At 37.7% G+C, this 232,500-nt stretch overlaps 7 protein-coding genes and 4 pseudogenes across 25 annotated transcripts; 6 read left to right on the top strand and 5 right to left on the bottom strand.

The window, feature by feature from the left end:
• Positions 1–26,755: 26,755 nt before the first annotated feature.
• Positions 26,756–33,006, top strand: LOC105054126 (homeobox-leucine zipper protein ROC5). Its single transcript, XM_010935567.4, has 9 exons — positions 26,756–27,743; positions 27,867–28,120; positions 28,209–28,326; positions 28,471–29,157; positions 29,430–29,531; positions 29,635–29,850; positions 31,058–31,232; positions 31,345–31,712; positions 32,442–33,006. The coding sequence occupies exons 1-9, from the start codon at positions 27,576–27,578 to the stop codon at positions 32,793–32,795; spliced, it is 2,442 nt and encodes an 813-aa protein (XP_010933869.1). The 5' UTR covers positions 26,756–27,575; the 3' UTR covers positions 32,796–33,006.
• A 1,779-nt stretch (positions 33,007–34,785) lies between these two features.
• LOC105054359 (transcription factor SAC51-like) lies at positions 34,786–35,413 on the top strand (annotated as a pseudogene).
• Positions 35,414–58,416: 23,003 nt separating this feature from the next.
• Positions 58,417–62,874, bottom strand: LOC105054125 (uncharacterized). Of its 3 annotated transcripts, none has more exons than XM_010935563.3 (4): positions 62,584–62,874; positions 59,064–59,309; positions 58,740–58,866; positions 58,417–58,654 (listed from the first exon to the last, which is right to left on the bottom strand). In XM_010935563.3, the coding sequence occupies exons 2-4, from the start codon at positions 59,255–59,257 to the stop codon at positions 58,571–58,573; spliced, it is 405 nt and encodes a 134-aa protein (XP_010933865.1). In that variant the 5' UTR covers positions 59,258–59,309; positions 62,584–62,874; the 3' UTR covers positions 58,417–58,570. The 3 variants fall into 3 exon arrangements, with proteins under 3 accessions (XP_010933865.1, XP_010933864.1, XP_010933866.1); XM_010935562.3 differs by having other exon boundaries at positions 59,064–59,314; XM_010935564.3 differs by lacking the exon at positions 62,584–62,874 and having other exon boundaries at positions 59,064–59,338.
• Positions 62,875–69,034: 6,160 nt separating this feature from the next.
• LOC105054124 (shaggy-related protein kinase epsilon) lies at positions 69,035–85,696 on the top strand. The gene is made up of 13 exons (XM_010935561.2): positions 69,035–69,416; positions 72,625–72,879; positions 72,977–73,069; positions 73,610–73,669; positions 73,782–74,054; positions 74,176–74,250; positions 75,704–75,760; positions 75,834–75,974; positions 79,451–79,501; positions 79,597–79,692; positions 79,766–79,849; positions 85,076–85,178; positions 85,254–85,696. The coding sequence occupies exons 1-13, from the start codon at positions 69,357–69,359 to the stop codon at positions 85,313–85,315; spliced, it is 1,410 nt and encodes a 469-aa protein (XP_010933863.1). The 5' UTR covers positions 69,035–69,356; the 3' UTR covers positions 85,316–85,696.
• A 5,986-nt stretch (positions 85,697–91,682) lies between these two features.
• LOC105054123 (probable E3 ubiquitin-protein ligase XBOS33) lies at positions 91,683–102,963 on the top strand. 2 transcript variants are annotated; one of them, XM_010935559.3, is made up of 10 exons: positions 91,683–92,149; positions 92,295–92,354; positions 92,476–92,547; positions 92,670–92,866; positions 92,962–93,122; positions 93,205–93,275; positions 93,405–93,451; positions 93,571–93,714; positions 99,057–99,148; positions 102,269–102,963. In XM_010935559.3, exons 1-10 carry the CDS (start codon positions 91,973–91,975, stop codon positions 102,802–102,804), a joined length of 1,557 nt encoding a protein of 518 aa, XP_010933861.1. In that variant the 5' UTR covers positions 91,683–91,972; the 3' UTR covers positions 102,805–102,963. The 2 variants fall into 2 exon arrangements, with proteins under 2 accessions (XP_010933861.1, XP_010933862.1); XM_010935560.3 differs by having other exon boundaries at positions 91,685–92,149; positions 93,205–93,263.
• Positions 102,964–106,449: 3,486 nt separating this feature from the next.
• On the top strand, positions 106,450–115,190 carry LOC105054122 (E3 ubiquitin-protein ligase At1g12760). Of its 3 annotated transcripts, none has more exons than XM_010935556.4 (6): positions 106,450–106,588; positions 106,659–107,309; positions 109,266–109,385; positions 109,473–109,605; positions 110,959–111,126; positions 114,768–115,190. In XM_010935556.4, exons 2-6 carry the CDS (start codon positions 106,768–106,770, stop codon positions 114,939–114,941), a joined length of 1,137 nt encoding a protein of 378 aa, XP_010933858.1. In that variant the 5' UTR covers positions 106,450–106,588; positions 106,659–106,767; the 3' UTR covers positions 114,942–115,190. The 3 variants fall into 3 exon arrangements, with proteins under 3 accessions (XP_010933858.1, XP_010933860.1, XP_019709376.1); XM_010935558.4 differs by having other exon boundaries at positions 110,962–111,126; XM_019853817.3 differs by lacking the exon at positions 106,450–106,588 and having other exon boundaries at positions 106,596–107,309.
• Positions 115,191–120,969: 5,779 nt separating this feature from the next.
• Positions 120,970–192,010, top strand: LOC105054121 (protein unc-13 homolog). 14 transcript variants are annotated; one of them, XM_073245456.1, is made up of 28 exons: positions 120,972–121,289; positions 121,381–121,445; positions 123,931–124,201; positions 124,388–124,454; positions 124,546–124,696; positions 126,083–126,250; positions 126,948–127,046; positions 127,218–127,427; positions 127,536–127,637; positions 129,162–129,392; positions 135,804–135,962; positions 139,967–140,050; positions 145,885–145,971; positions 146,059–146,244; positions 146,358–146,510; positions 146,908–147,015; positions 147,958–148,029; positions 154,574–154,691; positions 158,657–158,829; positions 165,513–165,579; positions 166,561–166,689; positions 184,675–184,781; positions 184,946–185,023; positions 185,108–185,203; positions 186,552–186,647; positions 186,720–186,903; positions 188,792–188,957; positions 191,747–192,010. In XM_073245456.1, the coding sequence occupies exons 1-28, from the start codon at positions 121,121–121,123 to the stop codon at positions 191,754–191,756; spliced, it is 3,606 nt and encodes a 1,201-aa protein (XP_073101557.1). In that variant the 5' UTR covers positions 120,972–121,120; the 3' UTR covers positions 191,757–192,010. The 14 variants fall into 14 exon arrangements, with proteins under 14 accessions (XP_073101564.1, XP_073101565.1, XP_073101561.1 ...); XM_073245458.1 differs by having other exon boundaries at positions 191,757–192,010; XM_073245459.1 differs by having other exon boundaries at positions 120,973–121,289; positions 146,923–147,015.
• LOC140852531 (uncharacterized) lies at positions 148,042–150,506 on the bottom strand (annotated as a pseudogene).
• On the bottom strand, positions 150,445–153,944 carry LOC140852532 (uncharacterized; annotated as a pseudogene).
• Positions 192,011–192,089: 79 nt separating the features above from the next.
• LOC105054120 (mitochondrial inner membrane protein OXA1-like) lies at positions 192,090–209,792 on the bottom strand (annotated as a pseudogene).
• Positions 209,793–215,065: 5,273 nt separating this feature from the next.
• On the bottom strand, positions 215,066–216,928 carry LOC105054117 (heat stress transcription factor B-2b). The gene is made up of 2 exons (XM_010935552.3): positions 216,204–216,928; positions 215,066–216,103 (listed from the first exon to the last, which is right to left on the bottom strand). Exons 1-2 carry the CDS (start codon positions 216,483–216,485, stop codon positions 215,339–215,341), a joined length of 1,047 nt encoding a protein of 348 aa, XP_010933854.1. The 5' UTR covers positions 216,486–216,928; the 3' UTR covers positions 215,066–215,338.
• Between the last annotated feature and the right edge of the window lie 15,572 nt (positions 216,929–232,500).

Below are 232,500 nucleotides of genomic sequence, written 5' to 3' on the forward strand. Positions count from 1 at the left end.
TGACCCTAACCCTCAGTAGAACCTAACCCTAATTCTAATAACCAGCAAAACCTAAACCTAACCCTAACCCTAACTAGCCCCTTGGTCTAACCCTAACCCCAATCGGATAGCTCACCGTAATTGAATCCTCCATCGTAACCCTAACCCTAATCGAATCAGTTAACTTGTTAGCTGAATGACCTACGACCCGTTTAACGTGCCTGTTAGCTGATTTATATGGATTCGATCCCGATCCATCCCTAAACCCATTAACCTGTATTTTATTTTTTTCTCTTAATTCATCCACTTCTTTCTATTCACTGAACCCTAACCCAATCCATCAAAACTCATACATGTTTTTCTTTCTGTTCATTGGAAGGCTTCACAGCAAACCTCAGCTCCTTCCTCTTTCTGTTCATTGGAAGGCTGCCGAATCTTAGCCGCAATCATAGTATTTTTTTCTTTTATGTGGATGTTGAGGAAGGCTATCATAGCATGGTAGCAACCCTTTGTCTCTCTCTTCCCTCACATGATGTTTGTAAATAAAGGAGTGGAAAGCTGTCAAAATATAGGTAGCAATCCTTCTGCATTCCTAATATGAAAACAGAATGTTGTTTCTGATATTATGATGAAAGAAAAATTTAACTAATGAGGGAATAAAAATTACAAATATTTGATAAAAATAAACCCAAAAAATAAACAAAAATCCTTAAACTCACCTTCTCGAGCTCCCTTTACTCGATTTTTCTTACCTGCTACTATCCTTTTCGATCTTTCCTCAATAAGCCTGATTTAAAATAAAAAAAGCAGTAATCAAAAATAGACCCACTAAAAAAAAATACTTTCCACTTCATTTTTTTTATTCAGTATATATAGGCTAAAGTACGGAAAGAAATCGATAAGGCAATTCATATTTTGCCATCAATATTTTTATTTTTTTTTCCTCAAAAATCTTCTTTCTGAAATTTCTTTTCATCCGCCCATTCCTCGCTCTTTTTTTTTTGCATGTGCCTTTCTCATTATAGGGAATAGCATGGGAGAGGAGAGCCACCACACAGAGCTCCGTCCCATTCTTTTTTTTCTTTTTTTTTTTTGCGTGCACCTCTTTCGTGATAAAGAATGGTATGGGAGAGGAAAATCAGAGCAGAGCCAGCCTGCTCAGCCACCAAGAGCATCTCTAACCCGTCCAATCCAGACAGCTATCTTCTTTTTGAAGTATCATTTTTTTTCGTACATGCTGGATGCACGCCATCTGTCCTCTCGTGAATAGCCGATACTTGTCGCATTGAGAAGGTTTTGATCTCAATTTTAATATATTATATATATTTTGAAAGAATATTTAGATGTACCATCAGCCCATCACCAACTTTCGTCAGCAATTCAGCATGACAATAATCTGGGTTTGGGAAAAAAATAATACTTTAAGTAAAGAGAAAGAATAAAAATACAATTTTATAACTAACCATCCGAGAGTTCTTGTTTTATATGGCAGGAAAGTCTTGGCTGATTGTTTGCTACTTTAAGTAAAGAGAGTGAATAAAGATACATTTTTTTATGACTAATCGTCTGAGAGTTCTTGTTCGATATGGCAGGAAAGTCTTGGCCTAACTCATTGTTAGCTGGGTGAATTTCTTTTTTACTCACTTCTATTACAATTATGTGAGATTCATAAGCAATAGATTATCCTATATGCTAAATCTGGTTAAATGAGGGATTTAAGCCTATATCTTTGGTGCAAGCAACGAAAAATTCTAAAATAGAGATCCTCTTGGGTTTAAGGTTGAACTAGAGATATCCAGTCTTTCCAATCGTGGCTCTCCAAATGATACAAAATCACCAAGAAGCAATGGACCCATGCAGCGTCAAACGAACTAGGGTTCACATACTGCATAAAGCTCATGCAATCATGAACGTCACACAATGCATGGATGACTATTTATATCTCTAGCTCAGCCCCCAAGTAGAGATGATCTGATCTCAATACTTCACCAGCTTGGTGAGTTGGCACCTTCGATGCATTGCATAGGCTTGGAATATGGAAGGAGGTCATTACTAAGCCTATGCATCACTCCATCTAATGGTGTGAATTTTAACTTTCAAATTTAAATCTCTAGTTAAAACAAACTGTAAAAGGCACTAATTTAAAGAACAATATATAGATATAAACATAAGATTTGCGGATCAATACATTTGCATAAAATTTGGATCTTGGTAAGCATCATCTTTAAAAGAAAATGCCGATTACGTAGGGAACCGGAAACATATCATAAAACGTCAGGGATTGTTTGGAGGAGTATGCCTCTTAAAACAACAAAAGGCGACTAAAATTCTTTCGCATTGTCTTCTTACTCTTAACATTTGAACTCGGTGATCGGTGCTAAAACGGAAGACCACCGCTTTCCTCTGCCACCCAGCTCAGCACCGTTTGGTGCTGGCCTCTTTAGCATGCTCTCGGTTAGGTTGCATTTGATAGTCGGCAATCTATGCAGATTACTGATAATTTAAAAAAATTTCATCAGATTATTACATTTGGTATATTTTTTGGTTGGCAATCTAGATTGTTTTGAAAGGCAATCCAGATTACCTCCCAAAAAATAATTCAGATTACCTAAGAGAAGGATGGCTATCTAAATTACGAAATATTTGATAATCTAATAATAAAATATTTGGATGAAAATATCCTTATTAAAAAAATAAACTAAACCCTCTTTCCCTCTTTCCATCGCATGAAGCCACGGTGCGAGAGACGCGATGGGTGGGGGGGCTACCGGAGGTGGGGTGCGAGGGATCGGTGCGGTGGGAGAGGGCGGTGGTACAGATGGGTGAGGGCAGGAATGGAGGCAGCTGTGGGGGCCGCAGGTTCATCGGGGGGCCAAGAGGCGGTGCAGGAGGATTAGAGGAGGTGTAGACGGCCAGTGGCAATGCCGGAGGCACGACGAGAGAGGGGCCGTGGGGGGGGTGCGGGAGACCAGTAGGATGGGTGAAGACGGCGGCGCGAGTGGATGAAGGCGGCGATGGAGGCGACCACGGGGGGCGGGTTCGTCGGAAGCCCAGAGGGTGGTGCTGAAGGCGCGATGGGCTGGGTGCCGGGGGGATAGGGTGCACGGAGGAGCCGGGGGCCATTGGGGGTGGGGGGTGGTCGGGGTGTGGCGTGCGAGGGAAAGAAAAGGAAGGGAAAATAATAATAATAATAATAATAATAAGTATTAAAAATAATAAAAAAATTTAATTTTTTTTCATAATAATAATAATAGCCACCGAATCATCTATTTTGATAATAAATAATTTTTATCATTAAAAATTAAATAAATAGTTTAATTATTTTTAAATTTTAATATATCAAAAAAATAAATTTTTTAATATATGTTACATAGATGGATCTGAGTAAGGATTTGAATCACTGGTTCTACTAAATATATGTTAAAATACTAAATTAATAATTTGATTTATGAATATTTTGAGAAATTGATATTACATTATTAGTAGTCTGATTGTCATACCAAATATGTAAATCAAAATTTTCAATAATTTTACTGCAACATTATCTGTATATAACAAACACAGTAATCAACATTACTGATAATTTAATAATGACAATCTATTATATAGATAACTCAGATTATCTTTTAGATTGCCTGACGGTGTACCAAACGCAATCTTAGAGTCTTTTGTGTCTTGGCTAGCACTTCTGCTTTCTTTCCATCCTTGGTCTTCATAATTCTCTCTCTAGTTTTACGGTAGAAGATATCCCCGGGACATCAAATTAATATAAAACAGTATAATCATGCCCTAGAACTAAAATCCAAAATTTTAGATTTACGGGAAATCTAAGAGCCTAGAAACTCATTTATTGATGCACGCCCGTCTTTAAATCATTGGAACCGGCCCTAATAAGTATGATTAGGTCTTTATAGAGAGGAACAAGAAAGAAGCAAGTAGAACTCCACCAACTGTTTTGTTGCCCCTTATTATTATACTCTTTTTGCCCTTCCCAACAGAGATCAGAGTATACACTAAATCACCAACCTTTAATGGACTTGGCAATAGCAAAGATGTGCAGCCTAAAAATTTGGATGCTCTCATCATTGTTTTTGCTCCATAAAGTCTCCAAGTATGGCATACTGTACATTGTCCATGGATAGTTCCTGAACAAATGAAAAACTTGGCTTTTTTTCTTGCTATGGAAATCAAGTGATTTCTTCTCCACTTTACGCCACATCAGGATGAAAGAAGGAAGATCACATAGCTCAACAGAATTTCTTCCAGTATAATCCATCGAATAGTGGTACGATTTGACCCCAACCCATACCTTTACGCTGAAACGAGACTTGGAGACCAAGAGATTTGTAGAGAAGTTTTTGTGGAATGAAGCTGTCAAAAGACAATCCATTCACGAAGAAAGTGATCACAGGTGAGCTGAAGTCTGCATAGAAAAGGAAAATAAAAGAAAAAAGAGATAATAGAAGAACAGAAATTTTCTTTGAAATCTAGATAATATATGTAATCGAACACGGAAGAATATGACCAAAGAAAGATACTTAAAAGAACTCTGACTACGGCCCAATATGGGCTCAAGTCCTTAGCCCATCCACATTGAGCTCTGGATTTAATTGCTCTTTGGGCCTGATCCCACAGATGCAGTCCGAGTGCAAAGTTGGGCCCCCATAAGATCATATTTGTATGGAAGCGCTGATGTCTGGCCCTCTAGGGTTTACCGAGCTATATCTCTCATCAGAATTTCTTTGTGCACCGCGGGCGGTGTAGAAAATTCAATGTGAAGTACACCATCTTATTTAATTAGTCCACATAGTCATCTTTTTCAATATGCATTTAATATCTGTAGATCATTTTTTTCATTTAAAAATTTTATATAATGAAAATACCCCTGTCCTTTAGTTATGACATCCCTTGATAAAAATTATGACACCCATGCCCTTTGAAAAAAATTATGACACTCTTTCTTAAAAATTATGACACCCCTTCTAAAAATTATGACATCTTTTCACAAAATTATACACCCCAAAACTAAACAAAAAATCGAAGGCAGGTGTCATAATTTTTTTGAAGGGTGTCATAATTTTTAAGAAATGATATCATAATTTTTAAGAATGAATGTCATAATTTTTTTCAAAGGATAGGAGTATCATAATTTTTTGGAAGATGCGTCATAATTTTTTTAAAGGAGTGTCATGACCAAAAGACAAGGGTATTTTCGTCGTACAAAATTTTTAAACGAAAAAAATGATTTGCAGACATTAAATATGCATGGAAAAGTGATGAATTATGATACCCATGCCATTTGAAAAAAATTATGATACCATTTCTTAAAAATTATGACACTCCTTCTAAAAATTATGACATCTTTTTACAAAAATTATACACCCCGAAACTAAACAAAAAATCAAAGGCAGATGTCATAATTTTTTTGAAGGGTGTCATAATTTTTAAGAAATGATATCATAATTTTTAAGAATGAGTGTCATAATTTTTTTCAAAGGATAGGAGTATCATAATTTTTTTGAAGATATGTCATAATTTTTTTAAAGGAGTGTCATGACCAAAAGACAAGGGTATTTTCATCGTATAAAATTTTTAAATGAAAAAAATGATTTGCAGACATTAAATATGCATGGAAAAGTGATGAATTATGATACCCATGCCATTTGAAAAAAATTATGATACCATTTCTTAAAAATTATGACACTCCTTCTAAAAATTATGACATCTTTTTACAAAAATTATACACCCCAAAACTAAACAAAAAATCGAAGGCAGGTGTCATAATTTTTTTGAAGGGTGTCATAATTTTTAAGAAATGATATCATAATTTTTAAGAATGAGTGTCATAATTTTTTTCAAATGATAGGAGTATCATAATTTTTTTGAAGATGTGTCATAATTTTTTTGAAGGAGTGTTATAACTAAAAGATAGGGGTATTTTCATCATACAAAATTTTTAAACGAAAAAGATGATTTGCAGATATTAAATATGCATAGAAAAATGATGAATTATGATATCCATTTCCTTTGAAAAAAATTATGATACTCCTTAAAAATTATAACACCCCTTCTAAAAATTATAACATCTTTTCACAAAAATTATACACCCCGAAACTAAACAAAAAATCGAAGACAGGTGTCATAATTTTTTTGAAAGGTATCATAATTTTTAAGAAATGATATCATAATTTTTAAGAATGAGTGTTATAATTTTTTTCAAAGGATAGGAATATCATAATTTTTTTGAAGATGTGTCATAATTTTTTTGAAGAAGTTTCATAACCAAAAGATAGGGATATTTTCGTCATACAAAATTTTTAAACGAAAAAGATGATTTACAGTCATTAAATATGCATGAAAAAGTGATGACTATATGAATCAATTGAATAAGACGGTGCGCTCCACATCAAATTTTCTACACCGCATGCATACATCAAGAATTTTTCCATCTCTTATTTTTTTCAAGAACTATGAAGAGCTATTCCCACCCTCTATCCTGTATCCACCGCATCTCCACCTTGGCCAGAGCCTAAGCCCGTGGCTCGAAATCGAACCAAGGTTCAATGGCACATATCTCCCATGGTTTCATGTACAATTCTTGGCATAAACGATGATATATAGACATGCCTTTATTACCTTCCTGGCCTACTTTGATTGAGGTCATGTTTACTTTGCTGGACTCCATAGGTTTTTGACATCTATGTCGATCCACCAACAGTGATACATGCCAACAAAATTTTGCATTCTAGATGGCTCATGTGTGGGTGTTCAAGTGTCCAACCACTTTCCGACATAGGTGGCGAAAAAAAGGGGATGTGTTCGGAATATAAGCTCCCAGAATCCTTGAGCAATTAATATATTTGGAATAAATGGTTTGTATGGGCAATATATTCAACCTTGGGTTGCTACTAATATACGAGCGAACAATCTCTAGCCAAGCAACTGCCAATCAACCCCATTTCCTTTTGCTATTATTAGTTGCACAAATGATTGCAATAGTATTCAAAATGGCAAATACGTAGAAAATTTTGTTCCCTATAATATGATAGGTCAAGAATTTTTCAAGAATAATAATTGTTTTACACTAATGAATATTATTATCTCCATTAAAAAAATGAACATCATGATAAAATAATTTAAGCAATCAAGGTAAAGATAGATCATGTCCAATTCAACTTGCTTAGACAATACAATCATAGTTTTCGTTGCAGCTTACGCCATATTCCATATGACATCATCTCATAAGTTTAGGTATAAGGTATTCTCATGTTGTTGTTATTTTTTTTTTTACTTTATTTTTATTTGACCAAAGAGAGGGATAAATCTTTATTACAAGCAAAGAAAAACATAACCACGAGCATCAGCCTCCATCAGCTGGATAAAATCTAGTGAGAAGCATTTGAACTAGGGGTGGCAAACGGATCGGATCGGTCATAAACGGATTGAGTCATAAATGGATCGGGTCAGAAAATGATCAATCCAAATCCGATCTGTTTATTAAACGGATTAAAAATTCAAATTTGAACCCGATATATTTATTAAACAGATAATCCGACTCGATCCATTTAACTCATTTATTAAATATGTCAAATTAGGTTAAATAAATTAAACAGATTAAACAGATCAAGTTACATGGGTCAGAAACAGGTTAAATATATTTTAAACAGGTTAAACGGATCTTAAATGGGTTAAACAGGTTAAACAGGTCGGGTTAAATCAGTCAGAAATAGGTTAAACAGGTTAAATGAGTTATCTGACTCAATCCAACCTAAATATTAAACGGATTAAATGGATCAGATATCTAAAATCCATATCCGATCCACTTATTAAACGAGTTAAATGGATCGACCCGTTTATGATCCGAATCCATTTAGCCTAAACTCAAACATGTTTATGACGGATCGAATATGAGTCGGATTGACGGATCGGATCATATTTTACCAGTTCTAATTTGCACCAAAACCCCAATTATTTTAGACTACATGCAAAGTAGGCTAACCAATCAGTGAGTTGATTATCCATTAATTTTTTTCAATTACATTAATTTTGAATGCTTGCTAGATTGGTAAAAAATTTATATTGCATTTTTTTTTTCATTTATCAGTTTCTTTCTAACTTCTTTATCTACTCATTCATCTTAATATTTAGGATCTTATATGTACATAAATACAAAGTAATTTTGATAGAATCAGTCGAGTGGTCCAAATAAGAATACTCTTATTTTGAAAGGAAACTCAATTGCTTGGTTTCTAGCGAACAAATAGGAATAATTTAAACCTCTTATTTATTCAAAAAGTAAATTAATCAGATAAGTGGATTTTAAGGGGCCATCAAAAATGTATTTCTTGTGTGAAGAAGGTATCTAGTGCTATCGGCCTTTTTTTTTTTATTTTTTATTTTTATTTATGAAATGGGAGGTTAAACCACCCTTTTTAATTTAATGCATTAACAATGAAAGGATTGTACAACTAATTTAATGCATGTCAATTAAATTCAGGTTGTTGTACAATTTTAACATGTTTCTCCAATTTTGTTGCTCAAAAATAGCCATGTATTGCGGTCAATCACCTCATCGTCCGATCGTCGGGAGCAAACACCTGCAAAAATGAGAAGTCCACACTGACCGAAGGCGGCTCCGGCGGAGACCCTCCGACGGTCAAGTCAGAGAGGTGACTGGACAACAGTGAAATGAAGATAGAGAGCTCGATCGAAAGAGAGAGAGCGAGCCTATGTTTTTTGGAGTTGAGAAGTGGGGGGAGCCCTCCTCTTGCACTGTTGCCTTCCCCGATTTATATAGTGGAGCACGGCATGGCGCCGTCATTAATGGTGCAGACAAGTGAGGAACTGTCAACTCACTGTAGACTGTCAGAATCGCCGTGAAAGCGTCACGTCGCCGTGGGGCCGTCAAATCATCAGGGTTGACAATGCTCTTGACGGGACAATGCCCCTAGGTAGCCGCGCCGCATGTTGCTGTCAGAACTGACAAGGTCTGACGGCTGTACGGCGATAGGAGGAGTCGACCGACCCTGAGTCGGTGGCCAGCTGAGTGGCGTCGGATCCCTCCATTAGTCGGGGAGTCTTACGTGAGTCGGCCATCAGACCTCTGGGTTCAGTCGGTCGGAGAAGGTGTGCCCGACATATCCTCAGTCGGTCGTGAGCCGATAATTAGCCGGTGATGACGTCCGTCGGTCGGTCGCTCCGGCCGCCAGTCGGTCAGTCCGGCCGTCGGTCGGTCGATCGGTCATTCCGGCAGTCGGTCGGTCGGTCCCTTCGACCGTAAGTCGGTCGGTCGGTCCCTCCGATCATCGGTCGGTCGGTCGGTGGGTATTCTCCAACACCATGTAATCATGCATTGTTAAAATATGCATTTGTGTAACCATGAATCTCACTATGATCAGAATTCCTTCTCATATCTTTCACATTAATTCTATCATGATTGAAGGATACTTCATATTTTCATGAATTTTCATAATTCAAATACTTAGTAAGAGGCCAACTTCTATGCTAATTAATTAATTGAGACGTAGATTGTTCTGGTGAATCAAACTTAAAGCATCAAAATGGATGGATAATCTTTCTATGAAAATATAATATTACTTTAAATCTTTTGCAATATATAGATAACTTCCGGTATTATATTTAAATAAAAGAGTATCAACCGTTTTTTTTTCTAAGCCTCCTGGCATTATTCTTAGGATTCTTATACCATCACGAGTGCTTCCCACTGTGATCACTTCAGCAATATTTAGCTTGCCTATTAAGATTAATTGGAAAATACATCTATTAAATCATTAAATGAACACATTTTAGCTTGATTTGCCTTCTCTCTCATTCATACAACAACTAAAAAAATGTCTAACTCCACATTTTTTTCATCAGCTAAATAGCCAAAATGTTAGACCAAAATACTGAGGGTCATACCGCGTTGGCTTCTCGATAGAGCATGATGAACAAATCAAAAATTATATCCCGTGATACTGTAGACTTGAATTTACGTATTTGACTAAAAATTGGACCACAATATCTTGAGTCATACCAATTTAGCTCCTCCATAGATCATGATGCACAAAGTCAAAAAAAAAAAAAAAAATTCATGATGCTGTAGCCCTAAATTTGTGGCGTTGCATGAGAAAACGACAAGACACTGTATCTTATAGAATTTTCTACATATCCCCATTTCAATGTCACGAGAGGACCGGTGCAATTCACATGAGTGGTGTTTTCCACATTGGGTGCTGTTGTTGTTGTTTTATGTTTGTTTTCTTCTTTTTTTTTGTTCTTTTTTTTTTCTTTTTTTTTCCTTCCTTAGGTAGTGCCATTTCGAAAGGAAACCACTCAACCAGGTGGGAACCAGACCATAGACTCTTTCTTCCGCAGAAAAATTGTTGTTGTAACGTTGTTACATTAAGACTACAGATCGGAACTAGGGTCCTCTCAAGCAACTTACGGAACAACTTTGAAGTGGTTCATTATTTACTTTATATGTTTCTATTCCTTACATACTTCAGATTTAAGTTAAGATTTTCTCTCTCTCTCTCTCTATATATATATATAAAGATAGATTTGAGTAAGATTGATCGAATTTGAACTCGGATCCAATCAGATTAAAACTGGATGATATGAATCCTATATCAATGATCCAAGCCATTGGATGTGATATACTACTTTAAAACTATTTGCATATTAAACTCATATGATTTGAAAATTTCTAACCCATGCATCAAGTGATCAAAAAATATATTTAATTCAATTTTATGTATGCTGTCCAATTTTTGACTACTTGATATACGAATTAAGGATCTCCAAATCATATGATTTTTTTATATAAATAGTTTTGAGATAATAGATCGCATTCAACAGCTTGAATCATTGATGTAGGATCTCTATTATAAAGTTTTGACTTAACTAGATCTGAGTCCAAATTCGATCGATCTAATATAGCTTTTATATATATATATATATATATTCTTCGTTCATACTTAATTAGAAAAAGGGTGCAGATCTCTTGCTGTGCATGCGATGCACCACATGGTGCGGTGCATTGCACGCACGATCCATCGCATGATGGATGGTGCATGCGATCGTGAATGGCATGCATCACACAATTCGCTGCACATGCGAACATACGTGCTATGCATCGTGCCATGTGGTGCGGTGCATAGCAGAGAATCTGTGCGTTTAAAAAAAACTACAGGATGAATCAAAATTACAATGGACATCAATTACAGTAGCATGATACAGTAAGAATGCCAAGGTCGAGCAAAGGTCATTTTGGATTCACCCACCCAAGACTTGTATTTCATACGACTTTGACACAATAAGAATGCCAAGTTTGAGCAAAGGTTATTTTTGATTCACCCATCCATATGGTGGGGTGCACAGCAAAAGATCTGCACGTTTAGAAACAACAACAGGAGCATGACACAGTAAGAATGCCAAGGTTGGGCAGAGGTCATTTTGGCTTCACCCACCCAAGCCTTGTATTCCAATGCGACTTTGAGATCCCAAAACGCTTTCCAATCAACTTCGTCTTTTGGCGCTGACCATTCCGCGGGGCAGCGGGTCTGGTCCCCCGTCTGCACTGCTCCAAGGTGAGACAGCATCATGGGGAAACGTTGCTACGTACGAACAACAAGACAAGTATGGCCTTTGGGCCAGTCCTCCTTTTCACAGCCTTTCACTCAACCCCTTCTCTCAAGTCTTTTTCCTTTTTCCACTCCTTTACCCGAGAGCATGGCGATGACTTCACCCCCTGTCTTTTTTTATTTATTTATTCATTGGTAGAGGACTTCACCCCTGGTCTTTGGGTCCGCTAGGATGACAACACTGCTGCCACTCTTTTGTTTGGAGGTGGTATCACTAGCAAGTTTCCAACTCTTATTCTAGGTTCACACCTTTGGAGAAGAGCCCATACCGAAGATGGGACCCAGGAAGAGTAAGGAAATCCTCCCAAGGTCAAATTGTACGCTGCTTTTGTGCACACCTCTTCAATAATTCAGTGCACACTTTGGTCAATAGATGGTGATGGGAACAGTGCTCCGGATAAGGGACTAGCTAACTGCTGCATCTTAACTCTCCCTTGGGATTTACTTGATGGATCCGTGAGAGGTGGTCAGCACTCGACATGGTTATTTTGCTCTTTTGGCAGGATATGCTAACTGCTCCTTTTGCTTGTTTTACTCCCCGTCTCTGGCAAGCCTGACAATATGGCCGGGTTATTTGAACCATGTGATCAATCCTGGCTTTGTGATCAACTTTGTATATTTAGTTCTTCTAGACAACCCCCTAAGCATTTGATTTTTTTTTTCTTTTTTTTCTTTTTTGTTGTAATGGTTCTTTTGGAAGGAAAATAAAGTGGAATTTATAGGATCCTCGGGTTAGGGAAATTTAGAAATCAGCTGGCTAGCAGCTTCAAATAAATGCATTGTGAGTTTGGTTAGTTATATACTCCATCAACTTTTGGTGCTAAAATTCTGTTGTGTCCGGATTCTCTTCTTAATGGACCATCTTACCAGCTCCAAGCGGACATTTAGGGTTGTTTCGTTCGTAAGAAGAATTTTATTATATTGAAACATTTTTTTCTCAAAACTTGATGATTGGATATATAATATCTGGAACAGTGGTTCTTACAGTTTGGTTAGCCATTACAGAATGACTTATATTTAGTTGGATATTTATTTTTTTAAAGAAATTATATGAAATATTTATTATACTCTTATAAAAAGGAAAGATTTTATCCCATTTTATCTAAAAATTTAATGACACTTCTGGAAAAATAATTTACCCCAATTCCTAACCAATGGGAATTAAACTTTTTCATGTTCCACATGAGTTTTTTTTTTTTCTCATGAGACATATGAATCCTATTCGCATGGGAAAACTACTGTTTCATCTTTTTTTCTTTGAAACTTCAAATCAAACATGACATATTTTTTTCATTTTGTTCATTGACCATACCTTCCTCCTCCTCTTCCCACGGACCAAACAAGGCCTTAAGAAAAAGACAACCTTCTTGCTGGCAGGTTGTTTTGCTTTTGATTGGGACCTCTTCCTGCATATTCCGCTAGTTATAAGGCTCTGTGTTTGGGTCTATACATCTGCTGTAATTTACCTTTCAGGAAACAGATTATGCACTGACTTCTAATTCCTAGATTTGAAGGATGAGGGAGTAACTTACAAGAAATGACTGATGAGCAGATAATGAGTGCATTAATCTTTTATACTCCACAAATCTGGTTTGGTATTGAGCATCTCTTTCAATGTGTCCAAGTCTTATGCATGTCTAAGACTGAACAAGATCTTCCACAGTTTCATTGTTTCTTTTTTCCAATGTGGTCCCTTATAGAACTTGTAAATTAGTAACAAATGTCAATTTTCTAGTCTTCTCATGACAACCTAAAGTCAAATGCATTTCTATACGCAATGTAATAGCTAGGGACCCACTAAAATAGAAAATATCTTAAAGGTGGCAGTTTACTTCATCCTAGATGAATAAACATCTTGATGTATCTTACATGAATATATTAATGCCTTTTTTATGTGAATGCGCTGTATTAATTATAAAAATAATGTATATTTTTATATGAGTTCATAGATTATTAACACCAAGACCATGAAGATTTGGAAAACGTGTCAGGTCATTAGTTTGGCCTGTTTCAATGGAGCTCAGTTCAGATCACAATAAACTCATGGACCACGACAATGGATCGATGTAACTGGTGATTTTTTTTTTCTTTGTTCTTTATCAAGGAGAAGAAAAAGGACCCGGAGGAAACCTCAGCCTCATTTAAGTACTAAGTAGTAGTTTATCCCGGATTTATCCAGGATCTGAGGTAGTGAAGATGTGCACAAAAGTAGCTATATAATTACAACATGTAAAGGAGAAGCCGTCTGTTGCTTGGACAGGATATTTTCTCAAAGGGTTTCACACGCCATAACTGTGAAGAAATCCTATCACTCTTTCAACAGGGATGCAGCATAAAGCACAAGCAAAGGAGATGACCCTTTTTTTTTTTTTTTTGTGTGTGTGTGTGTTTTGTTTAACTTGATCTATTAATTGATGGAGCATTGGTAAGCACAAGGCTTTTTTTTTTTTTTTTTTGATGAATTGGAGAATAATAATAACATCCCACTACTCATCAAGAATTTTATTTCAAAAGGCTAATTAATTACAATGGATTAGGTACAAAAGGTAGAAGAGAGAACTTCTCTCTTGAGAAGAATTACAATAGAATATATAGTGTAAGAAATCAAAATGATAGAAAGAGTGGAGACTCAAACAGTCATAGATATAATCCAAAACAAAATAGCATGGATAAAAAAGAGATTCAAACAGTAGTATCCGAACTTCGATATCTATAACAGTGGTTTATTTTTTATAAAATCACCAATTGCAAGACTCCATCATCGTCTAAAAGAAGAAAAGCAAAGCAAAGTGGCATTGAACCATAAACCAGCTTTAAGGCAAAGCAGTACAAGACCATATCTGAGTTTGAACAGGTAACTTTTACTTCCACTTTTGAAAGCTGCAGACGGTAAATTATGGCACATGAGATAAGGTCTAATATTTGAGCATGGATTCTCTACAGTGCATATGGAGCACCGCAGAGTGGGTACATCTGCGGACGGCCGCCATCAAAGGAGAGGGATTGTCATCAAATAATGTGTGCCGTGTATAACACGGCTCGTACTCGCACCTATATTATTTGATGGTCGTCCATGATCTAATAGTGATCACCCATGGGTGAACCATACTCTGCAGTGTGTGCGGCACCACTGAGGGCTCATGCCCCTAAAATTTACCGCCATTGCGATGGGCCAGCATGCACGTAGGAGGGGGACCAAATTAGGTGGCAAGGGGTGCCCAAAAGGAGGTGTAGCTGTAGCTGGATGCAGACTTTGAAGACGACTCTGTTCAGCTACGCCCGGACAAAGTCATCGCAAAAAGAGGTAGCAGTAGGAAGGGGGGTGGGGGGCGAAGAAAGAGGGGGAACGGAAGGAAAACCCATCAATCCAGCCAACAGGATTTTGTGATGGGACCTCCACAGCCAAGCAAGTACTTTCTCGAGCCATTTTCTATAGAGTGCGTAGTTTGCATGAACATGGGATGGGCCATGCGAAAAATTGGCGTTATTTACGCATGCCGTTTAGTTTGTAGGTAGATTGGATTCCAGGTTCATATGCAAATGACTTTTTTCTGATAATTAAAAAAAAAAAAAAGCTTGTTTGTTTGCCCTGCCATATGGCTAGCGAAGCTATTTTTGATTAAAAAATATATATATTTCAATAATAATGTTAGAGTAGACCTACGCTCTTGCTGTTGTTAAATGCCGGGGTATTTTTATCTATCCATATTCGACTGAATACAAAAAGTGCAAAGAAAAGGAACATGAGACGGAGAAATGTGAGGTGGAAAATATGAAAAATGCATTCATAATTAAATATGTTAAAGAAATTCATATTATATGGTAAAATAAATATATGTGAGTTAGATTATCAACGACATCAAGAGGTATTTGATTAGAGGGAGTTGAGTTCTGGAATTAGATTTGAAATAGGAATGGTTGACTCCCATTTCAATTGTGATTGAGAGAAATTTCATTGTAAGATGTAACGAGAATGGTACAATTTATTTAAAATTCAATCCCTACTCTTCTATAAAGATTTAAATTTTCATTCCGATTTTAATTTCAATCATAAATCAAATGTTTCGGAGGATTTGATCATTCCGATTTCAATTCCAATTCATTTCGATTTTCATTTCGATTTCGATTGCGAATCAAATATCTATAATGTATTAAAATAAAATAAAAAAAAGTATTGCCTTCGTAGTCACAACCTAATTGAGAATCTTTTATATCAAACAAAATAAAAAATAAAATTATTGGTCTAAACATAATTCCAAGACAAAAAGCAAGTTCATAAGAACACAAGCTAGAACACTTTTCCTAAACACTTTTTAACATTAAAAGGCCACCAAGGAATTTTTTTTTAATTTAGGAACATCTCTTATGCATTGGTTAAGAGGGAAAAAATTTGTCGAGCGAGTAAAACTTCTTGCTGATTATGCTAATGATGCAGGTCAAATACTTCCTTTGCCAAATTAGAGAGCCGCGAGCGGGTGATAGAAAATAGCTAACTGCCATCGTATAACACAAAGTTCACTGCGGGCATCATCAATCAAAAAGATTACAGATGCAGTACTGTTGGCTAGAAGGTAAATATAAACTATATATGAGGAACATGACCACATAAAACTATTCCATTGTGGGGTGGCTCCACTCGGTTGCCAAGAAATTGCCTCGCCAGAAAAGAGGTTGGACAGCCCTACCAAGAAAAGTCACCAATTTCAATGCACATAACACCGGGTGCTATTGATGATGTCACTTCCCAGCCGTTGGCATTTCAAAGTTACGCCAGATCTAACCAGCAAGTGGTCGGATATCTAGCGGCCCATGACACCTATGTGTACCTTTCCTTCCAAACGAGTACGGACTTCAGCAAGACAACTCCATGCAGCAACGCGATCACTTGGTGAAATAATATGAGACATTTTGATGTGTTGCTCGACAAAATGTGCTCAAGCCGGTTTTTTTTTTTTTTTTTGGTTGGTTTAAGGTGCGTTCGGTTCAGAGATCAAAAATAAAATTTAAATAGATGAACATAAAAATCGAAATAAAATTTAAAATTTAAAATTTAAATATTTTTAAATAAATATTTTAAAAATTAATTAAATAAAGATATAATTTTAAAAAAATTATTTTTAAAAAAAATATATTTGATAAAATAAAATTTAAATATTAAAAAAAAAGTTGAAATTAAATTATAGAATCGAATGCTTTGTATTTTTTTTGAATGAAAATACGAACAAAACTCTCTTCAACTAAACTGCCTCGGTGGGAATCACTCGTTTTCATTATTATTTTAATACCCTACTCTTTTTCTAACCAACCACATCCTTAAATTCTAATAATGACCAGCAAAGATGGATTGGCTTACAGCTTCAGAACATATATCAATCCCTAGCAGTTACAAAGAATGTCAGGACAGTCGATTACTTAGAGTGAGAGAGGTTGGCCGACCGATGAGGAGATTGTTGTTCTCATTAGTAGGCTGAACCAATTTGCATCTAAGTCATATACGTCAAGAAAATATTTATTGAGAGCTAATCTTATCCACTTCAAAAAGTAAATATTCGTTACAATGATGATACCACATCAAATTTATCATAATTCAATAAAAATATTTATATTTTATCGATTATTATATATTTTATTAATTTTTATGATAATATTTTATATAATTTTATCGATTTTTAATTTTAAATTAATTTATTATAAATTTAATACGATACCATCGTTGCAATAAATATTTACTTCATCTCAAATATTTTTTTTGACTTACAAATTAAATATGCATGTTCTCTTTTGACAGATAAAATATAATCGTTTATTCTATAACGATCTAAAGTGATGGCCAGGTCTAGCTGAGAAGCCACTCTAGGATTAATTTATGGGCTAAATACACGTGTTCCTTCGCATGACATCATGAAACAATGTCATATGACCTCGGTTTACATGAATCTTACCGAATACTGACCCTTTGTGACCTCTTGTGACCTGTGATACATTCTTTTTGGTACGAAGATCCATTTAATATACCATGAATTCGCTATTAAGAACCCATTCTTTGAGAAAATAAACTTAAATCACATTCGATTAACAAGGTGACGTGATATATTTAGTTGACAAACACGTTGGATGTCCTCCACGTACGTTGACTGCAAGGACTATCGTAACCACTCTTCTTCTATCAATAATATAGTTCGTGATTTTTACCAAAAAAAAAAAAACACACGCAGTATTTCTCAAATTGGATTAAGAAAAAAATAATTATGAATATTAAAATTTTATCACTAAGCGCATGATCCAACAGCCTGGGGCTCACGAGCCCAACATTAATTTTAAATGCCGGGAGAGCCTAATTATAAATATTATGGATGACTCATATAATTTAATTATATGTTGATAGAAAAAATTACAGATGACTGGCTACATTGAAGCGAGATTTTAAGCTCCGATGAGATGGAGATGTCTCGATTGTTTTATTTTATTTTTATGATAAAATATAATCAAAATGAAATTAAAACTTTGAACTTCATTGATAAGAAAAAAAATGAAAGGAGTAAAAGAAGGAAAAAAAAGAAATGAAAAAAAAGTATAGGAAAGAATTAAAAAAAATGAGAAAGGTTAGAAAAAAATGAAGTAAAGAGGAGAATAGGAAAAAAAAAAGAAAAAAAGAGAGGGAGAGAACAGAGCATATATATGGAACTTAACTGGAACAAGATAGGACAATAGGACATCTCATTTTATGAAAAAGTTAGATCATCCCTATCTTAGCTACAAGTAGGATAGCAAATAGATCAAATTGATCTGTGATCCAATCCAATCCGACCCACGTAGATCCGATCTAAGTCATTTTAAAGGACCCACAAATTTGAAACGGATTCTAAAATTAGATTTATTTTATTTTTTAAATTGGATTTGAATTTATCGAATTTTGATCCGACCTAATCCAACCCAATCGTGAAGCTTTTTGAATTGATTTGGATCTTGAGATAAATGACCCAATTCAACCTGATCCAATTGAATCTAATACGATATTCGAATACTCACCTGAATGGCTGAATCTAAATTCATTCCGAATCTCTCTCTTAGCCTCTTAGACGTTCTCTTAAAATAAAATAATGCTCTCAAAAAGACTACAAATAATTATATTTTATCTATATTTTCTCTCAAAAAATAAATTTCGACATCAACAACATTTATTGTTGTTTTATTAAAGTCATAGTATTGAAAATAGGAATTCTTAACATCTGGATACAAAAATAATGAAATAAAGATAATTTGGCATATTATTTAGCTTTAAGTTTTATTACAGCTTATCTTGTAGATTTTTTTTTTAAAATTTGTTTAATGAATTTTTTTTATCTTAATTCAAATATTTTTGTCTTGTGATTTCAAACCTATATTCTTTTGGTTTCATTTATTATAACTCATTTTTTTATCAAGAACTTACAAGTTCAACCATTTTTGTCAGCATCTGCCAATTTTTGTTGGCATTCTTGAATTTTTTTTATATATGTAAATAAAATTAGATTTGATTTCTCATAGTTATAGATGTATTTAAAATATTCATGATCAATTTCCTATTCAGATGAATTTTTTTAAAGTTAGATTTTCTAAGATAGTATGTCATAAGCTATAAGAAGACAATCTTTATTATGATGCTTGAAAGTTTAAGACATATAGTCTCTTAAAAAGAAGTTTGGATGGGTGAGTTAACCCCATGCCATTACTTACACAATTCTTTCTATTATTATTTCTCATAATTTTTGATGTTTGATTGCAACTTGTGCACACATTTTTCTTCTTGAAACTTACATCATTTGCAATTAAATATGGTAAGCTTTTCAATGATTTGTTTCCTATAAACGAAGAAAAGAATTGATTCCTTAACAAAAGAAGTTGGTTAAGTCTGATGGTAATGCGAATAAGATTGTTTATAGATTTTTTACTTATTGATTTTGTTATTTATAACCTGATCCAAACTAATCCAGACCTGGGTCCGAACTGAACCCATATTTCATTGATCGGGGTCGGGTTATACATGGATTCGCTCCAATCCGAATGATTCGTTGAATCAAGAAATTTGATTATGAATCCGATCCGATCTTTTATTGGACTAGATTTAAATCCAATATTCAAACCTGATCGATGAATCAGATCGAATCGAGGTCGCTCATAATTCAATCCGATCCGACCCATCTGTACCCCTAACTATACCTCTATCTACAAGATTCAAAACCTTCATTGAAGTGATTAAGATTCTACATAACGAGTTAGATGTTGCTCCAAATGCTTTTTTAGCCCTTTTATAGTAAGGCGTTTTTGTGTTTGAACAAGTGCATTAATACCATCACATAAATGTAGCACATGCCTACCTATTTTCAAGGTAGTATTGAACAAGTCTACAAGACTTTGATCTCCAGAACTTTCAACATGCCAAAATCTAAACCGGAAAAAGGTCTCGTGATCTTTTCTTGAGCAGGTCTCTAATACATTAGGTTAGTACGCATGGTACAAGGGCATCGATAAAACAAGTTTTGCTCACTGATTTTATCCTTTGCAGATAATATTCACCAGGCCATGCAAAATTACTATGTAAATTAATCAATTTGCGTTCAAAGATGAGTCCATAAATTAATCAGTTTGCATTCAAAGATGATTCAACTTGGTCTTTCATGTTCTAAAAAAGACGAAGGTGCTCACAGTTTGTTAGCTTGCAAAGATGACACAAATTACACGATTGAAAATTTACATTTGGCAGAGCTCAGTGTCTCTCTCTCTCCAACATGGATTGGGGGAAGAGAGAGAAAGAAGATATAATCTATTTTGGGTTGATGAGAAAATTGTGTTGCATTACTTAAGTTACGCTTTTAAGTACATGATGACATCATTTTGTAGTTATATCCATAATTTTTATTGATGAATGTTTCAATTCCAGTTTCACATTCAGCTCAAAAAAAAAAAAAAGAAGAAAAGAAAAGAAAAAAATCCCAATTTCATATAGGAACTCCATGTAACAATCCAAAGTAGTCTTCCACATATTTGACCTGGCACATTCCAAATGAGAGTTAATTTCCTTGGGTTATTTTACTTGTAACATTACACAAATCAAGCAGTTGATTGTATATTTCAACGTCAAACTCCATTGCTATCGTTGGCCTACAGATACTTGTGTATGTTAACGTAATCGTGCGCATTATAGGCTAAAATGTGCTACTTTGAAGCTTCTTCATGCAATCCACCATAGCTTTTCTCTTCTTCCAATGGTAGCAAGACTAATAACTATTTTTTGAATGTAAAAGTTCTATTTCATAAATAGACATTTGGTATTTTGGTGGACTTTAAAACTGACAATATCTTTATGTTTTTTTTTTTGATATAGAAAATGAGATTGGAGGGGGGCAATCTCACACCACCATATGGATTGATCTTTGGCCAAACCCAATGGCCAGAAGATTAGAAACCTCTTCCAAATCGTTTGGCCATCAAAATCAGCTTTCTTGCGGTCATATGCGTCCTAACATTTAATCAAAGCTGCAACATCCATTGCGATTCGAACTCAGACTGTTTGATTGGAAGCTAGTGGTTTGTTCTACTGGATTGCCACCACGGTGGCACTAGAGGAAGATTTTTTTTTTTTTTTTTGTTATTAAGAGAAAGATCATTATTGTGTAATTTGTCTACTTTGGTTTGTTTTAATAAAACATGAATTTATACCATAAATGAAAACTACGATGCAGAAGTCACCAACTACTTTTACTTAATAACTATAAAATATAAATGCACGAATTGGTTATCTGCTGATATTCTTGTGCATTGTTTAAAAGCGACCAACCGTAACAATAAGTATGCTCTTGCAATTGAAAATTATAAGGATGACATACTCTATAAAAAAAGTATAGCTACATGAACCATTCAATAATTATCCACCTTTTAATATAGCTATACATCTCTAATTATACTTTTTGACCATTTTGCTTTCACGTTTCCAAGTCTTGGCAAAAGAACCTATATTTTTTTTATGGATCGTTCTTTGATAGATAAATATTATAAAAAAATTGATTAATTTTTTATTGATTAATTTATTTATATTTTTATATTTTTTAGATTAATAAATTATTTTTTTTAACGATAGCATCTTTTCATAAAATAGAAAAAAAGTTTTACCTAACTAAATGATGGTTAAGTCATTTTCTCACAATCCAAAAAATATTTTATTCTTAAAATACCCTTGACCCTATAATCATAATATAATAATAATATAACAATAAAGTAATAATAATATAAATATATTATTATTGTGGTGTAGAATAGGAGGCTTCATTAGTTTCACATTGGTTGTGAGTCAAGAGGAACTCTGGCTTATATAAGAAGGAACCATCCTTCCTACGTGAGGCATCATTTAAAGAGCAAAATCGTGAGGCCCGTGGGCCAGAGCAGATAATACCTTATATGCCGAGCTATGATACCTCTCCGAATAGCAGAAACAGTAAAAAGTAAAACTATAACAGCACTTAGACAGCTCCAATCTACTGGCAATCACCTTCCCTCGCCGATGTGCGCCAAGTGGCAACCTGTGATTGGTCAGAATAGAGCTCTTGCGGATCCAACGATCCAATGGTCCAAATGTGAGGATGATTCAGCATATGAAGCCAATCCTTGATGCGTGTCAACCGAAAATAGCTCAATGAAATCAGTTTCGACCTCGGACTGATACTCTCTTCGACCGACTTTATTCAAGTTTGGGCTTGAGAGTGGAGGGCATCTGTTGTGGATCTTCACCTCGGCTTCGGCTAAATGAATCCTCGATGCTAGCCGAACTGTAGAAGATGGGCACTGGTTAGATCACGACATGCAATGGACCTGAATATTGTTGAACACACCCCGTCAAGCTAGTAGTGGCTATTCTCGATCCTCGATCCATATTGGGGATTTCACCATGGCTCCAGACGAGCTATTTTAGGTCGTCCATGTCCGAGCTATGATTTTTCTTAACAGAGTCTATTCCTCTTCTAAATTGAAAAAATTCAGATAAAGAAGAACTCCTTCACGATCGATTCTCCCACAAAAGAAAATAATTTCTCTGAATCAGTTGACATGCCAAATCCGAAAAGCAATCATGACTCTAAGACGTATACAACTCCGATTCCTTCCTTATAAATAAAGGGGCATAGAAACTGTCAAAGTAAGCCCTCGACTCCCACTCTCTCCTTCTCATTGTTCTCCATTTTCTGACTTGAGCGTCGGAGGATCTTTATCGGAGAATACTTTGGTGAGGACTTTTTGCAGGCATTCAGGCGGAACTCCAGCAACAGCGTCACCTCGGCAATCTGACCTTAGGCATGCAGATTAGGAGCAACAATTATTATAAAATTTTATTTAATATCATATATTAATATATTAATTTTTATATAATATATTATAATATATAATATTATAATTATTTATTGTGATATAATATATATTATCCACATTATATGTGATACTATATATAATATAATATGATATAGTAAAATAAAAAATAAAATATAATCTAAAATTATACTAGCGGTGCATCTTTGATGCAGTCATCAATTTTTTCTTTTGATCATCTCATGGCTATTGAAAATGAATCAAATTAGATGATTCTATTACGATAAGACCAGTTATTTACAATGATAATAGAATGCTATACAAAATCAATAACATCTCGAGATTCAAACGATTGCAGATAACATAACTAGTAAATATTTTTTTTTTCTATTCAATTTTTTAATTTTTTTTGATAAATGATTAGCGTCCGAATTGTTGGAGATGTTATTTGTCAAGTTGGCTAACTTTAGTTCAGACACTGCCGTCCTTCCAGGTGGAATAGAGATTTGGATCGATATATAATATATTTATTAGATTATATTATATTATATTATAATCATATAATATATAATATATTTATATTATATTATTTATTATTATATAATATATAATATATTATTATATATATAATAATATTTATATAATAAAAATATTATAAAAAATATGTATACATTTTAGTAATTTATCCAGAAAAATAATAACATATGAAGAATAAAGAATATGAGTAATAAATTTTGAAATTATTTTTTGATACATGAAATAATATGAATAAATTATTTTTTTACCTAAATGTTATAATACTAAAAATACAGATTTTCGGATAACTTTTTTACCTACAAAGAATATGTACTGAAGGAAAATGATTAAATATGGTAAAATCAAGTAGCATTGCAATATATCATACAAATATACAATGCATTATTTTGATCACCTAGAATTATCAGAAGAACCAACGGGCCAATGGACTTGACTATTTATCAATTTTGAAATTATGACTTTTTCTGGCCTAACATGCCTCCTCTAATAATTGTTGAGAAAATTTAATAGTTCTACATTTATTCTACGTTTAACGATGCTAACTGATAATTTATACTACTATATTACTTTTTGAAGAAGAGTTAGTTATTGAAGTATTAAACAGTTAAACATTTTATGTTATTTTATATACCCATTCAACACCTCTCTCCAATGCAAGCGCCAGGGAGAGAGTTACTAATTGTTTGGTAAAAAATTTGGCACAATTAATAAAAAAAAATTATCAGCGAGATAATTTTGGAAGATAGAAGTAAAAATATTGCTTCCAAGCCATCTCACAACTCAAATGAATAATTGATCGGTTTTATGGTGCACATATCATCCAACAAATATAGAGAAAGAATAATTCATCGCGTTAATGGTTCTAATTGACATCTGTCCATATTAATAGCTAATTTAGGGCATGGTTATCAATATTTAGCTTTATGATTACCTTTCCTAGTCTCTCTCATCTTTGCTATACAGTAGAGATGATCAAATTTGTTAAAAATTTAGAGCACAAATCTTTTAGATTGTAAAGTATTTGCTAATTAAGTTGTTCTTCATTCATGAGCTATTTTGCATAAGATATTGCAAATAAATCCTATTTCTAAGATTATTTTGAAGATTCAATCTTCAAAAGATGAAAACATCCTATGCCTGCTCCTAGTCTATTGCAGTGCGTATGAATCATTATTTTTCTATTCACTATCTCTTGCATAGTTAAAGTTTGATATGTTTGACAGAGAAGTCAGTTTGAGTCAATAGAATTTATTCATCCAATTTTGTGAGTTTGAGAGGTATAAATTGTGCGTGAAGCATTTTTATCTATATTCCCATTGCTTACTTGTAAACATGTACACAATATCAACAAATGAAATATAATAGGCAATTATTTTGGAAAGGGCAACAATAAAAACCACACAAAGCAATAATGCAGAGTGGATTTTTTTAATAGTCAAAATCAATTTTATGAGATCATAGTAATAAGCACAACAAATTGAAACATTGAATTGGTACCTTCTCAAATTTTAACTCCTCATAAAAGGTTACCAAATTGACTTTAGATAATTTTGCCATGCATGCATAGTTAGGAACATATGTCAATAACTCCTTGCCTTTCATTATTTCTAAATTTGTGAAATAGATATAGATAAATGTACAACAAGCTAGAACATTGAATTTCAGAGAGTTGATTTAAGGAGTGTTATAAATGATATTGTCACTATTTATATATATCTAAATCAACAAAATTACCTGAGATACCAGCAAAACGATCCGGAAATAAAGACCCAAATCATGGCTGGGAAGAGTGACATCACACCTTAGCTAGCTTACTTTGTGACAAGTGAGATGCAATTTTTTTTTTTGGAGATTTTACAAGGATGCCTAAAGCACTTCTAATAGCAACAAAGCTCCCCACATGACATGAATAAAATCATCCATGATATCATAATTTATCTTCTTTTTAAAAAAAATTCTATAGTTTATCCTATATTCTGAATATTTGTTTTTTGCTCACATTAGTCCATCATTACTGCAAGATATTACTCATTTTCCCATCAAGTCGGATTTGCTAATTTAGACTTCTTTGCTGCAATTAATTAAAGAAAAATTCTATCAAAATCTATGCACATTTTTCACCTGGACATATGCCGACGAGGCTGCATTACAAATTTGAAAGAACTGAAATTGACAATATTTGTAGAAATTGAAATAGAAGAGCTTATCATCCATCAACTTCTGAGGACATAAAATATTCAAAGAGTGGCAATGGAAAGCCAAGAGTGCAAGATTCGTAACCAGTCAGTACTTGATCGAGTCCATATTAAAGGAGAAGAAAAAATATTAACATTTCACGGCCATGGAGCCTGAGGGCCGAGGGGGGAAACTAATAAATTAAGTCCAAGCTGGTGGGTGGTAAGCACACATGCACGAGAAATCCACACCCACGATTGCAGCACCCAGCAATATCTCCGGGCCCCACGCCCCATCCCCGAGCCCCAGCTCCTCTCATTTATTGCGTCCCAATCCGCTCCTCCACCACGTTTTTTACCAACCCTCCCCGATTTCCTTCCCAAAACCGGCAAAACTCTAATCCGATGCGTTAGATTTCCGGGCCATACGGCGATCCTTGCCGTGTTTAGATCAGACGGCCGAGAAAGCGTTGAATTATAAAAGAACTCCCTGGTCTTTGCACGTAACACTTTGGGCATATCCGTCTTTTAAAACCCCAGCCCTTCTTCAAGAATCAAGCTTAGTGGCCCACTTCTTCTCTGAGAAGCAGGGTAAAGCAGAGCATTTCTCTGTGTTTGTAGAGCAAAGGCTGGAAGAGAAAGAGAGAGAGAGAGAGAGAGAGAGGCTATGGAAGCCGGTCTGGCTACGAGGCCGAGGGCGGGGTCAGCCCTTTTTACTCGGTTACTTTTCTCTGGGAGCGGCCTTTGACTGCGTCCTCCTTTCTCGAGTCCTTCCAACCCGCAAGTCAGCCTTCACTCGCATCTTTTTTTTTTTTCCTCATCTCTCTCTTATTATCTCTATTTCTTTTTATCGCTTCTTTTTCGGTTCGACGACGTCGCTTGGCTAGCTAGAGATAGAGAGAGAGAGAGAGAGAGAGAGAGGAAGGGGAGGTTGGTTTGGGGTGAGGAGGGGACAAGAGAGGGGTCTGAAAACACTGTTGGGTTCCCCATTTCTCCTCTGTTGCCAGCTTTGGCTTTTTACCGGGGGTGGGACCTCAAAGGGGGTTGGGGGGGGGGGGGGGGGGGGGAGGGGGAGGGGGACTGTGGAAAAAGGGTGAGAGGAGCTTTCATTTTTATCTAGAGTCCAGTTTTTTATCCGGAGGCTTGACTTTATTTTTTATCTCTTGCGAGAAAGAGGGTAGGGACGGTCAACCGACCCCCCCGCCTTTCACCTCTTGTTGTCACTGCTCATCTCTCTCTTTTCTGGGATTTTCTTTCTTTGTTTTTAGAGGCCTCGAGTCCACATGTGTGGGTTTTTTATCCATCTTTTCCGTCTTTACTCCTCCTGCCATTTCTATGCTTCTGAAGCGTCTCTCTTTTCTTAGCTTCCTCTACTTGCTCCGAGAGTCCTGCACTAGAGAAAAAGCTTGCGGCTGAGTCTTTTGTTCTGGGGATTTTTTTTAAACAATTTTTTTATTTATTTTTTGCTTTGGGTTGGGTTGGTTTAGGGTTTTGAGGGGGTAGGGGAGGTAAAGGGAGACGGAAAGAGAACGAGGTGCTAGCGGGCTCGCTTGGCTTCTTTCTCTTTCTTTCTGCCCTAGTGCGACAGAGGGAGAGGGAGAGGGAGCTGGAGGCATTTGTTCATAACCCGTTTATGCTTTTGCCTCCTCTGATCTCTCCGTTCCTTTAGATCTCTTCTTAATCTATTTTCTTCTTTAGTTTCTATCATGTTTTATTTCTTGGTCTCTTGTGCTTTGATCGTTTCTCTGGGAAATTGAGAAAATTTGTGTTGGAAAGAGAGACGGCCATCTCCCGCTAGATCTGGTAGTACTGCTACTACCGGTATTGCTGCTGTAAGCGAAACAAATAAAAGCAGGCTGGGGACGAGGAGGTGTTGAGAAGAGAGAATAAAAAGAGGGGTTCATTGATGAGTTTTGGTGGATTGTTCGACGGTGGTTCCGGTGGCGCTCGAGTCGTGGCTGACTTCCCGTACGGCAGCTCCGCCATGCCCGCGGGCGCCATCTCCCAGCCGCGTCTCGTCTCCCCCTCCCTCTCCAAGCCCTTGCTCAGCTCCCCTGGCCTCTCCCTCGCCCTGGTAACCCTATCTCATCAATTCCTCCCCCACTCTCTCTCTCTCTCTTGCGTTAAAAAAAAAAAAAAAAAAAATTTCTAGATGGTCCTTTTGGTTGATTTGGTTTGTGGTCTTCTTGGCCGCCAGCAAACAAATATGGAAGGGCAAGGCGACAGGAGTCTGGCATCTATCGTCGGGGGTGCCGGAGGCGGCGGCCACGGTGGAGGAGGAGGAGGACGGGATTTGGATGCAGTGGGTACTCACAGGGAAGATGAGAACGAGAGCAAATCGGGGAGCGAGAACCTTGAAGGCGGCTCCGGCGACGATATAGACCAGGAGAACCCTCGGAAGAAGAAGAGATACCACCGCCATACCCCTCAACAGATCCAGGAGCTCGAAGCGTAAGGCATCCATTTCCTTAATTCTCTTCTTCCCTCACGTACTATTTTCTCACTTCTTTGGTTCCGAGCGATAATTTCCTCGCTGCAGTCTCTTCAAGGAATGCCCTCACCCGGACGAGAAACAAAGGCTCGAGCTCAGCAAACGGCTCAACCTGGAGAGTCGCCAGGTCAAGTTCTGGTTCCAGAACCGGCGTACACAGATGAAGGTATTAGTACTCTACAATCTGGAATCCTACAAAACCTGGTTTCAATTTCTCTATCGTTTCTAGGTTTTCATCTTCTTGTTGTAGTGTATCGATCTCCTTGTTGTAGTTTATCTTCTGATCGACTCCCAATAATATTGAAATCAGACCCAAATGGAACGCCACGAGAACACGATCCTCAAGCAGGAGAACGACAAGCTCCGGGCCGAGAACATGTCGATCAGGGAGGCGATGAGGAACCCCATCTGCAGCAACTGCGGCGGCGCGGCGGTGCTCGGGGAGATCTCTCTAGAAGAACAGCACTTGAGAATCGAGAATGCCCGGCTGAAAGACGAGCTCGATCGAGTCTGTGCCCTCGCCGGAAAATTCTTAGGCAAGCCTATTTCAGCCTTGGCCAATCCACTTCCTCTCCCCATTCTGAACTCAAGCTTGGAGCTTGCGGTCGGCACGACCGCATTTGCTGGGTTGGGCTCGGTGCCCATGAACTTGCCTGTCGTCACTGATTTCCCCACCGGGGCGTCGAGCCCGCTGGGAAGTGTTATTACTCCTGTGAGGCCTATCTGCTCCATGGGTGGGGTCGAGAGGGAGAGGACCATGCTGCTGGAGCTTGCGCTGGCCGCGATGGATGAGCTGGTAAAGATGGCCCAGATGGATGAACCCCTCTGGGTTCCAAGCTTAGAAGGGGTTAAAGAGACGCTGGACGATGAGGAGTACGAGCGGATTTTCCCTCGCTGCATCGGGATGAAGCCTGTTGGATTCGTGTCGGAGGCCACCAGGGAGACAGGCTTGGTGATCATCAACAGCTCGGCCCTCGTCGAGACTCTCATGGATGCGGTAAGCAAGACACTGCGCGCCTCTATGCTCTCTCCGACTCAGGATATCGGTGCAGTAGTTGCTTGTTTTGGTGCTATCATCTCCTGCATGTTCTTTGTCTCATCGATCCGTGCTATCGGTGTTTTCTCGCACCCAGCCTATTGCAATATGAATTATTTTTTATTTTAGGTTAAGTGGCATCATATCATCATATCAAGGTAGACCTGATGATTGCTTAGTTTTTCCATGATTCATATGTTATTTATGCTCGTGAAAACTTTTCCATCCTGCAGGCCCGATGGGCAGATATGTTCCCTTGTATGATTGCGAGGTCCACCACCACTGAAGTAATTTCCAGTGGCATGGGTGGTACCAGAAATGGCACCCTCCAGCTTGTGAGTTCCTGGCCTTCTGATGGTGTTCCTTTTTGAGATGTTTGTTCAATTGTACCCATCACATATGACTCGATTCTTACAACCATTCCGTCTATGATGCCAGATGTATGCGGAGCTCCAGGTTCTTTCGCCATTAGTTTCGGTTCGCGAGGTAAATTTCCTTAGATTCTGCAAGCAGATCGCCGAGGGTGCGTGGGCTGTAGTCGATGTCTCCATTGATGGAATTAGAGAGAACTCTTCTGCCCCTACGGCCAATATCAAGTGCCGCAGGCTGCCTTCTGGTTGTGTGGTCCAGGACATGCCGAATGGCTACTCGAAGGTGAATACTCTTACACTTCTCTTCCTTCCGCTGCTCATCCCATTAAGCTAAGTCACGAGTCTTTGATTTTCTTAATTTTTTATATACCTTGCCATCTTTGAATTGATTGGAGTACCAATACGTGGCCATAGCTGTGATGCATCATGGATTTGTGGTTTGGAAGTCAAGTGTCATTTGTTGTGGATGCCGGATGCTTGTGTACATTAGTCAAGGCCTAATCTCGGGCTTGCATAAAATATAATCCGCTCGTGCCCTTTATTTCTTTTTAATATCTCAGTCAGCGGGGTTTGTGGATTACCATGAATTTTCTATGCCTTCCAGCTTCGATTCACAGCACTCCCCAAGCGTATTTCTCCTTGTTTTTTTAAAAGGTTTAGAATTTAGATGCTTCTTCTACTCCTCGGATGGATCACCGCTGGGTTGCTTACTGTCTCGTATTCAATCCATGTGTTTTGTTATGCTTTGTTTTTTTTCATCGATCTCGCTTCTGCACGCTCACCACGCATTTTGAAAGCCGCTAATCGAGGCTCGGCCGTCGCCTTGGCCCCTGTCCTCCGTTTCGGTCTCATTTCCCCTTCCTCCAGATTCCATTTTATAATAATTCATGGAAGCCTCTCCTCCTCTTCCCCCTCCATCCCGGATCTCAAGCACATTAAGCCGTTTAACTCTTTGACTTTGGTGCAAAGCCCTCGTGAAGCGGAGCTTCTTCTTGCATTAATTAAGTTTAAGATGATACTAGTTTACTGAATCAATTCCATGTATATGGTTTCTATTCCCATTTCTTGTTCCTTCGGTGTTCCCCTCTGCTATTAATATATGTCCTCTCTCCAATCTCTTCGTTCCTTAGGCCCTAGCCATCAGGTTTCAGGGCCATTGCGTTGCCCAAGGACTGCTTATTTAGCCAATGCACCAGTAGAGGTCCTACCTCTACTTCTATATATCTACTGGTTTTTCTCTCCGGTCCGCATCTCGATGCTATGCTAATGGTCAAAAGCTTGGTGGGTGGGGGCGGTTTTTAATCCTCAACCGTCAGCGCCATGTGTTGGCAGCTCTGGAGCGGGTATAGTGTTTTGTCTTCTTGTGCTAGCCTCTGTGTGTGGTAGAGTGTCTCGCGTCATGCGGGACGCCCTATCCAGGTCCGGCGGTGTAAATGCGGAGGTGGTGACAGTCGGGGGCATTAATGAGCTAACGACGCGATGGCGCGCAGGTCACATGGGTGGAGCACGCCGAGTACGACGAGGCCGCGGTGCACCCGCTGTACCGCCCGCTCCTCCGCTCCGGCCTCGGCCTCGGCGCACGCCGTTGGGTTGCCACCCTCCAGCGCCAGTGCGAGTGCCTCGCCATTCTGATGTCCTCCTCCCTCCCAACCCGAGACCACACCCGTAAGTCCAACAACGACATATTTGTTCCAAATATATTTGTTCTGGTGACTCGCGATCCCTGTTGTGGATGTTAATGCCGTATCGTATGTTTGGTTTTGATGACATGTACCAGCTATAACAGCGAGTGGGAGGAGGAGCATGCTGAAGCTGGCGCAGAGGATGACGGATAATTTCTGTGCGGGGGTGTGCGCGTCGTCGGCGCACAAGTGGAGCAAGCTGAGCCTGGGGAATATTGGAGAGGACGTGAGGGTGATGACGAGGCAGAGCGTGGACGATCCCGGGGAGCCGCCCGGCGTGGTGCTGAGTGCGGCGACGTCGGTGTGGCTGCCGGTCTCGCCGATGCGGCTGTTCGATTTCCTCCGGGATGAGCGGCTCCGGAGCGAGTGGGACATACTGTCGAACGGTGGGCCCATGCAGGAGATGGCCCACATTGCCAAGGGCCAGGACCACGGCAACGCCGTCTCCCTCCTCCGTGCCAGCGTCAGTATCATTATTGCTTTGCTTCCCACTATCGATCTCATCTTTCTTTCGCTCTATTTCTGTGTTACTCTTTCAGGTTTGCTTTTTACCTTTTTCTGTCCTTTGCTTCTTTCCGTGAGTTCAAAAGTTTTCTAGAAAAATTTCGTGAAAAATAAAAAGTTGTATGGTAGCGGTAAAGCAGACTGCTGCGTTGGGAAGTGAGAACGGGGGCGCAGAGATCAGCAGAAAGGCTGTACAGGAGTTGACATGACCGACTGTCATCTGCCGTTTCCCAATTCTGACGTCAAGTTGATCTCCCCATGCCGAGGCCCCTTCCTCTCTTCTTCTTTTCCCCTAACTTTCTGAGATCTCGCTTAATTATCGATAAGAGTGTTATTTATGCAACTTTGACTTGATCACGTTGATATTATTTTTTCTTAAACCTTTTAGCTAAGTTTCGGCAAGATGTCACTCTGTCACTGGCTCGGCGGCATTTACGTAGATTTGTTACGAATTTTATCGTCGTGCTATTTTGAAAATTTAAGCTAATATCGATTTTTTATTTTACTGCATCCCTGGATACCATAACAGTGTAATTTAAAATAAAGATCTAGTTGCTGCATCGTATCTTGTTCATTCAACTTTTGCACGCCATCTGTTTAAGATTAATTAGTTTTTTGTTTTTGTTGATTTGTTTATCTTTTGACGGATTTTTGTTGGATGTGATGGAATTAACGCAATGTCCACCAGGCGGTGAGCGCAAACCAGAGCAGCATGCTGATACTGCAGGAGACGTGCACGGACGCGTCGGGGTCGATGGTGGTGTACGCGCCGGTGGACATACCTGCCATGCACGTGGTTATGAACGGCGGTGACTCCGCCTACGTGGCCCTCCTCCCATCGGGCTTCGCCATCCTGCCGGACGGCGGCGGCGGCGGCGGGGGACCTCAGAAGGTCGGGGGTTCGCTTCTGACGGTGGCATTCCAGATCCTGGTCAACAGCCAGCCTACGGCCAAGCTCTCAGTCGAGTCGGTGGAGACCGTCAACAACCTCATCTCCTGCACCGTCCAGAAGATTAAGGCCGCCCTCCACTGTGAACCTTAGTAATTGCACCAACTTCCTCTTCGCCTCCCTCTTCGCCTTTTTTTTTTTTCCTTTTTTTTTTCTTATTATGAGAGAGAGAGAGAGAGAGAGAGAGAGAGAGAGAGAGATGATGGCTATGGATCGAGTCAAGAACGAACCGCGCGGTGAAAACCTTTGCTAAGTGGTAAGGAGATATGGGAAGTTAGAGGAGATTAAAGTGTGTTTGAATGCATCCTTTGTGCTGTCTCTTGCTACTGCTGATTATAGGAGGGAAAAGAAACGAGGGGGGCACGTTACTATAATCCTTAACACGGAGCAATGGTGGTGGTTCGGGTATTGACTCAGGTTCTGCCATCGATCGCTCTCTGATCATCTCCGAAGGAAAAAAAATGTCCGAAACGGAAAAATGGAAAAAAAAAATGCTGGTCGGTAGTTGTAATGTTTTCTTTTTGCGTCTTATGATTTTGGTTTCGCTGCTACAAGTTGTAGACAATGAACTCATGTTGTTGTCAGTGCTTCAATGTTGTCTTGGTTTTATCTTGTTTAAAATTGCCAGTGTTTTGTGATAGCTTGGAGCAAGATGTTTGCCCAACATTTTGTTGATGTTAAGTTAGATATTAAATGTATCGTTCCTTTCTTTCAGACCTGAAATAGAGGTTCCAAAGAATGAGCTGGAAAGTTCCATCTCTAAGCTAGAAGTGAGGGTTGGAGATTCGGAATGTGACGGTGGGTTTGAACGGGTTTGTTTCGCGAAAAAAATAAATAAATAAATAAATAAATAATTTAAAATTTAAAATTTATAAAATTATTTTTTAAAAATTAAATTTTAACATCTTTGATTGATCGTGAAAACGTGATTAATTATAAAATAATTTATATTTAGTTGAGTATTTATTTTATTAAAAAAATTATATAAAATATTTATTATATTTTTGTTTAAGTATGTAAATAATTTTAATTTTTTTAAATTGTGTTTTGGTGTCTCTCAACTAAAAATCCTATAATTGCGGTCTTTCAACTTGAAATATTACAAGGTTCTTCTGTAAACTTTGTTTGTTGGTTTATTGATGTGATTTTATTTTAATTTTTAAAATTATTTTAAAATATCTTTTAATATTTTTAAAATATTTTTAATAGGTTGTTGATTTTATTTGTTTTATATGTTAATTATTTTTTTACCCAAAAATGATTTGTTCATTTGGGATGGGTGATGCGTCGGAGGTCGGGAGGAGAGAAGATTGCAGAGAAGTCGGGCTGCTATCGATAGATCAGAGCGCGTGTAAAAGAAGCCACAGGCTAGGGTGGGGGAGGGAGGGTTGGTGGTGGCACGTGCACAGAGGAAGGGGCACGGATGTCGATGGGGGGTGGGAGAGAAGGAAGGGAAGGTTGTGGGGTGGGGCGGCACGAGCACGGGTGGGTTGGGGGGGCGGGGGTTGTAGTAGAGAAGAAGCAAGAAGGGGGGGTGGGAGGCGGCGGCACGATTCGAAGGAAGATTGCGGGAGGAGGGGGGTGGAGGGGCGGTGGCTCCATAATCGTTGGGATCATAGTTTGTTTCCAGCCATTATAGGATTGCCAGGTAAAAGATCAGAAGAAGAGGAGGCAATCTCTCTCTCTCTCTCTTTATGTTTTGTGGAGGATATCGGGGTTGGTTTTAGGGTTTTAAAGATCAAAGCTCGAGTTTTCTAAGCTTTCTCTAATAGCATAAGATGCTAAGAATTTAATTTTTGTCTTGATCCAGGTCAGTATTTTTGTCGTCTCCTCAAGCCCGTTACCTAGATCAGCTCTTTCTTTTGCTTCATCAAATAAAGTTGGAATCTTTGTAGTTGAAGAGATTCTTGTGGATAGGACATTCGATCTTAACTAATTTTTGTCCGGTAATCTATGTTTTAGTCAGTCCATTAATTTTTTTTTTTTTTTGACTACTATACAATTTTATTTGTCTTTTTGATTGTTTGGTGATGCTATTTATTTAAACTGGTATTTTAGGTGATTGCTCTGGTGATTTTTGTTGATGGAGAAGGATGTCGATCCGTGGATCTACTATCTGTGCTCACCATGGCGATTTAGTAGTTTCATCTACGTGAATAGTCTCTGACAACCCATTGTCGGGCCGCAGAATACCAATTCCATGATGTTTTCTACCACTTCAACTCTTATGGGTGTGCTTTCTCTAGCAATGCTATCCCTCCTTTACTTGTGTTTCAAGCACAGAGAACCCTATCGAAGACACCAGCATGGATCCCACCTTCCGTCCACACCCATGGACCGACAGAATTTGCTGATTCTCAAAAGAGATTTTTGATTTTCGATCAATCAGGGGATCAAATGAGCTTAATCTTCAGCTCATTGAGCGTCCCGTTTACGAGTCCGATGTCCATAAATCCAGCATCAGACATGTAGGGTAGCAATGAGACCAACGTTTCTGATGGCCATAGTGGCGAGGAGATGCATGAAGACACCAAAGAAATCGATGCACTTCTGCACTCAACTCTGATGATGATGAGAAGGAAGAAGTAGCAAGCATGGGGCACTCTTCGATGAAGATGGCGGCAAAGAATGTTGAACAGGGGTCATCGACGGTGTCGAGGGCAGAGGGGCGGAGATCGCAGATGGATAGGAGGACCTGCGTAGAGAAGTAGAGAGAGATAGAGGTCTGACAGCATCAAGAGCGGAGGGACAGTGATCGCAGGTGAATGGGAGGGCCGGCGTAGAGAATATATATATTTATAAAGGAAGGGCTTTTTGCATTTGCTAAAAAAATATTTTAAAAATATTAAAATATTAATTTTGAGTGATTTTAGGGATTAAAATAAAGTCACTCAGCAAATTAACGGGTAAAATTGACGGAAGGGCTTCATAGCCGACTTATTACGAGTTAAGAGACATAAACTATTACCTTTTTAGTTGAGAGGCTTCGGAGCACAATTGAAAAAAGTTGAGGGGCTATTTGCATACTTTTGCCTATATTCTTAGTAGATATAAGATCATATCTTTTTACTCCTAAATTTTATAGAAATATAAATATTATATTTATATTAATATAAAATATAATATTAATATGTTATAATATAACATTAAATCAAAATAATTTATTATATTAATATAATAGTAATATATATTAATATTATATTAATAATTTAATTTAATATAGATATTAAATATAATATTATATTAATATAAATATAATAATATAATATGATATTAATATTAATAAAAATATTATATTAGTGTAAATATTAAAATATAATAAATATTATAATATTAATATTAATATTATATTTATATAAATATTAAAATAATATTAATGTAATATTATATCACTATCCAATCAATATAATCATCTATTGATATTTTGTAAAATTTTAGTTATAAATTTTAAAAAAATATTTTGAAACAAAATATAATTATTTTTCATCTAATGTAAAATATCAAAATCTATTTTTTTTATAATTTTTTTTTTTATAGAAATTTTTTTTTTACAATCTCTTTTTTTAAAACTCCAACTTAACGATCTCTATTTCTCAGAAATTATCTTTTTTTTCCCTCTATTTTTCGCCAACCAAATGAGTTCTCAGTTCCTTGCAGTGGATGGAAGCCTTGAGTGGTGTTTGAAACGGCCCGCCATCTAAAATTTTTGTTAAGATAACATGGCATAAAAGTGACGATGGACCGTTGACGGGTGGAGGGAATTGCTACAGTATCTTTTAATACTACTTTATAAGGGGGTGGGAGATTTTTTTTTTTTTTTGGGTGGGGGTATTTAGAAGGTTTTGCAGGCAACAGGTTAACTACTGATTAATAACTTTCCTTGTATTTTAATTATTTTTTGATAAAAAATATATATTGTTATTATTATTTGATTTGCATCATTCGATGCTATCATTATTGGTCATTGTAAAATGGTATGTTATCTGAAATAGATCAAACATATTGGCATAAGAAAGGCATCTCATGAAAGACTCTTCGTACATACAAATAATTTCTTTTTTTTTTTCATACGATCTCATCATCTTTCACATCATTCTTCACATATAAAGGAGGAATTAAAGGTATTTTTAAGCAGAACACTATGTGGGTGAGAGTTAGATTTCTTTTTGAACTCATAAATCAAAGATCTATTAGAATATAAATTTTAATAATTTTTTAAAAAATAAATAAATAAAATAATATTAGAAATAAAATTTTAAGGTGATTAAAATCAATGATCAATTAAAAATAGAATCCTAATTGGATTGGGATTTGATAATAAATTTCAACACTTATTGCAAAGTTCATATCGACACTATTGAATTTGTCAATGCCATGAAATGTCATAGTAGCTATCACCATCATCGCTGCAATAAAAATAATATATAACAACTTATTAAACTAATAATTGAGTAATAAAATTTTTTTATTAGTTCAAACAATAATTCTTTCGCTTGCTCGTCCTCTTCGATGTAAATATCGAAAACAACAATGTTCTGCAATATTTTCTCTTGGCATTTCCACGATCACAATATCGAAATGCCTTCGTGCATCTAACTTGTGCCAATGAATATTAAATTGTTAGTTGTAATGATTATGAGCATCAGTCATTACCTACATATAAATAAAATCAAAAACAAAAATTTTGTTATATCCGTATGGCTCTATTTATATTGCTTGAAGTATCTACACAATTGACTTTTTTCAAGCATATAATCAACTTCTTATGCATAGAGTCTTCGAACAGCTCAAATTTTGGAGTATCTTTAAAATCAATCAATACCAAGACATAACAAAAATCATTTCTATCATGCATATCTTTTTGTTCCACCACTTGAAATAAGGACTTTACTAATAGAATTTTCTGACCGACATGATCCATCAAAAATTTCTGACAGATTACTGATAAATTTCTATCATAAAAAGAGCAACAAAATATAATTTATATGTCTCAAAATCTCTAACAAATTTTTGATGGATAATTTATCAGAAATAACTCTATCAAAAAATTCGTTAGAATTTTTTTAAAAAAATCAAAAAGAAATATAAAAACTTTGTAATTGATTTTGTGATAAATTATTTATTAGAAACATTTCTAATGAAAACTTTCATAAAAAGCATAATTTTAATATTTTTTTAATTATTAAAATTATTATTTTTAATAAAAAAATGGTTAGAAATATTTTAATAAATAGAAGTAAATTTTGTGATGGATAATCTGTTAGAAATTGATGTTACAAGTTTAAAAATAAAATCTAAGATTATATTTTTTAATTTTTAAAAAATATATTTATAATAACTGGATGGAGAGATTTGAACTCTAAATTCTTAGATAAGATACCAACTACTTTAGCCATCAATATCTAACCAAAACTTATTTATGTGTTGATGACAAACTACCTATACCATTTAAATCTTTATTTATAATCTTAACACAGAATATTGTTCCCTGCTCTACCAAACAAAAAATACTTCACCATTCAATTGCCACATTTCATGTTCGTCATCACCTCAACACCCTAGCCAATGTCCTAGGTTCCTTATTTAGCCGCTCCAAGCCTCCCGCCGTCTAAGCTTCGCTATTTGGCTGCCCCAAGCCTCCCACCCAACTCCTGAAAACTAAAAAAATAGGAGAAAATCGGGGGAAAACAAAGTCCCTCTCATGTTCGTCCGCTCCAATCCTTCAAAAATTTTGGAAGGTAAAATATTTTTCCTCTTTTTGCTTATTTTTTTTTCATTCATTCTCTTTTTTGGAGATTTGAGGGGAAGGAGAACACCTGAGAGAGAGTGGAGGGGTTTCTTAGGTTTTGGTGGGGGTTTGTGTGAGTTGTGATGGTTTGAGTTGGTCCCTCGAGAGCTTACTCTTGGTAGAAGAGATCTAAGGGGAAGGAGAACACCTGAGAGAGAGTGGAGGGGTTTCTTAGGTTCCGATTGGGGTTTGTGTAGGTTGTGGCGGTTTGAGATGGTCCCTTGAGAGCTTAATCTTGGTAGAAGAGGTCTGAGGGGAAGGAGAACACCTGAGAAAGGGCGGAGGGGTTTCTTAGGTTCCGGTTGAGGTTTGTGTGACTTGTTTGAGAGAGGAAAGAGATGAGGATTATGAGGGAGAGCCCTATTTGGCCTACATCTGGTTCAAGGCCAGGAGCATGGAGCCGGCCAACCACCACATCTTCGGCCATGACCTGGTGTAATCAAGGGGAAGAAGAAGCGGATGGAAAGGAGAGCTACCTTTGGCTTCACTTATTCTTCTTTCCATGATCGGAGGGCAAGGAGAGCACCTAAGAGAGAGAGTGGAGGGATTTCTTAGGTTCCAATTGAGTTGATCCCTTAAGTTTTTTTTTTTTTTTGGGTAAGGGGTCCCTTGAGTTTCTGAGAGCTTAATCTTGATAGAAGCATGATACTTTGTGGGGTTTGGGGGCTTTTTGATTGAAAGAAATACATGATTAATCTTGATTTGATTTTATGGGGTTTAGTGTCAGACTAAAATCAAGTCGATCGAATTTGGATTCAGATCCGATCAGGTCAAAACTCTATAATATGGATTTTATCGATGATCTAAGCTATTAAATGTGATCTAATATTTCAAAACTATTTTTACATAAAAAATTATGTGATTTGGAAACCTCTAACTTATGTATCAAGTAGTCAAAAATTGGATAGCCTAAATAAAATTGAATTAAATATATTTTTTGATCACTTGATGCATAGGCTAGGGGTCTTCAAATCATATAATTTTTAATATGCAAGTATTTTTGGGGTAGTAGATTACATCCAATAGCTTAAATCATTGATGTAGAATCTCCATTATCCAATTTTAACCTGACCAGATCTGAGTCCAAATCCAATCGATCTTACCCATGTCCGTCCTTATATATATATAGAGAGAGAGAGTATCAAAGATGAAAAAAGTAAGGATTTTAATGAAATTAAAAGTCAGCCTCAATGATTGTATGGTGCTACCTTAGATGTATCAAGAACAGGGGCTTCAAATATAAATGCCAATACTATAAAGTGCCAAAATATTTTTCTTGATATTCTTCATGATGTAATATTTATCAATATTTTACTTGATATTCTAAATTTATCAATATGATGTAATATTTGTGATATAATATTTGTGATGTAATATTTAGAATATCAGTGTTTGTTGTTAATTGTTGTATAATATCTATAAGAGTGTGGCATAATAAAACTCTTTCTTATTTATCTTATTTTTTATATTAGTATATGTTATTTATCCTATTTTTTTTATTAGTGCAGAAGTAAAATATGTCGAAGGACCGTACTTGAATGTATAATCAAATAACTAATGGGTATATATATAAATACTGAATTTATTTTGGAGGTTGAAGATTTTTTTAATTTTATTTTTTCTCAATCTGTGCATGTGAGTGAGAACAAAATAAGATGTCTGTGCTTTAAGTGTTGTAATCAAAAGTGGGGTACTCATGATGAAGTGAGAATACAATTACATGGCTTTCATATGGTGAATCCTATAAAGAACAAGGATGCCAGAAGAATCTTCAACAAGCAAGAATAAGAACATATATGTGAAAGATGATGAGAATCTATATGGAACAATGATAATGGATGCAATTGGTAATGATTATGAATGGCCTATGGATCGAGTTGATGAGATTGGGTTATATTATGAACCTCCTAATCCAAAAGCTTCTAAATTTTATGATTTATTAAAAAATACTGATGAGCTATTGTGGGTGAGTTACAAAAAGCACGCAAAGCTATCTGCGATTTCACAGCTTCTAAATTATAAGTCTGAATTAAACATAAGCGAAGGTTGTCATAACCATTTTCTTTCTATAGTAAAAGATATGTTGCCGGGGGATAAGAAGTTGTCATGCAACTTTTATGAGACAAAAAAAATGGTTGCAAAGCTTAGACTTAGATATATGAAGATAAATATTTGTTTTAACATGTGTATGTTAAACTATAAAGAAGATGAGAATAAGATGGTATGCTCAATTTATTCACATCCTCGGTGTAAACCAAAGAGAAATATTGGCAGCACAATGGAGAAAAATATATCTTATAAAGTCTTGCACTACTTTTCTCTCATAGAGAGACTTTAGAGATTTTACATATTCTTAAAAACTACTGAGCATATAACATGGCATAGGTGTATTGATGGTACTATGACATATGCATGTTATAGTGAGGGGTGGAAACATTTCGATCAAATCCACCTTGACTTTGCCTCTGATCCAAGAAATGTATGACTTGGACTATGTATAGATGGGTTTAATCCATTTGTCTACTCATCAACTCCTTATTCTTGGTGGTCAATGATTATAACCGTATATAATTTACCTCCATGGATGTGCCTTAAAAACCCTACATGTTCCAAAATATGGTCATACCAGGACCAAAAAGTCCAAGCAAGCATATCGATGTATTTCTTAGACTTTTGATTGATGAGTTAAAGATATTATGAAGTACAGAGGTTAATACTTATTATATTTATCCGAAGCAGAATTTTCAAATGAAAACAACACTTTTATGGATAATTAGTGATTTTGCTACCAATGGTATGCCATCAGGATGGAGCATATATGAAAAGCTTATCCTGACTGTATAGAGCGTACTAAGATATTTACTTTAGAGAAGGTTGGAAAGGCATCTTAGTTTTTGCCAATTAATCACTCCTATAAAAAATAGCAGAATACCCTTAAGAGGGGTATATTAGAAAAATCTCTCTCCTTCTAGGTTATTTGGTAATGGATTATTGCAAAAAGTACGTAGTTTCTCTGATGTCACATTTGGTATCTAGAGTGAAAAACAAAAATTTTTTGATTTTGGTACCCAACATAATTAGGTGAAGATGAGTATTTTTTGGGAGGTGCTTTACTAGCATATGAATTTTATTCGACATAATTTAAATGTCATGTACATTGAGAAGAATATTTTTGATGATGTATTGAACATAGTAATAGACATCAAAGGAAAGACTAAAGACAATGCAAAAAATAGGTTGGATCTTGCCATATATTCTAAGCGCCCACATTTGGAGTTACAAAAAGATGGTAATGGAAGAGTATATAACCTAAGGCCGCCTACAAGTTGACTAGAGAATAGAAAATTGATGTCTGCAATTGGGTTAAGGAGTTGAAGTTCCTAGATTACTATGTTTCAAACATATCTCGATGTGTGAATATAAAGGAATACAAATTTTATGGGTTAAAAAGTCATGACTGTCATATATTTATGGAGAGATTGTTACCTATTGCCTTTCATGATTTATTGCCAACTCTTGTTTGGGATGCATTAGTCGAGCTTAGCCATTTTTTTAGAAACTTATGATCTACTGTCTTGCATATTAAGCATACAGAGACATTGAAAAAAAAAATATTGTGGAGACCTTGTATAAATTAGAGAAGATCTTTCCTCTAAGTTTCTTTGATTCAATTGAGTACTTGCCGGTCCATCTTACTTATGAGGTAAAAATTAGAGGGCCTGTTTAGTTTCATTGGATGTATCTGTGTGAAAGATAAAGTTAGTAATTTAGCATTCATAATTTTTTTTGAAGTAATTGAATAAAGCAATTATTTGTATACCTTCCTAATTTGGTAGAGCAACAATTTTATTTATGATTCAGGTATATGTTCTATTTAAAACAAAAAGTATAAAATAAGGCTTGTATCAAGGGATCAATTTGCGAAGCTTATATTATAGAGAGAATCTCCACTTTTAGCCCATTTTACTTTAAACCCAAGGTTCAAACATGATTGAATAGAATTCTACGAAATGATGATAAGGGAGCTGAGGGGTATGTGGGATTTTTGGTTATTTTCTCCCATCATGGTCGACCATTTGGTCTGACAGGATCTCATAGGTATCTAGATGATTTTGAATACAATGCAGCACATATTTTTGTCTTACTTGGTTGCGATGAGCTCGGATCTCTTATCAAGTAAGTGTATAAATTCTTCTACATTTATGGTGATTATCACATTGGGGGGGTGCTTGGTTTGTGATCAAAAACAGAATCAAAATCAATTGGAATGGGAATTGAAATGACCAAATCTCCTGAAATTTTTGGTTCGTGATTAAAATCAAAATCAAAATCAAAATGAAAATTTGAATCCATTGAGGGGAGTGAGGATTGCATTTTAGATGGATTGAGCCATTCCTATTCCACCTCGAAATCGGAATCAGAATCAAAATGAGACTTTCCTCAACCAAGTGGCGGAATGAGAGTCACCCATTCCAATTTTTATTCCAGACCTCCATTCCCTCTAACCAAGACCTTCTAGAAAGATAATTTGTAACTACTAATTGAATTCTTATACAATTATAGGCAATATGATGATTATGTGAGGGCATGCTATCCTTTGATAAGCGATGAAAAGGTAGAAAGATGCCGTTGAATGGGAGTTTGCAAGTTGGCTAAAGCAGATATTTAGTGAATGAATATTTTATAGAAAATTATTTCTTCATCCTTATATGGATTATCAATTCATTAACATTTCTATTGAATAAGCAGACACAGCTGAAAATGGATTTGATGACCGTATGGTGGATATAGCGCAAGGTCTCTCATGGGTAGTGAAAAACTATAAGCGATACTTTGTTAATATGTTCAAATTTCATACAATTGACCATGGCCAAGCTAGAAAAATAATAAATAGTGGAGTTTATGTCAAAGGGAGTTATTACAATGATTATGAATGCGACTATTATGGGATGTCACATAAAATTATAGAGCTACAGTATTATGGTGCTGGGAATAAGATTGCATTATTCAAATATAATTGATATGATACAAAAAGGAGGATTAAGGTCGATAAACATGATCTTATTGAAGTTTGACATAATTCATATCTTTCTACAAATGAGCCATTTATTGTAGCTCAACAGGTGTAGCAAATTTATTACATAATTTATCGATCAAGAAGGAGAGAAAGACATGACTGATGGGCTATTTACAAAATTAAAGCAAGGAGCACATATAATATCTTAGTTGCCACCATCAATAAAGAAAATATAGCTATCACTGGTGATGTCTACCAAGAGGATGAGATACCTACTCTAGCTCCAGTTTAAGCAAAAGATATACTTGATGGTGTTGATATCCTTATAGATTTTAGTATGTATTAAGAAATTGATGGAGATGAGTTAACATAGGTGCAACAATAAACAAAAGAATTAGAATAAGAGTATGATGAGGGAGACAGAGAGGAGGAAGAAGAATAGGGATTTATTGAAGAAAATAAGACTGAAGAGGAAGAAAATAAGTTTGAATTATCTGATAGTGATGATGATTAATTTATAAAAATAATGTATATAATTTTAGATTTTCATAAAATATATTGATCTAAATTAATATCTTTGTTAGACGATTTTAACCTATGTCAAGTATTATAAAATTTTGAAGAAATATTTTTCAAATTTAGTGAAGATATTATCTTTGCCAACTAACATATTCTGTTATGATATTTATTGTCATTATATAATTTTCACTATATTTCAATTATATTTGACTAACAATATTTTTTTCGAATAGTATGATAGTACGAGACGGTGCAAGCGGCTCACGGGGAGGTAGAAGAGGTGGTGGGAAATGAGCGTTGCAATATCACTATCCTACTTCTGCTGATGGGGTTGACAGAAGGCCATCATTATATTCGCAAGACATTCAAGACACTCCTATATCACACATATAGGGCCTGTAAGATACTTCTTCCCACCACTAGAGATAGAACGATACTACTAATATTGCAAATGATACCATTTATCCTACAAATACTCTAGATGGTGATCCATCATTAGATCATATATCAGATATCGGTCTGCCACCATCTCCATCGTCTAGGATAAAAGGGCTAAATCAAGAGACTTCAGAGCCTGCAGATCCATCAACAAGGCAATGTATCATGATGGAGAATGAAAAGTATGTGATGATTAAATTATTTTTAGTTTATAAAAATTACTTGTATTATATTTTGATGTTATATAAATAATTATGTAGATTTCATGATCCTAAGGTCACCATGGTGATCATAACCATAATCAAGGAGTTGTACTTTGATCTTTGGCCTGTATGGAGTTTGGTGTCAGAACATATCAAACATAAGATTTGGCAATAGTTTTAGGTGAGCTGTAAAATATAAGCATAAATGTTTATGTTACATAATATAGATCATTATTATTTATTAATTTATATTTTTTTATTGACATGATAATAAGCCACATACACGGACTCCAAAAATGCATGCACAGAGTCTTGGAGCGTTCCATATGGCAATATCTGAAAAATATAAAAGCATTCTCAATGAAGAATGAAAAAGGACAAAAGATAAAATAAAGAAAGAGAAAGACTGAGATTATAAGGTTTTTATAGAGGAGTGCAAAGGATTACATTCTAAATGGATGAAACCTAGCATATGGGAGAAGTTTATTGATGATTATTGGGCCAAGAAAAAATGGCTAGATAAGTCTGAAGCCGAGTATGTAATCGAATGATGGAGATTGAGGGATCTATTATGTAACAGTCATGCAGTTCGATACCCATTATTACGCATTAGAAAAGAATGGTGAGTTAATAAGTTATAAATATAATTTTAACTGTTTTAGATACTTGGCCTTAAATCTTTTTGTTATCCTATCATGTATTATTGAGTGTAGATGCAAGAGTATGGTAAAGAACTGAATCATATAGATTTGTTTAGCTGGACTCATACACTGTAGGAAAAGTCAGAATATATATATCGATGCCAAGTCAAACAAAGTTGCTGTGAGTCATGATTTTATTTTATTTAAATATACTACCTTCTATTAAAATTTTATATATTTATTGTACTTGCAGGAGCCTTATGCATCAACTATTTTGGTCAAGTATGATGATGATACCTCATTGTAGCCTTTTTTCAATACTGATGCATAGATGGAAGCAATTGAAGGCCCCAATAAGAGTCGATTATATGGCATTGGATCCACGATGAAAGCAACGTCAATGCTTGAAGGTCCTTCTGCATCCTACACCTGCATGCAATCAGACAGCTAATTCTAGCCTAATCGAACACAGGAGCAATTTGAGAATATGCTCAACAAATAGATGGAGGAGCACTCATAGGCAAAGACTGTTGAGATAGAGGCATGAGTTACAGCTCAAATGATGACTCAGATTCTTCGCTTATTTGAAACTTAGGCAAGCTCAAGAGGCATGGAGGTATCACTTTCGGGCCTATTTTTACCTCCTTCGATGGCAATGATCCTCCAACTACCGATTAACTACATATTTGATATTTTGGATTGAATATTTATATATGTAATGCACTTTTATAAGCATGTGAAGAACTTTATATTATATGAAATTTGACATATTTTAATGTATTCGATGGTAAACTTTACATCTTGAATATGTAATTGGTTGAATATTGACAGATGAATCTAGATATTTTATTTTGTCAAATTTGATATTTGCTTTAGGTTTGTAAAATTCTGATAGATTTTTGATAGATTTTTTATCTATAAATTTTATGATGAATTATCTATCAGTGAATAAAAAGAAATTTAAGCAAAATGATAACAGATTTTTGACAGATATTCTTTCAAAAAATTTTCTAATAGAATATCTATGGGATATCGTAAAAAATTTTCTGATAGATAGTTTATCATAAAAATTTCTAACAGTCTATATCAAAAAATTCTATCATAATTATATTTTATGCCTAAAAAATAATATTTATCAAAAAATATGAAAAGCATGTTTCTGACAGATTATCTATCACAAACACTACAAGAAAATAAGTTATTAGTGACAAAAAATTTTCATCGCTAATAAGTCAAATTCGTCGCTAATAATAATTAGTGATGAAAATTTTGTCACTAAAATTTTATCGCAAAAAATACCATCATTGATAATATTTTACAATAAAAAGTCTATTTTCATCGCAAATAATCTTAATTTATAATAAAATATTTTAGTCATAAACAATAAAAAATAAAAAAATTTATTTATAAAAAAATAATTTATGATAAAAATAAAAGTCGCTAATAATAATTAATGGCGATGAAAATATATTCATCACTATTATTCACTTTTAGCGATAAAATTTTTTTATCATATAAATTTTATTTAATAAAAAAATAATAATTAAAAAACTTTAGCGACTAATATTTATAACGTAAATAAATATTTTTTCGATAGAACTTTACGTCGCTAATAAGTATTTACGATGAAAGTTTTTCATCACTGTTAATTATATATTTTTAAAAAAATTAAATTTTTTTTATAAATTTTTTATGATAAAAATTTTATCATTAATAATTCTATTGTTAATTATTTTTTAAAATTTTAGATATATTTTTTAAGTTATATGTATAATATTTTTTATAAATTAAAAAATTTAAATAAAAAATTTATACAATAAAATGATAAATAAATTTTATTATTTTATTATATCAAATTAAAATTATAAGAGTTTTTAAAAAAATACATCAAAGAGCCATCACATATCGACATGTGGAGAACGAGGTGGGAATGGAGAATGCTCGACAGAGCTTGAACTGGTGATGGAGCTCGGATCGGCCTGCTATTGCCTCAGCATCTGGATCGTTTGCTCCATCTATGCCATCCGATCCATCGTCTGGATCTGAAACTGCTGATATTGGTCGATGCGTTCAGTCAGCTCTTGAGCTCGCTACTCAGCCTGCTGTCGATCCTCGGCACCTTCTCAATCGAGTCTGACACGTAGAATGGATCTCAGCCCGAGATGATCATGAAGATGGAGCAGTGATCCCATATCCTAGACCCCTAACATAATAGAGTCTCGTACTGAGCACCTGATCACAGATCTCATCATCTGTGGGTACAGTCGAGCCCTCAAAGGTAGGCTGGGATCTCATGTCAGTCATACGATCCTGAAAATAAAAATTAGAGTTATTTTAATTTTCTAATAAAGATCAAATTATGAATAAAAAATTAATTGAAAAAACTTATAAAGAACTCCTGGCTCCCCGTCGTCCACTCCTCCGACCGTCGCTGGTGGGTCTGCTGGTAGGTATCGATTCTACCAGGAAGCTTGCCACTCTCAGCATCTCTCTGCAATTTAAAAATTATTTAAAAAAATTTTAAATAATTAGAATAAAATATCATAATTAGAAATTTAAAAAATATGTATCATGTGCTCCATGTGGCGAACAAATGATCTCGAACCCCTACAATGCGACACGGTCTGTCTCGCCCGATTCACCGTATTTTGGGCACATCGTCTCTGTAAAATTAGTAGTAAAATTAGTAGATAACAAATATAATTCAAGAATAAATGATTAAGTCATTAAAATCTAAAAAAAAATTAGATGTGTAACCTAATATGTTGGATCCTCATAATGCCGATATATGGTAGTCCAATCGTCGATGGTGATGCTATCGTACGGCTGCAGTAGTGTTGCCTCCTGCCCATCAGCCTGCACCACCCAGTACCAATGCTAATGCATGTGACCGTGATAATCCTTGAAGTGCAAGGATAGATGGGTATCGATCGCTCGCCTCACACGATCATCTTTGAAATCGACGATGTCAAATACACCCTGCCAATAACAAACATTAGAAGAATACTATACAAATTAAATATTCATAATATAATTTATTTTACCTGTAAGTGGGCATAAAAAATCTGTCTCTGAGCTGGGACAATATGATGCTAATCGAAGAGCATCACCGGGGTATAACTGCGGCATATGATGCCCAAGTCGGTCTACCATGACTCACACCATCCCCTAATGGGTCTAGTGTAGTCGGCTGGTATCTCTATGCGGAGATGCTGTCCCGGGTGCTCACATCTCCAATACTCTAAAGCGAGGTTCTTCGATAGACCTCGCCCTCGCTTGACCACCAATGTAGACTGACCTGAAACAATAATAAATAAATCATTAGTATGATCCAAATAAAAGAATCAAATTTGATTATATATAAAGTGTAATGATTAATACCACTAGGACCAACCTCATTGGGATCCGACTCAGTCGTAGTCGACTCACTGGGACCTGCTAGTGCAGGACCCTTTGACATTGGAGCCGATGAGGCCATGGAGATTGGTGAAGGCACCTCAACCTCCGAGCTGTCTGTAAATAACTGTAAACACGATCGTTGTCGTCTATCTCCTAGTGCCATATCTGCAAGAATTGAGATGCAAATAAATATAATATTATATAATAATAATAATAATAATCAAATAATATTCTAATGAATACAATTATATCATATACCATTATTGCAACACAAAATTGAATGAAAAATAAAGATCTACTCATCAATATTCGTATCTTCCTCGATGTGTAGATCCTTGTTCGAATCACAGTAATCGATATATGTATCGTCTTCTATCTCATCATCATTTATGAACTGATCGTCGCCCTCCGATCCGATCCGCCCTAGCTCCACCTGATCCGCCCTAGCCCGACCCGACCTGGCTCCACCCAACTCGCTCCAGCCCAACTCAACTCGGCCCAACCCGCCCCATCCCGGCCTGACCCAAAACCAACCCGGCCCAGACCCTACCATCCCCAACACGGCACGGACCGGACCCGACCCTACCCGACCCGCCCTAGCTCCACCTAACCCGCCCCAGCCCGACTAGACTCGGCTCCACCCGACTTGCCCCAGCCCGACCCAACCGGACCCGACTCCACCCAACTCGCCCCAGCCCGACCCGACCCGCCCCATCCTGGCCCAACTTGGCCTAACCCGACCCGACTCCACCCGACCAGCCCCAGCCTGACCCGACCTGATCTAGCCCGACCTGCCCAGCCCCAGCCCCCGGCACGCACGCCAGCCACGGCACGTCGGTCCCCGCACGTAGGCCCCAGCACACAGGCACACAAGCCCACCGTCTCAGCCCAGGCGGCCGTCCCTGGCACGCTGGCCGCAGAATGCCACCACCATGTGGCTGCGGCCCGCAGGCCCGACGTGGCCGCGGGCCACCATCCTGGCCCAAGCGGCCGTCCCCAGCACATCGGCACTATGCCCGGCATGCCGGTCCCGGCATGCAGGCCCACAATCCCGGCTTAGGCGGCCGTCAACGGCACGCCAGCAGTGGCATGTCGGCCGCTATGTGGCCGTGGCCCGCAGGCCCCACGCGGTCGCAAACCGCCTTCCCAACCCAGGCGACCGTCCCCGACACACCGACCGTGGCATGCTGGCCCCGCATCGTTCCCCATCCCCAGCCCGAACATAATCCAAAAACAAAAAAAGCTTAACACGACTCACCTCGATGGCAGTGGTGGTGGTGGCAGAAGAGCTCCGGACAGCACAGGAAGCCGGAGGGGACATGAGAGGTAGGGAGGCCGGGAGAAGAACACGGGAGATAAGGAGAAGAACGCGGGAGGCCGAATGCCGTGGGAGGGAAGAGGAAGAAAAATGAGTTTCTAATGGGACGTGAACGGATGCAAGGTATTAGCAACGTAATTTTTCATCGCCAATAATTAATTTTCATCGCAAATAAATTGAACAAAAAAAATATTTGTGATAAAAAATTTATTTTCATCTCTAATAATATTATTAACGACGGAAAAATTTTTCTGTCGCTAATAATTCCTGCCATAAAAAAAAAATTTGTTGGAAAAATTCATGCCCTGAAAAAATATTATTTATGACGAAAATAAGTTGTTTCATCGCTATTTATGTAATTAGCAACAAAAATTTTATTCCGACACTAATAATCATTCGAAATTTTTTTTTTTAATTTGGATAATATAATGATATATGTGATATATGTACATATATATATATATATGTGTGTGTGTACATATGTGTGTGTACATATTAAGTTGGTAAAGTCTTTGGTTGTTGGATCAACTGAAATGGGATCAAATCTTACCTCCGCTTTCGAGGGTCTAGGGGTATTTTGGAGAGGGCAACCTCAAAACACAAAACAGACTAATCAAACAAAGATAGGAAAAGATTTTAATCGACATACTCATTTTACTCCAAACCAATATTATATATTGATTTATATATACAAAATTATATGTTACTTTATATAATATATATAGAACAATATTTTATATCTTGCACTAAACAAATCAATATTTATCTATCTTATTTCTGGATTAAAACTAAAGGTTGAAAACATAATTTTTGAATGTAAATAATTAGAGACTCGAAAAAGGCATATTAAAATGATAAAAATCACAAGAAAAAACACCATGATAAAAAGTAGGAATAGAAATAAAAGTAATCACCTCGAGCATGCCTTTATCAACCCCATCCACTTTGATCCTCCCATGTCCCAATATTTGTGACAACATAATTTTCATAGGTCATGACTTTTCACGTGCCTTTTATATACACATATCTTGATATTCTACATAACTTTATTTTACACATATTATTTTTTGAAACTATCTTATAAATTTTTATAAATATAATAATATTTATTATAATATATATCCTTTAATATAATTTTTTTTTTAATTTTTAAAATTTTTTAACCATTAGCGACGAAATATTCCGTCGTTAAAACTCATTCTAATGATGAAAAAACCTTATTGCATCGCTAATAGTTTAGTTTTTTAAATTTAAAATTATTTTTTTTAAATATTAGCGATGAAAATAATTCGTCATTAATAATCGAAGATTTACGACAAAAATATGATTTATCATCGTAAATAGTTTATTATTTACGATAAAAATATTTCATCATAAATTATCTTTTATTTTTAAATTTTTAAAATTTAAATATTTATGATGAAAAATATTTTTTTGTTGCTAATATTCATATTAGTGATGGAAATATTTTTAACACTAAGAAAATGACTAGTTTTTTGTTTAAAAATTATTTTAGTCTAAAAATTTATTGTGAAGAAAAGCTTATTAGCATCGCAAATAACTTACTTTTTGAAATTTTATATTTTTTTAATTTTTTAATTATTAGTGATGAAATATTTCATTGTAAATGTCCCATATTTTTTGATAAATTTTTTTTCTGTCACAAATATTTTGTTATCTACGACGTTATATTTTCATCGTAATTAATTATTCTATTTTAAATTTTTAATTTATCTAACTTTTTAAACTATTAATGATGAAATTATCCATCTTTAATATTTTTAATTTGTGACAAAAAAATTTATTGATCGTAAATAGTTAAATTATTTATGACTAAAATTTATGTCACAAATAATTGAAAATATCTAATTTTTAATTTTTTTTACTTATTAGTGACGAAAAAAATTTATTGTAAATAATGTTATTGATGACGCAAAACCTGATTTCGTTGAAAAAATTTTTAGTATTTTTGATGAAAATAATTTTATCGATAATATCTCTATATTTCTTATTTAAAAAATATTTTCTTATTTACGATAAAAATTTTCATCGTAAATATTCTATTTATTATGACGCAAGCAATGTTTTCATCGCTAATTATTTTTATTGACGATGAAAAATCTTATTCATCATAAATATTTTTTTATTATCGATAAAAAAATTTTACCATTGTTGACATTGTTATTGACGACGAAAATTCTATCCGTCGCAAATAATTTCGTTGCAAAAAATCTCTTCCCTTGTAGTGAAATCTATTAGAATATTTTCTAACACGCAAATAATTTTATTACAAAAAACTCTTCCCTTGTAGTGAAATCTATTAGAACATTTTCTCACAGATACAAGCTGTCAGAAAAAATAATTGACATTATTTTTTTTAAAGGATGAGAATCCATCTGAAAATCTGTCAGAAACATGTTTTCTAATAGATTTTATAAATTTTTCTAATGAAATTGTCCATCAGTGAAGCTCTTATTTCTAGTAGTATTTTTTGATCTTCAAAGCAACTTCAAAATCAATCTGCTTTTTTCTTCATAGCTAACTAAATCTCCATAAGAAATATCTAGATTTTGGATAGTTTCAATATACGACTCTTCGATATAATTTAATTCCTTAATATAGATCTCCATAATTTGATCAACTGTAGCATCATCTGACTCTTCCTGAGTAATTTCAAAATCAATGGATTCTTCAATCTCTTTTGAATTTGATGTGGTAGCAATTTGATCAGACTTTTCTTGCTCAAGATTTTTTTTTTAAACTTGATTGATCCTCAAGCTGATGAAACTTGCCATGCTCTGAGTCTTCAAAAATTGATCCAGTCTCTAATTGATCAAACTCCCACTGATTTAAATCTTTATCTTTAAATCAATTTTATTCTTTTTTTAGATTTTTGAGAAAGTTTGGAATCAAAATCCATTCTTCAGAAAATATTTGTTTGTAATTTCTTATATTACCAAAATTTGAGTAGACAGTCGTAAAAATATCTTATACTTTCTTCGGCTCCTTTATATTTTGAATATAGACATAATTTTTTTATCGATAGAAACTTGAAGAATTCACATTATTTTGAGATTTTAAATTTCACTTTCTTCTCGTAATCTCATTGTTGGCATCATCTTTGACTTATCTAAAATATTTCATAAATTTTAGCCTTTTAAATAAGGTTTGATACGACCTTTCTAATATACATAATAGGTTTTGTTCAAATTACAAAGACAAGTGGTAGTAGTAAAAGAAGTCTTATTGGTATTGGTAAGATCATGCATCTGATAACTAAATGCATTGATAGAGATAGTAAAAATATCGGATATGATGATTCACCTCTTGAATTACTAAACAAGAGTCCAAATACTTACACCATCACATAGCAAATTATTGAAAGCTCTCCAATCATGTCGAGCTAAGAACACAAGAATCACCAACAATCAAGTTGCCACTCTAAAAAGAAAAAAACTATGCTCCGAATAATTTGATCGAAGTGATAAATTGCTTAATAAGCACTCTCCAAGCCTATGGCTATAATATCATATAAAGCCATAAATACACAAGGCCACCAATCTTAAGATCTTATCTCTGATACTATATTGAGCCAGAAACACATAGGCTGCCAATCTCCAGAATCTAAAGCTTGATACCATGTAGAACGGCATGCCATCCAAACTAGATCGAATATATTAGTCTCACAATGACGCCTCATGAAAGAGTCTCAACACATATAAATAATCTCTTTTCTCTCTCTTCTGCACAATCTTCCATATGGTTCTATTGTCTTTAACATCATTCTTTACAAATCAAGGAGACACTAAAGATCTTTTTAAATAGAGCATCATGTGAGTGGGAGTTTGACTCTTACTTAAACTCATAAATAAAAAATCCACTGATATATAAATTTTAACAATCTTTAAAAAAAAATAATTAAATAGAGTAGCACTAGCAATAGAATCCTAAAGTCATTAAAATCAATAATCAACTAAAAATAAAATTCTAATTGGATTGGAACTTGGCATCCATTGCAATGGCATGCGTCACCATTATCGCCATGAACCTCTATATCTATTTTATCACCATCCCCACGAATGTAGTGATGGAGTCTTGGAGAGGTCCTCCACCTCCACCATCCTATTGTTACCGTTGGTATCTCTATTTCTCATCTTCCATCCTCGACACCAATCTAGTCCCATATCCTCCTTCACCCTCAAAATGACCCAGCCATCTCTTTTTTCTTGGCCTCCTCGCATTGACAATGACCTGACGCCCCCTCTTTTCCACATTCGGTGGTGATCAAGCACCCTCCCTCTCTTACGCCCTTGATAATAACCTAGCCTCTTCTCTTTCTCTTCCACCTTCAGCGATGATCTGACCACTCCATCCACCTTGGCCCTTTCCTCATGGTGACAACAACCTGATGCACCCTTCCTCTTCCCCCTCTATCATTAGTGATGACCCAACCCACCCCCTCTATTTTCTCCTCCATCGTTGGTGACAACCCGGCCACCCCCCCTCCTGGTCTCTTCCTTGTGATGACAACGATTCGATGCCCTCCATCCACCTTTGGCGATAGCCCAACCATTCCTCCCCATTGGGCAGGTCCTCATTGCCACCATCAAGGCACCAGAGTATCGGATTGGGAGAATGGGGAGCATCTGAAAAAAGTGCTAATATTTGAGTTGACTATCGAACAACCATCCATTTCAATAGTAAAAGAATTGAGAATTTTAAAAAATCTACTACACTATGTGCATAATTAGTTGCAACTGATATCCGAGGGAAAAATCCAAACAGTTTGCATTGGATCCGACGACCAAAAATAAAGCATAGATAAAAAGATCAAATATTTTTTAGAGTGCTCTAGCAAAACTCATACAAAAAAAATTAGTTTAGTTATGTTAGCCGTAAATATAGAAATTAAGAAATTTTATTTTATTGAGAATTAGTAAATTTTATTCTTATTTGAATGTTAGGATTAGGGTTCTGTTTACTCAAATTAAAATTTTATAAGAATTTTGATATTTTTTTTTTATGTAGGATTTTATTAAAAATTTAGATTGTCTATATAAATTTATTATCATGTTAATTGAGGATATAATATGTATTGTTAAAAATTGAAAATGTTAAGTTCCTTTCTACGTCTACCTTTTTTTCTCCCCTTCTCTTTCCTCCGCTTCTTCTCTCGTTTTGTTTGGCGTGAATCTGGCATCAGAGCTTGTTTTGTTCTAAAAACGACTGTTGGATCTTTTAGCCTACCTGCTTGTGACGTTCATCCATGGAAGAAACAGTAGCTTGGTTTTTTGTTGTTGATTAGCATCATCATCTGGAACGAGTGTAGATGGCAACCGATTGAGATCGCAATGACCTGCTCTACGGTGGATGGGAGAGGACTTACTTATTTACTTTCGTACAGTGATGCACTATTGGGGTGCTGAATTCAGACAGCCTCCTCATCCATCATGTTACCAAGATATTATTACAATTGTAACGGATTGTAACTTAAAACTGTTCCTCATGTTCATTATTATTTGGTAGCAGAAGCTATTAGGCATGTTGGGCACAGCCCACCTCTTCTGATACTGCAATCTCATCTTGGGTCCACTACAACATGCTAAGGGACTTTACTGATTAGCTAGGTAGCATATGGTTGGAACAGAGGTTCTCCAGATTTCTTTATGGTGGCAAGTCGTTGTATAGTTGTGGTGGCTGTAACTTGATCAATTGATGACATGTAAATTACCATGTCTAAAGCATATGATTGATGCTTTGTTGAAATACAAAAGATCAATGGTTATGGGTTGGTTGCTGATTGACATGATTGATGCAAAATGAAGGAGCCGAAGCATTCACAAACGTTTAGTTTTTTACAAGCTAGTGCCAAATATGAACTCTTAATGCATCAATCTTGATTTCATAATGACATTTTTGTTCGCATAAAATCATTTTTTTCTCCCTTCCCTTACCCACCCTATCCTCCATAGGCGGATGCTCTTGAGATAGGTACAGATGAGGGTGCTAGAAGATTGAGCTTGTAAAGTGATTGGTTAAAATTCAACCTATTTAGAGTTTATATGGCTGATTAGGCTCAAAATCTTATACGATTTATGGGTTGTTCATATAAATTTTTTTTTTTTTTTTTTCTCTCCATAGGATTTAGACCGGTGCACTCACTCAAATGATAATTTTGAGTATTTGTTAATATACAACCAGCTCAATCTGTAATCTAATATTTTCCGTGATTGTATTGGTTCAATCTATAAATTTTATAGGATTTTAGACCCAGTCAACTGAACAGACCATCTGTTGTATTACAATCTGGATAAAATAAAAAAAAGAAGTACCATCCTCATCCTAGTTTCAGCCTCACTTCCATCTTACATCCATCTTGGTTCTCATCCCATCCCCCACCCCATAAATAAACATCGCGAGGTGGGCTAGAGGAGCAGTTGGGTCAAATATCTTGTTGAGTTGAAACGTGCTTAACCCGGATCCCCGCGTAAGGCGCAAGCAGATTGAGCAAAGATTTATAACATTTTTCTAAAGAAAAAGCCGGGAGCACAGTTATCGAGTTTGAGGAGAATGTTGAGATTAAATATATTCTTATTAAATGGGTATGATCAGGATATCAGGGACATGATCGGAGATACATATGCTCATATTTTTTTCTTAACATTATATCCTGATATCCCAGTACCAATCGAAAAAAATATTTGTTGCAACGGTGATACCATATCAAATTTACAATCAATCAATGAAAATCTTTACATTTCATCGATTGTCGTATATTACAGCAATTTTCATGGATAATACCCCACATTATCTCCATATATTTCATCCATTCTCAATTTTTTATTAGTTTATTACAACGATGACGTGGTATCACCGTTGCAAGGAATATTTTCTCTCCTAACCTAATGTAAAAGTGGCTAGATTTCACACCTTTTCAACTTCCATCGCTTTCTTAAAGTTTAAATCATGCTGGACGCCCATGGAAAATTCAAACTTTTCTGGAAACCAATTAATGTGGTGTTGTCCAAGGGGAATGCATGTTAACACCTAATCAATGCTGTTGAATCTTCTCTCAGGATCTCGTTGATAAGATAATTCTATTCCAATTTCTAAAGGAAGGTGGGAGGAAGACTTTGTTTTGTTGTGTGGAAATTTACATAGAAACTGCAGATTGAAGGATGTTTATAACTTGATAGGTCAATTTGATGCCGATCATTGGAGACCTGCATCTTTCTGTATTTGGAATCTTGCAACTAACAATGTCGAGTCCTCTGGTGCAGAGAAACTACGGAAAATTTGGGTGCCAATTTGCACACATGGTTTGGGAATACATTGGCAGCATAGTTGGAGTTCAGGTATCTTACAGCAATTAAGGTATATCATTTCTTTCACCGGATGGTTGATCTAGAAGAGCATGAGTGAAAGAATTTTTCTACACAAAATTTTGAATATATCACCATAAGTTTGGACATATCGAATCTTGAACTTATTTAGATTAAGGATATAACATATCAAGTAGATTTTAAAAAAAAAAAAAAAAAATTGATGAAGAGTACATATTAACACCTACATGCTGTATCCTTACAAAAATTATTGAATACCTAAAATCTCTAATGGTAGCCACATGCATTTCCATGTGCATCACAATTATGATGATTAAATATAGGGAACTATTGGGGGTCGAAGTCTGTTATATTGGGTTTGGCATGGGTTCTATCTAGGTAAGTCAGGTCATCAATATACAAAAAGCTTCACATCTAGTCAAGACTCTCTGACGTATAACATCACTATTGATGGTCATAACCCAATTCAATCGGTTTGACCCTAAGCTAATCTAATTTGACAAACTTAATTCTCGGCCAATGGAACCTAACTCTTTTTGATTCAATCTCTCTCTTTGTAACTCATTTTTAAAATGAATTAAATCATTAGCATCGAAAACTCATGATAAGATCCTTACACCGAGTGATTTTCCAACTCGATTTATGTTGTTATGATCCAAATAGAATTCTACTCTTGTGACCCAAGGTTGGTCAAAAGCTCCAACCCATATTCAACTTGTTTAAAGTCCAGGTCAAAAGATTTAACTACCATCTCCCTCAGGTCAAGTCAATTTTTGCCAACCCTAGCATGATTTGTCACCGCGTTTATTTGTACACGATATATATAAAATGTATCCAATTTAAACTATAATGCTTGGATGTCCCTCTTAAACTAAGGGTTAATACATTGCCCAAATGTAAGACTCATATATTGAGAATCGACCAAAGCAGTAAAATATCAATAGGCACAAAGAGAATCTACCCAAGAAGACAAATACAACATTACAAAGAATTCTGTCCATCCTTGAGTTTTTGTCCAAAATTCCAAGTAATTATTAACTTCTTAAGATGTTTTGAACAGGGAAACTATTCCATTTTATTGGATCATTTTCAATTAACAATGTTGAACTCAAAAAGAAACAATCATGTCATATCACAGCAAGAACTTAGTATATGCTAAAAAAAAATATTAAACATTATAAGAAGGCTAGAACAAGTATTAGTTAATTTTTGCTTGATTGTCCTTCATTAGGTCTGGGAATCCTCTTGTACTCATAGTTGTTGATGTCAACCTTCTGCTGTAAAGCCTGCAAACATAAGAAGGACCGTTCGGAGTAAATGGGATGAAGAAGCATCTGCGTTAGGAAATAGTTTACTGGCTGAGAGAACTACCTTCAGCTCCTCTTCTAGAGAAATTTTTTTTGGCTTATAGCCATCCTTGGGCCCAGTTTTCGTAAGTGCTTTTGTTGTTTCAATGATCTCCCACTCTAGATCATCCTTTTCTTTTGTCACTTCTTTACTGTATTATTAAGCCAACAATGTATTGTAACAACACATGCAATCCATTTGATAGAATTATATATTAAAAGGACAACCATCTTTTCCACAGATCCCCAAACAAAACCAGGTACTTGACAATAGCAATAACAGATGTGGAGAGAGATAAACTGAAAGTTGCATGGCAGTAAAAACAACAGATAAAAGTTTTATACTTGCCTTCCTTGAATGAGATGAGAAAGGCCAACTGATCCTAATACTGTGAGAGAAATGAGTGGAAGGCCATATCGAAGGAAGGGATATTTCCTGCTGTATCGTTTAAATTCAGCAGCTTTATTCAAAATCTTAGATGAAGGAGCCTCTGGATCAATCTTCTGAGTTGAATTTATCTTCGTTTCAGTTGTCATCACCATCAGCCGAAAATAGTTTGAATATAATTCAGGAAACTATTCTGAATTCATGAAACTATACTGACATTGCCAAACAGTAACTGACTATCAAAACAGTTAGAAAGAAGGAAAAAGAAAAGTAAAAGACCATTTCAAGATGGATTACTCAATAACGAACAGTCAGTAGATTTTTCATATTGAAAGCTCATAAATTCCCCGAAACTACCAGTAGTGAGCGAGCTAATTAAATTGCTGCAGACCATGCATTTAGTAATGCTGCTATCTTTTTGTAGTTTCCTTTTGCTTCTATTTGCAGTTTTGAGATTGCTAAACATAAAAGAAAACTGACAACAATCAAGCAAATTCAATACAAAAATTAGCATTTATCTCAAATACTATTATGTTCTTTTGCAAATATTGTTATGTTTCCAAAAGATATGGTCTCCATAGAAATGTCGATGGACTCATGTTTGAAATTCCTGAGTCAATCAGAACTCAATCTTGTCCATGGTAATATTTTGTGGTTGTGCGTTGAGCAAGCAGATGGTAATCCCTTCTTTTTTCCCCTTTTTCAAATGATGTCAAGTGCTATAATTAAACCACTAAATTCAAGTTAGTTGATTTTTTTTTTTTTTTTGGAGTTATTATTATTTAACTAGCAACTTAGCCATCAATCTCTGCCCCAACCATTCAAGGTTGGTGTCATGAATCCGTATTTTCCAAAATATTATCATTCATTTCATAGTCTGACATGCTTTTTTCATGACTGGCACTCGACCTAACATCAATGCTCCACCTTCTACATCAGAACTTGGAACAGTTACATATTAACAATGTGCTGAATATGAGAACTTAGATGAATAAGCTTCGATCCAAGAACTAAACATTATAAATCATCAAGTACACATAGAACCTCACTCCATACAAGTTCAGTCAGTCAACGAAATCTGAAACATGTAGAAGCAGTCTATAGATAGTTCTTAGAAATTGATCCACTGATCACATTTTTCAAGTGGTTAAGTCAACAACAAGAATGCCTAAAAAATCAACAACATTAGGGTGCTGTTTGGTTGCCATTAAGATGAAAGAAAAGAAAGATAAATCAGCAGGAGAAAAGAAAATAAAAGAAACAAAAAGGAAAAAATAGAGTATTTTCTCATGTTTAGTGAACCTACAAAAACTGCAAATAGAGTTATTGAGGAAGTGGTTAAAATATGATTAAGTTATCATAAACCACTTGCCTACATTTCATTTTCTCTCAAAATCACCACCTTTTAAAGAACACAAAATTTAAGCTTTTTAGAGAAAATTTTGGCCCTATTTTTCTCTTTGATTTTCTCTTCCTGGATTTTTTTTTTAAAAAAATTCCAAATTATGAAAAAGAATATTCTTCCATAATAAACCATCTTTTCTTTCACTTTCCGGTAATGAAACTGAATCAAAAAGACTCAACCAAGAAAATTTAATTTCAACTTCTCAGAAAAAAGCATACAAGATAGAAGGGAAAATAAGTTACATGCAATGTTGCATGGACACGAATATGAAAATCAGATTTGGAAATGTATCCAAGTGTTTGACTCAACGATAGAGAATAAGAAAGATATAGGGATATGTAGGATAAGATATAAATTTAGTTGAATTATAAATTTACACCTTTGTTATTGTTTGTTTAAACATTAAAAAGAAATTGTTTTTTAAGGCTTTCAATATACAAATATCCTATTCAAGCTTCTCAACCAATATAAGAAAATAACATTTTGCAAAGTTATTTCCATACCTACGTCCTTGACCAATCTCTAAAAGGAACAAATACTTCCTCCTAATATCAATATGAAGGATCAAACTCGCTGCTGAAAGAGTCCAACTACCTGCCAATCTCTAAAAATAGCAACCAAAGAACTTTGTAAGTATCCAAGTATCTGATACATATCCGACTCAAATACATATCCAACATGGATTTTTTGGGGTTGGATGCAAGGGTCCAATTAATAAAAGTCAAAAGAAACTAAAGCACTCAGTCTCACAATAAGTAGAGAGAAGATTCGTTTTCTTCTTCTTCCCTCACTCCTCTTCTGTTGATCTAATTGGTTCCCCAATCCTATTCCCATCTGGTTTTGCCATCCTTGGATTTAGGAAGGAAGCGAGCTACACGTTCCACAAATGCATTATATCAATGTTTTGCCAATTGGTTTGGAACATGGGACCCAGATATAATACACAACCATGGTAATGACAATGAATTGCCTGCAGCTGTGGCAAATTTAAAAATGCTACTCTAAAATTTCTATGACTAAAATCCCCTCCATCAGTCTCCAAGTCCTCTTCAAATTAAGAGGGATACATTTGCCTTTCTGAGAAGACCTAGAACCAGCAAGCAACAGCACCAATGTGGTGTTTGCTATTTTAAAGATTGAGCAAAATCTTTCAAAGATTGAGTTTTCCTTGATGTGTCTAAGAGCTCAAATTCATGTAGCTAGCTTGGACACAATCATGAAATGGAAATGAGTCAAAAGGTGTGTTATTTTTCCTTCTACATTTACTTGAATCTGCTCTTTTTCCCGTATATGTTATGTTCTTTCTCAAGGACTGAATTTAGTGCGAGATGTTTTGAACTGAAGATTAGTTGGTATTCTTCTGAAAGTAATTTTTATAACTTCTTTCCTCTTATGGGCTCCCCTAGACTACTTTTGTTATCTTTTGAATCCTTTATAAAAGCTGACTTTTCATTCCCTTAACCTTCAACTACTGTCTAGCTTGCAGCCCTAGAATTTTTGTTCTACCTTATAATCACTTGATGTACCTGTGTCCAATGATGAAATATTTACGTAGTCTTTGATTGCTACATCCTTGTAATCAAGTCTTGACGTCATGTATGTGTAATCAAATTTCCTTTACATAATTTGCCATCTCTTTTTAGTAAGTGTATCAATATTATAAATTAGCTCTTTTCGTTATTATAAGGACACCACATAGATTTTCTGCACGGATTACCGGATCTGATTAACATCCAAGCAGTCCATTTTTCATGCATAAGTTTAGTCTGCTGAGTATATCTTCATTATGCTACTAATGCATGCATTCATAAAATGGCACCATCGTAAGAAACTGCAATCCTTGCAATTTATTCGAAGTATAGATTTCCTTTCGCAAATTTGACCTATATCAAAATGCATTGTGAAAAATCCAGCATCGTTCTCCAATTAACGAAAGAAAGAAACTTCAGATCATTTTGATCGCAGATGAATAAAACCACCACCCTGACTAAACCTTGCCATATAACCATTCTAATCGCATAATCACGAGGCATTGTGAGAAGGAAGAAGAGGGAATAGAGAGAATGGGTCGAGTACCTTCTCTTTCTGTACTTCAAATCCTTCCCTTGCTCGACTAAGCGGGAGGAGGTCCTCATATGTTTAGCGGAGCCTCAAAGCCGGTAGTAGCCGGAAAGGAGTGGTGACGGCACTGGAGAAGGTTGTCGGACGAGGTGATTGTCGGCGATAGACGGAGGCTGCCGGAAGAGTGTGAGGCGAAGGCGTGGGGAGGAACCGAGAGTACGGGCCCGCGGGGGTGGCGGGGGTGTTGAGGGAGAAGGAGAATTCTCCTCTCAAAACCCTAAAAAGTCGAAATGTAAGAGGATCGGATCGGATCGTGATGGACCCGAAGCCGGGCCGACCATTAAACGGCGGGTCATCGGGTCGGGCTGTCGGGCAGGTCGCGGCAAGTTTCGGGCCGCGTCCGGTTAGAACCCAAGCAATCGACGGCTCCCTTTCTTCCGCCAGAGTGAAGACGGTAACTATTTGCCGATTTTATATCGGGTTCGGGTGGCATTTTTCGCGCGAAAGAATCATTCACCTTCGCGACATCGCCCGTCGGATCGCGGTCCGCACGGCTGTCAAAGCAATCGGAATCTTTCCGGTCATCATCTACACAACTATCAAAGCAACCATTTCGCGATCCAACGGTGAATTCGCGCGAAGGAAGCGAATCCTTCTTTCGCGCGAAGGATACAACCCCGTCCCTTTTATGTCAAGCTTGTATAACTCGTTACCGTCTCTGTGCTTGCGGGAGAACGCGGATGCTATGGATGCAGCCCGGCTCCTGATTATAATTTCCTTTTTCACAACATAAAAAAGATTATAATTTTTTTTAATGATTGTTTATGTATAGATTTTTTTTTTTTTATTTGCCATACAATATCCATAATCTGATGGTTTTGAGATGCTTATATTATGACTGAGTTCTTGAATAACGAGTTCTGAGACTTTATGCGAAGTTATTTCTACACATACAGAAAAAGAACAGGTTCTCATTTCCCCGTCTTACCATTGATTTGGTTTGACCTGCGGGTGTACTTAACTACACGGCTCGCCGATGCGAACATTAATATGAATAGGTACACAAACACGAAGACGATCTCTTGCTTGAGTTTTTCAGGAATTTTTTAGACTATCTTGACAAAATTTAACAAGAAATATACTTTATGATTCATATAAAAATATATCCATGGTAACCTAAAACATTACAAGCACTGATAATGTAGCCAGCAGCAAGGATTTTGGAAGGCTCAAGTTTGGTGGGTATGCAGGCCTCATTTTCAGTTGACCATTGTTGTCCTTATCTGACTTTAGCCATCCCACCAAATGGCCGGAGAGTTTTATTTATAAATGTTTCTTTGCGTTATCACCAAACACGTTGACTAGTCATCTTACATATTTGATATTTTCTTGGTAAAAATACATATTCTATATTCAAACTCTCTGTCTATTTATTTTGTTTTGTAATGTTTTCATTTGTTAGAAATCTGGTCCGCTCTATCTTTTGCTACTAAGACGAATACCACCACTTAATTCCAATGCCTATTATCCTTTAGGGTCCTCTGTTACAAAGCCCTTTCTGCCGTGCTGCTTCACCACCATGAGGGCATATGGTGCCTATTGTTGGACTAGCGACTGGTTACGAATGATTAAAACGATCGTAATCTAAAGCTGTTCATTTGATTTGTTTCAATGTATTTTCTGTTTTATTCAGTGAAGAATTGGTTATGAAACCTAAAGAGAACGTTTTGGAGCAAACTAGGACTTCAAATGAATAGAAGTTACGTGGATTTATACTAAGATAATTGTCAGAAAGACATACATTCGTGCAAACTGCAAATAGTACATGTAATTAAAGAGCGTTGGATTAAAAATATTATGCATGGACAACAAAGAGTAGGTGAAGGCTACGTTTGGTGCTGAGAAAGTGAAAGAGAAGAAAGTATGCTAGGCACTATCGAATCTTCTTCCTACTGTTTAGCATCCAGAAGAAAATGTAGGGAGAGAAAAGTGGGGGAAAATTATGTATGAAAATTGTCTCCAGGAGATAAAATTTTTTTTCTTCTACAAAAGTTGGCATTTTTAGGAAAAAGCAATGAAGGAGAGGTGATTTTTAACTATTTTCTGATCATTTTCATGGCTATTCCTGCAGTTTTCTTAGCTCAATCAGACATGAGAAAACTTTTAATCCTTTTTTCTATTTCGCTGTTTATTTTTTCTTTCTTTCATTTCCTCGGCAAACAAACGGAGCTCAACCGTTGGCTGTTCAAGTGTGATATCATTATCTTATATCTTCTTTGCTTTGTGGTAGCATTTATTCCTTTTTTTCTAGAGGAAGTAAGGAGGAAATGAATCACGTCCCCCAATTTATCATCATAGCAGACGTGCTCCAATAAGAAAACAGATATATTTTAACCCCCTGGCACCACTAGTGATCTGATAACAAAAATAGTCACTATTTCTTTTGTATGCGCAGGATAAGTAAAATATTTGCTACAGTTGAAGACGAAATGCAAGTTAAGTTGTCATGAAGTTAATGAATCCTGTAGACAAAAGGTAGGGAAAAACAGTCTTTGAATTGTCTCTGTGTAAATGTTTTATTTTGTGTTTGGGAGCCAAAAAAGGGATGTACATATGATCTGCTGTAACTTCTAGAAAAAAGCAAGTTGTTCGTCAATGGAGAAAACTTTTCTGAAATTGATAATGAGTTTGGGAGGATAGTTTACAGAAAAATTATATATGATTTTCTGGTTTGTTTTCGTGTGTTATATACTGATGGAAACCATGGGTTAAGTTCTTAATAATTTCCTAAAATTCATGCCATAGGTGGCCAAATTATGCCTTGTGTGTTTATTTCTGTACAATGTCATGAATGCGATTTCCAGATTCCACCACTCTGTCACCTACCGCCCAAATGCCCTGCATGTAAGAATGATGAACCAAGTTTAGAGTGGAGCACTGGGTGGCATTTTTTAGCTCCCCATTATCATCACAAAAAAAAAAAAAAAAGAAAAAAGGGAGGAGAAGTTTGGAGAGGAGCGCAGGACCACGGTAAAGAGAGAAGGTTTTCTTCTTTCTTTTTTTCCGTCGGAATTATGAGAAGCACTTGTTCATTGGATGGTTGTCTCCCAACTCATATTTTTGGTGGAAGAGGATTATTTGATGGATGAGTGTTGTCCCGTCACATGTAATTTTGTTGGTGGTATTGGTCATCTCAGTGGGCGACAAGACAAGGATGATGAGACTTGATTTATCTAGAACGTTCCAGAAGGTGGGAGAGTATGAAAAGAAACGGATTGTTTGATAAATATTTTATGACCAAGATATCACAATCTGATTTCATAAAAACAAGATCAGCAATTCTGTGTAGATGTTGATTTTCAAACTTGATAATTAGAAATCTATAAAAGGAAGTAAAAAAAAAATTTAAAAAAAATGACACTATGATTATATCATTCCAGCTGATATCTCAAAAAAATGTTTGTATATTTATCAATTTAATCTTATTTTTGCGGTGGTGGAGATTTATATTGATTGGTTTATTGGAAGATTTTAGAAACTATAAATTTTTTACAAAAGATGTCAAGATTTGTTTTTTCGTATTAAGGGACTAAAGGATATTTAGATTTGAAGAAAAGATTTGGATTCGGCAAAATAAGTTTTAATTCAAAATTTTGAGGAGAGAAAGAATACAAAATTAAGTAAAAATAAATCTTAAATTTTTATTTTTAGATAAATTTATGTTCTATCATTATATATATGAATAATGGATCAGAACTCAAAGGAATTAAATGCTATACGTAAAAACACATGTGAGCTTAGTAAAATTAGTCTTTACCATAGGTGAATAAATCATAACTATCATATAAAATTAATCTTATCAACATTAGAAATGTAAATGATTGAAGAATTTGCTTCTCTAATATTATCCCTCACTGTTGCGGCTAATCTCCTATTACACCCATCACCGGAGAAGAGCATCTGCAAAAGAAATCCTCACTGATCAGAATTATATCCGATGGAGACCCTTCGATGCTTAAGTCAATAGGAAGTGGTAAACAGTAGATAAAAATTTTGAATAGCAGAGTCTTAGTCCAGAAGTATCTTATCAATACTGTTCATTTACTTTCCTTTCAGATGTAACTTTCAAGTACGTAGACCCACTTTTTATGGCACTAAAGGACAATTATCCTAATTATTGGGCCAAAATCATGGAGTTAATGGACAATTTATGCCTATTAATGATCGTGACACATAGTTGATAGTCGTTTGTAATGGTTAGACATGTGGGTTCCATACATTCCGACATTATGCGATCGTGGGAAGATAAGCCGATAATATGTCGGTAGTCGTAGAGATTCAAATGAGCATCGATCGGTAACTCCGATATGTCGATGGTCATCGATCGGATATTAACTGAATTATCATGATTGTCCGTTGATGGCTGAGAATAGCCGACTGTCGGTCGATCAATTGATTGTAAGACGGTATACTATGTTTATGAAGCCGATCTAGAGTCGAAATCGGAGGTTGGTTGACTTGTCCCAACAGTTACCCCCACTTCCAAGTCCAAGATGGCTTGATGTGTATATTGCCACGTGGTCTGTCATGTTGGACAAAGAAAGTTGTCATATCACGTGCTGCTTCGAGCCTTGATTTGGCCACTAACATTAATGATTTTTAAAATATGAGAGGTCTCCAGCTATTTTGTTGTTTTGATATCCGCGAGATCATTATTAGGATGTCATTTTGGAAAGATAATTCGACGTCTAGAAAATTCGAACAATCTAAGTAGATCTTGACCACGTGTCCAAACATCATTGGCTCTGAACTGTTCGTGCGGATAATGGTGAGGTGGCGTGATCTGGGAGCAGGTGCATCGAACCATCCGATCAATGGTCGATCTTGATGTCGTCACGTGTCGACATTTGAAGAGATCTTGATTTAACTGATTTTATCCAGATCGTTAAGGGGTCATACATATATAAGTCACTTTCATCTGAATTTTACTTTTGCATTTGTCACTTTCCTCTGCAAGAGAAGGTTCTGCTGCCCCAGTGTTAGGTGCTTTCAAGTTTTGTTCCTCACATCACCTTTGGCTCCAAGTTGAGTTTTCTTTCCTTCTCTTGGGGTTTTCCTTCTTTTTGAATTTTTCTTCTTCTAAGGTTTCCATTTTCAACGATAAGTAAGAAGATTTCATCTTCTCGAAATAGTCGGTCGGAGAATCTGATCGATGACTCTCTTTTGGGCCCAAAAAGTGACGGACGCAACAGGAGATTGGCCGCAACAGATTGACACGTCAGGTAGGAGAGTAGTGAACAGCAGATAAAAAATTTGAATAGCAAAGTTTCAACTCAGAAGTATTTTACCTATGCTATTCATTTATCTCCCTTTTATAGGTGATTCAGATGTAACTGTCGAGCATGTGGTCTCGCTTTTTATGGCACTAAAGAGCAATTTTTTCAATTATTGGACCATGATTATAGAGTTAATGGACTGTTTATGCCCATCAATGATCGTGATACATAGTTGATAACCGTTTATAATAGTTAGACATGTGGATTCCATATTTTTCGGTATTATACGATCGTGAGAAGATAAGCCGACTATATGTCGGTAGTCGTGGAGGTCTAAATGAGCATCGGTTGGTAACTCTGATATGCCGATAGTCATCGATCAGATATTAACTGAATTGTCGTGGTTGTCCATTGATTGCTGAGAATAGCCGACTGTCGGTCAGTCAACTGATTATGAGTCGGCATACTGTATTTATGAAGTCAATTTAGAGTCAGAATCGAAGGTTGATTGAATTATCCCAACATTCATTATTAATAATTCTCTTTTGTCATGATTAGAAGCAATAACAGCAGTACAAGATCTAACCTAAATCACTTCTCTTTTGTGAAAAAAAACAGCATTCTCTAATCCTTGCATGCATTATTCTGCATTCCAAAAATCTGTCGGCGAATATGTTTTCACAGTGTCTAAGATCGTTTAATTAATTCTGGCATCACATATTGTAGAGGAATATCCATTCAAAAAAAAGTCTGCTATATAAAACTAAATAAATGCTGAGCATCATCCACTGATGAAGGGGCCCTATGTAACGATCTCAATTCTAAATACACGATATTGATAGTTTAAGCTTGTGTTTTGTCATTCCCGTCAAACATATGCTACCATGACATTGTTAGCACAAGAAAAGGACAATAGAATACTACTAATTGATGGCCCGCAGCTTGTTTGGTCGGTAGAGGAATAGTGCCATTAAGGGCACCTTACAAACTAAAACTATTTCAGCCGGTGCCTAAAATTAATTGCCAGTTTTAGTATCTCTAATTTCCCAGCTCGCTCGACCGTTTCTTACGCGCGCTTAATTATAGACAAAAGCGGATCAAAACTAAGACAATAACCCGGATATATTTCTCCCCTAAAAAAAATAAAGAAAAAAAACGAGGCAGAAAAAAGGGAGAGGAAGGGGGAAAAAAAAAAAAAGGGAAAGGAAGAGAGGTGGGAGTCCAAAATCTGGTCGTTTTCTTTTTGTTTGGTTTTGTGTAATAGAGGGGAGAGAGAGGGGGGAAGAAGCCATCGTCTCTTGTTTTCTCTCTTCTCTTCCTCTCCCCTCCTTTGGCTTCTTTTCCTTCTTGGCGGTGCTCTCTGTTGCAGGGAGAGAGGGCTTCTCTTTTAGGAGTGCCGGTGTGGGGGGAGAGAGAGAGGGAGAAAGGGAGGGAGAGAGAGAGAGAGAGAGGAGGGGGGAGAGGGAGGGAGGGAGGGAGAGAGAGAGTTAGGGTGTTGGAGGGGGGGGAACTATGCAGATGATGCGGCGGCTGAAGAGCATTGCGTCCGGGAGGTCGTCGATTTCGGATCCCGTGAGTTCACTGCTTGCTCTCCTGTTTGTTTTTTCTTTTTTTTTTCCTCCCCATTTGTTTTGGTTTTTGTTTGAGCGGGATTTTGTGGAAGGAGGCGGCGTTAGTAATTGGGAATCGACTAGTCTGACGGGGTTTCATTTGATTTTGTGATATTTGGGATGTGTGTGTTTCATGTGTACGATTATTTTTTTAACCTAATTTTGAGTACTGGTTGACCTGATGTTGTTATAAATCTAGAGGTTTTTTAAATTGATTTCGATGTTTCCGTCAGTCGAAAAATAAGATATGGCCAATGCTGGCAGATTGTTGATGTTTTCTTTTAGGTCTCTCTCTCTCTCTCTCTATGTATATATTTTTAAAAATTTATTTTAATGTTTCTGTAGGGATATTTCTAGGTCTTACTTCCCTCCTATCGTTGTTTGCTTTGGTTGCAAGAAAAACAACGGGAAAGGCAAAAAAAGAAGGATTTTTCCATGAAACAAAAAGATTTCCAGAGATGTGGCAATAAACTTTCCATGTTTGTCACTTCTTGGATAAACTTTCAGACAGTTTTTGTTTCCACCAAACAGACACTTAGCCCTTCCTGTTTCTTCTCCATCTTCTTTTGACCCAAAGGCCCCACAATTGCTGGCTTAACTGGCAAAGAGGAAGACGATAGATCCTTTGGGCTTTGGAAAACATGCCTCCCAACACCTTGGTCTTATCCATTCCTAACTTGGAAACTTGTGGTTTCTGATTTCTTTAATCATATCAGTTTTGTTATTTTATTTTGTGTTTATCTCATGCCCTTGTTCTTTTCTTATCAAGACTTGGTAGTTGTCGTCTTGGATTCTGTGTGACTGTGCTCACTATTATTTCTAATTGAAATTGAAAGAAATAGTCTATCATACTGAATCCAAGCATGCATCCACTAACTGAGAGTCAGTGCCTATGTATGGATTGAATAGGTATAGCTTACCAGCCAACGACTTTCTTAGCCCATTCAAGCATGTTTAACATCTCAAATAAAATTAGATTTTTCATGCATATGACATATTATGCACTACTCATTGAATAGCTGACTGACGGGATGGGATCAGAAATTTGGCATGGGCTAAAATGAAACAAAAGAAATCAGTGTTTTAGATTTCAAATCATGAAATATAAGTTGCAAACTATGAACCAGCATGTAATGAGTTAAAGATGCTAAGGTAAATTAAATTATGCGTATTCACTAACATTTCTTGGAACTAGTTGTATGGTGCTTATAGCCTGTCATTTGGATTATCTATGATGGCTGTCAAATAATAGAAAAATATCTCCAAATAAATGGATAAAAGAACGAGAACATGAATGGGGAGGGAAGAGGAACTGAGGGCAGAGAATTGTGGGCCCTTCAACTACAAGGCAGTGTGGAGCTTAGTATCTGGAATCTTCATTTTATGATGGTTCATCTACTGGCAAAACTCCTTGGAAGCTGGTCCTTGTGCATGCTTTATAAGTGTTTTCTTACTAATCTTTTTTAAGAGACCCACTTCCATGTACCTGCACCTAATGCACTTCCAATAACTAAGGTGTTGAGTTATTTACCCAGTGTCCCAAGTTCATTCAAGTAATATAAAAACCACTGCAATGCAAAGCGAAAACACCCACAAGTCTAGTTGAGTCTATGTCTTTCTCTATTCACTTGTTCTAATAGTAACTTAAAACACTCAAAAATCTTTATTTTCAAATTCATATAGTTCCAAGCATATGAGTTGCATATGACTCAAATCAACAAGTCTGTTTTGATGCTTTAGGTTTGACCTAAAATTTCGAACCTTGTTCTTATTCAGTCCTAGAATCATTCAGGATGCTGATAGGAGTGTGATAGAGTTCTGACTTGTACTTGAGAAAGCACTATTTATGTAATGGATGTATTATTTCCATTAACCTGATAAAGACATTATCTGATCAAGTATTTTTTCAATCTTTCCCCTTCCCTTTGGACTCTTTCCAAGGGAATTTTGGTGGGTTGCTTGTTGGTTATATGAGTTTAGACTGTGACAAGTGAGGTAGATCCCCAAAACCCTAATGTTTGCTGTATAGATTTCATGGCAGGCTCTTCTCTTTCATAAATATGCTTTGGGCAGGGATTCACTAACAGTTTGTGGACGGTTAACGTCGAGTTTATAGGCAGTTGTGAACTATACTCAATTATACTCTGTGGCTAACAGCATTTTTGATGCAAAAAGGTTTCGATGATGATGATTGTTTGAATGGTTGATAACATAAGACTAACTACACTCCTGGTTGCTTATTCACATTTGACCATGGCTTGTGCTACTTGGTTTGCATCATATGCTTTATAAAAATTTCATCCTTCAGGCTTATCAGCAAAGGCATAAAACTTAGAGACTAAACCTTACAGCTCAGTAAAAAGAGCCTGTATGATCTTCATCAAATTAACTACTGCTTGAAACAAATTGAGCTAATTTTTTTGTCTTCACTAGTCTCAGCTGGAAGCACTACATTTAACATGGTAGAAGATCCATCATGTCTTCATGGCTTATCGTCATCAACTTAAGTCACTCGATAGGCCATGTTTATGTGGAGGAAAAAACATATTGTTGTTACCCATAAAAAAATTGTATGCATATTTTTGTAATAAACAGAACAAATGTTTGGTTAAGTCGAAGTGGAGAGTATCTGAGACTTCAACAGCATAAAAAGGGCCTTTATCGATCATAAATTTTAGAATTTATCATGGCTATCATAACTGGAGATCTTTTCATCCATCTGATGATCCTTATTAGGTTCCTTGTTAGGATCACTAATAATTGTGGAAGCTGATCTTTTGTAGATGAATTGTTAGACTTATTTTTGCACATGTTCCCAATAAAAAGAGCAACCTTAGGTGAGGAAGGTCAAAGGAAGTACACGGGGATATCTTCACAAGTGAATTTACTGAATCAAACTTGAATGAAATTTTTGTAACTTTCTAATATGGAAGCTGAAAAGCCAAAATGCACATTCTGGTGAAGTTAATAATATAGATAAATTCCTTTATTATCTAGTATTCATATGGGGTTGTTTGCTTGGCATTTAATCCATGAAGAAAAAAAGCTTGCTTCATGATAAGCATGGAATGTGACTTATTACAATTGTATATCTTCTTGATTTGTCTTTTTCTTTTTTTTCAATTTTCATCCTGATATGATGCCCTGAAACTTTCTCACCTTCACATAAGGGTGGAGATCCTGGCACCAAACGACCAAAGTTTGATCAAGATGGAGCAGGGGAAGTTTTTACAGGACCACATTTGGTTGCAGATAAAGCTATTAGTGTAGATAAGAATACAACTTCAACTCATTTACATTTGGATGCAAACATGTCCAATGGGGATTCTTCTGCTAGAACTGGACATGCTGCTGTTGATCAGCTTCCAAATGAAATGCATGTAATGACAATCAGAGATGATAAAGTTGAAGGCCACAATGAGAAGGTATATTTTCATTTGCCCTTATTTCAGAAAGTACTTGTGTCATCTGAAGCTTATTTCTGTTATTATATTTCTTAATTGTTGAGAGTGTCTCTTACAGGAAACAGAAGGGACAATGGTGAATGGAAATGGAACTGAGACGGGTCAGATAATTGCAACAACAATAGGTGGTCGAAATGGCGAGCCTAAACAGGTGATATGATCTCCTGAACATAAATTTGTTGCTCTTGTATTACTGATCAGCAGCTTTCTTTATTCACCTTAATGCCATAGCTTTCTCAGCTCATAGGCCTGGTGGTCGGAAATATTTTGTTCAATTTTAGTGGCTGATATCATCAATGCATCAGCTAGATACATGGCCTGTGTTTGTAAGTGCTCTGAGTTTTTTTTTTTTTCCAGATGGCTGTATTTCAAAATTGCTTCTCTAATGGTCCTCAAAAAAAATTTACATGATCTCCATGGTTCATTTTCATTTCTGCAAGTTTGGGAATCGAATTTGATTTGAATTCATTGTGCATTGACTAATTATATCCATTAGCTTGGTATCTGTGGGTTCTGACCTGTACCTAAATTTTCATCATAATTAGAATATCACCAGTGCAGTGGACTCCAAACCATCTTCTACATGAGTCCTCCTAAACCTCTTTAGATTATTAAATCTAGCTGATGATTTTTTACTGTTCACTTGTAATCTTGCTGAGCTATTGGTAATTTTTTGCCAATTGCATGTCAGACAATCTCATATATGGCAGAACATGTGGTTGGCACTGGTTCATTTGGTGTAGTCTTTCAGGTAATAGCATTAATTTTTTTTTTTTTTTGGCATCATGTCTTAGTTTTATACCATGCAATTCTTGATATTTATTTTCCTACAATCATGGTATGTTGTTCTACATCTGGCACAGGCTAAGTGTGTGGAATCAGGAGAAACAGTTGCTATCAAGAAGGTGCTGCAAGATAAGAGATATAAGAATAGAGAACTCCAAATTATGCATTTACTTGACCATCCAAATGTAGTTCAGCTAAAGCACTATTTCTTTTCAACCACCGAAAAAGATGAGCTCTACCTCAACCTTGTACTTGAGTATGTCTCTGAGACTGTCTATCGCATTTGCAAGTACTATAGCCGGATGAACCAACATATGCCTCTCATATATGTTCAATTATATACGTACCAGGTGAATGGTGCTGCCATATTTATATTTTGTCAATTGTTGTTTACTGCAGAATCATTTTGCATTCTGTATTTGTTCAAAATTGTTTTTTCTGAATTAATGTTTTGATGTTTGTCTTTTCTAGATCTGCCGTGCTCTTTCTTACATCCATCATGTTGTAGGAGTCTGTCATCGTGACATTAAGCCACAAAATCTGTTGGTAAGAGATTGTCTCATGTTATTAGCATGCTTAAAAGTTGATATTGTATTTCAGCATCTGTTATGCAAGGATGCATTTGAATTGTGATGTTAATGCTGCATAGATATGACATTAACAATATTCTGAATGTAAATTTGAGAAGTCTTGATATCTAAAGTTTGTGGTTAGAGATTTCAAACATGTTCTCCTTGATTGTTGACTCAGAACCAAGGTTGAAAGAATTATAGCTAGACTTCCATCAAACGATGTTTAAGTTTTTGGCTAACAACTGCCTCCTATTGTTCCATTACTGATTGAGGGTTAACAACTGCTGAGCGGATCAAGAGAAGCAAGTTTAATGTCAATTTTGCCATGATAGGCGCTTTTGGTGGTTAGAGTCATTTCCATGTCAGTCACTTTGTTATATTCTACTAAGATTGGTAATATCTCATTATGAAATATAAAATATAGGTAACCAGAGAAGGGTTTTGGAATCTTGCCATGATTTGTTGACGACATCTAGAGGAACATGAAAACCATTCTATATTGTCATATGTAGGTTTTGTATCTTCTCTGAGAAACTTATTTTATAATTTTACATTTTTTGGAAGGTGTACTATCTAATGTATCACTTCCGTTTGCAGTACCAAAGCATACAACCCCATACTAGGCATACCATACCGTACTGGTATTGGACTGATATGAGGTGCAAGGGTGTATTGAGTGTCAGATGCAGAAGCGACCCCTGTGTTGGGCATGCCAACACTATACCAATGTGGTACCAATATAGAGGCCAGTACTAAGATTGCGAACCTTGATCCCTTATAATGTATAGACGATTATATATTCTTCTTCAAGAAGACACATTGCATGCATTTCTAATAACCACTTAAACCTTTTTATTTGTGAATTTTATAAAAAAGGGGGTGGGTGTATCATGTACACAGTACTAATGCTGAGATCGGTATAGCATGGTATAGCTTTCCACCAATTTCATAACTTATGCACATTATAACCTATGTGTACAAACAGTCATGTATGCCATCTTATCTACAAAAAATGCAAGTGTGCTGCACTAAAATTACGCCATACAAAGAATGTGTCCTCAGTTTCCATAAGGTGGCATTGGCTAAACTTTGGTCGGCCATACGTCTGATACTTTTATGGATGAATGAAGGGTTGCAAGATTAAGTTAAGATTCTTATTACCCCCCAATGCTTCTTTAATTTTACCTCTTATTCTGATTGTTCATCATGGGTTCTTATTTGTCTTTTATTTTTTATGGTTCCAGAATCTTTTTGTTCATTAATAGTTATTTTATCTTAATGCCTTTCTTGGACCTTAGAAGTCATTGAATCTTACAATTATTGCAGGACCTAGCATTCTTAATGATCATGGATTTAATATACAAAAATTTTATATTGAATTGTATTCTCTAATTGAACTTTATTTGATGATTTGATTCATGTTGCAGGTCAATCCCCACACTCATCAAGTAAAGCTTTGTGATTTTGGCAGTGCTAAGAAACTGGTACATCATGTAATCTGTATATGCTTATGCTATGTGTATTTCTTAGCTCTGACATCTGATGACCCAATTGCAGGTTCCAGGAGAGCCAAATATATCTTACATCTGCTCACGGTACTATAGGGCTCCAGAACTCATCTTTGGGGCTATGGAATACAGCACCGCTATTGATATGTGGTCTGTTGGTTGTATTTTAGCTGAGCTTCTTATAGGGCAGGTAGACATTATGGTATTTAAGCTAAACATACTTTATTAATTTTCTTTCTTGAGATGTTTCAGCTGGTTTTCTTCTTAATTTGGATGTTGTGTGCCACAAGTTAGAGAAATATTCTTTTCTTTGTGTTGTGATGATTGAAGAATGTAATTTTACTTAATTGTAACTTTGTAGAGCTTGTGCACATGTGCTTAATTTATGTGATTTCAGGGTGTATTTAGCTTTGCTGATGATTTAAATTAATGAAAATAGAACAAGGAACCTAGGAATTATATCTATCAGACACTACATTGAATAATATCTTAAGTGCGAAAAGGCTTATTACCTTTTCCTTTATGTACAAGAATTCAAAGTAACTATATTCAAATTAAAGAGTCATTTTTTCTGGTAAAGTACTATATTGTCTAAAATCTTGGCATGACAACACCTTGCTAATCAAAATCTTCTACTTAGTGTGCCACCTACATGTGGTGGGAATATTGGATGGCTCATTGTTCTGACACTGCTAAGCATTTCAAGTTTTGTGAACACGATGTCATTGTGCATGTGTAGGTTCTTAACTAACACCCATGATTAAATGCAAGGTTTTTAATACTTGCGGGATAGCGGGGCATCCCACTATCCCAAATGCCGAGATAGGATGAGTTGGGAATTGGATCAGGACAAGACGAGACATCCACAATCCCGAGTGTTGGGATGTGGGGTGTTCCATTGCATGGGAAAAGCAGGACGATCCTGTCCCATGATATTTAAAGCCTTGATTGCATATATATGTAGCATACTATATGTATAGATAATGCACCTTGAGGTTCAAATACATCTTGAACATGTTAGTAGTTTAACAACAATTTATGGGAAGTGAGCGGTGATGTGTGATTAAGTATTTTAGAGTCAAACCTTTTAGTTACTTAGAGCAAAATTTGCATTTTGCCATACATTTGTACTTACTGTTGCTAATGTTGAGATCTTATCTCAGGAATCTCCTGATTTTTGACAAAGCTTTTGGTTGAAGAGGTTGGGAGATGTGGAGCACCAAAAGGATGCTAACACCTTTCTTTAACCTTTAATTTCCTCTCCTCCCTTTTTCCCCTTGAGACAAGGCTAATAAATTAAAAGATGGCAGGTTACAGCACATTTGTCATCATCTTTACTATTTACATGTGGGTTTTAGGATTGGAAAAGTCAGAGGTCATAATCTTGATTTGTGTTCCCTTCCATCTTCTTCACCTGAAATATACATTAAACCTTTTTTCCCTTTGCTTGCATTATTGTGCTGGCTTTCTCTCTAAGTTTTAATGATAATCATTATCAAGATTTGTGTTCCCTTCCATCTTCTTCACCTGAAACATACATTAAACCTTTTTTCCCTTTGCTTGCATTAAAGTTTTAATGATAATCATTATCCTAACATACTTTAATAGAGGGAATATTTTTTGAGGTTATAAAATGCCGCTTTCTCACACACACACACACAGAGATACATACATATGTATATATACATATGTATATGTATATGCATATGTATATGTATATACATGTGTGTGTGTGTGTGTAATGCAGCTTATCTATGCTGTATGTTTTGTTCTATGTAATTAGATGCTGTCCTTTTCTCCCATTTTTTTAAGATACAAACACTAGTTCTCCATGAAATAGGCATAAATTAAAAGTCCATGCTAGAGGTTCAGTGCCCTTATCGTGTACAGATTAGTGGTAGAGCTGGAGCTGCTAGAATGACGCCCATTGATTTGAAGTGGAAGACTGAAGGCAGAGAAATAGGAAGAGATATAAGAAAACCATTTTAATCTAAATAAATCATGGAGGCCATTAGTCTAAGTTAGTTTGAAACACACACATTTATACATTTTAATCTCATTGTTATATATCAGGGTGGTCCACCCTTATGATAACCTTTGCCTTGTTCAGCTTTCTTGGCTCTTTAGGAAACCTTAAATACCATTTCTGAGAAGTAGGGCTCATACTAGACTCAGATAGTTAAACTATTTTTTTTTTATTACCCAAACGGCAATTTGTATTGTAAAAAATATGATGCAAACTTGATTCTGCATCCATATTTTTTCTCTTTTCAAGTGGGTAGATTCTCTTATGTGGATTCAATGAAGGTGCTTCCATTTGTTTCGAAAATCTTTTCTAGAATGTCTTTTAATGATGTGGCACCATGTATCTATTTTCTGGTATGGTTTATGAAGTTGCTTTTTTCAACCCAGAAGCATGGGAGATTGAATAACTTGAGAAAAACCATAATCATTCCTTGTCAAAAGAAAAGGAAACCATGACAAAAGGGATAATCATATGCAGTCATCCTTTAGTGCCTTTTGTTTTGGCAGGGGACAGACCCAGTCGAGCTTCAAGCAAAGATAATCAAACCCCCAAACCCTCCTGGCACCGAAGATTAAGCACCAAGTATGGGGGGGTTCAATGCCATCTGTCCATCGACAACCTGATATATTCATATTAAAATAACAGACTTATTGGATATAGATAACTATCCTATTTTAACTCTTTTTTAGAAGCTCCATTGCTTCCTTGATTTTGCATGTAAAATTCCATCTCGAGCTTCATTTTTCCTCAATCACTTGCTTACCCTAAGGCAAATCTTTGGCCCACATCTCAAGCTCTACTGCTTCCTTGTTTTTACAAGGTCCTCCATTCATAAAAATTCAAGAATACACATCATGGGACTGGAACATCAATCCTTCTCCGTGAGTGGAAGACTCTGAAATTAATAGGCTAAAGCTCCATTTGGTATGCATTTACCAGTGAACAAAAATTGAGTTCATAAATGCACCACTTTTCAATCACGGAGCATTCTCTCACTAATACTTCTAGTTATGCATTTCTAAACCCCAACATTTGACTAATTTGAACCATTTTTGTGAGCTCTCTTAAGCCTGGTCATGAATTGGACATGGTATGTGAGTGGTATTTAATATGTAAAGATCTGAATTCTTCTATTGCATAAATGAAATGTCTTGTGGAGGTAAAATCTGGAGTATATAGGATGGTTGGTTGTTTTGAATGCTAGTTTCTCCTTGTTTGAGCACTTCGTTTTCGCTACATGTTCTTCTAGGATCATTCAGTTCTCTTATTGGGTCTTGCATCTTTTCTCATATTCTTGTGTACAATTGCCATTATGTCATGTCCTCTAGGTATTGTCAACCTTACTCTAAAACCATATAGGTGAAAGAACCAGAAGTATTTTAATCAAAAAAAAAAAAAAGAATAAGCAGCGTAGGTCAAAGAACAAATATCCTTTTCTAGGCTGTTATCCACTTATCCTTATTTAGCATGATGTAAATTGTGGATCTATGGACTATATATTACTCAGTTTTGTTACCATGCTATTATAATTAGTCAATTTTGTTTGTCTTTTATGTAGGTATTTGGTCTTTGATAGGTTATTTTTTGATATGAACATTTCTTTAATTACTCTTATTGCTTAACAAATGAATATAATGCAGCCTCTATTTCCTGGAGAGAGTGGTGTTGATCAGCTGGTGGAAATCATTAAGGTCTTATTTCCAGGACTACTTTCTGTATCTTTGTGCAATTCAGGTTTTATTCATCAGTTGAACTCATACCCAACTGATTGTTGTTGTTATGCAAGATATTAGGTACTCCTACAAGAGAAGAGATTAAATGCATGAATCCAAATTACACTGAGTTCAAATTTCCTCAGATTAAAGCCCATCCCTGGCACAAGGTCAGTAAGTGCATTGCATTAGAACTCATGCATCAAATTTAGATGATTAACTTGTCATGCTTTTGGTTTGCAGCTTTTCCACAAGAGAATGCCTCCTGAGGCAGTTGATCTTGTATCAAGGTTTCTCCAATACTCACCAAACTTGCGTTGCACAGCTGTAAGATATCTTTCACTAGTTGGTGATTTACCAACTCTTTGATGGCAATATTTTCTTTTTATGTTTTTATTTGATTATTTTAAAATTATAAAAAGATGAATGGTAATCTTTTGTAGATGTGCAAATTTGAAACCGGGCATATCACATTCATCTTCTTTAAATTCATTGTATGCTATCATATATGATGCTGCTTGGCTGTAGGTTACACTTAAAGTGGCTTGTAGTTAAATTGTAACTTGTTCCTTGTCCATTTTTGTGGATGATTTCTTTCAGTCAGTGTTTAAGAATATATAGTCCCTTCTTTTCCAATAAAAACAATCTTGGTATTGTCGAAAAACCCTATGAGGATATCATGTCCTGACATGTCTTATTAATAGTAAATATATTAAAATTATGACTATATTTTCCAATTAGTATATTTGAACATTTCATGTAGAATAGTTTCTATAGTTTTGTGTGATTGAAAAGATAAATAACTCAATCATAAATTTCTGTATGAATATCTTACCAACCAGCGATATATGGCATAATATCCATACGAAGAGTTATGATTAATGGCTACTATGTAGACATAAACGTTTAAAGGGATTTTTGAGAATCAGCAAGGGTTATGATCGCTTGAAAGTGGTAGTTGTTGACTGTTTGGTGGGAAAGACAAAATTTTTGTCGATGGATGTGACAATTCAGGAGACAGCAACTTTTTGGCAAGTGATGTGTCCATTCAAAGGTGCACCTAGTTGGCATATGAACATCTAGTTCTATCAAATAGAAAAAAGAAAAGAAAACATATAGGCACTTCATTCACAACCTCAAGGAATCATAAGTTTCTTAGAATGTTCACTCTAGAGAGCCTTCTGCTTAGAATTTCCTTCCTAGCATGTACTTTTTTTTCTTTTTTCCTTGTGATTGGAATTAAAATTGTTTCGTTCTGCTGAGCAGTGCACATTTAGAGTTTATTTGGAAGAGTTGGTCATTGAATTCAAGGGCAGCTACTCCAAGAAACCATCTGCATATAAATAAGGCGCTAGTAGGAAATCACTGTCTTAAGACAATTTTTGGCAATATTTTTTATCCAAGGTTTGCTGTCTTGGTATTGGACCTTGTATCAGTCCCATGCTAGTACATTGTTGGTATGCCTGATTTCTGGGTTGGTTTGGTGTACTGAGACTCAATATATGCCCCGATCTTGAGTCTTGCTTTGGTACTGATATGGTATGGTATACCCGGTAAGATGGATGCAGTATGCACTGATACGACAAACTTTAGCTCTGTCCTTTTGTTTTCATCCTATTTGTCCATTTAGTTCTCCAACCCCTTAGGACTGATAAGGCAACCTCAGGAAAGAGACATGGTAGGCTCAAGCCCATAGGCATGTGATGCCACTTAATGCAATTTAACCTTAAAATCCACCCTCCAAATTCCCTTGCTCATGGAGATGGTTAAGTTAAAATATATTAGGGGGCTAACTTGTGAATTTGGGAGCATTCTTGCCAATCAAAATTTTGTTAAGTGATTTGGTGAACAGATCATGCTCGTGAAAACCTTTTGGTTTATTGGGTGGTGAAGCAAACAAATGCAAGGACAAGTTAGTAAGGTGCAATCATATGATAAGATCCCTTTTCTGACCAAGGTTCATTGTACCACTATCGTACCAGTACCTTATTGCTATGGTATTATATGCTTAGTATGGTGTGATATAGCTCTCATATTGACATTGGGTCGGGAGATGCTTTTCCCATGCCTGGTCGTGGTACTGCCTAAATTGGCAGCATGGGTCTGTACCACATGAAAATTGGGAGAATCAGTTGATTCCACCTGCTATGGTTTGGGTTGGCCTCTAAAAAGGAAAAAAAAAATTGTACCAAACCTCGATATTGTATGGGTACTATACAAGTATAATACAATCTTTGAGTACAAAGTATATGGGTCAGTATGGTGGACCATGCCTGATTGAACAAAATTACAGATTGTGATTGTTGAAATGTCTATGATCTAATTTATATAGTTCATTCAAAAGAATGTTTGTTTTTGTTCGCAAGCTTGGCATGTTGCTAGGCAAGTGCTTTGTAGGTTGTAAAATAAACCCTAGAAAAATCTTCTCGATCTTATCATAACACATTTATCATATCAAAAATATAAATAGAATAAGATCCGGAAAATGATTTGAAAAGCACTTTCAAATATTTTATAAAAGAACAATCTTGGTATTTTTGCTCTATTTTGTGTCTTTTATATTTTATAAATCATATAAGATGGAATACATATATTTTCTTGATTTAATTTGGACAAATCTGATGCACCAATCATTCATTTAAAAAGTTCAATACTATTGATAATGCCCATCAAATTCATTAAACTTATTAAATGGATTAACCTTATTATATATCTCCATTGATGTTATCACAAAAGAATCCTCCAATTGAATTTTTAAGATTTTTTGGACAAATGTTACTTAAATCCAATAAAAAACTGTATCCATGTATTTACATGCTTCAAGCCTGAGAGATGTAGCTTGGTTACGTGAAACTCTAATTTGTTTCCCTTTCTATTGTTGAAAAGCATAAAATGGTTTAGATTCATTAAAAAATCCATCCTTGGATTCAATAATGCCATATACAAGTAGTTGTTCTAGTATTGTTCAAGGATAATGGTTTTAGGCCAATCGATATTTTTAAGAAATTCAATGATACGATGTATCCAACATGCAGGATCCTTGTTTTTCCATATTTGTATTGTACTTCAAAGGAAATTATGGGAGAAAAGTAATAAAATATAATGTTAAGCTGCCTTTGTTTGGCCCAAGCAAACATGATAAAACATTGAACTCTAATTCGTGACAATCATTAAATTTTTAGCTAAAATATCTACTTGGATTCCTCTTATATCAACTGAAAATTACACAAAAGTAATTATTAAACCCATAGAATTCCGTACCGGGCCGACTTGTCTGGTACACCTCATACTGTACTGTATCGGATATATACTGATACACCGAATCACCATGTACCGACACAGACGTACTGTACCATACCGCATATCGACACTACAGTGGATTTCACCGGTATGGCGTCTGGTACCAAGACGGCGAACCTTGATTAAACCTATATAAAAGATTTTTTTTTTTCGGTTTTAGTTTATTAAGGCCTTGGTTGGTTTGGGGATACTTTCAATCTTTCATTTGAGTTTAGTGGAATAACTTATGCAAATTTGAGGCTTCAGTGGACTAAATATATTCTTCCATCTTTCTGGAATACTTTTATCGAGGTTGCATGGATTAAGTAAGCAAAAAGGTTTTTTGAAATCCCCCTTTCTTACACCAACTGTATTTTGGAGCTTAAATTGTTGTTTGGTGGAATAAAGTGAGACAATTGGGGTTTATTCCAGTTCATCCTACATTATTCCTTAATTAACCAAGTTCAGATAACTGTTTGTTTTAATGTCTTAGTTACATGGCCTATTAGCTAGTCATATAACAAAAAAAAAAGAGGTTAGGACACAGAGGATAAAGGGTAGGTCACCTTGTCCGCCCCAGCCTTATTCACCTTTTTTTTCCTCCTTATTTCAACCTTTCTCCGCTTCCGTTCCTCCCTCCTCCCTTTCTCCATTTATCCTCATTCTTCATGCCATGGTTGTGTTCTCTCTCCCATTTACAGGATCCACAAAACGAATATGAACCTGTGAGCAGTGCCTCAGTGGCAACACTGCAGAGCTGCTGGCCTTCCCCTCCCCAGTTCTCCTGTCCGCATCATCGTACATTTAGTCAATGTACTTATGTTGTTTTTGTTCCAGCAAAAGCTACATGCTCCTGAGTTTTTACTAAAAAGGTATTCTGCTTGGAGGCTTACAACCTTCATGTGCAGAGGTCTAGAGTAGATAATTTGCAGTATAGCGTGGAGATGATTAATACAATATCTGATCACTATGTTCATGATGGTTCTCTATAACTGCAAAACATTGAATTGCAAGCTTAAACAAGGCTCTCTTCAACTTAATGCATCAAAATTCTTCACCTGATACAGCAGTTGTATTTTACAGCCACCAAATCATCTTTTTAAACAGTTAACCTTTCTGAATCTCTTATGCTTCAAGAACCACTGGAAATCATCAGAATCGAGTTCAACCATGAGGGTGACAATAGTTATGCACGGCTTGCTTTGGATAACTGCAGGTCTACCAACTCCAAGGGGCATCTGGCCATTCAGATACTGATTATCTTATGGGCTCTCAAGGGTGTGTCAGGCTCCATTGTGTGCAAATTATACCACTTGGACTAGTGACGAATTATACCGCTTGGGCTAGGCACCTGAGGCCTCTGCAACATTTGTTGTAAACAGTGATATACTTAATCTTGCTGCACAAGCTGAAGGCCAATGTGGGAGTCGCTGGCTTTGGGCAGTGCTGTTGAAGTCGCTGGCTCATGGGATCACATCATCGAATGCCAGCACCTTTCGTGGAGAGACCACAGCATTGGTGTGAAAGAGGGAAATGAGATAGAGCAGGAGATTAGAAAGGGAAGAGGAAGTTAGGGGAATGGATGCATGGAGGAGAGGGGAAAGAGGGGAGCAGGCGATGGAGAGAAGGGAAGGAGATGATGGATGCATGGAGGAGAGAGGAAAGAAGGGTGTTATTTTTCTCATTCTGCCTTGGTGACCAGTCTTTCTTGGAAGGCCCTGCTATAGAATCCCCCTCCTCTCGCCCTCTTCTCTCTCCACCCCTGTGTATATGCGCTTGCATGCTTTGGGATTGATGCTTTGAGTTACCAATAGAAACATAAAAAGAAAAGGTAAATGAAGCAAATTCATGTGCAGATAGGACTCACTATTTCTAGGCATTTGACTTTTGAACCCACACTCGCCAGACGATATTACTTCCTGTCTGCATATTTGAAGTGGCTTACTGCATGTATTTTAGCTGCATACAGTGAATGACTGTCTCTACTTTTTCATCTGATTTCAGATTTTTTTGAAATTGTAACCGGCTTAGTTTGAAATTTACTGTCTGTAAAAGATATTGAGGCTAAAACCATTCTTGATTCAAGCTCAATTTGCATTTTTTTTTATTAAGTTGTTTATGCCTGGTGTATTGTATTTATTATACCATTATTTGCTGTGGGACGGGCTGTTGAATTTGTATAAAAACATCGGTAACACAATGGCTGCTTCTCAAATTAAAAGCTTAAAAAAATGATATATTTGATACTAGTTTTTATGTATGAATCCTCTGCAGTTAGAGGCCTGTGCCCATCCATTCTTTGATGAGTTGAGGGACCCCAACACCCGTCTGCCAAATGGACGCCCCCTCCCCCCTTTATTTAACTTCGCACCGCAAGGTAAAATATTTTACAACCATTTTTCCTTGATCATTATCTCACAAAATGTTCCAAGTTCATTCTTGTGTCTTGCAGAGCTTAAAGATGCTTCTCCCGAACTCATTCAGCGCCTCATTCCCGAGCATGTAAAGAAATAAATGCATGAAACAGCATCCAAGTGTTCTGGTGTTAAATCTTCTGGACAGCATCCAAATGTTCCATGATATATCAAGCATGGAGCCCAGAAGTGCCCGATCAGTTTCTGATTTTATCAGAAGAGAGGAAGGGTTAGGGAGGGGGATATTCATAAACAGTCAAATCTTTGCACCAAGGCAGATCTTAAGATGACTTTCGTGCACATAGATAGGCATGCGATGATCTGGCTTTTGTCCGTCTATATTTAAGTGTAGTCTCTATGAGGCAGGTAGCTCACGTGCCAGCTTCTGTAGCCCCGGACATAATGTTGCAACACTGCTGATTTGTTGAAATTTTATGTAAATGTATCGGTGAAGATTTTCAAATGTTTTTTCTGAGAACTAGATTCTGTGCTGTTTCTGTCTTGGTTTCTAAATGTGGAGTGTATTCTAGGTATTTTGGTTAAACGTGGAGCGTATTCTAGGTATTTTGGTTGAGGACAGTAGGTAATTTCAAATATAAAATGTGTTCATCAGCAGTCTCAAGGTTTCTTTAGTGTGATACTTGGGAGGACTACTGAAAAGTGCATTTGTATCTTCAGGTAACCAGGTACAATTCATAATCACCACTCTGCAGTTGTTATCTTACTAAGTGCTGGTCAAGGATTTGCTCATCTCATGGAGATCTCTAGGCAAGGACTTGAAAAGGGAGTTGAGGTGTCCAGGACTCTTCTCGACGAAAGGAAGCAAACTGAAATTTTATTACACCTTCCCATCATTGCCAGGAAGTTGGCCTTGAGGTCTGCACTCGGGTTGCAGGTTTCCATTAAATACATGTGTCGGTCAATCCCATTTTCTTATGCTCTTTAGATGTGGTGAAGTTCCATCATGTCAACCTTGTTATCGAAGACACTCATAGGGTCTTTGGTAGAGATCTGCGTCAAGCTCCGTTGCATGCAGATTGAAGTAATACTTGTCTCTTATGCAGCTGTAACAAGACATTTTCCAGGACTGTGCTCGGCTTGAGCAACCTTAGCGTGGGCCTGTCATTTTATGTTAAGGCTTCCGTACACCCTGATGTGGGCATATCCTGGCTGACCTTGATACTGTCTAAGGTGGACAAGTTCGGCCTAACCGACCTTGTATTGGATATAGATGATCTAAAACCACGATCACATCAGCTTGTGATAGCCAGCGGTGGTTATGCTCACAATCATTATCGTGAGGATAAGACTTTCAAAATCATCTGATGATATTGCTAGTTGTTGTGGGTGATCTAAGCACATTCTCTATGCATCGTAAAAATGGCCATCGATTTTCCCCGTAGAGGGTTCTTAGATGAGACTTTTGAATCTTTTTGAGAATTTTCATTCTCTCTCTTTTTTTCTTCCATTGAATAATAAATTCTAACTGATTTGAGCATCGAAAGATCTTTGATCTTAGTTCACTTTGATTCTATCAATCTCAGCTTGATCTTGCATTCAACAGCAACACATCTCATGCAGTTGGCTTCCATGCTTTTCAATGGCAATCGCTCATCTGGCTATAGTGCCATGAGATGGGATAAGCACATCAGAGATGGTACACTACATGAACTACTTCACCTCTGAGCAAAACTCTATGCTGTCCCCAATGGGCAACTCGTTCCAAAAGGATGAGATGCACGTTTCATCAATGGTAAGTTATGTAGGGCCTATTCACTTATCAAAGCTTCGGTTCCACTTGCATATTCTTAATAATACCAGCTTTCCTTTTCTATACCTTATGAGCAATAGCAATTTCAATATGATTTATTATATTAAAACACTCAAACCATAAGGTTGAGCACTTGAATAATTATGATTAATAGCCAAGGGCACATGCTTCAGTTGCAGGCGCCCGATAGGCAGAAATTCTATAGGACCACCGCTCAACCTTTAATATAAGATTTGCTGATTGATAAGTTTCATTAAAACAGATGAACAAAAAACCCAATGAAAGGCTCCTACGAAAGCAATTTTTTGGTTATTTTTCATAAAATCTATTTTTTACCAAAATTTGCAAGTCATAAAACCCAATAATTGAGTTTTATAAAAATATCTATTCTGTAAAACATATTTTTCATAAAGCATGTTTTACAAAGAATCATGTTTTATAAATATCTTTTTTAATAAAACTCACTAGCAAACAAACAATACCTAAGGGTTTTTCATTTTGGCATGGTTCTTTCTGCCGTGTTTACCAAACTAGAAAGCTGGATTACTTGCATTTCTCATAAATCCCAAAAGAAAAAAAAAAAAAGAAAGGAAAATGAATTCTCAAAATGATAAGAAAATATCCTCCATCCATATATCCTCTTATGAGCATTGCATATGGCACATGATTTTATTATTTACATATTTTATTATGTATGTGCATATAATGCACATGTCATTCAACTAGTCGTGTGAAGAGAGGAGGATCTATTAATCCTGTCACCAAAGACTTCTAAATTCTAACCCACCAAACATATTCTAGGTTCGCTTGATGGTAGTGAGAACGACATGATATCCTCAGAAGATAATGGTGAGAATGTAATAAAATATGTTTGCCATCCAATGGGCCAAGCCGTAGGCAACTTCCCATCTCATGTGCACTGGCATTTCTTTACATTTAGTCACATCAGAATGACAGAAGGTACACATAAATTCCAACTCGCACCAAAATTTCAAACTTAGGCTAAATCGGCGTCGAACTCCATAACTATCTAATCATCGTTTTTTTCATATTTTATTAAAAGAAAACTCAGGTACCAATCGTTTACAAATTCTGTGGATTAATTTTCAATATTTTGAAGAAGCTGTCTATTACTACAATACAACATCATCAGCAACAGGAACTTCTGAAGATTTGGTCATACCAACATTTTTCTAAGGACATGGAAAGCTATCATCATTCTTTTCTTCTTTATATATAAACATGACACGTATTTAGGGTGGAGATGGCAGGTGTTGACCATCATACCTTTTTTTTTTGGGGAGGGGGGGGGGGTGAAGACCGCCATGCCACTTTCAAATTTCAATACGATAAGACAACGTGGCTGCGGCCATGTGTTTTGCGTTTTGAAATTTTAAGTCGTCCGGCAATAGCGAATGAAAAAAAAAAAACAATGTATGAAAGAAGACGTAATGTTAGGTAGTCTGATGCAACTACTAGGAAGGACTCTCATTAAAGATCTTTGCCAGGGTCTTTTAGCGATTCTAATCTTTCTGTCTCTCTTATATAAATAAGGATGAAAAATCCAAATTGATTTCATTCAGTCTGTTGGAAGAAATGTAATAACACTAACTACTACACTAGCTGTAATCTCTCTCTCTCTCTCTCTCACACACATATATAGAGAAATGAAAGATCCAAATTGATTTCATTCAATCAGTTGGGAAAAAAAAATATAGTAACACTACCTACTGCATTAGCTGTAACCTCTCTCTCTCTCTCTCTCTCTCTCTCTCTCTCTCTCTCTCTGTGTCTTGTATATATATATATAAAGATGAAAGATCCAAATTGAATTCATTCATTCAGTTGAAGACTATGGTAAGCTGACTACTGCACTAGCTGCCACGTGGTGCGATCCTTTCACAAGAAGCAGTCTAATTGCCCAAGAAGTGATTACCTTCTTCCCATCTGATGTCTTGTGATAAGATAATATATTAGCTTGGATGTGGCCATTAGCTTGAACTATGTGTAGGAGCCCATGTGCCTTCACAAGCCCAGCATCAAGAATTAATCGATCTCTCTACTGCAACCATGTGCACAAAGGTCGGTATAGGGGAACAAAAAGGAGGTCAAAGCATGCTTCACTTGACGTCCTTATCTATTCCATCTAGTGCCGTGGTATTTGGAATAGAGAAGCTCACGCCATCTCTGAGTTATTCCTTCGAGGGCATAAGGTCATAGAATCATCGAACAGATCAATGATTCTCTCTCCCAATATTTCCCAATCTACAACAAAAATAATTTTGAGCAGCAAATTACTTGTAGTATTTTTTATTATATGCCGCTAAAATCTTTTTTTTACTGTATTTTGATAAAAATACTGCTATCTTTCAATAAATATTTTTTATTAGTATTATTTTATCATTAATATCACTATAAATTTATATTTTATAATATTTTATTATAAATATCGCTATAAATTTATATTTTATAATATTTTATTATATATACTGCTATAAATTTATATTTTGTGGTAGTTAGCAAATATATCGAGAAATAATATCATAATTTATAGAATTTTAAAAAATTATCATTAAATTTAAATTATTAAATTTATATAGAGCTTGATTTAGTTATACTGATATCATAAAATATGTTATTATATATATATATATATATATAATTTTTAAAGAAAAACTTATCAAATGAAATGCTCATCAACTACTTGCTACATGGGAACCAATAACAGAGAGTTTTTTTCCTTTTTGCTTATTCTTTTTGTAATAAAAATAATAGTGCTGTAGAATAATGAAAAAAAAAACAAAAAAAGGAATCACACAACTGAGCCGTGGTCATCTTACCATTTATCGAACCACTTCTATTGTTTTATGTACACACTATCTAAGATGGAAGCAATATGAATGCTACTAGAAACTTTGGGTGCAATTGTGGAAGCACGGCTAGTATTTCCATTGAGTCGACGTAGAGGAGACTTCTACCAAAAACAAACTCCTAAAATGATGCAAGGCATCTGCTGAAAATCTCAAATTTCTTGGCAGCTGTGAGATTAGCTAGTTCAAGTTTTCGTTCGGATAACCAATGGAATTCTAATTTTTCGACACAATTTCTTTATTGGTTAGATCAAGGAAATTTGTTGGTAAGATTCAATGTCGTAATCTTTGAGAAGGGGGAGAAAAGGTTATAAAATTTGCATTACCATTTCTCCCTCAAAAGAAAATTACCATCTTGTTTTGGTGATATTTGATTTACATTTTAAACGTGGTTAACAATTAGTGCATATGGGTAGGTTAGGAAAATTGATCCAAATAGGGCACTTGTCTTCCCTGTTGTATTGGATTAACTTTCACTTCCTTTGGCTGGGATCCGGAGGGGGGTGTCTTTTTTGTGCCTTAATTGTAAAGTTTTTGCTCCGCATTGCGTTAGCGAGTGAAACTCTGCTTCTCCGGCTACCTTTAATAATAAGTTGTATCTACAACCAAATAGTTGATTATATTAAATAAATATATATTATTCTATAATTGATAGTTATTAAGTTAAAAAAATTTAGGGCATATTTGATTTGTGATCAAAACCAAAATTAGAATGGACAAGAATGAGCATCGGAACGACTATATCCTTCAATGTATTTGATTTGTTATGAAAACCGTAGTTGGAATTAGAATAAAATTTGAATCTCAGGAAAGAATAGAGATTGGAGTATTTCTATCTCCCTATTTATTAAAAATTCGAAATACAAATAGAACTCCTTCCAACAATATAGTTAGAACATGAGTCATCTATTTTCATTTCAGAGTCCAACTCTCTCCAATCAAATATATTCTCATTGTATATGTACTGACTTACATGATTTATAGAATTGAAAGTAAATTAATTTTTAATTTTAAAATTATAATTTTTTTTTTCTTCTCTTTTTGGTAAGGACTCACTTCTTCTTTGAGGTTTGGGGGGGTTTGGGGGGTGGGGTGCGGTAAAGCCCCATTGACTCACTTTTTTTTTTTTTTTTTCTCTTTTTGGTAAAGACTCACTTTCCAATCTTTGATTGCCTGAAAACGATTCAAAGGTCCAGCAGCCACGTTTTCTGCCCAGTACCTAGTTTACCAACTGGGACAAGCAAAACCCACGTGTCATACGAATACCTCTTGACATCCACGACGGATGGACGAAGAGTGAGATCACAAACCACATAAAATATTTAACAGGATTCTTGAATCTGCCTGCCAGAAACACAGGATTCTTCAAGGTGGCCAGTTACAAATATTAAGTAGGTTGGGTTAGGAGACCTATGACCGTTCCAGCGGGGTTGTTACTTTGGCGAAGAAGCAAACTCTAGCAAGCAAGCAAACATTAAAAGGAAAAAAAAATACGAAAGCTGTGGGATATGCAACTGCGTACATAAAAGCCATCCACTCCTAAGATGTCATATGCATATATTTTTCAATAATTATGATAAATGAATTTTAGAAACCTATTAATTAAAAATAAAAATATATTTATTAGATGAGGATGACGTAGAAACGTCAAGGATACAATTTTTTTTTAATAATTATATAGATGAATTTTAAAAAATTATCAATTAAAAATAAAAATATATTTATTAGATGAGGATGACGTAGAAACGTTTCACTTGCGCCGGTATGTAGCTATTAAACCACAACTTGCCTACCCCTCTTTGCATGCTCAAACCCACTCCTAGTCACACCCTTCTAAATTGAAAGAAAAAAAAACAAAAAAGACCAACCACCAGCCGTTCCCTTCTCGGCCGTCGCCGAAAGAGACGTGGTGACCTCATCGAAGGGGAAAGCACTTCCGTGTAGGCGAAGCTTAAACCGTCACCCTCCCCGACGTCGGTTAGCGGGTCCGCGCTCCTTTCCCACACGGCGTGACCTCGAAGGCGAGACCGCGCGATATAAAGCCACGGCTTGCGTGGCGGAGGCAGGTAATGCGTCACGGCCTGGACGGCTGAGAACTGTCGGCGTCTGGGATCCGATGGGGAACTCGCTGGGGTGCTCGGCCTCCGGCGAGCGGCTGGTCTCGGCGGCCAGGGATGGCGATCTGGTGGAGGCCCGGATGCTGCTGGAGTTTAACCCCTGCCTCGCTAAGTACTCCACTTTTGGTGGCCTCAACTCCCCACTCCACTTCGCCGCCGCCAAGGGCCACAACGAGGTCCCTTCTTCTCGCTCTCTCTCTCTCTCTCTCTCTCTCGCTCGCTCGCTCGCTCGCTCGCTCGGTCGCAATAAAGTTCCGATTTTTCTCTTTTTGAAGTTTTTCCCCACCATTTGTTGATTTGGTCTTTCGATCGTCTGATTAGATTGTTATGCTGCTGCTCGAGAAAGGTGCCGAGGTGAATTCGAGGAACTATTGTGGCCAGGTATCTAAAGATCAATTCTTTTGCCCATCAATTTTGAATCGCCCTCTTTTCGGATCTTTAGATGCTTGAAGTTGTGCATGTTTATGTGTGCGTTTTATTTTTATTTGATTCTGTGATAAAGACGGCGTTGATGCAAGCTTGTCGGCATGGGCACTGGGAGGTGGTGCAGACTCTGCTGCTCTTCGGAAGCAATGTATGTATGAATTCATGAATGTGTTAGTGTTTTCTTCGTAGTCTAACCTCGTACGATTGGAAAATTAGAATCTTTTTGGTGTGTGGAGTCATTTTGAGAAATGTTTTTGTGGGATTTTGAAGGTCACCAGAGCCGACTACCTGAGTGGCAGGACAGCGCTCCACTTCGCTGCAGTGCATGGGCATATAAGATGTATTAGGCTCCTGGTCGCCGACTTTGTCCCAAGTGCTCCCTATGATATGCCGGCTTTGTCGAAGCATGGAGGAGAGAAGGGGAGCGGCAAAGGCTGCAGCCCTGATTCCTCTTTGGGGCGTAAATCGTGCGTCAGTCTTTGTTTTAATGCTTGCATGATGCCTTACCAAGCCCTGATATCTGAAAATTTCGTTAGAGTTATTGGTGTTTTATTTGTTGCAGTGCGCTCTTGAGGTTTATAAACAAGCCAGCAGATGGTGGCATTACGGCTCTCCACATGGCAGCTCTAAATGGGTATTTTGATTGTGTACAGCTGTTGCTTGATTTAGGTGCCAATGCCTCGGCAGTGACATTTCATTACGGCTCAACAATGAATTTGATAGGTATTCTTGAATTTTTAGGATACCGGGTACTGTTTGCTATTTGTTTACAAAGCAATGGTTTTTACTCTCATGAATGTGGCAGGGGCTCGAAGCACTCCATTGCATTATGCAGCTTGTGGAGGGAACCTTAAGTGTTGCCAAGTAAATCTGCTTGTACTCTTCTTTCTGTGAACGTAACATAAAATATCATCTTTATGTAAAACATCATCTCCATTATCTCTAAGATACATGACTTGTTTTGATGTTTTTAGCTGTTTGACTTGAATCTATTTCTTTGTACAGATGCTTCTTGCTAGAGGTGCCAGTAGGTTGACGTTAAATTGCAATGGGTAAATGCTACTTCTTTGTAAATTAACGTTAACAACCTTTGTAACCATCTCTTCTTACAAATGGGTTCTTTTTTCCCTGATGCTTAAAACAATAATATTTTTGTTTTGTATTTTTTCAGGTGGCTTCCACTTGACATTGCTAGGATATGGAGACGTGACTGGCTGGAGCCATTACTATCACCCAAGTCTGCTTCAGTCATACCAACATTCCCCCCATCAAATTATCTTTCCTTACCTCTTATGAGCATACTTAATATAGCAAGGTATAATGGTGGTCATGTATATTTGTCCTCTTGCTTACGACTTTTCACTGAAAGTAGCATTCTTGTCAGGTATCCTGTTCATTTATGATTCACAAGTTACTTCTTTTGCATATATTATCTAAGAGAGGCACTAGATCAATTTTGTTCTGTCCATAAAAAAGTTCATCATTGAGCAACTTAGGTTGAAAACTGTTCGCTTGACATCAAGTTGAATCTGCTGGAACAAGTGTGGCATGTTACCCTTCCTCAAGAAATATGACATCTTCCAGTACAATTTCAGTTATTTATCAAAATTATGGATATCTGTTATGGCTTGAGTTTGTTGCATCATACATTCATAGAGTAATGAAATTAAGATCCTGAGAATTTGGAGATATTTTATTGAAAATCATGAATTGATGGTAACAAATGAAGCAATTGTCATAGGTATTGTATGTTAAACCAAGGCCAAAATTGGTTAGTGTTATATGGCTTTGAAGTTGTATCTTGAGGAGCATTTGAGAGCATGTGGGTTAGACAAAATTGTTTTGACCAAATTCAAAAGGAGAGAAGAACCTATGTTCATTTGATCTCTAATATGCACCTTTTGAAATGCACCCTCCTACCCTTCATGTTGGCCTTATGTGCATTGTTGCTTCAAGTGGAACCCGTGCATTAATTGCAAAGGTGCGCTCCACATAGCTTCTAGGTGAGAGGAACCTCTATTTCTTTTTGAAAGTATCCATAACAAGCCAATATGGAATTTATGTATTTCAGCTTTATTTTCCATTCCGAGGGGATGGGAAAGATGATCATGAAATTATTTTCCCTTTTAGAAGAAGCGGAAGTTATGGTGATAAGAGTTTTTTCTTAAAAATTAAATAAATATTAGTTCATGATATGAGGTGAGCAAAAGGAGTTTGTGGATGTTGAGATTAGAATGTGGACTTTCCTAATATGCTTTGGAGGCAAGGTTTTAAGTTTGAGATGGTGTAGCTCATATCTCTTTATTCTTTTTTTTTCTTTTCCAAACGTATAAGGTTAAGAACAATAGATGATTCAGGCTCGGGGTTCTGTGCTGGCGAGCTTGAAAATTTTGTAATTGAATTTTAGTTTATTGGATGATTATAGACTTGTAGTTAACTATTTATGAATTTTGAGATATGGATTTTGGATTTAGATGCTCTATATTAGTATTGGTTTAATTAATAATTTGAATGGATCCTCTTTCTTACATTTTATTTATGATGGATCTTTTGTTCTATTTACGATTATGAATGTTGGCTTCGTGTTATTATAGGCTGCAACCTTCGGTAGCATGACTGTGTTATATCCTAGATTTAAGACATGACATTTTAGACAGGAGGTATCTCAGCTATCCCATCCTATCTTGTTTCTGTGAGAGAACGGAAGCGGGACTCCCAAACCCATCCAAGTGGGGAGAGAAGAAGAAAGAGAAAAGAAAGAAAGGGAGGAAAGATGTAGAAAAGGGAAAAGTGAAAGGAGAGAAGAAAATGAAAAAGAAAACAAAGAAAGGAAGAGAGAAGAAATAGAAGAAAGAAAACTAGGAAGAAAGGAAAGAGAAGAAGTAAAGAAAAAAAAGAAATAAAGGAACGGATAAGAGAGAAAAAGGAAAGGAAACAAAAGAAGGTAGAAGAAACAAGAAAAAAAGGAAAGAAAGAAGCAAAAAAAGAAAGGAAAGTAGAAGGGAGGAGAGACAGAGGATATCTATCGGGATTGGTAACTAAGATTGCTACTGGGATGGGGTGAGACATCAGAGCATCCTGTTCTATGGGGAAGCTGGACACTATCGCCCCATGGGATTTAAAACTTTGTTTCAAGGATTGGCCAAATGCTCCATAATGATCTTTGGTCATCATAGAATGCTATAACCAAAATGGCACATTCCGCATCAGTTAGGATTCTTTAAGGATTTTTTGTGGAATATAATATTTTACTTTTCAAGTTCAACATTTTGGTGACAGTTACAATAACTGAAAATAGGAACCGTGCAGAGATTTTAGGGAGAGAAAGACTACCATATAAATCTTGAGAAAGAGACACCACCTTGAATTTTGGTAGGAGATTATAAAGATGTTATGATCTTTGGGGACCTTGGCTCTGGCCATGACCTCCTTGGATCCATCTCTCTTATGCATACCATGTTGGAAGGATTATTTGTCCGGTATTCTCTGATGGTGAACATGCTTCCATTTTTTGAGGACCTAGGTCATTAGATTAGATTTGATCCTATACATGATCTGGACGTGCAAAGTTGCAAAATTGCATATCAAATCTTGATTGACTCAAAAATCTTGATGTAGAAAAATCAAAATATCATGCTAGCTTGATGCTTTTTATTTCATTCTTGGAAAGCAATCCTTGATTATGATCTTCTTTGCAACTCCTAGAAATGCCTCAAGTCCAAGCTACAATTGTTGAATCCTAGTACATAAAGTTGTGCAAGTACATGCCTACTTATGAACCTAAATAAATTTTCAAAATTGGTTCTAGAATTTGGATCTGAATCGAGTCAATTGGGGCTTCAAGAAACAAGACCTGAAATCTTACCAAGCTTGCAATTTCAGATTTTGCTGAATTAGAAGAGAAAAACTTGATTTGAAGTAATAGAACATGCACAAAGATGCGAATCAATGTCCCCAAGTCGTGACTAATGAATTTATTAATAAAAAGCTTTCACTGCCAATCTCATTAATACCATCAAAGTTTCTTTTAACTAAAGTTCAGGTATTTCAATCACTTCTTGTTTATAAACATCAAGCGGTCATGAAATGGACAAATTTTCTCCATTTTCATAGGATGCATGTGGGCTAAATCATATTTACAGTTTGAAGAGTCAGTTTGAAAGTATCAGACCTGTAAATTTAGTGAGTTGACAGGATTGAAAAGTGACCAGGAAGCATTTGAAAGATAATAATATAAACAAATTATTGCATCTTTGGGTATATTCTTACTCATCATTTTCTTTATGAAAAACATGGTTGAATTGCCGAAATATCACCATTTTTATATCTGAAAATTCATGATTATTAAGTTGCCAAGTATTCTTTTGTTGGGGGTTCTCATCTTATACATCAAGGTGGTTTGCAGGAAATCAGGATTGTAATCAAGGATCCACAGATCGATTTTTAGTGTCAAATCTTGTAGAAGAAGGTTTTATTTCAACAGAATCATCGTAATTAGATAGGTCAATCATCTTTAACGACCTTCAGGTTAGTCTGAACGAAGAGTAATCTTGACATGGAAACACATGAATGACAAAATCTTATAATACAATATAAATAAACTTTAAAAGGGTTGTCTTGTTCATTTAAACTGGTCTTGTACTGCCTAAATCAGTTTCGTTATATGCTACTTTCTTTTCTTTTTCTTCCCTTCAGTGTCAAAAGCATTATATATGATAGTGAGTGCAGTTTAGTCTTGATCTGCGAGGTGTTAAGATTTGTTCAGGGTTGAAAATTTGAATTAAAACTAACACATCTGCTCTACAAACCAAGGTCTGCTATCTCGGTATCGGATACTGTATCGGTACTTTACTAGTTTGGTACTGTATATATCCTATGCTGAAATAGCTTCCAAACCATATTTCTCAATTTTTATCTCGGTACATCTTGGTACAGATTGGTATGCCTCGGTATGACACAATACACCTCGGTACGAGTGGTACGGGGCTTGTACCAATCCGAAGTGGGGTTTTGTACTACTTGTCTTCCGGTACATAATGGGGCGGTATGGCAGACCATGCTACAAATTCTTTTCTTTTATACTGTGTCTGACTTTGACAAGTTAGATTCAATATAATTCATTATTCTAGACTGGTTATGATCAACTCAATTCGATATAGTTTTGCTAAAAGCGTGCCTGCAAATTTTGGAAGTGAATGTTTTGAACTCAAGATTGACTTCCAAATTCTTGGTACATGCTAGGTTCAAACTGAGTTGCAAATGTTGTGGGACTTTTTTCTTGTTGTAATCTTCATCACATGTAAATTCATAAAAAAATAAAGTTATGACTCCTTGTGAACAAGGCGACTTGATACCCAAAAATGTCAAAAAGACAGTTACCAGAATACTTTAATATATTAATTTTAAGTTAATAGAGTACCTAGTTCCTATTAATCATCAACTAAGATAATTATGGTGCCAAATAGTTAATCACATAACATGTTAACCATCAGTGATATTCTTTTGGAGATTCTTTTGAGTTTGCACTAAATAGTAAAGGGCTAATTGCAATCAGCCAAGCATTTATATTCTGTTTGTCACTCCCATTTTTGGTACATGAGAAAATGGTTTTAGTACATTTTGCATTCAAAGAAGATTCAGAACAAGAGCTTAGCAAGCAGCCAAGCAAAAATTAATCAATAAATTATGCAAAAATAAGAAATGAAATAGAATGCTGATTGAAAGAGTTGCTAGGAAGTTATCTAGACTACCACCCACCATCAGTTTTCCGACTTTTTTGTTCCGGCATTTCCCACTTTTATGTACCATAGTAGCCTTCTGAACCAATTTGGAATAATCTGATCCCAGCTAATTTTGGGTCAACTTTGTAGGAATTAGTACTAAATTTTATCTCCAGCAGCTTTTCACACTAGTTTGTCTCTTCTCCTTGTTCTTTCGAAGTTTCTCTCAAACTTATGGTACTGGAGCACTTGAGCACCATCCATGTACATCTCACTAAGCCATTCCATCCATTCAAATTTGGAGAGACAACATCCCTTTTGTGGTGAAAATTGATGTGATACATGCAGATGAGGATGAGTGGGTGTAGCACAGAAGAAAAAATCAAGTATATGGAGACAATAGATCAGGTGCCCTGGAAACACAGATCAAGCATTAAGTGAACAATGTATTAGAGTGCGTGAGTGGCTGAGATTAGGTGCCTTTATATTAAGCCCATCTAGATCAGAGATCATAGCTTTGTCTAGTGTAGAAGGCATGGATTAAGAGATTAAAGAGGAGGGATAGGTGTTCTAGAGAATAAAGGACAGATTTGGTTTTCTATTTAAAGAATATGCCGCACAAAGTCAATGGTGCTAGCATATATGCTAGATCAATCTCTATCTTTTCAGTTTGCATCTGAATTATACATTAAATATTGCATGTTTACAATTGTCAAGTTGACATAAATTGCCACTGATCAGATACAAAAATAGTCAATGACATTTATTTAATAATTAGTTTATTAATTATCTCTTTCTTAAGAATCAACAAATAAAATTTCTATGAAAAAGCTCATCTAGAATTTGGGTGTGCTTATATTATTTATGTATATTTGACTATTATAACTATCCAATGATACATATATAGCAATAACCATCATATGGCATCTCTCTGCAGAGAATGTGGGTTGCAATCCTCAACAGCCTCTTCTGATGATAGCGATCTCTGTGCTGTTTGTCTGGAAAGAGCCTGCAGTGTAGCAGCTGAAGGTAAGACTGAGACACTCCCTCCCAACCCTCCACCCAATTATTATAACTCTGAAGTCATGAATTATCTTATCTCCTCTTTTACTTGTTGTAGTAGGCCAATGGTAACAAATGTGTGATCCATGTTATAGACACATAGCGGTGTGTAGTATCTAAGTTTGTATTACTGGGATATCTGACTTATCCACTTCAAAGAGATTTTGTTTTTTGCTTCACATCAGAAAATCCAGCTGCCACAAGACAACAACACTAGCGGTGGCAAATGATCATGAACTTTTAATGATGAACATGATTGGACAATTTGATACTCAAAAAGATCAGTGCATAAGTTTTTTCCCATTGTATGGTTAGTACGCATGCTTATAAGCATATCTTGGGAGACAAGAATTCCAAGAGGCATGTAACACATTACTATGCTAATGATGACAAACGTCATATATACTGTTATAGTGTAAAATATATTATATAATGTGTAATTATATATATGTATGTATGTATGTGCGTTAGGATTGCAGCAGAGTAATAGACTGAAACATTAAAGAATAACATTTACAGCTCGTAAGTTGTGTAATAATGGATAAACACTACCTTGAAACCACCCCACAACCTCTATAATAAAATAAAGTAGCTCTTAGTAAATCATACATAGTATGTGGACATAGGAGCCGCACCGTGTGACGTCATATAATAGTCAAATATCTGCAAAATGTGGTGTAGCAGTGAGAGAACCATGGTTGTGAGAGAACTATGGTTAGATAGTGATGGAAGACATAATAAGTCAATCCTATTATCTCATGTACATTCATATGACATTAATTTGCTAGAGTTTGTATAGTTCTCGTTTGTGTTGAAAACTGAGAACTTTATGCGTAAAGAATGAACCGCAACTTAGTGAGGTGTTAGAATCTGATGAATAAAATGCATGGAAGAAACACTAGTGAAAGGAAGAGAAAACTAATGGATCTATAAGATGGTAGGTGTGTTTGCATTTTATGGAAACATCAACTTATGGAAGAAAAGATTACTAAATATAGAATCCAGTGAATGGAAAGGCTAATTGGTTTGTGGTGTTTGGTATGATGGAAATGTTATGAATAGTGTTAAGATCGTCTAGAGAGCAAGAGAATTTCACTAGATATAGTGGAGGTCAATATACAGCATTTGTGAAATTCTGGCATTTATTGCACTCTTGAGAGAAAGAAGGGGAGGAGAAGCTTGTGGTGACTCAGCATTAAAGTTACTAGGTGATAGTGGAGGAGGTTTACATTCTTGAACAAATGTTGGTGTCAAGATTAATAATTGATGATGGCAATGTAGAAAGTTGGATGCTGGTGCTAGAGGATTGTTGTCGCAGCACTGTATTTTGATTGAGGCATGATGAAAGGTCGATGGAGGTTCAGTGGTGATAGAGGGTGGAGGTGATTTGTCAAGGAGTAGGTCGATCATGATCCTGGGGAGTGCAATTCTTATTAGAAGTGTATGGTGATGGCAATCATGGTAATCTAGAATGTCAGTTTATGAAGGCATGGAGACCTCATATATGAAATGCTTTTTGTAATTTTTATGTGCTTTTTTTAAGTCATTTAAGATTATGTGTTAGTGTCATTCAAAAAAGTGAGGCGGTGCTCGGTAACATGTCTTGTTTAGTATTCATTAACAACCACTGCATTTAATACGGGCTTTGGTTTGTTGGTCCATGATATTTGCATTATTGTTATATTTGTTTCCACTTGAGTTGATATTTGCATCATTATTATATTTTCATTAACCTTTATTAACTTGGAGCTTGCTACTGTACTCTTTTATCATATTTTTAGTTGATTGGAAGAATAGATCTTGACATTTGGTTGATCAGGGGCACATCGGAAAATAGCAGTTCACTGGTTGCCAACCAGTTGTGTTTTTCTTTTCTAATTCTTTTTTTAATTCAATCTATATAATCGAACCCCTTCCATGCCCCCATCTCCTGTGAATCCCATCAGTTGGTCCATCCACCACTGCCATTGGTGATGGCCTTGCCATTACCTCCACTGAAGATGCCATTACTGCAGGCAGCATTGAGATTTCTTCCTCCACATTGTGGTGGTGTTCTTGTCTCCCCCATGGTCTGCCTCAAAGTTCTTGTTTTCTTCCCCATCCCTGGTCTGTGTCCATGGGCCGTACCCCCTCTCTGGCCTCCTCCCATGCCACCAGCAGCCATGTCACCCATCAGTGCTGGCATTGATAGCTCGGTGATTTTCTTCAAGAGCTGGAAGAAGGTTTTAAAAAATGGAAGAGAGGGAGAAAACTTGAGGCGCGACTTTCAAAGTAAAGATCTTGATGACCTCTACTACTGGTTATCTAGTCATCCATCTAAGACCCTCCACTCTTCAATTCATGGTCAATATTACGTACCTGTATGGAAATTTGGTAGTACCATAGTAAAGGCCTATTATTATTATTTTAGACGGCAAATTTGAGTTTGCCCGTGTTCAAAAAAAATATTTCTAGGCTAAGTCATTCTCAACTTGTGTAGGTAGGTTCCTTCATTGTTGTCATTTGAAGATTTTTAATGAAAGTTTACTCACTTCGTAGACATTCTGGCTTTAAGGGGAAGATTTCAGCAGTCTATTGACTTGAATCCGGTCATCGTGGTGGTGCATCTCAATCTTAGTTCCTAAGAATTAGTTGAGACTCAAATTTCTTTGCCATGAAGGGGGAAATGCTTCTTGTTATCCTTATAATCATCTTCAAATTTCAAACTTGAAGGCAAAAAAAAAATTAAACCTGCCATTTCTACTAGTCTGTAATTGCATAGTGCTATAATGGGCAGAATTCCCTTTGACTGTCCTGTGTCACATAATGAAAATAGTCCCAACTCCATCAAAAATAGAAGATGAGAGATAAAGACATGAGGAAAATAACGATTTGACATTGAATTGTAGGGTTTCCTTATCATCTCTTTATTTATTTTCCAGTTTATTCTGCTTTCTCGTCCCTCATATTATATGAGATTGTAAAGATTTTCCAGCAGTATGAATAGAAACTCCCATCCTAATGTTTGCGATCTGGTGTAAATGCATCAAAATAAATTAGCTTACATCTTATGACCTATGGTTTCTGTTTTTTCCCTTCAATCTTCAGGCTGTGGGCATGAACTCTGCGTAAAGTGTGCACTCTATCTTTGCTCAACCAGCAATATCCCATCTGACATGATAGGACCACCTGGGTCAATCCCATGCCCTCTATGTCGAAATGGGATAGTCTCATTTATTAAAGTGGCCAGTACCCCAGCAAAGGGGCTCAAACCAAACTTAGCCCTAAGCCTCTGCAACCCATGTATTATTCACCGATGTGTGGAGCCACCAGAAACAGGTTGTAGATCTGAGACTCGGAAGAACCGTGTGGTAGCAGTTTCTTCAGAGCTCGTCTGTCCGCTCACTTGCGGCCCATTCCCTTCTGTTGGCATCCCCTCCTGCAGCTGTGATGATGACCCATGCCCAACACTTGAACCTGAAGGAGAAACTCAAGCACAGTCCCCTTGTCACTCGCAGGGTGCACCAAATGAGCTGGACAAAATGGAAGAGCAGAGAGTTGATAGAACGAGCTGCTCAGGTATGTTCTGGAATAGAAGAAGCTGCCACAGAGAGCACCAGTGCAATTCAGAGATAAATGCTTGATTTGGGTTTTTCTTGTGAATAATCCAGTCTATAGGATTCCAATGAGAGAGATGACTGGCTATTGTTTTTTTAGTGGCTTGCCTCATTATAAATCTTGTATGGTTAAGCTGTGTACATGTTATTTGCTTTCTCTTAATTCACTTGGAATTTCGGTAGTCAGCTGCAGCCTCCAAATCTTTCAGGTAATTCGAAGGTTAGGATTGATGGTCATGTAGTTTGTTGTAAAGCATTATATCAGGTCCATGCCTTTATTTGTTACCAAGTCATTGGACTTCTAATTACATTTAGTAATCAAATGAGCAATAGTTTCTTATCATGTAATATATAGTTTGCGTTGTATATGATTTGCAGTTTTATTTGGAGTAGGCTTATTATGGTGCACTTATTTGTTTTCCCTGATAGGTAATTTTGTTTTCTTTGACCATAATTGTATGTTTTACTCTGCATGTTCGATTCGCATACCTATGGTCGGTGGTGTACGCACGAGTAGTGTTTCTGTTGATGCGTTAGATGTTGGCATGTTGGCGGAGAAATGTTCGAAGCTGAAACTGAAATTGCTGTGTGTTATATTAAATTTTGTAGATAGCTCCTGTCAGTAGCTATATGCAACTTGTCTTCTAGCAGAAAAACCTAGATGCAGCCTCTTCGGGCAACCCACTGACATGTACGAGATAAGATTTCAGCTTCAAGAATAACAAGGGCAAGGCACCGAGTGACCTGTTGCTCTCTCTCTCTCTCTCTCACACACACACAAGGTAGAGCCTAAGTGGTATTATTAATCAAACGAGAGTAGAAGGAGCTGATATTACATTCTCCAACATGGGCTGAGCAAATTTAGAAGCCCCCAAATTGTAAAATACAACCATCCGTATGTAAGGGTGGCAATCGAATCAGGGCATATCATAAATGGGTTGGGTCATAAATGGATTGGATCAAAAAATCATCAATCCAGATTTGATCTGTTTATTAAATAGATCAAAAATTCAAATCTGAATCTGATCTGTTTATTAAACATGTAATTGGATCCGATCTATTTAACTTGTTTATTAAATAGGTCAAATTAGGTTAAACGAGTTAAACGGATTAAACAGATTAAACAGATCGGATTAAATGGGTCAGAAATCGATTAAACAGGTTAAATGGATCTTACATGGGTTAAACAGATTAAACAGATCGGGTTAAATGGATTAGAAATAGGTTAAATGGGTTATCTGACTCAATTCGATCGAAATATTAAATGGTTAAACGAGTCAGATATTTAAAATCCAAATCCGATCTACTTATTAAACAGGTTAAACGGGTTGATCCGTTTATGATCGAAATTCATTTAGCCTAAATCCAAACCTGTTTATGACAGATTGAACACGGATCGGATTGGTGAGTTGGATCATATTTTACTAGTCCTACTCGTATGGGAGTCAATCAGCAACCCAATTGGCTTCCATAAATACATGAGATCACAAGATGCTATTAAAATTTTGATGCATTAAGCAACTCTCAAGGATGAGAGGTTTGACAGATGAAATGTATAGATGACGTATTTGGTTCACCAGAATCGAAATGGATCGGAATGAGAATTGGAATGATTATCCCCTGACATGTTTGGTTTGTGATTGAAATTGAAATAGGAATCAGAATAGAATTTGAATAGTAGATAAAAATAGAGATTGAATTTTGGGGTATTGGTGCTTTTTCTTTTTTTTTTGATAATATGGATGTGTTAACCATTTAAGACGAGCATATACATTCATGAAAATTAAAAAATAAAATATTAAAAAATTAGTGCAAAAGATGTGTCGAAAAATCCCACAATATTGATCCAATGCAATTAGCCACATAACTTGTTACTCAGTCTGCAACACTATTAATTTCTCGATAGATATGTAAAAATTTGATAGAACATAAAGCATGCATCGTCCACCGGCAATCTTGTAAAAGAGGATGGGTATTGGCATCAATTGATGGGGAAGTTAATTGCCATCAAATAACTGTTAAAGAATTTCCGTCCAAATGAATATGAAAAGTTCTAAACTTTTGCATAATATAAGCTAATTCTTTCCATGCAGCCCATAATGTATTAATGGAACAATGATATCAAAAATTTTAACACCTTCAACAATGATAAAAGTTCTATTAGCATCCTTTATAACATAACCTGCGCCTCCAAAAGCTTCTCTTGCTTATACATTACCATCGAAATTGATTTTATATGGTTGGGGGTGGTGGCTCCCAAAAAAAATAAAATAAACAAGGGAATGTAGAAACTATACCAGAAGAGCCACAAATTTCCCCTCATATCACCGGTCTCTCTAAAGTTAATATATGAGTAAACTCCTTAAACAAAATGAAAGATTTTAATAAAGTTAACCTTGCACTCTGCTTAATACGTTGGAAAATACAATCATTCCTAGACAACTAGATTTTATAGGTAATATAATACATCAATACTACTTCAAATCTTCTATCTTTACTAGATTTCTTCTCTCTAATAGGCTACGTAAAATAATCTAAAGATGTAGCCAAAAGAATAGTAAAGTCCCGAAATGGGGCTAAGCTCCAAACTTGAGCTGCCAATATGCGCCGAATTAGAACATGAGCTATGGACTTCTCAATATATAGACATATCATAATGGCTGTTATGTGAAAGCCACTCTGATAAAAAATATCATGACATGATAATTAACAGCAACCCACTTTTTACATAAATACAGCAATCCTAGGATGAACACGTATCTTTCAAACCCAACAAACATCATGATTTGCTTGGGAATTGGTTAAAAAGAATTTACAAAGATATGATATCTCTATCATCAAACTAGAAACTGGACCCAGATCTCTGCTCAATATTGAAAGAGCTAATATTTGTTAGCTAACTTTTGTACAAAGATATGATAAATGAACTTCTGATTCCATTTCCTTTCACTCGGACCCTTAACCAGAAACCCTTGTAAGGAAACAATATCAACATAAGTAGACTACCAAGCTAATGAAGTAGAACCTAACAAATAGAGTGGGAGTAACTTATTTTCATTCCTATTTTAGAGTCTAGCTCTACCTAACCAGTCATCTATTAGAAGTCCTCAAAAAGATTAATGATGATCAAAGAATCACTTTCTGCTCTGCTGCTCTCTATCTCCTTGTCGATTTATCAACGACTAACATACACCTTTACCAGACTGAGAAAGAATTGTGGGATCATGCAGCGGCATCCGACCCTATGCATGCATGGAATATATATCCCTATGCATTCATTAGATTTACATGAAGTCAAATAAAATCCAAATTCTACATTGAATAAAACAAACCTGGAGCTGCATTTTGCCACGGAGCACGATTTACTTCCTAAATCCGACGGTCATCAATTTTCCAACTGACAAACAAACCATGTTGTAATAGAATAGGTCTCCTCCATCGCACCCAGTCTTGTGATCCGACGCATCCAACTCACCCAGGACTTCTGGGATCCCATACGGGTATCAAAATTTCAGATAAAAGCTCATCACTCGTCATCAGCATTCAGGCCAGCCATTCGGTTGACTTCCCCAGTCGCACACGTGCGCGCGCGCACCCCAAAAATTAAAGCGCCTGGCACGCGAGAACGAACCATGTACCGGCTGCAGAAGATTCCAGATGTCCGGAACCTGACTGTTTAAGTACACGTGCCAGTATATAATTCGCTCCTCTATCCATTCATATGAATCTTATCCTGCAGCCGATCCGTCTCCTTCTCCTTGACCATTTTGCATCTCTCTGCACTGTCTCCTCTCGCTATCGACGGAAAATGGTAGGAAATTTTCGCGTTCTTTATCGGTTTCGAAAAGCTTATATCAATTCTTGGCCCCTTGCTCTCCCAGGGTTCCCACATCTAGGGTTCGGTGGAGTTTTGTAGGCTTGGGAGCGATGTTTGGAAGCAATTAGGGCCAGGGTTTGCTTTCCTCCGATCTCGTCTCTTCGAGCTTGGAGATGGCGACGACGAGGCCTCCGACCTCGGCCGGCGACGCCGCGGTCGATCCAACCCCCCTTATTGAGCGCCGCGGCAGCGGCCGCCGCCTTACCAGGCGGCGGAGCCTCCGCGGCGCCGCCCGGTTCCTCCGGCGGGCGAGCGGCAGGCGGTTGATGCGGGAGCCATCGGTGCAGGTGCGGGAGACGGCGGCGGAGCAGCTGGAGGAGCGGCAGACGGACTGGGCCTATTCTAGGCCCGTGGTGTTTCTCGACATCCTGTGGAACCTCGCGTTCGTGAGCGTCGCCGCTGGGGTGTTGGTCCTGAGCCGGGACGAGAGACCGTCGATGCCTCTAAGACTATGGATTGTGGGTTACGTACTCCAGTGCGTGCTTCATGTGATCTGTGTGTGTATCGAGTACCGGCGGAGGCACCCGCCTCGCGGGGAAGTGATGGATGTTGAAGAGGGTGGGAGTCTGGGCGGAAGGAGCTCGGGATCGAATTTGCCGCGAGAGGTGGGAGAAGCTGCTGATGCTGAGCAGGGTCACGGTGAAGCGAGGACAAGGTAAGGGAGACAGCTGTAGCATTTCTTAAAAGAACTACTCGATATATATTTTGAAGGAAATGGCTTTTCTTGTTTATTATTTTAGTAATATATGTTTATTTGATAACATCCGTATGAGGGGAAGTTTTGCCATGATAATTTTCTTTCTTTCTTTTTCTCTTTTTGTTGTTGTTGTTTCTTCTTCTTCTTCTTCTTCTTCTTCTTTTGCTTTGGGGAGGGTGTTTTTGGTGTTTTTTAACCAATAAGTTAAAATATCGGACTTCCTGTTTATGCAAAAGAAAACAGGCCTTTCCTCTTGCTTTTAATATCTTATCTGATTTTCTCTTGTACATTGAGTAGGAAGAAGATAACAAAGGAAGCCAGATCCCTTTTCATCCAAGTCTAACGGTTCCATGATTCTCTCAATTTCTTAAAAAGAAAACCAAAAGACCATGTTGTTAGTGTATAGACATATAGTGGTTAGTTATCAGGTTTAGGGCTGAAAATGGATCAGATGTGAATCAGATATTAGTATGTCCACGTCCATATATGTTTTTATCTAGTGAATATGGATATAGGTACAAAACTAATTGGATGTTAAAATTCATATCCATATTTATTTTAAACAGATTGGATGCAAATCGGATTTTGACAGTATGGATCTAAATTTGGATGAAAATGGGATGGTTAAATTTTGTGAATCATCAAATTATAGATATCACTACATAGAAGGTAAAATAAGTTAAAGATATGTTAATATTGTCACTTATTTTCCTTTAAAGTTCGTAAGAGCTACATAAGACTAAATAGGATTACAAACAAAACTGGATGTCCAAATACAGATTAGATAGTTATTTATCCATATCTGTATCTTTTTTGGTAGATATGGATGTGGATAATAGTCTAAGACTCAAATTTGTATCTATATCTGGATAAATTCGGATACAAAAACAAGTCCAGGCGGATATTGTCTAGTCAACTTTCAGCCGTAATCAAGTCTCCCAATCTTAGGTTATAAGTTGACTTGATGTAACAGCCTAAGACAGGATACATAGGATTAGAGCATTGTGTTGGTCATATAATCTTGAAATTGTGATTCTTAGTTTTCTTAAAAGGACAAGGGTGTGTGGCTAATCAAGTGGGGTCCATGGCTAGTTAGCTGAGAATCCAAAAGGCAGGGAGGTCATGAGTGTTGAGAAATGAGAAGAATGTGAGGAGGGGCATGTGCATTCCTTGAGGAAGGGAGAGAAGGAGAGAGGGCATAGTGCACTCCTCCACTACTCCATATGTAAGAGTTCATCAACCCAAGGGGCAGCTGCTCCCCTTTGCACCAATGGGGCTTCATCCTGAGGTGTCATCACGTGCAAGTAGATATGTTAGGAATCCAGAAATTTGGAGTTTCAACATAACATTGTCCCCCATCCTGTGGGATGACTAATAGTAAACAATAAACATTACAAATATGGTATTCCTGATCATGTCCAGGAACTTTTAGTTTTCCACTTCTTTATCTTATGACATTCATATCATTCCCAAATAGTGTGTGATATTGTGCCTGATGAAAAATAATTTTTGGTTGTTGGTGTGGAGCCTCATGGATACCTAAGGTGGTGACCCTGTACAAAACACTTCGTATTTTTCAACATATTTGATCTTGTTCAGAAAGTTGATCTTTATAAAGAAAAATCACTATAATGTTGTGTTTTGCATCAGGATGTACTTTCATATTTTCAGCTTGGTCTGATATGCCAGTACGAAAAATGCTAGGGCTATTCATGTTCTAAATTGAAAGATCTGAAGTAGGACATGAGGATTGTTTCCAGGAAGAGGCATACTAATTGTTTCTAGTGTTTCTCTATGTTTATCTATTATTCCTATACTTTAACTCAGTTTCCTAGATTTTTTTTGATCATTGAATTTTAGTTTGTAAATATGTTGCTTCCTCAAGTATTTTATGGTCCACTATATTTTTGGCAGCATTACAAAACATCTGGAGTCTGCAAACACAATGTTTTCCTTTGTATGGTGGATTATTGGATTCTATTGGATATCTGCTGGAGGCCAAGTCCTGACTCGTCATGCACCCCAGCTTTACTGGTTTTGCACATACCTTATATATATGAATTTGGATCAACTTGTTTTTACAGTCTTATCATTAATTCCTGCTCTGAACTTGTTTTGCAGGCTTTGTATAGTTTTTCTAGCATTTGATGTGTTCTTTGTCATCTTTTGTGTTGCTCTGGCATGTGTTGTTGGTGTTGCTGTCTGTTGCTGTCTGCCTTGCATCATTGCAATCTTATACGCTGTGGCAGATCAGGTTAGTCAGGCTAATTACTGTTGTTTGCTATTTTATTAAGTACCATTTGCTCCAAGAAAATATTACCATGAGCTATAATTTTATTCTTTCTTGAGGAAGCTATCCTTTGAGTCCATCTGCTGAAGATGAACCTGTCATTCTTGTCAGTGTTAATATTTATGCTTTACTGATAACAGAATGTACGCAAAAGATCTGTTACTAAGTGCCAGAGATCATCTTGGCAAGTTGGTAGATGGTTGATGTCAAGATCTGGAAGAGAGCACCTTAATATCAGACTATCAGTAGTCTTTCTTTTAAATGCACACGTGTACAAACATGCACATTTGCACTGCACTGGTACTTTACATACTGCTATGCTAGTTTGTGCCAAGCACTATCGCAGCTGGCAACAATACGGGTTGTGATAGTGCCAAGGATGGAATGCTACTAGCACATGATACATTGATTCGGTTGAGGGTCATCAATTTTGGCATGTTAGAAGTGACTTCCATAACGAAGGATGTCATAGATTTTTTTTCTTTTTTAAAAGATGTGGCCTTGTCTTGAGCATAAACACGTGTTAACTCATAAATTGGAGGATAAAATAAGGCATGGTAGAGTTATCTCTTTAATTCATTATGGAATGAAACTGCCTCAAGCTGACATTTAATTTTATATTCTGAATGATTCACTCACCTTACCATTTGAAGATGAATTTGGGAAATTGTGGAGACTTGAAATGATGCATACTAAGAAAGCTTTCCCCCTGAAGGACAGTAGCAAGATTTGACCATAACAACTGTTTTTTCTTCTCAAAATGTACAGTTGTCAGACTACCGAGCTCATTAATCAACCTTGAAGCCAACCTAATGTGCTGGTTAGAAGAGGTCAAACACTTTATGTATTTCTCTTATGCTGGGTCAAATCTTTTGATAAAAATGCTTTTTAGATAACAGGAACATATTAAACTTTGTAAATCCTACTGTCTTCGCTTCAGTAAATTAAAGTACTGCTTGTTCTTCGTCAGCTTGTCTTTTTAATTGTTTACAGAGTGCTAATTATGATACTTCTGAAACACATACTATAATGTAAAGTCAGTGTTCTGTTTCTTTGATTCGGTTGGACCAATCCATGTAATGGCTGTTCTGCTCAGGAATGTGCATGATGCATTTTTGAAGTACATGCATGTAGCATCTGACATTTGATCTATTTTCCAATGACAGTCATCATGTGTAGGTTTGGTTGGTCCTCTCATAATCATCTGTTTCTTGCATGTATTATTATTTTTTATCTAAAAAGTCTGACCTATGATGACATTAGATATCTGGTCTACAGGACTAAATAACTTATTGCATACATTTCACTTTCCAAAAGCAGGCAGGAGCATCTGAAGAGGACATCCGCCAGCTTCCAAAATACCAATTCCGTAAGATCAGCGACTCTGAGAAACTTGTGGGTGGGATATCAGGTTCCTTTGGTGGAATAATTACAGAGTGTGGTAGTGATCCACCCATTGAGCATGTTCTTTCTGGGGAGGATGCTGTAAGTCTTCTAATCTTAAACCTTATTTTATTATACCTGATTTTTTTTTTTTTTTTGCTTTCTTTATGGTTAATGTTTTACCATAAGTATGTTGGAATGGCTCACTTTGCAAGTAGCAGCAAGCAGTCGCTCAAGAGTTGAAGTCAAGAAAGTTTCTTCTTTAGCAAGGCAATAACTAATATCATTAGCAATCTTAAGCTGCTGCATCATATAGAAACCTTCATTTCACTGCAAAGTAATACCTTAAGGACTCGTTTGGGTACACCATCAAACCTGTGGTATCTCTAAAGAATCATGCATTAAAAGAAATCCTAACCATGAAGAACTTTTTTCCCTGAATGCTGTTTGGATTGCAAATTAATGTTTAAGATAAGATAGCCATGGAAAAGACCAAATAAATAAATTCACTTTGATTGGATTTTTTATTTTCCTATACTTCTTGTGAAAAACCTCTATTCACATGTTTCCCATTCTTCAAAGTACCACCCCCTCCACCCCCAACTCTCCCCACCTCTACAAAATGTGGGTGATGCTGGAACAACATTATGTTCCCTCTCCCGCCACATGGAACAACTTTTAGTAACTTAGTCTAGCTTATGTTGTGGCATCGCCCTTGGAATCATGGTTGCCCTCCCCTTGTGCATCTATTAAGGATGTGAAAGATAGATGGTGAAATGAAACAAGAAGATAGGGTGAGGAGATCACATGTACTGGTCTTTGCCTTTTGAGATTGTCAGACACTGGGCATGGCCTTGGGAGTTGAAGGCACCATACCTCTCTTGGGCTTTGTCCTTCCAAGCCCGAAATTGAACTTTGATATTCAGTTTTTCTATCCTTGTAGAAAAATTCAACATGAAAATATGGTAACTATGATCATGAAATTGGAGCTGAACAATTGGAGTTAGAAATGCATCTGATATGTTTCAATTTTAGAATTTATGTGCTTTCGTGTAGAGTTTTCTGTATCTATCCAAACAACAATTATAACATAATCCCGATTAGTCTTTTCTTTTGGGATCTTATGGCAGCAACGCTCTACTTAAATGGTTTTATGATTGTTTAGCAACTTCTACAAAAACATCCAAACAGGCCTTAAGTTTGTTATAGAAGCTGATACTGGAGGATGGAAGCTGACCAAGGTTCGTCATCTCGGTACCAGATCCTATACCAGTACTATCCTATTACGGTGTCGGTATGCGGTATAGATCAGTATGACAGTATTGGCACGGTATGGTACGTCCCTTATCGGGTGGTACAGCAAACATTGAAGCTAATGAGCCTTCAAAAGATATAGGGTTAAAAAGCCCTCTTTATGTTGGACCTACTTTTATTAAAACTTTTATTGTTAGTTCTAAGCCATTTTAGAACTACAAAATATGATTGAATTGTTCCAACATACTTTGAGATGCTAATAACTGTTTATAGTATTTCCATCCAAAGCCATTCTATATCTGATCTAGGTTTTAGATTTGCTGTGGAGTAAGTTTAACTCAAGAAAAGCAAAAGACCTATTTGATGCACAACACACACAAAATAAATAAGGAATTTAAATAATAAATAATAATTCATGCCTGATTTTAAAAAAGATATTTATATTAGATATTAAAACATAATATGAATGCATGTGCAAGTCTAAATAGTGTGCTTAGTTCACTCCATTCAGGGAATATAAAAATTTCCTCGTTTGTCCTTTTCACTGAGACAATTAAACGAACAGGGCTACATGTAAATTATTTCAAGTAAGATTTATTTATTTAGGTTGATATGATGCAATAGAATTCAAGTTAGACTTGAGTTTGTATTCACAAAAAAAAGTGCAATATATTGATTGGAAACTTGATGGGTTGCTGTTGGACAAAATCCAATCTATCTGGCACAATCTAGTAGAAGGATTTGTTATTTGAACTCAAGCCTGACCACACCACATTGAACCTTACCATCAGTATAACTTGAGTTTTTAAATGTGATAACAGAACAAAACAATTAGCATTGAGCATTAATACAATTCATGGTAACGAATACAATGCCATATTATGTTCAACTGATCAAGTAACAGATGTAAAATGGTATCGTAGTGCCCCTAGCACATGCATGAGAGAAGGATAACTAAGTGAGATATGGTTTTCACATATTTGAAGGAACAACATACATGATTAGGAGAATTGAACAAACTTGAATTATGATAAGATGCAAAAAAGGAAAAGAAGAAAAATAATACTAAACCAAATTCTTGAAATTATGCTAAAACTTAGAATAGACCTCTAATAAATGATTGTGTAGGGCCTTTCCCTTCAAGACTATAAATTAACATGAACCAAGGGTAAGAAAAAAGAAGGTTAATAAGGATGGAGAAGAATACCTTCTTGGACTTGAGGAATGGGAATGCAGGATTAACTAAAGTTTGGTTGCATTAAAAAAAGATATGCTGCTAAGTTCCAGGCTTACAAGCTCAGGGATAGAGACCGCTATTTCCCTCTTCTTGGAATAGATTGCCCTTCTGATTGTAGTCCATCTAAAAGGAATATGGGGGAGAGAGTGGATATTTATGGGTGAGTATGTGAAGCAGTTGAGGGCAAGTTTAAAAATTGGAGAGTGGATTGCATGAAATTGGGAGAACAAGGGTATCGGTTTCCAAAGTAAAATTGTTTTAGTTTTTATTTCAATTAATGATAGTTTCTTTCTTTTTGGTGCAAGAGTGAAACAAAGAGAAATTTTGCTCTTGTAGTAAAATAATTATTAAATTATTATAGTCTAACATAAGCGAACTCAATCTCCCATTGGGTCAAAAGAAACTGGGTTATGTAAGAAACATAAGAGAGAGGCTCATGGGATTTTGATAATAAGAAATGGATTTTGTATGCGTGTGGTAGGGCAGTTATAGGGCCAAGGGTGTGAGTAGTGGTATTGGTACCTTTATCAGTATTTGACATATGCTACACCTCTTGGTATGGCTAGCAAAATAGAGGTGAAATAGCATGTGCCAGTATGGTATTGGTATTGCAGGCCTATCAGTACCTTATTGATAGGATCCAACACCTCTAATATGGACTGGTATACACCAAACTTAAATCCTTGTATAACGTGGTGTGGGAAGTAAGAGTGTTAAGAGGTAGGAGGGCGAAGCTGGCTTGACATTTGCTGGATCATTTGATTGCCTATGTTTAAAAGATCTTAAAATTCTTTAAATTATATATATATATATATATTTTTTTTTTTTTTTCCTTCCTTCCTTCTAGTCTTTGATTGGTATTGTGGGAAGATAAGAAGGAAGACCTGGAGTGGTTCTTGGGGTTCATCAGAGTCTAAATTTCAAACAAAATTTTATAATATCAAAAATGGAATTAGCTTACATCAAGAACTGCATAGACATCCACCATGATTTGTATGAATTTTATGGGTTTTCACAAAGCCATGGTGCCATTAATGTAGTCCTCCTTCCGTGCAACCAAACAATAAATTGTATTTGTATGTTTTTTAAACAAGAAGCGGCTAGAAGCTTAAATTCAGCCATGGAACTGCCACAACCAAGCAGAATGGAAAATCATTACAGGGGAGTGACTTGAAAGACCTTTTTTAGGGAATGACTTGAAAGACCTTTTTTAATTTAAGTATTACCTGACAATTAGTGTTGGCACATGTAGGAATGTTGCATCTGCCTCTCAGCATATGATGATGGAGTTGAGCTGCATCGACTTCCTTGTGGCCACCAGTTTCACTGTGCCTGCATAGATAAGTGGCTGCTCATCAATGCCACATGTCCACTCTGCAAATTCAATATTGTAAAGAGCAACAGCCATGGGAGGGAGGAGGTATAGGTACATGGTCGCTTAACGAGGTTCCAGCATCTTCGGGTTGACTTGTTCCATGTGCTCCTATGATATCACTGGTATCAGCAAAGTTGGGTAGCGCATATGTCGGTATATCTGTGTGTGTTTGGTTGGGTGGAACTTCGGTTTTTGAGTCCATTGCCCATTATTTGGGAGTAATGTTTTCCGATATTGGCCATATACAGAATGTGTTGGCGAACGTGCATCACCATAATTATTCGGCCTTCTTCATGATAATTGGTCTCTCTGTTGTAGAAGAAATTTTGACAAATTTGAAAATGGTAAAATACTTGTCAGTAGGACTGCAAATGTGCGATTCTGAGCAAATTCAGGTCATACGCCATTGCAGCGAGCAGATTTTGCTCTGGTAATGTTGAGGAGTTCTTCTCCTTTTGGAAGATCAATTGATGCAAACTGAGATAAAAATCTGAGCATGACAAATCCTGTATCCCTGTCAGTTGAGAAGAAGATGATAGATTGAAGCGTTGTAAGTATAATGTGGTCGAAGATGAGAAACTCTGAAAGCTCCTTCAACGTCTGGAGAGGTATTAGAATTACTAAATAAATTACGAATGCTGCTAGCTGACAACAGGGTCAATGTAGCACTAGCAAGCTGACAATTAGCTAGTCGTCCAGATATCACTGTCCATGCTTGAAGGAAACAATCTCAGAGCCTGGGAAAGGTCGTAATTTTCACGTGAACTAGAGCAGCCTATATGATATCTTTCAAGTCTGATCAACGAGGAAGCGCAGATGAGTTTCACACTGCTGAGGTTAAAAGTGTTGCTTAAGCATTAAGACAGCTAAAAAACTATGTCAAAGGCTAAAGTCTTTATCAGTTCGTTTTTTTTTTAAAAAGAAAAGAAAAACTCAGTTTGCTGGCCATGTTTTTGACAAAACAAAGTGGCAGGAGCATACACGTACGTGCTTGCATGCATAAACATGAAATAACCGAATAAAAGAAAATATCCCCAGAAAAAAATTCAGCTGAATATGAGATAAGTTTTATTGGTGGCAAAATAACCACCTGAGGGTAATTAGCATAAGTGGGTCAAAGAGCTCGGTTGGCATTTTACCAAAATGGAAAAAGGTAAAAGAGCTCGGTTGAAAAGGTTTGAAATCTATAGTCATAAGGCATATAATATTCTTCACCAGGGTGATTTGCTAAAAACACTGGTAATGTACGTACGGCAGAAAAATTATGTCAGTCTGTGTAAATATGGTATGCTACAAAGTGCATATTTCAGAGATACAGGTATTATGGGATTATAAGAAATCCAAACATTCCGATTTTTAATATTTACACACTCTGGTTTCATTCTGTTCTATTTCTCACTTTATGAAGCTTGCCTAGAAATGCTATTCATGTATAAAATGCTGAAAGATGGTATTTCCTGAACATTTTGCACAGAAATATGTGCGAAAAGCCCATAATAGTGTGTCCCTGCTGTCCCAAGTCCATTTTTGCTCATCCTCCTATTGCAGTTACTACAAAGTTAAAATGAATTAAAATAGATAGAAATACAACAGACATGAAATCTGTTCTCATAATATGTGGTGGTTAGTGATTCATAAAACCACCATGGACTGAAGAGGAGGAGGGCTCTTAAGGGAATGTAAGATGGAATACTTTCTTAATTTTCATATTCCCTATTTGGATTTGATAACCCTTACAAACTAAAATATAGTTGCCAAAAATATTTTCTTTTGGTTAAGAAAATAATGAAGCTTAATACCCTGCTTCTAATAGCAACATGTTCTTATATTAATTTATTCTGTTTTCAATTTTTCTATAAATTTTACTATATATGATACCAAAAGATTAAGGTCTAATCACATGGGGCTTGTGTGAAGCTTGGTGCATGGTGTTGTCCCCACTTTTCACATCTGTTTAATTTCTCAGATTTAGAAACTATTGTTGAGTTTGTAATTCTTTAGAGAAAAAGAACAAAAGTGAACCTCCCAAAAGTAGTTCTTTTGTAAAGCTGCGCAGGCGAAAGGAGGGAAAGAAAAAAAAATCAAATGATTTTTTTTTTTTTTTTTGGCCCCACGGTCGTTAGCCATCCACCTTCCGTATACAGTAATGGCATTCCTTCTACAAAATCACAATCAAAAGGAGATTACGCAGACATGCATCGACAGGCGATGTATGGTATGTACAATGCAACAATACTTGACCATCATGCAACTAAGAGTCTGCATCTCTCACAGATTGATGCATGATTTATAGCTGGTGCCACGCTTTACCCTTGGTTGGACCAATCACAGTTTTAAATCCTATAGGATAAAATTGTTCTGATTTTTTTATGAAATGGACGTGTCGTCATTCCACTTTGTCTTGACTCTTCGGACGGAGTATCCTAAAATATCTTTATTGGGATGTGAGGATACAAATAAAATAATCCGGCTTCAACACATGGGATAGTATCTTATCTTGATATCTTACATGATGTCCATCGAGATCTGAATTTTTAGGACTAATCATTGCTTTATTTGTCCATATAACATTCTAGTTCCTTGATAATTGAGTCTAAATTACTATGCGTATATATAAAAGTTTCTAAAAATCATTTGCCGGTCAGCCCAGTTCACCAAATTTGTATGTCAGGTGGCACTACCATGCTAGTGTTTATGCCAAATTTATTGTTTGTCAAAAAGTTTTGAAATAGAATGTGAATTGAAACAATCTGTCCAATTTTTATAATCCATTTTATATGATAATATTAATATTTTAAATATAATATCAATACTACAGCAATATTGTTTATTGAATATTATAATATTATAGTATATTAGATTGTTCAAAAATATAATATAAAAATATTTTATATAGTGATATAGTATATTATTATTTTAATTTTTATCTAAATCGGCCCAGTTCGAAGCCGACCCATTCTGATAGATCTTGAATCGATCCGTTCATTTCTGGTCTCAATTCCATGTCTCATTCTCCTTGTATCCTGAACAACCTTTTTTTTTTCCTCTCACCGCATCCAAATAGTCACCCTCATGGACGAACGAAAATCATATGGGCGGGCAGTATAGGCCATCATATAGGGCAAGCCTAGTTTCATTCCATCTTTTCTTTTCTCCGCATCTTAAAGAGAAAATCTAGAAGTTAAATAAAAATTAGATTTCTCCTATTAATGGAGTCTATTATTTTCATAACTAAAATAATAAAAAAAAATACATACTTAAAAGAGATCTTTTATAACTATCATATCTTCTTTCTTCCTCATCAAGTCTCTTTATCCATTATCTTCCTTATCAAGTCATTTCTCTCATCCATAAGGTCTTCCTTTTAAATTTCTTTCTTCTCTTTCAAAACCCATGAGTCGTTTCTCCTATCGATAAGGTAGGAGTACAAAATTTAACCCAACCCATCAAGCCGACCCATGTTCGATCTGCCATAAATAGGTTTGAGTTTGGACTAAATATGTTCGGATCGTAAATAGGTTAACCTATTTTACCTGTTTATTATTTGGATCGGGTTCAGTTTTCATATGTCTAAGCTGCTTAACCTGTTTGACTCGTTTAAGTTTTAGGTTGGACCAATTTAGCTAGTATATTGGCCATTCAAATAAATTGAGCCAATGAGCAACTGGGCTCAGCGCTTATTCCCATTCCAATTTCCCCCGGTTCCCATCCCCTCTCCTCCCGCCTCCGTAATCCGCATCAAATGACTCAAATACAGTGCAGCTATTGGCTAGGGTTTTCTCGTACCCCCTAAAAGATCATTGATGGGGGGCTCCATGTGGGGCACAAACATCAGGCCACGCGTGAGGAGGACGTCGATGGTAGTGGCGGAGGAAGGGGAGGTGAAGTAGACGGGAATGATGTCGACCTCAGTGAGGTCGGGGAATCAGAGGGGGAGGTGGCGGTAGAGGAAGGACCAGTCGAGGAGGGTGAGAGAGCGATTGAGGCGATTGAGAAGGCGGAGCCATCATTTGCAAACGAGGGAGGTGGGGCTGTGGAGGGGGTCTGGGAGGGTATCGAGGATGCGGAGGAGAAGCTCGTCAGAAAGGAGGGTCGTGAGATCAAGGTCGGCTGCCACCAGTGGTGCCGGTGGGGAGGGATCTAAGGTTAGGGTTTCGACAGCTTTGAGGGGCTTGTTGTCAAACCAGAAGTCAAGCTAGCTCATCCGACGGCATTGGGGGCTCTATGGATGCATTTAGGGTTCTGATCGGGCTGCAAGATGGAGCTGAAGGTGAGGGCTTCTAGTTGGATAGAGCTAGTGGTGGTCGACAGCATGATGGTCGAGTGGAGCTAGAGGCGGTCGAGAGCGTGGCGGTCGAGCGGAGAGGTGAAAGGGTAGAGCCCTCTCGGAGAGCAGACTTTTATTTTTCTTTTAAATGGGTCTGGATTGGATTTTATTTTTTTAATGGATTATAAATGGATAGTAAACAAGTCAGATCGGATGAACTGTTTATTAAGTAGGTCGGGTTTGGATTTTAAAATCTGACTTGTTTAACTAAACATGTCGAATCCTGATTCAAAATTTTTTGATTTGATCCGTATCTGACCCGATCCATTTATATCCGACCCGATCTGATTGCCACCCCTACCATGAGGTCTTTTTCGAGTTTCTTTTTCTTCTTCCAAATCTCTCTTCTTGTCTAATATCTTTGCATCTAAAAGTTTGCAAAAATAATATATCATTTTACCTAGAGATGTGTATGGGGATGTCAAATGAATATTTTGTTAGATATGTATCAACTAATTGTATACTGTATATCGATGGATATTAAGTTCGATAAACTATGTATTAATTTATCTATAGGTGTGTATTGGATCGTTGGTGGGTATATATCAAAAAAACTTATAGTATGTATTAATAAACCATCTAATGTATATCATTTACTCATATACTATGTATTGATGAGTGCTATATTTTGAAAATTATGTATCGCTTTATCTAAAGATATGTATTAGAATATCAGATGAATATTTTGGTATGTGTGAATCAACTAGTCATATACTGTGTATTGGTGAATACCAAGTTTGGTAAATTATGTATCAATTTAGCTGTAGCTGTATATTGGATTGTCGCTAGGTATGTATCAAAAAAGCTGATAGTATATATCACTTGATTATATATTTAATATGTATCATATGATTATATAGTATATATCGTTAAAAAATATATATTTGTTGGGGCAATTCAGCCAACTCCCCCGATTCTGACTTTTAATCGGGTTGATAAGCACAAACCATCGACTATCAATCGGTTGGTTGACCAATAGTCGGCTATTCTCAACCATCCCTGACAATCTCCGACTATGACGATTCAACTGATTTCAGATCAATGATCATTAGCATATCAGAGTTACCGATCGATGGTCATTCGAACTTCCATAACTGCCGACATACAATCGACATATTCAGACTGTTGATATAGAGTCGGCATATCAGAAATCACCAGCGCAGAAAGCACATAATGATCAGAACATGATCAGTGGTGGGTATAACCGTCCATCTTACGATCATATAATGTCGAAACAAACGGGATCTACATGTCTAATCGTTATAAATGGTTACCAATAACTTGTCTCTGAAAGAAAGTAAATGAACAATATTTGGTAAGGACTTTTTTGAAGCTGATACTCTGTCTCTCTAAATATTCATCGCGATTCACCACTCTCCATTGACTTAATCATCGAAAGATTTCTGACGGACAAAATTTCGATCAGTATGAATTTTATTTTATAAATATTTTTTATCGAAAACGAACGCAACAAGAAATTGACTGTAACGGTATTGAAAATGAGAAAGAGATAGTATCTTAATCATAGAATTAATAAATTTATTAATAAAAAAATTTTAACTATTGAACTTATTTTTTAAAGTTGATATTAAAAAAAAAAAAAAACTATAAAGCCTGCTCATACAATATTTTATAGTGCCCGCCCCATATGATTTTTGTTCCTCGTGGACTGACGTGGACCCCAACCGGCAGCTCGCACGAGGCATGCGCGGAGCTGAACCAAGAACCGGATGCGAGAGTCCTTTTGTCGTCTTTTCGCAGCCATCATCAGTCTTACCCCACTACGGAAGCATCTCGTTCTTCTCGCGCGCTCCTCTTGCGCGGCCGAGAACAAAGTCCAAAAGGAGGACCGGAGCAATTTCTTCGATCACTTGGCATACTCCGTGTCTATTCTCATGAACCGATGGAAACCCTTTCCCTGTTGCAGCGGCACCGCCGCGACCGCCACAAGCTCCTCGAGTTCATCTTTTCCGCAGGTCTGATCCGAGCTCCATCGGGTGACTCTCTGGACTTGTCCAATGTCGACTTGGATGCCATCAGCGTCGACTACGTTCTTGAATGCGTAGAATCCGGTATTTATCTTGGTTCTTGCCTTGTTTCTCTTTCATTCCCCCCCTCCCTGCTGTGATTATAGTTTTTGAAGGCGCCGTTGTTCTGCTTCAGATGCAGTATTTGATCCTTCGGCAGCCACCAAAAGGTACACCGAGGCGTTGGATTATCCGGTTATGGTAAGGATGCCATGCCCTAAATGAGGGTGTTATTAGTTTTTAGCTATATGCGTGATCTTGAGTAACTGTCTTGGGTCTTGAATCCTCTGATGGGACAGGGTAAATAAGGTATATTCTGAATTGGGTGATGTGGCCGCTGAGCCATTCTTGAACTGCTCGGGCGCGCTGCCAACTGCCGCCTTCATGCTTGTTCAGTTGAAAAAAGTCCAATCTTGAAGAGTAGTTGGCTTGCAAAATTTAAGTCCGCGCACGGACCTAACTTGAGAGTCACCTCGTTCAAACTGAGACATGACCCGAGATCGGAGAGGTATAACTGGTTTGAGCATGAACACCCTCTTCTAGGACCAAGCCTAGCCCATAAAACCCAAGGCTTGGCTCGATTCAGCTCTTTTGCAGCCCTACGAACAATTGTTGGCCATTACGGGTTCAGTTTGTGAAATGTTAGGTTAAAGATTTTGTTTTTTATGTTCAATTTTTTGTCTTCAGTATAATAAAGAGTCCAGACCAAAAAAAAAAAAAAAAAGATACAAAGCAATGATTACTAAATTGGACACATTACCAATCATAATTAATTTGTCTATGCATACCCATCGCTAGTAGCTCAGTTTTCTCAAGTGCTTTTATTCTCCTTTTGTTACTTTCATCCAAGAATTCTTAGATGTTTCCATCTTTTTGTCAAAGATTTCTACCCCACAATGCTAGTTCTGGTATTAGCTGTGGCCGTACATAATTTATTGATGTTAGTTCTTTTACTTGATTCAAGCTGATAGCATTGATTTCTAGAAAACTATGTTATGACCACCTAGCATAATTGAATAGGATGATGGGGGCACTTACATCTGTTTTCTTATATTTGTTTAATGGCACAGCATTAAAAGTTTAAGAGAATAAAGTATAAGGAGAAAAGCAAAGAAGTAATTTTGGATGCTAGAATAAGGTGTACTAGGGGTGCATCGACTGTGTCAAAGCATATCAGTTGATACCATTTTCTCATGCAGCACATGATGCAGGTCGTACCATACCCGCCTTGTTCACTACAAGTTTGATCCTTGATATTTTAGATCTTGTCGTACAGTGGGTTCATGTGAATAAGATGCATATGGCAGAGATGAACATATTGAGATTGATGTGTGAAATAACTAAGAAGGTGAGGTGAGGATTGAATTTATTCAAGCAGTTGCTGGAGTTGTACCAATTGTATTATGAAGTGACAGAGAAGTCAGAAGGTGTGTGCATGTGCAATGAAAACTAGAAGAAACCTTGGTAAGAACATGTGCCCAGATTTGTCTTTAGGGTTCAACAGGGGAGGAAGTTACTTGCTATTATTTGGTTCTCAGTTGTGGTAAAAGATTGGGAAAAGCTTGTAGCAAAACCAAAGGCAGGTCTTAAAAGAAACAATCAAGAAAAGGGTGACCCAGTGGTAGTGCACCAGTCCCCATCATTGTGGTATCTAGGGAGGGTCAGATGTTTATAATCTTACCACTGCATGTGAAGAGGGCATTTCCGTGTTTCGAATCCATGACCTCTAAGTCACAATGGAGGATGAATATTCCAACCTTGGTAATAGCTACAGTTATGGGTTTCTTTCTTTTTCTTTCCCCATATAATGATCTTTTGCTTTACTTGCTCAATTATTTCTAATGTAATTGTGAGCCGTCCATGCATAAGCTGTTCACTACTAGCTAAGAATGCTGGTTATCCTTATGCTTTCATTTTCACAGTGTGTCCAGTTCTAGTATTATTCTTATTAGTTATTTCTGCAAACATTTCTTGCTCTTACCTGAAACTCTATGAATGCATGTGTGTGTGCATGTATAAAGTAGCTCTAATATGTGGATGCCTACACAACAACCTAAATAAGGATGGTCTTGACCAGATGACCAAGGGCAAGGGCTAGCTGTTGGGTACGATCCACTATTTCTAAATTGCTTACCATCAAAAATTATGTGATTGGGACATCCCTGGTCTCTGCATTACCTGTGTCCAGTGATCAAGAATGGACAATTTAAATAACTTGAATAATGCATTTTTTTTGACCATTGGATGCATAGGCTTGGGATATCTAAATCAAATGATTTTTTCTGGAAAAAACAATTTAGAGACAGCAGATTACATTCAATGGCTCAAATTATCGGTGCTAGGCCTTCGGTCATAGACCAACCTCATTTGGAACTTTATGTGGGCGTCCACATATTAATTCTACTCTATTTGTGTATATATGTATATCATCAGTATATGTATATTACTGATGTTGTAAATTTATGTATTTATTTTTGGCTTTCATTCCTTTTCCTCAATCTGAATAAATTATGTTCTCACCGAGATAAGACTCTTGCCTTCTATGAACTGTGTTGGTATTTTGCATATGAGGAAGTATGCTTCCATAGTAAATTGCTCTTGAAGTTGTTAGCATACTTTTGAATTGGATTGTTTTCATCTTCTTATTGACTTGAACATAAACTATGTTTCTTTTTTTTTTTGGCAGATAAACTCATCATCCCGAAACTTCTATTTTCTTGTTTCAAAAACAGAATTGTCTGGATCTCCTCCTCAGCGAAGTGTTCCTCAGATCAATGCGAAAATATCTTCAAGTCACTCATCTTGTTTAACAGAGCAACCAGACAATTTAGTTGGCAGAGAAACCAATAAGTCTGGAGTTGAAAGCAATATTAATGATCTAGCTGCAGTAGGTGTATCTTCTCATCCAGTGAACAATGCATATATGCTCTCTCTAAATTTACCCACATTAACTACAGGTATGTGTGCAGTGTCATTATTTGTTTGCACAGTTGCACTACACATGGTACATATTTGTCAGGTTAACCATGAATTTTGTTTGTTTAGTTAACAGAGCTACAAATGTTTTTTTGTCAAACTCGTATGTTTAGATAATTTTGTTGGTTGTCATAGTAAACTGATCAGTAGTTTTAAGATCCTGGAAGGATTATCTGATGATGATATGCGAGAGACAGCCTATGAGGTGCTTGTTGCTTCTTTCATACTCTCCGGGTAATTTCTCTCCTTGTTATCCTCCCTTTTCCTCTGTCTCTCTCTCTCTCTCTTTTATGCTCACTCACGCTTAAACTTTGTACGAAACCAGGGGAGAAATACGTTTGTTTGAAAAGAAAAAGAAGGAAAAAAGATCTAGATTTTTAAAGGGGCTAAGATCTAAAAGAGATGAATTAAATTCAGGCTCAGAACCAGAGGATTGCCATATCGACCTGCTGGATGTCATTCGTGTTCAGATGGAGGCAAGCATTCTTTAATCTACTGGCCCCATGTTGTTGTGACAAGGCCTGTGCCTGCGTCTCCCCCTCCCCGGTCTTCATCTCTATATAAATATCAGATTAATCTCAAAGTTGTGATGCAGAGTTTCACATAATAATGGAAATGCCTTTTATTGTTTATTTTCTGCACATAATTAAGCTGCAAATGATTGACAAATCATTGCTGCTATTTTTTCCTCTACTTTTAAAAAGGCCAAAAATCTTCTAGCTTCCTCTTGTAATTATGACTTAAGAATTTAAATATCTCCAGAGAGATCAAAACTGTGACCATTTTGGAGCGTTGAACTTTTGGAGAGTCACAATGTCAGAACTATGACTTTATAATTTATTATATGTAAGGATCAAAAACAACTTCTAGAGGATGTTATGAAGCATAGAACATTGGGATGCAGAAGAAGATGCTTGAAGAAGCTGATTTTTATTTTTTAACATATTTAAAAGCTGTATATTTTTTGTGTTTTTGACCTTTCGTGGCAACCATATCTTGTGTTAAATAATCCTTAAATACTCCTTTTGGCCTTTGTAGAGTTAGTCTCTAACATGCATTTGAGTCCATCTCCCTTATTTGTGCTTGTGTTGGCACACATGTTACGACACAATACTTATTATACCAGTGCCTTGCTAGCATGTGACACTGGCAAGGTCCTAGCTATCTATAAGTTTTTGTCATGCCATCGTGCCAGCGTGTGCCAAGCATGACATGGAATGACATGATGATACATACTCGTGCAGACGCCTCACAGCATCTGATATTTCGATCCTCACTTGATTTTAAGTTTTTGACACTATGTCTATGACTGTTTATTTAAATACATAATGCAATACACAAACATACAAGAACTTATTAGACTTCAATCTGTTGTTTCCTTAGGCTCGGTTGCTATGCTCCTGTTAAAAGAATTAGATTCTGAAGTATTTTTTATGAGAAGTTTAATTGGATGTGCTATCTCTTCTTCTAATTTTCTAAACGTTAAGAAGTCAAATAGTAGCAAGCAAATGTGTGAACCATTGTCCGGTTGAAAATGAGGTAGGATTCCTGATTCCTGCATCAATTTGGGAATTGACAAACAGAGGCCTCAAAACTATTGAAATCATTTATCTAGTCAAAAAAGGACCTTAAATGGTGTTGTTTTCTTGTATGGTAGTTACTGCAACAAATCAGGTCATAATCATACTTTGAATTTGATTCATAACTTAGGGGATATAGTCTCTGCTCTTACATTTATTCTTTGCTTACCCTCCCTTGCGCTGCACCCCACAAACTGTCCCTCCTCTCCTGGGGGCCCACCCATGCTACTTCTTTGAGATAATATAATTTGTTACATGGTAACTAGTGTCACCATCATTCAGATCTCAGAAGCAATGGATGTGTGCACCAAACAAGGTTTGAGGCGCTTTGGTGAAAAGAAGATGCATGAACAGACCGATGTTCCTCTAATATCATTGGAACTCTTGGGTGCCATTAGCAGGTCAGATGTTCCTACTGAAAGATCATACAAACAGTGGCACAAGAGACAGGTCAGTTGCAATAATTGCTTATATTTAAAGTTGGCAATTGGTCGACTCAGGTTGAGTTTGTGTTTGGTTGAGAAATAGGTGTTCTAATGAAACTATAATCTTGAATCTGATGTAAGCAGTTCAATAACCTGAACCCTAATCTAACATATTTATGAAGCAGAAGCATGTAACACAACCTGACCCGTATAACCTGTTTAATAAAGAGGTTGAATGGCTTGCATATGAGTGCATGACCATGCTGACTCCACACACTAAAACTTTAGCCGACACAATTGACCCAACATTAACCTAGTTAATCTATTAACTGATGCTAATCCATCAATTTCAGATCTAATTAACCTATTGCTTATATTGATTCTTATAAGCATTACTTAAGCATAAAATTATATCCATAAACAGTTTATTGGGTTGATAATAGGCCACTTTCAGTTCTGGATTATGATGATGCTGAACCAGCTTACTATTAAACAGGTCAATCTAGGCCAATCCTCGAGGCCTGAACCTGACCTGTTTAATAGACGAGTTATCTTGTGTTGACTTATTTATGACATAGACTTGATTATGCATGTCAAACCCACTAGCTTGCTTCAGTTCATGTCAGGTTGGCCAATTTGGCCAAGGACTGCCACCCTTATATTTCTTTTTAGCTTGCACCTGTTCTAAAGGTTATGTTTCTTGCAATCTTGTTTTCTTTCAGGCAAATATTCTAGAAGAACTACTCATGATTTCTGTTGACCTTGTTTCTGATGTACATGCAACACTGGGCATGCTTCTCTCGAAGCTTAGAAATATAGAGGCGAGTGTTCTCCTAGTCTCTTGTATATATAAAATATGAATTCCTCTATAATACTAATTGAGACAACTCATGTTGTATCAGCGGTAAAATTTTTAAAGTTCCCTTCAAGCAGCAGGTTCCTGTGCCCAAGTTCTTTTAAATAAATCTGGTTGGTTAACATTATGGTTGCAGGAATGGGTTTTAAATACAAGTCCTGATGGACGTGCTGAGATTCTGACAGCTATTAAAAGATATGCTTCAAAATTTTCAAATATGCCTAGAAAGTTTGGTATTCGAAACGAAACCTATTACTGGACCAGGAGTTTCCATTTTAACATTAATCTGTATGAGAAGTTACTCTGCAGTATCTTTGATGTCCTGGAAGATGGTCAGATTTTAGAGGTATAACATTTTACCTCATGCATTTTTATGGTATTTAAGTATTGTTAAGGCAGACTATACCTAGATTTATAATCCAGTAGTAATTCTGTTCTTTGGGTTCACTGCTAGGAAGCGGAGGAAATTATTGCTTTTCTTAAATTGACTTGGTCTACGTTAGGTATTATTCAAAAGGTGCACGATGCATTATATGCCTGGGTGCTTTTCCGGCAGGTATATTGCCTTTTTCCTTGATTATGTTCTGATGTATTAGCAATATATATAGGATGTCTATGTAGTCTGAAAGTCAGGACTTTGAAATAGATTATCACAAGCAAAAGTTTGTTATATGGCAAGAACTTGCAAGAAATTTGGGAACATTTTGTATTTGTATGACATTTATGAGAGAAAACAAGAAAAAAATATTAGAGCATTTCCATAAGTGTTGGTACAGTATGGGACGATTCAGAGTCAAGACGGCGAGGCGTACCAAATATCGATACAGTATGAGGCTATGTGCTAGTATGCTTGGTATGGTACAGTACCTACCGGTTGGACAAACCTTGCTAAAGGTGTTTCTAGAATAAAGAAACATGAAAAATGGACTACGAATATCTGGAAAATTATACTTAAATTAATAGGTCATGGAATGACATTTTCTTAATTATTTTCAACCTCGTGAACAACATGGTAACATGATATGTCTTCAATAAAATGGTCATAACTTCTTTGTTTGAGCTCCGGATAAGGTGATTCGGGATGCATTGTAAATCTAAATTGATACTGGATATATTGGAAGTGGTTTGAGCTCAAAATTCACCATGTGCTGACTTTCTAATGCTCTCTTTTGACTGATGTGCGCTATACTGCAACTTGACCTCTTATTAACTTATTAGCTTGCAAAACTTAAGCTCATTACTTACATGTGAGTCACGTATCATGTCATATCCACCTTCTAATCGGTCTCGGAAGTGTCCGGAGGTTGCCTGTGGCTCTTGTGACAATAGAAGGTTTGGATTGGGCCTTCAATCTTATTCCAGCTCAACTTCCGGTGCATCCATGACTGCTTCTTCATCCTTGGTGGTTTTCGATGAGGGTCCAGGGTCAAGAAACCATGGAGCTCAGTGACTTTAATAAACTTGATGTAATTTAGAGGAATGATCGAAATGTTAAATTGGGATTCCTTCCTAGAAAAGAATTAATGGAGAAGAAATATCCATAAAGTGCACCTAGATTGATAAGATAGAGCAGATTAATTATGGTTAGGATCATTATTTTGATGAATAAAGTGTATAATCCAAGCACTCAAACATGAATTTGTTAATTCTGTCTATTTAGCATACATAATGCATGCTGAAATCATAATTCTTCAGTTTCTTCCCGTAAATATTTAACAATCTTCTGCTCTGCTAAATATGTTCCCTATGCTGTTTTTTTGATGTTTTCTTCTTCAACTTGATTGCATGATATAAATTTGCACAATATCTATTACCTGAGATGTTTGGTGTAAAATTCTGTCATTCTGACTCATTACTAATTCAATGGTCTTTGTCAATGTAGTAAAATTGCACTGTAGTAACCCATATTTCTGTCTTTAAGATATTTCTCTTTTGTTTCTTTGTGTTGATTGATGATCGGATTAGGTTGCTTGAACACATTATGATATTATCACTCTCACTTTATAAATTTATGTTTCTAGGTGTTTTTTGGTGGTCTAATATGTTTGGAGATATTCTAATCAGCAAGTTCCCTCTGTAGTTTGTTAGAACAGGTGAGGGAAGACTTTTGAAATATGCAGTTGTAGAGGTGCAGAAAGTTGTATCAGGTAAAGATGGTGAGGGAATTGAGGAAGCATATATGAGCAGTCTTATTTGTTCAGTTGAAGCCCATGGCAGCAAAAGGTTTCTGAATTTGGTTGATGCTGTTCTGTTTGATATCAATAAGTGGTGTCACAATCAACTAGAGGACTATCATTTGCATTTTAGTCAGGTCAGCTCTCCGAGTGTTGTAATTTTCATGCATAAGTAACTATTATGTTCTATGATGTCATTGTTTAATCCATTCTTCTATATTCTGCTCTCAAATGTGATGCTTCATAATTAATAGACATATGCATGTTATACTAAAATTTATTCTAATATGCAGATGCTGAAAAGCTTCCAATTTTGTTATAAACTTATAATTAGTCTGACGCGGACTTAGTCTTTTATTATCATATTGTCCATCCCATCTGTTTACCTGCGATGTGACATTGATTGTTTGATACTGTGTTAGTACAATGTTGGTGCAAGTATAGATCACAAGATTCTGAGGCAACAATTGTCATACACAATAGATGATTTATGGTTCAAATTATTGTCAAGCATGTGAATTGTTTCAAAAGGCTTATAGGAACATTTTCCACCTAACATAAGTGGCACTCAGAACCTTGTATATAATTATCTACAAAAGGACTCAAGATATACTCAAGATTTATTTTTAGACATGGTTTGCTTGTCTTATCCAAAAAATCTCCAAACATGGCAGAAAATAATTTCTTACCTATTAAAAGTGTGTTCTGATTGTAGTAATAAGGCTCCAAAGTTGTACACTTGATCCATCTTGAAAATAGCTTCTAACAAGTTTTCGGTATTAGTTCTCCTACTAGTATGTAGGGTTAGTGCTGGTTCTGGGCAGCTTGCTTTTTGTGACCAAATGCATTCATGTGTTTAGTTCTTGCACTTGGTTATTGATCAGGAACCTTTCAATGAGCTAGGAAATATAACATTGTTTTGTTGCATTCCTATCTTGATTATCACATTATGTGGGCAATGCAAGATTTAAGAATAAATTTATGTTCAGTTTTCCTATTAAAATTGCCATCATAAATTTTCCCATTAAAGTTGCTAACCCCAAATATTTTGGAAAAGGAGTGCTGGTTGCAGTGTTAATGGTTTTTCACTTTTCATATTGAAGTTCAGAAAATGTAATCTTTGTCATTGTTTGCCATTCCTGTAATCAGTATCTTCATATTCAAATCACGTTTTAAACTTCTCAGTTTATTGCTTTGTGAATTCAAAATATATACCCTAGTTTATTTGAGTTAAATGGAATGTACCTTAATTAGATTACTTTGTTTCTAATAAAATAAAGGAACAGGGTTCTGCCCTTCTGTTGGATAATGCATGTGAGTTGTCATGTCTTGTTAAGCTAAACAGGTATCAAGGATGTCATGACTTCAGGTGCTGGCCATGCCGGTCCATACTGGCCAGCATGTACATGCTGAGACAGTACCAGCACCTGCCATGAGTTGGCATGGCACCTCTTTTTTAAATATTTAAATTTTAAATAAATTCTTTTATCTTTTTTGTATCTCCCAGCATGGAATGTACTGTGCTTGCAAGTTACTAGCTTACCGACCTGCATAAGCTTTTAGAACCTTGAAGGATGCAACTTCCATTATATTCTTAATTAGTTCTGTTAAATTTCTTCTAAGCATTGACTACATGGCAGGAGAGCTTTGTTGTTGCTTTTGCATGTAGATCTAGACTCTCTTTTGTCTCGGTGGATTGTTGATAGGAAGAAAATCATAATATCTCTCATATAAAACATCCTATAAGTGCTATGATGTCCAGTGGGAACTACTTTCTAAATAAAGAATCTAGCATAATTTTAACTATTTTTATTTTCTGATATTTTTAAAGGAAAATATAGCTTGCCAAAAATTATAATGGATATACTAAGTTTCTAACCAGCCGTTGAGATTAGTATATATTTTACAAATGACATATATATATAGTACATTATGTAACTATGACTTCTCATAGATTGGTTTGAGAATCTTCAATTGGATAGTGTCTGATATTAGGCAAGATCATCATGCCCATCATTCTTCGAACCATCCCAAATCGGATGGTTCAGACCAAGGTTCGCTGTACCGGTACCGGACGGCGTGCCGGTGCCGGACCGGTATGGTACCGTACCGTACCGACACATGGTACGCCTAGGCGTACCGGTCCGGTATCGGTACATAATATTTTTTTCGATTTTTAATTTTTTTTTTGAATTTTTGAAGTTAATAATTGATAAATACAACCTCAATATGGCATTATATTGCATATTATTGACATATTTGGGTTCAATTTGGAGTTAGGTTGCGGTACAAAGACTCTTGATCCAAAATCTCAAACATATATTTATTTACTTTATATTTTAACTATGTCATCTTAAAACTAAAGAAAAAATATATAAAATACGCATTAAAATGTATCTAAATATTTAAGTACAAAACGCAGTAACTGATATACGAACCTTAAGATGTACTCTGTATTTAATTTCTTGTCGAGTATCTGTGATGCTCGTAGATGTCTACATCATCAACATATTCTGAAGGGATATCAGTCTAACCCTCTAGCCAAGCTGCACCGTACTCTCGAATATTCATCATTCCATAAGGCATCCTCTCTGGATTGTAAGACATCTCAGACCTCTCGTTAAAATTCTGACTCTGAGAAGTATCTTCGAGATGATGGTATGGTTGTGGAGGAGCCCATCCAAATATGCTAGTAGCAAAATCTAATCCGTAAGATGCTCCAGGTTGCATAGGGTAGTAACCACTAGAAGATGATGCCTCGGATGCACCATATGCATATGGATCATAAGGTGACTGTGGATAATAGGATCCATAATGCGAGGATGATCCAGATACATCCATGGATCCTACTCCACGTGCAAGATCGTCCGCAGCTGCATCATGTGCTGGATGACCTCTAGGAGCCCGTCATCTATATGAAATCGGCTCTCCACAATCTTTATTGACTCGTCCACCATGATCTCTATCCTGTGTGACATGTGTAAACTGAGACTCACCGGTGAATCGAATATCACTCTGTGGCTGTCTCATAAACGGTGGTCTCCTGTCCTCCAGTTTCTTCCTGATTATCAGATCCATGGCTACTACTACCAGTATCATCATCACTCTCCCTGGTATCCGTATCTGAACCAGATAGCTCCTGTACTCTCGAGAGTGGTGCACGTACAACCGTCTTTTCCTTCTCCCCTTGTGCCCCTTTGTGATTGAGTTTCCTGTGATTGGGAGGATGGATGCCTTCTTGCTGGCTGCCGAGAGGATCGTCTTTACATCTCTCGCTCGAATCTCTGGGAAGATGTATCGGATAGCGAGTCATGTGATGAATGAGTCCCTTGTGTCCCCTCAGACTATGGCTGCTCCCTCTACCATCAGGCTCTCTGACTGAGGTAGTCCTCTTTAACTCGAATTCTCCCCTACCTGTCGCTGATCCAGATCCTGATTCGTAGTATGATGGTCTGAATCGCTCTCTGTATCGGGCCATCTCCTCCTGCTGGTACTGATCCGCCAAGCTTGTCTGAATAGCAGCTTCAATCTGTGCCTCCTCCTCATCTGGAGCAGAAGCCTCCTCTGACTCTCTAGAGTGATAAGAAGGTGGCTCTGCAGCTCGACAGTCTACTTCGGTCTTTTTCTGCTTTATCCTTTCCTTCGCTGTTTTCGAATCAGTAGTATTTTTTCATCAATTGTCGGACCTCTTGCGGACATTTCCGACACATGGACACATCAGGATAATCACCAGCCAGATGCTGCTTCAATCTAGTCACCCCTCCTCCCTTAAACTCTGTGTTGCACCATTTGCATCTCCAATGATGTCAAACCGAGAGCATCTCGCCATGATCCCAACCGATGTCACGCTCTGGATCTTTCTTCTTACTCATTTCTGCAGGTATAACAAAATACTAATTATTTCTAATTAACTGTAATATAACACTAATTACATATATTTTTTATTTGATAATATTTTTTACTATTTAAATATTTATAAAAAGAATTTCAAAAAAATTTTAAGTTAGATTCAAATATTTCAATTGTTTTGAATCATTCTAAACATTATTCTCAATTTCAAAACTAACTTTGATTTTTTATTTTTTTAATTTTTTAATAATTTTTATATAAATAAATATATACTATAAAATAGCTGATTAATTAAAATGAACGAACGTCATGCTCTAAATTTTTTTCTTATAAATATATGCAAGTATAACAAAACACGATAGTTTAATGATAATTAAAATAATTATATATAATTTTAAAATAATTTTAATAATTATTTTAAAATTTATAAATTCAAATAAATATGTTATATGCTTTAAATAATATTTTTAAATTAACTAAAATATAACACTATTTTTATATATTTTTTATTTTATAATTAAATTTTATAATTTAAATAATTAAAAAAATAATTTTTTAATTTCAAATATTTGAAAAAAAAATTGAAATTAAATTTAAGTAGCTTGAATCATTCTAAACATGATTCTCAAACTCTAATTTTTTTCCCTAAAATTTAATTTTTTTTTTTATTTTTAAATAAATAAATATTTAAAAATATTTAAAAATATTTAAAAAATATATAATTAATAAAAATTAACAATTTTGGTATCATCGTGTAGATCTTCCAAAGATCTATCACATATAATTAAATCATTACCAAAATCACAAGATTTTGGCATGATTTTTTCTTATTTTTATTCTTTCTCATTCTTATCCTATTTTTAACAACAAAAATAAAAAAAAATATTTACTAAGAAAATAACATATTATCTTATCTCCGACCAAAGATCAGCCTCTCCTCGAACCACTCCTACAATTTGACGGAGTTTTTTTTTTTTTTTCTAATTTTTCGAAGGTCTCAACGGTTTCGTTGAGACCTTCATATGCTTCGGGAGTTCTCTGAGACTTCTCAGAGAACTCTGACACCTCTCAGAGAACTCTAACACCTCTCAATCATTTAAAAGCTCTCCGACCCCACCCCTCCCCCTCCCTACTTTTTGCATGTGGGGATGTCGGCACGGTTCGGTTCACGCCGAACCGGTATCGAACCGATCCATACCATTCGATTTTGGGCGGTATGGACACGAACCGGACCGAACCGAACGGTTCGGTGCGGTTCGGGGAGTTTTTCAAAAAAAAAGTCCGAACCGGTAATGTGCCGGTCCGGCTCGGTATGTCTCGTACCGGGCGGTTCGGCCCGATACGGCGAACCTTGGTTCAGACCGTGCCGAACTGTATTGACAGAAAACCGGTCCAGTTCTGGCGTACAAAATGGCACAGCAACCATCTCGAAGGGAGGGAGAAGAAAGAGAGGAAGAGAGAGGAGGGGCGAGAAGGAGAGGGAGAGAAAGAGAGATCCTTCGGCAGCCATCTAAGCTCTTGTCGAGCTTGGGATGGGCGGAGGGAGGGAAGGAAAGAGAGGGGAAGAGTTTTATCGGGTGTTCGGAGGCCGTCGGAGGCCTCCGAATGGACGGCGCCGCGGCCACAACGTCTTTGATGGCCGACAAGCCCACGTTGAGGGACTTGAGGGTGGTTGAGGCCGGAGGGCCTCCGCCCTCCTTCCATGCGAAACAGGGGTTCGTCCCTATTTTGCATTTTTTTGGCTTTTATTGCACGAAGTTTTTTTTAACATAATTTTGGTTGAAGTTGGCAACCCAGTTGCCGACTTCGCGCGATAAAAGCCAAAAAAAAAGCGAAATAGGGGTGAACCCTTGTTTTACATGAGAGAAGGTGGAGGTCCTTCGACCTCAGCCACCGGAGGCCGTCTTCCTCTCCCTCTTCTTCTCTCCCCCCGTCTCTCTCTTCCTCTCTTTCTTCTCCCTCTCCCCTTCTCTGCCCTCTCGGTTTGGCTCGGCATGGAATGGTACGGACTTGTACCGAACCGTACTGCCGGCCGGCCGGCATGGGCTCCGGTTTTGGTTCAGCAGTCTTTGATCACGCCCGTTATTTTCTATTGCTTTTAACCTGGGGTCATATCCAAAAATTGCTCTTGGTTTCATCGTGATTATTATGTATAACTCATCCTTTGGATTGGTCTTCTGATTCTCTATTCATCGCTTGGACAATGGCATTTATCATTTAGTATATTCTCTTTCAAAAATATCCTGGAACCTTTGCTGTGAACTTACTATTTACTTGTTAAGAGTGAAGCAAATAGGAGAACATGAGCCAGAAATCTGCAGATGCATGCTCAGTCTTATCCTTCTCCTTACCTTCTTGCTTTGGTATTCTCGTGTGGTTCTTATTTGGTCATCACTTTTGCCTTTAATTATTTAGCAATTCCATAAATTTGAAAACTGAAACCACTTTTCCTAAATCTTAAATAATCAAATGGTATTATACAAGGTTCACCATCTTGGTACTAGACCTTGTACCATTATCATTCTATTATACAAGGTTCACCATCTTGGTACTAGACCTTGTACCATTATCATTCTATTATAATGTTGGTATGTGGTTCAGAATGTGATAAGTGCGTAAGTTTGCCCATAGAAGCATTAATTTATGGATCAAATTATTTTTATTTTTTTAAAATTGATGCTTCTTCGTGTATTTTGCAGAAAAGAGGTGCACCAACAGGAAGAGCCCGATCGGCAGGCTTAAAGGGATCAAACGGGACCAAAAATGGAGTTAAAATGGATTTAAATTCAAAGCCGAAAGCCAATCCGATCCAATCTGCAAGCTGGTGGTCCACCATGGACCACTTGGTCCATAAGAAGGTTGGTGAGCCACGTGAAAAGCTAAAGTAATATCTTAAAAATCTTCACATGGCTCAGAGAGAGTTTTTGGTGGCTTGGGCTGCATGGGAATGAAGCACGAACACAAGAGATGGCGGGTTTCAGGCGAGACCCAGAAGCTTTTTAATTCAAAACAAGGAGCACAGCTCACGGGGAGTTATTGGTGGGGGCGCTTGGAATTCAAATCAATTAGGATGTGGGAGCTGGTCCAAGGCTATACACGGGATGCGGTTGGGCGACGTGGTAAATGAGAAAACGTAGGGAAGATGCGGGCGCGATGCGGCAAGCGGCAGAAAAGGATACATGTGGACGGCTGGGACGAGCGACAGAACAGAAGAAGAAATTTTTTTCAAAAGAAAATAAATACCTAGTTCATTAGTCTCACATCTAAAACATAGAAAAATCTTTTATCTATCTACGCCAAATAAAAAACCCACATACCACCTCTTGGAGATCATCTGATTTTTTCTCAAGCTTTAGTATTCGTAGATTTTGTTCTACCCAAAACCCTGTCTCCACTCCTCTTTGGTCCCTAAGCCCTTGTTCCTACTTTCTTCCATCCTTCTAATACACGAGAAGGAGAGTCAGCCAGGGAGAGGTTGGCCCAAGCCAAGAGAAGAAGAGAAGCTGGGTTCTATGAGAGAGTTTTATTTTATTTTTATTTTCTGTTCTAACATCAAGTCTCGTTAATGGTTTAGGAGTTAAAATTTTTTTTTGTATCAGAATTTTTATTCAGCAAGAAATTAATTTTTATTTTTTTATTTAATTTTTGTAATTTTAATTTCTATAATAGAGTAGTTTAAATTTTTGTATCTTTTAATTCTGCAATTTTTAATTTTCGCAAGTTAAATTTCAGCAAGTAGCATAAGATTTTATTTTATTTTATTTTTTCGTATTTCAAATCAAACTATGTCTGGCTAAGCAATCCTTCTGGGGTTTGCGATGAAGCTAGACCATGAATAGAATCCTTCTTTGATTTTTTCTTTCGAACTTTTAATTTTTAGAGTCCTCTATTCATCTCTCTTACGAAGAGACTTGATGGGCTATCATTGGATCATAATCCCTTCATAGTCCATGCTTGATTCGATGCAAGAAAGGATGATTGGTAGAAGGCTCATAAATCTTTAAATCCTTTATTCTTCTGTCTTGTGAAAACTTTGATGGGTTACAGTTGGGTTTGAGCCCTTTCATAGCCCATACTTGGGTAACACAAGAGAAGTGATTGAAAGAAAAAGTCTCTTAATTAGGATGAAAGCGAAATGCTTGATGTATCATAGTTGAGTTAAATCTCTTCATGATCCATGCTTGTTTATGTTTTACATTTTAATCAAGGGACATTATAAGAGAAATCATAGGAAGACTCTCTAATTCATTGGTCTGGTGGATTCAAAAGTCTTAGATCTTTTAGATAATTTATCTTTATATTTGATTAATTTACTGCTTTGATAGTTCGTAATTCAACAAACAAATTCTCCTTTGTTAAAGCCCGTCTGAGCAAATATTTGAACACACTTTAAAAATTCAATTCTTTGTGGGATCGATCCATACTCGTCGAACGTGCTACATTGCACACTGTGCGTTTGCGGTAAATTTAAGACACATCAGAATGGTATGAAAGTATTAGTATAGTAAGATACACCGTAATGATATGATACGGTATGCCCTATACTGGGTGGTATGGCAAACACTGGTATTATTCTATTTAAACATAGTTTTAGTATCAATTTGATCAGAGAGTCTTTTCAATCTAAGAATTGGTTTCACCTTTCATCTCATATTTTTGCTCAAGAGTTACATCACACAATCAAAATTACATATAATCTTATTAGCACACCTCTGAGAACCCTTAGTGCTAAGGTATCTTCCAAAGTGTGACAGAAACATGGCTCTTTTAGTAAGAAACAGTCGGGTTTGATGTGAACTATTGGGTTATTAGATTATCCGACATAACATTGGCCTTCTATCACTTGGATGTGCGTGAGATCAGCAGAGATCCCTATGCTGCAGACTGCATACTTGCGGTGCCTCTCACTCATCTTGAGGGTGCCATGGGCAGCCAATATTGCATTCCATGATCATATGGTCCAAACAAGCATAATACCTTTGTTTTACTTTAAAAATTATTGTTGGGTTGAGTATAATCAAGATTTTAAAAACCACTAGAACAGGATGGTACGAGTGGTATCATACCATTTTGGTAGGAAACCAGCATCGACTAGGGGTGGAACTAGGCCGGGTCCTATCCTTACCTGAGCCCGGCCCAAAAATAATTTTCGGGCTTTGGGCTGGGCTTAGGCCCGATAAATGCCTAAAAATCCCGGCCCGAGCCTGGCCCGAGCCCGGCCCGAACCTATTTGGGCTAGCCCGAACAGGATATGGCCCTAGTCCATGCCCGTCCGTTCCCTTTCCTCCACGCTGCTGTTGTCGAGACCGCCGAGACCGCTTTCAAGGCCATCTCTGATACTTTGTCTCTGCCAACTCCACCCCCTCCCAATCTATGATGGCCCTGCCACCGTCGTCGCCCGATCACAGATCATCGGCTTTCGAAGCTTTGGATCCTTCTCCGCCATCCCCCTCCAACTCGCCGGCAGCTGCGAGAGGCCCTCAATGGGTTTCTTCCTCTCCAGCACCGTGCTTCGTCGCGTTCAGTCGGTAGGATTTGGGCCTGTAGCGTTCCTAAGCGGGGAATGGGATCTGGCCCGCAGGTGGATCGATTGGGGTTTTTTCCTCTCCGGTGCGTTCCGAAGCGAGGAATCGAATTTGGCCTACTGGTGGATCGATCGGCTTCGGAACTTCAGATCTTTAACCCTGGGGGTGATTTCCGACGGGTGACAGTCGGACCTGTCATCGTTGTCTTCTTCGTTGAGATCGAGGAGCGGGGTGAGGACCTGGGGCTGCTCGAGCTGGGAGGAGAGCTTCATGAGGCGGATCTGGCCATTGATGAAGAGATCGTCGATGGAGGTCATGGATCGAGCGACGAAGGTGGAGGATGGGAAGCGGATGGATGAAGGAGCCGCGGACGGATTGGTCGGGTTGCAGTCGAGTCCGAGCTCAAGCCGGGCTCGGGCCGGGCCATTGATAGGTCCAAGCCCAGCCCAAAAATGAAATGGGCTATATTTCTAGGCCCAAGCCCGGCCTGATTTTATTTGGGCCTAGCCCAGAGCCCGGCCTGACCTAGCCTAGAGCCCGGCCTGCAGTCGGGCCAGCCCGAAGCCCATTTCCAGCCTTAGCACCGATATACAGTGTGTCACTGAAGGATGCAATTCTGGACCGTGTGCCCATACTAGGCAATGTACTAGCAAAAAAAAAAAAAAAATCAGTACAAGGTCCGTTACCGGTATTTGAAACCTTCAGTATGGTTATTCTTTTTTCGGGAAATTTGATTTCTTTCTACTAGTATCTTCTGTCCTAGGTTAATAGATGGTCAAATATTATATCAAAGTTCTATCTTATGTTTACAATTTTATATTCTTGTGTTATCTCAAATTTAAAAGATGACGGAATGGTTATATTTAGAATTTTTCAATTATCTTAGTTATGAACAATGTGAATTTCAACAAAAAGAATGTTTTAACATCTCAATTATTATTCTTCAGGTATCAGTCACATGATTGTATGATAGATACAGATGATTCTCGCTATTTTTTTTTCCTTTATCAGTCAAAATAGGTCGTAAATCATCCGAGTTTTTGAGTTGACTGAAGGCATTTTTTTTGATGTTATCAATTGAATCCTGAGTTGTGAGTTTTCGAACCATGATTTCAAATATTATTTTCTTCATTTTTTTTTCCTTTAAATCATTTTGCTCATTTTGTTAACCATTAAAATGAAGATCATGAGGCCTTGGCCTTCTAAACTACATCGTGTATCATGTTTGTTGTACTTCAAGTTTCTTTTAGGTTTGGACACCAAATCAGCTATTAATGTTTCATTTCATCACACATGATGCCTAAACATTGGGTTTTCGGTTTGATGCTTTGATGTAGGACAAATTGGCTACACTTGAAAGCATCCTGACATTGGCAATACTTTGTGGGTCACATTTTGCCGATGAATTTGCAGAAATCAAGGTCAGACATATCTCTCTGCTATGAATCAGTTCATGGTAACATCTTGAAGTCATTCATTTCATTGTCATCGGTGCTTTTCAGTTATACGTTCTAACTAATTTAGCTTCTTATTTGATTATCATTGGTTTTCTCGAATGGCATTTTTATGTATGTAATTTCTGCATCAACTGTGATAAGCATTATATCTGCAGAGCTGGAGGTTTGCTGATTTGTCTCCAGGTTAGCAAGTCTGCAGATGAAAGTTAAATGTCTGATATATATTCTGTCATAAAATTAAATTAGCATTTGATGATTTTCTTGTCAACGATCTGTCCAGGCCATTGATATCTAACTGTAGCTAATATATTTTGTATCTAATTGTAAGCTGTACTCAATGTACCCATTTTCTGCATGAACTGTATTAAGCATTAATTTTGTGAAGTTAGATGTTATTTTAACTTCTCTCCAAGTTAGCAAGCCTGAATACTGAATGTTGAATTTTCATTGGATATTTTTTCTATCTTAAATTCAGATTTGTATTTGACGTTCAACTTTTCAGCAATCAGTTCAAAATGGTTTATAATGTGATTTTGAATATTCTAAATTGTTAGCAACATGTTAGGCCCTTCTTTTGCTGTTTATTTTAACAGTAATATAGAGAGTTATGACATGATTTGTTGGTTTTGTTTGATACTTTAGTTATTCATCTTTTACATTTAAATAATTAAATTACTTATCAAATCATTGGCTTGTGTTACTTCGGAACATACCAGTGTCAAGAGATGCTCTTTAGTTGCTACTTCATAGTGCATAATCAGCTATTATGAATGACCGACTCGATGAATCTTTTGTGATGATGAACCATATTGGAGAATGGGGACTATCAGATATGTTACAATCCAATCTATGTAAATTTTTGATATATCAGTGATCATACCAGTGGAAGGATGTGATTAATCAATCTTTGTATGTTTTGACCTGTAGCTGTTAAACTGTTCATTCCACTGCTTGGTCTATTTTATTACAATCAATCTTGTATATTTATCTCTGTGCATGCTGCCAATCTCAGTAACGAAATTGAATATAATGCCATCACCATGATGATAACCGTGCACATCAAGGTCTTTATCTGGGTGTTCTGCTTTTACTATGCTATTGTTTTTTGTCAATTTAGTTACATGCTCCTCAACATATGTTTCCTCAAATCCCCGTTATCTGCTTGTTTGAGGTTTTCCTTGGACTTTCTAAATTATTTCTATGGCCATTAATTTGAAGTTCAATCTACGCGATCTTCCTCCATATGAAACCTACTTTTCATCAATATTTGGAGCTATGAATGAAATCAAAATGTTGGGTAGAAATTGGCTGGTTTCATATGAAACTGGCTGAGTTTCACTAATTTGGGTCAGCTTTAACCACCTCTGATTAATTTTCAGCCAAAATTTACAACTTTAAGGCTTATGTTGGAGGAATATAACCAATGTGCTGTTGGAAGGCGCGATCTTCCTCCATATGAAACCTACTTTTCATCAATATTTGGAGCTATGAATGAAATCAAAATGTTGGGCAGAAATTGGCTGGTTTCATATGAAACTGGCTGAGTTTCACTAATTTGGGTCAGCTTTAACCACTTCTGATTAGTTTTCAGCCAAAATTTACAACTTTAAGGCTTATGTTGGAGGAATATAACCAATGTGCTGTTGGAAGGAAACTATCGAAAGTATGTATTGGATGATCTAATTTAGTATTATTAGGTTATTGTTAATCAACAATTTTAACAAACTTATTTGGACCATATTATGAATAATTAACATATCTAATGGAATTTTTATCATATTGCTTAAAATTACAACTTTTGGAGAATATAAGGGAATCCTAATGCTAATTGAGTCACTTATAGAATCCAATAAAGTTTATACATACTTGATATGGTAGGAATACATGGGATATTATTTACTTAACTGTTGTTTTAATGGTTATTATAGGCTTCTTAGGTGAGTTTTTTTGAGGTAATAGGTGGGTTTGTGGTCCTAGTACTGGTATTGACACCACCTTTCTTTTGCCTGCTTGCTTTGCATGCAAGAAGAGGAAAAGAGGGAAGGGGAGAAGAGAGGATGAAGGGGAGAAAGAGCAGGCAGTTCGGACTTCCATTGCTCTCATCTGGCCTCCTCCAAGTCTAAATCTATATTAGAATCTAGTTTTCTTCTCCTTGTATCTCACTTCATTTGTTTTTCTCTTTTGTCTTTTTTCCCAGATATTTAAAAAAAAAAACTGGTTTCAATACAATAAGCCCACCTATTAACTCAAAATCATTCCTCAATCCTATATTGTGATATAAACAAACCCCAGAACCTTTAAATAATCATAGAAAACAACAAACAATGGAGAATACAAAGTGAAAAAGGGCATCCCAATGAACTACCAAGATGCCAGCCTGTCCCAAATGGTCAGATAGTGGGTCTTGGCCATCCTGGTTCATACAGGCTGGTTACCAACCATGATGACCTGGTTATTCATGTATTAGGTCTCTGACCCATCCTAGAAGCCAGAACCCCACTGATCTGATCCGAAATAGCTGGTATGGCTGTGATTTCAATCCAAAGAAAACCCTCAATATTCTACAGCTTAGAATGTTGGGCGCTAGAGGGACTATTAGAAGCATGTGTAATAGTCCTAGATTACTAGATTATATTTAACTGTGGCGGCGAATTTAGAAAGCATAGAGTAGGGAAAGGTGGCATTAGTGGATGTGTAGGGATTGCATCAGCGGAGAGACGGAGAGGCGATTGAATGGTATGGGCACATGCAATGAAGATGTGAGGAGGTTCAGGTCCGGAGAGTTGCTTGATCTTTTGGGGATTTCAGAATTGAGGTAGGCAAAAACTAATTAAACATGAAAAGCTGACCTGCTCTTGTGCGGGGTGGGAGCTGTATACTTTGGTTGGGTATTGGTCGATCTTTTGACCTAAACTTTGAATTAGTTATGGGTCAAAACTTTGACCTAACTCAGGTCCTGTGGGTAGTCTTTGTTTGGTTCAGATTGGGCTTTGTTGGTTGGTTTATGATCTTTTGGTATGAATAAGAGTGAATTGTCTCTTTTTAGTACGAGTCTTCCAGCTCGCTTCAAATTGGAGTGACCAGGAGTAAAATTGTGGTCAAGTCGGTTAAATTGGGTCAGTTTAAGGGTTGGGTCATGTGGATACAGTTTAGATGAGTTGGGTTGAACCATGAGGGGTGATGCATGGGTTGAAGGGTTTGGACTGGCTGTTGGGTTGGACTGAGTATTGTTAAGATTTCATATGTTAGTAATTGAGTATGTTATTGTTGACTTTGAGCTGAATTCAACCTGACTGGATTTATTGCCAACCCCAAGACCTTAAACAACATGGATCAAAGTTGCAAGAATAAATTTGAAAAAGCTTGGACTAGCATCAGAGGTAGGCCTTGCTAGGAATAGGTGGGTAATGGAGAGTTATGAAGTTGACTCTGATTAATTGGGGGCAAGAGTTATATAAGTCAAAACAAGCAGCATATGGCAGAGGGTACAGTGTGGCCATAGCCAAATGATAAGGCCAAAGCAATTACATTTTTTATTTACACAATTATAAAAGTTTATTTTTCATAGAGTTTGTATTCTAAATTTTAATTACATCATGGGAAAATAATCGATAGATGTGATCTTTTCATAAAAGTGAAGTCTTTTTTTTACTATAGTCTAAAAATGTCTTCATTTGAATATTTCATAAAATCATTTGCAGGTTTTCAGCATATTTCAAATCACATAACATCAGGTTCCATGGAATTCAATGAATATGTGAATATTTTTCAAGATTTTGTTGTATCAGTTATTTTAATTACATAAAGTAAATGAGGTCTAAAACGACTTGCTTACACAACATAAAGTATTGACAAATAACCAAAATTGAAGTATTGAATTGATTGATAAATATATGGGGAAACCAGCAAGTATAAAGAAACTATATTAACATGAATGCACAAATTAGATGCGATAGGCTTTACATATAACATACTTTTTAAAATTATAAAATGTTTCTTATTTATTTTTCTCATTATTTTCTTTCCAAATTTCTTTTGTATATTTTTTGATTTGTTGCATTTTTTATTTTCAATTTTCTTTTGACAGTTTTTAAAAGGTTTCTCTTTTAGACCATCGAAAGATACATAAGATAAAAGGTTCCAGAGTCTGAACTAAAATGATATCTAGCATACTTTAGTGGTTCATTTAGTTTCTTTTGTTTTATACTTGTTTGAAATATTTCTACATTGTATTATAATTTCTTCCAAAACTTTGAAACTGAAACTAAAACTGTTGAAAGTGACGAATTGCTGAAAAGAAAACTCATTTAGCTTGGCAAAACAACTTTTCAAATTTTATCATATTTATTTATTGATGAAACATGAGGAATGGCTTTGAATCATTGTTTATCACAGGATTTGTCGAACCGGCTCGAACTTAGCGGTTCGGGGCATGCCGAACTATACCGACGATTAATTGGTGTGGTTCGGGTGTTCGATTCGGAATGCCGGCGAAAATGAAGCGATGGAGAAGGAAAGAGAGGAAGAGAGAGAGAAAGAAGGGGAGGGAAGGAGAGGGGGAGGTCGGCGGTGGTCTGGCGAGGTTGTTAGAGGACCATCGAGGCCTCTGGGGCTCAACGATACCCTGCGAGATGTAAGAAGAGAGTGATAGAGAGAGAGAGGGGAAGGGAGGGAGGAGGAATGAGGCAAAGGTGGCGAGAAGGCGGGCCGATGGCCGTTGGATGGCCCAAAAACACCCCGCGGTTGCCATAGGTTCGAAACAAGGGTGACATCCTTGTTTCGTCATCTTTTTTAAACAAGATGATAAATAGTGAAGCCTGCAAATCTATTATCAACTTCACTATTTGTTGTCTTTTTTAAATAAAATGATTTAAAAAAATGATGGAATAGGGGCGTCGCCTCTGTTTTGAACCCACGGCAATCGTAGGGTGTTTTTGGGCCCGTTCGACGGCCACCTGGTAGCTCTCTGATGGCCTTCCCGCTGCCTTCCCCTCCTTTCTTTTCCCTCCCCCCGTCTCTCTATCTCTCTTTGCTCTCATTTTCTCTCGCCTAAGACCATGGAGCCTAGGAGGCCTCAACAGCCCTCCGGTGGCCTCTGTGGCCCTTTGGTGGCCACTATCGGCGTCTCTGTTGGCCTCCATTTCCCTCCCTCCCAGCTCTCTTTCTCTCTCTTTTCCTCTTCTGTTTATCCCTCGTTTCTGTATTGGTTCGGCCCCAGTACGGTCCGGTATGGAGACGTATCGACTTGTACTGCCGGCCAGCCAGCATGGGGTTCGGTTCTGAGTCGGCGATTTTTGATTTATAACATTTTGGCTTTTCCAAGTTTATCACACCTTATACATCTAAGCAAAGCTTTTATAGTTGAAAACTGAACTACCAAGTGTTAGTAATAGGATCATTAATTTTCATATAGTTAAGACAAGAATTTCACAGTAGACTGAAACATATCACTTGTAATTGGAGCGGAACAGGCAGTGGAGATGACTAGATTACAATAAGGAGGCTTGCAAGGGGTTCTAAAGAAGCATAAAACTTAAGGTAGTGAATTAGCTGTTTTCATTCTCAAAAATGAGATTATTCACTATACTCATCTCTCTCTTTCGTTGATGCTGTTGAGTTTATTGTGTTGTAAACTGTTTCTCTCCAAGTGCCTATAGGAATATAGTAGGTTTGCAGTAATGTTTTGCTTGTGCTTGAAGCTTTTAAGAACAATATCATTTCAATTGAATTAAGCTCCTTAAAGTGGCCCTTTCAGCAGTTTTCAAATATTAATTTTCATTAGATTTCTTTCATTACAGTACATTATACCTTTGGCTGGAGATGGGACAACATCTATCTTAGTGCATTCATTCATTGAGAAGTCCATTCAAGCTGCTTATAAACGGGTGAGCCATGCCAATTAGGGTTTTTGACATGAAGTGATATACTTGGGACATGTACAGTGATAAACTCAAATTCTCTTGGTCTGCCAGGTCCGTAATGTCGTGGATGCGAAATCTAAGTTGGAAGGGAAGCATTCCCTCACCATGCTTGGCAATGAATTAAAGCTAATTGCTGAGAAAGAATGCACTACATTTATTCCTTTGTTGTGCCGCCAATATCCTGATGCTGGAATTCTTGCTGCCGTACTCCTCCATCGGTTATATGGGGAACAACTGGTGTCTTAATAAATTAAATTTCATTTCTCTCACATCTAATGTACCGTTAGATAACTTAGATTAGTCCAATTTATGCTTTATACTTATGCATAATATATTCCTGTTATGCCTAGGATCCATTCTTGCAAGGTGTCTCACAGTTTTCAGAGAGTATAAGAGAAGTACTTGCGGCAGCTAATTGCTTAGAGCGTTATCTTTCTCGCATAGTCCGTTCTGTACAAAATTGCGTGGGATCTCCGATAATCAATTATTTACATCCATATCAGGTTACGTTACCCATAACTTGACCAACTGCACTAAACATTACATATGAGCTTGTTATACATGGTATTTGATGATGTTTGCTTCGCATGTCATGTATATGGAACTGTAGGGTTTTTTGTCTTCTCTTTCATTCTGGGTGTTCTTATATAGTCGGCGTGATGGTAAAACTAGAATATTTATCACTAAATCATACTAATACAAGTGGAATGTCCATGTACAGCAAATAAGATAGCTGGATTGACATGCAGTTCAGCTGCTTGATGAGCATATTTGCAAATTTGCAGTTGCATACCTGGCTTGCACATATTATCTTGCTTATGCATAAGAATTTAGTTATCGAAGTTTTTAAATTGGCAAAATTTGTTATTGGAGTTAATTAACTTGACATGATCTGTTTAGTATCTCTCTACACAGATACAACAAATTTGTGCACCACTTATTCTTCAATGGTTACATACTCAACATGACATCATCTTGGAGTGGACAAAACGTGCTATCCAGATAGAGGTTGGTTTGCTTGATCAGCAAAATTGGTTCTAACAGTATCTTTTATCCTTTTTAAAAAATTGTTGTGGGAAGTAATTATGTAATTTAAAATGCATTCTACTTTGTGTACCAGATATTGTATGAATAAATTACTGTATTTCCTAAACACCTTTCTCAATATTTCGTCCCTCTTTCCTAGTTTAGTTGATTGTCTTTTAGTTTTACCGGCGTGCTTTGAACTGATAAAAACATATAGTTTGTGTTTATGCATTTCACAATCTTAATTGTTTTCTCACATTTTATGTATATGTGTTTGTATGATTAGATACTTCTAAAATATGCGGGAGACTGATGAATAATTTATCAACAATACTTGGCCAATAAAAATGCTATAGGACTAATATGTCTTATAAACATTTGAATCAAGGTTTTAAATATCAGTGGGATGGCAAGGCATTTCAAGGCATGTCACTGTCCCGCTTGTTGTGACAAGGCAGCAATCCAAGTGCCGAGATGGGACGATTTGGGAAATGGACCAGGATGGGTTGAGACATCCACCATCTCGAGTGTTAGGATGCCTAATGGCCTTGTCCCATGGAATAACTAGGACAACCCCATCCCATGGTATTAAAACCTTGAATTGAATATGTGGTGGGGCCTGATTATTAAACGGACACATGTTTTTGTAAGAACTACACATGTATTATGTATATATTTTCAAGGTCGCATGTATGTATTTTTCATGTTATGTTTATACAAGATATATATGTAATATGTATTTATACATGTATATACACATGCAAAATATCCATGCATACAAATAAATAACTATTAAAGTTGTATCTCAGCTGATTAGATGTTATTTTAATTTCAATTTTTTGAGGACTCTTTGATGTGGTTGTTTATGTTCTGCTTAGAGGTTCGCCTCATGCTCTTTAATGTGGATATTTATGTTCTTCATAGGATTGGGAGCCTTTATCATCTCAACAAAGACAAGCAGCATCCATAATTGAAGTCTTTCGAATCATTGAAGAGGTTTAGATCATTTCAAACAATTTATTCAATTTTTAAATGCATTCAAAATTTCAAATATTATTTCACTTTTTTCTCTTTGAGAAGGTTATTTCATGTACTTCCTAGTCGAGTTTAATGTGTTATGCATCTATCTTCTTTAAGAAAATTGTCAAATTGTGGTGCAGATGCAACCAGAAAAAAGGAAAAAAACAAATCCATTGATCGTGAAGTTTGTTTTCTTGTTAAATGTTAAAACTGAACAGTGGGATGTTTACTATTATGAAGAACAATATAAATTGGCAAAGCATTTAGAATTATCAAAACCACAGCCAGAGAGCCTCATGACATTTTGTATATTATCAACATTATACGTCAGTGATTGTCATTTTATGCTAAGGCGATGTTTTTGATAAGTGCAAGATGGGGCAAAGCAAGGTCCGCTGTACCGATATCGGGGCCTATACCGGTGCCCGGCCGGTATGGTACGATATCGGTACCATACCATACTGACACGGTACGCTCCGGTGTACTGGTTCGATACCGGTACAATTTTTTTTGTTGTTTCTTTTTTTTTTGGGTCTTCAAGTTATTAATTCATAAATGCAATCCCAAAATTACATTATATTATATATTATTGACATATTTGGATTCAATTTTTGAGTTCGGTAGCGGTACAGGGACTCTTGATCTAAAATTTCAAATATATATTTATTTACATTATATTACAACTACATCATCCTAAAATTAAAAAGAAAATATATAAATGTGCATTAAAATATATCTAAACTTTTAAAATACAAAGCACAAAAAATGATATACTAACCTCAAGATCTACTCTGCATTTAATATCTTATCGAGTGTTTGTGACGCTCATAGATATCTGGATTATTAGCATAATCTGGAAGAATATCAGTCCAACCCTCTAACCAAGATACATTGTACTCCTGAATATTCATCCCATAAGGTATCTTCTCTGGATTGTAAGACATCTCAGATCTCTCATTCAAACTCTGGCTCTGAGAAGTATCCTTGGGATGATGGTATGGCTATGGAGGAGCCCATCCGAATATGCCGGTAGCAAAATCTGATCCGTAAGATGTTCCAGGCTGCATAGGGTAGTAACTAGTAGAAGACGATACCTCGGATGCACCATATCCATATGGATCATAAGGTGGCTGCGGATAATAGGATCCATAATGCGAGGATGATCCAGATATATCCATGGACCCTACACGTGTAAGATCGTCTGCAGCTGCATCGTGTGCTGGATGACCTCTAGGAGTCCGTCGTCTATATGAAATCAGCTCCTCACGGTCTTTATCGACTCATCCACTATGGTCCTTATCTTATGTAGCATGTGTAAACTGGGACTCACCGATGAATCAAATATCACCCTGCGGCTGTCTCATAAGCAGTGATTTTCTGTCCTTCAGTTCCTTTCTGATCATCAGATCCATGACTAGTACTACCAGTATCATTATCACTCTCTCTGATCTTCGAATCTGAATCAGATAGGTCCTGTACTCTCGAGAGTGGTGCATGTGCAACTGTCTTTTCTTTTCTCCTTGTGTCTCTCTGTGACTGAGTTTTTTGTGATTGAGAGGATGGATGTCTTCTTGCTGACTGTCGATCTCATCTAAACATCTATCGCTCAAGCCTCTGTGAGGATGTATCGGATGTCGAGTTAGTGATGAAGTTCTCTGTCTTCTCAGGCTGTGGCTGATCAGCTGGAATCTTATGTAGAATATTTCTTTCTGCCTATTGCCCTAGATCCACCCTGATCTCCCTAGCTACCACATTGGTTGGTCGTGGAGGGGATCCCGGCTCATCAAGCTCTGGCTCCTGCTGCTGATCTGCAAGCCATCTGATGATCGGATCGTTGTCCTCGTCAGCAAAATCTAGTGTCGGATCAGTGTACTTCAGTTGTACTTCCTCCTGAATACATTTTAGCCTCAACCTCAGATTATAGTGAACATATACAAGATCATTGAGGCATTTTTGTGTTAGACGATTTTTCTGTTTGCTGTGGATAAGGACGAAAGTCGATCAATTGCACTCACAGCCACTAGCAGAGACCGTCTGGGAAAGAATGCGGATAGTCACACCTCTCAAATATTCTGCGGACATTCCAAAATGAATCTATCATTCAGCTGCAAAAGCAAAATTATATATTAAATTTTATGATATTATTAAGCAAAATTACATATCAATCTATGCTGCTCATTATTGATATGTAATTTATCTGGATTCATCTGCTTTTTGCTTACGACAGCTGATGGGATTCCAAAGCTGTCTGATCTCTCTTTAAATTATTTCATCTGTAAAAAAATATATTTATTAAATTTATAAATATATCGTTAAGTACAGATCAAATTCAGTTGAATAATCACATCTGTTTTAAATTAGCATACCTCTTGCAGATACAATGATGCGATTTTTGGATCGGACACCATCTTATATATCACATTACGAAGAGCAGTAAGAAGCTCGTTATCCATATCTATCCCAGAAATGGTATACTGGAATTTCGGATTCAAATAATAAGCTGCAGATAAATTTTATAATTGATTAAGTATATTTTTACAAGTATAAGAAAAAAATATTTTAAAATATTTTTGAATCCGTGCTTACCGGTTAGAGATAGTCCCAACGGCGCTCAATGATGTTAATAAATTTTTGAGCATGCTTCGGATCGTTCTCACTGATTTGGTTTTTTGTCCTCTCCATCATGTAATATAAGAAGCCCATCTGGAGGTATCTTTCACTATCCACGGTATGAAGCATCTTATATAATGGCTTAATAGCCTTCACTACCTTCTCAGCCCGTTGCCAGAATGACTGACTTGTCATCAAGTTCTCCACATGACTTCCATTAGTGTCGGTCCTCACATATCTGCTCTCCTGTCACTCGGCACTGACAAATATCTGACGTAAGGTTGCTTTCTTCTGAAGAAGACTATCAAGTGCTATGTAGTTGGTAGCAAATCGTGTGATATCCGATCTTAAGATCTCCCTCCCAGTATACGTCCGCATCAATGAAAGAACCCATATGTGATTGTAGATGAATCTAATAATAGTTTGGGCAATCTCCACTACCTGCTGCACTCTACGAATTTTCTCAATATCCATCAATATAAGATCAATACAATGTGCAGCATATGGGGTCCAGTATATCTGGGGTTGCTGCTCCATCAGTAACTCTCTGGCAGTCTTATATTGTGGCCCATTATTTGTAATGACCTGCACGACATACTGCTCCCCCACTGAATCAATTATCTCCTCCATCAGACTAAGGATATATGTAGCATCGTGCATCTTATCTGAAGCATCAATTGATTTGTGAAAAAAATATTTTTTCATCACAGTATGTCAAAAAATTAATGATGCTCTGTCTAGTAGGACTATTCTAACCATCACACATCACTGTCAGTTCGTATGTAGGTCATTTATTTTTGTAAAAAGCAATCCATCTCTGTAGATCCTCTTTGTTACTGTCAAGAAGCTGACCATAGATGTCCTTAGGTCCTGACGGATCTACACCCTGGCTGGCAGCCTCTATGGCTGAAATGACAAATTGATAGTAAAGATTGTCTGCTGCATTTGTTGGAATATAGTTGAAATGAAATCATGATCCAATAGCTTGCCACATATCTTTCTTCTTATCCTTTTTCACTACAGTGTCAATCTTCAGCTACTTTGAATCCTTGCTGGGAAAAGCATATGGATCCAAATCATGGATAGTGGCTCATACTGGAATATCTCTGGAGGACCTCCTACTGCCAAAAACTCCCAACAAAGATGACATGCTTGGTCTGCTCCCTCTACCATCGGGCTTTCTGACTGAGGTAGTTCTTCTGAACTCGAATTCTTCCCCATCGATCGTTGATTGCCTGATTCAGACCCCGATTCGCAGCATGATGGTCCAAATCGCTCTCTATACCTGGCTATCTCCTCTTGCCGGTACTGATTAGCCAAGTTTGCCTGAATGGCAGCCTCAATCTGTGCCTCATCATCTGGAGTGGAAGTCTCCTTTGACTCTCTAGAGTGATAAGAAGGTGGCTCTGCAGCTCGACGGTCTACTTCCGTCCTTTTCTGCTTTGCCCTTTCTTTCGCTGCTTTTGAATCAGCGAAGTGCTTTTTCATCAACTGTCGGACCTCCTGTGGTCATTTTCGATACATAGACACATCAGGATAACCATCAGTCAGGTGCTGCTTCAATCTAGTCACCCCTCCTCTCTTGAACTCTGTGTTGCACCATTTGTATCTTCAATGATGCTGAACCGAGAGCATCTCCTCATGATCCCAATCAATGTCATGCTCTGAATCTTTTTTCTTACTCATTTTTGCAAGTATAATAAAACATGATAGTTTAATAATTATTAAAAAAAATATTATATATAAATTAAAAAAATCAATAATAATTTTAAAACTCATAAATTAAAAAAATATGTTATATGCTTCAAATAATATTTTTGAATTAACTGTAATATAACACTATTTTTACATATTTTTATTTGATAATATTTTTTATTTAAATAATTATAAAAATATTTTTTAATTTAAAAAATTTCAAAAAAATTTTGAGGTTAGATTTAAGTAGCTTTAATCATTCTAAACATGATTATAAAATTTTGATTTTTTTTAAAAATTTATTTTTTAATAAATTTTTTATGAATAAATATATATAAATATTTAAAAAATATATAATTAATAAAAATCAATGATTTTAGTGTCATCATGTAGATCTTCCAAAGATCTATCATATATGATCAAATAATATCAAAATCATAAAATTTTGGCATGATTTCCTTTTATTTTCATACTTCTTCGTTCTTATCTTTTTTTTACAATAAAAATATAAAAAATAAAATATTTACTAAAAGAATAATACATTATCTTATTTTTGGCCAAAAATCAGCGTCTCCTCGAACCAGTGCTGCAATTTGACAGAATTTTTTCCTCTTTTTCTAATTTTTTTGGCGTCTCGTGAGAGTCTCAGGCAAGGAATGCTCTCTCGGGAGTTCTTTGAGAGAGCTCTGGAGTCTCTCAGACAACCCACCTGGGCTGTCACTAAAAGACAGCCCAGGCTCCACCCCACACCCCCCCACCCCCCGACTCCCCCCACATGAAGATGTTGGTACGGTTCGGTTCAACGCCGAACCGAACCGTATCGGTCCATACCTACCCGGTTTTGGGCGGTATGGTGCAGAATCGTGCCGAACCGTCCGGTTCGATGCTGTTCGGAGCTATTTTTCAGAGAAAACGGCCGAACTGGATCGGCTGGCCACCGATCCGGTTCGGTACGCCCCGTACCGGGCGGTTCGGCCCGGTACGGCATTCCAAAGTTCCCTTTGATTCTCCTTTTTCTTTAATCTTGGAATGAAGTAGTATTTTTGGGTATTACTTGCTTCTTTTTACAAAAAGATTTGCTTTCTGTGCTGTTGATCATGAGAGCTACTTTTATTTGTTCTCTTCTTTGTAAAATTTTATATATTCATCAAACCGAGATACCAAGGTATTCTAGGCATCTTAGTCTTAAGGTAATAACAAAAACTGGTGCTTGATGCTGAAAATCTAATAATCTCTTTCTTCAATAGAAGAATGGTAAATTTTATATCCTAGTAAGTATTCTTTTTTTCTTGATGTTTACTACCTCTACTATTACCTTTTGTAAAAAGACTGTTTTGATTAGTTTTCTTATTTTTCAATATTTAGTATTTTGAGGGAGCTAGAAATTGAATTAATAAAATTCCTATAGATAGATCATAGATCTAGTAAGTCGTCATATTCCTTTGATCTCTACCCATTGAAAAAATATCTGGTGAAAAAATGGAGATTACCTTTATAGACAAAAGAAATACAGGATCAAGGAATGAAACTGTGAATTGTAGAACAGAAATCTTGTTGATTACAGGTTTTCTCTTTGGAGTATCCATTATTAGCAATTGATGATCTCTAATGACGTGCAATATTCTGAATATGAACAGCATCCTTAGGGATTGAAGAGACACATGCCTTTTTATTACAGTTCAGGGTCTCGCTCTGTCCTACCACTAAGTATTTGTGCTGTCCCACTGTTACAAATCAATACAAGATAAGAAACACTTATCTTTATTTCAGCAATGAATAATGATTAAAGATGTGCGAAGATCTAATCTTACATGGCTTTGGAATTTGCTGTTTCAATGGGAAGGAGTTGTTTTTCCTTGCTGGCATTGAAAAGGCTCTTTGCTCCAAGTATTGTTTTGTGTTTAGAATTTACACACTTATTTCTTAGCAAAGGTAAAGCACAAAATAAAAACAAATGCAAATTTTTGAACCAATCATACGGCCTGTAACTTAACAAAGAGTGGAGCATTTACACTTTTTTGTCCTCTTACTTTTCTTTCATATTTAGAGAATGCCTTGGCCAGTACCTTTTCATCATGTAAACCTTCTCATCAAATGCTTCCCTAAAATTGTATTTCTATCCTTATTCAATTATTCTGCTGGTATTTTATGTATTCATGTTGTTGCTTTCCTCTTCATACATGAGATAAAAATCTAAGCTTATAATAATTTCCAGACTGTTGATCAATTCTTTAACTTAAACCTTCCTATGGATATGATCCACTTGCGGTCTTTACTGATTGGAATTGTTCGGAGCCTTGATTCTTATTTGCAATACATGGTCAATCAGCAAGGTATGATTCACACTGTGATAGAAGTCCATTGTTGAATTCCCTAAACCATTTAAAGGTTCTTGTTGCATTGCAATTTGATATACAGTTGTGAAAGAGTATGGTAATACCAAGCTAATTCTTTTGATTTATCAACATGATGCCTTATTCTTTGTTTCATTTTGTCTACTTGATATTCTAATATGTCTAATACTTTTAGCAATCTTCTTATATTTAATGCAGTTTGAAAGGTAGTCATACAATGAAGTATTAGCAATTTAGCATATTCTGTGTCTTGCAAATGCCTCTTATGACAGCAAAGCACATATGTTGTTGTGGCATGCTGATGGTGGCATGCATTATCAGGAAAAGATATGAATGTACAAGAAGTTGTAACTAATTGCTAACTTGCACTATTTTGGTTTTTTACTGACTTAGACCGCTTTTAACTGCTTTTACTGAAAGTAACTACGCTAAATAAGTAAACTTAAAAATTAATGCATAGTAAAATAAGAAATAAATCCTACTAGATATTTGTATTGATTGTTGATTAATGCATAGTAGTCTCTATAATGGTATGTCATATTTAGACAATTATATTTACACATTTGCATTTTAAATAACCTTATAATTCATAAAAAGGGAAGTCTATTAGTATATTTCAAATACTAAGAAACATTATGTGTTGTGGATATTGTTAGTATGGAAGAAACTTGTATAGTGTTTACATACCATGCTTTTCTTTCACCTCCATTGTTGATCCGGGTTAGAATGAGGATATCTTGTTGTCTGTGCTAACCGTATTGTACCGTACTAGTAAGGTACTAGTATGGTATTGAGGTTTGGTATTTTGGTTCAATATGAGCTGTACCTGTTCACATCACATGGAACCACACCTTGTAGGCTTGTACTGCTCGGTTGTGGGTCGTACGATGGCTGAGTGCGTGAAAGTGTTCGAAGGTTGTCTTGGTACGAGATGCATACCATACTGTACCAGATTGTACTATACTGAATCTGTAACATACCTGTATGATTCTTGGTAATGGTTTGCGCACATCGATTGTTGCTGCTTCTAATGCATGTAGTTGGTCATCATATCCTCAATGAAAGCCGAAAAAAAATGATTTGAAATCCTAGTCTTCAACGACTTGATGTTAGTTAGGATTTGGGTTGGTGGAACTGTTCTGACACCTAGGATGGCCTGACATCTTAGTAATTCACTACAACATCAATTTTTCCCTCCCACTTGTTTTAATTGTTGTTTAGAGACTTCTTAGGGTTTTTATTAGGTCATTTAGGATTATAGGTGGTCTTCAAGCTCGTGAATTTTATGGTGCTAGTCAAGGTTTTTTATACTATACCGAACTGGTCGGTACACTCCGTATCGTACCGGACCGACGGGGAACCGGCACGATTCGGTAAATTCGGTATACCGGCGGTACGGAAGGAAAAAAAAAAGTGAAAAAGAGAGAGAGAGGAGAAAGGGAGGTGGGAGCCGTCGGAGGCCGGCAGTGGCCGGCTGCGGCCGTCGGAGGGCTTCCGAGCCCTGTATCATCCGATAGGGCTTTCAAGAGAGCGAGAAAGAGAGAGAGCGCTCGAGGGGGAGACCTACCGGATGGACAGCGTCTCCGTCGCGAGACCCTCGGTGGCCGGCGAGCCGACGCCGACGGCCTGAGGGCGGTCGAGCAGCTCCGCCCCCTTCTTCTTTTTCGAAACAGGCCGGGCTCCGCCCCCTTCTTCTTTTTCAAAACAAGCCGTCGTCTATTTTCGTTTTTTCTTTTTTTTTTTTGGTTTTAAACTGATGAAGTCGGCAACCCAATTGCCGACTTCAGGGATTTTTTAAAAAAAAATTAAAAAATTGTGAAGCCAGTAAACTATTTGCTGGCTTCACTTAAAACTAGATTTTTTAAAACTGTTTCATGTTCGCGGCACCGCGCGCGTGGACTGTGCCCTTCGGTAGCCAGTCGGAGGCCGTCCGGCGGCCCCGCCGGCTCCTTCTCTTCCCTCTTTTTCTTTCTTCCTCCTCTCTCTCTATTTCTCTCTCTTTCTCTCTTTTTCTTCTTCCGGTTCGGGTCCGCTTGCCTTCGTCGGTTCTCTTCGATTCGATACAGTACGAAACCATATCGAACCATACCGCCGGTCGGCCGATACGGCCGGCGGTACTGGCTCAGCATATCTTGGTGCCAGTAATGGTACCAACACCAATTTGGCATTACTTTTCACTTTTCTTTTTTTCTTTTTTAAATATTTTTATTTGGAACGTAAATCCTATTTGGGATATTATTTTATTTTCTTTGTTTTTTATTTTCAATTTAGGAGGAATAGATGATATTGCAGAAGAAATTTCTCTAAGGAGGCAACTTAGCAAATTTGGTTATTTTGAATTTAGCAATAAAATTTTGGCACAATAGTAGTTTGGCTATATGTTATGACTGTTTCTTATGCAAGATCCATTAATCAGTATTTTATTTTGAATGACAATTAACTGATAAAATAAAAACATTTCTTTTGTAGCTTATATACATATACTTATTATTTATAAATTATGATACTCAAATGTTATAACTGTATGCAATAACTAGGGGACTGGAAAACACATCATTATATTATCTGCGCAAGTGATTTTTATTTGTTCTTTTTGCTTTTCCCAAACTCTCATGTCACAATTGCAGACAATAATTAATATGTTTTCTAATTCTCAATATATAGCTATAGAATGATCTATATATGAGTTAAAGAACTGTAAACGATCATATTTTTATGGGCAGGATTTCGAGTCATGGGTAAGCTAGTGTATAATCAGTTGCATTTTAAATAATATTTTAGAATTTTTCATTGATAATAAGTTTTAGGATTTAATTATTTAACTTTTGCTTTTTTTGTTATGTCACATTGGTCCCCTAAGAACAAAATCTCGGATCCGACCCCAGGTCCAACGGTTTGGTTAAAGCACAGGCCAATCAAGTTAGCCCTAGTTGGATGGAGCATTGAGGAGGCGGGGGGGGGGGGAGGGGGGCGAGAAAGAGAAGTTTATTACATGATTGCAGTCATCTTTCTTTTATGATTGATTTTTTGTGATTGTGGATATTTTTATATTATGAATGATATTATTATGTTTGGTGGATGATGATATTTCTCGCTAGACTATGGACCTTTACATCATATGGATGTTTACATTATTATGATGCTAGGTAGTATCGTTTTATAGTTTTTATGAATTTTTAATTTTTTGCATGAAGTTGATATAAAGTATTCATTTTTGATAGTTGGTAAGAAGAATATTGATATATTTTAGCAGCCTGCTTTGGGTACATAGCACCTTCTATCCGCCATAAAATCCCCAGCGGCTGCATGCCTGCTATCCACTTTAAACCTTACAGATGAGGGAAAAGAGAAGAGGCTTGAGAACCTCTTTTTGATATGACCTGACTTGTACTAGTTGATGCCAGCTGGGGCCAGTCATTGACCTGGTTTGTACTGGCTGGTACCTTCTTGTACCAGTTGGGATGTCCCTGGTTTTCAGGTACTATGGTCCTGGACTAATCCTAGGACCCAGAATCTCACTGGTCCAATCCAGGAGGCCTGGATGGACACATACAAACTGGGATTTGAAACCTTGGTGAAAGGCATCAGTTGCAAGAATCTTTGGATTGCCCTGAATAGAAACAGGAGTGTTCCAGATGGTCAGACATGCTTTTAAAGGGGGACATAGCACATTGTCTTGTACTGCTATTTATATATCTACATCATGAGTCTATGAGAAACTTGCATCAAATCAAATTGATACATAACAATGTCCATCAACACGGACACCCTTTGACACGTACAGTGCAAATCACATGAACGCACCTCACATTGGTACATAGTGATATAAAAGTTATATACTCTTTCTGAGTTGATGAAACTGATATGTTCTGCTGTTCGTCTAAAGATTAATTTGTAGCACTAGTTCTTGACTGATATGTTTATTTTTTATTTCTTGGGTGCAGTCGACAAGCATATGTTGTATCCTAGCCCCCCAGCTTTAACACGATATAAAGTGTCAATTAATCCTTTCGCAAAGAAAAGATCGATGGAGCATGCATTTCTTGAGGAGAAAATAACCAAACAGTTAAATGACTTGACAGTACCAACACTTTGTGTTAAACTTAACACTCTGCATGTGAGTTTCATTATTTCGAATTTTTCCTTAATCTGGTTATTTGTGGGTAAATAGAAGCAATCATTCTATTATTTCCCAGTTAGGTGAGTGAGCATACTATTTATTGGCTTTATTTTCTTTTACATGATCTACTGGTATTAGAAATACCTGTTAGCGGTTGCATTAGTAGCATTTCTTAAAACATTCTACCCATAGTTTATATTTAACTTCTTGCATATTTAGTAGTAGTATGTTGAAAATTGATTTCTGTTTTATGCATGGAAATGGAGACCATCATAGAACTTTTATTTTGTTCTGATATATGCAAAAGGTGACCTATTCAAGGTTTTACGTCCTGCCGGGATGGGGCGCATCCTGGCCGTCCTATCCCGGTCCGGGACTGGGACTCCGAAACCTATCCATGAAGGGAAAGAAGAATAATGAGGAAAAAGGGAAGATGAAAAAAGGAAAAGGTAAAAGAAAAGAAGAAGAAAAATGAAAGAATGAAGAGAAGGGGGGAGAAAAAGAAAGGAAGGCAAGAAGGAAGAAAGGAAAGAGAAAGAAGAAGAAAAAGGAAAAAAGAAAGGGATGACAAAAAGAAAGAAAAAAAGAAAGAAAGGAAGGTAGAAGAAAAAAAAAGAAAAGGAGGAGGAAAGAAAGGAAAAAAAGAAGGGAGAGAGATGGAGAATATCTATCGGGATTAATGATGGAGACAGTTGTCGGGATGGGACGGGACGGGACAGCGGGGTGTCCCATTCCATGGAGATACCGGGACACCTCCATCCCATAGGATTTAAAAACTTGGACCTATTATTTAAACCACAGCATGGTATACTGGCATATGTTCCCTGTGCGGTAGTGTTTTGCTTTGAAGAAATCCTAAGTTATGTTGTTCTGTGAACTGTATATAGGTTTATATAGATAGCCTGTGGTCTGTCTCTGATAAAACTATGCAGGAACAAACTTTTCTAATGCATGAATTATGTAATTGCTTAAAGCCTTGACTTGCAGTTCAAAGAGTTCATTACTACAGAACGCAAGGATCCCATCAAAGATAAAATTAGATACAGAAAAGGAAAAGGAAAGGAAAGATGAAGAGGATTAAGATTGGAGGGAGGAGAGTGACAAAGAGAGCATGATTAGCTTTGATCCATGTTGTCTTGTTTCAGTAAGACGCAATGGCGGTTATCGATTATCAATTATGGACCAGAATGACCATAATGCTCTAACTGGCCTGACCCTTTATGTTATAAAGTTCATTAATGGACTTTGTTTTGTCCAATTACATATGTTTTACCCATTTGAAATTAGGAGCCAAAGATAATATGGACTGAGAACCAATGGGCTTTCTACATAAGGGTGGCAAAATTCCAGGTCCAGTTTGGATCCTGGTCAAACAAGATCTTATAGTTATGGTTTTTTGCTTGATCCAAACCTGATCTAGACCTGGATTTCAATCAATATTGTGTCTGGAGTCAAACATGGTTTTAATTTGGTCAATTTGGACTTGACCCAGTTTGATGCAATGTTAAACAGTGAATGCGATTGCAGACTAGAAAATACAGTTTTAAAACTTTATTTCTAAGAACCCTAATATCCAGAGTTACAAAACCAAGCCCGATCCAGTTATTAAGCCATATAGTAAGCACCTGGATTATCTGAATTTACAGATCGAGAACCAACCTGGTTCTGACGCTATATGAGGACCTCTATTTTTGAATATGCATATCTGGAAAGACCTGAATTTAGATTCAGATAATTTTTTTGTCCTGACCTGGTTTTTGAACAATGATTATATTGCATGGATCTAGTCTCTTTTCAGAGTTGGTCTGGATCAGTCAGAACTCAGAAGGGTGCACAAAATTTTGCCACCCCTAATTCTACCACTTCTATACATTTATACACTCACGATGATTGAGACGTGCCTTTTTTGGCAGTCAATGTTATTAGCGGTTCATCCACTCTTAATTCTTTGAAAAGAAGCATATTTATAAAATTGTGGGATTAAAGCCATCCCGATCCTTGAAAAAATATGTGGAGTTTAGTTTCTATGCTCTATTTATTTCCCAACCTTTTTATTTTTTTTCCATCACATCTCAACTTTCTATAGTTTTCTAATCTAGTGCTACATAAACATGAGTAGAAACAAGAAGCTTATGGTTATTCCATCTATATGGGTTTGTAATTTTCCTCTTTCTTTTCATATTTTGTACATATAACTCTTATTCCTTCTATGTTATCCATTTCTTTCATGTTGTTAGTTTTCTTTCCAATGCTAGCTGATATTATCCAGAATATTCATGTTCTTGTGGGGCATTTGCCTTCAAAATCAGGGTGAGGGCAGGACTCAATTCTAGGTCCTTGGTACCAACTCCAAAGACCTCAGCAACTCCACTAGTTGACACCCTCTAGGGCAATGTCATATTAATATTACATACAAGTTTTGCCGTATTGATTGGTACTGTACTGTACCAAGTGTACCATATTGTAGCGGTTCTGAACCAATACGCAGTCTCGTATTATACCAACACTCGATATGTCTTGCCATCTCGTACCATATTGCATACTGACATTATAATAGGATGGTACCAGACTACCAGTGCAAGATTTGATATTGAGATGGTGAACCTTGGTTACATTAATCGTTTGGGTTGGGATCCCTGCCACCTCCTCTTAATCCCTTATCTTGACTATCTAGATAGATCTTTTTCATGTCACATGTCCCTTGGTAATTACATTCCATTCTCTCTCAAATGCGATAAAGCTCCATTTCCCCTCTCTGTGCAATAAGGTTGCTCACTTGCTCCCCTAATATAATATATCCACATAAGCCGCTAAAGTTTGTTACTTTTCTTTTTCTCATGTACTTGTAATGGTGTGCATATTCCAATATCTCTATTTACAAGAAATTTATCCGTACCCAAATCTGGTGGGAGTGAGAAGCATGGTAGACATTTGCTATTGGTTAATTATATGAACCATGCTTAGAAAGGAACACGCTGTCTGATGGTCTTTGCTTTTGTTTTGTTCAATGGAGAAAATTATTGCAATAAATAAATCAAAATTGCCTATCTTCAAAATTTTGCTGTTTTGTTTATGTTGTGCTTTAATCTGTAGTTCAAAATAAGTCAAAATAGTGCTCAAGAGGAGCTCATATGCAGTTGAAGTATTTGGTGCATAAGTAGGAGGCTGAGAGCATGGTGCTGGTAGTCAATCAATGTAATCTTTAGTAGGATATAAAAACATGAATTCCGATGAAACCAATGAAAAGTTTAAAGTTGATATTGACTTGAAGTATATACATAAATGGTGCTTATGCTATGAAATCTTTTGTCGCACCTGATTTGAGTTGGAAAAGAGTCTAGAGGTTGTACTTCAACTGACCAATTGATTCACTTTGGACCGGTGTGCGGAGCTCATTGACCTGGAATGACCCAGTTTAGCGTGCAGGTCATGGGTCAGCAACTATACAATGATCAACCTAATTCCTCATGGCGACATAAATAAATAAATAAGTGCATAAAATGTTAAAAACTTAAAAAATGCTTAAAAAAGAAAAACATGAAAAAATATAATAATAATTCAATCATTTTTTAGCATTTATATAGTAAAATGATGATATTTCATATTATTGCATAAACAAACACATAAATAGTACAATAATTCCAAAACGATCTTTGCGTATGTTCATATATAAATAAAATTCTTATTGTAAAGTTTATAGAATCTTACTTCAATTCATAACAAAATCCACATAGTTTATAGTCAGGTTTATGTGAATCAAGAAATCTTCATTTGAACCAAGATTCTGTGTTCAAAAATTAAAAGTATGAGTTGAAGAAAAGGAATCAGATTCAGAAAATGGTGAGTATGATATGTGAATAAAAATTCTAAAAACGGATCCATGTTCACTGCTCACTGCTTAATGAAATTGATAATTTAGATATTTCTGTAGCAATTAAAAAAAATCATCATGTCAAATTAAATCTCAATATAAGAACATTGTCCATGTCAACATGATCTTACAAATTGCATGACCTGCCAAAGTCAGTGGCGGACAACTTATGCAATGCCTGCGGCTGCTTTTTGGTGTCTAACCACCTCCTTAGTGCAAGTGGCCGCTGCACAATGTTGACTAACCAGTGGCCAGTTGTTGGGTCCAAAGTCCAAATGAAAAAAGGCCAACTGATGGAGCAGAGGAGAGGAGGACAAGCCTCTGGCTGGCAGCAACCAACCAGCGGCAAGCAGCAGTGAAGGGTGGGGAATGGTGGAGGAGAAGGACCACACCATCACTCCCCAAAACCAGGGCATTGAATAAGTGAGAGCCCTTGCCCTGCTACCTTCCCAAATCTACCAAACCCCTTTTTGGTTTTTCTTTTTCTTTTTTTCAAAAAAAATTGTTAACTCGGGCAGGAGGAAGGTGGGTTTACCTATTCTGGTTTGACCAGTTCAGCTGCTCGACCCAGCATGTCAAATGGGTTTTAGGGAATAGCAGGTCCTCAATTCACTCAACCAGCCAAGGCTGCAGGTGCACAGTTGGGCAGGTTGCCCCATTCAAGTGGAGAGGGTCTCTAAACATGCTTTGGACTATCACATGGAGAAGTGGCGTTTCTATGCACAGCAATAGCATTTTCATCTATATATAAACTTGGGCATCCCACATGTAGCCACCATAGTAAATAATGCTGTAGCATACTAAAATGGTTGATCCTCTTGCCTCAAGGAAGGATCTTTGCGATTGCAACTTGAATACTTGAATGTACTTCAGACTGAAATGTTAGCACCAAAAACTGCATCAAGGACTCAAAAAAAAAAAAAAAAAAAAACTATTCGACAAATATTGTTTTCTGTATATGTGAATATTTTCAGCAGTCTGTCAATCTATGAGTCGTGCTACTGGGAGTGTCTGCTATATTTGGTTGCTGTTTTTAAATATCGGTGAAGAGATGGATTGACAATGAATTCAAATTGCGATGATAATGTGAGAAGGGAGGTGAAAAAGAAACTGAGATATAGGAATCAAAATGACTTCACAAAACATCATCTTTCTTACACCCTTATGCTAATTGGCATGTTTGAATGAAAAGCATGTACATTAAAAGATCTTAATAAATGATTTCTTTTTATTTCTTATATAATATTTAACATATATAGTTTAGTTGAATTATTTTCTTCCTTTGCCTCCCAAATATCCTTTTTCTTCCTCTTGCCAATTCTGACAATTGGATATGCATCCAAGTCCAATTCTTCTGTTCATGCCCATGCACCACTATTTGAGGGCATGAAAACTACTGTTATATTAGTTTAATGACTTTGGAACCAACCTATTAATCATGGCCAATGTGATAGAATGAATGAAGTATGCAACATGACTTGGGTGAGCTTCAAGTAGGATTAGGATGTCCAAAATGGAAACCATTATCAGCACCGATCCATTTTAGAATGTGCAATATTTTATGGGTTCCTATGATTTCAAAAACGGCTGAACAACAAGTCTAATTGTGAGATTTGAGCTTAAATACAATTGATATACATGTTTGGCAATCTAAATGGGAATCCACCCCCCTGATTGTGATCCATTCTGCAACCTAATTATAAAAAATTAAAAAAAAATGAGAGATTTCTTACCTATGCATTGAATGGTTGCAAACGATTTTTTTCCCCAGTAATATGCCTTGTCAAATTGCATGGTGTGACAAGCAATTGAGAACCAATACTATTGATTGTGGTTTGGATATCGTAAAGCACAGACGAAAATTTTATGGGTCTGAAATCTGAATTCTTTGGGGTGGTAGAGCAAATCTCGGCAGGCATCTTGTTGGTCAAAGTATCTTTTTCTGGGTCCTTTTTGCATAGATAAGAAATGCATGGGAACTTCTAGAACATTTCACTTTTGGTTAATTGGTTCAAAAATACATGGTGAGCCACCTAAATTGAGAATCCACACCTCCAGTCAAGGTTCGTCATCTCGGTACCGGACTCCATATTGGTAAAATTCTGCTTAATGTCGGTACGCAGTTCAATACGGTACGGTAATGTCGGTACGCTTCGAGACGGTGCACCGCTACAAGACCAGTACGGTATGGGACGGTACGAGGCAGTACAGTATTTCATGCCCCCAGTCATGTTCTATAGCATCTAATTTGTGTAAAATCCAAAATCATGAAAGTGGTTTCTTCCCTATCAACAAATGAGATTTTTTAACAATAACAAAGAAAATGGTTTAACATAATTTCTGTTTCATAAATATTCCATCTCATAAAATTTTAGTCAGAATTGATGTTGAAATCATGGTTGATGATGGGTTTGATATGGTCTTCTTGATTCATGCATTAACAAGAAAATTGAACTTGTGATTTTTGGCTTTTAGACTTATAAAACTTTTGGATTATGTAGATAATAATTTTGGTGTCCTGTTGTTGGCCTGGAAATTAGGTGATAGTAACATGCTGTATCATGCCTAGCTGTGCTGTTACTTCATTGCATTTTTTTGCAAATTAAATATTTTTATTTTCACAGTCAGGGATCATTTTTTTAAAATTGGAACACAGATGAAAATGATCAAAGTTAGTATGCATCTTTACGTAATATAACATTGAAAAAGCACTCAACATCTCTTGCTTATTTGTTTCAAGTTTGCCTCATAAACTTGTAATGTTATATCAGCTTTTTCTTGAAGTTATGTTTTATTCATAATTATGCAGTACATACGAGATCAACTTGATACATTAGAAGATTCTGTAAAGCAAACTTGGGAACTTGCTCAGTCAGGTAACTATCTCAGTATTTTGGGGATACTTCAAATTGTTATTTTTATTACAACCGATTTATGGTTAGAAGGTTTTAAATACCATGGGACAAGGCCATCCTGGTTTTTCTGTGTAACAGAATGCCTCACGTTCCTACACTTGGGATGGTGGATGTCCTATCCTGGTCCATTTCCCAACTCCTATCCCGATATTCGGGATGGTGGATATCTTGTCCTGATCCATTCCAACTCGTCCCATTCCAACATTTGGGATGGTTGGATGCCCCATCCCACTGGTACTTAAAGCCTTGTGTAAGGGATTATAAATATTTAATGATGAGGAAAAAAAAAATCGCATTCAAGTGAGTTTATAATGAAGAAAAAATGGATAGATTTGTGCAATACTTGGAGCACAGTTATTATACCTTATCCATGTCCATTATGGCAAAAATTTGCTTAATTCAAATGCTAACTCTAATTTGATATGAGCAATCATTATAATTCGAATTTGCTTTTATTAGGTCTTTTTTATTGTCATGAGGCTGTTGGAATTGGAGAATTGCCTTCCCAGATTCATAACTCAATATACACTCATTTGTTCTAGGCATTTAACTTCTTTTTTTTTTGTGTCTTTGTTCTCTCTCTTCTTTTGCTTTATTTTTTTTGTTCTTTTCATGTTAAAAAAGAGATACTCTATGCCTTTTTTTTATCTTGTAGTATTTCTCTAAATCTTTCCCTTCTCATTGAGCTTACTTTTAATGAGTCTTTTTTTTCGGTCAATATATGGCTAATCTTACTAATTTGTTAGTGATATCTGAATGCTAATTGTTATTTTCATTGCAGTCATTTCTTTTGGGTCAATGTTGGCCTAATGTGTTCTGAATCATCTTATGTATGTCTCAGCGTCATAACAAGCACAGCCAATGTTTTTGGGGTGGCATGTCTAAGTCGATTTCTTAATATTTGCTGCAGTTTTGACATTGTCAAACTGCTGTCTTGTGCAGGTCAAATTTTTGGAACTGTTAAGCAAGATTCATCCATATCTAGTGAATCAGTTGATGAACTATTTACTATTTTCGATGACGTCAGAAGAAGTGCAATAGATGCAAGTGATACAATCACTGACTTCATTGGTGAGCTACCAATTTGTTTACAATACATCATCATATTGTCTGCTAACTGGATACTTTTTCTGACAACAAATTTATTTTAAAGTGTTCTGCATCAGAATAATTGCTGTTGTGAAATATATATATCTACGGTCTTTTATTAAACACAAGGGGAGAATGGTAAGCAGATGGTGATAGAAGTTCTTCATATCAATTTTATACCGTCGACATAACCATTTAAATCAGAAAGTTGTGGGGAAAAAGAACATGAAAGATGAGACTAGGGTTGACAGAACTCAACCGAGACCCACCAACCTGCCTGAACCTGCCAGTAGAAACTGGGTTTGTGTTTCATGACCCAGCAAATCGGGGTTAAACAGGAGCCTACCTGGTCAAATATGTAATGAGTTTGGGTTGAGCATCCAGACGCAGTTGGGTCACTAACTTTTTGATTTTTGAGTTAAAAAAATATATAAAAGACAGCTGTTGGACTTGAAGTCCAGGTGTTCTTTGCTTTTTTTTTTTCCTTCCTTGTTTCTTCTTTCTTTAGGGTCTAGGGTATGGGATCAACAGATTAAGGCCTTCTCTTCAAGCACAATCACTACAATCATCACCCAGCTTAACTGCTGCACGATGAGCATTTTTGGTTCTCTACAATTTTGTTGTTTTGACTTCAGTGATCTTTCAAGATCTTGTTTTTGCAGATGATTGAGATTTCAAAGTACTTCTCATATAAGGTTTTGTACAATAAATTCTAAGTTGTTTGCTGAGATCAAGAACCTTTCATGGTTTAGGATTGATTTTCCTTTGAACTTACTATTCTTAAGTATATTATTTTCTCTATTTCAAGTGATTCTTTTCCATCTCTCCACCAATTTCCTAGATTCATATCAAAAGATTGTAAATTGGTAACAAGTGGAGAGGGTGGAGCAAGGATTAAGTCCCAGCAGGGCATTGGGTGGGGCACCATCCCAAATGTCAAGACTGGACCATCCCATATCGCCCCAGCATCCCATGATATCCCCCTCCCAAGTGTTAAACGGCAGTGCGCCTATTCCACAGAAAAACTAGAACAGCCCCATCCCATGGGATTTGAATCAGTGGGGTAGAGATTCATGGTCCAAATTAAGAGAGGAGAGAGACGCCAAGCTGATGGACAAATTATCTAAATTTTAGTACCTGCCATCTTTTTTTATTTTCTGCAGCATGAGAATCTCTGGAACAGAGCTTAGGAACGGTCTTTATGTCATCATTATTTATAATTTCAGTACAATCTGGTTGGCCCTAACGTGAAACGAACCCAAGCCAGGTGGGTATGGGTTTCATTTCCTTTGACTCATTCAAATGCAGCTCAAATTCAGGCTGAGCAGTTTCTTAGTCGATCTAAAGTTGACCCAACCTGTTCCACTTGCCAACTGAGGTGACACTATGGTCTTCTATAATAAACATTAGTTAACTCAAATTGCAAGGTACTGATATTGTTGTGTATTGTATGTGTATTCATAATGTATCTCATGTATCAGACTGTAAATTTTTAGGAAGTTGGTACCATGTTTTGAAAAATGTATATATCAAGTTATTTCCTACATGAAGATGCAACTTTAATTTTGTGTGACATGAGAACCAAGTGTAGACAGCACATCTCATTAGGTTGCTTGTCTCCAATTACAAGGTTCGCTGTACCGGTACCGGATGGCGTGCAAGGTGCCGGACCGGTACGGTATGGCATCGGTACCGTACCGTACCGACACTCGGTACGCCCAAGCATACCGGTCCGGTACCGGTACACAATATTTTTTTCGATTTTTATTTTTTTTGGATTTTTAAAGTTAATAATTGATAAATACAACCTCAATATGGCATTATATTGTATATTATTGACATATTTGGGTTCAATTTGGAGTTAGGTTGCGGTACAAAGACTCTTGATCCAAAATTTCAAACATATATTTATTTACATTATATTTCAACTATGTCATCTTAAAACTAAAAAAAATATATATAAAATGCGCATTAAAATGTATCTAAATATTTTAGTACAAAGCGCAATAACTAATATACGAACCTTAAGATGTACTCTGCATTTAATTTCTTGTCGAGTGTCTGTGACGCTCGTAGATGTCTGGATCATCAACATAGTCTGAAGGGATATCAATCCAACCCTCTAGCCAAGCTGCACCGTACTCTCGAATATTCATCATCCCATAAGGCATCCTCTCTGGATTGTAAGACATCTTAGACCTCTCGCTAAAATTCTGATTCTGAGAAGTATCCTCGAGATGATGGTACGGTTGTAGAGGAGTCCATCCAAATATGTCAGTAGCAAAATCTGATCCGTAAGATGCTCCAGGCTGCATAGGATAGTAACCACTACAAGATGCCTCGGATGCACCATATGCATATGGATCATAAGGTGGCTATAGATAATAGGATCCATAATATGAGGATGATCCAGATACATCCATGGACCCTACTCCACGTGCAAGATCGTCCGCAGTATATATATATAATTTAAATAATTAAAAGATCGTCCGCAAGTATAACAAAACATGATAGTTTAATAATAATTAAAATAATTATATATAATTTTAAAATAATTTTAATAATTATTTTAAAACTTATAAATTCAAAATAAATATGTTATATGCTTCAAATAATATTTTTAAATTAACTAAAATATAACACTATTTTTATATATTTTTTATTTTATAATTAAATTTTTTAATTTAAATAATTAAAAAATAATTTTTTAATTTTAAATATTTGAAAAAAATTTGAAATTAGATTTAAGTAGCTTGAATCATTCTAAACATGATTTCCAAACTCTAATTTTTTTCCTAAAATTTAATTTTTTTTTAATTTTTAAGTAAATAAATATTTTAAAATATTTAAAAAAATATAATTAACGAAAATTAACAATTTTGGTGTCATCGTGTAGATCTTTCAAAGATCTATCACATATAATTAAATCATACCAAAATCATAAGATTTTGGCATGATTTTCTCCTATTTTTATTTTACCTCATTTTTATCCTATTTCTAACAATAAAAACAAAAAAAATATTTACTAACAAAATAACAGATTATCTTACCTCCCGCCAAAGATCAGCCTCTTCTCAAATCACTCAAATTTCACAAAATTTTGCATTCTTTTCTAATTTTTGGGAGGTCTCAACGATTAAGTTGTCCACGGTCATGGGTGTTCTCTGAGAACTCTCAAAGAACACCGAAGGCCTGGTGCTTATTAAAGCACCAGGCTCTCCCCCCATGTGAAGTGGGCCACGCCCATTTCTCTCCCCCTCCCCCCAACCACGTGAAAAGGCCCCCTCCCCCCCTTCCCTTGGGCAGTACGGTTCGGTTCGGTTCATCCCGAACCGGTCCAGAACTGAGCCGTACCGCTCGGTTCCGGACGGTATGGGTCCGAACCGCACCGAACCGGACGGTTCGGTGCGGTTCAGAGTCCTTTTCCGAAAAAAAAGTTCGAACCGGACCGGTAAGGGATCGGTCCGGCTCGATACGCCCCGTACCGGGCGGTTCGGCCCGGTACGGCGAACCATGCTCCAATATATATGCATGTTGACAAAAGATGTGGTCACCATCTTTGTCATGATGAAGAGTTAGGAAATAATGCAATGCAAAGTAAATAATTTAAGTGAATTAAAAATTATATAAAAGATAGCCAGCCTACTATACAAAGTTTCGAACTCATGGTTTCAGTAAAATTAGTGAAGAAGCCTACACTTCTAGGCTTCTAGCTCTTACTTAAAAGATGTAAATAAGATTGTGTGACCTCTGTATGGATGGAGAATCTAGTGGCAAACAATCATGAATAATTGGATTTTTAATAACTTAGCATCCTGGGTTTTGCAAATTAAGGGGGCTTAGCGGTGGGCTTGTAACTGGGCTGGGGCTGAACTAGTCCCACGACTCGACATGCTTCCTGTTCATGATTTTATGTCCATATGCTACCATTGGCTAATTGGCTCCACTTAGGTCTATGGATTTAGGCCAAACCAGGTTAAGCACATTCTGAAACCAACTTGATTCATTTCATTTGGTTTTATTTCTTCTATGCAGCGTTTGCCATACCGTGCCGAACCGGCCAATACATCCCGTATCGTACCGGACCGACAGGGAACCGGCACGATTCGATCAGTAAATTCGGTACACCGGCAGTACGAAAGAAAAAAAGAGAGAAAGTGAGAAAGAGAGGGAGGGAGGTGGGAGCCGTCAGAGGCCGGCGGTGGCCGGTTGCGGCCGTTGGAGGGCTTTCGAGCCCTTTATTATCCGATAGGACTTTCAAGAGAGTGAGAAAGAGAGAGAGCACTCGGGGGGGAAAGGACCTATCGGACGGACGGCGCCTCCGTCCCGAGGCCCCCGGTGGCTGACGAGCCGACGCCGACTGCCTGAAGGCGGTCGAGCGGGCGGAGCCCAGCAGGCTGTCGGTCGAGTGGGCAAAGCCCCTCCGCGGCTCCGCCCCCTTCTTTTTCGAAACAGATGGTCGTCTGTTTCGATTTTTTTTTTTTGGTTTTAAACTCATGAAGTCGGCAACTGGATGCAGATTTAAGGGATTTTTTTTAAAAAAACAAAAATTATGAAGCCGGCAAACTATTTGCCGGCTTCACTTAAAACTATCTTTTTAAAAAAAAACTCGTGAAACAGGAGCGACACCTCTGTTTCACGTCCGCGGTGCCGCGCGCACAGACTGCGCTCTCCGACGGCCAGGGCGGCCAGTCAAAGGCCGTCCGGCGGCCCCTCCCTCTTTTTCTTTCTTCCTCCTCTCTCTCTATTTCTCTGTCTCTCTTTTTCTTCTTTCGATTTGGGTCCGCTTGCCTTCGTCAGTTCGGTACGGTACTAAATCATACCGATCCATACCGTCGGCCGATCGATACGGCCGGCGGTACCGGTTCAGCATACCTTGCTTCTATGTATTGAAGAAAAATTAATAATAAGATGGGAGATTGGTAACAAGTATGGAGAACTAAAAAAAGGGTGTTGTTGCAGAATCTTACCAATAATTTCTTCTACAATTCAACATCAATTGAGCATTCCACCTACAAATGACTTAAATACACAATTTTCAAACTTAAAAAGTGAGTGATAGGGTTAGGTGTTTCAAAGCCATAGGATTTTGGATTGAGTTGTGTCAGGTTGTGCTAGATTGAGGTAGTTAGGTTAGGTCATCTAATGTTTGACGCATTATTCACCTGGTTAAGTTACATGTCATGTCGGGTAGCATATGACCCTATCTCAACCCAGTTTACAAACAGGTCAATTTCAGACCCAACCCGAGCCAAGGGTCTAAAAGAATAGGACCATCCAAGCTAACTGGATTAGTGAGACATGACTTATTTGCATGCTAATTGGCAGTAGTCAGGAAGGACCTGTTGCAGTCAATCCCTTATGCGCCTGTTGCCGGTGAAGAGCACCTGCAAAATGAAGTCCACACTGATCAGAATTATGTCCGACGGAGACTCCGATGCTTAAGTCAGTGAAGAGTGGTGAACAGTAATATTCAAAGAGGTAGAGTTTCAGGTCCCAAGAGATCTTTTTAAATGTTGTTTATTTACCTCTTTTTATAGACGAGTATTTGGTAACCATCTGTAACGGTTAGACACGTGGGTCCCGCTTGTTCTGACATTATGTGATCGTGGGATGGGTGGTTATATCCGCCACTGATCATGTTTTGGCCATTATGCGCTTTCTGCGCTGGCAGTTTCTGGTAAGCCGACTACATGTTGGTAATCAAAATATGTCGATCGTATGTTGGTAGTTGTGGAAGTCTGAATGAGCATCAGTCGGTAATTTTGATATGCCGACGGTCATTGTTCTGAAATCAGTCGAATCGTCATAGTTGGAGTTTGTCAAATTTGAGGATAGCCGACTGTCAGTTGACCAATCGATTGATAGTCGGCAGGTCGTGCTTATCAGGCCAATCGAAAGTCAGAATCGGAGTCGACTGAATCGCCCCAATAGTTGCTCCCCACTCCCAAGTCCAAGATAGTCTGACATGCGTGTTGTCACATGGTCTATCACGTTGGACGAAGGGAGTTGCCATGTGTTGTCTCGAGCCCCGATTCGACTGCAAACATTAATGATTTTTTGAAATATGAAGGGTCTCCAGTTGTTTTTTTTTTCGATAACTATGAGATCATCATTGGAGTATCATTTCGAGAAGATAGCTCGTCGTCCTGAGAATCTGGACGATTTGATTTAGGCTAGTTGATTTTAGCCATATGTCCAAATTTCATTAGGCCTGCGTTCACGTGAATAGTGATGAGGTGGCATGATCTGGAGGTAGGTGTGTCGAACCGTCTGATCAATGATCGGTTCTGATGTTGCCACATGTCAAAATTTGGGGAAGTCCTGATTTAAATAATTTCATTTGGACCGTTGAGGGGTCCTATATATATAAAGTTATTTTCACTTGGACTTTCTATTTTTGCATTTCGTCATTTTTCTCTGCAACAAAAGGTTTTGTCCCCAGGTGCTGAGAGCCTTCTCGTCACTTCCCAGTTCCTCAGGTTGAGTTCTTGTTTCTCTCTTCTAGGTTTTCTTTTTTGTTTTCTCTTCTTCTAGGTTCTTTTATTTTCAGAGGCAAATAGGGGTAAGAAGGCAAATGCCTCAACTTCTCGAGATAGTCGGTCGGAGAATCCGACCGGCGATTCTCCTTCGGGTCCGGAGATGGAGGTTTCTTCCTTGTCTGGATCTAATGTCGATCGGCTCCGGGAACAATACCGTATCTTGGAGCAATTTCAATTTTTTGCTCCTAATCTGGACAGTCGGGTGAACTCTCCTCCGCGTCAGGTTGCATTCTATGTCGAGGACCTTTGGGTCGGTCTTCAATTTTTGATTCTGGAGTTTGTTTAGAATCTTTTTGATTATTATCAACTTTGTCTCGCTCAACTGGCTCCGAACTTTATTCGGCTGATTATCAGTTTTGCTTTGTTGTGTCGTTTTATTCCGATCAACCCTCGTCCTTCTCTTTTTTGGGCTTTCTTTATTCTTCATCCTCATCCCAAGGCCAAAGATTAGTGATTTTTCAATCCGAAGAAGGGTCTTTCTTTCATTTTCGATCTTCCATCGTCTATTCATGGATGACAGAATCAATTTTTTTCATTTTTTTTCATCTCCTTGGGGCTTTCCTTCATGTTGGGGATCCGAGAACCGGCCTTAATGAGCATAGTCGGGTTGACACCATCGATCGGAAAGGCTTCCTCCGACTTAAAGATATGAAAGTTCCAGCTCAACGAGAGTTGATGATAGAGCAGGCTCTCTATGATGCCGGACTTAGTTCGGTAACTTCTTTAGATATAGCATGATCGGTCATTTTATTTTTTATTTGCTTCTGAATTTTGTACTGAACTTTATCTTTTGATTGCAGCCATGCGGACGACAGCACGAGTTTCAGCTACCGACATCCATCAACATGCTGCTAAGAAGAGAACAGCGATCGATGCTGGACCATCTTGACCGCCAAAGAGAAGTTGTGGTGCGTCTGGGTCGGTATCGGTGAGGAAGTCCAACATCCCGTCGGTGATGGCTCCCGGCACCGAGCCAGTTATAGCGTTGTCGGCTTCGACAATGCTACCTCCAATTGAAGTTTCGTCAGTCAGAGTTGAGACGGCAAAAGATGAAGATGTCGCACCAGAACCATCGACGGCTCCATCAGTTGGGGTTCGAGCCGATTCTGTAGTCGTGGTCGAACCAGAACTATCTACTGCTATGCAAGCTGTTCCTTAAACGGAGTAATCTCGGGCACAATCGAGCATCGATTTTGTGGCGGTTTCAAGCGTACGACTGCCGACTGGGGATCGAAGAAAGGCGTTGGCTACTTCTGCCGATAATGGATCGTCGGCAGGCCTTCCTACTCTTTGACATCCGAATCCCCATCGGTGAGTCGGCCTTGGCCAATTCGTTATTGGCCAAATGACTCATTGAGGCAACTCTTCTCCCGACAGACAGGGAGAGTCGGAAAGATCAGACAGTGTCCGAAATATTTTTTTCTTTTACCCGATGATGCCTGGGGTAAGTTTTCTTCTTTTATCCGACTCATTTCTTTTTTTTTTATTTGACTTGACTTGCCCTTTCTTTCAATTGGCACACGATATGTACGCTCTAGGGAGCGGATATCGAAAATTCGTTGATCTTCATCGGGCGTGGATGGATAAGATGGCGGTCGCCAACATCGAGAAAGCTGTTACTGTCGAACAACTTCAGACGGCAGTCGAACGGGAGAAGATGCTCTAAGAAAAGATCTCCCACGTGACGATCGAACTGCAGTCCTCCAGAGCTGAACTAGAGTCGGCGCAACAGAATATCGCGTCTCTCGAATCCAGGATCAAAAGCAAGAAGCATTCCATTAGTCGGCTCTGGAGAGAGACGGATGCATAGAGGAGCTTGAAGCGGAGTGCGGAAGGCATCGGGCCATTATGGAGAGGTTGGCACTAGCCGATGCAGAGTCGGCCTTCGCCAAGGAAGAAGCTGAGTCAGTGAGAGGTGCTCTGAGTCTGGTCATCGAGAATTTTAAAGATTCACAAGAATTCAAGGATGAAATTCTCAAGGGCGGATTCACCTCCTACTGTGTCGGATACGAGGACGGCAGAGATGCAGTCAGAAAATTATATCCGAACCTGGATTTGAGCAGCATTGTCCCTCCTAGTTTGGGAGAAGAGGTTGCTGAGGAGACCACCGCACCAACTGAAGGAGATGCACCGGCTACATCAGAATTTGCTCCACCACCAAAGTTATATCGGAGCAAGATGAAGAGGTTGATTGGTGACCGGTGTAATATTTTTTTTTTGTAATCAGACAATAAGTCCAATTTTGTAATCGGATCTTCGGTCCAATTTTGTAATCTCTTCTTCGATGAATGAAAAGCAATTTTCTAAGGAATCTCTTTTTACACTTGTACTGTCAATATCGTTGAATAACAGTCAAATTTTCAATCATCTATCGGTGAATTGAATGTCGATCAATAGACGTAGTAGAGTTTGTTCGCTAGTCGGGTGTTAGCCGACTTAGCTTGTATACTTTAGATATTTGATAGACGGTGATAAGCCGAATATCCTTCGATTGACTATAGTCAAGTCGGTGTATTTCTCACTCGATCGAGGTCGAGTCGGTGTAATGTTCCGTTTAGCTAAAGCTAAATCGGCATGAGTAGCCATTCGACTTAAGTCAGTTTTTACAATGAAAAATTGAGATATAGTCGATAAGTCGGTTTTTATGGTGAAAAATCGAGATACAGTCAGTAAAAATTGATCGATTATTTATCGGTCTAATGTCATTTTGTAGATAACTTATAGTTGATTGAAGCTTTCATGATTTTGAATTTCACTGTTTCAATCCGAACATCGTACATGTGAACTTTATTGATAGTACATCTTCAAATTATCAGCATTACAAGTCCGAGGAATAGTCATTCCATCGAGAGTTTCTAACCGATATGCACTCGGTCGAAGTGTCTTGGTTACTCTGTAGGGTCCTCAGCTTGGAGATAATTTTTTCTGATCCAGAGGCTTTGAAACTTCTACTTTTCTTAAGATCAGGTCTTCTGGATGAAAGATCTTCAGCTTGACTTTTGCATTGTAATACCGGATTATTCTTTGCTGATGTGCTGCCATCCGAACTTGAGCTTGCTGTCGGACTTTCGAAAGTAAGTCTAGGTCGGCTTTCCGACATACAGAATTGCTCGGCTCATTATACTGTTTCACTCTTGCTAATGGCAATCCGATCTCAAGTGGAATCATCGTCTCCGTTTCATAAATTAGGTTAAATAGTGATTCTCCTATCGGTATACGAGGAGTTGTCCGATATGCCCATAAGATCGAATATAATTCTTTCACTTAGAGACCTTTAGCTTCATTCAGTCTGGTCTCAAGACCATATAAGATTGTTCGGTTTGTTACTTTCACTTCACTGTTAGATTGTAGATGGTTGACTGATGTGAGCTTGTGCGTAATATGAAATTTTGTACAAAACTCTTTGAAATTCTGATTGTCGAATTGTCGACCATTGTCGACCATTGTCGATGATGATGGTATGTGGTAAATCGAACCTGCAAATAATTGATTTCTGAATGAAGTCTTCCATCTTACTTTCGGTGATTTGTGCCAAGGGTTTAGCTTCCATCCATTTGGTGAAGTAATCAATGGCAACCACTATAAATTCTCTGATCGGATGTCGGAGGAAAAGGATCAAGTATGTCGATTCTCCATTGTGCGAAGGGTCATGGTGCAACAATTGATGTCAGCTGGCTGGTCGGTTGATGTTGTATGTTAGCATACTTCTGGCATAGTTCACATCTTCGAATGAGTTCAGCTGCATCTTTCTTCATGGTGGGCCAATAAATTTTTTTATGAACTTTTAGGAATATATAGTCGGCATCCGTTGGTCTCAAGCACTTTAGTAAGGGAAGAGAGAATGATCTTTTATAAAGTTGTCCATTCATTAAAATATATTGCGAGGCCATCCATCGTAGTCATTTGGCTTCTGAAGGATTTGCAGATAGAATTTCATTAGTCAAATATTGGATTATCGGATCCATCTAGCTTGGCTCGTCATTGATTTGTAGCACTTCTTCGACTTTATTAATACTCGGTTGTTCAAGATATTCGATGAATGTCTGATTCAGCGAGTTGAATGAGATGGTTGTGAGTCGAGAAAGTGCGTCAGCTCGAGCATTCTTCGCTCTTAGAATGTGAGAGATTTCGAAACATTTCAAAGTCGATGCAAGATTTTTCACTTTCTAAAGGTATTTCATCATAATGGGGTTTCAGGCTTCAAACTCGTCCTTAACTTGTCTGATAATCAACTGAGTCGGTGATGACCTTCAAGTTGTCAATGTCAAGTTCTTTGGCAATCTTCAAGCCGACTAGGAGAGCTTCATACTCGGTTTGGTTTTTTGAAGTTTTAAAATTAAATCGAAGGGTATATTTGGTTACAATCCCTTCGAAATTGATGAGGATGAAACCAGCTCCACTGTCTTGTGCGTTGGATGCTTCATCAATATGTAGCACCCACACCAATGCTAAGTCGGCTTCAGGAGTTTCAACTTGTTTTAATTTATCGTCGGGTCCATCCTCAGGATTATTGTCAGATATGGTACACTCGATTACAAAATCAGCCAAAACTTGTGTCTTCATTGACGGTCGTGGGCGATATTGAATATCAAATTCATCGAGTTTTATTGTCCATTTTGCCATTCGATCTGAAGTATCAGGTCGGTATAGAATTGGCTTTAACGGCTGATCTGTCAAGATGACTATAGAATGTGTTTGGAAGTACGGACGAAATCGCTGTGATGATATGATTAGAGCGTAGATAATCTTCTCTGCTCTTGAATATCTTATTTCAACATTATGAAGCACCTTGCTGGTGTAATAAATTGGCCGTTGAATTCGATTTATCTTCCTGGATGAGTACTGAACTACTGCTTCTGTCGAAGTTGCCAGATAGAGATACAAAGTTTCTCCCACCTTCGATTTTGTAAGTAATGGTAGAGATGTTAGATATCTTTTTAGATCTTCGAAGGATTGTCGGTATTCGTCTGATCATGAAAAGTTTTTTTGCTTGTCTCAAGGTCTTAAAGAAGGATAAACATCTTTCTATCGATCTTGAGATGAATCGACTGAGTACGGCGATCTTTCCATTAAATTGTTGTATATCTTTCTTGGAGCTTGGATGTTTCATATTGATGATAGCCTTTATTTTCTCGGGATTAGCTTCAATTTTTCGTTATGACAAAAAATTCAAAAAAATTTTCGAAAGTTACTCAGAATGCACATTTAGTCGGATTCAATTTCATCTGATGTCGTCGAAGTGTGTCGAAGGCTTCTTCCAAATCTCGAACATGATCAAAAGTTTGAGGGCTTTTCACTAGCATATCATCAACGTAGATTTTCATGTTTCGTCCAATTTATGCTTTGAACAGTTTATTAACTAGCCGTTGATAAGTGACTCCGATATTCTTTAAACCGAATGGCATTACTTTGTAACAGTAGATGTCTTTGTCGGTTATGAAGGCAGTGTGTTCTTCATCTTCGGATGCCATCTGAATTTGATTATAGCCTGCAAAGGCGTCTATAAAGCTCAAAAGTCGATGTCCTGAAGTCGCAGGAACTAGTTGGTCGATTTTTGGTAAGAAAAAATTATCCTTCGGACAAGTTTCATTTAAATTTGTGTAGTCGATACAGATTCTTCATTTTTCATTAGCTTTTCTCACCATCACTACATTGGTGAGCTAATTGGGATAATTAGCATCTTTGATGAAGTCAGACGTAAGGAGCTTGTCGACTTCTTCATCGATGACTTTCTACCTTTCAGGAGTAAAAGATCTTTTTTTTTGTCTCATCAGTCTAATTTTAGGATCAATATTCAGCCGGTGGGTTATTACTTTCGGAGGAATTCCTAGCATATCAGTTGTCGACCAAACAAAAATATCGGTGTTTGCTCTTAGTAGATTCACTAGTTGTTGCCGCTCTAGATCAGACAATTGCGATCCAATTTGGACCGTCTTCTTAGGATCTTCTTTTAACGGGATAGAAACCAGTTGCTTGGCTGGTTCACTCCTTTCTTCATTTTTTTTTGATCCAATTTATCAACGGACAAAGAGTCTTCAAATTGATTATTCTTTGTAGAAACCATAAAGCAACGTCGAGCAAGTTGTTCATCTCCACGTATTTTTCTGACTCCATTTTTTGTTGTGAATCGGACCAATAAATGGTATGTTAAAACTACTGCTCTCAGGGCATTAAGTCTAGGTTGTCCAAGTATGGCATTGTAGGCTGATGGAACTCGGACGACTGTAAATGTCAGGAAAACAGTACTTTATTGTGGATGTGTTCCCGCAGTTAGTGGGAGAGTAATTTTTTCTTCCACGGTAACTGCATCTCCAATAAAACCGATTAATGGCGTCGAGACTCTTTTGAGTCAGTCAGTTGGTAGTCACATTCGGGAGAAAGTCGAGTAAAAGAGAACATCAGTTGAGTTTTCATTATCGATTAGAATTCTTTTTACATCATAATTTGCTATCATCGTCGAAACGACGACAGGATCATGGAGAGTTTATATTCTCCTAATATCATCTTTCGAAAAAAAAATTACATTGTCAAGTCGTCGTTTCTTTACCGACTCTTCGGAAGTTGCCCCCCAGTTCTTCAGTCGCCTAGAGATCATGTTGATTACTTCCACTATTGGCTAATTGTTGATCATTTCCTCAGCTTGTGGCTGAGGCTGTTGGTCTGTGGGAGGTTGAGTCGGGCGATCTTATCAAAATTTTTCGAGGTAGCCACGTCGGATCAGGACCTCTATTTCATTCAAGAGTTGAATACATTGTTCGGTATCGTGATTGTGATCACGATGAAATCGACAGTACTTCTTGTCACGACTTCTCGATGGCACTTTCATCGGTGGAGGATGTCGAAGATACTTCTCTCTTTCGATCTACATTAAGATCTGCGCACGAGGAGTAGAAAGAGGAGTACAGGAGTCATACCTGCTACCATAGTTGTTCGGCTTTGGACTCCGTCGACGGGATGAAGCTCGCTTATTGGTCGTTGATCAATTTGGTTCGATCGGAGCTTCACTTTTCTTTTATTTTTCTTCTGACTTTTTTCTTCTGTCTGGCACCGGTCAGGAGCACCTTCATCCACGCGAATATACTTGTATGCACGCTCCAAGAGTTCAGCATAGGTCTGGAGGAGAATCTTATCTAGAGAATAAGTGAATCTAAATCCCCTCAGACCTCTCTTCATGGTCGATATGGTCATATCTTCATTGAGATTTCTGACGTCAAGTGTGGCTGCGTTGCAGCGAGCCATGAAATTCCTCAATATCTCTGTCTCGCCCTGCTTGATGGAGAAGAGACTGTCTGATGTCCGTGGCATTTTTCGACTAGTGCTGAAATGGGTCACGAAAGAATGCTCGAGCTGCTCGAAAAAATTTATGCTCTCCGACTGAAGCCCAGAATATCAGGCTCGAGCAGTCTTTCGAATAGTTGTCGGAAAGCCAATACATAGGAGGGCGTCGATTGCCCCCTGGATCATCATAAGAGACTTATAGCTCTCCAAATGATCAATTAGATCGGTGGAGCCGTTATATGGCTCTATCTGCGGCATCTTGAACTGAGATGGGATTGGCTCGTCCAGGATACGCTGAGAGAGAGGTTGGGCAGTGTAGAAGTCGTAGTCGTTGGAGGACTTCCGACCTTCCACTTGAAGTCGGATAAGTTGGTGGTCAATTTCTTTGAACTTGTGCTCATAGTCATCGAGCCACCGTTGCTGAAAAAATCCAGGAGTAGAATCCCCTGAAGAACTCGAAGATGGAGAAGCAAAAGATACACGTGGTCTCTTCCTCTTCTTGATACTATGTACACGGGAAGGAAAGGGAGATCGCTGCAAAGGATGAGCGGCATGATAGGAATGTCGAGAATACGGTTATTCAACTCGGTGAGTGTCGAGACGGTTGTCGTTCTGGAGATGAAGAGGGTGAACACCGTAGAGGACAGCGACTGTGCCTGGATGGCACTGAGTGAGCCACCGGCTCCTCCGTCAGTGGTTGTTGCTGTTGCTGTGTCTATTATTGTTGGAGGCTGTGGACCGCCTTCGTCAATACCTTCATTTGCTGCATTAGAGCAGCAATTGTGCATCCGTAGTGATTACTAGACGTGAAGAGCTGGGCTCTGCCAAGGGAGGAAGAGAGGGATCTTTCCGGCGAAAAGATTGCCTCACAGATCTTGTAGAATTTTGAGCTCTAGTCTTTGCCATAATCGCTCGTATTTGTCCCCCCTCTCTGGCGCGTCAATCTGTTGCGGTCAATCTTCTGTTGCGCCTGTTACCGGTGAAGAGCACCTGAAAAATGAAGTCCACACTGACTGGAATTGTGTCCGACGGGAATCCTCCGATGCTTAAGTTAGTGGGGAGTGGTGAAAAGCATATTAATATTCAAAGAGACAGTTTCAGCTCCTAAGAGACCTTTTTAAATGCCGTTCATTTTTCTCTTTTTATAGACGAGTAGTTGGTAACCGTCTATAACGGTTAGACACGTGGGTCCCGCTTGTTCCGACATTATATGATCGTGGGATGGGTGGTTATACCCGTCACCGTTCATGTTCTGGCCATTATGCGCTTTCTGCACTGGCAGTTTCTAGTAAGCCGACTATATGTCGGTAATCAAAATATATCGATTGAATGTCGGTAGTTGTAAAAGTCTGAATGAGCATCGGTCGGTAACTCTGATATGCCGACGGTCATCGGTTTTATTCAGTCGAGTCGTCATAGTTGGAGTTTGTCAAATTTGAGGATAGCCGACTGTCAGTCGGTCAATCGATTGATAGTTGGCAGGTCATACTTATCAGGCCGATCGAAATCGTAGAGTTGGCTGAATCGCCCCAACAGGATCCATCATACTGAAGTTCGCTAGAGCTCAACAAACTCTACAATAATGTTGGTTGTGGCATGATATTTAAGATCCAATAATTTCCCAAAGTTTCATTGCTCTTTGGTTCAACAAGAGTTAGAGGGTCTTGAGAATCAAAAAAATAGCAATTGAGGGAACATTTATCATTAAGATACTAGCTTAGCTGGCATTAGAATATGCTCAAATTGAAGGAAAGTGGTAACGTTAGTAACACATGAAATGATACCTTGTATATAACAAATTTTTGAAGATTGGCTAAATAATTAGCATTAGGAGTCACAATTGGTTGATCATGTGCAATCTACTGACAAGGTTTCTATGTTGCCGATCACTGTCACCATGCATCAAGCTAGTGTTCTGAAAGAATTAACAGGAGAATGATGACTAGCTGCACTTCAATTATTTGGCACAGTGGATGAGGTCTATCAGATTCTTCCTTTATGCTCTAGGATAAATGAGCATCTCTATTTTAAGCAACCTGAGGATAATATTTTAGTGGAGTCAATGTCCATTGCAAAGTGGTAGAGATGGTCCTTGAATATGAGGTGCATTTTTGCTACTTGCTAGTGATAATCCATCCACCCGCACCCGCACCTAGTAGAACAGTCATACAGAAAAGGCGTGATCATGCTCAAAATGGTACAGTTAGCTACCATCATCGCCTAACTAAGCTTGTGAAACCAAGCTGAAGAAGCATATTTGAGATAGTAGAATGCTCATATAATAAAATGCTCAGGAAAATATGAAGGCATGGGAGTGGCTGCAAGTGGACCATCTTAAGTTGATCACTTTGAAGAAGCAGATTTTTTACTTGTAGGTAATGAATTAGCAGCCAAAAGTTAACTATCATAGTAGCAACATCATGAATAGTAAATTAGTAATCATCTAGGTATTAAGTGCAAATATCATATAATACTAGTAGTAAATGAAACATGTAGGGTGAAGCAGCAAGCCATGAAACAGAATTTTTTGTGCTCCATGTGTATCTGGGATCCAACCCACTTAATCTATGGCTTTGATAAGTTGCAGGTGCATCCTTAGGTAGAAGAGAACAAGAACCTAAGTATCAGTGCATTATGGTTGTTAGTTCCTTAAATGTAGCTTGCTACCTCTTGGGTACTTGTGTCCATGGATTTGAGTGCCAATTTGTATGGCATGCATGATAGTACCATGCAAATGCCTTACTGGCATGGAGCACTAGCATGGTACCTGTAGCACTTTGTATGTTGCTGGGCCAATGCTTGCTGACCATTAGGACCACTTGGCACAGCATGATATGTATCGTGCTAGTGTCTGGCAGACACACCATCTGCATGTAATACTCATCCTTGCTTTGGCCTCCGGTTGATGCCTTCAATATGCATGAGATAATTATTGAATATAGCTGGTAGTCAAACGAGTAGTTGTCAATGGTAAGAATGTTTTGTTGGGTAGAAGGTGGTCATTAAACAAGTAACATAGCAAAATGAATGGCCAAAGTAGTAGGACTAGCAACAAGAGCAAATAAAACAAGATTGCACAGGAGGCTTTCTTAAGGGTTGCCAACACTAATAAAAGGGTGTTTGGTTCGCAATCAAAATCAGAATAGGAATCAGAATGGATTGGAATCGAAATGGCCAAATCCCCTGAAGTGTTTGGTTCGTGACTGGAATCGGAATGGATATTTGAATCCTTAGGGGAGAGTAGGAATTGAGTTTTATGTAGATTGGGCCATTCCCTTTTTGCTCTGAAATTGAAATCGCAATAGGACTCCTCCAAACCAAATAGTTGGAATGGAAGTCACTCATTCCCATTCTGATTCCAGACCTCAACTCCCCCCAACCAAACACCTCTGAATGTCAATGTTAAGAGGTAGATGATATGGTCTAGTAGGTACTATGGCAATATCCCATAGAGAATAATTGGAGCATCTTAGGAAAATGGAGGCAGTTGTGGCATTAAAAAGTGAAGGATATCAGTAGCATTGAAAGAGGTGGGATGAGATGGTTGTATAACATTAGATAGCAAGATCTAGAATACAGATATGGTGGGAAGATGGATGTAGTATGCTTACCAATGCTTAATACAAAGTTACAAAACCAGCCTCACCATATATCTGAAAAAATAAAACAGAGAAAATAATCTAGTGGCATGATGGATCAGCACTTAATTCCCAAAAACTACACTAAACAGATAACATTATACAATAAGAAGCACTGTTAACTAGTCATAGTCTATATCCAGTAGTTTTGAGCTATTTGTTGAGCATAATGATGTTTTACTATTATAAGTGGGATTCAAGTTCTACTAGTTACTTGCTTAGCTGGTACTTCATATGTTGCTTACATTACTATAGTAGTTATTTTAAAACTTACTCTTTCCATTTTCTCTCAACCGGTTGGGGGGGGTGTGGGGGGCGCTGGGTGGACTTTGCATTAGGCATTTAACAGAACCTATTGCACTTCACCATTGTAAATGGACTTGATAACCATTTTAGGAAGGATGCTAATGAAGAAAAATACCTGATATAATCAGGATTCTTTCTTTCATCAATCATTGGTTGAACATATGTCTGAATTGCTTTTCTAAATTAGATTTTTTGTGTTCCAGGAACAAGGGTCATATTCTGGGATATGAGAGATTCCTTTCTTTTCTCATTATATCAAGGCAGAGTTGAAAGTGCTCGCTTCGAAATTTTTCTTCCATTACTTGATGGGGTAAGTCGATGAAATGAGAAAGCAATCCTGCTTCTTCATTTACTGTTAGAGCAACAATGTACATCACGCATTTCTTCTTCTGGAGATGTTCATCAATTTGCCCATTCCTGTATTACCATTTTTCAGCAGCTTTATTTGGAAACTTGCATAAATTTGTGTTGTAGGCTCTTGACTACATATGTGATCTAATCATTGAGACACTTAGGGATCAAGTTGTTTCAAGCATTTATCAAGCATCAATGGTAGGTATTTTTCTTCATTAGGCAATAAAATAGTGAATCATTAACATTGTTTTGATCTGATGCTTTCTATGTTTCTCATAACAGGAGGGATATGTGTGGGTATTGTTGGATGGAGGCCCATCCCGTGTGTTTTCTGAGTCTGATGTGACAATGATGCAAGAAGATTTAAATGTCTTGAAGGTAAGCATTCCATCAAATGCACATTTATATCTAGAATCCTTCACACCGATCAATGACATTTTGTTTGAAAAACAAATATAAGCTATGTTGTCTATGATGTTTTAGTCTACTTTATTAGGATTTATATTGGATTTATTTTAGAGATTATAGTAGAGATATTTATAGTCGTTTGTTTCTTCTTGTTAGAACCTTTGTTCTTGGAAGTTTAGGATTTGTCTGCGATCATTATCTTTCTTGGTATTGGAGGTTTCTAATCTGCAAATTCTCAATGTAAAGAAGAAAAGGAACTTCTGCATAGGACATTCTGGATCACAATCTTGACATAAAGACTGCTAAGTGATCATTTGCTAAATTGCTATCATAATGTCTGTGCAGTGTTTGCACTCTGTCATTGGGATTTTAAATATTAAGTAGAGGACACCTGAGTTATTATCTTTCATTTAAGTGCTATTGTAGTCCATCTCACAAGATTTTTTATACTCTCTGAAGCATGCTTTTACAGTTATGTGATGTATGTTACTTATGAGGGGTGATTTAAGGGAGCAAAAATTGTTCAACATTCTCACCTTTTCAGTGCTGCTGTTAATTGTGTTTGCCTTTGTAGTTTGCACTGTTCTGTCCTCCAAGGAAAAGATGTTCTCCAATGATGTGGTCATGTCTGTAGCAAATCAAATATTTGAGATGTCATAAAGATACTCTAAAGTTTGAGCAGATATACTAGAGATGCTAGTGAATATGACTATGAGATCTGTTCTATAAACAGAATTTGCTACACACACACACACATATTTATTTATTTATATGTGTATGTATATGTATGTATGAATACACAAAATTAATTGTTTTCGTACTTGAAGGTTTCCTGCAAGGTTTCTACCAATTTCAACATCATACCCACCGATTAACCTGAATGTGAATATGGTGCCATCTTTTGTACATGATAGTGAGTCATTCCTATGTGCTTGTTGCATGTTCTTATAGATAATCTTAGTCTAGAAAGAATACCTATTTCATCTGGAGCTACCTAAAAGTAACAAGACAAACCATAAGGTTATTGTGGCTGATTCTTGGCATTGTATTCTTGGCTTCTTGTTGCATAAAGAATGACATATATAAAGGTGTTATGTAAGATGTTTTGAAGTGATTGTATTCTCTTGTTCCATCTTTGTCCATTTCTGGTATTTCTTTTTTTTATAATTGTGTCATGCTGTTCTATCGATCATTTGATAATCAGTTGTTTGGGTGCTGTTTTGAAATCCATTATTTCAAACTGATTTATTTGTCAAAGTTTTTTCCTTGTCATTTGACATTGTTGTTTTATGTTCTGACGGGAAGATCTGTTTCCTAGGATTTTTTTATAGCAAACGGGCAAGGCCTCCCTCATGTTATAGTTGAGAAGGAAGCAAGATTAGCTCAACAGATCGTAGATTTGTATGCCCTGAAGGTCTGCCAGTTCTTGGATGTTTTATAGCTTATTCCTTGAGTGTTTCTGAATATATCTAACTTCTTATTTCAGACAAATTCCATTATTGAGATGCTGATAAGTGCAAGTGAACAAATCTCCTATTATCCTGAATCTAAAAAACCTGGGCAAAGATGTGCAAATGGTGCTGAAACATTACTTCGAGTTTTATGTCACAAGAAAGATGAAGTAGCATCTAGGTTTCTAAAAGTGCATTATAAGCTTCCCAAGTCTTCAGGTGAGTACAGGTTCATATCCAACTCATACAGTGTAGTTGCTTATTGTTAACTGTGATGTCATCTCAATTTAGATACCCCACTTCTGCATATGAACCTGTGATGTTTCCATGTGCATGGTCTGTAGTTATTTTTTAGATGGCTATTATTGTGTATTGCATTGTAGTTGCATTTCAGTATCTTTTATGTTTCTCATCTGGATAACCTTTTGCATGTGTTAAAATGGTTTATAATTTATTGTCAATCTATTTTGTGCATAACCATTTGTTTTCCAGATGGAATTATATTAGATTGTGCAAGTTGTATTCCTGCATTCATTGTTTACCAACGTAGTCGCTTAATATATGAGAGACTATTGCTTACGGAAAGTTGCATATAGAGCTACTGTATTAAACTTGTACATCCAATTACTTGCTCAAAGAATTAGGAAGCAGGAGCATCTAAGTAGCCTCCTGAATGATAGAATAATTATTTGCTAGCTGGTTGTATGGTTACATGTAGTTGTTGTATCTTGGAATCTTTGATTTAAGGATTCTAAAACAAAAGAAAACATCTTCAGTTGGACAAGGATGGATTGTTATGGTTATGGTGGAACGAAACAATGCAAAGTATAGCTATAGCCAATCTTAGGTTGCTGGCTAAAACATATGGTTGGAAGAGATAAATTTGTTTGAACTGTAGGTTGGAAGCACAATGGGACATGTTTTCTGAAGAAGGTGCTGCACCCCAGGTTATCAGATGGGGAAAAAAATCAACTAGGAGTGAAACTGAAGCTGATAAAACCTATCAGCAAGATTGAAACGCTGATAAATGATTCGCATAGAAAAAGTTTCAATGAGTGCACAGGACTCACAGCCTCCAGACAGAAAGGCTTGGAGATATTATAACCTGGAATTTGTTAGAATAATGCAAATCAAGAAAGTTAATAGGTGGAGGGGAAAATGAAGCTCATCTGGATTCAAATATTACCAATTTTTAATTAGAAAAAATCACCAATAAGTAGGGGTCACCTTTAGATAGAAGAATTCATGAAGAATTCTGATGGAGGTAATCTGACATTTTAGTTGTCTTTCAAAACACGTCGATTACCGTCAAAATTCAGAATGGACTTTTGGTTGCATAATGAGATGGAAAACAGAGTTAATGAATTTTTAAGGGCTGCCACTAAAATTCTGTCCTAGCATTCAATTTTTTTTCGTCCATAAATTTGATGTGAACCAGAAAGTGGATCCACTGTGAGTGAAAGTTAGATAAAGCTGGAAGAAATCAATTTCCATTAAGGGGTGCACAATAATGTCAATGGCATATGTTACCTGCCAGAAGTTTGAGGATAATGAAACTGTCCTGTGTTGCTCATGTTGTCCATGCTGATTTCAGATGGAGAACAAAAATACTGGACTCCCACCTCTTCAGCAGGATCTTTTTTTTTTCAAGACTATTTCCCTGCTTATTTTGCTGTTCAAGCTATTGTCCTTGACTCATATAATTGGGTTTCAAAGCAGGCATCCTCTTAGTCACATGCTCTAAATCTTGGTGCCAGATAATTATTTTTTTTTAGTCTGGAAAATAGTGTGATAATGTTTTGTGTTTTTGGGGGGTGGACCTGCTATGGAACTATACATGAGCTTCTGTTCCCTCTTCTGGATGTCTTCAAGCCTACTAACATTGCCTTTGAAATCTGCATCTATTTTTGTGTTTAACCTACAATTTTAGGTGTTGAAAAAAGAAAAAAATGTAATTCCAAGATCCTTGCAATTATTTTGGTGGTTTTAGTTTCAAATCCACATATTTCTTTGCCTGTGTATGATGTAATATCTACATCGTTTTTAGCGTCCCAGTCATGAAGTGAGTGGAAAATAAACAGACTCACTAGTGAAGCATTTTCTGCAGACTATGAGGATGTTGTTGGAAAGGAGCCAGCACTAAAATCTTCCCTTATAGAAGACATGCTCAAAAGTAACACTTCGTTCAACTGGACAGAAAAGGGCCAGAGAGGGTTTAGGATGATGAAGAAGAAATTTCAGGAAGCAACATTTGAAATCCCACGTGCACCTTGGTAAGCAATTACCGCCGGTTTCTTTTGCTTATACAGAACTAGTTAAGATTGTCCGAATTCTGAAAATGAGTTTTCTTCTTTCCCCTGGTGGGGGAGGGGGGGTGGGGTGTGGCGTGGGGAGGGGTGGGGAGTGGTGGTGGGCAGACAGGGGTTCCACTCCCCAGATGTAGCTGTTATAAACAATCAAAAGCTCTCTTTTATCTCATTCTTTCAGGAGATCATAGAACTGGAGTATGATTGTGGAATATCAAGTTCTGTATATTAGTATTTATCTTTTTTAGTTAATATCATCATTTGACCAAACATTTAGACTTTTAGAATAATTTGAATATCTGAGAGAAGTCAGAACAATTATCATATTTTAGTCAAATTGTTCTATTGTATCAGTTATAGAGTTGTTTCTTATAGATACAAAATTGTAAGAATGTCTTTTTTTTTCAGTAGAATTTTCTTTTTGATGATAGGACCATGCTGCTGAAGTAGATAACAATCTGATATATAAGTAGCCATCTGAGTTCGAGTTCATCCATTTCATGAAATAATCTTAAATACTAGTGCTAGAATCTCTCCGTAACCTAGAGTGCCACCTCAGTTTCAGAACTCATTTCCAAATCGCAACTGTTCTTTGTATCATGATTCTATAGATAGCTGATCAGCTTCCAAGGAACAAGCAGCTTAGTCTTACTTATAAATGATAAAAGTGACCCCAGTATGTTGCATTAGATAGTTGTGCATGCATGGAGGCATTTTTGTCATTTGACAAATGCAATGAATAATTTTTTCGGTATTTTTTCATTTTTAATGCATTAATTACATCTACCAAACGTCAAAACTATTCCATACTGGTACGTCCGTTATGGTATTTTTATTATTTATATATGTTTTGGTTATTTCCTAGAAATAAAATAAACATCCTTGTATCAGTATGTATGTATATGAGCACTCACAGAATAGGCCTAACAAGGTCAGTCATGATCCGACGATCCCAGAGTTAGGCCACTAAGAATTGGTGTCGTTGGATGTGGTTTATTATTTTTAAATTATTTATTATAATTTAGAAATATCTATTATTTATGCATTAGGAATTTTCAAGTAATATCTTCTTGAAGTAATTTAGAGGTTGTAGATCACATTCAATGACTAGCCTTAGTTTAGAGATTTGGAGATGGTTAGCCCTATTTTTTTTTGGCTGGAAATGGGTTTAGACCGGCTCAAGTCTATCGCATCAGGTTAGGTTTGAATTGTTTGAGGTTTATTTTGGATTGAAGAGAAATTCTTTATGTACCGTAGGTGGTACAGAACCATACATACCGTTCGTGATAATTGACCCATGCATGAGATTGGAAGAAATTTTTTTTTTTTTTACGCATCATGCTCCAGTCCCGTGCGTTAGTCACCACGGGCGATGCGTGTGTTCCGCACCACCCACGGTGAACAAAAAATTTCTCTTGAGTTTAAATACAGAGTCTTTGTTTATTGGGGCCAGGCTGGGTGTATCCAATCTCGACATTTCAAAGCCGGCCTTTCACTACGAGGTCGTTGGGTCCTTCCCATTTCCGCTCCCTCCGCCTCAGAATCCTTGGGCTCCCGCTTCTGACCCTCTTGATATGAAGTAATGTGGACCTTTTCTCAAGCTCTTGAGAAGATTTGTTCTCATTGAAGTGTCGATGATCCCCTAGAACCTTTAGGGCAAGAGGCATTTGTCGATCTCTACTACCTGCCATAGAGCCTCCTCGACTCACTAGAGCTCAGCTCCTTGATCTTCACCTTCGGTTCTTTGATCCTCTTTTTGTGTTGGCCTTCCTTTTCATCCTCAATCTTGGATCGCAAGCTCTCTACATCGAGTCACAGCTCTTTGTTTTATGCCTTGAAGTGCTCGACCCTCTCCTTGAGCCAGCTTAGTTCAGCGTTCTTGGAGATCTCGAGCAAATGATGGAGACAGTCTATTTGAGGATCTTCTGCCTGAGGAGCTAGGTGTGGAACCAGGACTCCATCTGAAATTCCTCCACAAGACGGATCTTGGCGACATCTGGCAGCCATGGCTAGACCTGGGTGGAGTAGGGGAAGTAGATGCTAAAGGAGCGGGCAAAGGCAGCAGTGCGGCCCTTGGAGATGAGGCTGCGAGCTCTTCTCTAGTATGATGTCAAAAAGCCAAGCTTTCTTTCGAACCGTACATGACAGCAGCCTGTGGTAGGTTGCAAAAGTTAATTCGCAACTGGAAAATTTTTCATGTAGACAACGGATGAGCTGAGTGATAGAGCCCTATATCTGCAAGTTTATTTAGTCCTAATGGGAGGTGCATGAACTATAGCAGCTTATTTGCAATTTCCACGAGGAACTTTGTCGTTAAGGTTCATGTGCCACAGTAATGGCGCTTGTGAGGGGCTGTCTCATCTTAATGATGTAAAAAACGAAAGGAACTTGCCTTCCTGCTATATACTTGATGGATGCCCAAACAACGTCAGATACCAATGAGCATCCTTCCAGGTAAACCCTTAAACCCGGCTCCAGGTTATCTCCAAGCTCTGCGATATCTAATCCCCCCCTTCCTATTGACCGTCTTGGAATAGGATCATTCTAAGGATAGCCGGCTCGATGGGCCAGCTCCTTAACTAGTTCCTACACTGCATTTCACCTTGTTTTGTTGGGAAAGTCATCATTAGAATTAAATATATTTGTGATTACGATAGGGCATTGTCTTCATAAATGAAGACAGAAATGTCGATCCTTTTTCTTTATTTGCTCTTTAACTGATCTCCCGTTCTACCAAACCCCTCACCTTTTTTTAGTCTTTTCTAGATTTCTAATCCATTGACCGAGGATGGCTGAGGAAGATACCCTTCTCTCTGCGTATTTCGACTTCTCGGATTCCTTCGCTGGTAGCGAGGCCCACCGGAGCAACTGATTCAGATCCCCCAAGGTATGGATAACCCAGCTGGGGTGTCGGGGTAGTAGGCCAAGGAACCGATGTCAGGAATATTCAGATACCTCCTTACTGGTGATCGTTTGATTACTGTTAGGGATATAATGTTCATTTGTTGTTGTTCTTCTTCTTTTTCTTTTCTTTTTTTTTTTTTTTTTTTTTTTTTTTTTTTTGATGCAAACGAACGGTCACATCAATCTAGTGCAAGAGCAGTCCAAAGAGTTAAGATACAAAATATCTTTCAGAGCTCAGAGGCAGGCATCACCTTGGCACCATATCCAGTCACCAGCATGCTCGGCACTAAAAAAAGCCATCCAGCCTGCAGCACTGTTAGCCTCCCGATAAATATACCGCATACTCATTTTGGTAGAATGGTGAAAAGATCTCTAGATGTTGGATGCTTCATCTCATGCTGAATCCAAACAATGACAGTGGCAGAGTCACCCTCGATGGAGATCCTCTAAGTCTGTAATATCTGTCTCACGTAGATAATGCCCGTTCAAGCGGTACAAAATTCAGCAGCAGGGACGGTCAGGTTAAAGGGCTGTGACCCTCTCGCTGTTAAGAGCTTAACATCCAAACCCTAGATAACAAAGTCTGAACTACTTCTGCCATTTCTGACACTGTTATCAAAGTTGACCTTGACAAATCCCAAGAGAGAAGGCTCCCAAGAAATGAAAAGGACCCTTCGGATGGCTACAGGCGCAACAAAGGAGTCCCAAAAACTCGGAATAGTAAGGCTCGAGCCAGTAGTATCAAAATGGTAGTACTTTGTACCAGCACACGCTACATAGGCACAATCTCAGCATCGAATACAAGATTGTTCGTAGATAGCAAGATCTGATAGGTGACATATACCATCCTACTATCTCCATGCAAACCCTTGATCGTGTTCCATCGGATCACATCTAGGAAAGATGGAAGCCAATGGCCATTGATTGCCCCCATGCCTGGCTGTCTGCCATCCTCCAAATCAAACTCGCCCTCGAACAATGAAAGAGAACATGCTCCATCGACTCCTCTCCCAGCCCGCAAATTAGACAGAAAGTTGGAATCTTCATACCTCTATCCCTGAGTAGTGTCCGAGTCGGGAGTCGGGAGTCGATCTCAAGCAATCTTTCAGAGAAAGAGCTTGATCTTGAGATGGACAGCCACTCTCCAAATCCATGACGTGTCGATCCTTCTGTTAGTCACTGGTCTGCTCATATCGATGAGGTCCCTGACTGGAACCTTAGGACAGCAAGACTTTCATCACACCCTCAAGTCCTGGCTCCAGTGGATAATAATTGGACTGGCAAGAATTTTGTCAATAAGCTGCCTAACAAACAAGTGGGTGACCTTTTGAGCCCGTGTGACTTTCTGAGCCCTCCAATCCTTACCATCAGCTACGATCAAATCATAGAACCATGGGTAATCGTCCATCTCAGTGCTAACATATATCGGCCATCAAGAAAGGGACAGGTTGGAGATCCAAGCATCCTGATTTACATCAACGAAGCCCCATTATCAATCAACCATCTGATCCGGATATTTACTTCAGAGGTGCAAGCATAGATCTCTCTCCAGATGAAAGAGCAGCCGCGATTAATATGAATGTGGGCCCTCTGGCTCCAAGCACCATATCGAATCCTCATCATCCTGCTCCGCAAACAATCAGACTAGATGAAAACTCTAGCTGTATGTCTGGATATCATAGCCTTCCTTCTAACCAATAAGGACTAGATCTCAAGGCCTCCATCTCATATCGACTGGTAGATCACCTCCCAGAAAAATGAAGACCACGATCCCCTTATCGAGCACCCCACGAAAAGTTTTGAAACTGCTGCTCCCGACTCTGAGGAAAGAATACGGCACCACATTATTCGTTAATAGGTAGATCAGAATAAAACTCAGGATCGATCTCACGAAGGTAGTCTTGCCCATCATGGAGAGAGCATTGGTTTGCCAACCATCGAGACGATCTCGAACCCTCTGCTCCATATGCCTGCAGTCAGCTCTCCGAAGTCTCTGCCCCATGATAGAGACCCCTAGGTAGGTCAGGGTCTCAGTCTGGTCAGGGATCCCCAATCTGTCTCGAATCGTCTGCTTCATCTGGACCCTCATCTTAAGGTTAAAAGTGACAGTAGACTTCTGCAGATCCACGAGCTGACCAAAAGTCCGACAATATGCCTCAATAATAGTTGCAAAGCACCTCACATTTCATATCAAGATCCGACCAATAAGCAAGCAGTCATCTACGAAAATAAGATGCGAAAGTGGCTGACTCTCAGGGACTGGCCAGTAGAGCTCCAACTCTATCCTCCGGACTGCTGTCCGAAGAGTACGGAAGAGAGCATCGCACATAAGATAAAAAAATAAGAGAGAGGGCACCTTTAACGAAAACTATCTGTCGAATGGAAGAAGTCTGTCAGGATGCCATTGATCAGGATGGCAAAGCTCAGAACCTTCACATAGTCCATGATCCAATCAATCCATCCATTCTGAAAGCCAAACTCAAGGAGTGTCTAACGAAGGAACTGCCAACTCACTCGATTATAGGCTTGCTCCATATCTAATTTGATTGTCATTAAACTTCGATGAATAAGAGGACATCGTAGATCATGCATGAACCCCTAGACAAGCAAGACATTATCGATGATGTAACATTTACTGACAAAAGTACCGTACTCCAAGCTAATTACGTAGAAAACCATCGACTTCAAACATCCTATCAGAACCCTCGCACACACTTTATAGAGAGTGGTGCAGAGACTGATCGACCTGAAATAACTCGAGATCGATGCATCAGGTCTCTTCGAAATGAGGACAATCATCATCTTCTTCCACTCTTTTGGGATGCCTATAGACTCAAAGACCAATCGCACCACCTCAATCACCTCACTGTTGATAATGGTTCAGTATCATCGAAAAAAAGAGGAGGGAACTGTCAAGACCCGAAGCCTTATCCTCTCCGAGAGATCAAAAGACCTCCCACACCTCAACAACCATAGGACGAGTCATGACCTCATTCTCCTACTTCGAGATGCAGCAAATAGGCTAGGACCCCTGGAGGAGGGCATCTCCGCCCAAAGGGGTGATCTAATGCGATATAAAGAATTGCAAATTCTATCTCGTGATCTCATCACTACCCTCCACCACTCAACCATCATTTTTTTCAGCTGTTTGATACGATTGATGGACTTTCAAATCATCATCGACTGATGAAAGAATCTGATGTTTCGATCATCCTCCATGATCCACTGCACCCTGGACTTTTTCCTCTATAACATCTCCTGCTGTCTCAATAGAGAATGGTGGATGAAGAGCTTGTATCGAAGCTCCCTTAGGTTAGGCTCCTAAAAACCCTCATCTTGATCCTCTCTCCTCTGGAGCTCCGCAATGTCCACCTCCACCCCATCGATTCGTCTGAAAATATCACCAACCTTTGATCGACCCTACGCCGCACTAACTCAAACCTCCTGATCATCCGATATCTTGCATTACCACAAATCAGTATTCTCCAAATGTCCTTGATCAAGTTCCAAGATCTCAAATAAAAGATCAAGAACTTCTCAAATCTGAATGAAACCCTAGACAACCGCAGACTGTCAGTGGTGATGAGAAAACAATGATCCGAAGCGATTTTCAAAAGGTGCTTAACATGATATCCTGAAAAATGCTGAAATCAAGCAACTGTGGCCAACATCCGATCGATCCACTTCCAAACCCTGGATGCCCCAAGCCAATTATTGCACCAAATAAATCTGGACCCACCATAACCAAGATCAATTAAGTCCACATCTCCAATAAACTTCTTGAACTCCTTCAAATCAATGCTATCCACATACTACCTCCCGTCCATCTTATCGTAGAACCCCACTATCCAATTGAAGTTCCCAATAATAAGAGAAGACAGAATCTATGCCACCATTCTGAAGATCTTGGACCAAAACATCCTCCACTCTATCTAGTCGGTAGTTGCATATATCCCAAACAGAAATCAAGGACCATCAGTCTGCTCAAATATAATTAACGCTATTTATTGCTCACATCTGTAAAAGATATCTATCTTGATCGAACTTCGATGCCAAAGCACCATGATAGATTATTCCTTTAAAAAATCTTCGCGGCAAAGAAAGGAGAATAAACGAGCAATACAGCATATAGGCTTTAAAAAATCTCCGTGCGTTCCTCTCGCACCTCCTGCCCGGCCGGTTTGTAACTTAGAAACAGGAAAGTCCATCCCCCTTAAGCGAGTGCGTTGCATGGAAATACTACAACCGCACTTGCTTTAAAGCAAGCATAGTTGGCCTTGTCGATCTGTCCCGTCCTATCCTTTTTATTCTCACCTCTGTAAGCCTTTTGACTAATATATTACACATATGACATTACATGGGGAAAGTGACTTACCAACCCCTATCATTTTTTTTTTTTTGGTAAACCCCAATCAGTTTCAGAAAAAACATAAAGGCTAGGTTCGAGGAAGGAGGATGGCGGGGGGGGGGGCGGCGTGGCTGAGGTGCTCACCAAATCCGTATGTAAGGGATAAAAGGATTGACGTGATCAAGTAGCAAAAAATGGCCTGGAAGATATAAAAATAATTAGTATAAAATTATAAAGCACCAAACAGATCCGCCAAACTACTGCATGGAGAACAAATTGAGTAATACATCTTAACAAGGCAAAATTGATGGCTCCATGCCAGCAAGAATTAAACAAGAATTTCTTGTAATTCAATTAATAAAATACTGTATTTAAAATAAATTAAGACCAAATATCCATGCCCATTGAATAGCCAATGGAGATATCAACCTACAGGTTGCAGAAATATCAACTTATTTCAACTGTGGACATTGTTTTGCTTTTCTGGGTTTGATGTTTTAGCTTTTGCATTGCAGATCATGCCACTACATACACAAGGGGGCACATAGAGCAACATTTTCTTGGTCAGCAACAAAAATATGAGACCAATGTTTTTTCTTTTTCGGTAATAGGGAGACCAATGTTTTGAAAGAAGGATGCAATATGTAGGAGGTAGAGAAATTCTTTGTGCAATGTCGATGGTGTAAAAAATCTAAAGTAGAACGTATCGTTTTACGTGATTGATCCACATAACCATCATTTTCCAACGCATATTTAATACTTGCAGTTTCATTTTTTCATTTGAAAATTTTGAATGACGAAAATGCTCCTACTCTTTAAAAAAAATTAGGATATTTTATATCCGTATTATAACATTCTGCATATAGAAAATTATAATTTTAATACAAAATATCATAATATACCATAAGAAATCATAATTTTTTTTAAAAAATAAAAATATTTTCGTCATTCAAAATTTTCAAACGAAAAAATGAAACTACAAATATCAAATACACATTGGAAAGTGATTAGACAAAAATACTTCTTCCATATTATGACATTCTGGATCATATTATGACATCATGCACTACATTACAACAACCTGTATGTAGAATATTCTAATTTTCTGAACCATATTATAACATCCTACGTGTAAAAGTCATAATTTATCACAGGATGTCATAATTTTTTTCAAAAGATAGGAGTATTTTCGTCATACAAAATTTTTATACGAAAAAGTGAAACTGTAAACATTAAATGTACGTTAGAAAATGATGGCTACGTGAATCAATCACATAAAGCGGTATGTTCCATATCGAATTTTCTACACCACCCGTGGTGTACAAAGAATTTGCTGTAGGAGGTAAAGGGACTGCATGATGCATTGATGATATGTAGGCCACATATCTGGGTGTATGTAGTTTAGCATTATTAGATTGTTTAAATATTAAATATTACATACAATAAAATAAATTTTTTAATAAACAATACTAATATTAATAACAGCATCCGTCAATTAGTGCTGAATACTTGGAACTTAATTTCTAACAGCAATAGTCATAACATAATTAGTGCTAAATACAAATGTGGTCATATAATGATAAGCAAGCCACATATGCAGCCATACAAATGCCAATCCTACCATATATGCAGCTTCACATTGCTAAGCAGATCACTTCTTTAGTCCATATAAGTCCCGACAGCATAAATAAACCGCATATAAGAAATGCGGTGGATCAGAGGACAGCATGTCCATATGCGGCCATATGCACCATATATTTTAAAATTATGTAATAAGACAACAACAATGATAACAAAACGAAAAATCATAGACGTGTGTGAGGTGCCTGCATGTGTAGGGATGTGCACGTACGCGCGCGCGCACATACATGCTAGCGCACGCGCTACACTTTTGTTTGTTCTGATAGGGAGAGAACTCAATGGAAATCTTCTAAATGATTTATCAGCAGTACACCAGCACCAAGGAACATCATGATTGTTTTTTTTTTTTTTTTTCTTTTTTCGTTAAATTATCACAGAGGACAGTAAGGCAAGGCCATGAATCAAACTTTTCAGACACTTTCGTCATCAAACAAGATGAATTCGTCAATGTGCTTGGTAAAGAGGATATTCATTAAGAGAACTAGGTTGTCTCAGGTGAACATGCCTCGATAGGTGTATTTCTCAGGGCCAATTTGGATTTTCAGGCACCAGCTTAGCTAGTTGTCTGACCAGCCAAGCACCCACCCAAAAACAAAGGTTAGATTCAGTACTCCTTTTGACAGGCAGGTCTTTTGATAATCATTTATGACCTAGAATTTACTTCTCTCTCGCTCTCTCTCTAAATTGACAGTTCGATGGATACGCTAAACAAGCTTCATGCAACAAAACAATAATATGCAGATTGATGGATAAGCGTTTGACCTATGCAGAGCAAGTCTAAAGCTTACAGGGCTGAAAAACTAAGGCTAAGTTGATGAATACAGTAGCTTAGATTGCATAGCATAATTTTTATCATGATCACTTGGCTCCGCATCTGCTGTTTAGAACATATAGGAACAACAGTAGAGCATCAATCACTCAGACTTTCCACATTTAATCAATTGAAGGCTTTTTAGCACCGCAAGTATACAGCTGAATTCCACGAAGGCTTTCAATTAGCTAGAATTTTCTTTTGGGAGGAAATACTGTTCCCTTTATCATCCTTCATGCTATAATTAACCAGACCATGAACTTTTTTAAAAGACAGATGTCTCTTCTTTTTCTGTTAAGTCTTGCAAGGACTCAAAGTTGGGTACCTGGCTAGTTGGTTACAGCAGATTTTTAGGGATATTAAAGAAGCGGTAGCTGATTTGTCTGGAAGATTTTTCCTATACTAAGAACCAAAGATTATTCATAGAAGAATCCATCAAAAGGCTATAAAATGCCCTATGTTTTGGGCACTGTTAATTTTTTTTTTTTCCGAGAAAAAGAACATGCGAATTTCTTTTGAGTGACAGAAAAATGACTGGAGATCAGGCCTGGCCGACTATTCCTTCCCTAATCCCATTCTTTTGCCCTCCTCTTCTCCTCTTGTTCTTCTATTGTAGGCTTCATATCTGCTGATTCACTGCACTACAACAATAAGCACTTTATATTGATCCTTTTGTGCATGAATGGGTTTTCCACAACGTATTTTTATTTTCTAGATAGCAGACATTTCTCTGCAAAGTTTCACTTTGAAGATTTGACATTATTCTACATTTCAGTTATTTACCTTCACCAATCACCTGAATAACCTTATATCATTTACCTCGGAGTAGCTAGGACTCAATCCTGTATAGAAACCCAAAACAAAGAATTTTCTGACCTTATGTCACACCCAACCTCCCTTTCTTTATTTCTCATGCCCTCTAACTGGCAGTAGCTAGGCTAGAGACTGGAGATGAAGCTAAATTTCATTCCTAAACTACCTCTCGACACCCCCTATGCAATCACCCTCCCTTCCTCCCACCCAACACCTCACACCCACAGTCGTTTTTCCTCCTAAAGTCCTCCATCAACATATCCATTTTGCACTCCTTTCTACACCACTCTGATTAAAGCATGCAAAAAGGTTTTAAATACCAATACTTAACCTCATATATCCTTTCCCATTGGAATGTTATCGTATCAATACAGTATGAAACCAATGATGCATGCAAAAGCTGACAAAATCAAAAGAATGAAAATCATCAACATATACCTACGCTCACTATGATACCATTCCTGTGCAATGGTATGGATTGATACAAGCCAGTATGGCCGATACATACCTGTATGGATGATTTCAGTGCCCTGGCACCATACATGTACTGGTTTCGCATCAGAATGGTACAGTGTCACAACACCATCCCATTCCAGCAGTTTCCAAATCCATGGCATGCAACATATTTATTTATTACAAGTGACAAAGAGATATGGAAGATGCCACACAAAGGCAAAGATTAGGGGTGAAACTATGGCAGCATTGGAGTCACCAGAAACCTATCCATTATGGAAGAGGATCACTATGCCCATCCCACCCACAATGAAGAAAACTAAGCTTCAGAACTGTGCTTTCTATAAATAGGAAGAAAGTTGCTATACCAAACCCCATTAGTTAAAGTGGTGGTGGCAAAAATTGACCCGACCTAAGAACCCAACCAAACCCAACCCTATATGGACCAACATGGGTTTTAAAGTTAGGGTTGGGTATGGATCAAATTTTCTAATCTGAACTTAAATTAATGGTCAGAGATTTGGCCCAACTTGGGTCATGAGATTAGTTTTTTGTTTAGGTCAGAAGAATTTAGGTCAGGTTGAGTAAGTTGTCTTGGATAAGAATTTTTTGAGTGGATACCCTTTTTTTATAATACAAGTTATATATATAGGTTTGGAAATGAGCTGTTAAGAATTGTATAGATTGGATCTGATATAATACTAGTTATTTATATAGTTTTGGAAATGAGCTGTTTAGAACTGTAAAGATTGGAGTTCATATATTAGGTGGGTCATTTAGGGACCAGCTGGTGCAAAGTAGATCAGTTTAGCATTAAATGGTTGATCTTGGGTCATGGATGTCGACACATAAGTGGGTATGGGTCTAGGGGTCTTGATCCAATTTCGGGTCAAGTCAGGTATCATCAAGATATTGTATGTTATTATCCATACTTGATATGAACCAAACTTTACCTAATCTGATCTTTTCACCATTTAGTTCAAGGATATTGAGGAATAGATAGAGCAGGTAAGTCTTAGCTAGTAGCTTCCTTGACTTCCAGGTCTGTCATTGGAGGTGTTTCTGTTATCCATCCTCTCTTTGGAGGTTTCGCTCTATTTTTTAAGGTTTTTTGTTAAGCAATATTTTTTGGCTTTTAAAGTTTCAGCTCCTTTCCCTCTGTCTTGATACTTATCCTTTGTATGTGAAAAATTGTCAGTTTGATGCATCCCAGTGGACAATAGACTCTTCTTTTAAGTTTAATTTATCTTTTTTCTAGAAATTAGATGGGGCTTCCCTCCCATCTTCCTAAAAAAAGAAAAAGAAAGAAAGAGGTTTGCAAGGTTGCATGGAGTTTCAAGGTTATTTCAGGTATGGAACAAAATGTATTAGAGAGCTTAGTTTCCAACTGGTTATCACCAATCAGAAAGAATGAAAAATTAAGCATATTAAGCATATTAGGCTGGGCACGGCACCTAGCTTCCCCGCAGCATTTATAATCACAAAAAAAAAAAAAAAAAGGAAGCCCAGTTTTGTGTAACAAGGCAGCAAAGCTTTTTCTAGACCTAAGACTATTTAATCCCTTCTGAAGGTCCGTCCTCTCCAAAAGTCAACCCAAGTTGTTCTTCATCATAAGCTCTCTCTGGTTGGCATGACTGCCCTCACTGATAGAGGGTATGGACATTGAGATCAAAGGGGTAATACTGAAATCTTGCTCCATTTAGACACTTCTTTCCTGTTTTTATTTGTAGGTGATACCTTGTAACCAGTTTCTGTTGGCATGTGAGTCCTCAATCTTGGGATATTAAATGTTTAAGAGGCATTAATCATTCTTCTGTTTAACAGTACAAGCCTTGTGAAATAAGATTACACGTTCTCCGATCATTCCTACTTTTTTCAGAAAAAGCCACTTCAGAGAGTCATGTTACATCCTATAGGCATAGATGCTATTGTTAGAGATTTCAAATCCATAGAAGTAAACCGAATCTGCTTAGTTGCAGATAACAAGCGTATATAAAAAGCAAAGGTTCCAAGTGATAGCTCATATAGAAGTCAGAAAAAGTTCAAACAGATGTAAAATAGATTAAGTGTAACCAGTAAGACTTATCCAACATATTTGATGACAAGAAAGGAACTTAAATTATCCAAAGAATAGAAAGGTGGCATCAGCTAGAAGGTATAAGTAATACTGGTCAGCATGTCTACGTTTAACCCCAACCTGGATGAGTGGCATGTAAAATATTACTAAAAGATACACCTCACTTCAGCATAAAATCTTCAAGACTTTAAAAGGTAAGCCGCACTGCTGGCAAACCTTTGGAAAGTTAACTGTCATGGGAGTAAGGACTGTAAAATTTCTTCATTGCACCCACCATAGGATTTCCTTCCATTCCTTCTAGCATGGTCCACTAGAACAACAACTTTATCTCAGTTCGTTTATTGCTAGAATTGATATAAGACCAAGCAGGATTTAATGTGAAAAATATTAGGACCTTTTGCATATATGCCCTGCAAATACAGCTTATCACATTTTTACCCTTCGAAATTACTACTTGTATATATACCTTCAAATCATCCTGTTTTTGCATGGATACATGTCCTATTAGATTTTTGGCTGGTGTTAATAAATAATCATTTTAAGTGTCAAACAAATTTATTACTCTTTCACACGCCTTTAAAAATTTATACAAAAAGTATAGCCCTTTTGAGCACAAACTAAATATTAATTTTTTTTAAGGGTAGTGACATAAAAGGGTAATAGTGTCAAATGATAGTCAACATTGTTATTATCAACACTGTCATCTTAAAATCTAATTGGAGGGGCATCAATGCAAGAACAAAATGATTTTAGTAGTATGTATGCAAATAGTAATTTTCGTAAGGTAAATATGTAATAAGCCATATTTACAAGGGCAGATATGAAAAGAAAACATAAAATTATATTTACTTCATATGTCTCAATCTAGGATATATTAAAAATTGTTAAAAAACCATAAGAAACATAAGTTACATTATCTAGAGAGAATATTTTCTAGTGTTGTAAGAATGAGAAAAGATTTTCAAGTATTGGTATGTTGTGTTGGTGGCTGGACCTATGCTAGTTGCTCGATGGCACAGTATGATATAGCATTGTGCCATTTTTTGGTCCTATACTGACATAGCAAAGCTAGCGAGGGAGGGAGAAGGAAAGAGAGGGAGAGAGAAAGAGAGAGGGGGGTAGGGAGGGAGGGAGAGGGAGAGGAACGTGGGGAGAGGGAGAGGTCAGCAGCCATTGCCAACCTCATTTCATAGTTTCAAACTTAAGAAAAAGCCTCTGGCCCCTATTTCGTTTGAAACAAAGGAATGAGGGCTTCCAACGGCCCTCCCACCACCTCTCTCTGTCTCTCTCCCCTTCCTACTCCCCTTGTCTCCCTCCATTCCTCCCTCTCCTTCTCCCTCCCCCTCTCTCGCTCTTCCTCTCCCTCCTCCCTCCCTCTCCCCCTCCCTTGCCAGTTTCTCGAACCGAGGGGCATGACCATGCTGGTTTGCCCCCAATACAGCTTAATACGCACCAAACCAGATGGTTCGAGGCGGTACAACATTCCATGATTGTAAGAGCTTCGTAAGTGATATATGTCAATCTGAACAAAATTTGAAGGTTGGATTGACAAACACAAAAAAATTGAATGTGATCATCTTTGGAGTACAATGTCATGAACATTCTTATAATTTCAAAAGGGGTGGATAATGGAACATGAAAAATTAAAAAATAAAAAATAAAAGAAGGTGAGACAAGAAATCTACAAACATGATACGAATCCTGCAAATGTGTGCAAAGTCACAGTCCACTGCAATCTTCTCTAACTTGATTGAGAAAGGCTTTTCCTAGTTCACCAAAAATGAAAAATGGCTTTATGAACATACATCAGACTTCAATGCTTTCTGATTCCCCATCACACTTCTTATGTCAAGCTTCCTAGATGACAAATGATCATCTCACTAGCAACAAAGGAAATAAGTAGAATTCATCCATCCTTCCATCTTATACATCACAACTTAACTTCCATCACATGCTATAATGATCAAGCTTTGTGCAGATTACTTTTTGTGAACCAGTATTCTAAGAGCTATTTTGGTGTATTGCACTCTTTCTCAATCTCTTTCTCGTGGCCACCATCAATGTTAGATCACGTCTTCCCCATCCATTTCCCTGCCCATTAACAAAATGAAAGAACCTTTTCTTAGTGTAGCCTCATTTTTCATTGGATGTGATTAAACCAACTCAATCAATTCTTAGTCGCTTTGACCCTTAACGGTGCAATCCTTGCACAGACTATTGAACTTTAATTTAGTTTCCTAGCACCATAGTAACCACCAACACTAATCTGCTATATTTCAAAATACAGGTATTATAACTACTCAATTGCAGATCGACCCTTCAATCAACTTTGAACTCTTGCATGTGGAACCTTCAAGTCTAATTCAGACTGCAGAAAAATGGACAATATATTATCAGCAACTGGAGCGAGGGTCGTAAAACATAAAATTTAAGGCCCACACCAATGCAAAGACGAAGAAGTATACATTAGAATTTCACAACTAAAAGAAAAAAGAAAAAAAGCTAATTTGCGAATTTACTAAGGTACAACTTGAAAGTAACATATCTACCGCACGAAGAAATGCATACCTCAACAGCTGCCAAGAAAGTTAATGCTGTTAACACTCGAAGCATGTATAAAGGATCAGGAGATGTCAAATCAGTAGACCAAAATGCTCCACCTCCTTTAAAAGAGAGAACTTTCTCAATCATATTTGAAATCTACAAACAGCAGAGGCAAGACATATATCCAGGATCAAAGAACAACTTGACTGAGCATACAACCAACAAGATCTGTGGATGTAAATATAAATTGTAAAAAAATCATCACAGTAATAAAATCAACAAATTTACAGCCAAGTAAAAGCTGACAAAAATGGGTCCTAAAATGAAAAGTCCCTTCAATAGAGTAAATGGAGTAACCCCATGCCTTAATAACAAGAAATGCAAGCAGTCAGAACAAGAACAATCCAAAAGAAGCAGCATAATTTACAGAATCGACATTAGCCAGGAAAAATTCAGAGCAAATTGCAGTGAATTTCAACATAAACATTGTATATAAACTAAGATATGACCTTCTACATAATATGGTAGCTATTTTCTCATTCTATTTAACCACAATCAAAATTGTATCAATCTTCTCCTTATGCAAACAGACATTATACCATAACCTTAGGAAATAACCCTCAAATAACCAATTCAATAAAAAGTAAAAAGGAATTTGAATAAGTTATATAGACAACGTAAGTTATGAAAGCACAGCCAAGCTTTTTCCCTTAAGTTGTGTATATTAATCTTGTTCACTATTGGTCCTTACTCTAGGTCAAATCCTCCTAATTAGTGAATCGTTCCCCAATATTCTATTCATATTTTCTTTTGTTACTCTGTCCTCATTTCAAACCCATGAAACAAAAATTTGGACATCCAAAATGCCAACATTTTTATTTACTAGCTTATGCCAGATGTGAGCAGAGTACCAAACTTTCACTCACACAGTTTTCTCTCACTTCCCTCAACAAACTCATTTCTCACTCAATCCATCCAGTTACACCAAAAATCCACCTGACCATTCACATCCTTATTCCACTCATTTATGCTCATGGCCTTCACCATTTCTCAACATATTGATCCATGTGAAAAAAATGATTTATGACTATCTTGCAGATCATTTTTTAAAAAAAAAGAGTCTAGAAAGTTTTCTATAATGGCATATCACTTCAAGGCATAATAGCAGTTGTATGGTGTAACCCTAATGTTCGGCAACTGGTCAAGACCAGCAAGGATGAGCATTATCAGCTTCCTCTTGTGATAGAAAGATTGTTAAGTCTGATGGCACATCATCTCAAATCTTCAAATATAGGTAGATAAATAATGGGGTCAGATGTAGTAGATGCTGATGTGGAATACACTATGCATGCAGTAACCAAAAAAGTAACTATGAGAAGTCTAGGCGAGAGGAAATAAAAATTTGCAAATATATATATTGGATCCCATATGCAGTACATGTGCAGCAACATGGAAAATTGGAGGTAAGACAAGAACCCAAGACAGCCAGTTTCAGACATAACCACCAATAAACTGATTCACCAATGGAATGCAATCATAATTGCTTTTTTGGCCTTAGATAGCCTTCTATTTAAGAAGATCAGGTTGAAGGCTACATTGCATCAAAGAAGTCAGAGATGTTCCACCTTGTGAAAACAAGCATTATTTGCAAGGAGTGTGTGGGGGAGTAGTAGATGTGGGCAAACGCTGAACATGAGAATCTAGAGAAAACAACTGCCAAATAGCATGGTTTCAAGGACCTAGAGGATTGCAAGATGTTCAAACAAGCTATTTTACTAGTTCATATTCCTTAAACCAAGGAATGCTGAATCGACCCGAACTGGGAGGCTTGGCCCGTACCAAACCAAACCATCAACTTGGACACTTTGGCCATACAGGTTAGTATAGGTTATAAAATGACCCTTGCTTTCCTAATTCAAACAAATGCTTTCAGAGCCTTCTGGTTCTTGAGGGCTCTCTTGCTCGTTTTCTCCACTCTCTCCATCTTGTGAGTGCTCTCTTCAACAGCATTCCTTGGCCTCCACTCTCTCTCTCTCTCTGCTGAATGTTGCTTACAGTAAGCTTCCCCCCTCCCTCTCTCTCTCGTGGTCTCTTGTGGCCCTTGTTCCCAAAGCCAAAAATCTCGAAGCTGCTTCGAGCCCTCACGAAGCCCTCCCTGTTATCGAACACCTCATCCTCAATCCCTCTCTCAAATGAGTTCGGAGGCCTCAACCCCTCTCTCCCTCCCTCTCCTTCCCCTTCTCTCCCAATCCCTCTCCCTCTCTCTCTTCCTGCCTCTCCTCCCACTCCCTCTGCCCCTCCCCCTCCCCGTTTCGGGACACTCCAGCATGGCACAGTATAGACCTATACCATACCAAACAGGTCATTAGTTGGTACCAGCCCCAATATAGGTCAGGCAAACCTTGCCTTAAAGAGTTCTTATTTTGATATCTGAACAAACACTAATTTATCTTTCCACTAAACTTAAATCCTACAATCAAGCCACAATATATCAACATAGATATAACTTAGCATTGATGGATGATTTGATGGCTAGCCCTTGACAATGGAGCTGCATGGGATAGAATCTTAATGAAAAGTCAAAAGCATAAGGAGTAATCCATTCCGCATCTTCATACACTGATTTGTGTAACTTTGAGCACAGTTTTCTATATGACTGCATCATCTGCACTAGTACGGCATGGAAGTCCTGGCTGATAATAACATATTGCAAATTACTCTAAATCTTTCATTCCATAATAGGAAAAAAACCAGCATTGGTGCCTTGAGTTACACTGAAATTTTTTTTCCTCATTCCAACACTTCTTGATATAGTCAAAAGCATATGAATAACCTTTAGGACCAAAGCATGATAGATATTTCCCAATAAAACATAAAAGGAAAATCCAACCTCTAAGAGGTACATACCTTTGAAATAATGCCTTCATTCTTTTCTGACCCTCCTGCACATATTCTGGATCCATAGTCTGCAAAGAATCACCTAGTATTATTAGCACACAGCAAAGAAAGGTGAAATAACTGAAGTAACAAACTGAAAGTCACTTTCTAACCATTTGTCATATTTAAATATGCGTAATATGGAGGTTCCAAAGAATACTGTCTACAAACTGTACGTTTATTTGCCACTTGAGCTCCTCCAACTCCGGCCTCATTGTCTGTACATGAAAAGATCCACTAAACATAAGGTACAATAACGACAAAATCACAAGGCACACAAAGAGGCAATATTGAACAATATGAGAAAGACATACATCACACAATAAAAAGTAATCATCATTAATAGAAAATGTTAAAAGACGTGATGCAGTAAACCCAAAGAAGTAGCTTCCATATTCTACTTCTACAGAGCCTTAGTGGTAGGTTTGCTTTCTCAGTACAGAGACTATTTACAAACACAGGTTATCACACTTTATGCATTCCCGGCACTTCTAGATGACCTTTGTTCTCTTGAATGTAAAAGAGCTTTATTCAGGAATGGGTTTTCCATAGTCTATTGGATTCAGTTATCTGTCAACTAAAGGAATTTATTATTTAGACAGAGTATTAGTCTATTGGATTCAGTTATCTGTCAACTAAAGGAATTTATTATTTAGACAGAGTATTTTTAGTGTTTATACCAATCATCTAGAACCTAGAACCAGGGCTGCCTACTGCTTCACTGAACTTTCCTTTCGGTTAAACAGACATTTGTCTCATAGCATTAAAAAGGCAACTGATCGATGCTACAATATCTGTAAAGTTATGTCATATTGATCCAGCAGAATTTTATTCTCTACTGGTTACAGTTCATATTTTTCCCCAAGGACTGCTAACTTTACATTGTGCATTACTAACACCTGTTTATTTCAATTACAAACACTTACAATTAGATTTGAAAACAAGAAAAGGTGCTCGATCAACAAAGCTTAGGTACCGGGACGAAACAGAATGCAACCAGCCAAGGTCAATGATAGTCCAATAAGTACTAAGGATATAAATACCAAAAGCTAAAGGAATCACTTCGGTTGATAAATAGTTAATTATATATGAGGGCTACTTTTACTCGTAATTGAGTAACTGAAGAAAATAATCGGGAAAAAGCAAGAGATTAGCTTGAGAAATTGTGACAGCAAATCATTATAACAATTGCTAGAAATCACTCCAATTTTCATGGGCAACTATAATCGAACATCAAAAATACATCTACCGCCAGCGAACGAAATAGCGTCCATGACAGTTTCCCGACCCATAATAATAAGTGACAAACAACATCAGAAATTATGAGACAAATCAAAGACAGCTATTACAGAATGGAGCAGCCACGACTCACATTAAGCTTGACGGTTGCCTTCATCTGGTTTAACAGAAGTGGAATTGTTACCCCTCGAACCAAAAAGTCGTCAGGGCAATGGACGCCCATCTGAGAAGGAAGCATCGAGAAAAACCAAACCTTCTTTGCTTTTCCGAGACACCCAAATTCCTCACTAACAGTATCGACAAAAGAAGTGCAAAAGACCGACCAATTCAGTCCGGTAAACGAATGAACGCCATCGATCAAAAATTGCAGCGCAGCCACGGGAAGGAAGGAATCAGCGGCCGCAGCTGCAAACTTCACCAGTGAACGGAGCCGGAGCAGCGGCGATATCGATGGTGTTGTCTGTGAGAACCTCGGCGTCCTTGACGTAATCGATCTCATTGGATCCCTCGGCGCCGGAGGAGTAGCCCCGGAGACCCAGCGGGAGGGAGAATGCGAGGGTTCTGGGATCCCGAAGGGCAGAGAAGCCAAAGCCTGGAATGGATCGGGAGGAGGCGGGGGTTGGGGAAGAAGATGGGAGTGACAGACGGTGGGGAGGTTTGGCGGCGCCGCCGTCGCGCTTGTCGTGGAGGATGTGGGCGAAGGAGAGGTGGAAGCGGCGGGAGAGGTGGGCGGTGAGGCTCCTTCGAGCGCAAGCCATTTGGAGGCGCCGCGAAGAAGGGGAGGATCTCAAAGGAGGGGATTCCAAGAATGGAGGAGGGATATCATGGGGGAGTCCGCCCCAGGTAGGTGGGGGATGGGGTTGTGCGTTGGGGGAGGAGGGGAAGGGGGAAAAGGGGGCGAGACCGGGAGGTTTGCAGACTTCCGTTTCGGTTTCTTTTCCAGACGGCGGAGTCCAAACGTCCCTCCCGTTCTCCGTTGGGCATAAGCAGGGTTTCGGAACGGTGAGGTGGAGTAGACCCTCTTGATAGCTGATCAAACCGGGTCTAGGCTGCACTTAGACTGCAATGAGTGAGTGATGAGTACCAAGGACTGGGATACATGTCCATTTCGGTTTTATTTTGGTCGTCACATTCTGTTCAATAGATGATAAGTTTGCTTTCCTGACTAATGAGGATGGAAGTTCAAACTAGTCATTAATACCGTCAGCTAAAACATGTACAAGGTTGTCTTGGGATTTGCAATGCTTTCAACACTTGAATGGATAGAATCTATCTGGGAACACAAGGTTAAATAGACACCATTCGCAAGGTGCAGAAGTATTTTAGTTTTATTAACGAGCAAAAAACATGCATTAAGTGATCTAAGCTAAACTGCACATACTGAAAATGTAATCTAAAATGTTGCTCCAAAATTTTATTTTCGATTGCATGAGTAGAGTCTAAGATCAAACCTGCAAATATGGGGATGATATATGTCAAAGTCCTATTCCTTGGTTTGACTTAGGTTCAGTGCTCATGTTGAATGCAAACTTGCCTAGTCCCTTTTGAATCTATGGTTAATTACCTATGTAGCTAGGTAGACATACATGGAGTCTCCAGCATGATCAACAAGTCTCATGCATTAGCCCCATTTGTGTAATTAGAGAGTCAAAAAATACTTCCTAGAGGACCAAAAAATTTTTTAGATAATTTTGAAGTATTTGTTAAAAATTTTATAATAGCTTTCTATCCTTAAAAAAAATTTTTTTTTTTGGAGAAGTAAACGACAGAAAGCTCCAATCTTGAGCCTTTGAACCAAAGTCATAATTGGAAAAACATGTAAAGCTGTTTCCATCGTAATAAAAATTTTGTAGAGATAAAAATATCTTTGTTGATTCTTCGTAACTATGTACAATCTCATAAACCTTGCATGATATTTAAATCCTTTAGTTCCAAAATAACATTAAAAATAATTCAGCATAGAAATTCTACACTTCAATTTTAAAATCTTAACTTTAATAAATAAAATTATATTTTCAAGTATTTGTAATTAGTGCAATTGTTAGTCTTTGGTGGTTGATACTAAGGATTGGATTTGCCCTCACGCTTATTTCTGCCATGATTTCTTTCGCCCTAGTTCAGAAAACAAAAAAAATAAAAATACCTACTCCTAAATGTTTGCTATTATAAAATGTTAATTTGAGTACGATTTATCAAACAAATAAATTATTCTGTAGCCTTTAATATCTAACTTCTTGCATTTTATAAATTATAATTGAATTTATACTATGTCTTCCATTTTGGTATTTGTTTTGACTCCATGTGTAACATCCGGCCCATTGGGCCCTAAACCCAAAAGCCTAAAAAAAAAAAAGGAAAAAATGAAGAAGACTCCCGCAGGGAGTTTTCTTCTCCCGACCGACTCCTAATCGGAGTCAAAAATCTCATCAGAGAGGAGTCAAACTCCTCTCCTCCAGCTCTATTTAAGGGAGAGACCCTTCTCCCTTCCTTCCATCGTGAAAAACTTGGAGCGAAACGGCGAAGATCGCCAGAAATCGCCTGTGAAAATCTTCACCGTGCTTGCCGCGATTCCTCGTCGGAAAGGTTGCCGGAGCTCGAGGTAAGCATATGGTTCTCTTCCTTTCTTCTCTCCCTTCCTTCCTGTGCTGGTGTTCACGTTCGTCGGTGACCAGAGTCGTCGGATTTTGTCGTGGGAGAGGTTTCGTTTTTTTTTTATTTTTGGACGTCGGTGGTCATCGTCGGCCACCGGTTTGAGTTCCTTCGGATGGCGGTGCGCTCTCCTCCGATTGCCGGCCATTCTCGTGTCAGCTGACCGTCGGTCGGCCAACCTTATAAGGGGACCATTCGGTCCCCTGTTTCATATTTCTTCACCCATGGAGGCCACGGGAAGAAGTAGAAGAAGGAAGAAAAAAAAAGAAAAGAAAAAAAAAATAGATAAATAGATAAAAAAATGTGAAAAAAAAAAATTCTCTCCTTTCAGATTGAACCATTGCTTTCTCTATCTAGAATTGGACTTTCTCTCTCTATTTTCTCTCTCTAGATTGTTTCTCTCTCTTGATGGATTTTTCTCTCCAAAGTTATCCTTCTAAGATTAGCATAGTGAAAAGTTTCATTTTGATGATTTTGTTTGAGTTTAGGGAAGAGTCCGATTCCAAGTGAGGTTTTGATTTGAGATTTGTTTAGATTTAATTTTGAATTAAAATTAATGTAAGAATATAATTTTGGATAATAGGCACCGAAGAATCTCTTAGAAGTTAGTCGATCTGTTCATTCAGTACTCTGTGAAAGGTAAGTAATGAATCATCTTCTCGAGATATTTTATATTTATTTTGAAAATAAATAATTATTTTTTGAAATTATGTATGATTTATAAAATTATGTTTTGAAGAAAAAATAATTTTGAAATATTATGGTTCGTCGATTATGCACATATTCAGTGAAAATTATGATATGTTATGATACAAAAGTATTTTGATATAGATCGGATTTATGCTCTCAGCCTAACTATGTTTCAGTAGATCCTACCAATGGGGGTTGTGCGTTAGTATTTAGTGGACCCTGTCAGTGAGGGTTGTGCACTGGTATTTGCGGATCCTGTCAGTGGGGGTTGTGCGTTGGTATTCAGTGAATCCTGTCAATGAAGGTTAAACGTTGGTCATAGTCGAGGCTATTGAGTTACGAATGTTTTAATTTGAATCAAATTTATGATTATATTATAATATTTGAAAAGATTGGATTTGCATTGAATCAGCATGAAATACATTTTTATGTTTATTCATAGCATTGTTCTTGAAAATTATATAAATATCTGAAATATCTAGTTGAGATATTTATTACTTACTGGACTGTCTAGCTCATTTCATTTCTTTTTATTTTTTTTTCAGATTCAGATAATTAATTGCGAGTGTGGGAATTAATATTGAGACAGAGCTTTTAGAGGCGAGATTTAGCATTGTCAACTTCATTGAATTTAGATCTATTATTTTATTTTTAGTGAAATTTTATTGGATGTAAGATATTTGATTTAATTATTTGAATTAAAGTTGAATAATAATTATTTGAATTTATTCCACTGTGATCATTGATATCGTGATGAGATGTCTTGCATGCTTATTGAAAGAGTTTTTCATAAGTATGTGGCAGTTGCTGTGACTTTTTGCTCGCGATCTCGGACCGGGAACGTGACACCATGTCCTATCGGTAAATTGAATGGCTATAGTTATCAAGGCAGAGAATTATTTGATAGAAGTGACAAAGTGATCACTCAACAATACATATTGATCTAAACTGCGACATCCAATACCTAGAGGCATTAACTTTATGAGTTGGTCATCGATATCACCCTTGTGGCAAAGCACGATGTGTCAAGCTAAAAAAAGATATCTCTTAATTTTAATTTTGAATATGTTATGGAGGATCGGGGAGAATAGGATGCCATCAAATTGTGGATGTTTAACTCGACCATCTGTCACATAGAAAGCCACATATTTCACATGGTAAGATACATACATCTATAAGAAAAATTAACAAACCACGCTTATGGTGGCTGAACCTCATACTTAATGCTAACTACATGAAGCATTCACATGTGTATAATTTAAAAAGTATCGGAGCTTTATGCGTGCAGGTTGTTTGTCATAATATTATTATTACTCCCTTGATAAGGACATGTTACCATGGATCTAATAAGAAATTTCCACATGCATTTAATAATATCAATTCTTTTGCAGCTTGACCCTTAAAAAGAAGCATTTACTAATTGTGATGCAACTAGTGCCCCATCTTATATTTTGATCCTTGCTTCCTACTTCCATGTTGAAGATTCTTATCAGCTAAAAATAAATAAAATTTTATTTTTAAAAATTTTATTTTTAAAATATTATTAGATATATATTTATATTATGAGGATCCACAAATATGTGTATTTAATCTTATATCGATTATTTACTAGAAAAATTTTTGATACTTATATGGGATCAAAGAATCTAAATAATATTTTTTACTCTATATTTTGTACAAGAACCTGAACCGTTATAAATTAACATTAGAATAGACTTTGTTCTTAACTTATATGGACTAGGAGATACTGTAATACGGATTTATTGGACTGACTATGAATCAATCAAGATGTTTATGAATGAATTTGTATAAATATGGATCCTTAACTTGATAAGAACAATCTTAAGTATTTTTGTAGAGACAAATCTAAATAATAACTCCTGCTTAATCTTTTTAAATGAGATTTTCAATTGTTACACATACAATATCTTACAAACCTCATCCAATAAATATGCACTTGAAATTTAACATCCAAGCATGGCTTTATATAGAAGTTCTTGTTGAACTAACCGCACATGCTTTAATATATGAAAAAAAATACATCATCACATACAACCATCTAAATTTCAAGTTTCATAGAACTTCATGCACAATTTTGAACGGAAACAATCATATTTACATGGTGCATCTAAGAGTTACCAGATGCCACATGGACCCCACAGTGTACGAATGACCGTAGAATCCCACCCACGGTCCAATACAACGGCACATGAAAAATAAGCGGTCCAACCTGAACAATCTAGAGAGCACGGCGGGACGCCATATCGGATTGACGTGTAAACCTCATCCAAAACCCGCTTCACGACTCCACCCGCCGGTAAAGCCATGTGGTTAAACACCCACTCCACTTTTCACAAACGCACCAGCAGCCCGCAACCAGCCAAATCGAATTTTATGGAACCACTGCTGGTCAACACTTCCGAAGTTCCCTTCCTTTGAATTCCATTATTTTTCGTATCATACCATTGCATAAAGAGGCCAATAATAAAATAAGACATGCAAGCCAACAATGGGACTTCGAAGAGAAGACAGGCATCCATGATTCCCCATCCAACGAGGCCTCCGGTGCCCCCAGACCTCTCTATTTTATGTAGAAAATGTTTGAGAAACCCAAAAGGCCACTCAAACCATAGCTCAGCTTATGTGCCGTACTCTCATTGATCCCCTTGACTTGTGGCCCACGTGATTGGCGGAAGACTTTTGAGTGACTTTCTCGTGTCATTGTCCTCGAATTAACTTACTTTCCGTGGCCATTTTCCATCATCACGCCACTAGCATGTCCTAATAACGACTGTTGATCACACGGATCGCCTACCAACCTAGCACATCAAACTACAATTTGTCACCGAAAAAGAGGATGACCAGTTTCTGGGTGTCGTAAACCACGGAAATAGTATATAAATACACTTCTTTTTTTTTTTTTTTTGTTTATCTAAGAGAGAAAGAGAGGGGAGATTCTGGAAGGAAGAGAGAGAAGCCAAGAACAACCACATTTTACACACAGGAAAAAAAAAAAAAAAAGCTGCGAAAAGGACGGCCTTCACCCTTCCATTAGCGCGTGGGCAGGCGCCAGCAGCAGCACTTCCGACCTTTCCAATTGAGAGCGGAAAATCCACTTCCGTTTTTTTTTATATATATATATTTTCCAGATTATTATTCTACAAAAAAAAAAAAAAAATTCTAGGAAGTTCTCTAGGCTTCTGATCAAGGTGGCCCGCGAAGGACGTAATGGAGACCTTGGGTCACGTGCTCCTGCTTTCCGTCGCACACACCCGCTGGTTCCGACGAGGGCGGCAAAGGAGCCACCGGCGGTCGTCCGGCGACAAGTCTTGCGGATCGGCCCCGGGATCCAACGGCTCACGTTTCACATCCGGGGCCGACTGTTGCAGCCCTTCGGAATCGGCTCCTCGGGAGCGCTTCAGCCCGATCGGGACGCCGAAGAGCCTCGGGGTGGGGCCCGGCCCCTCCTCCGCCTTCACGCGCGCCTCCTCCGCTTCCTCCTCCTGCGACCACCTCTCTGGTATCAGCTCCAGCGGCATAGCCACCTCCAACGACGACTCGCCTCCGCCTCGGCCCCCATCGGCGGCGATGGCGGCGCCCTGCTGCTGGGTGGAGGCGTACTTGGACATGAGGAGGAGGATGTTGTTGCAGAGATTTTTCATCTGCCCGAGCTCGTGCGAGAGGTGCTGGTTCTCCCTCCGGAGCCGCTCGTTTTCTTCCATCAACTCCGCCGCGCTGGTACACCCCGGCGGCGGCACCCGCCCCACCGCCGGTGGCTGCTGCTGCCCTTCTCCTCCAGGGGAGGAGTTCGAAGAGAGGACCTGCTCGTCGCCCGAGTTCTCCGGCGAACCGCCACGGTTTGCCGGGACCGCCATCGGGATCGCCGCCTGGACCGGCGCCGCGGGAGTGATCTTCCGGCGGTGGATATCGCACAGAAGCCGCTTCTCTCCTCTTTTAAAGCACTCGTTCGCGAACTCCCATCTATCCGGCACGATCTTCCGAAATCCCTAAAATCGAAATCAGAAAAAAAAAAAAAATCAAGAGAAAAGAAAAAGAAAAACGAAGAAAACAAGAAAGCCAAACAACGGAACGAATGATGGAACTCACGTAGGTATTAAGCTGGCGGACAAAGCTGGAGAAGTTGTTGTGCTTGAAGTATTTAGGAAGAAGATCCCGGGCGAACTCGGCCGGTCGCCAGACGATGAAGGTGGTACCGTCCTCGTTCCATGAGATCACGTCGTCTATGGCCGGATCGTCGACCAGCTGATATGTCTTCGTCAGGAATGGTGTGGGCATCGACCTCTGCCCGTCTGCCGGCGCCGGGACCGCCGCCACAACCGTCGCCGGCGCCAGCTGTTCCCCCTCCACCGGGGGAGGATAAGGAGCCATCGCCACTCAACACCGATCCGACGATCTCTTCCAAGATCTAAGGCGAAGCTAAATCCCTCCCTTTCTTGAAACCTTCCTGGAAAAGGGGAGATAGCGGGGATCTCAAGATGAATTTATTTTCCTAAAGAAGGAAGTTTTTGGAGAGGGGAGGGGAAGGCGTGGGTTAGTTTCGGGATTTCCAGATTCTAGAAGGTTCGCGGAGGGTTCTATTAGAAGGCAGGACTTGGGAGAGGGGAAGAAGAGAGGACAGGGGAAGAAGAGGAGGGACGGAGGAATGGGTCAAGAGAGAAACAGAGAGGGTGGTGGGGAACGACGAAGGCGATGCGGAACCGAAAGCCATCCAAACAGCCAATAAGGGAGGAAACGGAAGGAAAGCGCGAGAAACTCCCCCGGCCGTTTTTTCCAGAAGGTTCCCCAGAGGGTGCCTCCCACGCTTGTCCCCGCACGTGTCGGTCGACGAGTGGACTCGGGAGAGATAAGGTTACTAGGACCCGAAAGCCGGAATTTAAACAGGGAGCGGAGAAAGAAACGGGGGCGGATAAGCTCCCAAACCAAACATACGTCCTAATAAAATGGGCAACACGAATCATAAAGTCCAGCTGCGTTGAATATAGCGGTGTAGATTTTGTATCCGGCCGATCCCGGAGCGAGAACCGGGGGTAGGAAAGGCAAAGTAAAATGAACGCGTGTACAGAGACCGCAAAGGATGGTACGAATTAAAAGGGGGCGCTTTCTTCCGATCCTTCCGAGAGAGAGCGTCTAGAAGGTTTCCTTTTTAGGGTGTAGATCAGCTGGTTCCGCGAAACACCAGACGTCCCATCTGTGGTGAATATCTTTGCACGTGCGAAAGTTTCTAAACGTTTCATGCTATGATTTGATTCATAGCTTGTTCGGTGCTTTCGTTGATGCAACTGATCTTCGTCTCTTGCCGCGTGGGCTTTCGCCTTTTTTTTACTAATTGAGGTTTAGTTCTTCTAGCAGTGATTCGTTCGGGTCCAGGTTGCCTAAGAAACGACCTTCTGATTGTGATCAGACGGCCAAGAAACACGTCTCATCCAAAAATATCTTATTACAATTTTACAACAGGGCACATGTCATTTTTTTTTTTTTGGTAAACTCCCCCGTGCTTTATTATGGTGCCCTATTATGGACGTGACAAAAACAAAAATTGGAGAATGTCTACCCACCGGCACATGGTCCTAACCGGATTTGGGTGAAGAAATTTCATGATTCAAGCTCCTGCGCAGTTTTTTTTTTTTTTTTCTTTCGTTAATGGATGAGGAGAAATCTCACGTGAACTGGTGGAGAGTCGACGTGGAGATACTGCCGTGCGCTCAACGGACAGCGAGATCAGAATGGATATGCGAAGGAAATAATTGGAGAGTCCATTATTTGGACCTATCTTACTCAGTATTTGATTAGACAAGAATGGAATTGGATGGAGGGATATCTCCCGTCCATCATTTGATTTTAAAAAATTTTAAAAATAATGGATAAGAAGAAAAAATTTTGTATCCATTAATTCAGCTCCGCTGTATCCTCCCAATTCGAGGATAAAAGAAAGAATAAAACATATGAAGAGTAGATTTTTGTATTGATAAAATTTTTTTCATCAAATTTTTGGTAAAATCTTAATATTTCTTCATCTTTTTATTATATATATATATATATATATATATATATATATATATATATATATATATGTAAAGAGAGAGAGAAAGAAAGTTAGATTAGAATCAGGTCAATCGGATTTAGACTCAAATTCGATCAGGTCAAAACTCTATAATAGGGGTCCTACATCAATGATTCAAACCGTTGAATATGATTTACTATCTCAAAACTATTTGTACATAAAAAATCATATGATTTGGAGACTCCTAGCCTATGCATCAAGTAGTCAAAAATTAGACAGTCTAAATAAAATTGAATTAGGTGTATTTTTGGATCACTTGATGCATAGGTTAGGAATTATTAAATTATATGATTTTCAAAAATTAGCAGTTTTAAAGTAGTAGATCGCATTCAATGGCTTGGTCATAATTAGAATTATTTTCTATTTCTTATTTATATTCACTATTATTTTAGTTAACTATTTTTATAAAATAAATTAATTATTTAAATTAAATTATAATTGCATTCATATATACTTAACTTATAAAGTTATTTATTAAATTAAATTAATTTTTTATATAATGTTTATATAATTATAAATTAAAAAGACTATAAGTTTATATATTGCTCTGCTTATTATAAGTTGATAATAGTAATATTTTTTTTTATCAAAAGGTACTTTAGTAAAAATATCATACAAATATCATTTATTTTTTCTTTTATTCTTGCTATGCTAAACAAAGGATGAAATCATTTCTATCCATGCTTCTATATTTTACCAAACGCATCGGAGGATGAATCGAAGATGCATCCATCCTCTCCCTTGTTCATTCTTCCTCTTGTATCTATTTTTTTTTAATCCATCTTGCATACTAATAGAGGGTTAGATAAGGGTGTAGAATGACATGCTACATGTAGTAAATTGATCATACTGGCTCAAGATCTAAAATAAATATCAAAAAAATATTTACAAAGAATTACAAAAAAAATTATAGAAGAATAAAAAAATTAAAAGATAAAAATAAATTTATTTAAAAAATAATAAAGATCAAAATCTCACAAAAGCACCTCATGAAAGAGTCTCCACATGTATAAATAATCTCACCTCTCCCTTTCTTCTTATACTCTTTCACACAATTTTTCCACCATCTTTCATATGATTTTCCACTGCTTTTTATAGTTCCACACATTAAGGAGACACCAAAGATCCCTTTAAATAGAACACCATATAGATGGAAGTTTCTTCTATCTTGACTCAAAAATTAGAAATCCATTAGAACACAAACTCCACCAACCTATAGATAGAAATAATTAAATAGAGTAACATTAGAAGTAAAATCCTAAAGTTATTAAAACCCATGACTAACTAAAAATATAATCCTAATTAGATTGGGACTTGACAGTGAATCTTAACATTTTCTCTCGTTGAAAAGCCCCATATTGACAATGCTAAATTTATCATTATCATGAAATACTATGATAGTCATTGCCATCATCGCAGCAGTAACAGTAATATATAACAATTTATTAAACCAACAATTGAATAACAAAAATTTTTTATTGGCTTGAATAATAATTCCTTTACTAGCTTGTTCTATTTGATGTGTATATCGAAGACAATGATGTTTTGCAGCACTTTCTTTTGAGATTGACTCCACGATCATGATGTCAAAATTTCTTCCAGCATCTAGTTTATCCCAACATCAAGTTGTCGATTGCAATAACTATGAGCATCAGTCATTACCTGCATACCAATAAAATGAAAAACAAAATTTTGATCATATCCATAAGCCTCCACTTGAAGAATCTCATGTATCTGTATATAATTGATTTCTACAATAGAATCAAATCATTATACATAGTCTTTTAACTGCTCAAATTTTAGAGTAGCTTCGAAATGAATCAGTACCATGGCAAAACAAGAATAATCTCCACTAAGCATATCTTCTTGTTCTTTGATTTTCAAAGCTACTTCAAAATTAATCAGCTTTCCATCCTCATGACTGACTAAATCTCCATATGAAAAATCCAAATATTGGATAAGTTCAACATAAGACTCTTCTGCTTGATTTGATTTCTCAATATGAATGTCCATAGTCGGTTCAACTATAGCATCATCTGTTTCTTTTTGAATGATTTTAGAATCAATGGAATTTTCAATCACGATCTCTTCTGAACTTGATATAATGTCCACTTGATTAAGCTTTTTTTGCTCTAAATTTTCTTTCAAACTTGATTGATCTTCAAGCTGATCAATTTTGCTATATTCTAAATCTTCAGAAATTGATTCAGTCTCTAATTGATCAAGCTCCCCCTATTTTAAATTTTCATCTTTAAACCAATTTTATTCTTTTTTGAAATTTTTGAAAAAATTTGGAACCAAAACCTACTCTTTGACTAATGTTTGTTTAGGATGCCTCATATGATATGAATTTGATTGGACAATCGTAAGAATATCTCATGCTTCCTTCAGCTTCTTTGTATCTTGAATATGGAAAAAATTTTCTATATCAACTGAAATTTAAAGAATCTATATTACCTTTCTAGATTTTAAATTCTACTATTTTCTCATAATCGCATCTATTAGCATCATCTCTGATTCATCCAAAATATCTCATAAATCTTGGCTTTTCAAATAGGACTTAATAAAAGCCTCCAATACACATAATAGATATTGTTCAACTTATGAAGAGAAGTGGTAGTAGTAAAAGTAGCCTTATTAATGTTAGTATGATCGGACATCTCATAACTAAATCTATTGATAGAGGAGTAATATCATCAATCATGATGATTGGCCTCTTGAATCATCAAACAAGAGTCCAAATGCTTGTACATCGTACAGTGAATTGCTGGAAGCTCTTCAACTACATCAAGTTACAAAAATAAGAACCACTAACAATCAAGCTGTCACTCTAAAAAAAATATTTTTTGAATAAATTTGATCGAAGCTGCAAATCACTTGACTACTCTTCAAGTTTATCACTCTGATACCATGTAAAACTACAAATATCAATATCTTCGCTCTGATATGATGTAGAACAGCATAGTATACATAGTAGATCAACAGCACCAGTTTAAGATTCAAAATAAATACTAAACCAAGAATATTTGATTTACTAAAAAATAAAAAATATGTGCAAAGAATCATGAAAAGAATCATGGAAGAATAAAAAAATTAAAAATTAATAAATTTATTCAAAGAATAATAAAGACCAAAATCTCACAAAAATGTCTCATGAAAGAGTCTTCATATGCATAAATAATCTCTCCTCTCTCTTTCTTTTGACATTCTTTCGCATAATTTTTTCACCATCTTTCACACGATTTTTCACTACCTTCCACACCATTCTTTATGGTTCCACACATTAAGGAAATACCAAAGGTCCCTTTAAATAAAGCACTATATGGGTGAGAGTTTGACTCCTATCTTGACTCAAAAACTGAAAATCTATTAGAAGATAAACTCTACCAATCTTAAAAAAAAAATAGTTAAATAGAATAATACTAGAAATAGAATCTCGAAGTCATTAAAATCAATGACCAAACAAAAATGAAATCCAAATTAGATTGAAATTTGACAATGAGTCTCAACAAAAGATGCACTCGATGGGGAGCAAGATTTGTATACTGGGCTGCCATTCTACCTTTCTCTACCTCTCACTATGGGTGCCTCTCTCTCCCTTACGGCCTCTCTCTTACTCGAAGATCATGAGATGGAATCCTTTCTTGATATACTTTGATGTGGTGATATATTTTTTTTGATCTCTATGATAACTAAAGTGGATCCATCCAGGCAATGTCATATCTCATTCACCTTGATTATGGATACATAATCATGTCAACCTGAGAATATTGGCAACAATTATGCTCTCTCGATCATAATTGTACATTTAAAGCAGCCATAATTGTGAGATAACGTGAGTAGCTATCACTGTGTAGTTAAGCACGATGAGAGCCATTGCCATGTAGTTAATGCACATCTTATCTATCTCAATAATGACTATCGAACTTTCTCTATAAATAAGAATGAATAGGAGACCCTCGGATAAGTCATTCAACAATACCCACTCTCTCTTCGTTTAGTTTTCTCTCTTGTACAATTTTCTAAATTCTGACTAATTTGAGCGTCAGAGGGTCATCCATCAGAAGACTCCAATAAGAGGATTTTTTGAGGTTCATTCATTGATCGAGATACTCTATTAGCCACATCATCATTCTTTAGGAGTAGAAGGACCTCACCGTCAACTCGACCATACTGATCTTAGCCTGACTTCAGATTTAAATGGCAACACACTTGAATAATGATTTTAGGTCCAACTAGTAGAAGGAAAGGCTAATCCTTCATCTTATTATTTCATACAAATTTTGAATAATGAGATTGGATCCAGTGGTAAGATCAATTCTCCAAAGCACTACTGGCCTATGCAAAACCTAATTACATAAATTTAAAAAAAAAACATTCTCCAAAAAATTTATAGTCGATGTGGAAGAAAGATTCATGTTGGTTCAATAAATAATTTTGGGATAAAAAGATGCTTGCAATAACCTAGCTCAATTAATATTTGGAATGGAAGTACCATGTCTTGTTTATAGACTTTTCCTTTTTTTTTTGCTTGTTGGAAAGTGGCCACATTGTTCATAGGCTTTTGAAAAAAAAATGTTTGGAATTTAGGATTCATTATTTAAGGGGGATGGTAAATATCAAGAAATCCATCTTTTTTTGGATAAGTATTATTCAAATAATATTTAAATAGAAAAGTAGCTTGAAAATTTGTTACCTATGTGCTTTTGCATTATGATTTACTGGATAAGTTCTTAAGATCTATCCATCTTGTTTGTAGTATATTATTGTTTTAGATCAAATTTGTATGCTAGTTGAAGTCCAATTTCTTCATACCAAATTAGACCCTTGGTCTATAGAAAAATGTGGGGCAATGATACAAAGATACGTCCAAAAAAAAAAAATTAATATAATCGATCAAACCGAATAATAAAAGAATTCAATCACCACTAAAAAACAACAAAAAAAAATCATCCACAATTACCAGTCATAAAAAACATAAAACTTAGGAGAATAAGAACATGGATAATTATAAGTTGGTTAAGAAAAAAGTTGACTAACTTTTCCATACTATTTTACCCCTAAAGAATGAAACATGACCAAGCATTGAGGTTCAAGAAGATTTTTATTGAAACATCGCACAGCATGTAGACACATTGCTCATTTGCATTTAAAAATGGAAGTACAAGCATGATCAAAAATTAGGCCTTAATGAAGTCAAATATGAAACTGTTGGGTGGATGTCTGGCCAGGACACCATCTCCCAAGACCCTTTCAGTACCACGCGATGCAGCAGGAAGAAAGAAGAAACAAAACAAAAAGAAAAACAATCAAAATACGTGGATCAGCCACAAAAGGGCTCACCTCCATGGGGCATGCAAACTTCACTATGAAAAAAAAATTTTACAAGAGGAGACCTCACCCTCAACCCTTGTTCACCCAATTCTCTCTCACATGAAGTTCCCCTCACAAAAGCTTTCTCTCTCTTGGAAACCCCCCTGAACCCCTGAAGAGCCTGGCGACCGCTCTCCAGGAGCCTCCTGCTCTTTCTTTCACAGCGCCCTCACCCCTCTCTCTCTCCTCTGGTTCGTACGGCGGCGAGAAAACCCGAATCCCACCCCTCTGTTTCGTCTCAGGGCCTTTTAAAGGCTTAAACAGGCTTTAAACCTTGATTAGAGAGGGATTAGGAATCCTAAACAAAGCCAAATCACGTCCCAGACCGTCTGATCAAGATCGGGAGCCTCCTGGGCCGTCGGATCACGCTCCGATCCATGGAATAGTGCCGTGGACCGCGAGAAACGCGTGGGAAACGCCCACGCGGTCCACAGGCCGCGCCGTGGACCACCCGATCCACGGTGGACCGGGGCAAGGGGGCCAGCAGGCCCGCTGGCCTGGGCCAGCCTGCGCGCGCGGGCCTGGGCCGCGCCTGCGCGCGGGCCCGCGCGCGCCTGGGCCGCACGCCTGGGCCGCGCGCCCGGCTGGGCTGCGCGCCCGCCTGGGCAACGGGCCCCCCCCGCGCGGGCCTGGGTCGCGCGTCCACGCGCCGCCGCCTGCGGCCGCGCCGCTGCCGCCAGCCGCCGGTCGCCGACGGTCCTCCGCCGCCTCGATTCTCGTACCGACATCAAAAGCTCGTATCTCCTCCTTCCGAGCTCCGATTCAGGTGATCTTGATCTCGTTGGACTCCATTTTTCGTCGCGAAGCTCGCTGTGGGCTCAATGTGGGCTGAATCTCGAGGCGTCAAATCCTAACAATCTCCACCTCGACTCGATATTCAGCCTCCTCCAAACTCTGAGAGCTTCTGGATCTCCTCGCCCCCATGCCCTGGGGCAATCGCCTGCTGATCATGGATGGGCAAACATGGGAGTCGAGCCAGGCTGCTCGATCCCATCTCCGTCGTATGCTGTGCTCCTCCTGACCTGAGACCTGCTCGGGGCATCATCCTGCGGCAATAGGAATCTTACCTTGCGACGTCGCCTCTCGTCCTCCCGAGTCTCCTGTCTCGTGCCCGATCCGCCTCCTGGAGCTCCACCTCGCTCTGGGCTCCGCCTGGCTCCCGATGCTCCACCTCGCACTGGGCTCCCTGCCAGGTAATAATGTCCTCTGCTCCCCTTCTTCCCCTCCAGCACAATCCTATCGCCGCGTAGCACCCTCAGGATTCCTCCACCAGCCACCGTCCTGTAGCCTCTCGAATCCAGTCTGCTAAGTGAGATAAAATTCTGCCTGAAATCGGATATGTATCGGACCTCCCCCAATCTCCTCACTGCACCGTCATGTGTCCTCCAGCTGACCGTCCCAATGCCTCTGATCGCACAGCTCGATCCATCCGGCAGATATACAGTGCCCTCACTGTTCTCCAGGGAGTCAAACTGCTCCTCTCTGCAATACACATGATAGGGGCATGCAGAATCTAATATCCACTGCTGGTAAGAAGTAGATACCTCGTCAGATATCTCCAGGACATCACCATCTGAATCACTGCCGGCCGTCGCTACAGCAGCCACCGTCCGATTTTTCAGTTGAGGGCAATCTCTGGCTAGATGCCCCAACTCCTCACACCGGTAACACCTGATTTTGCTCAAGTCCCTCCTGGACTTAGACCGCCCTCATTGCGATCTCCTGTCGCTCCGTCTACCGCCTCCTGCACCTCCAAAAGCCACCAATGCTGAGCTACCGCCACCTGAGCTCGAAGCTGGGTTCTCCCTCCTGAGAACCTCATTCTGAAGTATCGCCGCGGTGACCTCGTCCATCTTGATGGTGCTCTTCCCCACTAGAAGTGCAGTCACCAAGGACTCGTACGAAGGGGAAAGCGACGCCAGCAAAATCAGCGCCCTGATCTTCTCCTCAACGTTCTCGCCAACGTTGAGAAGGTCAGTGAGGATCTTCTGGAAGTGGCTGAGATGCTCCTGCACGCTCTGTCCCTCAGTCATCCGCAGTTGGTAAAACTGCCTCCAGAGGAAAAGAGTATTGGTGAGAGACTTCGCCATGTACAACTCCTCGAGCTTCGACCACAGCACCGTCGGGGAAGTCTCGCTCAGCACATGGATCACCACCTCATCCACCAGGTACATGCGGATGGTACTCACCGCCTGCATCTGTAGCCGTTTCCAATCCCGCACCTCCATGGTGGTCGGCTTCTCATCGCACAAGAGAGCATCGATCAACCCCTGTTGGATGAGCACGTCCTTCACCCTTGCCTGCCACAAGGAGAAATTGCTCTTACCATCGAACTTGTTGATCTCCATCTTGATTGTTCCTGTTTTCTCCATCTTCAGTCTTGCTCACCACCACTGCAATCTGCGTCCTTGTACCGCCTTGCTCTGATACCATTTGTTGGGTGGATGTCTGGCCAGGACACCACCTCCCAAGACCCTTTCAGTACCACGCGATGCAGCAGGAAGAAAGAAGAAACAAAACAAAAGGAAAAACAATCAAAATACGTGGATCAGCCACAAAAGGGCTCGCCTCCACGGGGCATGCAAACTTCACTATGAAAAGAAAATTTTACAGGAGGAGACCTCATCCTCAACCCTTGTTCACCCAATTCTCTCTCACATGAAGTTCCCCTCACAAAAGCTTTCTCTCTCTTGGAGACCCTCCTGAACCCCTGAAGAGCCTGGCGACCGCTGTCTAGGAGCCTCCTGCTCCTTCTCTCACAGTGCCCTCGCCCCTCTCTCTCCTCTGGTTCGTACGGCGGCGAAAAAACCCGAATCCCACCCCTCTGTTTCGTCTCAGGGCCTTTTAAAGGCTTAAACAGGCTTTAAACCTTGATTAGAGAGGGATTAGGAATCCTAAACAAAGCCAAATCACGTCCCAGACCGTCCGATCAAGACCGGGAGCCTCCTGAGCCGTCGGATCGCGCTCCGATCTACGGAATAGTGCTGTGGACCGTGAGAAACGCGTGGGAAATGCCCACGCGGTCCACAGGCCGCGCCGTGGACCACTTGGTCCACGGTGGACCGGGTCAAGGGGGCCAGCAGGCCCGCTGGCCTGGGCCAGCCCGCGCGCGCGGGCCTGGGCCGCGCGCCAGCCTGGGCCGCGCGCCCCGCTGGGCCGCGCGCCCGGCTGGGCCGCGGGCCCCCCACGTGCGGGCCTGGGTCGCGCGTCCCAGGCGCTGCCGCCTGCGGCCGCGCCGCTGCCGCCCGCCGCCAGTCACCGGTGGTCCTCCGTCGCCTCGATTCTCGTGCCGACATCAAAAGTTCGTATCTCCTCCATCCGAGCTCCGATTCAGGTGATCTTGATCTCGTTGGACTCCATTTTTCGTCGCGAACCTCGCTGTGGGCTCAATGTGGGCTGAATCTCGAGGCGTCAAATCCTAACAGAAACTATTTGGTAAATTATGCTCCATGGAAGGGATGTCTATCTTTGACGTATTTGGCCGAAAATGGAAAGAAACTATAAGTCACTTTTAGTTGTTGTTTTATACACCGGTCTTGCACTCCCCAAATAGATTCTTTGATAAATAGATGCATACTTCATCCAAAAAGACTAACCGCGAGGTCTTATTTGTATTTGTTAGCTCTGTATAAGTATCTAAGATTTTTCTAATAAATAATCGATATAGAACTAAATATATATCCGTATGGATCCTCATATACTTTTTTCATTTAAGTTTTGGTATTCTCACTAGGCTAAAAGTCCAAATCTGTATATCTATTTATAAAAATATCACGATCGGTCTATAGTCAGATCCAATAAATTCGTGCTGCAGTATTTTCTAGTCTATATAGGCTATGGATCGGGTCTGTTTTGATACTATTTGTAATGACTTAGGATCTCATTCAAAAAGACTAAGTAGAAGATATTATATAGATTTTTTGATCTCGTATAAGTATCCAAAATCTTTTCAATGAATAACCGATGTGAGGCTAAATATATGCTTATGTGGATTCTCACAATTTCTCTTCTCAAAATGAACTTTCTGATTGAGAGAGCTTGATTTGGTAGACAAACAATTGCCATTGTATACAAATATCGGTAATAGCTTGATAATTGGTCATGATTCATATGATATGAGCTAATATAATAAATATGAAAAATACAACTTGTTACAGTTAATTGAGCATTAGATGGATCCAAAATACCATAAATTTAAGTCAAATGAGCTGAGAAAAGAAAAAAGAAATGAATGGACATGATGATTTAATGTGATATTGATATGGATAGTTTCAGGGCCTTCCACAGGATTACGGATGTTACATATTGATTGTGTCTGTCTAGTAGAGAACTTGGATAGACATTATTGGTTACTTTTCTTATTCTTGTCATTTATCTTCTCATAAAATCTTCGTTCCAGAAAAGAATTAGGTCGCTTTGAGTAGCAAACACCCCATAAAAAGCGACAGGCAATGGGGTTGACGACCTCCTTTATACTGCACTCATCCCTTGATCAACTTGTGAAGCTGTATATCATGGCTGCAAATCTGAAATATCAATCTTGCACTGCAGATGGACCTGTCGTCGAGGTTCATATTTTGCCTGGAAGTAGGCTTGAACCGGCCCCTCTTGGTGTGGAACGTTAGGTGCTCTTGCTTTTTAGTTTTTGACTGCCAACTTAGTGCCCACTTTCTTTTCTCAAATAGAGGCAGATGAGCTCTCCAAAGTCTTCACATCAATGATTCGCACCTCATAGTTTTGGATGGAAAATTGTAACAACAATTGGAAAAGTCTCAGGTCGCCTAGAAAATAAGGTACCCAAAAAGTACTTGTTGCCGGACATTGTCCTACTTCTATTAGGACTCTATTTCTGGTATTATTACACTTAGTTACTCCTTATAAAGGTTATTAAAGTTTGTTTTCTGGTGAATTTTAGCTTTTTGAATTTAGGTAGAAGCCAAATATTCTACCCGCATGATGCTATGTTTCAAGGGCCTTTGGCATTTCTTTTGGATGGTTTGGGAAGAGAGGGGGAAAGGGAGCAAGAGGTTCTCCTTTAGAGATGGGTTGAAGGGCTTTTTTTGTACGGCTCATTTTTTTTTAATAAAAAAATTCTCTCTCTTTCTTTTTTTTTTTCCCCTTCCCAGCATCTCTTTTTTATTGTGTTTTTGGTGATTGTTATGGATCTTAGATGATGCGATCCATCTATTTATCTTCTTAATTTTGAGAAAAAATCTTCCGACCTTTAGACCATATGTTACGTATACAAACAAGAAATCTCTAAGGTCAAGCCTGAGAGATTTTGAATCGAGGCCCCAGTGACAGCAACTACTTGCACATTTTTATGATGAATAGTGTTAGTGGGCCAAGGCATGGAATAAAAAAAAGGCACTTTCTGAGGCGGCACTCGACAAAAGGGAACCGGCGCGATTTGGGATGTCCGTTTCATGCGCTGTGGGTCTTTGATGTAAGGAACGAATTCCATCCCGATACGTTGGCCTGAAGTCCTCTTGATGGCAGGTTTGGCACCAAAATATTCTTTCAGTGATACCCTACTTCCACACTAACCTTTATTTCACAATCAAATCAAGTACATTCTAAGCTCTTGATTAGCTCTCAATATTAGTTATCTCGGTTAATTATAAATCAGTGGTAAAATAGAAGCATGTAAAGAGATTTGTCTTATTATCCAACTGTTTATGGATATTGATTATTTTTCTTTGTTGTAACACAAACCAAAAAAAAAAAAGATTCAAAATAGAAAAATTAAATATTGCAAAAATTGTATCCGGACATGGGAGGAATTCTACTTCAAAGAGCAATCTGGAATCCTCCATCCAACCGGGATTATACCATCTCAGTCTTTGTCCTCAGTTTTAGTCCCTGGATGCACTCATCGGCTAGCAGCCGAGGTATCAAGATAGACCTCAGTTGTGAGCATCATCTAGATATCCTGCTCTTTCTTCACCAATGTGGATTTTGATTGTGAGCATCATATGTATATCCTGCTCCTTTTGCGAGAGAGCTCTCATTGCTACGGCCCTAACTTGGACCTCTGGAAGCCGGAAAGAAGCGAACGATCCCATTAGACTTTAGCTCTGAATAATATCTTCGGCTAATTACCGATGATCTCATCATAATGTGGTTGAATTTTCGCCCAGATTTAAGTCGATAACTTCTGAACACCTAGGGACACTAAATCGTTACATGTTAGAAAAATATGGACCAACCCCATGTCTCTTAAATATCAGACGATTACGATGGAACTCTAGATAGTTATAGAAAAACGTAACGCATAACTTAATGCTATTAATCGGCTATTACCTACAACATGTTGTGGACTATGATTCTCCATGATGTTTAACGATAATTAAGGAAATGTATCCCTCTTCTCTCTGTAAAAAGGAAACACATAAAACCCTTGGATAAACTTTTTTGGGCTAAAAAACCACACTCTTGTCAAAACTCTTCCTCACTGTTCTCAAAGCTTTGACTAACTTAAGTATTTGATGACCTTCCACAGAAGAATCTTCGATAATTGAACTTTCTTGTAGATCTCATGAGTGTCTAGACGTCCTCGCATTATCGCTGATCAAGCTACTCTTCTTCAGTTGGCAGTTTTATGGCAACACATGCTCACACATATGTATACGTGTGTGTGTGTATGTGTGTCTATATATATATATATATATATATATATATATATATATATATATATATATATATATATATATATATATATATATATATATATATATATATATATATATATATCTGTGTGTGTCTATATATGTATATGTTTATATATGTATGTATATGTATATGTATATATATGTATATACATGTGTATATATATGTATGTGTATATATATATGTGTGTGTGTGTGCGTATGTATATATATGTATACATACATACAGACATACATACATATATATAAATAAATAAATATATATATATAAATATATGTCTATAAATAAATAAATAAATATATATATATATATATATATATATATATATATATATATATGTATGTATGTATGTATGTATGTATGTATGTATATGTGTGTCTATATATATATATATTGTTGGGTATAAAATACCCACAGCCGGAACCCACGGCGGAACCGCCACCCGCAAGTGCGGCTCCGCCCGGACTCCTACGGGAGCCGGGCTCCACCGCCATCAGCAAGTGCAGCTCCGCCCGGACTCCTACGGGAGCCGGGCTCCACCGCCATCAGCAAGTGCAGCTCCGCCCGGACTCCTACGGGAGCCGGGCTTCACCGCCGACGGCAGCTCCGCCCGGACTCCTACGGGAGCCAGGCTCCACTGTCGGCATCAGCGCAGCTCCGCCCGGACTCCCACGGGAGCCGGGCTCCGCTCTCAGTATCAACTGCTGGTAAGCTCAATCTGGACTCCTATCAGAGCCGGATTTCACCCTTAACTTTGTTTGCAGCGCAGCTCCGCCCGGACTCCTACGGGAGTCGGGCTCCACCGCCGACGGCAGTTACAGCTCCGCCCGGACTCCTACGGGAGCCAGGCTCCACTGTCGATATCAACTGCTGCTCCGCCAGGACTCCTGCGGGAGCCGGGCTCCGTTCACGACATAGGCGAAGAGCTGGTGCCCGATCTGCAGGGACAGATAGAGAATCACAACGAAGACCGAGCAACTGTGCCAGTAAAAATCCGCTTACCTCAAGAAAGGACCCCAAGGTGTCCCAGGCCCGCTGCTCGGGATCGGCACGGTCGATCCTCTCCACGACATCGGACAGAATGCAACCATCGAGCAGCCGACGGATCAGAGCCTTGTCGTTGAAGGGGTTCTCCGATCCCCTCTCGGAGCAGACGGACTCGTCTGCAGCGGCTCGGTGGCTGCTCGGCCTGCGGGCCACCGATTTTCTCCTCCTCCCCGCGGCGGGCGCCTCTGCGGGGCGGACCTCCGGAATGGGGACCCCGGTCGGCGGGCTCCTTGAGGGAGCCCGGGGGGCCGCTGGCTCGGCATCCGAAGGAATGTCGATTGCCGGGGTCGCCTGGACGGGCGCAGCCAAGCTCGTCTCCTCCACCCTGGCCCTCTTCGCCGAGCCAGAAGTCGTCACGCCCTTCCTTTTCTGGGCTCTCATGGCCTTGGCGAGCATCCGTGTGGCTTCGGCGTCCATTGCTAAAAAAAAAAAAAAACAGGAAAAAAAATGAAGAAGGAAAAAGCGGCACCGATCAGTCCAGAGCCAAAAAAAAAAAAAAAAAAAGAGAAGAAGAAAGAAAAAAAGAGAAAGAGAAAAGAGGAAAAGGGAGAGAGAAAGAAAGAGAGAGAAGAAGAAGACAAGAAAAGGAAAGATATATACTTGCTGGATCCTGAGGGCTCAGGCCGATGTTGAAAAGAAGCTGCTCCCTCAGCAGGTTTGGAAGGGAAGGAGCGGGGTAACTCAGGAGCTTCTGGGCGGCCTGAAGGTCGTCCTCTCCCAGGCTGGGAGCCCGGCGGACGGAATCCCTCAGAGACCCCCAAGGGGGCAGGCCCAGTTCCAGGGTCGGACAGTAAATGAAGAGAAATTTCTCCTTCCAGTTATGAATCGAAGAAGGGGCGCCCTTCAGCAACCCCTTCTTACCGAACTGGGGGGAGAAGTACCACCAGTCCTTCGCTGAAGGATGACGTTTGAAGGTGTAGAAATGTCTGAACAGGGAGAGGGAAGGCTGGACCTCGGCTATATGACAAAGAGAGAGAAACCCTATCAAGAACCTAAAGGAATTCGGGGCGACAGAGGCGAGGGAAATGCCTAAGAAACGAAAGAAGGCGGCAACAAAAGCAGGAAGCGGAAGCCGGAGTCCGGCACGGAATACCTCCTGGTACAGACAAAAGCGACCAGGAGGGGGAGCGCTGGCCCGATCAGAGGGGCCAGGAAGCTCCAGGTCGTACTCTGAAGGAACCCCGTACCGAGCCCTTATCAAGAGAAGTTCGTCCGGAGTCGACGAACATGGAA

Source organism: Elaeis guineensis, chromosome 11 (assembly GCF_000442705.2).
Source record: "Elaeis guineensis isolate ETL-2024a chromosome 11, EG11, whole genome shotgun sequence".
Classification (NCBI taxonomy): Eukaryota; Viridiplantae; Streptophyta; class Magnoliopsida; order Arecales; family Arecaceae; genus Elaeis; species Elaeis guineensis.

Bases quoted from the DNA above. Each gene is read 5' to 3' on its own strand.
- LOC105054117 (XM_010935552.3), bottom strand. From the start codon at position 216,485: ATGGCTCCTTATCCTCCCCCGGTGGAGGGGGAACAGCTGGCGCCGGCG. The intron at 216,104-216,203 runs GTGAGTTCCATC...TTTCGATTTTAG, and splicing joins TCCGCCAGCTTAATACCTAC to GGATTTCGGAAGATCGTGCC.
- LOC105054121 (XM_073245456.1), top strand. From the start codon at position 121,121: ATGGAAACCCTTTCCCTGTTGCAGCGGCACCGCCGCGACCGCCACAAG. The intron at 127,047-127,217 runs GCGAGTGTTCTC...TTATGGTTGCAG, and splicing joins CGAAGCTTAGAAATATAGAG to GAATGGGTTTTAAATACAAG. The intron at 146,511-146,907 runs GTTACGTTACCC...TGATCTGTTTAG, and splicing joins ATTATTTACATCCATATCAG to TATCTCTCTACACAGATACA.
- LOC105054124 (XM_010935561.2), top strand. From the start codon at position 69,357: ATGCAGATGATGCGGCGGCTGAAGAGCATTGCGTCCGGGAGGTCGTCG. The intron at 73,070-73,609 runs GTGATATGATCT...ATTGCATGTCAG, and splicing joins GAAATGGCGAGCCTAAACAG to ACAATCTCATATATGGCAGA. The intron at 73,670-73,781 runs GTAATAGCATTA...CATCTGGCACAG, and splicing joins CATTTGGTGTAGTCTTTCAG to GCTAAGTGTGTGGAATCAGG.
- LOC105054123 (XM_010935559.3), top strand. From the start codon at position 91,973: ATGGGGAACTCGCTGGGGTGCTCGGCCTCCGGCGAGCGGCTGGTCTCG. The intron at 92,355-92,475 runs GTATCTAAAGAT...TCTGTGATAAAG, and splicing joins CGAGGAACTATTGTGGCCAG to ACGGCGTTGATGCAAGCTTG. The intron at 92,867-92,961 runs GTGCGTCAGTCT...TATTTGTTGCAG, and splicing joins TCCTCTTTGGGGCGTAAATC to TGCGCTCTTGAGGTTTATAA.
- LOC105054126 (XM_010935567.4), top strand. From the start codon at position 27,576: ATGAGTTTTGGTGGATTGTTCGACGGTGGTTCCGGTGGCGCTCGAGTC. The intron at 29,532-29,634 runs GTGAGTTCCTGG...CTATGATGCCAG, and splicing joins GAAATGGCACCCTCCAGCTT to ATGTATGCGGAGCTCCAGGT. The intron at 31,233-31,344 runs GTAAGTCCAACA...GACATGTACCAG, and splicing joins CCCAACCCGAGACCACACCC to CTATAACAGCGAGTGGGAGG.
- LOC105054122 (XM_010935556.4), top strand. From the start codon at position 106,768: ATGGCGACGACGAGGCCTCCGACCTCGGCCGGCGACGCCGCGGTCGAT. The intron at 107,310-109,265 runs GTAAGGGAGACA...TATTTTTGGCAG, and splicing joins CACGGTGAAGCGAGGACAAG to CATTACAAAACATCTGGAGT. The intron at 109,386-109,472 runs GTTTTGCACATA...CTTGTTTTGCAG, and splicing joins CATGCACCCCAGCTTTACTG to GCTTTGTATAGTTTTTCTAG.
- LOC105054125 (XM_010935563.3), bottom strand. From the start codon at position 59,257: ATGGTGATGACAACTGAAACGAAGATAAATTCAACTCAGAAGATTGAT. The intron at 58,867-59,063 runs GCAAGTATAAAA...TTAATAATACAG, and splicing joins TCTCATCTCATTCAAGGAAG to TAAAGAAGTGACAAAAGAAA. The intron at 58,655-58,739 runs GTAGTTCTCTCA...TTATGTTTGCAG, and splicing joins CTCTAGAAGAGGAGCTGAAG to GCTTTACAGCAGAAGGTTGA.